This window comes from Mobula birostris, chromosome 4, assembly GCF_030028105.1.
Source record: "Mobula birostris isolate sMobBir1 chromosome 4, sMobBir1.hap1, whole genome shotgun sequence".
NCBI lineage: Eukaryota > Metazoa > Chordata > Chondrichthyes > Myliobatiformes > Myliobatidae > Mobula > Mobula birostris.
In genome coordinates, this window is record NC_092373.1 from 113863914 (window position 1) to 114152271 (window position 288358).

General features: G+C 40.8%; 3 protein-coding genes across 5 annotated transcripts; 2 read left to right on the plus strand and 1 right to left on the minus strand.

Moving 5' to 3' along the window:
• Positions 1–23684: 23684 nt before the first annotated feature.
• On the plus strand, positions 23685–141717 carry LOC140197069 (annexin A10-like). Its single transcript, XM_072256988.1, has 13 exons — positions 23685–23791; positions 46617–46698; positions 47549–47708; positions 66868–66962; positions 96688–96801; positions 111774–111864; positions 114405–114484; positions 120068–120127; positions 120265–120358; positions 131103–131198; positions 131359–131417; positions 134197–134319; positions 141643–141717. Exons 1-13 carry the CDS (start codon positions 23685–23687, stop codon positions 141709–141711), a joined length of 1230 nt encoding a protein of 409 aa, XP_072113089.1. The 3' UTR covers positions 141712–141717.
• A 9172-nt stretch (positions 141718–150889) lies between these two features.
• Positions 150890–206139, plus strand: LOC140196545 (uncharacterized). Of its 3 annotated transcripts, XR_011885746.1 has the most exons (12): positions 150890–151499; positions 153761–153847; positions 154559–154792; positions 166218–166240; positions 167833–167987; positions 169558–169673; positions 169788–169877; positions 175190–178208; positions 178413–178550; positions 200651–200733; positions 202688–202772; positions 203185–206139. XR_011885746.1 is itself a non-coding variant. In XM_072255939.1 (11 exons), exons 1-10 carry the CDS (start codon positions 150975–150977, stop codon positions 200710–200712), a joined length of 4449 nt encoding a protein of 1482 aa, XP_072112040.1. In that variant the 5' UTR covers positions 150890–150974; the 3' UTR covers positions 200713–200733; positions 203185–206139. The 3 variants fall into 3 exon arrangements, 2 of the variants coding, with proteins under 2 accessions (XP_072112040.1, XP_072112041.1); XM_072255939.1 differs by lacking the exon at positions 202688–202772; XM_072255940.1 differs by lacking the exons at positions 200651–200733; positions 202688–202772.
• Positions 206140–208854: 2715 nt separating this feature from the next.
• On the minus strand, positions 208855–282219 carry LOC140196546 (probable ATP-dependent RNA helicase DDX60). Its single transcript, XM_072255941.1, has 37 exons — positions 281920–282219; positions 281719–281788; positions 278058–278247; positions 275989–276342; positions 274857–274967; positions 274504–274662; positions 264319–264474; positions 263295–263436; positions 262326–262484; positions 257988–258090; positions 257540–257655; positions 256320–256513; positions 255285–255540; positions 252901–253070; positions 250602–250760; positions 249582–249731; positions 248984–249103; positions 247753–247848; positions 245006–245121; positions 243442–243575; positions 239969–240078; positions 236722–236826; positions 236508–236636; positions 235148–235275; positions 231854–232012; positions 230658–230796; positions 229803–229955; positions 227370–227474; positions 226986–227186; positions 226106–226210; positions 224287–224440; positions 216726–216853; positions 215470–215617; positions 214331–214485; positions 210021–210172; positions 209860–209922; positions 208855–209116 (listed from the first exon to the last, which is right to left on the minus strand). Exons 1-37 carry the CDS (start codon positions 282137–282139, stop codon positions 209011–209013), a joined length of 5415 nt encoding a protein of 1804 aa, XP_072112042.1. The 5' UTR covers positions 282140–282219; the 3' UTR covers positions 208855–209010.
• Between the last annotated feature and the right edge of the window lie 6139 nt (positions 282220–288358).

Here is a 288358-nt window from a genome sequence, read left to right on the forward strand (position 1 = left end):
AGTGCTGGGACCACAGTTGCTTACAATATATATTAATGATTTAAATGAGGGAATTAAAAGTAACATTAGCAAATTTGCCGATGACACAAAGCTGGGTGGCAATGTGAAATGTGAGGAGGATGTTATGAGAATGCAGTGTGACTTGGACAGGCTTGATGAGTGGGCAGATGCATGGCAGGTGCAGTTTAATGTGGATAAATGTGAGGTTATCCACTTTGGTGGTAAGAATGGGAAGGCAGATTATTATCTAAATGGAGTCAAGTTAGGAAAAGGGGAAGCACAATGAGATCTAGGTTTTCTTGTACATCAGGCACTGAAAGCAAGCATGCAAGTACAGCAGGCAGTGAAGAAAGCTAACGGCATGCTGGCCTTCATAACAAGGGGAATTGAATATAAGAGCAAAGAGGTCCTTCTGCAGCTGTACAGGGCCCTGGTGAGACCACACCTGGGGTACTGTGTGCAGTCTTTGTCTCCAAATTTGAGGAAGGACATTGTTGCTATTGAGGGAGTGCAGCGTAGGTTCACAAGGTTAATTCCTGGGACGGCGGGACTGTCATATGTCGAAAGATTGGAGCGACTGGGCTTGTATACTCTGGAATTTAGAAGGCTGAGAGTGAATCTTATTGAAACATATAAGATTATTAAGGGATTGGACATGCTGCAGACAGGAAGCATGTTCCCACTGATGTTGAGTCCAGAACCAGAGGGCACAGTTTAAGAATTAGGGGCAGGCCATTTAGAATGGAGTTGAGGAAAAACTTTTTCATCCAGATAGTGGTGGATATATGGAATGCTCTGCCCCAGAAGGCTGTGGAGGCCAAGTCTCTGGATGCTTTCAAAAAAGAGATAGATAGAGCTCTTAAAGATAGCGGAATCAAAGGTTATGGGGATAAGACAGAAACTGGATACTGATGGTGGATGATCAGCCATGATCACAGTGAATGGCGGTGCTGGCTCGAAGGGCCGAATGGCCTACTCCTGCACCTATTGTCTATTGTCTATTGTCTGTTCTGCCACGTATCTTTGCATTGTCAACAAACTTGGCCACAAAGCCCTCAATCCTGTCATCAAGACATTTGACATATAATGTGAAAAGAAGCGGTCCCTGCACCAATCCCCTGCAGAACAGTACAAATCACTGGCAGCCAACCAAAAAGGGCCAGTTTTACTCCCACCCTTTCCTTCTATGCATCAGCAACACTTCTATCCATGCTAGTATCTTTCCTGTAACAACATTGGCTCTTACCATCTTTGGTAGCATCTTATATGGTATCTTGTCCAAGGTCTTCTGGAAATCCAAGTAAACAACATCCACTGACTCTCCTCTGTCTATCCTGCCAATTATTTCCACAAAGGATTCCAACAGTTACAGTTTATTAACTCCACCCACAATGATTTGACATTCTCTGACCCTATGTCACCTCTTTATAAAAATGTAATTCCAACTCTTACCAATAGAGCTACACCATTGTCTATGCCTTCCTGCCTGTCCTTTCTATATAAAGTATATCATTTGATGTTCAACTCCCAACTATGACCTTCTTTTAGCCACGACTCAGTGATGCCCACAACATCATACTGACCAATCTCTAATTGTACCACAAGTTTGGCCTCCGTATTCTGAATGCTAAGTGCATTTAAATGTAATACCTTCAGTCCTACATTCTTTGCCCTTATGACTATTGCCCCTGTGGTACAACTTTACCCCGTCTGCAGATGTACCCAATCATTGGCGTGTCCTTCCTTACACTCCTTACATTCATGTTACATATTACATCATCTGCCTGTAAACCTGCTGGCTCATCCTCAGCTTTATCATACTGGCTCCTATACCCCTGGCATATTAGTTTAAACCACTCTCAACAGCTCCAGCATACCTGCCCACAAGGATATTAGTCCCCCTCGAATTCAAGAGCAACCCATAAACTTCCTTCCTAACTCCCTGTATTCTGTTTTCAGGTCCTCCTCACTTTTTCTACCTATGTCGTTGATATCAATATGTATCACAACTTCTGGCTGTTCACCTTCCCTTTCCAGGATATTGTGGATGCATTCAGAAACTTCATGGACTCTGGCACCAGGGAGGCAAACTACCATCCGTGTTTTCATTTTGCAGTTAACAATGCTTCCTTTGAATAACGGATCTACAGTGGAAGACTCCTCTCAATGTTCAAACACCCCTGCTGGGACAAACTACGTAACACAGATGTTCTGAACAGTTCTGAAGGCAGAGAGCCAGATGCCCAAATTTAGTGTTTGCTGACTCTCTGAGTGTACAAATGTCCTGAGTACACAGATATCCTAACGATCGACCTGTGAGCATCTTTGATGTGCTAAGTGACACTCTGGACTGCAAGCTTCCTTTGACTTGCTTACAATGGTGCAAATAAATTAAATCCATAGTTGCCTGGATTGCTGCAGGACAATTAACATAAACCCATTGTCTTAATGATTGGCTGACGCATATGCGAGCGTTTCTATTTTGCAAGCCATATCTCTTTGTGCTCCACAGACAGTGCAAATGTATGATTTTAACTTCATTTTGCTCCTAACAATTCATAATTTACATTAAGAACTGAAGACTAGTTCTTGCTTGAATTAGTATCTGCTATATTCACAGAATACTCCCTAACAATCAGCACCCTTGTCTCAACATGATTCAGGTGAAGTCCATCCCATTGGAACTCTCCCTCTTTCTCCAAGCCTGGTGCCAATATCCCACTAATTTAAACCCACTTCTGCCACACCTGTGTTTGAGCCACACAGTTAGCTCTCTGATCTTATTAACCCTGTGCCAATTTGCATTTGGTTCAAGTAACAATCCAAAGATTATTACCTTTTTGGTTCTGCATTTTAATTTAGCCCCTTGCTCCTCAATTTACCTCAGTAGATCCTTTCTCCTTATTCTATCTATATTGTTGGTACCCACACTATTATTTATTTATTTGTTGAGCAACAATGTGGAATTGGCCCTTCTAGACCATGTAACCATATAACATATAACCATATAACAATTACAGCACGGAAACAGGCCATCTCGGCCCTTCTAGTCCGTGCCGAACTCCTACTCTCAACTAGTCCCACCGACCTGCACTTGATCCATAACCCTCCATTCCTTTCCTGTCCATATATCTATCCAATTTAACTTTAAACGACAACATCGAACCTGCCTCAACCACTTCTGCTGGAAGGGCGTTTCACACGGCCACCACTATCTGAGTAAAGAAGTTCCCCCTAATGTTACCCCTAAACTTTTGCCCTTTAACTCTCAACTCATGTCCTCTTGTTTGAATCTCCCCCACTCTCAATGGAAAAAGCCTATCCACGTCAACTCTATCAATCCCCCTCATAATTTTAAACACCTCTATCAAGTCCCCCCTCAATCTTCTATGCTCCAAAGAATAGAGTCTTAACTTGTCCAGCCTTTCTCTGTAACTTAGGAGATGAAACCCAGGCAACATTTTAGTAAATCTCCTCTGTACTCTCTCAATTTTATTGACATCTTTCCTACAAATTCGCTGACTGACCAGAACTGTACACAATACTCCAAATTTGGCCTTACCAATGCCTTATATAATTTCAACATTACATCCCAACTCCTATACTCAATGCTCTGATTAATAAAGGCCAGCATACCGAAAGCTTTCTTCACCACCCTATCCACATGTGATTCCACCTTCAGGGAACTGTGCACCATTATTCCTAGATCCCTCTGTTCTGCAGCATTCTTCAATGCCCTACCATTTACCATGTATGTCCTATTTTCATTAGTCCTACCAAAATGTAGCACCTCACATTTTTCAGCATTAAATTCCATCTGCTATCTTTCAGCCCACTTTTCTAACTGGCCTAAATCTCTCTGCAAGCTTTGAAAACCTAATTCATTATCCACAATGCCACCTATGTTAGTATCATCTGCATACTTACTAATCCAATTTACCACCCCATCATCCAGATCATTAATATATATGACAAACAACGTTGGACCCAGTACAGATCCCTGAGGCACACCGCTACTCACCTTCCTCCAATCTGACACACAGTTATCCACCACTACTCTCTGGCATCTCCCATCCAGCCACTGCTGAATCCATTTTACTACTTCGATATTAATGCCTAACAATTGAACCTTCCTAACTAACCTTCCGTGTGGAACCTTGTCAAAGGCCTCACTGAAGTCCATATAGACAACATCCACCACTTTACCCTCGTCAACTTTCCTAGTAATTCATCAAAAAATTTAATAAGATTTGTCAAACATGACCTTCCATGCACAAATCCATGTTGACTGTTCCTAATCAGACCCTGTTTATCCAGATAATTATATATACCATCTCTCAGAATACTTTCCATCAATTTACCCACCACTGACGTCAAACTCACAGGCCGATAATTGCAAGGTTTACTCTTAGAACCCTTTTTAAACAATGGAACAACATGAGCAATATGCCAATCCTCCAGTACCATCCTCGTTTCTAATGACATTTGAAATATTTCTGTCAGAGCCCCTGCTATTTCCACACTAACTTCCCTCAAGGTCCTAGGGAATATCTTGTCCGGACCCAGAGACATATCCACTTTTATATTCCTTAAAAGCGCCAGTACTTCCACTTCTTTAATCGTCATACTTTCCATAACTACCCTTCTTGTTTCCTTTTCCTTACACAATTCAATATCCTTCTCCTCAGTGAATACCGAAGAAAAGAAATTGTTCAAAATCACCCCCATCTCTTTTGGTTTCGCACATAGCTGTCCACTCTGATTCTCTAAGGGACCAATTTTATCTCTCACTATCTTTTTGCTATTTATAGAACTGTCGAAATCCTTTGGATTTATTTTCACCTTACTTGCTAAAGCTGCCTCGTATCTTCTTTTAGCTTTTCTAGTTTTTTTCTTAAGATTCTTTTTACATTCTTTATATTCCTCGAGCACCTCATTAACTCCAAGCTGCCTATATTTATTGTAAATCTCTCTCTTTTACCAAACCAAGTTTCCAATATCCCTTGAAAACCATGGCTCTCTCCAACTTTTAACCTTTCCTTTCAACCTAACAGGAACATAAAGATCCTGTACCCTCAAAATTTCACTTTTAAATGACCTCCATTTCTCTATTACATCCTTCCCATAAAATAAATTGTCCGAATCCACTCCTTCTAAATCCTTTCGCATCTCCTCAAAGTTAGCCTTTCTCCAATCAAAAATCTCAACCCTGGGTCCAGTCCTATCCTTCTCCATAATTATATTGAAACTAATGTTATTGTGATCACTGGACCTGAAGTGCTCCCCAACACATACCTCCGTCACCTGCCCTATCTCATTCCCTTAAAGACTAAGGAGCTGGTGGTAGACCTGAGGATAGTTAAGGTACTAGTGACTCCTGTTTCCATCCAGGGGGTCAGTGTGGACATGGTGGAGGATTACAAATACCTAGGGATACGAATTGAGAATAAACTGGACTGGTCAAAGAACACTGAGGCTGTCTACAAGAAGGGACAGAGCCGTCTCTATTTCCTGAGGAGACTGAGGTCCTTTAACATCTGCCGGACGATGCTGAGGATGTTCTACAAGTCTGTGGTGGCCAGTGCTATCATGTTTGCTGTTGTGTGCTGGGGCAGCAGGCTGAGGGGAGCAGACACCAACAGAATCAACAATCGCATTCGTAAGGCCAGTGATGTTGTGGGGATGGAAATGGACTCTCTGACGGTGGTGTCTGAAAAGAGGATGCTGTCCAAGTTGCATGCCATCTTGGTCAATGTCTCCCATCCACTACATAATGTACTGGGTGGGCACAGGAGTACATTCAGCCAGAGACTCATTCCTCCGAGATGCAGCACAGAGCGTCATAGGAAGTCATTCCTGCCTGTGACCATCAAACTTTACAACTCCTCCCTTGGAGGGTCAGACACCCTGAGCCAATAGGCTGGTCCTGGACTTATTTCATAATTTACTGGCATAATTTACATATTACTATTTAACTATTTATGGTTCTATTACTATTTATTATTTATGGTGCAACTGTAACGAAAACCAATTTCCCCCGGGATCAGTAAAGCATGACTATGACTATGAGATCCAACACTGCCCCTTCTCTACTTGGTACCTCTATGTATTGCTGTAAAAAACTATCTTGCACACATTTGACAAACTCCAAACCATCCAGACCCTTTACAGTGTGGGCTTCCCAGTCTATGTGTGGAAGATTAAAATCTCCCACAATCACAACCTTGTGCTTACTACAAATATCTGCTATCTCCTTACAAATTTGCTCCTCCAGTTCTCGGTCCCCATTAGGTGGTCTATAATACACCCCTATAAGCGTCACTACACCTTTCCTATTCCTCAATTCCACCCAAATAGCCTCCCTGGACGAGTCCACTCATCTATCCTGCCGAGGACCGCTGTTATATTTTCTCTGACAAGCAATGCAACACCTCCCCCTCTTGCCCCTCCTATTCTATTCTTCACAGGCATAACTTACATACTAATATTTAACTACTTATGGTTCTATTACTATTAATTGTTTATGGCGCAACTGTAATGAAAACCAATTTTCCCCGGAATCAATAAAGTATGACTATGTCTATGACTATGTCTATCACACCTGAAGCAATGAAATCCAGGAATATTTAGTTGCCAATCACACCCCTCCTGCAACCATGTTTCACTAATAGCTACAACTTCATATTTCCAGGTATCAATCCATGCTCTAAGCTCATCCACCTTTCTTACAATGCTCCTAGCATTAAAATAGATGCATTTAAGAAACTATCCACCTCTTACTCTCTTTTTATCCTTAATGGAGCAAACAACTTTGTTATCATTTTCTTCCTTGTCCCCTACATCTTTGGACTGAGTGCTCCTGATCTCTGTCCCCTGCCTATCCTCCCCCATACACTGCCTACTAGCTTTCTCTATTTGTGAACTAACCTCCTCTCTCCTAGTCTCTTTAATTTGATTCCCACCCCTCAATCATTCTAATGTAAAGTCACCTCAGTCGCCCCTGCAAATCTCCCCGCCAGGATATTGGTCCCCCTAGGATTCAAGTGTAACCCGTCCTTTTTGTACAGGTCACACCTGCACCAAAAGAGGTTCCAATGATCCAAAAACTTGAATCCCTGCCCCCTGCTTCAATCCCTCAGCCACGCATTTATCCTCCACCTCATTCCATTCCTACTCTCGCTGTCATGTGGCACAGGCAGTAATCCCAAGATTACTACCTTTGTGGTCCTTTTTCTCAACTCCCTTCCTAACTCCCTATATTCTCCTTTCAGGACCTCTCTCCTTTTCCTACCTATGTCATTGGTAGTTATATATACCACGACCTCTGGCTCCTCACCCTCCCACTTCAGGATATCTTGGACGTGATCAGAAATATCCCGGACCCTGGCACCAGGGAGGCAAACTACCACCTGGGTCTCCGGACTGCATCCACAGAATCACGTATCTGACCCCCTTATTATCGAGTCCCCTATTACTACTGCCCTCCTCTTCCTTTCCCTATCCTTCTAAGCTACAGGGCCGGACTCTGTGCCGGAGGCACGGCCACTGTTGCTTCCCCCAAGTAAGCTGTTCCCCCCCAACAGTACTCAAACAGGAGTACCTATTGTCAAGGGGCACAGCCACTGGGGTACTCTCTATTACCTGACTCTTCCTCTTCCCCCGCCTTGCCGTGACCCACTTGTCTGCCTCCCGTGGCCCCGGTGTGACCACCTGCCTGTAACTCCTCTCTATCAACTCCTCACTCTCCCTGACCAGACGAAGGTCATTGAGCTGAAGCTCCAGTTCCCTAACGTGGTCTCTGAGGAGCTGCATCTCGACACACCTGATGCAGATGCAGACGTCCGGGATGCCTGGAGACTCCAGGACCTCTCACATACAACACCGAGAACAACAAACTGCCCTCACACTCATACCGCCCCTCTTCTCAAATAACAATAAAAAATGAATACCAACTTTCTTCGCCTTGCCTGTTTCCACCTAAGCCCGTTGAGCCGAAGCCCTTAAGTCTTCACTCTGCTCCCAGCTCACTCCACAGCCCGCAAACTACGCTGCCCGGTGTATAAGGCTGTGTTCCTTTTAAAACTTCCGCGCTTCACTGCCCGACGTCACACACCTGCGCAGTCCCGCCTCTCTGAACGCCAATGGAAAAAAAACCCAAAAAATTCAAAAATGGCTTCCTCCGCACTCCCGCTCTGATTCTCAGACTTCCTTCTCCAAATTACACCCGACCTTCAAGCCACGCCACCCAACAATCCCCCGATTTAATCCTAGCCTAATCATTGGACAATTTACATTGACCAACTAACCTACCAACTGGTACATCTTTGAACTGTGGGAAGAAACTGGAGCACACAGAGGTCCACGCGGTCACAGGGAGAATGCTGAAACTCCTTACAGGCAGCGGCAGGAATTGATCCCGTATCGCTGATACTGTAAAGTATTGTACTAACCACTACATTACCGTGCTGCCCCGTGACAACTGGATCTCTCCTTTGTACAAGTGTGATCCTTTGCACAAGTCTACATTAAGTAGCATGACTATTCAGGCAGGTGTACCAATGAATGAGATAAATGGAATATTTTGCAAGGTTGCTGTGAATAGAAGGGGGATGCTTTACAGTGATGTATCATGAGACCTTCATTTAGCCTAACCTTGCAAGGTCTGACAATGATGGCAGGTATCTAAAATATACAATGGCAGCTCATTGGCTCGCACCAATATCATTGACCAAGTGAGCTGACTTCACATAATGACATGTGTTGGCTGTCCTTACAGACTTTAATTGCAGTTCCTACCCTCAGGATAGAACACTTCAGGAGTACCGTAGTGGTTATGAGTCAGTGTATCAAGTGCCTGCAGTTAAATGATTCTGCCCACCTCATTCATAATATCCCTATCATCACTCACATCTATCACCCACAATGTGGCCAGGCCAGAAAAGCTCCCGCTCCTCGGGCACTCAGCGTCTCTGAACCAGGAATAAGCTGACTGTGCTTCCAAGTGCAGCTTGTAGCTCAGCTACTTAGCTATTTTTAATGATGGACTCGGCACGCAGAATATAATGCCTAGAGTATTATATGACTTTATACAACAGCTTGCCAACTACAAAAAAAAGAGTAGAATAAATTTATCAAGAGCTGTTCAGCCCTTCTGTATGTTCTGCATGTTCTTTCTAAAATCACCTAAAGCAAAAGTAAATACTTTTCCAGTTGCCCTTAAACTTGACAACAAGGTACTTGCTGATGAAGGACAATGTCCCAACATATTTTTATTCAATATTTAGGATCTGGGTGTTGCTGGAAAAGCAAGTATATATTGCCCATTTCTAATTGACCATGAGAAAATGGGCTCTTTCGTGAACTGCCCAGTCCTGCTGGAGAAGGTACACACACAGAGCAGTTGGATAAGTGTTCCAGGATTTAAACTTAGCAATGATGTAGGACTGAGGATATTTTTCCAGGTGAGGACAGTGTGTAACTCAGAGTGAGATCTGGAAAATGCTTCCATGCACATGATGTCCTTGCTGGTCTCGGTGGCAGAGGTTGCAGGTTTAGGAGGTGCTGTCAGAATAGTGTAGGAAAGTAACTTCTCTGCACTTTATAGATGATATATATTGCATGCAGTATGCGCAAGTGATTGAGGGAATTACATTTCGGGTGATTGATGGGTTTGTAACAAATCAGGCTATTTTGCTCTGGAATAGCATTGAGCTTCTTGGGAACTGTTAGAGCCACATGCAGTCAGACAGCTGGAGATTATTCCATCATGATTCTGTCCTGAGTTTTGTTTATTATGCAAAAGGTTTGGGCGTCAGGTTGCAAATGGTTCACCAAAGGATACCAGATCCGTGACTTACTCTTGCAGCCATGGTGTCTATGTGATTGATCCAGTTCCGTTTCTGATCAGCTCTGGTCTAGATGGTGATGGTGGATGGCGTTGCATGGCAATGTAAATGGCAATGCAAATGGCTAGCCACTCCTTTATTGGAGATACAGAACCTGATACTTTTCTGGTATTAGTTTTACAACTAGACTTCCCTCTCTAGACTCTACACTTCACAGTGCCTCAGTGAAAAAGCTAGCAGTCAAAGTCTCCATCCAGCTCAGACATTCTATCCTCTCCTCTCTGCCATCAAGCACATGATACAAAAGCCTGAAATTATGCATCACCGAACTCAAAGACAGCTTCAATCCCACTGTTATTAGTCTCCTGAATGAACCTCTTTACGATAGACTGACTCTAGTCTTCTGACCTCCAATCTACCCTGTTATGATCTTGCACTGTGTTGTTACCTGCACTGCACATTTTTTAGTAACTTTTACACTTTGCTCTGCATTTTTATTGGCTTAGCTTATTCTACCGCAGTGCACTGTGTAATGATTTGATCTGCATGAGTAGTATGTAATTCAAGCTTTTCATTTTACTTTGGTACACGTAACAAGACCATAAGACATAGGAACAGAACAAAGATCCCAGTCACCAAAAGTTAATGTTGTCAGGGTTGTCCAGGAGTTCTCAAATATCCTGAGTACACAAAAAACTATTGAGTAGCTATACCTGTGACCACATTTGATATGCTAAGTGACAAAATCCATCCGGTCTGCCAGTCACAATAGCACAAGTAACTTAGTCAATGTTGCCTGGATTGATGCAGACCAAATAACACAACACTATTGTCTCAGCATTTGGTTGATGCATATGCCAAGGTCTCATGGTCACCATTTGCAAACCATTTCTCTTAGTCTGTAGGTCAGACTGTACTCTGATTTCAATGTACTGCTTGCAATTTGCAGTCCACGTTAAGAGTTGAATTAATATCTGCTCTTTTCACACAACTCCAGAATACTCCCTAACATGCCCTCCTCTTGGCCCATGGACAGAAATCTGCGCAGGGAAGACCAAACACTAAGGAGGATGTAATAAATAGGACAGCAAAAATGCTTTTCACTTTGGATCACTTCCCCAAACACTAACCTATCATGTCCTGATGTGGTCCTACGTCTACACTACCATCTCTAACTGGTTATCTAAAAGACTAAGTAGAGGTGGCAATAAAATGTTCCAGGAGTTTGATCACATCCTCTTCTTGGATACTTAGTCCTCTCAATATCAACTAGTCTTTAAAATGCACGTCATTCACGTGCTTGCTGCCTCCTTCCCTACTGGCTCATTGTAGTTGACATATCCTTATCTTTGCCCCTTCAGTCTCTGATAGCTGAAACTCAGCAGTGGCTATCTGTAGTTGCTCTGTGTGCAGGGTTATCAGCAAGGTATTTGTATCAGGTTCAGTGGTAACGGTTCACACTCCATGCCACAACAGTGGATTGTCAGAATAATCTGACAGTAATTCGCTCAGTCCTTTTGATCAACCTACAGCAGGGTTTGGTGTGGTCTCTGTTGGAAAGACTGCAAGGACCTCACCCTGGTGGCGACTCCTCCCAGACTGACTTTTCAATAACTGGCTCAACAACTGAAATGGCCCAGCTAATTTGTTTTCACTACCATTCAGGCTGGGGTGGCTGTATTCAGACACTATGCACAATTTATTCTCTTTCTTAGTCTGCCTTGCCATTGAGGTCGTAGAACTTGATGTCCCTGCCCAACATTTTCCCAATATTTTTCAATCCTGATTTATATAACTAATTATCTACCCTCTAGATCCAGTCGTCATTACAAAGTACCATTACCGCTGCACTTTAACACTCTATGGCTTGCTGATGCGCTCTCTCTGTGTCTTCTGTATTTGCATTTCTGTTCCTTTCATCCACAGGTCTCCTTCCATCAGGAGTGGTCAGATACAATGCAGCAAGCTGGTATTTATCACTTATATTCTCTGTAATTACATTATTATTGAGTGGACTTGAACCATTGTTCTGTCTGTGAGGGAGACAGGAAAGTGAATCGTGCTGTTTAAGCCGAGTTCTGTGCTGCCACTGGCTGCATCAACAGCTTTTGACTCTGGTTGGCTCCTGCTCATGGGACTTCCTTACATGATTCACACACATTGTCCTATCTCCTGTCCCTGCTTGGGACTGCTGTCTCTCTGTGGGCCATGTTGTCTGCTCTGTTTGCTGTCCCTATCTTGTCCTTGTTATTTCTGCTTTTCTGGAATCTATGATAGCACCTGCCTTGCTCACTGTGTCTATCCCAAGGCAAGTACCTTCATTGTTTGGACATACCCCAAAATCTACAGGAAGCAGCTGTCCCTCAATTAGAAGTACCTGTGGTAATTTCTCTCCACCCTCATTGTTTCAACCCCTGAACTGTAAATGTAAGTCACCTCTCTAGTGGTGGGAAAGGGTAGATCAGTTATCAACGCTGTTGATCCTGTGTCTACTAACGTATCACATTGCCAGACTCCTGATAAACTTCTTGTGTATGTCCATGGCAATGGAGGCTACCACCAGCTGTTGTTTGACCTGTGTGCTGTTCTTACCAGCTCTACGATCTGGTCAGCAGTCAGATTGGACAGAGAGGTTGTTGCTGTCATATCTGCCTGTTTTGGTGAGCGATCCTCACACCGTTCTCTCTTTTTAGGACACTACCTTCAGCCATGATCCAATAGGCCACAGATGCATCACAGAATCTCCTTTACCCTTCTACATCTATTCTGGCACTCCCATGCTAGGTACCCTGGGTTCTGACACAGAAAGGAAGTCCTCTGTCTTTTCACAGCAACTACATTAACTACAGTGTTTTACGGCTGTTCCTCCCTCTGCTCTGGTCTCTCTCACCAGCCCACGATACTATCATGGGGGAGGTCGATATCACTGCTATTCCCCAAATCTATCCTGAGCTCAGGCCTTCCTTCAGCATTTTCAGGAAGACTGGATATCTCTCCCCATATTTGAATCTCAAATCTCTTACTAGATCTTCTTTCAGTTAGTCCTGACGAAGGGTTTCGGCCCGAAACGTCGACTGTACCTCTTCCTAGAGATGCTGCCTGGCCTGCTGCGTTCACCAGCAACTTTGATGTGTGTTGCTTAGCTCATATTGCCTGGTTTGATATAGGCCAATTAACACAAACCCATTGTTTTAACAGTTGGAACAGTTGGCTGGTGCATATGTGATTGTCTCATGGTCACCATTTTGCAAACCATATCTCTTTGTCTGCGGGCCAGCCTGTGCTCTACAGACAGTGCAAAGGTAGGTCTTTAACTTGAATTTACTGCTTGCAGTTTGCATTCCATATTAAGATCTGAAGACTAGTTCTTATTTGAATTAATATCTGCTATGTTCACATAACTCCAGAATACTCCTGAACAGGAGGAGGAGGAGAAGATGGCAGCACGACACAGCTTGCGCAGCTACTCCGGTGAATGATATCTGTAATCTGTCAAGTAGGGTGTCGTGCACAATCCTGATTTAATGGAGACAGACGTGAGAGAATGGAGGAACTTCTGGAGAAACTTCTGAAATGCCTTTTTCGCCGCCACTGTTACTGTGTGATCCAGAATCTCTGGAGGGGAAGGCCCCGAGTCCTCGGCTGTGCTTGTTGCTAGGTGGCAGGGACAGAGTCGAAGCGCTCGGCAGAGATGGTGCTCGGTGCTCAGTGTCGAAGGACTGGTCAGAGGCTCGAAGTTTTCAGACGGACTCAGGGTCAGCTGTGGTCGGGTGCTTCTAATGCATCGACAGCTGTCGGTGCCTGGAGGTTTATGGCAGAGAGAGTTTCTCCCTTCGGCTGCCTGCTATCAGGGACTATCAGGAGTCGATCAGAACTTGGAGATTTCTTTTTACCATGCCCATGGTCTGCTCTTTATCAAAATATAGTATTGTTTTGCACCGCTGTAACTATATGTTATAATTATGTAGTCTTGTCAGTGTTAGTCTTTGGTTTGTCCTGTTTTGTGATATCACTCTGGAGGAACATTGTATCATTCCTTAATGCATGCATGCATTTCTAAATGACAATAAATGAGGACTGAGTGACCTCATAATCTAATCTAAAAAAACAGCACCATAGATAAACATGAAGCTCTCCTTGTAGCGGATAACTGTTTAATTGTCCAATAATATTCTCAACCAGATGCAGCACGACTGTGGAACTTTGACGTGAATCCCCCAGTGATATCTTTTGAACACTGTTATTGTTATTAGTATTTTCTCCTGAGTTTCTCCTGTATTTGTACCTCATCCTTTTCAGATATCTCACATTGCTGTACCCAAATTGTTCTTCTACCCTCATCATTAACCCAGGTTTGATCCCTTAGTTAATATCAGCAGAGATCTGTCAATGATAATAATAATTTTGCATACTTTTAAAAATCCACAATATTTTGTTTTGTGTAATTAAGCTGTGACATATTTTAAGTTAAAAGAAAATATTGCTGGATAATTTATTATTCAAATACAATAACATTTAGACTTTGGTGCAACTACAGTAATGCTGACATTTAATATGCCTGACAAGTATAACAGTCCAAAAAAAATTTCAGTGATTTTTTTTATTACTAACATATACAATCCAATAACCAGTTACCTAAATTAAAGTACACTTCAACATAATTGGCATCATACAGACAATACCATTGTCAGATCACTGAAGAAATACCATTTCAATGATCTGTGATATATGTACATCTTAAGATATATGAGCAGAATTAGGCCATTAGGCCTATCGAGTCTTTTTCACCATTTCATCATGGCTGTTCCATTTTTCCTCTCAGCCCCAATCTCCTGCCTTGCCCCTGTAACCCTCATGTCTCGACCAATCGAGAACCTATCAACTTCTGCCTTAAATATTCATAATGAATTGGCCTCTGCAGCCACCTGTGGCAACAAATTTCACAGATTCACCATTCACTGGCTAAAGAAAATCTTTCTCATCTACCCTCTATTCTCAGACTGTGTCCCCTGGTCTTAGACTGTCACATCATAGGAAACATCTATCTCGGCCTTTCACTATTCCATAGGTTTCAATTCTGAATTATAGTGAAAACAGGCCCAGAACTATCAAATGCTCTTCTTATCACAAGCCATTCAATTCTGGAATCATTTTAGTGAACCTCCTTTGAACCCTCTTCCATTTCAGAATATCTTTTCTAAGAGGCTGAAAACTGCTACAATACCCCAAGTGAGGCCTCCCCAGTGCTTTGTAAATTCTCAACATCACATCCTTGCTTTTATATTCTAGTCCTCTTAAAATAAATGCTAACATCACATTTGCCTTCCTCCCCACTGACTCAACCTGCAAATTAACCTTTAGGGAATCTTGCACAAGGACTCCGAAGTCCCTTTGTGCCTCAGATTTTTTGTATTTTCTCTCAATTTAGAAAATAGTCAACCTTTTCATTTCTTCTACCAAAATGCATGACCATACACTTCCTGACACTGTATTCCATCTGCCACTTCTTTGCCTATTCTCCTAATCAGTCTAAGTCCTTCTGTAGCTTCTCTACTTTCTCAAAACTACCTACCCTCAAACTATCTTCATATCGTCTGCAAACTTTGCAACAAAGCCATCAATTCTGTCACTAATCATTAACGTAAACGTAAAAAGAATTGGTCCCAACATAGACCCTGTGGAACACCACTATTCACTGGCAGCCAACCAGAAAACACTCCCTTTATTCCCACTCTTTGCCTCCTGCCAATCAGTTACTGCTTTATCCATGTCAGAATCTTTCCTGTAATACCATGGACTTGTAACTTGCAGCCTCATGTGTGGCACCAGATTAAAGATCTTGACCTAAAATATAGACTGTCCAATGAGACCCTCCAGCAGCACCTTATTTTGCTCTGGTTCCCAGCATCTGCAATATTTTGTGAAGGCCTGGAGATTAGTGTCAGCCACCAGCATGTCTGAATAACACTCACTGTGATTGCATGTTTTGTTTCAATTAAATAGTGATTTTTACTTGAGGAGAAAGTGGCAAAGGTACTTTATGGCTTCACTTGTAATTATAGGTACAGAGCATGAGGTTACATGGGGTAGTATATTTACTTATATTGTTCCAGACATTTGTTCCACAAAAAAGGCTACAAGCCAAGTTGCATTTAAGGTACCCGTCTCACAGAAGTTAGTTTAGTTCATTTGAAATAAAAATGTATTTCTTTCATCTCAATCACTCTCACCTTTAATAGATATTGATTTCTCTTTATAGCCACTCTTATAACTAAAAAGGGATTGATGCAGACATCTCAACGATATTTTGTTGCCTCTGTGGTGTTTTAGCAAAGCAGATCATCCATCTGTTGTAGAATCAGCCTGAAATCAGTGGCATGAAAATCATAGAGTTTCTACAATGGATGGAAAACCTATTCCTCCTCATCATTGCCGGTAATGGTGCTGTAAAAAATCAGTCATATTTTCTTGAGCAAAATTATCCTGCAAGTGCTGACGGCTCACCTTGTAATGTCTAACTGACCATACCCCCACCAAACTCCACTCTCAAACTCTGACTTTGGAAGAAGAGGGTGAAAATCTGAAAAATTACACAAAAAATCCAAATCTCCATGTTTTCTACCAACTACCACTCAATGTATAATGGGAAATCAGGCTGAGAATTATTCTGAGACTGTTCTTATATCAGCATAAACCAAAGCAACCCATACAAAATGCTGCAGGAACTTGCAGGTCAGGCAGCATTGATGGAAATTAATAAATAGTTGATGTTTCAGGATGTGACCCTTTTTCAGGACTGAGAAGGAAGGAGAAGATGCTAGAATAAAAAGGTGGTGGAAGGTGATAGGTGAAGCCAAGAGGGTGGGAAAGGTGAAGGGCTGGAGAAGAAGGAATCTAATTGAAGAGGAAATTGAACCATAGGAGAAAGATAAGGAAGGAGGATAGGACCCGGGGGAAATAATATGCAGGTGAGAGAAGAGGTAAAGGGTCAGAGTGGGGAACAGAGGAAGAGCGAGGGGGCAATTTTTTTTTACCATGAGGAGAAATAGATTTTCATGTCATCAGGTTAGAGGCTACCCAGATGGAATATAAGGTGTTGCTCCTCCATCCTGAGGGTAGCCTCACTTTGGCACAAGAGCAGTTTGCCTTACATGAACTTCTGCATCTAGTGAATAAAGGAGATGTTCTGTTGTAAATTTCCTTATAATTGACATCATTCTGGGCATTACAACTTGACATAAACCTTTCCCCCCAATATTGCACCCAGCTTGAAGTGTGGACAGAAGTGGAAAATGAGGGAAAATGGTCCTGTAAGGCAGTGAGTGTATCCAGCATTTTACCTTTCTGGCTGCAATTTCCAGCACATGAGTTTTGATTTTCAGCATATTTCTGTCCTGATCTCCCATTAAACTTATCATCATCCTTTGTCAACCACAGCAGTGAGATGCAAACTTCCAATTCTTCATATTTCCTGCCTTTCACTAATTCTCCCAGTAATCCCAGCAATGTCTATATTTACCATTGCTTTGATGGAAGGGCTGCTGATACTTCTTTCAAAAAGAAAGAGCTAATCTCATTGTGGATTTAGGAAGGGGATTTTAGGAGAATACACACCATTCCTCATTGAGGGGTCAGTCATGGAAATGGCTTTAAGTTCCTGGGTGACAACATCTCAGAAGATGTATCACGGGCCTAATACATTGAAGTAATCATGAAGAAGACATGCCAGTGGCTCAACTTTATTAGGAATTTGAGGAGATTTGGCATGTCACTGAAGACTTGCAAATTCTTATAAACCAGGGGTTCACAACCCTGGGGTCCACAGACCCCTCGGTTAATGGCAGGGTCCATGGCATTTAAAAGGTTCGGAGCCCCTGCCAAAGCTGTACGGTGGAGAGCAGGTTGCTGGTTGCATTATAGCCGGGAACAGAGGCTCCAATGCACCAGATCACAAAAGACTATAGAAAATTATAGACTCAGCCAGCTCCATCACAGGCACAGCCCTCCTCACCATCAAAAACATCTTCAAGGGGCAGTACCTCAACAAGATAGCATCCTTCTCAGAACGTTCACCATCTAGAACAAGCCCTCTTCTGCTTACTACCATCAGGGATAAGTACAAGAGTTTGAACCCATGAACACTGCCTCCTTAATCCTCTTTTTCTGAATTTATAGTAATTTTATGGCCTTGCATTGTACTGCTGTCACAAAACATATTTCATATCATATAAGACAGTGATACAAAGCCTTATTCTGACCCTAATTCTCAATCTGAGGGGACAGTAGCTTATCAAAGTAGATCTATTATCACAATCATAAGATGTCACCATATACAACACGAAGATTCATTTTCTTGCAGGCATTCTCAATAAGTTCACAATGGAATAATAACTATAATGGAATCAATGAAAGACCACACCGACCTGAACATTCAACCAGTGTGTAGAAGACAAGCTGTTCATATATAAAAAGTAAGAAATAATAATAATAAATTAATAACCAATAAATATCAAGAACATGAGATGAAGAGTCCTTGAAAATGACTCCATAGGTTGTGGGAACATTTCAATAATGGGCAAGTGAAGTTGAGTGGCAGCATCTCCTTTGGGTCACAAGCCTGTTGGTTGGGGGGTAATAACTGTTCCTAAGCCTGCTGGTGAGGCTCCTGACGTTCCTGTACCTTCTTCCTGATGGTAGCAACTAGAAGAGACCACGTCCTGGGTGGTGAGGGCCTCTGATGATGGATGCTGCTTTCCAGCAACAATGCTTCATGTAGATACAGCTCAATGGTAGGGAGGGTTTTATGTGTGTGGACAGGAAAGTATCCACTACTTTTTGTAGGATGTTCCATTCAAGAGTATTGGTGATGCCATACCAGGTTGTGATGTAGCACGTCAATATACTCTCTATTACACATCTATAGAAGTTAGCCAACATTTTAAATGTCATGCCAAATCTTAACATGGGAACATAGAAACATAGGAAACCTACAGCACAATACAGGCCCTTTGGCCCACAAAGTTGTGCCGAACATGTCCCTACCTTAGAAATTACTAGGGTTTGCCATAGCCCTCTATTTTTCTAAGCTCCATGTACCTATCCAGGAGTCTCTTAAAAGACCCTATCGTATTCGCCTCAACCACCGTCGCCGGCAGCCCATTCCACACACTCACCAGTCAGCGTTAAAAAAAAGTCTTCACAAACTCCTGAGGAAGAAGAGGCGTTGCTGTGCTTTCTTAGTAATTGCACTTACGTGCTGGGCCCTGGGCAGGTCCTCCAAAATGGTAAAACTGAGGAATTTAAAGTTGCTGATCCTCTCCACTTCTTACCCTCTGATGAGGACTGGCTCATGGACTTCCGGTTTCCTCCTCCTGGAGTCAATAATTAGCTCCTTGATCTTGCTGACATTCAGTTAAAGTTTGTAGTTATGGCACCACTCTGCCAGATTTTCAATCTCCCTCCTATAGGCTGATTCTTCACCACCTTTAATTTGGTCCATGACTGTGGTGTCATTAGCAAACTTGAGTATGGTATTGAAGCTGTGTTTCGTCACACAGTCATAAGTGCAGAGCACCTAGAGCATGGGGCTGAGCACAGCCTTGTGGTACACCTGTGCTGGCTGATAGAGAGCGTGGAGGAGATGTTGTTGCCAATTCAAACTGACTGGTGTCTGTGATCGAGGATTCAGTTGTACAAGGAGCATATCAAATCCTAAAATAAGATCTTCCATCAGATGCCTAGGGCAATTTCAGCCTCTTCATAGCTTTTCAAGTGCATACATATTTCCATACCTAGTAATAAACAAAATGCTTTATTTTACATTTCCTTATGCCATTTCCACCTTAGTTCCAGGAGGTGGGTCTCACTTGTTGGATATGCATTTCTGGTTATATAGCTACAGTTGCAAATTGACCTGATGCCTGCGGTTCCCTTCAGGGAAGCAGTTTACAGCGTTACCCGAGCACCATGTTCACAAAATCATTGCCTCTTTACTAAGATTATCTGTATTGTTTCCAGCTACTTGGGTCACAGGCAAAGCAGGTGCCCCTGAGGTAAATATCAATTTTAATTAACAGTGCAAAAAGGTGGTAGTCCTTCTGACAGCAGGCATAGTTCCTGCTCAACATCTAGTTTCATAATTACAGAGGAACTGGATATTCAGCAGTGTATGTAACAAGCTACCAATACAATAGCACTCATTTACTTCTACACTGCAAGAATATCTACGTTTCTATGTCAACATTAAAAAGTAGATTTGCTGCCCAGTTACAAAAAGAATCAAAGTAATACAATATGTGAGTAGAGCAGACAGGTGAGATTATGGCTGTGCTTATGTTAAGGATAAATAGTTATCGACTGCTGTAATTTCTAACTAAAATTTTATTTAATGTAAGAATGTGAGAAGGTAAAATAAGAAACTCAATGGCAAAAAAAAAACTTATTGAACTTCAACAGGAATCTTTATCTAATTTTCTGACCTTCAAAATTGCATGCCAGGTACCTTATCGGAGACTGAGTCAACACATTATTATTGGCTTTCTACACATAATTGATATTTGCCACTCCTTATAATTTTTCCCACTAGAACCACCCAGATTTCATGTTGAAGTGCTCTGGGAATTTCCTTTGAAGTACCCCCACTCCTGTGCCATAACTTCAATAGAACTACTGTATAGTTGAAATCTTAGGTATATATTTACATGGATTATTTTATCCTGTTCTACTAAAATTCTGGAGCAGGAACTCTGTGGAAATTCCTGACGCAGGGATGACCTGTAGATTATTAGATCAAGGGTATAGTTTTGAAGGAGATTTTTTGAACCACATGAATGCTTGGAGATATGGAATGAACTGCTAGCCAAAGGAAAAATATCAATTTAATTTGCTTTGGAGCTAATTCTCCCACTTCTCAAATTATTGACACTAATGAGGCAAATTTATAAACGGACGTTATTACACGCAGACTGTGGTCTCTGCTGAGAGCTAATCTACTTAGCCGTGCTTTCCCCTTTAGAAGCAAAATTGCTGATCCATGTGGCTACTACTGGCACTGATTATGTGCAGTGACAACCGATATATTTGCAATAACTAATCATACTCGTTGAGTTATTTATTTTTTATTTATTTAGGTATACAGCATGGAATTGGCCTTTCCAGCCCTTTGAGACACACCGCCAGCAACCCCTGACTTAACCCTAGCTTCATCACCGGACAATTTACAATAACCAGTACTTCTGTGGACTGTGAAAGGAAACCAGAGAAAACCCATGCTCTCCAGTTCCACTTGTCAGTGCTGAGAGAAGCAGCCTGGGAGATTGTGGCTGCTACAACGTTAGCAGAGCAAGTCTGAAAGAGTTTGTTGTTAGTTATGTCTGAATAAAGTACCAGCTCAGTAGCAGAAACTATTTGCATCAGTATGTCTCTCAGAAAAGCTGAACGCTGCAAATGGTGACATAGCAGGAGTGATTTTATGATCCTGCAGTAGCTGCAGCTGTAAGGTATGAAAGGGTGTGAAGTGGGTGGGAAGGGTACACTAAGCTCAACAAACACAAGCCGTTCTTCTAAATCACATGAACTCCCACACATGGAAAATTAGACAGGAAAATGGACTTGAAATCTGAATGGCTACCTGGCGATCAACATATGGCATTCAGAGGGACAATGTTCTCCCTTAAAAGAGAAAAAAACCTTTGTTAAGGCAAAGCAAAGCAGCAATTGCTCGTTGGCAAACTATTTGGAAGTTCTTGTGTTATTAAAGTGATAGTTCTGTTCTTTGGGTCTAGTGAGAATGCAGAAGCTTTCAAGTATTTAACAAGGTAACAAGAATGGACTTCCCCTGCCCCCACTGGATATTTCTGTCCTTTGCTCTAAAGAGGCGTTGCTACACACGATCAGTCGCTCTCCTTTTCATAGCACCCTTGCATGCAGTACCTTATGAGACACGTTTTCAATGAGTCCCCCAGCTCCCAACACTAATCTGTTTCGCCCATCTGAATCACCCGTGATACACCAATTTCTCTTCCAATATTTTTTATTAATTACGTATTTTGTTGATATCCCACAAAGTGTCTGAAACTTTTCACAAGGTTACTAAGGAAAGAAAAGAAAGGCCTGTGTATTTCTACCATAACTTTAAGATACCTCTAAGCAGTTCAACCTCAAATTATAGTGACAAACATTGGGATATTTTGCCATGTTAAAAGCAGTATGTAAAAAGATTGTTATGGATGCTTTATAAACATAGCTACTGTTCAAATGTAGAAAAATGCCAGCTGCAGTCTTTGTGCACAACAATGTGAAAAGAACAGCATTATCTGTTTTAGGAATACTGTGGGATGTTCTTTCATTCAGTCCTAATTGGAATTATGTTGATGACCACAGCAAAGCTGGTTTCAACTCCCACCTGAACCGAAAATCTTGACCAGCATTTTGCTATAATTTATCATCTATCGCTAAACTTTACCTCTGATAGTTCTTTGTCTCAAAGAATTATAGAACATAGAATATTACAGCACAGGAACAGGCCCTACAGCCCACAATATTGTGTAGAACCAACTAAAAAGTAAATCAACCCCCCTCCCACAAACTAACTCCTCCTACCTAAACAATGCCCATATAACCCCATCTTCCTCACATTCATGTGCCTATCTAAATATCTCATAAAGGCCTCTAATGTGTTTGCCTCCACCACCATACCAGGCAGCACATTTCAGGCATCCACCACTCTCTGAGTAAAAAACTCACCCCTCACATCCTCTTTGAACCTACCCTCTCTCACCAATGTATGCCCTCTGGTTTTTGAGTTTTCTGCCCTAGGAAAAAGATACTCCTTGTCTTCTCTACCTATGCCTCTCATAATCTTCTTAACCTCTATCAGATCTACCCTCATCCTCTGCTGCTCCAAAGAAAACAGCTTAAGTTTGCCCAGACTCTTGTGATAGCACATGTCCTCTAATCCAGGCAGCATCCTGATAAACCTCCTCTCCATCTTCTCCAAAGCCTCAACATCCTTCCTATAGTGGGGTGGGGAGAACTGTATGCAATATGCCGGATGTGGCCTAACCAGAGCTTTTTAAAGTTGCAACATAACCTCTTGACTTTTGAACTCAATGCCTCGACTAATAAAAGCAAGCATTCCATAAGCCTTCATAACCACCCTATGGACCTGTGTGGTCACTTTCATGGAGCTATGAACCTGGACCCCAAAGATCTCGCTGCACAGCAACACTGTTAAGAGTCTTGCCCTTAACAGTGTATTGTCTCCTTGTATTCGATTGAAGACTAGAACAATCTCAAATGGTTCAAACGGTTCCAATTTTTAACAGAGAATGTATACAGTATACCACCTGCAATTTTTTCTCTTCACAGACATCCACGATGAACAGAAGAGCTCCAAAAGAATGAACGGCAGAAAAGTGTTAGAGCCCCAAAGTCCCCTCTCCCCCCTCCTATGCAGAAGCAGCAGCAAAGCATCAACCACCTCCCTCTCCCCCCATCCATTTTAGCAGGAACTGTCAGAGCCCACCATTCACCAAGTAACAGCAAAGCCCCCAAAGAGAGACCATAATCTGCAGTCAACAGGCTCCCTTGATCTTTCACTAGCAAGATATAGAGAGGTGTCACCCATTACACAGTAAAAGAGGAGAGTAACAGTCGCTGTTACAGTGTTACAGTCTGCCACGTCACATTTTATTCCAAGATTCTCTGACTTGAGGACCGGCAGCAAACTCCCCCTACCATCGAGAGAGAGAGAGAGAGAGAGAGAGAACTGTTGCTCCACTACAAAGATCTCCGTCCACAGAATCCACCGCCGCAAAATCCTGATGATCCATCTCCAGCATGGCGGTGGCACCAGCCTGGAATCGCAACCGCTGGGCCGCACAGAGCCGCACCTCGGCGTCTTCCATGCCGCGCCCAGAGGATGCCGGAGAACGGCCGGTTGGTCGGTGAGCTCCAGGAACAGGAACTCACTACCATGAAAAAAAAGTGGCTTGAGTGCTGGTGCAGATCAGGGACCTTGATAGAACCCAGCCACTTTGAAAAGGGAAAAACAGAGACATGAAAGAGAGGAATTTAAGCTGTTTACATAGCATCTTAACTCCTTCCACTTTTCTTTTTCTTTTTTAAATAATGCTATGTGATCTTACATATACACCTTAGAGGATAAAAGAAACTCAGTTTAATATCTCTAAATATGGTGCTTTCAACAATGCAACATTTCTGGGTTCTTTGGCCAACTGCCAGGCTAGATTTTGTACCCAGATTTCTGGAGCACTTCTTCACTCCACAGTCTTTGACCCAGATCTGTGTAGAATACCCAATGAGTTATGCCTCTCTAAATATCTCTACAGTAAATGCAATGGAGCAAACATTCCCGTTTCTGCACCTGGATCGATTAAATTCCCAGAACTCAAGGCAGAGCAAATGAAGAGTGGAGCGGAATGCAGCATTGTCAGGAAGCCTTCCAAATCCCATCAATTAAAGTAAGATCACCAGGAAGGTTGAACGTTGGCATTTTTCTAGTTGTCCACCATAACACTGAAGTTAAAGGAAATGAAAAATTAGAAAGTATTAAAAACAAGTGCTTGTTCACTAAATCTAATACTTACAAAGGAATAGGCTAATAGTTCATGCAGAGGGCACTGGAAATTTTGTGGTCACAGAAGTAACTGTAGCGCTTTCCAGAGCCTTTCAGTGGGGAGAGCAATGTCTGTGGTTGTTGGTGAAGACAGAAGTTATCAGTAAGCAGGAAGGAGGTGTGATTAAGGTTCAGTGGTAGATGGCTGAGCCCCAGAACACTGCAAGGACAACAGCATGAGTTTGGGAGTTAGGACTTGGAGAGAGGATGCTCTGTTAGCCGCAAAAGAGAAATGAGAGACTTAGTGACGGTGGGGGGGTAAAGATTTCTGCCCCACCTCATCTACAAGAAACAGCCCAAAGAACACTTACCTGCTTGACTGAATCAAAGGTGGCGAGGAATCAGCATATAGAAGGGAGATTGAAAATCTGGTTGAGTGGTGCCACAACAACAACCTCTTCCTCAATGTCAGCAAGATCAATGAGCTAATTATTGACATCAGGAGGAGGAAACCAGAGGTACTGGGCATCCGCTGGAGCAGATAGGGAAACAGATCCTGGAAAGGTGTAATAATAACAGAGTCGTCGTAATAGGAGATTTTAATTTCCCAAATATCCATTGGCATCTCCCTAGAGCAGCGGTCCCCACCGACCGGGCCGTGGACTGGTACCGGGCCGCAAAGCATGTGCTACTGGGCTGTGAGGAAACGATATGATTTGGCGATATGAGTCAGCTGCACCTTTCCTCATTCCCTGTCACACCCACTGTTGAGCTTGAACGCACGCGTGGTCATTACGCACACGAGGTCAATACACACGCGTCGTCCATGTCAGTGCGGGAAGGAGGTCATCTCCTCGAGCTTGCAAGTGACGGCAGGCTGAAAAGTATGTTTGACATAACATCTCTGCCGGCATTCTGGATCAAAGTCAAGGCTAAATATCCTGAGATAGCCACGAAAGCACTGAAAACGTTTCTTCTATTTCCAACACATCTCTGCGATGAATGCATCGAAAACTAAGTTGCAGAATAGACTGGACACAAGGAACCCCCTTCGAGTATCGCTGTCTCCCATCACCCCTCGACTGGACCATCTTGTTGCAGGGAAACAAGCCCAGGGCTCCCACTGATTCAGCAGTATTTGTGTGTTCCAATGATTTTATACGTTCATACAGGGAAAATATGTGCTGTGTGTTTAATATCTAAACGTTACTTAAAATGTTATGATGCTATTGACTTATAAGTGACTTATATAACCATATAACAATTACAGCATGGAAACAGGCCATCTCAGCCCTTCTAGTCCGTGCCGAACGCTACTCTCACCTAGTCCCACCGACCTGCACTCAGCCCATAACCCTCCATTCCTTTCCTGTCCATATACCCATCCAATTTTTCTTTAAATGATAATATCGAACCTGCCTCTACCACTTCTACTGGAAGTTCGTTCAGCACTTACTTCAAGCTCCCCTGATAATTGACTTATCACTATATTCATGCGAGGAAAATATGCGCTGTGTGTTTAATATTAAATTCGTTAGATAAACCCTTTTAGAAACGAAATTGAGTGTATTAGCCACTTACCACCTATATTCCGGTTGTGATTAACACCCCCCCCCCAAATAGAATGGCCAAAAACAATTTGTAGAAAAAAATCGGCACGTACACGCATGCGCACTGGTGCCCGCGCAAGGCTTCATGGTCATTGCAGTCTTTCTCAGGGTAAACACAACATATTTGACTGCTACTCTTGTCTGTTGGCAACCCTACCCCCTCCCCGGGTTGGCCAGTCCACAAGAATATTGTCAATATTAAACCGGTCCGCAGTGCAAAAAAGGTTGGGGACCCCTGCCCTAGAGCAAGGGGCTTAGATTGGGTGGAGTTTGTTAGGTGTGTTCAGGAAGGTTTCTTGACACAATATGCAGATAAGCCCACAAGAGGACAGACTGTACTGACAGACTGAACCTGGTCAGGTGTCAGATCTCTCAGTGGGAGAGCATTTTGAAGATAGTGTCATAATTCTACTTCCTTTACAATAGCATTGGAGAGAGTTAGGAACAAACAAGTTAGAGAAGCATTTAATTGGAGTAAGGGGAATTATGAGGCTATCAGGCAGGAAATTGGAAGCTTAAATTGGGAACAGTTGCTCTCAGGGAAAAGTACGGAAGAAATGTGGCAAACACTCAGGGGATATTTGTGTGGAGTTCTGCATAGGTACGTTCCAATGAGACAGGGAAGTTATGGTAGGGTACAGGAACCGTAGTGTACAAAGGTTGTAATAAATCTAGTCAAGAAGAAAAGAAAAGCTTACAAAAGGTTCAGAGAGCTAGGTAATGTTAGAGATCTAGAAGATTATAAGGCTAATAGGAAGGAGCTTAAGAAGGAAAGTAGGAGAGCCAGAAGGGGCCATCAGAAGGCCTTGGTGGGCAGGAGTAAGGAAAACCCCAAGGCATTCTACAAGCATGTGCAGGGTGAGAGGATAAGATGTGAAAGAACAGGACCTATCAAGTGTGACAGTGGGAAAGTATGTATGGAACCAGGGGAAATAGCAGAGGTACTTAATGAATACTTCAGTATTCACTATGGAAAGGAGCTTGGTGATTGTAGTGATGACCTGCAGCAGAGTGAAAAGTTTGAGCATGTAGATATTAAGAATGAGGATGTGCTGGAGCTCTTGGAAAGCATCAAGTTGGATAAGTCACTGGGACCAGATGAGATGCACCCCAGGCTACTGTGGGAGGCGACGGAGAAGATTGCTGAGCCTCTGGCGATGATCTTCGCATCATCAATGGAGACAGAAGAGGTTCTGGAGGATTGGAGGGTTGCGGATGTTGTTCCCTTTGTCAAGAAAAGGCGTAGGGATAGCCCAGGAAATAATAGACCAGTGAGTCTTACTTCAGTAGTTGGTAAGTTGTTGGAGAAGATCCTGAGAGGCAGGATGTATGAACATTTGGAGAGGTATAATATGATTAGGAATAGTCAGCATGGCTTTGTCAAGGGCAGGTTGTGCCTTACGAGCCTGATTGAATTTTTTGAGGATGTGATTAAAAATATTGATGAAGGAAGAGCAGTAGATGTAGTGTATATGGATTTCAGCAAGGCATTTGATAAGGTACCCCATGCAAGGCTTATTGAGAAAGTAAGGAGGCATGGGATCCAAGGGGATATTGCTTTGTGGATTCAGAACTGGCTTGCCCAGAAAAGGCAAAGAGTGGTTGAAGACGAGTCATATTCTGCATGGAGGTTGGTCACCAGTGGAGTGCCTCAGGGGTATGTTCTACATAGAACATAGGATAGTACAGCACAGTACAGGCCCTTCGGCCCACAATGTTGTGCCGACCCTCAAACCCTGCCTCCCATATAAGCCCCCACCTTAGATTCCTCCATATACCTGTCTAGTAGTCTCTTAAACTTCACTAGTGTATCTGCCTCCACCACTGACTCAGGCAGTGCATTCCACGCACCAACCACTCTCTGAGTAAAAAACCTTCCTCTAATATCCCCCTTGAATTTCCCACCCCTTACCTTAAAGCCATGTCCTCTTGTATTGAGCAGTGGTGCCCTGGGGAAGAGGCGCTGGCTATCCACTCTATCTATTCCTCTTATTATCTTGTACACCTCTATCATGTCTCCTCTTATCCTCCTTCTCTCCAAAGAGTAAAGCCCTAGCTCCCTTAATCTCTGATCATAATGCATACTTTCTAAACCAGGCAGCATCCTGGTAAATCTCCTCTGTACCCTTTCTAATGCTTCCACATCCTTCCTATAGTGAGGTGACCAGAACTGGACACAGTACTCCAAGTGTGGCCTAACCAGAGTTTTATAGAGCTGCATCATTACATCGCGACTCTTAAACTCTACCCCTCGACTTATGAAAGCTAACACCCCATAAGCTTTCTTAACTATCCTATCCACCTGTGAGGCAACTTTCAGGGATCTGTGGACATGTACCCCGAGATCCCTGTGCTCCTCCACACTACCAAGAATCCTGCCATTTACTTTGTACTCTGACTTGGAGTTTGTCCTTCCAAAGTGTACCACCTCACACTTCTCCGGGTTGAACTCCATCTACCACTTCTCAGCCCACTTCTGCATTCTATCAATGTCCCTCTGCAATCTTTGACAATCCTCTACACTATCTACAACACCACCAACCTTTGTGTCGTCTGCAAACTTGCCAACCCACCTTTCTACCCCCACATCCAGGTCGTTAATAAAAATCACGAAAAGTAGAGGTCCCAGAACAGATCCTTGTGGGACACCACTAGTCACAATCCTCCAATCTGAATGTACTCCCTCCACCACCACCCTCTGACTTCTGCAGACAAGCCAATTTTGAATCCACCTGGCCAAACTTCTCTGGATCCCATGCCTTCTAACTTTCTGAATAAGCCTACCGTGTGGACCCTTGTCAAATGCCTTACTAAAATCCATATAGATCACATCCATTGCACTTCCCTCATCTATATGCCTGGTCACCTCCTCAAAGAACTCTATCAGGCTTGTTAGACACGATCTGCCTTTCACAAAGCCATGCTGACTGTCCCTGATCAGACCATGATTCTCTAAATGCCTATAGATCCTATCTCTTAGAATCTTTTCCAACAGCTTTCCCACCACAGACATAAGGCTCACTGGTCTATAATTACCCGGACTATCCCTACTACCTTTTTTGAACAAGGGAACAACATTCGCCTCCCTCCAATCCTCCGGTACCATTCCCGTGGACAACGAGGACATAAAGATCCTAGCCAGAGGCTCAGCAATCTCTTCTCTTGCCTCGTGGAGCAGCCTGGGGAATATTCCGTCAGGCGCCGGGGACTTATCTGTCTTAATGTATTTTAACAACTCCAACACCTCCTCTCCCTTAATATCAGCATGCTCCAGAACATCAACCTCACTCATATTGTCCTCACCATCATCAAGTTCCCTCTCATTGGTGAATACCGAAGAGAAGTATTCATTGAGGACCTCACTCACTTCCACAGCCTCCAGGCACATCTTCCCACCTTTATCTCTAATCGGTCCTACCTTCACTCCTGTCATCCTTTTTTTCTTCACATAATTGAAGAATGCCTTGGGGTTTTCCTTTACCCTACTCGCCAAGGCCTTCTCATGCCCCCTTCTTGCTCTTCTCAGCCCCTTCTTAAGCTCCTTTCTTGCTTCCCTATATTCCTCAATAGACCCATCTGATCCTTGCTTCCTAAACCTCATGTATGCTGCCTTCTTCCACCTGACTAGATTTTCCACCTCACTTGTCACCCATGGTTCCTTCACCCTACCATTCTTTATCTTCCTCACCGGGACAAATTTATCCCTTACATCCTGCAAGAGATCTCTAAGCATTGACCACATGCCCATTGTACATTTCCCTGCAAAAACATCATCCCAATTCACACCCGCAAGTTCTAGCCTGATAGCCTCATAATTTGCCTTTCCCCAATTAAAAATTTTCTTGTCCTCTTTGATTCTATCCTTTTCTATGATAATTATAAAGGCCAGGGAGCAGTGGTCACTGTCCCCCAGATGCTCACCCACTGAGAGATCTGTGACCTGACCCAGTTCATTACCTAGTACTAGATCTAGTATGGCATTCCCCCTGGTTGGCCTGTCCACATACTGTGACAGGAATCCGTCCTGGACACACTTAACAAACTCTGCCCCATCTAAACCCTTGGAATTAATCAGGTGCCAATCAATATTAGGGAAGTTAAAGTCACCCATGATAACAACCCTGTTATTTTTGCACCTTTCCAAAATCTGCCTCCCAATCTGCTCCTCTGTATCTCTGCTGCTACCAGGGGGCTTATAGAATACCCCCAGTAGAGTAACTGCTCCCTTCCTGTTCCTGACTTCCAGCCATATTGACTCAAAAGAGGATCCTGCTACATTACCCACCCTTTCTGTAGCTGTAATAGTACCCCTGACCAGTAATGCCACCCCTCCTTCCTTTTTTCCACCTTCTCTATCCCTTTTAAAGCACTGAAATCCAGGAATATTGAGAATCCATTCCTGCCCTGGTGCCAGCCAAATCTCTGTAATGGCCACTACATCATAATTCCATGTATGTATCCAAGCTCTCAGTTCATCACCTTTGATCCTGATGCTTCTTGCATTGAGGTACACACATTTCAGCCCTTCTACCTTACTGTCTTTATACCGTTTATTCTGCTTCTCTTTCCTCTGGGACCTTTACTCTTCGTGATTGTTATAAATGACCTGGATGAGGAAGTGGAGGGATGGGTTAGTAAGTTTGCTGATGACACAAAGGTTGGAGGTATTGTGGATGGTGTGGAGGGCTGTCAGAGATTACAGCGGGACATTGATAGGATGCAAAACTGCGCTGAGAAGTGGCAGATGGGGTTCAATCCAAATAAGTGTGAAGTGGTTCACTTTGGTAAGTCAAATATGACGGCAGAATATAGTATTAATGGCAAGACTCTTGGCAGTGTGGAGGATCAGAGGGATCTTGGGGTCCGAGTCCACAGGACGCTCAAAGCTGCTGCTGCGCAGGTTGACTCTGTGGTTAAGAAGGCATACGGTGTATTGGCCTTCATCAATTGTGGAATTGAATTTAGGAGCCCACCGGTAATGTTGCAGCTATATAGGACCCTGGTCAGACCCCACCTGGAGTACTGTGCTCAGTTCTGGTTGCCTCACCACAGGAAGGATGTGGAAGCCATAGAAAGGGTACTGAGGAGATTTACAAGGATGTTGCCTGGATTGGAGAGCATGCCTTATGAGAATAGGTTGAGTGAACTTGGCCTTTTCTCCTTGGAGCGACAGAGGATCAGAGGTGACCTGATAGAGTTGTATAAGATGATGAGAGGCATTGATCATGTGGATAGTCAGAGGCTTTTTCCCAGGGCTGAAATGGTTGCCACAAGAGGACACAGGTTTAAGGTGCTGCAGAGTAGGTACAGAGGAGATGTCAGGGGTAAGTTTTTTACTCAGAGAGTGGTGAGTGCATGGAATGCGCTGGCGGCAACGGTGGTGGAGGCGGATACAATAGGGTCTTTTAAGAGATTTTTGGATGGGTACATGGAGCTTAGCAAAATAGAGGGCTATAGGTAAGCCTAGTCATTTCTAAGGTCGGAACAGGTTCAGCACAACTTTGTGGGTGGAGGGGCCTGTATTGTGCTGTAGGTTTTCTATGTTTTTAGGTCCAAGAACCAGTCCTCAACAAATGATCAGAGGTGGAGAGGGTCAGCAACTTTAAATTCCTCAATGTTACCATTTGAACGACCCGTCCTGGGCCCAGCACATAAGTACAATTATGAAGAATGCACTGTATGCCTCCATTTCATTAGAAGTTTGCAAAATTAGGCATGATACTTAAAACTTTGACACACTTCTAAAGATGTGTGGTGGAGAGCATATCAACTGGCTGCATTACAGCCTGGTATGGAAACACCAATGTCCTTGACTGGAAACCCCTACAAATAGTAGTGAATACGGCCCAGTCACTGATTATGTTTGAAGCGGAGGTAGACCGGTTCTTGATTCGTCAAGGTGTCAAAAGTTATGGGGAGAAGGCAGAAGAATGAGGTTGAGAGGGATAATAAATCAGCCATGATGGAACAGTGGAGCAGACTCGATGGGGCCGAATGGCTTAATTCTGCTCCTGTATCACGGCTTAAAAATTATAGTGATGAAATGAAGCCATCAAAGTTCTCCGCACCACTGAGCACATCTACATGAAGCATTGTCACAGGAAAGCAGCATCCATCATCAGCGACCCCCATCACCCAGGTTATGCTCTCTTCTCAAGGCTACCATCAAGAAGAAGGTACAACAGCCTCGGGACTCACACCACCAGGTTCAGGAACAGTTAATAACCCTTAACCATCAGGTTCTTGAACCAAAATGGATAACTTCACTCAACTTCAATTGTCCCATCATTGAAATGTTCCCATAACCTATGGATTCACTTTTAATGACTCTTGGTCTCATGTTCTCAGTATTTATTCTTTATTTTTATTATTATTATTATTATTATTTCTTTCTTTTTGTATTTGACTAGTTTGTTGTCTTCTTCAAACTGGTTAGATGCCCAAGTTGGTGCGGTCTTTTATTGATTCTGTTATGGATTTATTGAGTTTATCCACAAGAAAATGAATCTCAAGGTTGTATAAGGTGACATATATGTACTTTGAAGATAAATTTACTTTGAACTTTGACTGCTTCATTTTATTGCCATAATTTTTAAGTCATAGACCATAAGACCATAAGACCATAAGACCACAAGGCACAGGAGCAGATTTAAGCCATTCGGCCCATCGAGTCTTTTCCGCCATTCCATCATAGCTGATTTATTATCCCTCTCAATTCCCTTCTCCTTCCTGCTTCCCATAACCTTTGCCACCCTGATTAATCAAGAACCTATCAACCTCCGCTTGAAATATACCCAATAACTTGGCCTCCACAGCTGCCCGTCACAATAAATTCGACAGATTCACCACCATCTGACTAAAGCAATTCTTCCTCATCTCTGCTCTAAATGGACATCCCTCTATTTTGAGGCTGTGCCCTCTGGTCCTAGACTCGCCCACTGTAGGAAGCATCCTCTCCACGTCCACTCTACCTAGGCTTTTCAATATTCGATAGGTTTCAATGAGATGTCCCCTCATTTATCTAAACTCCAGCGAGTACACACCATGAGGCATCAAACGCTTCTCATGCATTAACCATTTCATTCATGAATCATTCTCGTGAACCACTTCTGGACCCTCTCTAATGCCAGCACATCTTTTCTTAAATAAGGGGCCCAAAACTGCTCACAATACTCCAAGTGTGATCTGACCAATGCCTTGCAATGCTTCAGCATTATATCCTTACTCTTATATTTCACTCCTTTCAAAATACATCCTAATATTGCATTTGCCTTTCTTACCACTGGATCAACCTGCAAGTTAACCTTAGGTAATCTTGCACGAAGACTCCAAATGTCATGGTCTGGTCCGTGAAGTCCGTATTCCGGTTCATGGTCCGGTCCATTGACCCTTGCTCCAGGTTTTCCTGTCTACCCTGTTTCTGTTCTTGTTAAGCTCTAATTGAGGCAGCTAATGCTCGTTGGGGCTGGCTGCATAAATACCTTCAGAGACCAGGGTGTGGCTGCTGGATTGTTCTTGTCCTTACTCCTTGTATTCCTTCCTCTGCCTTCTGTTTCCTTGCCTGAAGCCCTGCCTTGTCTTGCCAGTAACTCTTGCCTTGCCTGAAGTTCTCGTCTCGCCTTGCTTTGCCAGAAGCCTTGCCTTGTCCTGCCAGTAACTCTCGCCTCACCTGAAGTTCTCGTCTCGCCTTGCATTGCCTAAAGCCTTGCCTTGTCTTGCTGCTAACTCTCACCTCGTCTCACCTGCAGTCTTGTCCTGGAGCCACCTTGTACCTAGCTCCCTTCTTGTCCCTTGCCTCCGTTGGGTAAGCCAGGCCGTCTTGCCATTACCTGCGGTTGGTTCTGTCCCTTCCTGTCCCATGCCTCCGTCAGGTGGTGATCCGCGCCCTGCCCAGGAGGAGACTGCCTAGCCTCAAGCCTGAAGACTCCAACCTCCTGCCTAGCCTCAAGCCTGAAGACTCCAGCCTCCTGCCTAGCCTCCTGCCTCCTGTCAAGCCTTGTCTCAAGTCTCTAGCCTCCTGCCTCCTGTCAAGCCTCGCCTCAAGTCTCTAGCCTCTAGCCTCAAGCCTGAAGACTCCAGCCTCATCCTGCCTGCCTGCCAAGCCTCGTCCTTGCCTACTTCTGGGGTCCAAGCCAGAGGCAAGACCCAGGTACTGGGTCCTTGTCCCGTCTCTGGCTCGGAGTCCAAGCCCAGGCTCCTAGCTCTCTTGTCCAATTCTGTTCTGGGTTTCCAGTTTTCGTGTCCATGTCCTTGCCCTCAGCCTGTATCCTGGTCCTGTCCCTAGTACTTCAGTGTCTGTGTTTTGCACTTGGGTTCATCCCCAGCCATGTCCTAATGACACCCAAGTCCTTTTGCACCTCTGATTATTGAATTTTCTCCCCATCTATAAAATAGTGTACACCTTTATTCTTTCTACTTAAGTGCTTGACCATACACTTCCCTACAAGATATTCCATCCTTCAGTTCTTTGCCCATTCTCCCAATCTGTCTAAGTCCTTCTGCAGACTCCCTGCACCAACACTACCTGCCACTCTTCATCCACAAACTTGGTCACAAAACTATCAATTCCATCATCAAAATCATTAAAATATAACGTGAAAAAGAGCAGTCCCAACATAGACCCCTGTGGAACACCACTAGTCACCAGCAGCCAAATAGAAGAGGCCGCTTTTATTCCCACTCTTTGCCTCCTACTCTTCAACCAGTCTTCTATCCATGCTGGTATCTTTCCTGTAATACCATGGATTTTAATCTTGTTAAGCAACCTCATGTGTGGCACCTTGTCCAAAGCCTCCTGAAAATGCAAGTAAACATCATCCATGGATTCTCTTTTATCCATCCTGCCAGTTATTTCCTTCGAACAAATGCACCCACATATAAAGTTAAAATTGTATTGTGTTGCAGGAGTCTGATTTGTGCAGCATGCGTGCCAGTGTCATGACAATTACAGGCACCTGTATGGAAGGCTGGAAAATTGTCATATCCACAATTAAATAATTTCAACCCCATCTTGAACCTTTGCAGAAAGATAGGATCTTCCCCAGTATATTATACACTATTAAAGACAATCTCAGCAGCGGACTATTATAAATAAAATAGATTTTTGGTTGCACAGCTGAATTAAGACACTGATTCAAACTCCAGCATGTACTGTGTAATCAATTAGGGCAAGAATTAATGATACTTGCATCAAAACAGGCACATTTTATTTCATATCAGAGTGGTAAAAAGCCTTGAGACTTTTTTCCAGCATTCAGACTATTACTGCAATTGTTAAACAGTTTGTGCTTGAAGTGAATTCTAAACTACGTGACAGAAGAATAAAATTAAACTCAGCCTATTATTTCAAAAGGTGCATTCAACCTTCTGGGCTTTTTTCCTCATTTTTGATTATTGAAAGCCCTTTCTTAGTTAATATGCAGAGTCTGTATTAGCCACCTGTATTAGGTGATGGGAATTGTGGCCTTTCATTGTGTGGGCAACACAATTCCACTGATCAGTGACTAACATATTTATAGATGAAAATACTGAAAACGATAGAGGTGAAACAGACCCCCATTCTTCTGTCAAGCCAACGCTGGCACAAGCATAATTGTCAGTAATTGTCAAAAATTGAAACCTTTATTAAAGGACAAAGATTGTTCAGCAGGCATCTTTTTTTTAGATGTCTTGTATCTATCGTTATCTTACAAACAGCAATAATAGTCACCTATTAAAAGGTCTGGTGACATCTGTTGTAACTTCTCAAAGAAATTAGTTGCAATATCAAATTGAATTGAAAGCATTTGTGATTCATAATGCACTAAAATGGCTTCTAGTTTGGCAGAGAGCAAAGTGGAGTTTTGATAAAATACTGCAAATATATACTGTGCTTTAATCAAGACTTGACAAGACTGAGGCACAAAGAAGGGAGTTAAATACAATTACAAAGAAACCCTCACTGACAGGAATGTGGGCCATCACTAAACTCATGTCAGTCAATGTTTGATATCTTGTTTAATCACATTGATGTGCAACTTTTTACAGTGACATCATAGGTTTAGTTTTGAAACAAAAAAATGTCATCATATATGATTCATGAGAGATCATATAAAATATTAAAATGAGCAAGTTAGTAAAATAACTGCTTTAAAGCTGATAGAGAAACCGTGGGGTTGAGTACAATTCCCACCACTGCCTGTAAGGAATTTGGATGTTCTCTCCACAATCCAACCTACTGGCTGATAGGTTAATTGGTCATTGTAAATTGTCCTGTGATTAGGCTCGGGTTCATTCAGGGGATTGCTGGGTGGCATGGCCAACCATTAGGGCCCGTTCAATGCTGTGTCTAAATAAATAATTTTTTATTTTTGATTTTTCTTATTTATTTAGAGAGACAGCACAGTAACAGGCCCTTCAAGCTCAATGAGCTGATTACAGGCATGCGACCAATTAACCATTACGACTTTGGAATGCAGGAGCAAACTGGAGCACCCAGAAGAAATCCACGTGGTCACTGGGAGAACATACAAACACCTTACAGGCAGTGGCAGGAACTGAACCTAGGTCACTGGTGCTGTAATAGCATTACACTAAAGACTGATTTATACTTGTGTGTATGGGCTACGCCGTAGGCCTGATTTATACTTTTGCATAGCCCTATGCCATAGCGAGCATGCGTAGTTGTGTCTGCATCGCTCTGCAATTCACCACCAAAATGCTAGTTGGCGGTGGGGTTTCTATGCCACTGTGTTGAGTTTCTTCATGAGAGACATGGACGAGGAAATGCATTTCAAATATTTTTGGATGTCGGCAGGTAGATTTGATGATTTGGTTCATCGTCTCCAACCATTTATTTCGCATCAGTGTACAGACATGACGGAGAAAAGCAACCGGAAATACGTAGGAGGAAATTGCGATGCTACCAAGCGGACCAATCACAGTTGTTGCAGTCTGCGTCACCGTGGCGCGTGAGTTACATTTTTGGGGAGGTGCACGTCACCCTACGGCATAGGGTACGCGGTACCTACGGTGTACATTTGACGCACAAGTATAAATCAGCCTTAAGTGGTACACTACCATGCCACCCCAAGGTTCTGCAGATACTGTAAATCTTCAGTGACACATCTAAAATGTTGGAGGAACTCAGCGGGTCAGACATGAGGGGACCAAAACATCAGCTGTTTTCTTGCAGGAATGCAGAGGGAAGAAGTCCATGTTATTGTACAGCTGCTGAGGACAAAGATGAAGACTTAAACAATCCAGCCCTGAGAATGATTATTGTTGTTCATTACTCCTAGTCAACTTGATGACTGAAAACCAGTGGGTTTCTGCAATATCTTGGATGGTGCACTGGGGTGATCTTCTGTCACATTATGCTGAGAGGCAGCTCTTGGAAAAATGCAGCTAAGCACTAACTGGATCCTGACTCCAGTAGAAGCATATCTCAGAAAACGTTCATAATGGTTGTCAGAGAGTATTCCAGAGTTATGTGGATATAGCAGATATTAATTCAAACAAGGACCAATCTTCAGTTCTTAAAGTAAATTGTAAATTGTAAGCAGTAAATTGAAGTTAAAAGCACACCTTTGCAAATAAACTATACTGTCTGTGGAGCACAGGCTGGCTGTCAGCATGGGGCTGGCAGCACAAGAGATGCAACTATGGACAATGGGGTGATGTAAATTGGGCCTGGCATCAAACCAGGCAACATGGCTAAATTATACACACCACTGTAAACAAGTTCAAAGAAGCTTGCTGACCGGACTGATATTTATCACTTAGCACATCAAATAGCTGATCTATCAACGAGTGGAGAATTTGTGTACTCACAGAGTCAACCCTAACAACATTACTTTTGAGTGACTAGGTTTCCTGTCCCCAGAAGCTTTCAGGCTATTTAGGTGAATTACTTTGGTGTTTGAACAATCGAGGTCTTTCGTACTGTAGATGTGCAATTCAAATTAATTATTGTCAACCCAAAGTTTTGAAGTAAACAATGTCATTGTAACTATTGAAATTGTATTGAACCATCTGTTACCTTTGATTTTAAGGGTATAAAAATGTGATGCACTTTTGGATTTGTCAGACTCTACCGAGAGGACCTCCTGAAGAATACCTGCTTGTCATGATGTGGAGCTCTATACCACCAGCTTCAGTGTCTCTCCGGTGACTTCGATCAACACTGGTGTATACAGACCTGAGACTTCAGTCTCTTCTGTCATGAATGACCCGCCTGCCTTCCCGGTGATTAATGAAAGTAATTGTGCTGATCAGTCTGCTCCTCTGTCAATCTCAAAAATGCAGGGGCCAGTGAAAGCTGCGAGAGCAGACTGCTCCGACAGTTATCTGTATCTATAGTCTGTCATAAAACCTCTCAAGCCTCAGCTGTTGGAAGTCGCAGCCTCTATCGACAATGCAGCAGTGTCTAGGGAAATAATTTGTACAAGAACCTCAAGCAGCAAAGAATGGACATCAAGCAGATAAATAGAGATTTTTGATTGATGGTCTGCTAATAAAATTTGGACAATATATTGTAGCTTCCTCATAGCTCCAGTATTATCTGATATCTTCCCAGCACTAGCCGATGAAGTACTGACATGATTCCTGCAGCCTTTGTGGATTGCCATAGAATGTTGAGCTTCTAGGAGTTTTGGGCACCTGTATTTACCAATCATTGTCATAACTAGAGCCATGAGACCTTTGTGCTTTCAGTCTAATCCTGTCAAACTGATTGTGACTGGCACATGTTTCCCACATTCTATGATTACTTAAAGAGGACTCTCATTTCATGCCTTAGCCAAGTCATTGTGTTGGAGAAAATGAATTGTCTCATGGTGTGGGTCAGTCGCTGCCCCGAGGTTCTGTTTTTGTTTTTGTGTCTAACCTCGTGTTTCCATCTCTCTTGGGGATTGTGCCATTCTTCCATTCCTGGGCCAGGTCATGAGCCTGCTGTGCACAACTCCTGGGTTGAGTCGATGCCAGTGACCCCCCCCCCACAGAGAAAGCCTGCCGTTCCTCTGCACTTGGGTCCAGTCCTCCGAGAGCACACTATGACAAGTGTATGCAGTTCTTTAGAGCAAGGAGAGCATGGAAAATCCCAGTGAACAGCCTTGTTCAGATAAAACACCCTTCAAAAATGTAGCAAAGAGAATATTCAGCATGGATTTCCGTGGCTTCCTTTTTATCCTCAATGCCATTATCACTAGGCTCAAAATCCTCTTCCATTGGCAGCTCTGGATTTTGACTCCTTTACATTGCAAAGTTATTGAATGTACATAAATCACCATGAATAGAATATTCCCTATAGGCTTTCAAGGGGCATGAATGAAATACATAGGAACATAGAAACATAGACAATAGGTGCAGGAGTAGGCCATTTGGCCCTTTGAGCCTGCACCGCCATTCAGTATGATCATGGCTGATCATCCAACTCAGAACCCCGCCCCAGCCTTCCCTCCATACCCCCTGATCCCTTTAGCCACAACAGCTGTATCTAACTCCCTCTTAAATATAGCCAATGAACTGGCCTCAACTGTTTCCTGTGGCAGAGAATTCCACAGATTCGCCACTCCCTGTGTGAAGAAGTTTTTCCCAATCTCGGTCCTAAAAGGCTTCCCCTTTATCCTCAAACTGTGACCCCTCGTTCTGGACTTCCCCAACATCGGGAACAATCTTCCTGCATCTAGCCTGTCCAATCCCTTTAGGATTTTATACGTTTCAATCAGATCCCCCCTTCAATCTTCTAAATTTCAACGAGTATAAGCCTAGTTCATCCAGTCTTTCATCATATGAAAGTCCTGCTATCCCAGGAATCAATCTGGTGAACCTTCTTTGTACTCCCTCTATGGCAAGGATGTCTTTCCTCAGATTAGGGGACCAAAACTGCACACAATACTCCAGGTGTGGTCTCACCAAGGCCTTGTACAACTGCAGTAGTACCTCCTTGATCCTGTACTCGAATCCCCTTGCTATAAATGTCAGCATACCATTCGTCTTTTTCACCGCCTGCTGTACCTGCATGCCCGCTTTCAATGACTGGTGTATAATGACACCCAGGTCTCATTGCACCTCCCCTTTTCCTAATCAGCCATCATTCAGATAATAATCTGTTTTCCTGTTTTTGCCAGCAAAGTGGATAACTTCACATTTATCCACATTAAATTGCATCTGCCATGAATTTGCCCACTCACCTAACCTATCCAAGTCACCCTGCATCCTCTTAGCATCCTCCTCACAGCTAACACTGCCACCCAGCTTCATGTCATCCGCAAGCTTGGAGATGCTGCATTTAATTCCCTCATCCAAGTCATTAATATATATTGTAAACAACTGGGGTCCCAGCACTGAGCCTTGCGGTACCCCACTAGTCACTGCCTGCCATTCTGAAAAGGTCCGTTTATTCCCACTCTTTGCTTCCTGTCTGCCAACCAATTCTCTATCCACATCAATACCTTACCCCCAATACCGTGTGCTTTAAGTTTGCACACTAATCTCCTGTGTGGGACCTTGTCAAAAGCCTTTTGAAAATACAAATATACCACATCCACTGGTTCTCCCCTATCCACTCTACTAGTTACATCCTCAAAATATTCTGTGAGATTCGTCAGACATGATTTTCCTTTCACAAATCCATGCTGACTTTGTCCGATGATTTCACTGCTTTCCAAATGTGCTGTTATCACATCTTTGATAGCTGACTCTAGCAGTTTCCCCACCACCGATGTTAGGCTAACCGGTCTATAATTCCCCAGTTTTTCTCTCCCTCCTTTTTTAAAAAGTGGGGTTACATTAGCCACCCTCCAATCCTCAGGAACTAGTCCAGAATCTAACGAGTTTTGAAAAATTATCACTAATGCATCCACTATTTCTTGGGCTACTTCCTTAAGCACTCTAGGATGCAGACCATCTGGCCCTGGAGATTATCTGCCTTTAATCCCTTCAATTTACCTAATACCACTTCCCTACTAACATGTATTTCCCTCAGTTCCTCCATCTCACTGGACCCTCTGTCCCCTACTATTTCCGGAAGATTATTTATGTCCTCCTTAGTGAAGACAGAACCAAAGTAATTATTCAATTGGTCTGCCATGTCCTTGCTCCCCATAATCAATTCACCTGTTTCTGTCTGTAAGGGACCTACATTTGTCTTAACCAATCCTTTTACCAAACCATTAGCCTGTAATGATAGGAGGATTATAGATTAGGGAAGGAAGAATGAAATCATTATCAATAGGGATCACAGAATTGAAAACTGTGTCACATATGTGTAACACGTTCATAGCATTCATGGTTAGAAATGGTGTCTTCCGAATGACTTTGAAATGATGCTAGCAATTCAGCCACGTGCCACATACAGAGAGAAAGCCCGGTATTTGTACAAATCTCAGAGCATTTCCAGTTGTCTTCAGTGATACCCTGGAACAATATAAATAGTCACTCGGAGAAGCATTACATTAGTTACTTCCATGACAATCTGGAGTGATGTTTGGAGTCTGGAATGAGCCAGAAAATAGTTTTAGGTCTTACTTCAGGAGATGGAAAATGTCTGTAAAAACCAACAAGGAGTTCCAACATAATGAAATGGAATGCATGGATTAATAATTACTGAGCAATCTTGTTTCTCCCTATTGTATACCCTAGTGCGTTTCGTGCAACCATAGTGGAATTGCCAGAATGATTCCCATTATAGACAAGGGACATCGCTGAAAGCTATCAGTGCTGTGTATCCACTCAAAGCAAACAGAAAATCACTATCACTTAGATATTTTATCTAAGGACACAGAACAACATCAAAGTTATGGCATGGAAAAAAGCTCAATTTAACCATGTTGGCATAGAACATAGAACAGTACAGCACAGGAACAGACCCTTGGCCCACAATGTTGTGCCAAGCCAGCTAAAAAGTAAATTTAAAAAAAAACAAAATTGAATCCCTCCTATCTATACAATATCCATATCCCTCCATCATCCTCATATCCATGTGCCTAACTAAACATCTCCTAAAAACCTCTAATGTATTTGCCTTTCTGACCATACCAGGCAGCACAGTCCAGGCATTCACCACTTTCTGAGTGAAAAACTCAACCCTCACATCCCCTTTGAACCTACCCCCTCTCACCTTCAGTGCATGCCATGTGCCCTTCGCTTAAGAAATGGGCAACTGATGTCACAAAAATTTGGTCGAGATTAATTTGGACAGGCAATGGTCTGTGATTGGGTTCTGGAAGCTTTGATATCAATGGAGAGGGCATCACTAATAATTTTAACCAAAAACTTGAATAAGATGTAAATTTGCATCTATACATTTGACTTCCACCTGTTTTAAGTAAGGCCACCATGCAACCAAATATGAAGCCAATCCTAAATTCTAATTAGCCATGAAATATGCACTATTTTGATTTACTAGTGTAACACCCTGGGAAAGGTTTCACTGCTAATGCAATGGTCTTTCTGTAGAAGCACTGTTTGGGTTATGTTTAGAGATAACGGGTGCCTTGGAATGTGAGTCGTCCAATGAGGGGAGTGTGTTTCCGTGCTGTGTGCCTGACACTGAGGTGATCTGAGCTTTTGTTTAGCAGGAGATGGAGAGAGAAGTTGTCAGAGAGGAGAAGTCATAGACACCAGAAAGGAGTGGACTTGGAGTGGGGCCGGGAGTCGACAAAGCCCATGGAAATCGATGGAGGATTGGTGAAAGGAAAACCGCGAGCTCCAACTTGTGCACATTAAACTGTTTCATTAAAATAAGCCATTTTCTTTTTGTTTTTTTCTTTAGTCAAATTAAGAATTGTAAAGCTAAATCGTTCAATTATACATGGTGTGCTGTCTGTTATTTCGTGGTACAGATTTGTAACAGGGTAATGAATCACACAGCTTACACACAAAAGGGGTTTGGAGCTGCTATTACCTCCAATTCCCTTCTAAGAACTGGAGCAGAATTTGCCTCATGATGTGAGGGACAGGTCTTCCTTCTTTTAAAAAAAACACTGAAAGCAGCATCCTTGAGCCCTCTAATTCACCTACTGATAGAAGGTTGCAACCCAATTTAGGTAGAGTTCCCAAAGACAAATCACTTGCTCACTCATCTAGCGGCCAAGTGATGTGAGGCTCAGGAATAACTCAAAAAGAGAGCACATATGATCAAATAAATTCAACTTTTAACACACAAGGCAGCAGAATTTTAAACAACTAAATTCTTAAATGTAAAGCCAGTCATGTAATGGCAATTACTGTGCTGTGACATTCCAAGAATTTATTCTTTAATGATACAATATTAATATAGTGTGACCCTCATTAAATAGTGCAAATGCTTCCTGAAATATGTTGCTCTATCAAGATTTGGGACACATAACAGTGATTGTCATTAGGAATCTGGGATAATCTTTTTAAAATAGTTTAGCTCATATTATATATATGATGAATGTTATAAATGCTAACTTATTACTTTGCAACATCTTGTAACATTTGATCTGCTCTTTTACTTAGGGTGTGCCAGGTTTTCAGGCTTTTACAATATCGAATGCAAAGCGTACGTTTACAAAGCTGATGAGAGATTTGGTGATGTGATTATTATGTAACTAATCAATACTCCAAAGAGCACTATTGAGAGCAGGAAGCTATTCAAATCCCATAACTCACAGCACCTCATCAGTCATGCACACAGAGTCTAACTAGTGACTGGGAAGTGTAATTTATTCATGACGTTACTATTTGATGTAAATCAAATGAGTTACTTAAATAGGTTGCATTCTCAAAGTCACAAGTTTAATTTGAGTTTGATTACATTACGGACCTGCAAGCCTGAGACAGTGAATCTTAAACATGTACTGTGGCCAAATGGTAGGTGTCCTATTAAGTTTTTTTTATTCCTTAGAAACCATGAGGAATAGTATTGTGTGCAGAGACAGAACTTTTACACCACTCTGTGTTTGTGATTAATACAATAGCGTGATACAAATGTTTCATTTCTCTTCATGGCAGCACACTGTTTATTGTCCGGTTAGAATGATTTCACCATTGATGAGAGCATCTGATAGATTATATACTAGGCATATTCTCAGTATGTCTATTTTTTTAATCTAATGTCAGAAGCTGCAAAAGCGTTTTGCCCAGATTATAGCTTCAACCTGCTGTATGAGGAGTATAAAAGTTCAAAAATATTTAAAAATGTAATTATCAAATGCCTCAAAACGATAAAAAAAATCTTTAACCACAACATAAATAGTTAATATTATTTTTCTAGAAAAAAAATGTCTATGGTTATATTCCGAAAGTAAATATTAACAAAGTTAATTCTGTCGTGGCAGTTTTTCGATTGAAACTCGGTCATGTTGTTATTGTTTCTTAATTTATAATACTATATTTCACATTTCTATTTAATAATAACTGAGCTAAAGCATCACTCCAGTTTAAAGGTGTTCCTTTACATCTGTTTTTTCAATTGATTACATGTGAATTTATGAAGTTTTTGACTGTCTTTTATACTTTGAAATGGTGTGAATGAAAGAGCTTCAAGTTTTCTTTCTTGGGTGAAGTTCAATGATTCCCGGTACTGCTAATGTGTTCTTTCCCCACCTTGACTGTTGAATCAGTCATGTTTTGGCAGGCAAGAAACAACTTCTTCTTTAGACCTTCCACACTCTCCACCTACACCCACCAAATATCTAGAAAGAAACCTGGAACTATGCAGAGAACTTTGTGTTCAGGTTTCTGGCCTCCCATGGAACTCACTTTGTGGCAAACACTTGAAGGAAAATGGCAGTCATATCATACATGGGGGCAGTTACAATCTATTATAAATTTAAATGACAATTGGTTCCTGAAGGAATGACTGCTGTTTGGCTTTATGGTCCACCATCATCTTAGCAGTGAAAAACAAACATGAGAGGATGCTCAAATCACCACTGAAGTGCAGGACATAAGTGAGAAAATAACAAAATACTGGGCAAAACTTTCTTTAACAATATTAGCAGTGCTGGGATGCAGCTGGAATTTCAATATGGAGACACAAGAAACTGCAAATACTGGAAACTAAAACAAATTGCTGGAGGAATTCAAGCAGCATCTGTGGAGGCAGAGGGATAGTCAATATTTCAGGTTGAGAGTCTTCATCAGGACTCAGATAAAGGAACAGATGATATTTCAAATCGAAAGCCTGCATTGGAGCCTAATGCTGGATCTTGACCTGAAAAGTTGACTATCCCTTTGCCTCACTGGATGTTCAAAATCCAAATTAAATTTTATTATCAAAGTACATATCTGTCACCACATACAACCCTGAGATTCATTTTCCTGTGGGCATACTCAGAAAATTTATAGAATAGTAACTATAACAGGATCAATGATGGATCAATCAGAGTGCAGAAGACTACAAACTGTGCAAATGCAAATTTTTAAAAAAAGCAGTAAGTAACGAGAATAAGAGATAATCAGATAAAGAGTCCAAACGTATCAGTGATGGAGCAAGTGAGTGTATTCTTGAGTGTTTCATTCAAGACACTGATGGTTGAAGGGTAGTAACTGTTCTTAAACATGGTGGTGTGTGTTCTGAGGCTCTTGTACCCTCACCCTGATGGCAGAGGCAAGAAGTGAGTATGGCCTGGGAGGTGGGGATATCTAATGATGGATGCTGCTTTCCTCTGAGAGTGTTTCATGCAGATGTGCTCAATGCTTGAGAGGGCTTTACCATGATGTACTGGGCCAAATCCACAAACTTTTGTCGGATTTTCTGTTCAAAGGCATTGGTGTTTCCAGACCAAGCTATGATACATTCTCCACTGCACATCTTTAGAAGTTTATCAATGTCTTGGATGTCATGCCAAATCTCTGCCGACTCGTAAAGAAGTAGAGGCTGTTCCATGATTTCTTCACAATTGCATTTACGTGCTGGGTCCTGCACAGGTTCACTGAAATAGTAACACCCAGAAATTTAAAGTTGCTGACCCTCTCCACGTCTGATCCTCCAATGATGATGTAGTTTGACTTATGGCAGTCCTCCAGCAGTTTGCTTAGAACTTTGGAATTTTGATATGTTCTGCCTATTGCAAACTTAAGAATTCATTCCAGCCTACCTCTATTATACAGACTCTTTTCCATCTATAGATACATTATTTTATTAATTTGATATTTATATGCATGATTTAGATTCTCAAGGGAATATTTTTGCTGTCTTTTGTTATATATTTTTGTATATTAAAACAAGATGAATTTCAGGTACATTTTCATCCAATACGGTTTCTATTAACCAGTCACTTTTTTAGAAAATGGTAAAATATTCACAAATAAATAATTTATAATAATATTAATTTTAAGACAATTTTAAATTATACTCATGAAAGCATAGGATGTATGAAAATATTGGAAATCCTGTTTGAAGTAGCACTGCTTTCACTATTTTTTAAAAAAACATATTGACTAAAATGTACTCTATTCAATAATTAAGTGTTTCCCTTAAATTATTGTATATTAGCACGATAAGCTAAAATTTACTGAATAATTTTTGGTTTAACAGAGAAATGAGACCTAACACAATGATCAACTTTGTACCACGTAGTCTCCTTTTGTTTTTTGATCATGTGTCTGAAATCGTGAACTTTATTTCCACAGATTCAAGGGACAATTTTTCCATCAGCAGACTTTAATCCTGGTCAAGATGCAGAAACTTTGTTCTCAGCACTGCAAGGAATGGGTATGTAGAACCTAATAAATGCAATGGCATGAAACACCTTTAAAGAAATAGGCCAGACCTTGTCAGCTTGCAGCTCCATCATTCCAATAAGATAGTTAAGACCAATTATTAACTTAAAAGACTAAATTAAAAGAAAACCAGGGATAATTTTGGTAAAATTACCAAATTTTGGTAATAAGCATTTTGTGCCTATTTTAGTCGTTATGCAGACTGGATTTTCTTAATCCAGTTGTATTTCTTACAGACAGTGGGAACAATTTGACAAACACAATTTTTATAGAATTTTCAATAATGCCATCTCTGAAACATTTGTCATGTCATAATGAATTACACTTAACCAATAACTTGGGCACAATATTTGCAGCATGCCACCATTTTAGAGCTTTAACACTAGAGCAAATACCCTCATAACCTTGCATAGCTGAATGCAGTCCACAATGGTCACCAGCTACGTTACTTACTGCCACAAAGCCTGCTCAGGTAACATGTGTTGTTTGCTTGTTACAGGTACTGAATTGCACATGTGCATCTAAATGGTCATAGTACAGTCAGCTAGCCAGCACATTGGGAATGCAGTTCCCAATGTGATACTGGTGTCTTCCAGAAGAGTGCTGAGTTGGCAGATCACAGTGTCAATCAGCATAGAATATCAAGGCTGCTAAATTTTTCAGTGCCTTCGCTGATCCCATATATTATCATCATACAAATCAACATTGTTCCATAGCAAAAATAACACAGGGTTACAAGTTCATACAGCACAGAAACAGACCCTTTAGCTCACTGAGTCTGGACTGATCATCAAATGTCTACTTGCATTAATTTCACTAAATTCTACCCACATTTTCATCAGAGCCTTCGCCCTCCTCTATCAGATACCTCAAAGCAGGTGGTCATGATAGAACTGTCACTTCCTTGGGAAGACCAGGTTGAGGAGGAGTTTGAGTGTAAGAAAGCCAAGTACCAGCAGCTGGCCAGGGACAGGGGTGGAAGTACAAAGCGAGCCTATAGAGGTGGGGTATAGAGGTTTTGCTGGCTGCTCGCTGCGCAGAACCTACTCTCTCTATGGCATTATGGGGGCTGCAAAGAGAAGAGCCATCAGGACCATCACCGAGGCTGCTGAGCGAGCCTCCAGATGACCATGGATCAAGAGGTGTGTGATGGGGTCCTGAATTACCCCTATGAACTGTGCTCGATTACCCCTATGAACTGTGCTTTTGAAAAGAGAGAGAGAGAGTTATTTAACACCGACACATTGTTGTTAAGAGAGAGAGAGAGAGACGAAGACTAACTTTTGGACTGTCACTTTAAGGCACGAGGAATAACTTTTGGATTTCTGCTGGGTTAGAGAGAAAGAGAGAGGGTGCCGAGCAGCTCGTAAGTCGCTATGGTGACCAAGAGCGGCATTATTTGATGGACAGTCAATGTTATAGTTTCTCTGGAGTATGTTTATACTTTCTCCAAGGACATTTGCCTGCTTGTACATTTCTTATACAGACCGAGATGGGAGGAGTTATTTGAAAGACAGTTGATACTCAGTACGGTGAGATAAATAGGGGGTCAGATGACAAACCTCAGGCACATGTTTTTTTGGGACACTGAATGAGCTTTGTTGTGCCCACAGAAAAAGTGGGTTTTTGGAGGATCGATCAGGTGGATCGATCAGTGGCTCTTGCAGTGAGAAAAAGGAGTGATGGGTGGGGAGTTGTCCACATGTCCACCCTTGCCTGGATTGATGATTCTACCACAGAATAATGGTCCCCTTTGTTGAAGTCACAGTCGGTGACTTTTAAAGGATTTCGGAGGACAACAGGAAGATCAATGGAGTCAGCTCACGTGAAGATTAAAATCTCTCCCTCTCTCTCTCTCTATCATTACTCAACTCAATACCACAAACTGAACTGAACTTTACTCAGCATTGTAAGACTGTATCTTTTTACCCCTAGTCTTGAAAAAGCTTGGTTTTTCATATATATTTCCACACTTATTGATTTACTTACTTATATATAATTATTGCTAACCTGTTTCATATATCTGATTTATATTACTGTATTGCGTAGTTACTAATAAGTATTATTAGTTAATAGCAATACTGGACTCCAAAGTGATTTCCACCTCTGCTGGTTCTTTAACCCGTCACGAGGTATGTGACAGGTGTGACCTGTGGACCGGTTCTGCTGGGACACAAGCCAGGGCCTGATCAACCCTGGCTGGGTCACCTGGGTGAGGATGTCTAATGCTGAAATCCCCAAAACACCATATGACTCCAATTTACATCAGTGACGATGTGTCCGGTGCATCCTAGGATGTATCTCAGCATCATCCACCTACAACTGAGGACAATTTACAATGATCAATTAACTAGACCATTCTAAGTGCCATTCTAAATGCCAGTTATGCACTTAGAGAGCTACATGGGTAGAAAACTTTAGAGGGAGTTGGGGAATCTCGGTCAAGTGAAGCAGAAAATATTAACACGGAAACAATGAGCTGTTAGTCTCCACTCATTATGAGAGACAGACAGACAGACGATGAGAGAGTGAGAGAGAAGTGGACAGAATGAGAGGGAGGGGGAGAGCGTGAGAGAGAGAGAGAGACGAGGAGAGAGTGAGAGAGAGAGAGGGGGGAGAGAATCAGGGTGTAAGTGAGAGAGTGAGAGAGAGAGAGAGGGAGAGAGAGAAAGAGAGAGAATCGGAATCAGAATCAGGTTTATTATCACCGGCATGTGACGTGAAATTTGTTAACTTAGCAGCAGCAGTTCAATGCAATACATGATCTAGCAGAGAGAGAGAGAAAAAAATAATAAATAAAATAAAACATAATAAATAACAAGTAAATCAATTACATATATTGAATAGATTATTTAAAAATATGCAAAAACAGAAATACTGTATATTAAAAAAGTGAGGTAGTGTCCAAAGCTTCAATGTCCATTTAGGAATCGGATGGTAGAGGGGAAGAAGCTGTTCCTGAACCGCTGAGTGTGTGCCTTCAGGCTTCTATATCTCCTACCTGGTGGTAACAGTGAGAAAAGGGCATGCCTTGGGTGCTGGAGGTCTTTAATAATGGACGCTGCCTTTCTGAGACACCGTTCCCTAAAGATGTCCCTAGAGAACATCTCCCTGTACTAATGAAACATTCAATAGTCTTTTTGAAGCTGCCCTTGAGCCTGGTGATATGTGGTTTCAGGCTTTTGTATCTTCTGCCTGATGTGAGAGGGTGAAATAGAGAATGTCCAGGGTGGGTGAGGTCTTTGATTTTACTGGCTGCTTTACTGAGACTGTGAGAAGTACAGACAGTGTCCACAGAGAGGAGACTGTTTTCTATGAACAGCTGATCTAGGTCCACAGCTCTCTGCAGTCACAGGCACAAGAGGAGTTGCTGTACCAAGCTATGATGCACCCACTTTCTCTATATCTTCCACCACCTACTTCAGACCACAATGTGTTTCTCCTTTAATCTGGCTTTAATCAACATAGGCTTTAATAAACTGGATTTGGAATTTGCCCTGCCTGAGTCAACTCAACAGTCCCTGAGGTGAACTAACTATGAAGTGACCACCGAGAACTAATCTTACTGTGCTCTCTTCATCACATTCATTTCAAACCCCACTTCTCTATGGACAATTTGAATCAGCCAGTGTATTGGAAGCTACTAACCCACGTGTATTTTGGATGCAGCAGGAAGCTGGACCTCGTGGAAGAAATACACACAGTAATGGTGAGGATATATAAAGTCCACACAGACAGCAGCTGAGATGAAGACTGAAGTTACAAGGCATCTGCTCTACCAGCTACAGGACTCTACAGTCCCAGAGGGCTGCACCCATTGTGGGGCCAGCGTGGCCCAGGCACAGTCACTTTAATCAGCAAGTTGTGTGTACTTTGTTCCTCCCTTCAATAGGGCAGTCATGATTGAGTTAGTCATATATCACATCTCTTTCATTGACTTGTGAGCACATTTTGCTTGCTAAAGTCTGTAGGGAGTGGTGTTGAATTCAGCGTTTGTTCCGACTTTAAGGCTTCTGAACACACTTGTCTCTCCCAAATGTAAATACATGGACTGGCTTCTATTTAACCACACTGCAAGACTGAGAGAATGAACAGAAGTTCATAGAGAAAGTGAAGGTAGTTGAAAAAGAAAAGAAGGGAAAGAGCAAACATGAGGAATTCTGCAGATGCTGGAATTTCAAGCAACACACATCAAAGTTTCTGGTGAATGCAGCAGGCCAGGCACCATCTGTAGGAAGAGGTACAGGCAACGTTTCGGGCCAAGACCCTTCGTCAGGACTAACTGAAGGAAGAGTGAGTAAGGGATTTGAAAGTGGGAGGGGGAGGGGGAGATCCGAAGTGATAGGAGAAGACAGGAGGGGGAGGGATAGAGCCAAGAGCTGGACAGGTGATTGGCAAAAGGGATATGAGAGGATCATGTGACAGGAGGCCCAGGGAGAAAGAAAAGGGGGAGGGGGAAAAAAGCCCAGAGGATGGCAAGGGGTATAGTGAGAGGGACAGAGGGAGAAAAAGAAGAGAGAGAGAAAGAATGTGTGTATGTAAATAAATAACGGAAGGGGTACGAGGGGGAAGTGGGGCATTAGCGGAAGTTAGAGAAGTCAATGTTCATGCCATCAGGTTGGAGGCTAACCAGATGGAATATAAGGTGTTGTTCCTCCAACCTGAGTGTGGCTTCATCTTTACAGTAGAGGAGGCCGTGGATAGACATAGCAGAATGGGAATGGAACATGGAATTAAAATGTGTCGCCACTGGGAGATACTGCTTTCTCTGGCGGACAGAGCGTAGGTGTTCAGCAAAATGATCTCCCAGTCTGCGCCGGGTCTCGCCAATGTATAAACGGCCATATCGGGAGCACCGGACGCAGTATATCACCCCAGCCGACTCACAGGTTGCCTCACCTGGAAGGACTGTTTGGGGCCCTGAATGGTGGTAAGGGAGGAAGTGTAAGGGCATGTGTAACACTCGTTCCGCTTACAAGGATAAGTGCCAGGAGGGAGATCAGTGGGGAGGGATGGGGGGGACGAATGGACAAGGGAGTGGCGTAGGGAGTGATCCCTGCGGAAAGCAGAGGGGAAGGAGGGAAAGATGTGCTTAGTGGTGGGATCCCGTTGGAGGTGGCGGAAGTTACACAGAATAATATGTTGGACCCTTTCCCTTCCCCTCCTCTGCTTTCTGTAGGGATCACTCCCTACGCGACTCCCTTGTAAGCGGAACAAGTGCTACACATGCCCTTACACTTCCTCCCTCGCCACCATTCAGGGCCCCAGACAGTCCTTCCAAGTGAGGCGACACTTCACCTGTGAGTCAGCTGGGGTGATATACTGTGTCCGGTGCTCCCGATGCCACTTTCTATATATTGGCGAGACCCAACGCAGACTGGGAGACCGCTTTGCTGAACATCTACGCTCTGGCCGCCAGAGAAAGCAGGATCTCTCAGTGGTCACACATTTTAATTCCACATCCCATTCCCACTCTGATATGTCTATCCACGGCCTCCTCTACTGTAAAGATGAAGCCACACTCTGGTTGGAGGAACAACACCTTATATTCCGTCTAGGTAGCCTCCAACCTGATGGCATGAACATTGACTTCTCAAACTTCTGCTAATGCCCCACTTCCCCCTCGTACCCCATCCGTTATTTATTTTTATACACACATTCTTTCTCTCACTTTCCTTTTTCTCCCTCTATCCCTCTGACTATACCCCTTGCCCATCCTCTGGGTTTTTCCCCCCCTCCCCCTTTTCCTTCTCCCTGGGCCTCCTGTCCCATGATCCTCTCATATTCCTTTTGCCAATCACCTGTCCAGCTCTTGGCTCCATCCCTCCCCCTCCTGTCTTCTCCTATCATTTTCGATCTCCCCCTCCCCCTCCCACTTTCAAATCTCTTACTAACTCTTCTTTCAGTTAGTCCTGACGAAGGGTCTCGGCCCAAAATATCGACTGTACCTCTTCCTAGAAATGCTGCCTGGCCTGCTGCATTCAGCAGCAACTTTTAGAAGGGAAAGGGCTCTCAGATTTTAAAAAGTGCTATATCTACCAAGATGGTGGGACAATATTGTGTACTTGAACATCCGAGATTGAGTTGCTCAGACACTGGATAGTGAAGCGCCCTTTCCTTCCTCTAAACAATTCAACTTTGACAAAAAATCAGAAAGAAAAGTGGCAGACTTCTTTCAAATTCCAGGAAGTTTACAAATTTCCTCCTGGGTCATCAGTGAGTGCACCTATGCAGAGGAGAGCCAGGTAACTGAGTCTCCTAACCAGTGTCCACACACAGTGATTAATGTACTTCAGGACACCTACAAATAAATAGAAAGGCAGAGTACAGAAGCTGTTGGTATCCAATGGAGCTTGGTGTGTCTGCATATCAATTACTGAAAGCTAACATAGAGGAGATGTTCTCCCTAGCTGAGTGTGAAGAAAAAAGGCTGTCAGCCTCAGGATACAATGTAAATTAGTTAGGATTTAGATGAGTATACATTTCCACACTCATGCGGGTGGTAACTCTGCGAGATTCTGCACCGCAGGTGGTTATGGATCCAAAGTCACCATATATATTTAAGAAGGGGATAAATCCATCTCTACACACAAAAGGTATGAAAGGATATGGGCAGAGATATAGAGGTCAGCCGTGATTATACTGAATGGCAGAGCAGTGTCAAAGAACAAAATGGCTTACTTGTGCACCTAATTGTCTATGCTTCTACATTCAATTTGCATTGGAGCTAGCATGGGAGGCAAAATGCTGGTCATTAGAAATCATGGTCTATCCATCGACAACTCACCGACAACTAGCCAATGACTGATTCACAACACACAAGCAAGTGGGTATTATGCATATAATGGAACCTTGCTGCCAGAATTTTACAGAGCAGAATTGCAACACCATATTGAAATACCATCTCCGATTGTTGAACTACTCTCTCACAGTCCAGGTGCATCTAACTTTGTGCATGCTAAGACTCAGTGTGCACTGTGTATGCCAACAATCTCAGCATCAACAGGGCATCAGGAAGTATCTATAACAGGCAATATTAGCCAGAAATGTTAACTATTCACCCTCTGCACCATGTTAATATATGCTTTTTGGAGTGCCCTAATGTTCTTATTTAGTTCTCCCTTCAATGGCTAGTGTGAGGTTGCTGATTTCCAATGAGAGGGAAATGAATGGTTGCAGGATGATCTCAAGAGACTCTTGTTATGTATTTAATATTTAGGTAATGTTTGAGTAATGTTGTGCATGTTATTAGTTGATTAAGCATTCTTGTTTAAATAATTTTCATTACGAGTTATATGAATTGCATACATCATCACACCACCACATGATACCTGCGCACCTCGCTCAAGGTAAGCATGAAGTTAGACCCGCATTCCAGGTCTGCCGTGTCTTCCTGTGAATTCATTTAATGTTTTGAAGTTACAAAACATAACAACTCTGGCTCCAAACAAAAACTGGTTATAGACAGTGGGAGTTAAGGCAACTTCTACTAACGATGCTGAGGTGAACTTGTAAATATTAGGTACCTTGATTGTAGGTACGTGTTTGGGAAATGTTGAATTCATCAGCTGGTGGTGCAAGTACTGCGATATGGTATGTTATGTGTTGGGCATGTTATGTGTTGGGCATATTATGTTAGCGCCAGAAGCACTTCTAGGCTGCCCCAGTATGTTCATCCTTGGACTGTGTTGATTGTTGATGCAAATCACACATTTCACTGAGTGTTTCAATGTGCACGTAACAAGTAAAGCTAATCTTTAAAAATCTTTAAAGTTGCATTGACTACTCAACCATTTTTGCCAGTAGGCTGAAATTCTTCAAAATCAATCAAATTAAGTTTAATTATCATTCAAACATATATGGATACAGTCGAACGAGACAGTGTTCCTCTGGGGCTAAATTGCATAACAATATATTCAAAATAGCGAGAGAGAAAAAGAACACACATTATTATGCAAGAGAAACACATGTATAACCCAAATCCCTGAGCAACATGCAGACTGATGGTACGGCTCCCAGCAATTCAGCCTGTCATTCCACCAATTGAACACTGGAGGAGAGCACTGACAGGAGAGGCCAGCTGCCAACCGAGCACGTACTCCATGTTATACTGCCTCCAGCAGCATCTCGCCTGGACTGCAGCAGCATGCCAGCCCCCAGCTTGAGGCCTAGTCCTTGCTATAACCAAGGCTACGCTGCTGCCTCATCACCTGTCTTCACCACCAAACAAGGGAACCAGGCTTGTGGCATCTTACATTATCAATGTCCAACAGGGTTTTGTGATTGAAAGAGAAACGAACAAGACAGTCACTGGTGGTTACAGTGCACGCTGCTTTTGTGCACCAACTCAGTAATAATAACTCTTGCAGTTACATTTCTATTGCCTTGAAAATTTGAATCATAGACATTAGAATCCATCACAGCTGAGAACTCCCAAAGCCATCTTGCTCTTCTACAGGCAGATACCTTTCATCTCTCCTTTCCACCTTCATTTTTTTTGTGCACATGTCTCTTTGGAGGAGGTGAAGAGTGGGCTGTGATTAGGGTTTCCAACTGTCCCGTATTAGCCAGGACATCCCGTATATTGGGCTAAATTGGTTTGTCCCATACGGGACCGTCCTTGTCCCGTATTTCCCCCGCTAAGGTAGAGTGTTCCTATGAAACCTTTCGTGCTGAAATGGCATAGAGCGAAGAAGCAATTACCATTAATTTATATGGGAAAATTTTTTTGAGTATTCCCAGACCTACTAAATTAAACCAAATAACACATTAAAAGGCATCCGTTAGTCTTGTGAGACCATGGATCTGCGCCTGGAAAGTCTTCACTCTCCAGGGTGCTGACCTGGGCAAGGTTGTATGGAAGACCAGCAGTTGCCCATGCTGCAAATCTCCCCTCTCCACAGCACCAATGCTGTCCAAGGGAAGGGCATTAGGACCCATTCAGCTTGGCACCAGTGTCATTGCAGAGCAATGCGTGATTAAGTGCCTTGCTCAAGGACACAACACATTGCCTCAGCTGGGGCTCGAACTCACGACCTTCAGGTCGCTAGTCCAATGCCTTAACCACTTGGCCACGTGCCCACATATAGTAAAAGCAGGAATGATATGATAAATACACAACCTTTCTAAAGTAGAAATAATGTATGTACAGTGTAGTTTCACTGAACAGGATCGCCAAAACCAATTTGTAGAAAAAAAATCAGCATGTACACGCATGCGCACGTCATGTATGCACACGTCACACATGTGCACACAGGTGTCCGCGCAAGGCTTCATGGTCATAGTAGTCTTTCTCTGGGTAAACACAAGTATCCCATATTTGACTGCTACTTTTGACCCTTATTTGGGAGTGAGAAAGTTGACAACCCTAGCTGTGATACAAAAAGTTTTCAAGCTAACTTTAGTGTGGCATGATTTTCTTACTATACCATTCATATGCCAAGCTACTTAGATGGGTTTTGGCTTTTATTTGAAATGTTGTGAACTGATACCACGTTTTTAGTGTAGACTGATAAATGCTTTCACACAATTTTAGTAGTGTAATATCACTTCATTTTACATGAGAAAGGAGAATCTAATAATTCTCACTTACATTAAAACCCCTGTTCCAAATGCTTGAAGACAAGAGATTTGTGTTAGTACAAACTTTTTTAATTCACTGATCAGTTTCAAAAATCCTGAATATTATTTCACTAGTGATTAGTAAAAGTTAACATTTTTTAATCTTGTATTAATATAGAAGGAAAATAATTGAAGTGAAACTGGGTTTTTCAAGAATATACTTGATACAGTTCATGAAGTGACTGCTAAACAGTGTAAATAGGTTTTTGACAGCAATTACGACCTGAGAATAAATTACTATTAAAGCAGATCTCCTGAAGGATTCTAGAATGCATGAGAGATCATGTTGCTTATTAATACAGTACCATAAATTATGATCTAATAAAGAGCCCATTTCATCTTAGTTTTAAAAAAAGCCTTAACTTCATTCCAATACTTCACTAAAAGTGATGCATTTCAGAATGGAATAACTAAATTAATTTTGGTAAGATAGCTTAAATGTAATTTTGGTCTGGTTTTTGTTCTAGATTTGGAAAATTTTGATTCAAATATTGACTGTGAACCATTCAAGAGAAGCAACTAATCACTGATGTGGAAACTGAACTAACTCTATCAGTTCCATCAAAGATGTTATATCAAAATCCACAGTGCCAAATGTAATTATCTTTTCTTCTGGTAATATTCACAGCAATCACCTTTCGAGAAAAAAGTATGCAGAAATACATAAATTGCTAGAAAGAAAAATTGGTGTTAAAGATAATTATAGATGCTTTGCAACAACTTTTAATTACAGATCTAATGACAGAATTATCTCAATTGAAATTACTGTACATAACCTTGTTTGACTTCAATCTGGGCATGATCTTGGTTGGTCCCAGTACCATCTCATACTTGCATATTCTGCCTACATCTACAAAGTGCACAATGAGATCCTTAAAAACACTCCAGCTCCACCATTAGAAAGAAATGCATTGATAGGCCGTGCTGTCCCTTGAGACTGCTCTCACTATTCAATACGATCATGGTCAAGCTTGTACCACTTTCTTACTCAGTTCCCATATCTAGAATTCCTACAACTTCAGGCTCAAACGTCCACAGTATTTCAATGATAAAGGGAAAATTCCAAATATTTACAGTTCTATAAAATAATGAACCTCTCTTTATGCTGATCGAAAATGGCTGAGCTCAGAAGCTTACTGAGGACACCTTGCTCTAGATTTTCAAAGTTCAGAGTAAATTTATTGCCAAAGCATGTATATCATATACAGCCTTCAGATTTGTCTCCTTACAGGCAGCCACAAAACAAAGAAACACAGCAGAATACCTAGCCTGAAATAGATGCTCAGCATCCACTCTCCAGTCCAGATGGAGCCAGTAAACAATGATTCCTTGGGCAACATTTTCCAGATAGTCATTCATTTTAGTTTTACTACACCTTCTACTCATTATTTTTATCTTCATTTGGCTTTTGAAACTGTTGGAGCATGGGACTTGCAGTCTGTAGTTTGACCGAGTGAGCCAGCACCCTTCTGTCTCCGAGAAAACTCCAGAAGAGAAATGTGAGCTACAAGGAGGAGAAGACCATAAGGGAGAAGAGATATTGGAGCAGAATCCACATCCCATTCCCATCCTGACATGTCCATCCACGGCCTCCTCTACTGTAAAGATGAAGCCACACTCAGGTTGGAGGAACAACACCTTATATTCCGTCTGGGTAGCCTCCAACCTGATGGCATGAACATCGACTTCTCTAACTTCCGCTAAGGCCCCACCTCCCTCTCGTATCCTATCTGTTACTCATTTTTATGCACACATTCTTTCTCTCACTCTCCTTTTTCTCCCTCTGTCCCTCTGAATATACCTCTTGCCCATCCTCTGGGTCCCCCCCCCTTGTCTTTCTTCCCGGACCTCCTGTCCCATGATCCTCTCGTATCCCCTTTGCCAATCACCTGTCCAGCTCTTGGCTCTATCCCTCCCCCTCCTGTCTTCTCCTATCATTTTGGATCTCCCCTTCCCCCTCTAACTTTCAAATCCCTTACTCACTCTTCCTTCAGTTAGTCCTGACGAAGGGTCTCGGCCTGAAACGTCGACTGCACCTCTTCCTAGAGATGCTGCCTGGCCTGCTGCGTTCACCAGCAACTTTGATGTGTGTTGCTTGGAGCAGAATTAGGCCATTTAGCCCATTGCGTCTGCTCCACCATTTCATCATGGCTGATCCATTTTTCCTCTCAGCCCCAATCATCTGTCTTCTCCCCATATCCCTTCATGTCCTGACCAATCAAGAATCTATCAACCACTACCTTCAATATACACTTACCCTCCACAGCTGCCTGTGGCAAAGAATTCCACAGATTCGCCACTCTCTGGCTAAAGAAATTCCTCTTCAACTCCATTCTAAAAAGATGCCCCTCTATTCTGAGGCTGTGTCCTCTGGTCTTAGACTCTCTCACCATAGGAGACATTCTCCCCACATCCACTTTATCAAGGCCTTACACCATTCGATAAGTTTCACTGAGGACCCCCTCATTCTTCTGAATTCTAGTGAGTACAGGCCCGGAGCCATCAAATGCTCTTCATATGACAAGCCATTCAATCCTGGAATCATTTTCATGAACCTTCTTTGAACCCTCTCCAGTTTCAGCACATCCTTTCTAAGGTAAGGGCCCAAAACTGCTCACAATAGTCCAAGTGAGGCCACACCAGCGTTTCATTAAGTTTAAACATTACATCCTTGCTTTTATATTCTAGTCCTCTTGAAATGAATGCTAACATTGCATTTGCCTTCCTCACCATAGACTCAGCCTGCAAATTAACCTTTAGGGAATCCTGCACAAGGACTCCCAAGTCCCCTTGCACATAAGTTTCTTTTGTATTTTCTCTCCATTTAGAAAATAGTCAACCTTTTCATTTCTTCTATGAAAGTGCATGACCATACACTTCCTGACACTGTATTCCATCTGCCATTTCTTTGCTCATTCTCTTAACCTAAGTTCTTCTGTAGCATCTCTACTTCATCAAAACTAACTGTTTCTCCACCTATCTTCATATCATCTGCAAACTTTGCAACAAAGCTATCAATTCCATCATCCAAATTATTGACATATGATGAAAAAAGAATCGATTCCAACACAAACCCCTGTGGAACACCACTAGTCATCAGCAGCTAACCAGAAAACATTCCCTTTATTCTCACTCCTTGCCTCCTGCCAATCAGCCACCAGTTTATTCATGCTAGAATCTTTCCTGTAATAGCATAGGCTCGTAGCTTGTTGAGCAGGCTCATGTGTGGCACCTTGTCAAAGGCCTTCTGAAAATCCAAGTACATAACATCATCCAATTCTCCTTTGTTTGACCTGCTTGTTATCTCCTTAAGGAATTCCAACAGATTTGTCAGGCAAGGTTTCCCCTTGAGTATACTATGCTGACTATGGCCTTTTCCATCATGTGCCTCCAAATACCCCAAGACCCCATCCCTAACAATTGACTCCAACATCTTTCCCACCACTGAGATCAGACTAACTGGCCTATAGCTTCCTTTCTTCTGTCTCTCTTCATTCTTGAAGAATGGAGTGACATTTGCAATTTTCCATTCTTCTGGAATGAATCCAGAATCTCGTGATTTTTGAATGATCAGAATCAGATTCAGGTTTATTACCACCGGCATGTGTCATGAAATTTGTTAATTTAGCAGCAGTAGTTCAAAGCAATACATAATATAGAAGAAAAAAAATAAAAGTAAATAAATCGGTAAATCAATTACAGAATATGTATATTGAATAGATTAAAAATCATGTAAAAACAGAAATAATATATATTTTAAAAGTGAGGTAGTGTTCATGGGTTCAATATCCGTTTAGGAAACAGATGGCAGAGGGGAAGAAGCTGTTCCTGAACTGCTGAGAGTGTGCCTTCAGGCTTTTGTACCTCCTACCTGATAGTAACAATGAGAAAAAGGCATGCCCCAGGTGCTGGGGTCCTTAATAAAGGATGCTGCCTTTCTGAAACACCGCTCCTTGAAAATGTTCTGTGTACTTTGTAGGCCAGTACCCAGGATGGAACCGACAAAATTTATGATCTTCTGCAGGTTCTTTTGGTCCTGTGCAGTAGCCCCCCACCCCATACCAGACAATGATTCAGCCTGTCAGAGTGCTCTCCATGGTACATCTATAGAAGTTTTTGTGTGTATTTGTTGACATATCAAATCTCTTCAAACTCCTAATGAAGTATAGTCGCGGTCTTGCCTTCTTTATAGCTGCATTGGTATATTGGGATCAGGTTACATCCTCAGAGATCTTGACACCCAGGAACTTGAAGCTGCTCACACTCTCCACTTCTGATCCCTCTATGAGGATTAGTGTGTGTTCTTCTGTCATAACCTTCCTGAAATCCACAATCAGCTCTTTTGTCTTACTGACATTGAGTGCCAGGTTTTTGCTGCAACACAATTCAACCAGCTGGTATATCTCGCTCCTGTACACCCTCTCATTTCCATCTGAGATCCTACCAGCAATGCTTGTATCATCGGCAAATTTATAGAAGGTAGTTGAGCTACACCTATTCACACAGTCATGGGTATAGAGAGAATATAGCAGTGGGCTAATCGCACACTCCTGAACCAGAGTTGATCTTCAGCAAGGAGGAGACATTATCATCATGCTGCACAGATTGTGGTCTTCCAGTTAGGAAGTTGAGGATCCAATTGCAGAAGAACGTACTGAGGCCCAAGTTTTGTAGCTTATCGATCAGGACTGCAGTAACGAAGGTCTTAAATGCTGAGCTATAGTCAATGAATAGCATTCTGACATAGGTGTTCATATCGTCCAGGTGGCCTAAGGTCATTTGGAGAGCCATTGAGATTGCATCTGCCGTTGACCTATTGTGGCGATAGGCAAATTACTAATTTACTCATTACTGATGCCATCACAATCTCTTCAGCCAGCACTTTCAGAACCCTGGGGTGTACACCATCTGGTCCAGGTGACTCATCTTCCTTCAGACACCTCAGCTTCCCAAGAACCCTCTGCCTAGTTATGGTAACTTCCCACTCTCTATGACCTCTGACACCTGGAACATCCACGATGCTGATAGTGTCTTCCATAGTGATACCAGGTGCAAAATACTTACTTAGCTCATCCAACATTTTGTTGTCCCCCACACTACCTCTCCAGTTTTGTTTTCCAGCCATCCAATCTCTACACTTGCCTATCTTTTACACTTTATGTATCTGAAGAAACTCCTGATATCCTCTTCAATATTATTGGCTAGCTTACCTTTGTATTCCATCTTTACTTGCTTAATGACTTCTTTAGTTGCCTTCTGTTGGTATTTAAAAGCTTCCCAATCTTCCAACTTCCCATCAATTTCTACTGTATCATATGCCCTCTCCCTGGCCTGTATGTTAGTTTTGATCTCTCTTGCCAGCCACAGTTAGATCATCTCTGTTCCAGAAGCTCAGAGATAAGACAAGGGGCTATGATCAACTACATTTCTCGCCGATTAATGCATCAAGGAAGATTGAAACATAGAGGCAAATGTGAAAGAGAGTGAGTGGTTCTTGGAGAGGTCACTAGAGGGACAGCTGGCTCGTGTCGCTGTCCTCGGAGGGTCTGCTGGTTCATGTCACTGCCTTCGGAGAGGCGTCTGGTTCACGTCGCTGCCCTCAGAGAGTCCGCTGGTTTGAGTTTCTACCCTCGGAGAGGCTTCTGGGTCCTGATTCTCTTAGAGATGTTATCTAAATTCTGAGATTAATAGATTGGACTGTAGTTCATATCTTTCAGTTCGATGTTTCTTTCGTGTTCTCACCCATTCTTTCTTGTTGCCAATTGTCGAGCTGGGGGTTTGAGTGATCTGTTAGTTTTTGTGTGAGGGACAGGTTAGGGTGGGTTTTGTAAGTTTTTTTTCTTTTTATGCAGGGGTGATTGAAGTCTTTCTTCCAACTGCTTTTATCATTTTCTGAAATTATGGCTATCTGGAGAAGAAAAGTTTCAGAGTTGTTTTCTGCATACCAACTTTGATAATAAAATTAACCTAAAATGAACCTTTGAACCTTTTGAACCTCCTGAACCTTTGTCTATCCCTTTCAGAATCCTGTATATCTCAGTGACTTCACCTTTCCCTCATCTAGGTGCTCATTCTCTTACATCTGTGTGGCAATAGGCCAAACTTAGCCAAATATTTGGGTAACTCCCCCAACTTAAACAAGATTAAAGTCCTATACTTTAGAATGAATGAAACAGAAGGTTATGGAGATAAGGTTTTAATCAGCCCTTAAACTTTGAAATTATGCTAATCTAATTTGGATCTTTTTAAACAGCATGACATATTCCTGCATTTCCTTGAACTTTGGGACATGAGAAGAGCTGTACATAGAATTGTAGATAATCCTGCACAACAATACTAAGAGCTCTCAATCTGAATGTCTTTTAAAAACTGTAATTGCACCCACCTCTACAGTTTCCTCAAGCAGTTCATTATATATATCCACCACCCTCTCTGTGAAAAAGTTGCCCCCTCAAGTCTCTTTTAAATCTTTCCCGTCACAACTGAAATCTATGTCCTCTAGTTTTAGACTTCCCTAGCCTGCTGCATGAAACAGGAATTCTTATTTCCCAAACAGGAACATCAGAGTAAAATTAGTCCAGTTATGGACTTTAGTAAAACATTTGACAAGGTCCCTCATGATAGACTGATCTGGAAGAATCAGGCATACAGGACCCACAGTGACTTGGTAGATTGAATTCAATATTGTTTTAGCTGTGGAAGATGTTAGAGTGAGTTTCTGGGTAGATGATTCATTTACACTTAAATGGCTTGGCCACCAGTCTCCTGTTTGACAAAGTACTGTGGACTGAGTTCATTTGTAACAATGCATTTCCTAAAAGCTGTGAATACCAACTTTTTAAATAGCGATTGCCCTTTGTGTTTAGCATATAAATATCGAGCCCACATTGGGCTAACAGACCTTTCTACCGAAAGCGTCTCCGTCCGTATGATGCCTGCTGTACCTTGTTGTGTCGAATAAAGAAGCTGCTTTGTACCTACCAGTGACTCTGTCTCTCCGGTGATTTCGACCATGCTACAACAGAAGACACAGGGTGGAGGTTGGAGGAGTTTTATTCTGATTTGAGGTCTGTGATCAATGGTGTTCTGAAAGCATTACTGCTGGGACCTCTGCAGTTTTTCTATGAAGGTAGGCAAGATAGTTAGTTTGCAGATGATAAAATAATTGATGGAGTTGTAGATCCTGAAGAAGGTTTTCAAAGGGTACAACAGGATATAGATCATTTGGAAATACAGACAGAGTACGGACTGATGGAGTTTAATCTGGTCAACTAAGAAGTACTGTACTTTACTGGATTACATACAAAAAAAGTATATTTTACTCTATAAAACATTTATGCAGGGGAATCTTGGGCTACAATGTGACAACACAAGTGGGGATAGTAAAGAATGCATATGATATGCTTATCTTCACCTGTCAGGGTGCTGAGTAATTCTTTCAAGATGGTGCCAAATTCCATATTCTGTTGAGGTCACAGCTCAGAACTAGTTTTTTTAGGCTTTTCTTAGGTTTGTAGGGATGGTATTGGGGACAGAGAGGGGAGTTAGGGATAAGGTTAGAGTTTAGGGACAGGGATGTGGAGGAATTACAGGACAGGGTGGAGTCTAAGCCTCTGCTCCATATTTGAAATTAAGTGGTGTGGGAGTGGTAGGATGTTTGGCTGTCAGATCAAGGTCCTATCATCAGAGAGACCAGGGTTCAAGGACTAGTTTTCGGGATCACTTCATTAGCAAGTCCAGTGTTTGAGTCCTGAACACTGCTGGGTCCTCATTTGTCACTGTCTATGAGTTCTGGTTGTATACCAAAGATCAAAGCTTAAAGATCGGTCGTAAGTCCAGGACCATGCCGGAAATTTGATAAGTCCAGATTGAAGATGATCCAAGCCAAAGATTGATTGGAAGTCCAGAACTTGAGGCCCATTAGCAAAAGCCTGGGTCTGCAGATCTCTGCAAATTCGTTGGGAAAGTCAGGGCCCAATGTCTGCAAATCCACGGGTCTGCTGGAAACTAGAGGCTGAAGATGCTCTGTCCTGGGGTATGTCCTTTGCTGGATGGGTGGGAGGGAGGATCGGTGCTTGTTTTGCTGTTGTTGCTTTGTTGCCTGTTACGCTGTGTTGTGTTATGTGTTATTCTGCTGAGTATGTAAGCATGCTACGTTGGTGCCGGAATATGTGGAGAGACACTTGCAGGCTGTCTCCAGCACATCCTTTGGTGTGTTGGTTGTTCACTCAAATGAGACATTCACTGTATGTTTTGATGTACCTGTAATAAGTAATCTGTATCTAGATGTATGGAAGTCACATTGCAACTGTGACTTAGGCCACGTTCGGAGTAGTGCGTGCACCAAAGGAAGCATATAGAGACTTTGGAATGTGTAGAAAAGATTCTTCAGGATGATATCTGGATTAGAGGGTAGTAGATATAAAGAGAGGTTGGACAAACTTGGATTGTTTTTTCTGCAGTGTCAGAGGAGAAGGAAAGACTTGAGAGAGATATATAAAATTATGAAAAGTATAGGTAGGATACATATATTCCCAGATGGAAACATCAAACAGCAGACAGTATAGCTTTAAGGTGAAATGGGGAACATTTAAAGATGTTCAAGGCAAATTTTCTTTACAGAGAGAGATGTGGGTGCCTGGAATGCACTGCCAGGGAAGTGATAGAAGCAGATATGATAGTGACATTTAAGAGGCTTTGAATCAAGCATGTGAACAGGCAAGGAATGGATGGCTGTGGTCCATGCACAGGTTAGTGGGATTAACTTAATTTGGCATCACAGTAGTTCAGCATTGACGTGCTTATCATTTACATGTTGCCTTTCAGTGTTTATGATTGGCACTTAGCCAGTACTCATTATTAATACCTTTGGACACAGGAAACTCAAGTCAGCAGAGACGGGTTTTAAATGACCTATGTTTAAGCCAGCAGAAATGTAATAGACACCATGAGAAACTAAGGAGGAAATTGCTTTTCCACTTCTATATCCATTGCTTCCACATTAATACTTCTCTTGAAGGTGTTGATTCTTGGCTGGGCGGTTTCCAAATAGCTGGAAATCCTTTGGCTACCATTCAGTGGTGTGTGCATTGGACATGAAATTGATATTGTGACAAAGTCCAATGTCCACTGAGAATAGTTTATCAATCCTAGAGAATTGTCCTCAGTGTTGGTCATTGCTATGTTTCACAACAACATTGTGAAAGTTTATTATCTTATTTAAGACTCCAGTTGTTTAACACTTTTTGCTTTTGCATTCTTTCAGTGTTGATGAGCCTGCTGCCACATTTGACTGGACAGAATGACTAAACCAAATCCGTCCAGCGATGAGAATAAATATTCTATTTAAATAGACTAAATAAATAAATCAGATTCCTATGTTGGCTTCTTGTAGTTATTATTGCTGATTGCACAATAAGGAAATTGTTTTTACCTTAGTACACATTACAATCATTACATTGCTTGTGAACTTGCAATAATAACCATAATTCACTTTATGGAGTACATGTTTAATAGGAAGAGGTACTTAATATTCACTCAGAACATCAGCTTTCAAAGGGAAGTGTGGTGCAGCATTATAAATTATCTCTGTTGAAGAGGATTATATTTGGAACTACTTCAGACTTTAGAGCTATGATACTTACAAGGGCAGGGAGGGAAATTTAGTTCAGAAAAATGAGGGAGGATTTCATCAAAACCTATGGAATACTCTAAGGTCTAGGTAGAGGCACATACTCATCCAAACAGATCTTAATGGTCGGTAATAATTGTGACATACTCATCCAGATTTGAAGATGAAATGTTGAATACAGTCCAGTCCACCGATTCAAAGCAGTTCTGTGCTTCCCTTGTCCATACCTTCTTGGTCCTCTGTTCTGGTCCTCAGTCTTCAGCCTCTGCCTATACTCATGGAGTGGAAGTACAGCCAGGTGATCAGACTTGCCACAGTGTGTTGTTTCCTCTGGTAATACAAGTGATTTGTTGATGGTAATTATTTAGTGACTTTTTCAGGCTAGCATGGTCAAAATTCCCCAAAATAATGGTTAAGGCATCAGAGTGAGCTGTTTTGTGCAAGTTGATCACAGTGTTCAGATCATCTAGAGCCTGTTTGTCATTGGCAACTCTGACATCATTTATACTACTGGCAAGTCAAAGAAGTTCTCCCTTTCTTTATGTTGCTCCCATTTAAACTCTGTCAGTTCTGTGTTCCTCAGTCAGAATGCCATTGTTGTCTTCCATCTAACGTTTATTTCAATTGTTCTTTTTAATTTCAAAGGACTTCCCAAAATCATATAATTTTGCCAAATAAATTCACACCAACTACTCTTAGTATATTTATGTCTTTCTATATTCCCCTTTAACTGGTTGAATCTGAAGTTATTGCCTCACCAAACAGTATACATTTCATCCTGGCAAGAAAGAAACCTTGTATTTGGTGAAAGGATTAGTAGATTGATTGATTTTTAGCTATCTTTTATACATGCAAAGAGTACAATAATCATTACAAATGTTCTTATTCTTTGTTTCTGTTTCCATTTAGAGTGCAACAAAGATGATCTTATTGATGTATTGACCCAGTGCTCAAATGCACAAAGGCTGATTACTGGTCAGACCTACAATGCTATGTACGGAAAGGTATGAGATCTGACAATTTTGTACTACTTTTCAGTATGTTTTGCATATTCCTAATACATTGGCAATGAGCTCATTTTCTCAGGTTGTATACACATTCATTTTATAGCCTTTTTGTGTCATGGCAAAACTGTAACAGGGTAGAGAATATATAAGCTTTATTAAGCTTTCTTTCTAGTATTAATTTTCTGAATCTTCTCACTGTTGACTCGGCAAAAAAGGAAGGAAAGGATTGGTTAGGGTAAGGGTTGTACAGGGATCCTACAAAAAATACCAACGAATGTTCTCCAAGAGTCACAGTTTACTCACTTTTCACCAACAGAACCTGAAATGAAGGTAGGATTCCAGATGAGTTGAGATTCTATCACAAACAATGCCCTTCTACTAAGCAATCCTCTGAGGAAACCTGTGAGCTGGCAATTGACATTTTACAATCTTGGGCTAGTTCAGGACTTAATTGAGCCACGTTCCTGCTGATCTTAAGAAGTGTGTTAAGGGCATAACTTTTCAGAGCTTTCAAGATGTTTCTTTAAGAGATTGTCTTTGGAACCTTATATTACAAAATCAGTAAATGAAATAAAGCATATGGATTTGACATGTTTCAACATATAAATAAACATTTGGATTTAACCATACTTCAACAATGGAAATTATAATCAATGAAATGATATCTTCACTATAAAATTAACAGGCAATTTAGAACAATGGATGAATGGATTGTAAAAAAAAGTACCGCATAACAGAACTGTAAATGAATAAATAAAATAATTTTTCCCTTACTATCATATCAAGCCTTTTCAGAGTGTCACAACACTTAATAACCAATGATTACCTTTAATCTCTATCACAGGCATCCTATAGGCAATGACAGCAACCAACTTCAAGGCAGTAAATTCCTGCGAACAGCAAACAGACAAAGGACTAAATTGTTTCTATTTTATTTAATTAGAGCGTGAGAGCATTGCTGTCAAAGACAGCATTTATTCCCTGTCCCTGTTTGCCCTTGAGAATTGAGCTGCCTTCCCTTGTCTGCTGCAGTCCTTCCAGGGTTCTAGGTACTATGTCCACAGACGCAACAATGATCCATTTTCAAGCCAGTTCAGTTTGTGATTGCGGAGAAGAAGCTGCAGATACTGCTGTTTCCTGCCCTCATTTGATATAGCAGAGGTTGAAGTTTGGGAGATGCTGTTGAAATATGTTTCTTGAATAACAGCAGTTCACTTTGTAACTGGTTCACACTGCAGCCAGAGAGTACCAATGGTGGAGAGCATGAGTAACCAGGGTAATGTTTGAGCTGCTGATTAGATTTTGAAATGTAGCTTGAAAGAAAACTATTCACTTGAACTTTAGTCAAATGGATTACTTTTCCTTTAATGGTGCAATAGAAACTTTTGATGTTTACCTGAGCAAACACATCACTCTAATGCTCTAAGTGAATGACAATGGATTAGAAATTTGTTCACACATCTTTCATAGAATGGTTTTGTTCAGTTGAAGATCGAGTTAAATCCAGTAGAGTGATTTTACCCACTTTTCTCGATGCTTTCACGTCAAGGTTTTCATTCTCCTTCTCATTTTCTCAAACTTAAAAGTTCTTCATATGATGTCATCAGTGGCACAACAGACACCAGGCAATTGCAGTGATAGTTTTAACTGAACTGTTCTTCAAAATGACAGTTCTGATTTACCTGAAAAACATTGTTCCAGACTGCTGCAGCTGATCGTTCTTTATTCGTATTTTGCTCCTTGCTTCTACATTGGCAAGGTCACTCAGTCTCTGTACTCATGAAGACTTCAGCTATTTTCCTTCAGGTAACAGGATCATGTATAATGGACTGGGGTACATAGAACATAGAACAGTACAACACAGTACAGGACTTTCAACCCTCGATTTGGTGCCCTTTTAACCTACTCCAAGATCAACCTCATGCTTCCCTCTCACAAAGCCCTGCATTTTTCTTTCATCCAAGTGCCTATCTAAGAGTATCTTAAATGTCTCTATTATTCAGTACTGTGCAAAAGTTTTAGGCATATATATAGAGTATGTATTGCACTGTACAGCTGCCACAAAAAGAAAAAATTTCATGACCTCTGAGAGTGATGATAAACCTGATTCTGATGGGTGTCTCTATTGTGGACTGAGAGTGGGAAGGGGGCAGGGAGAAGAGAATTACAGTTTACGGAGAAGGGGAAGGGAGAGGGAAGCACCAGAGAGACATTCTGTAATGGTCAGTTAACCAATTGTCTGGAATCAAAAGACCTTGCCTGGCATCTCAAGGCCGGGTGTGTGCACACGGTGCCATGCCCTGCCCCTGGTATTCCTTCTCTGCCGCCTGACTCACACCCCTCCCACTGTGCTCCACCCTCGCCATTCCCAACATTCTTTGTTTCCTTTGTTCCTGCTAGATCTCCAATAAGCTTAAAATTATGCCCTCTTATATTTCATATTTCTGCCTTGGGAAGAAGGTGCTGCCTGTCCACTCTATCAATTCCTCTTATCATCTTATACACCTCTATCAAGTCATCTCTAATCCTCCTTCTCTTCAAAGTGAAAAGCTCTACCTCACTCAACCTATCCTCATAAGATAAGTAAATCTCCTCTGCACCCTCTCTAAAGCTTCCACATTCTTGCTATAATGAGGCAACCAAAACTGAAGACAATATTCCAAGCGTGGTCTACCCAGGGTTTTATTGAGCTGCAACATGACCTAACAAATCTTGAATTCAATCTCCTGACTAATAAAGGCCAGCACACATAATCCTTCCCAACCATCATATCATCTTACACTGTGACTTTGAGGGATCTGTGGACGTGAACCCCAAGATCGTTCTGTTCTTCCACACTGTTAAGGATCTTGCCATTAACCTTATTTCTACCTTCAAATCTGACTCTCCAAAGTGAATCACTTTACACTTTTCTGGATTGAACTCCATCTGCCATTTCTCAGGCCAGCTCTACATCCGGTCAATGTTTCACTGTAGCATCCAACAAACTTCAACACAGTCCACAACTCCACCAGCCTTCATGCTATCTGCAAACTTACTAGCTCACTCTTTCGCTTCTGCATCCAAAACTCACAAAAAGCAGGGGTCCCAGAACTAATCTCTGTGAAACACCATTGGTCACCTCCATCCAGATAGAATATGCTCCATCTACCACCACGCTCCACCTTCTGTGGGCAAGCCAACTCTTAATCCATGCAACCAAGTTTCCCTGTATCCCATGCTTCATGACTTTCAGAGTGAGCCTACCATAGTGGAACTTGTCAAAAAATTTACTAACATCCATATATACCACATATACTGCTCTACCTTCATCAATTTGTCTTGTCACTTCCTCAAAGAATTCATCAGGCTTGTGAGGCAGGACCTGCCTCAAACAAAGTCATGCTTACTAACTCTAATCAGACTCTGCTTTTCCAAATGCTCACAGATCTTGTTTCTAAGAATCCTGTCTAAAAGGTTGCCCCACCACTCATGTATATGTTTCCTCTTCTATCCCTGATTAACCCTACCCTCACTCTTGTCATTCTCCTGTTCTTCACATATAGAACGCTTTGGGGTTTTCCTTAATCCTACTTGCCAACACCCTGTCATGTTCCCTTCTAGCTCTCCCAAGTCTGTTCTTAAGTTTCTTCCTGCCTAGATGTTCAACATCTCCATCCAACATAATTCCTTCATCCTACCATCCTTTCCCTGCCTCAATGGGACAAACCTATCCAGAATCCCTTGGTAGGTGCTTGCTTGCAGATATCCCCTTCGTGGAGGCATTCAGAGAATACTCCTGTCCTCACAGAGAGATCCTGCCCCATCTCCTGTCAGCAATGTCTGACTTGAGCCCTGGACGATCTCTGGCCTCTGGCAAAAAAAAAATAACTTCTAGCAATGTTTCTCACAGTTTTCTCCAGGTTCTAGCCTGTTGGGTCAGTCTCACATTTGGGATTATGTAAAATAGTTTAATGCTGTCCATGTCAGCTACACCACCCTTATGAATGCACTTTTAAAAAATTGATTAAAACGGTCAGATAAGACCTTTGTCCATCTGACAAAAACATGTTATCTTTGATCACTCTCAGTCTTTCCAAATGCAGTCTAAAATCTTGTCCCTCAGAAAGTTTTATCCCAATAACTTCCCCACCAGTATTGTTAAGTTTACTGGCTTGTAATTCCTTAGTTTAAACTTACTGCCCTTTTTAAATAAAGCTATTACATTTGTTATCCTCCAGTCATCTGTCACCTCAACTGTGGCCAGTGAACAGTGCCAAATAATTGTCTACTTAAGATCTGGCAGCAATACCACACCAAGTAAGTCATCATCCTGACACAGTGGTTTCAAGAAAACAACCTCTCCCTCAATGTAGAAAAACAAAGGAGCTGGTTGTGGTCTACAGGAGAAAAGGAGACAGGCTAACCCCTATTGACATCAATGGATCTGGGGTTGAAAGGATAAACGGCTTTAAATTCCTCAGCATAAACATCACCGAGGATCTCATATGATCTGTACATACCAGCTCTGTGGTGAAAAAGGCACAATAGTGCTCCTTTCACCTCAGACAGTTGAAGAAATTTGGTGTGGGCCCCCAAATCCTAAGGACTTTCTACAGGGGCAAAATTGAGAGTATCCTGACTGGCTGCATCACTGCCTGGTATGGGAACTGTACTTCCCTCAATTGCAGGACTCTGCAAAGCATGATGCGGACAGCCCAGCGCATCTGTGGATGTGAACTTCCCATGATTCAGGATATTTACAGCAACAGGTGCGTAAAAAGGGCCTGAAGGATCATTGGGGACCCAAGTCACCCCAACCACAAACTGTTCCAGTTGCTACTATCTGGGAAACGGTACAGCAGAATTAAAGCCAGGACCAACAGGTTCCAGAACAGCTTCTTCTTCAAAGCCATTAGAATGAAGTATCTGATACAATTGCATTTCTATGTTATATTGACTGTCCTGTTGTACATACTATTCATTATAAATTACTATAAATTGCACATTTAGATGGAGACGTAACGTAAAGATTGTTACTCCTCATGCATATGGAGGATGTAAGTAATAAAGTCAATTCAATTCAATATGTTGTATGCTGACAACTGCTAGAACATCAATAGAGAATGCCTCACTGAAGTTAGCATTGTAGCACTACACTAGGCAACCTGCCAATGCTGTTCTGTGAACCTTGTAATTGAGTTCTCACTCTTTATGTGTCATTATGAAGACACACATAACTTTAATGCCCAAAATAATAGAGCAGAAAATGTTCTAGGTCTTGTGCTCAACAATAGAGTAGCTTCAATATTTAAATACGGTACATCTTGAACTGATGGTCTTGTAACATGTGTAGTCACATGAAGCCTGCAACAAATTGGTAATGAATAAAAAAGAGTGTGAGTCTTTATCACATTTTTGTGACTAATTCGGAACCTTAACACTCGCTATCTCTTCAAGTTATGGGTAACTTTTCTGACAGAGTACAAAAAGGACGCAAGTTGAAGAGTGAGTCAGATTCTAATGTAAAGTGCAAACTAGCACAGTAGCAATGACACTTGAGTCATGCAGCACACAATAAAGTTCATTTTGATCTGCATAAATAATCACCTATTTGTGAAGGCCCAACCTCATAATTCAAATGTCATTCAAGATAAGGATCAAAGGCCGCTTGCTTTCAGCTTGTGGCATGAATAGCAATCACTACTTACCTTCTTAAAATGATAAGCATTACCATTAAATAATATAAAGCAGCAGCAACAGGAAACCCATAGAGATATTATCCTAGAGAATATTAATCTGAAACCAGACACTGCTTGTCAGGGTGGGACTGAAATACGTAAATGAATCTTGAGGCCTAATTATAACATACAGCATTATATCAGGAGTTCACCACCTAGGGTCCACGGACCCCTTGCTTAATGGTATTGGTCCATAGCATAAAAAGGGTTGGGAACCCCTGCACTATACTTATCAAGAAAATTATAAGATGTGGACTTGTTAACATAATCTGACCTCTACCCAGAGCCAATGAAATAGGCTCACCCCCTGATGGTCTGCCGTCAAAATTCATTCAAGACGGAATGGGAAGGAGGTTAAACTGCCCCAGCGCCAAAAGATAAATCTTACCACTTATGTTTCGTGGGGCGGATTTCCACAAAGTAATCCTGATTGTCAGCTCTAACTCTCATGGAGAGCCTGGAGAAACCCTGAAAAATATTTAACAATGACACAGCACAGAGATGTCCTTCACTTTAAAAAATCAGTATATTCCAAATGATGATATTCTAAACTTGCGTTTTCTTCATCCTTCTTATCAGCCCAAGCTTGCCTTCCCCACATTTGTTAGGGTCAATTTAATTAGCCCTTATTCTTATCATCAATTGACATTCTCATGGGCCCAGTGCCAACAACAAAACTGTTTTAAGGAATCAGTTTTCTTCCAGAGTGACTTCATGTTCCTTTGATAGTTCTTAAACAGAGGAAGGTGCAGATTATTCTCAACATTGCAAATTCATTTCAACCTAGTTTGACCTTTTATTTTAAAAGGTAACAATGTTGCTGAGAAATCAGATCTATTAGAGCCTTTTCTTGGCATAAATCACAAATAGAAGGGATTTCTCCAGGGATAGATCACACCATTCTGGGTGAACTTCTGTCCATTGAGTACTTGTTCAATTCACCTTAGTGATCTGAAATTTTTTCAACCATTATAACACATGGGGCTAATAGTTTCCTTCTTGCCATCCTACTAAACCAAACATTTTTCAGGTGATCTAAGGAAAAATTCTTTTTACTCAGATATATGGTTGAAATTTAGAACAGAAGAGGTGGTGGAGAAAGAGACTCATAAGAATTTTTTAGACAAGTAATTGAATCACCAAGGCATGGGAGGTTTTGGGCCAAATGCTGGTCGATGCAATTAGTGTAGATGGGTACTTGATAGTTGCCATGGGCATCGTGTATCAAAAGCCTTTTTTATGTGTTGTATGACTCTATAAATATAACATAATGCAAGCTGCTCAAACGTTTTCCAAAGTTCTTATTATGTAAACTATCCAACTATCCAATTAACCAATTTCCCCCGGGATCGATAAAGAATGACTACGACTATGACTATAAAAACGCAAACAACAGGAATTCTGCAGATGCTGGAAATTCAAGCAACACACATCAAAGTTGCTGGTGAACGCAGCAGGCCAGGCAGCATCTGTAGGAAGAGGTGCAGTCGACGTTTCAGGCCGAGACCCTTCGTCAGGACTAACTGAAGGAAGAGTGAGTAAGGGATTTGAAAGTTGGAGGGGGAGGGGGAGATCCAAAATGATAGGAGAAGGCAGGAGGGGGAGGGATGGAGCCAAGAGCTGGACAGGTGATAGGCAAAAGGGATATGAGAGGATCATGGGACAGGAGGCCCGAGAAGAAAGACAAGGAGGGGGGGAGACCCAGAGGATAGGCAAGGCGTATATTCAGAGGGACAGAGGGAGAAAAAGGAGAGTGAGAGAAAGAATGTGTGTATAAAAATAAGTAACAGATGGGGTACGAGGGGGTGGTGGGGCATCAGCGGAAGTTAGAGAAGTCGATGTTCATGCCATCAGGTTGGAGGCTACCCAGACGGAATATAAGGTGTTGTTCCTCCAACCTGAGTGTGGCTTCATCTTTACAGTAGAGGGGCCATGGATAGACATGTCAGTGAGGGAATGGGATGTGGAATTAAAATGTGCGGCCACTGGGAGATCCTGCTTTCTCTGGCAGACAGAGTGTAGATGTTCAGCAAAGCGGTCTCCCAGTCTGCGTCGGGTCACGCCAATATATAGAAGGCCACATCGGGAGCACCGGACGCAGTATATCACCCCAGCAGACTCACAGGTTGCCTCACCTGGAAGGACTGTTTGGGGCTCTGAATGGTGGTAAGGGAGGAAGTGTAAGGGCATGTGTAGCACTCGTTCCGCTTACACGGATAAGTGCCAGGAGGGAGATCAGTGGGGAGGGATGGGGGGACAAATGGACAAGGGAGTTGCATAGGGAGCGATCCCTGCGGAATGCAGGGGGGGGAGGGAAAGATGTGCTTAGTGGTGGGATCCCGTTGGAGGTGGCGGAAGTTACAGAGAATAATATGTTGGACCCGGAGGCTGGTGGGGTGGTAGGTGAGGACCAGGGGAACCCTATTCCTGGTGAGGCTGGTGGGGTGGTAGGTGAGGACCAGGGGAACTCTATTCCTGGTGAGGCTGGTGGGGTGGTAGGTGAGGACCAGGGGAACTCTATTCCTGGTGAGGCTGGTGGGGTGGTAGGTGAGGACCAGGGGAATCCTATTCCTAGTGCTCACCTACCACCCCACCAGCCTCACCAGGAATAGAGTTCCCCTGGTCCTCACCTACCACCTCACCAGCCTCCGGGTCCAACATATTATTCTCCGTAACTTCCACCACCTCCAACAGGATCCCACCACTAAGCACATCTTTCCCTCCCCCCCCCGCATTCCGCAGGGATCGCTCCCTACACAACTCCCTTGTCCATTCGTCCCCCCCATCCCTCCCCACTGATCTCCCTCCTGGCACTTATCCGTGTAAGCGGAACAAGTGCTACACATGCCCTTACACTTCCTCCCTTACCACCATTCAGTGCCCCAAACAGTCCTCCCAGGTGAGGCAACACTTCACCTGTGAGTCGGCTGGGGTGATATACTGCGTCCGGTGCTCCCGATGTGGCCTTTTATATATTGGCGAGACCCGACGCAGACTGGGAGACCGCTTTGCTGAACACCTACGCTCTGTCCGCCAGAGAAAGCAGGATCTCCCAGTGGCCACACATTTTAATTCCACATCCCATTCCCATTCTGACATGTCTATCCACGGCCTCCTCTACTGTAAAGATGAAGCCACACTCAGGTTGGAGGAACAACACCTTATATTCCGTCTGGGTAGCCTCCAACCTGATGGCATGAACATCGACTTCTCTAACTTCCGCTAAGGCCCCACCTCCCCCTCGTACCCCATCTGTTACTTATTTTTATATACACATTCTTTCTCTCACTCTCCTTTTTCTCCCTCTGTCCCTCTGAATATACCCCTTGCTCATCCTCTGGGTCCCCCCCCCCGTCTTTCTTCCCAGACCTCCTGTCCCATGATCCTCTCATATCCCTTTTGCCTATCATCTGTCCAGCTCTTGGCTCCATCCCTCCCCCTCCTGTCTTCTCCTATCATTTTGGATCTCCCCCTCCCCCTCCAACTTTCAATCCCTTTCTCACTCTTCCTTCAGTTAGTCCTGACGAAGGGTCTCGGCCTGAAACGTCGACTGCACCTCTTCCTAGAGATGCTGCCTGGCCTACTGCGTTCACCAGCAACTTTTATGTGTGTTGCACGACTATGACTATGACTATAAGAATGCATTTGTCATGACATGAACGAAGTCACTGGAGAGACACTGAAGCTAGTGGATATAGAAGTGTTTATTCAACAAAAATGAGCAACGGGCATCCTATTGAGACACTCTTGGAAGAACAAGCCTGCTTGACTCAATATTATATGACATTTTGATATGCTAAAGATCAAAGGTAACAGCAAGACAATGCTATAGTTACAATGTACCTACAATGCTTCTTTTGAATTAAATATAGTTTTCAAACTCCTCCTTCCTCACACCCACACTTCAGACAAAGTAGTATTTGTCTGAACAACGTGAACAACAGGAATTCTGCAGATGCTAGAAATTCAAGCATCACACATCAAAGTTGCTGGTGAACGCAGCAGGCCAGGCAGCATCTCTAGGAAGAGGCGCAGTCGACGTTTCAGGCCAAGACCTTTGTCCTGACGAAGGGTCTCGGCCTGAAACGTCGACTGCGCCTCTTCCTAGAGATGCTGCCCGGTTTGTCTGAACAAATTAGCTGTTAAAATTAGTACTTGCAAGAAACCATAACTTCAGAATACATTCTAAGACATTTTCCAGCATTTAGTTCTAGAGTTACACATCTACGGGGTGCTCATTGCTGACACCTGACTCCATCATTGGAGATGTCATAGAGCAATGATAAGTCGCTCATGGTGGATCAAGGACCTTTAGTTAAGAGGAAAAGATATTCCCAGCAGTAAGAAGCCCACTCCAACGAAATCTTTAGAGATACGTAATGTTCTTGGACCTTTATTATAAGCAAAGTATTTGCAATTTAAAGAGTTTGCAAAACCGAGATATGTGATATTCTGCAGGGAGACCCTTGGCAGATCTCTCTCAGGTCTCCCCACCTGCTGTTTAATGCAGTTTGCTGAGGCCACTCATGCACTCAATGTGCAAGGAAAGTGTGAAAAGGCACTGGGATTTTACAGCATTGCTGCCTTTCCACAAGTGCAGGCGTGCATCGGCTGCCCTCCTCTGTGCATGTGAGCTCCCTTCAGTAGTTTGATCTCTTTTCTCAACAGAATACTCCTCCCACAATTATCAGATTCTTCGGATAGTACGGGTAATGTTTCTAGGAAGACACCTGATATATTGATCCTAGGGGAATCACACTGGCATATTATCTCTGCATACAGCAATACCCGAAGGGAGGGATGGTGGGAGGGGGCAGAGGGTAATCCTCATTTTAAGTGACCTCACACCAATTCACAATCCTACCAAAGGTGCTGAGTGCCAATTCAACGAAAGCATTTAAAATCACAGAAAAATTGCAGGTATGACCATCAGATCAAGGAGCAGAATGATGCTATTCGGCCCATCGAGCGTGCTCCGCCATACCATCATGGCTGATTTATCATCCCTTTCAACCCCATTATTCTGTCTTCTCTCCATAAGCTTTAATGCCCTTACTAATCAAGAACCTATCAACTTACTCTTTAAATATACCCAATGGCTTGGCCTCCTCCACCGCCTGTGGTAATGAATTCCACAGACTCACCACATTCTAGCTAAAAACCTCTGTTCTAATGGGACGTCTGATCAGTAATATTTGAGTAATATCGTAAATGTATTGTTTGATTAAGTATTCTTTGTTGTACAAATAATTAATTATGGTTATATGTACATGAATGGCATACATCACCATGCCACCAGTCATACACGCGCACCTCGCTTAAAGTATAAACGGAACTAAGACCTGTTCCTGGGTTCCTGTCTTTTTGCTTTCAATTAGTTTTATGCTTTGGAGTTTCAAGACATAACAACATCCTTCTATTCTGAGGCCCCTAAATATGGGCAACAACCTCTCCATGTCCACTCTATTTTGACCTTTCAATATTCAATAGGATCCCCCCCCCCCATTCTTCTAAACTCTGGAAAGTACAGGTCCAGGGCCATCAAATGGGTCCAGAATATTCTGAAGGGCGAGGGCGAGCAGCCAGTTGTCTTGGTACATGTTGGTACTAATGACATAGATAGGACAAGGGAGGAGGTCCGGAAGAGAGGTTTCTTGGAGTTAGGAAGGAAGCTGACGAGCAGGACCTCCAGGGTAGTAATCTCGGGATTGCTTCCTGCGCCACGTGCTAGCGAGAGCAAGAATAATAGGATCAAGCAGATGAACGCGCGGCTGAGAGACTGGTGCAGGGGGCAGGGCTTCAGATTCTTGGATCATTGGGATCTCTTCTGGGGGAAGTATGACCTGTTCAAAAAGGACAGGTTACACCTGAACCCGAAAGGGGACCAATATCCTGGCGGGAGGGTTTAATAGAGCTGTTAGGGAGGGTTTAAACTAATTGGGCAGGGGGATAGGAACCAGAATGACAGAGCTGAGGAAGGGGAAAACAGAAATAAATCTAAGATAGTGAGCAGTAAAGATGTCAGGAAAGACAGGCAGGTGATGGGGCAAACTTGTAGCCATTGGGATGAGTTGCAGTGTAATCAAAGCGAAAAGAACCAAATACTGGTCTTAATGTGTTGTACTTAAATGCACGCAGCTTAAGGAATAAGGTGGATGATCTTGTCGTACAGCTACAGATTGGCAGGTATGATATTGTGGCCATCACTGAGACATGGCTAAAGGATGTATGTCTCTGGGAGCTGAACGTCCAAGGATACATGGTGTATCGGAAGGATAGGAAGGTAGGCAGAGGGGGAGGCGTGGCTTTATTGGTAAGAAATGATATTAAATCATTAGAAAGAGGTGACATAGGATCGGAAGGTGCAGAATCTTTATGGGTTGAGCTAAGAAATCGCAAGGATAAAAGGACCCTGATGGCAGTTATTTATAAGTGTAGCCCCCCGACCACCCTCAGGGTCGCTCGGCTCGCTGTCGTCTAGGGAAACAGCCTCGGCCCCACCAAACTGGGTAATTAGTTTGTGTGGATGCTGTGTGATGTACCCCACCCCACCCAAATAACAGACAATACACCAGATACAATAAATGATTTACAGTTTATAGATATTACTGGAACTATGTAATTAATAGAGAATAAAAGATAAAAGGAAATAAAAGGCATCACACTTATCAAAGTTCAAATCTCTTCGTGCACAAAACAGATGGAGTTCAGGACCCTTCTTCTTCACCCTGCGACCCCTCGGACCACCTCGACCGGCCGCCTGGGACCAATAACGGTGGTCGACCAGACGCTCCACACGAGTCCGTCTCCGTCTCCCCTGCTCGGGGTCCAACCCTGTTAGCGGACTCACAGCACCTGGTCCATCCTCTGTCTCTGTCTCCCACCTTCTGCCTCCAAAACCCTGCTCATACAAATCTTCCAGATACACCAAAATCATAACAACCATCCCAATTGATTCGTAACATCCTCTTATCACCCCCGAACCCACAACAAGTGTCTAGCTGGAGACTTTCTCAGCATTTAACATAACAAAGAAGCATTCCCGAGTATAACATAACGAAGAAGCCATTTTAATTAGCCTACGACACCAACATAAGAGACGAAACCCCCTTACACTGTCCCCCCACCAAACAAAGTCATGTCCTCATGACTTCTAAATAACTCGCCAACCAGTCCTGCAGACACCCAACACACACATACACAGATACACACAGTGACAATGCTCCCCAAACAGTGGACCTTACTCCCGTCCCACGGGCGTTACATAGGCCAACCTATCTGGGAGCTTCTTAACCCTCCGAGACCTCCGTACCCCTCACCTATAACCAAAAGGCTCACACACTACTAGGGATACCTTGGACCTGCTTGCCAACTCCTCCCTCACTCAGGCCACCATTACAGCTCGGAGCCTCCTGTGCCGTGTCCGAGGCCCCACCTCTCGTCCTTCCTGATCCTGCCGTAACTCAGACTGCCCACAGCTAGCCCTCGCCACTACACCTGACTCAGTGGGAGAAGGGCCAAAGGTCTCTTCCTCAATCACGGGGAAGTTAGCGAAAGGCAGCATGTACCACATGTCCAGCACATCATCCTTTGAATCTGTATCCTTCCTCATTCCCTCGATCGTTAGCTGCTGTTTAAGTTTCTCCAAACTGAAACATTTAGCCAGGGCTACCCCTTCAGCCTCCTGTAGTCGAGACGTCAGCTTCTTCGGGGACTCCTTCAACTTTCACCACAGCTTCAGCAGTTCTGACTCAGGGTTCTTGGCCATCTCCATCTGGGATGCAGTTACCCCACCAGCTTCTTCCACCCTGACCTGAAAAGCAGCAGTTAAAGGATGTTCAGCCTCCAGTTTTTTCTTCCTGATGACGTCTTCCAGGTCAACTTTCAGATTTTCCACTTCATTTAAACTCGCGATAGTCATCTTCAGATTCCTTTCAAGCGTCCGCCTCTCTTTTCCGAGATCTGTCCTTCATTTCTTCACCTCCTCGGGAGTGTAGTCAAACTCCCTTCCCTGGGCTCTTGGTTTTCTGTTGGCCTCAGTCAGAACACTTCCTTGATCTTCCCCAACTTGTAAGTCTTCCAATCTTTTCTGAATCAACGTCTTGAGTTTCTGCTGATCGCTTCGAAGGAGGGTCATTGTTTCTTCTTGGTGGATTAATTCATCAGTACATGACCGCAGTGTCGGCTTGGAATTCCGTTGCTCCTTCTCCATGTTGACGAGCGTGAATTCCAAGTTTGCAATGGTCGTCACTCAAGTGCGGCACTCAGTCTCCGGCCGGCATTTCTGAGCACTCAGTTCAGTGGTGCAAATCCCCTCTTCCCTGTGTCTCATTCAGATTGACGACCTGGGTTTCCATCCCCAGGTCCACCACCGTCTGTTCCAACACCAGGAAGTTCAACTGGTATGTCGGGTCATTTTTCTCACATTGCACCAAACTCCTCCAGCCAAAAACACCTCCACATTTGACACTTCACTTCTGTCGCCCAGGCTCAGCCACTCGCCTCGCTTCATAGTCCCCCCAGGTGAATCCAAGCTCTAGGCGGTCATCCACATACGCCAAAACTCCACACACCTTCACTTCCCCCATGGTCTTCCTCATGCCCCGCGGGAAGGATGCAGGGGCTCCGGATATGCCCTTGGGCATCTTTTCGGATCGGAAGAATCCTAGGAAACTAGTAACAGCCGTCTTCGGCTCGACAGCCGCACTCCTCGGGATCTGGCAACATCCACTCCTCAGATCCAGCACATTAAACCACGTCGCATAATCCGCATACACGCTGCCTTCATCTTCCACGGCGCCAGGGTCCTGCTGCCATGACCTGTCTCTCACTGAGGTGTCTTCAGCGGTCAACTCCCCTCCCTCGTGGTAGTTCGGAGCATCTACTAAGAGGATCTCACCCTCAGCTACTTTCCCCAAGTCGTACCACCGCTGGGTCTCGCTTAAATTTAGTACTGGCTCAAGGCTGCTACACACGTCCTCAGAAGCAACTCGACACGCTGGGTGCCCAGACAATGCCCCCATGTACTCCAGGGTCACTAACCAATCATCGTCTTCTGGATAATTACTGGCACTGGTACCCAAAATCTCTGGTGCCCTTTCAGTTGTCAAGGGTAAATGCTTCAGACACCAGTTGTAAAACGAACTGTACAACAACTTGACCTGTGCCCCAGGGTCGAGGATGGCTTTAGCATCGCTTCCCTCTATCCGTAATGACACGTTGGGGCGTGGTCCCTCTAAGCCTTCAGGAATAGGGTCTTCTCCTTTCGGAAGTTCATTGGTACATTGCTGGGAATGTGCTCCCCCAGAGACCCCAAGCCGTTCCCCCCACTGGGCCTCCACTAAGTTTCCCAACACCCCTCTGATCAGCTGAACAACTGAAGGAGGGGCTGATCCCCTGAAATGATCCCCCTGGCACTGCAAGCAATTTAGCCGCCCTTCTAGCCAGAGAAGACACACTGCAAACTTTCCCCCCTCTTTCAAATAACTGACAGCTGTCACTGCGGTGTAAGTGAACCTGACAGCTCTAACACCGTCACCAGCCTGCCTACTCAAACTTTCAACCAATCCCTGTCGCTCTCCCTCAACCAAGCACTGCCACTCATCTAACAACTGAGAGATCCACTCCGCCCACGTCTCGCACGTCTCCGCCCCTCTTGGGGTGGACACTATCCCAAATGCCAGGCAAAGCCTGCCAGAGTTAGAACATTTATTCACACACACTACCTCCAAATCAGACCACTCTTTCCTCTCTCTCCCAACAGCATGGACAGCCCTGAGTTCCACCTCCAACTCGACAATGCCAGCCTGAACACGAACGAAGACCGCACCCACCACGCATCCAGCAATAACCAGCAAATAACCCACAGAGACACACATTACTGATTTAAAAAGGGCAACCACACAGCATACCAGTAGATCCAATACCGGACGAGCCCCCACAATGTAGCCCACCTGGCCACCCTCAGGGTCGCTCAGCTCGCTGTCGTCTAGGGAAACAGCCTCGGCCCCGCCAAACTGGGTAAATAGTTTGTGTGGATGCTGTGTGATGTACCCCACCCCGCCCAAATAACAGACAATACACCAGATATGATTAAATGATTTACAGTTTATAGATATTACTGGAACTATACAATTAATAGAGAATAAAACATAAAAGGAAAATAAAAGGCGCCACACTTATCAAAGTACAATCCCTTCGTGCACAAACAGTTGGAGCTCAGGACACCTTCTTCTTCACCCTTGGACCACCTCAACCGGCTGCCTGGGACCAACAACGGTGGTCGACCAGACGCTCCACACGAGTCCATCTCCGTCTCCCCTCCTCGGCGAACGCCCCACTCGGGGTCCAACCCTGTTAGCGGACTCACAGCACTTGGTCCATCCTCTGTCTCTCTCTCTCGCCTTCTGCCTCCAAAATCCCGTGCATGCAAATCTTCCAGATACACCAAAATCATAACAACTATCCCAATTGGTTTGTAACATCCTCTTATCACCCCCGAACCCAAACAAGTGTCTAGCTAGAGACTTTCTCAGCATTTAACATAACAAAGAAGCATTCCCGAGTATAACATAACGAAGTAGCCATTTTAATTAGCCTACGACACCAACATAAGAGACGAAACCCCCTTACATAAGCCTCCAAACAGCTGCAGTGATGTGGACTACAAATTACAACAGGAAATAGAAACGGCTTGTCAGAAGGGCAGTGTTTTGATAATTGTGGGGGATTTTAACATGCGAATGGATTGGGAAAATCAGGTCGGCACTGGATCTCAAGAGAGAGAATTTGTAGAGTGTCTGCGAGATGGCTTTTTAGAACAGCTTGTTGTTGAGCCCACTAGGGGATCGGCTGTACTGGATTGGGTATTGTATAATAAACCGGAGGTGATTAGAGAGATTGAGGTGAAGGAACCCTTAGGAGGCAGTGATCATAACATGATTGAGTTCACTGTGAAATTTGAAAAAGAGAAGCCGAAATCTTATGTGTCGGTATTTCAGTGGAGTAAAGGAAATTAAAGTGACATGAGAGAGGAACTGGCCAAAGTTGACTGGAAAGGGACACTGGCGGGAAAGACAGCAGAACAGCAGTGGCTGGAGTTTATGCGAGAAGTGAAGAAGGTGCAAGACAGGTATATTCCAAAAAAGAAGAAATTTTCGAATGGAAAAAGGATGCAACTGTGGCTGACAAGAGAAGTCAAAGTCAAAGTTAAAGCAAAGGAGAGGGCATACAAGGAAGCAAAAATTAGTGGGAAGACAGAGGATTGGGAAGTTTTTAAAAGCTTACAAAAGGAAACTAAAAGGTCATTAAGAGGAAAAAGATTAACTATGAAAGAAAGCTAGCAAATAATATCAAAGAGGATACTAAAAGCTTTTTCAAGCATATAAAGAGTAAAAGACAGGTGAGAGTAGATATAGGACCAATAGAAAATGATGCTGGAGAAATTGTAATGGGAGATAAGGAGATGGCAGAGGAATTGAACGAGTATTTTGCATCAGTCTTCACTGAGGAAGACATCAGCAGTATACCGGACACTCAAGGGTGGCACAGAAGAGAAGTATGCGCAGTCACAATTACGACAGAGAAAGTACTCAGGAAGCTGAATAGTCTAAAGGTAGATAAATCCCCCGGACCAGATGGAATGCACCCTCGTGTTCTGAAGGAAGTAGCTGTGGAGATTGCGGAGGCATTAGCAATGATCTTTCAAAAGTCGATAGATTCTGGCATGGTTCCGGAGGACTGGAAGATTGCAAATGTCACTCTGCTATTTAAGAAGGGGGGCGAGGAAGCAAAAAAGGAAATTATAGACCTGTTAGCTTGACATCGGTGGTTGGGAAGTTGTTGGAGTCGATTGTCAAGGATGAGGTTACAGAGTACCTGGAGGCATATGACAAGATATGGAGAACTCAGCATGGATTCCTTAAAGGAAAATCCTGCCTGACAAACCTATTGCAATTTTTTGAGAAAATTACAAGTAGGCTAGGCAAGGAAGATACAGTGTATGTTGTATATTTGGATTTTCAGAAGGCCTTTGACAAGGTGCCACACATGAGGCTACTTAACAAGATAAGAGCCCATGGAATTACGGGAAAGTTACATATATGGATAAAGCATTGGCTGATTGGCAGGAAATAGAGAGTGGGAATAAAGGGATCCTATTCTGGTTGGCTGCTGGTTACCAGTGGTGTTCCACAGGGGTCTGTGTCGGGGCCACTTCTTTTTACATTGTACGTCAACGATTTGGATTATGGAATAGATGGCTTTGTGGCTAAGTTTGCTGACAATACGAAGATGGGGGGGGCAGTAGTGCTGAGGATACAGAGAGTCTGCAGAGAGACTTGGATAGATTGGAAGAAGTGGCAAATAAAATACACTGTTGGAAAGTGTATGGTTATGCACTTTGGCAGAAGAAATAAACGGGCAAACTATTATTTAAATGGGGAGATAATCCAAAGTTCTGAGATGCAACGGGACTTGGGAGTCCTCGTACAGGATACCCTTAAGGTTAACCTTCAGGTTGAGTCAGTGGTGAAGAAGGCGAATGCAATGTTGGCATTCATTTCTAGAGGAATAGAGTATAGGAGCAGGGATATGATGTTGAGGCTCTATAAGGTGCTGGTGAGACCTCACTTGGAGTATTGTGGGCAGTTTTGGTCTCTTTATTTAAGAAAGGATGTGCTGACGTTGGAGAGGGTACAGAAAAGATTCACTACTCACAACACGCTGGAAGAACTCAGCAGGTCGGGCAGCATCCGTGGAAAAGATCGGTTGACGTTTCGGGCCGGAACCCTTCGTCAGGACTGTAGAGGGAAGGGGCAGAGGCCCTATGAAGAAGGTGGGAGGAGGGTGGGAAGGAGAAGGCTGGTAGGTTCCAGGTGAAAAACCAGTAAGGGGAAAGATAAAGGGGTGGGGGAGGGGAGGCAAGGAGGTGATAGGCAGGAAAAGTGAAGGAGGAATAGGGGAAAACACAATGGGTAGTAGAAGGAGGCAGAACCATGAGGGAGGTGTTAGGCAGCTGGGGGAGGAGGCAGAGTGAAATAGGGGTAGGGGAAGGGAGGGGGAGGGAATCTAGAGAAGATTCACTAGAATGATTCCAGGAATGAGGGAGTTAACATATGAGGAATGTTTGTCCGCTCTTGGACTGTATTCCTTGGAGTTTAGAAGCATGAGGAGCGACCTCCTAGAAACATTTCAAATGTCGAAAGGCATGGACAGAGTGGATGTGGCAAAGTTGTTTCCCACGATGGGGGAGTCTAGTACAAGAGAGTGTGACTTAAGGATTGAAGGGTGCCCATTCAGAACAGAAATGCGAAGAAATTTTTTTAGCCAGAGGGTGGAAAATCTATGGAATTTGTTGACATGGGCGGCAGTGGAGGCTAAGTCATTGGGTGTATTTAAAGTAGAGATTGATAGGTATCTGAGTAGCCAGGGCATCAAAGGTTATGGTGAGAAGACGGGGGAGTGGGACTAAATGGGAGAATGGATCAGCTTATGATAAAATGGCGGAGCAGACTCGATGGGCCGAATGGCCGACTTCTGCTCCTTTGTCTTATGGTCTTATGGTCTAAATGCGTTTCATCATTAGCTCTTTCATTGCCGAGATCATTCTCATGAACCTCCTCTGGACCTTCTCCAGCCCATCCTTTCCTTACACAAGAGGCCCAAACCTGCACACAATACTCCAATGGCTTATAAATCCCCAGAATTACATCCTTGCCTTTATATTCCACTCCTTTCAAAATGAATGCTAACATTGCATTTGCCTTCCTTTCCTGCAAGTTAACCTGCAGGGAATCCCACACATGAAATGCAGGAAACCTGAAATAAAGACAAAATTGCTGGATGCATTCAGCATGTCAGCATAGCCTCTGCAGAAAGAGAAAGGGAATTAGTATTTCAGGATGAAAACCTTTATTCAGGGGATTCTGATGAAGGGTTTTTGACCAAAACTTTATTTCAGTTTCTCATTCCTCAGTTGCTGTCTGACCTTCTAAGTGCTTCCTGAATATTATGTTTTTATTTCAAGTACCAGAATGACAACTCCACTCATCTTCTAAAAATGATATCCTGCAACCTTCATCAGACTGGGGGTGCTCCTCAGTACACACACACAGCTGGCGAGGAGCCCTCATCACTGGATACTGAACAACATTGTCAACTAAAGGAACAGCAAGATGCAGACCCAAAGCTTGAGGGTCAAGAGGCACAAGTTGAATATTACCAAGAGGAGGAGAAGCTGGAGGGGAAGAACGAAAACCAGGGATGTCCTGGCAGAATTGCATCAGCCTCACCTCCCAGGAAAGCAGTTGAAGGAGGTATTGCCTGCATGGGTAATAATGGACAACAAATTTTTTTCAGAAGTGCTGCTTCCTCAGAATTTTGTGTTTATTATTTATGATAGAGCGTTTGAAGCTGAACACAAATATAATTTCAGACTACTGTACTTGTATCATGTAGGAATTTGGAGAAACAAGAAATTAACTTTTATTGAATATCATGTGCTTAATGCATAATGTTGCTGACACATTACAATAGTTCAACTAAGCTAAATATGTTTAGTTGATGATTTTTGTTTGTACTCAGTGTCTGAGCTTCTCTCTTAAGTGTCCAACAATAATCAGCTAGGATTGATGGATTCCATTTGCTCTGATACCATTTCTCCATGATGGCAATGTCCTGGTGAAACCTTTTATCATGCTCTTCACTGACAGTGCCAAGATTTGTAGGGAAAAAGTCTAAATGGGAATGTAGAAAATGAATCTTTAGTGACATGTTTCACTTCATGCTCTTTTTGTATACTTGAAGCATGATGTCAACCAGCTGTATGTAATTTGGTGCTCTGTAGTTGCCAAGAAATTTTTCAACAACATCCTTGAATGCCTTCCATGTGATTTTCTCCAGTCCCACTGGAAGTTCTTTGAATTGCCTGTCATTGATGATTTGTTTGAATTGTGGACCAACAAACAAGCCTTCCTTAATCTTGGCATCAGCTATTCTGGGAAATAGCTGATTCAATTATCGAAATCCTTCACGGAAATGTATGACTTTTCTAAAACTTGTCCTGCCATGCAGCATCCGCCCTGCATAAGCATGCCCAGGCAGGACTGGACAATCAGAATCAAGTTTATTATCACTAGCATGTGTCCTGAAATTTGCTAACTTAGCAGCAGCAGTTCAATGCAATACATGATAATACCAAAAGAAATAATAAATAAGTAAATCATTTACAGCAAGTATATATATGTATATTGACTAGATTAAAAGTACAAAAGCAGAAATAATATATATGAAAAAAGTGGGGTAGTATTCATGGATTCAATGTCCATTTAGGAATGATATGCAAGAAGGGAAGAAGCTGCTCCTGAATCACTAAGTGTGTGCCTTCAGGCTTCTCTTCCTCCTCCCTGACAGTGAAAATGAGATGAGGGCATGCCCTAGGTGATAGAGTCTTTAATAACACTGGACAACAAAGGTTTTACTTCCTGAATACCTTTAGGTGTATCTTATGAATTTTGGGCTACTGATCATGAAAATCACCATGAAATTTCCCTATCACGCACCATTTTTAATAAACTTATGTTTATTATTTCAATTCATAATCCAAGTCAATTAAAATGTTGCTTATGATGTAAGCTGCAAAGTTTCCTATCTTGTCCAGACATGCTTGGCCATGCTTAGGTGGCGTGGTTGCTGCATGGCAGGACAGGTTTTAGTAATAATTATTGGGTTCAGGACTGTAAGAATGGAATTTGCTATCACCAGGCACAAAAATTTCTATGAAAGATTTTGATATTTGAGGCAGTTGCTTCCCAGAATAACTGATGCCAAGATTAAGGGAAGCATTTTTGTTGGTCCACAAATCAAACAGGTCATCAATGACAGGCAATTTGAAGAATTTCTAGTTGGACCGGAGAGAATCACATGGAAGGCATTCAAGGAAGTTGTTGAAATTTTTCTCGGCATCTACGGAGCACCAAACTACATGCAGCTGGTTGAAAGCATGCTTCAAGCAATAAAACCATGAAATGCAACATGTCACTAAAGATTCATTTTCTACAATCCCATTTAGACTTCTTCCCTGCAAATCTTGGTGCTGTTAGTGACGAGCATGGTGAAAGGTTTCACCAGGACATTGCGGTCATGGGGAAAAGATACCAGGGCAACTGGAATCCATCAATGTTGGTGAATTATTGTTGGACACTTAAGCGAGAAGCCTCAGACACTGAGTACAAATGAAAATCATTAACAAAATATTTTTAACTCAGTTGAACTATTGCAAAGCATCAGCACTATTATGCAATTAAACACATTATATTCAATAAAAGTTAATTTGTTGTTTCTCCAAATTCCTACGTGATACAAGTAGTCTGACATTATATTTGTGTTCATCTTCAAGCAGTCTGTCATCAAAAAAAATTCTGAGGAAGCAACACTTTTGAAAAAATTTCTTGTCCAGTGTAATGGGCGCCGCCTTTCTGAGACACTGCTCCTTGAAGATGTCTTGTGTACCATGAAGGCTAGTACCCAAGATGGAGCTGACTAATTTTATGACTTACTGTAGCTTCTTTTGGTCCTGTGCAGTAACCAACCCCACCTCACCTACCCCCCCCCCCACCATGCCAGACAGTGATGCAGCCTGTCAGAATGCTCTCCACAGTACATCTATAGAAGTTTTTGAGTGTTTTCGTTGACAAAACTAACCTCTTCAAACTCCTAGTGAAATACAGCTGCTGTCTTGCCTTCTTTATAGCTGCATCAAATTGTTGTGACCAGATTAGATCCTCAGAGGTCTTGATGTCCAGGAACTTAAAATTGCTCACTCTCTCCACTTCTGATCCCTCTATGAGGATTGGTTTGTTTTCCCTTGTTTTATCCTTCTTGGAGTCCACAAGCAGCTCTTTCATCTTACTGACATTGCCACACAGTCATGGGCATAGAGAGAGTAGAACAATGGGCTAAGCACACACCCCTGAGGTGCGCCAGTATTGATCATCAGTAAGGAGGAGATATTACCACCAATCCACACAGATTGTGATCTTCCAGTTAGGAAGTCAAGGATCCAATTGCAGAGGGAGGTACAGAGGCCCAGGTTCTATAAATCAATCAAGGTAGAAAACTTTTCAGCTTACATTGTGGGCAACATTTTAATTGTCTTGACTTATGAAATGAAGTAATAAATCAAAGGTTTCAAAGGTTCAAAGTTACACTTAATGTCAGAGAAATGTATACAATATACATCCTGAAATGTTTTTTCTTAGCAACCATTTACAAAAACAGAGGAGTGCTCCAAAGAATGAATGACAATTAAATGTTAGAACCCCAAAGTGCCCCCCACCTCCCCTCCCTCCCACACATGAGCAGCAGTGAGAAGCAATCCCCCCCTCCCCCCACCGGCAAAAAAAGCATCAGCACCACCACTGAGCACTCAAGCGTGAGCCAAGCATAGCAAAGACACAGACTTGAAGTTACCCCAAAGACTTCGAGGTTCACCTGGTATACGACATACCAGGCTCTCTCTGTCCCTAATAAGGGAGAAAAAGATGTCTCTGTTTTCACAGCAAGCGGGGAGACATAACAAACAACTCGTTGTTTTACACTGTTAGAAGTCTGATACATCGCTTTTTTTTTAGCTCTGTGCCCAAAGATCTGGGTAGATTTTCCGACTGCCCCGACGACACACGGATCTCCTGCCATGATACCAACCTTCAACCCACCCGTCTCCAGAGCCCCGAGATTCTAGGCCTCCAAAGTTGAGCCAAACTCTTAGGCCGAGTCCTTGGCATGCCAAACAAAAACAACTGGTTATGAAACCCCGAGAGCGGGTCCCATTCCTGCAAAGAACCATAGTCAGCGTGTAACTCCAGGTCATTGTCTTCAAAATAACCCTGAAAGGGAAAAATAAAGATATTAAAGATGGAAATAGAGGTGTTTCCGAAGATGCAAGTAAAGGAGTCGCTGTTTAGCGCCATCATCACTCCGCTCTTCCTCCAATTATATATAGGCAATTTCTAAAATAAAGTGTGTGATTTTCATGATCAGCAACCCAAAATGTATAAGGTATACTCAAAGGTATTCAGGAAACAAAATCTTTGGTATTTAGTGTAATTAGAGATCCCTCCTACAGAATGTTTTTCAGACAAAGTCTGTTCACAAGATGATCATTGACAAGCTATATAATAACCTACACACTCCAGTTCTTAACTCCAACACAATTCAGCAGCAAGCAACTGAGGGTGATGAGATGAAATCTTACACGAATTTTGACAGCATTGCCTGCAGAGACCATATCGTGTCAATGAACAAATATATTATTGAATCAGCTTACGCTAGCTATTTTCTCTTGTGCGTGTTTCCCCCGACATGTGAAATTCATTTCTGTACTGTTCGATGAGTGAGATGAAGTAACTAGAGCTACCCGCTGCTTGTCATTTCCTATAATCACCATAGTGCATCTCCCATCCTACTCTAGCAGCACACAGGACCTTTCTCACTAATCTCTTTCAATAGTTCCTTCTCGCCGGCAGCTTCTGATTACTCCTGCGTAGGTACATTGTGTGTTTCTAGTGTTTCAGAGGGGACTGTGCGTTTAAGATGTGAGATTGGTGTAAATTAAATGTCAGCAGATGCACTAAATTTTATTTCAGTTTTTGTTCACCTGCATGAACTTAGACAAAATATAAATATAAACACATAGGGCCTTACATTGTTATTACAGCCACATCTCTTTCCTTTCACATATGGGTTTATTTTTGTACTAACAAAACATACTCGGAGAGTTCACAGGGCTTCATGAGAGAATGGTGACTCTTTCCCAAGAGTTTCCATGATACATGGGACTAAGCTGGGCATTGTGATTGTCCATTTCCTGTCAAATAAACAGAGACAGGTGGTAGAAATGTGTGATTGCTGAGTCATTATGTTGGCATAGATATTGGCAGAGGCAACCTATCAGAATTGAATTCCTGATCTGTTGCACCACCTAGTGGTAGAACTGAAAGTGTTGCATAAAATAAACACCCCAATATAAAATCAGTATCTGGGAAAATAGACATAATTGTTATGTGTAAATTATACGTAACAGAGGTTTCACCCAGAAATAATTGCATCAATGATAACTTCACTGAATGCAAATCTGACCTGAATCTACAACCTTCATGCTCACTGTCCAGGACTCTTTTACAACTAACGTTCTCAGTATTATTTTGTTTATTTGACCAGTTTGGCTCCTTTTGCACACTGGCTGGTTGCAGTCCTTGTTTATGCTTTTTTTTGTAGATTCAGTAGTATTTCTTTATTTTTCGTGCAAGTGTCTGCATTATATACATGGTAACATATACATACTTTGATAACAAATTTTATTTACTGAGACACACGGGGGAATATGCCCTTCCAACCTTTCAAGCCGCACCTCCCAGAAATCCCACTGATTTAACCCTATTCTAATCATGGGACAAGTTACAATGACCAATTACCCTACCAACTGTTACGTCTTTGAACTGTGGGAGGAAACGCACGGGGTCATGAGGAGAACGAACAAATTCATTACAGATAGCAGCAGAAAATGCACGTGGGTCGCCTGTACTGTAAAGCATTGTGGAACTATGGTGCTGGTCCATTGACCTTGATTTACTTTGAACTTCAAATATTTTTCCCCAGGTGAGACTGTAGCCATACAAAAACTCACCAGAGATTTCTCTAATGATTTACCTTAGCTCAACTGACATTTGCCCAGCATCGTTTGTGCGCCTGATGCAGGTCGCACAGCACTGGTTTCTTCCACTGCTGGTGGAAACTGAAGCAGATACGGAGAACCTATGACAGTCACAATTCTGACAATGGTCACACATTGGACAGGGATCAGAAATGAAGATGGCTATGAAAGTGTCTGCACTGTCTCATTAATGCTTTTGTAAATAGAATTTTCTAGTCTCTGATATATATATATATATATCTCTGATGCTTTTTTTATTGGTCACTGATGCTTCATTAAAATCAGTACTGAGTTGCCTATTTCATGATCAACCCACACTTCAGAGTGACTTAGGCAATCACAGCATACGAGTTGATCAGCTAGTCACGGATGCATAGATACTCTGGGAACAACCATATTTTCCTTTCCCTTTATGGCAGCCTTTCCTGAAGCTGCACTGTGGCCTAGCTAGGGAGAGTTCCTTAGGCATTGTCTTACTCCAAGTGGTCTGTACAGTAATGGTACTAGAGCTGCAAGCTCTTCATGCACCTCTTGTACAGATCCCATTTTAATCATGTTTGAGGCCACAAAATGTCACAGCACTGTTTTCAATTTTTTTTTTGCCTAATTTCAGTTGGGAACATTGGAACGGTTATGTTTATTGCTCCAAAAGAGGGAAAATCCTAATATTGTTTTAGGAAGTCCTATAAAGATTGCAATCTTCTGATGTGATACTCCCAGAAACACATATTTAATCATGTCATTTTCCCAATGTGCTATACATTCAATCTCCATTGATCAGTTGAGCATCTCATGACTGCCAGCACTTGACTTTGCAGCTACAATCTTGTCACTTTTACTTTTGCAAAAGCACAACAAAAGCAACACTCTTCCACCAATTGGAAAGTACTGCTAATTCAAGAATGGACATAGAGTGGTGGAAGAAATCTGGTATCGTACTCCAAAAACCCAGCAAGCAACCGTTTCTGTAAACCTTTGGTGGATGAAGCAGGACAGGCTAGTGGAGAACATCTCCTGAAAAAGAAATGTCCTTCACGCAAATTCATCAGCCAGATCTCTGTATGGAGATGTGGAATTGTTGAATGCTTGCGCTCATGGGAGCCCTGCAAGTTTGGCAAATGCTGTGCCATTCCTTACCTGCTCCCGTGAACTGAAGTAAAAGTAGATGAAGTCCTCTCTCTTTGACAGAGAGCTTGGGTGGCATGTCTAATGCAGCAGTGAGCAGCAAACTATATGATGCAAATGGACTGGTTGCAGCCTGTGATGATCCTGAAATTAGGAGGCAGAAAGTGAATGTGATCTTGACTTAAATGGAAAAAGCAATTTAGGCCAGTATTTGAGGTTATGTGTCTAGATCACAATGAGGATATTATTGGTGAACCCTAGCCTACATTTAAATGCTGATGTTCAGAGGTGTCTAGCAATGGGCATTGGTTTTATTCACAGTTTCCCACTATTACCAGTGATGTTTGTAATGCAAGGAATATATTAAATGCAGACATTTCCCATAAAGTTCAAAGTAAATTTATTATCAAAGGACATATATGTCACCACATACAACTCCGAGATTCATTTTCTTGTGGGTATGCTCAATGAAACCATAATAGAATAATAACCATAATAAAATCAATGAAACACTAATTTGGGGGTTCTACCAGTGTACAAATACAAGAAGAAAGAAGTAATAATAATAATTAAGTAAGCAATAAATATCAAGAACGTGAAATAAAGAGTACTTGAAAGTGAGTCCATAGGTTATGGAAAAATTTCAATGATGGGTCTAGTGAAGTTATCCCCTTTGGTTCAAGAACCTGATGGTTAAGGAGTAATAACTATTCCTAAACCTGGTGGTGTGAGTCCTGAGGCTCGTGCACCTTCTTCCTGATGGCAGCAGCAAGATGAGAGCATGTCCTGGGTGGTAGGGGTCTCTGATGATGGATGCAGCTTTCCTGCAACAATGTTTCATGTAGATGTGCTCAATGCTGGGGAGGGCTTTACCCATGGTGGATTGGGCTGCTGTATATCCATTATTTTTTGTAGGATTTTCCATTCAAAGGCATTGGTGTTTCCATACCAGGCTGTGATACAACCAGTCAATATACTCTCCACTGCAGATCTGAAAAAGTTTGCCAAAGTTTTAGATGTCATAGTAAATCTTTGCAAATGCCTAAGGAAGTCAAGGCTCTGCCATTCTTTCTTTGTAATTGCACTTCCACACTGCGCCTCCAAAATAATAACACCAAGTAATTTAAAGTTGCTGAACCTCTATTGAATACCGGCTCATGGACCTGCAGTTTCCTTCTCCTAAAGTCAATAATCAACTCTTTGGTCTTCCTGAGTAAGAGCTTGTAGTTAAGGCTCCACTCAGCCAGATTTTCAGTCTCCCTCCTGTATGCTGATTCTTCACAACATTTAATTTGGCCCATGACTGTGGTGTCCTCAGCAAACTTGAATATGGCATTGGAGCTGTGCTTAGCCACACAGCCATAAGTGAGCAGAGCAGGGAGCTATGCACACAGCCCTGTGGTTCACCTGTGCTGATGGAGATCGTGGAGGGGGTATTGTTGCCAATCCGAACTGACTGGGGTCTGCAAGTGAGGAAATCAAGGATCCAATTGCACAAGGAGGTATTGGCCAAGGTCTTGATGCTTATTGATTAGTTTTGAGGGGAGGATGGTATTGCATGCTGAGCTGTCAGAGATAAAGAGCATCCTGATGTACGCATCTTTGCTGTCCAGATGAAGCAGGGTTGAGTAAAGAGCCAACGAGATGACATCTACTGTGGACCTGGTGCTCTGGTAGGCAAATTGGAGTGGATTCAAGAGGTTTCTCAGGCAGGAGTTGATATGTTTCATCACCAACCTCTCAAAGCATTTCATCACAGTGGATTTAAGTGCTACTGCACGATAGTCATTGAGGCAGGTCACCACGTTCTTCTTAGGGACCGGTATAATTGAAGCCTGTTTGAAGCAGCTGGGTACCTCAGACTGCTGAGGCAAGAGGTTAAGTATCTCAGTGAACACTCCAGTCAGTTGATCAGCACAGGTTTTCAGTACTAGCCAGGTATCCCATCTGGGCCGAATGCTTTTCATGGGGCTCACCCTTCTGAAAGATGCTCGCATATTGGCATCAAAGACTAAATTCACAGAATTATCAGGGGTTGTGAGAGTTCATGATGGTTCCTCCATATTTTTACGGTCAAAGCGAGCATAGAAGACATTGAGCTCATCTGGAAGCAAAGCCCTGTTGTTGTCTATGTTGCTTGATTTTACTCTATAAGAGATGAAAGTATTCAAGTCCTATCACAATTGGGTGGCCTTAATGATGAATGCCGCCCTTCTGAGGCACTGCTCCTTGAAGAAGTCCTGGGTACTACATGATGGAGCTGACAAAATTTACAACTCCCTGCAGCTTACTTCAACCCTCTGCAGTAGCACACCCCCCTCAAATACCAGACAATGATGCAGCCAGTTAGAGTGCTCTCCACAGTACATTTGCAAGACATCTTGATGACATACCAAATCTCCTCAAACACCTATGAAAATATACCTACTGTCTTGCCTTCTCTCCCTGCCTTGGGGCTCACTGCCTCAGGTCCACAGACCTCTTGCTTAATGACATTGGGCTATGGCAGAAAAAAGGTCAGGAACCCATGCTCTTTGCTTTCCCTGTATATCACCCATCAAATAACAAGTTGTTTGGGAAGTGACTGGAATTTGATCTGACTGTTAATTTACAGCTAATGTCTACATAGCCCTTTCCCTTTAGTGCAGATGGAAAGAAGCATTGTTCCATACTGCCTTTTAGTCGAAGCTCTATTTGACAGCCTTCTTCCACCAATCCATGTGCCAACTCCTTTAGCTATTTCATCAGATCAAGTGATAGGAGACAAAGGATAAATTTAAAAACTAGTTTTCCAGTATCATGTTTATGTATACATTGAAATTCAAATATGAGACGAATTCCACTGCTTTTTAATTGTGCTCCTAAACAGGAGTATTTCCTTGTGGTATTATGTTATTGATGTTGGTTTATTATCCCAAGAACCTCATGGTAAATAGCATGCCCATATGATCAAGTAACTCACCCATTATCTTAATGTACTAAAAGTATGATAAATATTAATTTTAAAATGTATTTGCAAGTTTGCTGGACTGTTAAACATACAGAAATTGTGGCTAATAGTTTATTTCACTGACAATGAACCATGAGTTAGAAGCAAGCATTTGACATGTTAGACTGAAACTGCCAATCACACCTGAATAAAAGTATCTTCATCCTTCAAATGTAGGACCTGGTCAGTGACCTTAAAGAGGGATTGTCTGGACATTTCAAAGAAGTAATGGTAGGACTGATGTACCCAGCAGCTTTCTTCGATGCTCATGAACTGAGGCATGCAATGAAGGTACTGTGATAAAACCTCTGCAACTTTGTATTAAGGATATTGTTGTCTGATTCTTCTAAAAGCACTTGATTTATTTCGTAGCACATTTACACGGGAAAGTTAATGTTGGCCTTAGGGTTTGTGTGGAAAGATGAGATAAGATAAAGCAACAACATTGTTTTTAAATTACTAATTAAAATGTTTTTTACACTGTAATTATTTATGCTCCAAATAATTTCCTTGTGTATCTTGAAGGTAATTAGATCAGCCTTCACAGCCAATTATTCCATAATTTCATTTATATTATATATGTAGAATTTAGCAAGTTTTGTGTACTGCATGGGAAAGGTGTATGTATGAACATGGGAGTTACAGGAAGGAGGAAGTTCTAGAAGAAGCACCCATTTCCACTTTAGGAGAAAAAGGGCCTGCAATACATCTTTGTATTTTGAGAAGGAGAGGCGATTCCATAAACCGCTGAACTTCGACAGTTTCAGAATCAAATTATTTTAATAATGCAATGACTTTACAATCTTTTCAACTTCAACTAAAATACTACATATATATGTTGTGACTGAAGTAGACTGAGATACACAGAAACTAACTAGAAAATATAAAAGCCTTTATTCACATTGCACAGCTTCAGGAGAGAGAATCTAAGAGAATCTCACTCTCCTGACACAATGATTATACTTCATCAACAGAAAGTTAACAGTAAACAATTAACTACAGTTTCAATTGCTATCATCATCTACATCAGCGGTCCCCAACCACCGGGCCGTGGACTGGTACCGGGCCGTAAAGCATGTGCTACAGGGCCGCGAGGAAGCGATATGATTTGATGATATGTCAGCTGCACCTTTCCTCATTCCCTGTCATGCCCACTGTTGAGCTTGAATGCACGCGAGGTCATTACCCGCGCGTCATCCATGTCAGCGCGGGAAGAAGATCAACTCCTCGAGCTTGCAAATGACGGCGGGCTGAAAAGTATGTTTGACATAACATCTCTGCCGGCATTCTGGATCAAAGTCAAGGCTGACTATCCTGAGATACCCACGGAGGCACTGAAAAGCACTGGAAAGCACTTCCATTTCCAACGTATCTCCGCAATGAATACAACGAAAACTAAACTGTGGAATAGACTGGACATAAGGAACCCCCTTCGAGTATCGCTGTCTCCCATCACCCCTCGATGGAACCGTCTTGTTGCAGGAAAACAAGCCCAGGGCTCGCACTGATTCAGCGATATTGGTGTGTTGCAAAGATTTTATACGTTCATACGGGGAAAATATGTGCTGTGTGTTTAATATCCAAACGTTACTTAAAATGTTAAGATGCTATTGACTTATATAACCATATAACAATTACAGCACGGAAAGAGGCGATCTCAGCCCTTCTAGTCCATGCCAAATGTTACACTCACCTAGTCCCACCGACCTGCATTCAGCCCATAACCCTCCATTCCTTTCCTGTCCATATACCTATCCAATTTTTCATTAAATGATAATATCGAACCTGCCCCTACCACTTCTACTGGAAGTTCATTCAAGACTTACTTCAAGCTCCCCTGTCCTCCCCTGATAATTTACTTACCGCTATATTCATGCGAGAAAAATATGCGCCGTGTGTTTAAAATTAAATTCATTAGATAAACCCTTTTACAGACGAAATTGAGTGTATTAGTCACTTATCACCTATATTGCGGCCGTGATTAACACCCCCCCCCGAACAGAATCGCCAAAAACAATGTGCAGAAAAGAAATCGGCACGAACACGCATGCGCACTGGCACCCGCGCAAGGCTTCGTGGTCATTGTAGTCTTTCTCGGGGTAAACCCAACGTTTTGACTGCTACTCTTGTCCGTTGGCAACCCTACCCCCCCCCCACCCCTGCCTCCCCCCGGTCGGCCGGTCCGCAAGAATATTGTCAATATGAAACCGGTCCGCACTGCAAAAAAGGTTGGGGACCCCTGATCTACATAACTTCAACATTTTGAATATACTCAGGTAAATTTACAGAATTACATATTTACAATGGTAGCACATCACAACTAGCAGAACCCCTCTGGATATTCAATATTGGTGCCTGTGACAAAAGCCAGACACCCAACATACAGTATACATCATTAGTTACAGTGTTGAGGGATGGCTAATGAATATACTACAGAAATTTAGAGACAAAAGCAAATCCACCTTGCACTGTGCATTACGTGGCAGGGACTCTGTGCCAACAGTATGAACATTCCTCTATTGTCTTCCCTAATGTAGTGTCAATGGGACAGAATCAGAATGTCCTATTGTCTACAGGTTTTATTGCACAAAGACTGGTTCTTACTTTAGTTAATCCATAACTGGTTATCCATAATGTCATTATTCCAGTATGATCCCTAATAGCATACTGTATATGAACAGATTTCTTAAGACCATAAGACAGAAGCAGAATTAGGCCATTCACCCCATCGAGCATGCTCCACCAATCCATCATTGCTGACTTATCATTCCTCTCAACCTCAGTCTCCTGCCTTCTCACCATAACCTTTGATGCCCCTGCTAATCAAGTACTTATCAACCTCCACCTTAAATATACATAATCACTTGGCCTCCAAAACCTTCCGTGGCAATGAATTCCACAGATTCATGATGCTCCTTCTAAAGAAATTAAGACCATAAATTAAGATACAGGAGTAGGATTAGGCTAGTTGGCCCATTGAGTCTGTTCTGCCATTTCATCATGGCTGATCCAATTTTCCTCTCAGCCCCAATCTCCTGCCTTCTTCCCGTAACCCTTCGTACCCAGACCAATCAAGAATCTATCAACCTCTGCCCTAAATTTCCATAAAGACTTGGCCTCCACAGCTGCCTGCGGCAAAGCACCCCACAGATACTCCACTCTCTGGCTTAAGAAAATCCTCTTCATCTCAGTTCTAAAAGGACACCCTCTATTCTGAGGGTGTATCCTCTGGTCTTAGTCTCACCCACCACAGGAAACATCAAGGCCTTTCACCATTCAATAGGTTTCAATGAGGTCACCCTCATTCTTCTGAATTCTAGTGAATACCAGCCCAGAGCCATCAAATGCTCTACATATAAGCCATTTAATCTTGGAATCATTTTTATGAATCTCCTTTGAACCCTCTCCAGTTTCAGCACATCCTTTCTAAGATAAGGGGTCCAAACTGCTCACAATAGTCCAAGTGTGGCCACACCAGTGTTTCATAAAGTTTCAACATTACGTCCTTGCTTTTATATTCTAGTCCTCTTGAAATGAATGCTAACATTTGCATTTGCCTTCCTCAAAACAGACTCAGCCTGCAAACACGAGGAAATCTGCAGATGCTGGAATTTCAAGCAACACACATAAAAATTGCTGGTGAATGCAGCAGGCCAGGCCGCATCTCTAGGAAGAGGTACAGTCGACGTTTCAGGCCGAGACAACTTCGTCAGGATTAATCTCTTCTTTCAGTTAATCCTGATGAAGGGTCTCGGCCCGAAACGTCGACTGTACCTCTTCCTAGAGATGCTGCCTGGCCTGCTGCGTTCACCAGCAACCTTTATGTGTGTTGCTCAACCTGCAAATTAACCTTTAGGGAATCCTGCACAAGGTCTCCCAGTCACTTTTCACCTCCATTTTTTGTATTTTCTCTCCATTTAGAAAATAGTCAACCCTTTCATTTCTTCTATCGAAGTGCATGACTCTATACTTCCCAGCACTGTATTCTATCTGCTAATTCTTTGCCCATTCTCCAAATCTGTCTAAGTCCTTCTGTAGCCTCTCTACTTCCTCAAAACTACCTGCCTCTCTACCCATCATCATATTGTCTGCAAACTTTGCAACAAAGACAATGAGATGTAACGTAAAAAGAATCAGTCCTAACACAGACCCCTGTAGAACAACACTAGTCACTGACAGCCAACCAGAATAGGTTCCATTTATTCCCACTCTTTGCCTCCTGCTAATCAGCCACTGCTTTATCCATGCTAGAACCTTTCCTGTAATATCATGGGCTTGTAGTTTGTTAAGCAGTCTCACATGTGGCACCTTGTCAAAGGCCTTCTGAAAATCCAAGTACACAAGATCAATCAATTATCCTTTGTCTATCCTGCTTGTTACTTCTTCAAAGAATTCCAACAGATTTGTCAGGCAAGATTTTCCCTTAGGAAACCATGCTGACTATGGTCTATTTTATCATGTGTCTCCAAGTACCCTGAGACCGCATCAACCTTAATAATCAATCCCAACCACTGAGGTCAGATTAACTGGCCTGTAGTTTCCTTTTTTTCTGCCTCTCTCCCTTCTTGAAGCGTGGAGCGACAATTGCAATTTTCCAGTTTTCTGGAACCATTCCACAATCTAGTGATTCTTGAACGATCATTACTAATACCTCCATGATCTGTTCAGTCACCACTCTCAGAACTTAGGGGTGTACACCATCTGGTCCATGTGACTTACCTACATTCAGATCTCTCAATTTCCCTGAACATTCTCTCTAGCTAAAATAACTTCACACACTTCATGCCCCCGATACTTGAAACTTCCATCACACTGCTAGTGTCTTCCACAATGAAGAATACTTATGAAAATACTTATTCAGTTCATCCGCCATTTCCTTGTTCCCCATTACTACCTCTTTAACATCATTTTCCAGTTGTCCAATATCCACTCTCACTTCTCTTTTACACTTTATGTATCTGAAGTAACTTTTGGTATCCACTTTAATATTATTGGCTAGCTTACTTTCGTATTCAATTTTTACCTTCTTAGTTACTTTTTTTAGTTGCCTTCTGTTGGTTCTTAAAAGCTTCCCAATCCTCTAACTTCCCACCAATATTTGCTCTATTGTATACCTTCTCTTTGTGTTTTATGTTGGCTTTTACATCTCTTGTTAGCCACGGTTGTGCCATCTTTCCTTTAGAGTACTTCTTCCTCTTTGGGATGTACAGTATATATCTTGTACCTTCCGTATTGTTTCCAGAAATTCCAGCCATTACGGCTCTGCCATCATCCCTGCTAGTGTTCTTTTCCAATCAATTATGGCCAACTCCTCACTCATGCCTCTGTAATTCCCTTTACTTCACTGTAACACTTACACACCTGGCTTTAGCTTCTGCTTCTTAAAATTCAGGGTGAATTTGATATTATGATCACTTTCCCTAAGGGTTCTTTTACCTTAAGCTCTCTAATCAATTCTGGTTCATTGCACAACACCCAGTCCAGAATAGCTGATCCACTGGTGGTCTCAACCACGAATTACTCTACAGAGCCATCTTGTAGGTACTCTAAAAATTCCCCTTCTTGTAATCCAGCACCAACCTGATTTTCCCAATCAACCTGCATATTGAAGTCCCCTATAACTATTGTACAATTGCCCTTTTGGCAAGCATTTTCTATCTCCCATTGTAATTTGTAGGCTACATCTTCACTACTGTTTGGGAGTCTGTATACAACTCCCAGCAGGGTCTTTTTACCATTGCAGTTCCTGAGCTCTATCCGCAATGGTTCTACACCTTCCGACCCTATGTCACCTCTTTCTAATGATCTGATTTCATTTTTGAACAACAGAGCAACGCACCCCCCCCCCCCATTGATAGGCAACTTCCTGCCTATCATTTCAATACAATGTGTATCCTTGGACATTAAGCCCCCAGCTATCATCTTCTTCCTGTCATGATTCAGTGATGCCTACAACATCATATCTGCCAACTTGCAACTGTGCTGCAAATTCATCTACCTTATCCCGTGTACTGCACACATTCAGATACAACACCTTCAATCCTGTATTCACCCTTTTCAATTTTGTCGGCATGTAAGTTGCGACACATCCTGTTGGTTGCAATTTTGCCCTATCAACAGGCTCTCCTCACTACACATTGCCTCCAGCTACCTCATCTTCAGCACTATTATCCACCTTTGCTATGATACTTCCTGCATTGAAACATATGCAATTCAGGACCCTTGTGGCCTTTTAACCTTTTAATCAACCTTTTAATTCCTAACTTTGTCTGAAGTCTTACCAACATTTGCCTCCACATGCTCTTCACTAACGGTTCTGGTACTTTGGTTCCCAACCCGCTGCAACTCTAGTTTAAACCCCATCATGTAGCATTAAAAAATCCTCCTCATCTCTGTTCTAAAGTAACATCCTTGTATTCTGAGGTTGTGCCTTGTGTTCCTGGACTCCTCCAGAATAGGAAACATCTTCTCTATGTCCATTCTATCTAGGCCTTTCAATAGTCAATAGGTTTCAATGAGATCCTCCCTCATTCTTCTAAACTCGAGTGAGTAGAAGCCCAGCACCACGAAACACTCCTTATACCTTGACCATTTCATTCCCCGGATCATTCTCGTAAACCTCCTCCGCATCCTGTCCATTGCCAGCACATCCTTTCTTAGATAAAGGGCCGAAAACTGCTCACTATACTCCAAGTGTGGTCTGATCAGTGCTTTATAAAGCCTCAGCATTGCATCCTTGTTTTTATATTCTAGTCCTCCTGAAATGAATGCAAACATTGCATTTGCCTTCCTCATCACTGACTCAGCCTGCAAGTTAACCATCAGGAAATCCTGCACTAGAACTCCCAAGTCCATTTGCTCCTCTGATTTCTGAATTTTCTCCCTGTTTATAAAACAATCTACTCCTGTACTAGCCACTGTCCATTGGCCTCCTGTATCTTTTAGAATTGATTTTCAAGTTCTGTTACGTGTTTTGAAAGCTCTTAGTGGTCTGTGACCGGAATACATTACGGAATCACTTGTGTTTTACAATCCTGCTCAAGCACTCAGGTCTTCTTCCGCCGATCTCTTAATTTTAAACAATCCCCCTCAAAAGATAAGTAGCAGGTCAGCTTTTTGAACGATGCCCCTAAATAGTGGTATTCAATACCTAAAACTGTAAGGGACGCAGACTCAGTTGACACTTCTAAACATCAGCTCAAGGTCTACTTATTTAAATTTACTTTTAATTGACATCTTTTTTTCTTTTATTTTCATGTTTTCACTTTATTCCATGGTAAAACACTTTGAACTACATCTGTATGGAAAGTGCTCTATAAATTGTTATTATTATTATTACTTACTCCTTCTACCAAAGTGCATGACCATACACTTTCCTACACCATATTCTATCTTCCACATCGTTGCCCATTCTCCCAATCTGTCTAAGTCCTTCTGCAGACTCTCTGCTTCCTCAACACTACCTGCCCCTCCAACTATCTTTGTATCATCCGAAAACCTGGACACAATGGCATCAAATCTGTCACCCATTCTAGCTCATGCCCTCTAATCCAGATAGCAACCTGGCAAACCTCTTCTGAGCCCTCTCCAAAGTTTCCTCATCCTATGTGCAATGGGCAACCAGTGAATGGACCTCAAAACAAGAGTTCACTGTTGAGCAACTAGGACATCCCATCATTGGCATAGAATGAGAAAAGAAGCATTCTCAACACCACCAGTCACCAAATAAAACCAGTCAAATAGAGAGCAGATGAATTTAACCATCAGCCAAAATTTTAATTCAGGTGTATTCCTCTGCTGCATCAGAAAGTTATGTCCCGGGCAATATGAAAAGAAGCCAAATGTAATATTGTTGTCAAAGTCCTGTTATCACAGCAAATAATTATACACATTAAAGTCTAATCTTGTCTGAAACTAGATTTAGATCTACCAAAGCTGGTAGACATTTGAATTGGAAAACCACATGTAATATTGATGTCACAAACAAGAGAAAATCTGCAGTTGCTGGAAATCCTTTGGCAGGATGGAGGATCTATTGTACTATTGATGTAATTTTTTTTACATTTTGCACTTTCTATGCTTAATAAATATTTCCAACTTCAAATTCGCAACAAATGGTCTTTCTCCTGTCAGCAAATATCAGACGATCTAGTACTGCTTCACATGAGTGCTTAGCAATTAATTTGAAATGGTTGAACTTCCTGGCTTGCTGCCTGCTTTATTCCCTCAGCTGCACTTCCTTTCTGGAGCGCTGCGGATCCAGTGAAGATTGTAAGCCTCTCTGATGCAGCTAACCCGCAAGCAGCCGTTAGGTCCCAGGAGGTGGTTTCTGATACCTTGGGTACCGTAATGGCCTGTTGTCAAAGACCTTTGATTTGCTTTTGAATGTCTCAGATGCTCAGAAACATTTTTTAAATAATTATTTAAATAATTAAGCCAAGGAAATAAATATTTTAAAAACGTGAAGAAGTACATTTACTGAAAACACATTTAAGTTATAAATTAAGCCAAACCTTAATGGTCAAATAAAATTAAATAATAAGTTCAGAGTTCAGTAAGTTAAAAAGAAACTGAACACTGCAGTACATCTGCCGAGTGTGTAATCAAATGTTGTCTTCCACACTTAATCTACCACTATCCAAGCAAGACTTTAAAAGTCTTCAGGGCCATATAGGAAGTGCAGCATTTCAGAAGTGGGAATGACAGACAAGGGCGGTGTGTGAGTCAGAATGAGGAATTGCTAGGCCTTGGAACTGGAAATGAAATATATAGAATTTACACTGAGTCTTGGGCCAGAAAGAAGTTCTCAAGGTTCGAAGTACAAAGCAAATTTATTATCAAAGTGCATCATATGTCACCATACACAAACTTGAGATTTATTTTCTTGCGGGAAACCACAGTAAACACAAGAAACACAATAGAATCCCAACAGGACGGACATGAGCCAATGTGCAAAAAAAAGCACAACAAGCTGTGCAGCTACAAGAAGTAAGAGATAATAATAAAAAATAAATAAGCAATAAATATCAAGAGCATGAGATGGAGAGTCCTTGAAAATGAGGCCATAGGTTGTGGGATCATTTCCATGATGAAGTGAAGTTGAGTGAAGTTATCCCTTCTAGCTCATGAGCCTGATGGTTAGGGGGTAATAACTGTTCCTGAACTTGGTGGTACGGGTCCTGGGGCTCACTTACTTTCTTCCAGCTGGTAACAGTGAGAAAAGAGCATGGCCTAGACAGTGTTGGTCCTTGATGATGGATGCTGCTTTCCTGCAATAGCACTCTATGTAGATGTGCACAGTGGTGGAGAGGGCTTTACCTGTGATGGATTGGTGTGTACAATTTTTTGTAGTTTTTTCCATACAAGGCCATTGGTGCAGCTACTCAATATACTCTCCACCACACATCAATAGAAGTTGCCAAATCTTCCCAAGCTTCTAAGAAAGTTGAGGTGCTGCCGTGGTTTCTTCATAATGGCGTCTACGTGCTGGAACCAGGACAGATCCTCAGATATGACAACACCGAGGAATTTGAAGTTGCTGACCCTCTTCACCTCTGATCCCCCAATGAGATCATGGACCTCCAATTTCCTCCTCCTTTTTTTTCTGCTTGCAGATAGCTTGATATTAACAAGAAATGCATTGAACTCCTCATTGTTTCTGCTTTGTTTTCTTCCAAGTGGTCTGATACCAACAGTAGACCACCATTCAGGTCAGGAAGTGAGGTACATATGATTGTGGCTTAAAATTCTCATATAAGCACTGAAAACATGTTTTATAAAGGGGATGATGTTGATATAAATGATGCTTACACACCAGTGAAGGAGTTCTTGCTGCTTTGTTGGACCTAGAAAATGTTACAGGATCGTTATCACTATATAATGACTGAATCTGCCTCAATAATCAGGACTTTAGTGGAAGGTAAACAGAACACAGATGATTTAGCACAAGAAGCCCTATGAATTTCCTGAATGGTATTCAACTTTACAGCTGCTGCTGTTACCTTAAATAGGAATGAAGAATACAGTTTAAAAAAAATCAGTGTCCATTCATTGTGTTGTACTGCTTGAAAATAGGATTTATTTTTACTTGCAGGACAATAACAAATAACCTACAATGTCACTTCTGCACAACAGTTAAACAGTAATTTGAAAAGTTATGCCCCATGATTAGCTACTTACATTACGGAGCTCGAAATCTCAGCTAAGCTTCCTGACACATTGCAGCAATAACAGACAGCCTGGTGAATTTAATTCCATGCCACTAATTAAATTTCAAAATGATGTCAAAAAACTTCATTAGTAACTGGTAAAAACACTGAAGCTAATTTTAAAAATTCCATTAAGTTTAATTCATAAGTTTAAAGTTCATACTTATTTTAAATATTCTTCCACTCCTCATTGTAATATTAGCAACTTTTATATTGCCATAATTGTCTGAGGGCACAGTAGGTAATATTTTATTTTAAAACAAGAGCATCATCCAAGGAAATTTGCTACTAGGAGGGAATGAATCAGAATCAGTTTTATTATTACTGACAAACAGTAGGTCATGAAATTTATTGTTTTGCAGCAGTAGTACAGTGCAATATAGAAAATTACTAGAAGTTACAATAAGTAATATAATACAAAGAAAGCAAAATAATGAAACAGTGTTCACTTTCATGCAACATTCAGAAATCTGATGGCGGAGGGGAAGGAGCTGTTGATAAAGCATTGATTGTGTGTCTTCAGGCTCCTGTACCTCCTCCCTAATAGTAGTAATGAGATGAGGACATGTCCTAGATGATGAGATTCCTTATTGATTGATGCTGCCTTTTGAAGATATCCTTGATGATGGTGAGACCAGTGTCCATGATGGAGCTGGCTGAGTTTCCAAGCCTCTGCAGCTTTTTCTGATCCTGTGCAGTGATACCTCAATACCAGATGGCGATGCAACCAGTCAGAATGCTCTCCACAGTAATCTGTAGAAATTTGCTAGAACCTTTGGTGACATACCAAATCTTCTCAGACTCCTAATGCCTTCTTCATAACTGTATCAATATGTTGGGCCCGGGATAGATCTACTGAAATGTTGACACCCAAAAACTTGAAGCTGCTCACTCTTTCCACTACTGACCCTGAGGACTGATCTGTGTTCTCCCAACTTCCCCTTCCTGAAGTCCATAAGCAATTCCTTGGCCTTACTGAGTACAAGGCCGTTGTTGCAGCACTACTTAATCAGTCTATCTATCTCACTCCTGTTTGCATATGTTGACACATTTAATGTACTTGTTTCACTGGTTCAATATTTTGAGCAATGTTTTAGTTTTCAAAATGTTATGCTTCTATTGTAATACCAGAAAACTTCATGGCTCTCTACATGCAGAATACAATGCAAAACTAACATTTCCTAGTGGACATTAGTATCAAAACTTAATTGATCTGAAATCTGTCAGTAAAATGACAATTGTCCTTTTCAAATAAGGCCACCTGAAAAGCAATAGATATTTTCCTGATGAACTAATTTATCTAAGCGAAAAAGGTTTAACTTTATATATGGTCTCTCTGCAACTTAGGGAGGTTCAAAATGAATCAATAAAATACTGTTGAGGTGTGATGTCTCTTGCAATTTAGAGAATGCAACAAATATTTAAAAATTAAAGGGCAGACATATAAAGGAATCTGTGTGATTTTTAAAAATTCATTTATATCCATGGAGGAAAACAGGTCACTTTCTTTATGGGTGTTTTTCCCATCTTGTTGCATTTCCAGTGTTCACTGCACACAGCCATGTTATGCACAAAGACATGGCCCAGTACACTGATTATGAATTCATCAGTAAAATTCGATTTAATAATCTGTAAATATTGGATCTTGACCAGACTTGTAAATAACCAGCCTACATTGCACTGTCTACTGCTCGTTTCATTCAACTTCGTGAAGAATGAGTTAGAGGTCGTCCCTATTTGATTCTGTTTCAGCTATTAGAAATCACTTCAGCATTTTTGCAATGATACTACTTGCATGCACCATTTGGCTAGAGCCCTATAAGCATCCTAACTGAGGTAATCTCTCATAGCAATGTTTCAGTGCACTCAAGAACCAGATTACCTTTTGATAGTTTAAACATCTGCTTCTTTCTCCTGAATTTGTTCTCAAAGCTACTTTGCATCAAGATTACAACACAATATCTCTCATCGCATCTCCTTACCTGCCTATCAACTCCCTCTGGCACTGCCCCTCCCCTTCTCTTTCTTCCATGGTCTTCTACCCTCTCCTATCAGATTCCCCTTTCTCCAGCCCTTTATCTCTTTCACCTATCAGCTTCCCAGCTCTTCACTTCACCTCGCCCCTCCCAGTTTCACCTGTCGTCGACTACCTTGTACTTCTTCCTCCCCTCCCCCTACTTACTTGCTCTAACTTCTCATCTTTTTTTTTCCCCAGTCCTGATGAAGGGCCCTGGCCTGAAAATTCGACTGTTCACTCTTTTCCATAGATGTTGCTTGGCCTGATGAGTTCCTCCAGTATTTTGTGTGTGTGTTGTGCAATGTAAAAAACTGCTGTTTTCAGAATATGGGAATTGTTGATAACCCTTCTTCAACCAAAAACAATGAGCGACAAGCACTCTAGATGAATCTGTATTTGTGTCTCAAATAGTTTTGCAATGAGTCATCTATGTATTTCTTGTGGATTCTTGTTAATCGGGACCCATTAGGACCAGTACATTTTGGCCCAATTATGTGCTGTCCCAATGAGCCAAGGTTTCATGGAAATAGTTAAAAATGTATCAAAAAGACAAACTGTCATTTAACTAAGTAACAAATTATGTATTTAAATGAAATACAGAACAAATTAGAACACTACAAATACTATTATGATGTGTTCATTATTAATAGTTACTGATAGTATGCTGCCATGAATGGACTGCCTTCATACAATGTTTTCGACAACTGCATCCTCCAAATCGTCATTTCCATTGTAACTTTCAAAATAATTGTCAATACTTTCAAATTCTTTGCAGTTCCTAACTTGTTGAAGTAGTGAAATCATTTCATTTTCACTCCCAGCCATTTCTGGCATCTCCAAGCCTCAATGCTTAAAATCACAGTGAACAAAACAGTTCTGAATTATCTTACTGCTTATTTCTTGCCAGCAGTGACAAAGATCACTGCTTTTTGAACACAAGCACACACACAATTGATGCAGTTTAAAAATTGTTTGCTCTAAGCATCTTGTAGAGTCTAATGGCCACACAAGTACATGCAATTGACACTAGTTAGAAACTGTTCAGCAACAGTCCCCTATCCCAATTAAGTGGCATAGTGTTCCAAATAAACTAAGGGCATCCTGGCTATTTTCTCAATTAGTTTTTGTTCTTTAAGAGTTGGCCCAAATAAGTGGCTGCCCCAGTTAACCAATGGCCCAGTTAACTGAAATCCACTGTAGAAATTATGTTATATAACATAATTTTTCACATTATCAATTCAGCATTGCTATTATGTTGAATAATTGTAATAAAAGAATACAGAGGAAAATTGGTCCATAAGTCCAAATGTGCCGAAAGGAAACAGCACAGATAGAAAAGGTGGTGAAGAAGGCAAATGGAGATCTGCCGTCATTTACTAGGGTACAAAATATGAGAAAATGAAGGTTATGGTGTAATTTTATAAAAATTTGGTAAGCTACTGCTCTATACAATTCTGGTTTCCACATTATAAAAGAGGATGTAATTACAGTGGAGAGGGTGCAGAGGAGATACATTCGCATGTAGTGCGGGGTGAAGCTTTTCAGGGATGAGAAGAGAATGGATAGATTAGGTTTGTTTTCCGTGCAGTGAAGGAGACTAAAGGGAAACTTGGCTAAGGTATACAAAATTACAGGATGCCTAGGTAACGTGAACAGTAAGAAACCTTTCCTGGATAGGGTAGGTGGAAGAAAATATTCCCCACAGCAGAGACTGTTAAAACTAGAAGGCATTGGCTTATAGTAAGGGTTAAGAGATTGAGTATGATCTAAGGAAGAACTTTTCATCGACGGGGGGGGGGGGGGTGACATATTCAAATGCACCACTTAAATGTGTGGTGGAGGCAGATACACTCATAACAATTATGAAGTATCTGAACAACTACTTGAATCACCAGGCAGAGAAGGCTCATAAATTAAGTTACAATTTACAATAGATGGGTGGCCAGACTGAACATGATGGGCCAAAGGGCCTTCTGTGATGTATCAACCTATAACTGAAACTGTATGGTGTCTGGTTCTGAAGTCATAAATATATATTAGCACATTAACATATTGGAGGAACTTTCCAGGAGCCAGCACGTAATTGTCATCACAAAATAGGCACAACCGTGCCTCTACTTTCTTAGAAGTTTGATAGACTGGATATGGCATCAAAAACTTTGACAAACTTATATAGCTGCACAGTGAAGAGCATTCTCACTGGTTGTATCATGGCCTGGTATGGAAATACAAATGCCCAAGAATGGAAAATTCTACAGAAGGTACAGGCAAAGCCCTCTCCATCATTGAATACATCTACTTGGATGTATAGCATCCATCATCAAAAAAAAGTTTCTTCTATTCAGGGTATGCTCTCTTCTCAGTACTATCTTACACTCCACACCACTTGTTTCAGGAACAGTTATTATCCCACAAACGTCAAGATCCAGAACCAGCATGGAGACTCACTAATTCTATGACCTACAGGTTCGTTTTCAAGGACTCTTGACAGCTCATATTCTTAGTATCTTTTTCTGCCGTTTGTCTTCATTTGCACATTGGTTGTCAGTCTTTGTCTGTTTATGTATAGTTTGTCATAGTATTGTATTTCTTCTATTTCTTGAAAATGCCTGCATGAAAATGAATCTCAAGGTCGTATATGGTAACGTACATGCACATTGATAATAAATTTACTTTGAAATTTTGACACTTATTTTTATTTTGGTCCATATTTCCGCTCATGCATCCTTATGGATGTAAAAGTTTTAAATGTTGTTTTACTCAAAAAACTATTATCAAAAAACTATTTATGGAGAAGTTAATTATGGTATCTATATTATTAATATTCTTAGTACTACGTGTCTCCTTAAATACCATTTTTGATCCTAATACTAGTGCTGTGATATCTTTCTCACGGCCATTAGTGCAACATACACTATACTTTATTTCTTAGTTTTTTTATTAAGTGTGGATGGCACAAATACACTTGTTTCATCATATTATTAATCTAATAAAAGTTATTTAATCTTATTAAGGCTATTTTCTCCTTTCATATGTAGGGTGCAGGCACAGATGAAAACTGCCTTATTGAAATACTTGCCTCAAGAACGAACAGTGAGATCTATGCAATCAATGAAGTCTACATGATGCGTAATGTATTTTTGAATTTCTATTCAAATAATAAAAAACAGTTAAGATTTACAAAAATGGCAACTTCCAGTTTCCAAGGATAAATATTTATTTGTGCCTGGAATGAGGGTGACAGTAGTCAAGCCATATTTGTCCATCAAAACAGTTTGCCAAGAAACCGTATTATTAATTTATCTCATTATTTACTGTGATACTGCATGGAATAGCCCCTTCTGGTCCTTGAGCTGCACTGCCCAGCAATCTCCTGATTTAATCCTAGCCCAATCACAGGACCAAATAAAACCTACTATCTGGTACATCTTTGGACTCCAGGAGGAAATGGGAGCACGTGGAGGAAACCTATGCAGTCACAGGGAGAACATACAAACTCCTTAGAGGCAGCAGCGGGAATTGAACCCAGGTCGTTGGTACTTTAAAGCATTGTGCTAACCACTACACTACTGTGCCTCCACAATAACATCAATTATGATGTTATTGATCCCATGACAATGGTTAAATTTTGTCCTAACGACATTGAAGAAGTAGTCCGTATATCCAATTAGGCTTGCTCTTTGTGGAAGTATTTGAAATCAATGGTACAACTATAATACTGAAATTTCTATCATCCTCAGTTACAAAGGTTGCAAGATAGGAAGATGCTCTTGATATAGCTGCTTTAATTTGTCTTAGAACAGGAATAGTGCAATGTTGATGGAGAGGTGATATTCAGTCTAGTGCACATCAATCAACTGCTCTTTCTTGCATGGTATCTATTATTTTAGCTATTATTCTATTTGCAACCAGGCAGATGCAAGACTTGAAGTTTAGTGGGGAAGCCTTGAGGACTCAAGTTATATCACTCATCAGAAAAGTGCCCAGATTGTGTCCTGTACTTAGAAGAGTGTGTTAAAATGGCTAGCCCAGAAACTCACCTACATCCAAATTTTAAATTGGGCTCCTTGGAGAGGCCACTTAAAACTTTACTTATTTCACTTAATTTATGGCAGAAATGAAAATTGGTATTTCTTCTAGGGCTCAGCACTAATTCATGGGATAGTTGCCATGTCTTTTCCTTCTGGAGGTCATTGCTGTCTTACTATTTTGTCACTAGTCAGGTCAAAAGAAAATTGTTGTGGGTGCCAAAACAAGGCTCCATGAAGCTTCTGACAATGCTTTACTGACAACAAACTTCTAAGAAGATGTTCAGTTGTCATGATGACTGGTCTCTGATTGTTAACCTGAAGTCATTGGACTCGAGGAGTCCAGATTGAATGGATATACACCAACCATGTTCATACAAGACATTATCCGAGGATGATAATTCAACAGTCTGATATATTAGTTGTTAAATATGGTAACCACCTTTTAAGGCCTTTTATATCAATGTCTATCACTAGTTGTCCTCAGATATTAGTGAGTTAGACTTTTAAAGGGTTAATAGGACTAAAAATACCTATATTTTATCTCTGCTTAATACCTGAATAATTGCCAATAGGTACTTCCATATTCCTTTGCTTTTGAATTTACCAAACTCTACAAAGTGAGTAAACTATGTCTTCCATCCTTGCACCCTTTCAACATTGCTGCCTGTGGCAATGAATTCCACATATTCAACCCCTCTGGCTAAAGATATTCCTCCTCACCTCTGATCTAAAGTTTCATTCTGTTCTAATGTTGTGCCCTCTGGCCCTATGTTCTCCACTGTTGAAGTCATCCTCTCTATCTAGGCCTTTCAGCACAGTATTTGATATGCTTCAGTGAAATCCCCTCATTCTTCTAAACTCCAATGAGTACAAGCCCAGAGCCATCAAATGCTCCTTATATATTAACCCATTCATTCCTGGAATCATTCTCATAAACCTCTCACGAGGAAATCTGCAGATGCTGGAATTTCAAGCAACACACATAAAAATTGCTGGTGAACGCAGCAGGCCAGGCAGCATCTATAGGAAGAGGTACAGTCGACGTTTCGGGCCGAGACCCTTCGTCAGGACTAACTGAAAGCGGAGATATTAAGATAATTAGTCCTGACAAAGGGTCTCGGCCCGAAACGTCGACTGTACCTCTTCCTATAGATGCTGCCTGGCCTGCTGCATTCACCAGCAATTTTTACGTGTGTTGCTCACAAACCTCTTCTGGACCCTCTCCAATGTCAGCAGATCCTTCCTTAGATATCAGACCCAAAATTGCTCATGATACTCCAAATATTGTCTGACCAATGCCCTATAAAGTCTCAGCATCACATCCTTGCCTTTATATTCTTATTCTCCTGACATGCTAACATTGCATTTGTCTTCCTCGCTACTGACTCTACTTGAAAGTTAACCTTTAGGGAATCCTGCACGAGGACTCCTAAGTCCCTTATCTTGTTTAGCAGCCTCATGTGCGGCACCTTGTCAAGGGCCTTCTTAAAATCCAAGTAAACAACATCCAGCTTTATCTCACGCACTCTGAATTACCAGACCTGCATCATAACAACAGAAGCTCTTCACCACTGTGCAATCTATAAATTTGAAAATTTCACATGGTTGTCAATGTAATTTGTTTTTTTTTGGTTTTAGAGTTTGGCACGCAACTTCAAGAGGATATTGATTCAGAAACATCTGGACACTTCAGGGATACTCTCATGTTGCTTGCACAAGTACCTTATTTCTTATTAATATTGCCTACATTGTGCACTGGGTTTTGTGAAAGTACATGTTATTATACCAAATCCTTTACACCGACCATGTAATTCTAATGATTTCTTGTGGCAAAACTCGTGAAAATAGCAAATACATTTTCTCATTTCTTTTCAATTGGAAATTAATAATGTTTAAACAAAAGATCTCATGTATTCTATAAGATGATGTGTAATGAAAGTAATGTTATCCTAACCAAATGGCTATTTATCACAATTTTTACTGCATTCAAGCACCCGTAATACCCAAATTTTGTTGGACGTAATCTTTACATTATGCTGAGAAGGGATGATGGAACATTGCTTTGCTTCTCATTCTCCAATAACAAGAAATCTCTATCAGCTGTATGGCGCCATTGTCTCAACGAGCCCTCAGGAGCACACAATGGGTCTGTCTCTGTGAGACCCCAGGAATATATGGAAGTTTCATCTTGGTGAAACCCAATGTCCTATCCCAATGCAACCCAGGTAGAGATAAGACACCTATCCCAGTGAGGACCCATGAATGACGGGGTGAAGTCTTACTCCACAGGGCGGTGTTTTCTGTTTCACCAAAGCCCTGGGAATAGAACTCCAATGTAGAAAAACATCACTCATCAAGAAGTTCACTCATGGACTTTCTTGGTTTAATTAAGCTCAATTTCCACTGTCCAAACCCATTTTATCCATAGTTTAAAGAACTGACAAGTAGCACGCAAATAGACTAAAATAAATTACTTCAACAATTGTTTCAAATTCTTTACCTGAACAATGCACCTGAAGGTATATTACAAATATAGCCATATATTAATTTGACAAAAAAGTTGAATCCAGAAGTCATAAGAGATACACATCTGATAAAGCAAATATGCCCACACAGAATAGTTTCAGAACTATACCATGGAAATAATACCACAGAATTTTACCGTAAGAAGTTATCCTGATCATGTCCAGAAATCAATCTTTAATACATGAATTCCAGGCTTTGTAAGAGACTTAGACTGGAAATCCATTACAATTAGAATGAGAACGTTCATTAGGAGATTAAGAAAGCCAAGCAATGCAGGGAAATCACAGGATTGCTGAGAAGTGGACACACTGTTCATGAAAATGTGAGCCATTATAACCCACTGCAATCACTATATGAGATCTTTGACTTGAACTATTAACTGTTTCCATTCCACAGATGCTGCCTGACCTGCTGAATGTTTTTATTGACACATTTGCAGTCAGCGTTGCTTTTTTTTAACTTTTTCAAACTGTTCACTCACTCAGCTATGATCTGAATATTCCCTCTAGCAGTCCAGCATCAATGCCATAAGTTAACATGCATATTCCAATTTCATAAAATGTTAAAAGCTAAAAGCAGCAGGATCTACCTTGGCTAGCAAACTTAGAGGCAAGGTTCCACAGCTATCAAGGATATCTTAGGGACAGGGACAACCACTTATAATCTGAATATTCCTACACTGAATTAGAATTGCTGATCAACTGGATCGTGCTTTCACTTGGGAGAATCTACTCAGGGACATACTCTGAGAAAAACAGTTTCCTCCCAAAGACAATATAACTAGTGAATTCAATTACTTCACTATCTGTGGAAAGGTCTGACCAATTAAACCAGTGGCCCAGTTCACTACATAGGTAGATAAATTATGAGTAATAGAGAAGAAGTAAATAGCCACATTGGTAAATGATGTGATTTTGTTCTCAAGCTTTTAAAGGTGCTAGAATGGAACATTAAGATTTATCAACATCTTGGCCATAAATATGACACATTGAAAAGTGTATGGTATATTTTAAAAACATTTCAATATTATAACATTTCATTCAAACTTTTTTAAAACACTGATTTATTCTGGGCACTGACAAATATTTTTATGTCAGTTAATAATATTTTCTGATTTAATGTATTAATTATGCATATAAAATCCCATTAACAAATATCCCAGTTTGAAAAATGGAAGAGTTTGATTTACTGAATAATTTTATGTATTTTGAGGTTGCAACTAAACAAGGTCTGCTGCTAATATTGCATGAGCATTGGCTTTTGCTGTCCGAGAACAGGATCAATACTGGTCTCCAGCTGCAGAAGGGAACATTGTCCTTTTCTCCTTTGCTTTCAAATGCCAATGCAGAGCTCAGCAAATAAATAGCAAATGTTTAGCTCACACTATACCTTTGGGCATAAAAAATGTAAAGGCATTCACATCTTTCTGGCTGTAGGTCAGGGTCACTTCTTTAAATGTGTGGTGTGACTCAAGCTTGTTTCAGGCAAGCTTAATAACATGTTGTATTATCAGGAACCACTGATTTAAATTATTAATGTGTGTGTCTAGGCATTATGAAGATCAATGCTTGATCAATTTTCAAACTCCAAAATGGTCAAAATGTGATAAGGTTGGTTTATTTGTAAAAGGGTAGATCAATCCCAAAGCGAGATTTGTGACCTTACTTTCTGTGAGGTAAATTGAACAAGCTTAGCTTGCCATAGAGAAAAAATCACTGAGGGTGTAGTTTCTTAAAACTGAGTTAGCTGTCAGTGGAACAATGCCCTTTAGCCTATTGCATCTATTTGACTTCTTCCTATTTCTGATGAAACCATTGTTGCGATGGTGATATGTACTGTTTTCTAACACAGGCAGAATTACAGTAATATCTAACAGAGTAAAATATAATATTAAAAATTGAATGAATTTCCATCCAGGTTCTCTCATTTGGCCAGAACAATTCTTAAAAAGCCTGTAAAATGTATTAAACACTTTCCTGTAATACTTATGAGTTACTTTGCAATCTCCTGCGGAAAAAATGTCAGACAAGCGGGAGATGCTCCAGAGAAATTCCCTCCTTATATGATAAGTAAAAAGCTGAGGGTTAACATTTTCATTCACTTGCTTTTGATTATAATTTGGATGCTTCTAAATGGCAAACTGATTTTTTATATAAAAATTTACCTTTAAGCTCATCCACAACACTTTGAATTCCACACAATCATTACTTTATTTGAAATTGGCTTCAGAAATTGAAGTCACTGAAAGCAATATTGTGCTCAAGGCTCTACTGCCATCTATTGGTATGAAGATTTTCTTTGCAACAGGCAAAGATAACTCGAGAAATTGATACCCTACAGCTGTGCTTCATCTAAAAGTAGCATGGTGTGCATGCTGGCAGGAAAATATTTCCACACCTGGGTATGCATTTTACATTGTTCTTTTGAACAATAGAAAGAAAGTGGGCAAAGGTAAAAGAAGAATTATTTTTATTACTAAAAATTAAAATGAAGTCAAAAAATCTAAAATTATATATTTCACCACATTAGAGCAAGAATAATAGAATAGGTGTCAAATTAGGGCAGGTGCAAAGCACAAAATTTAGAAGAAGATTGTAAATGTTAGACTTCATTTATTAGGAAAGAATGCTGCCTGGATTAGAGGGTATGAGATGTAAGAAGAGGTTGGACATAATTGTAATGATTTTGCTGGAGCATCCGAGGCTGAAGGGAGATCTGACAGAAGTTGTAGGAGGCATGTATTCTGTGTCGGCTGTTTATTATGTGTATTATGGTAACTAGTCACATTAGTGGGGGTGCGGTAGAAGCAAAGGGAATAAGTTAGGTCTTCATGCTTATTTTATGGCAGTTTGTAGCTTGGGGCTGGTGAAGGGCGTATTTATGCTGAGTGCTGAGATAGTGCTCAATCAATAACGCTCAATTCTATGTTCGCTAATTGCTAATGAAGGCTCGAAATAAGGAATTTGACTCTTTGGAGCAACCATTGGAGCTGTGGATGCGTCACGCAAGTATAACAACTCCGTCTGGGGTCGCAGGTGGCTGGCAAATTTTTTGCTTTGATTTTGGATCAATTTCTTTTGCTGCTACAGAAGTTGATAAAAATCATGAAAGGTAGGGTTGGTAGTGGAAGCAGAGATGATAGTGGCATTCAAGAGGCTTTTAGATGCACAAATAAATATGCAGGGAATAGAGGAATATGGATTATGTGCAGAAGAGATTAGCTTAATTTGGCAACAAGTTCAGCACAGACACTGAGGTCTAAAGGACCTGTTGCTGTGCTGTACTGTTCTATGAACAAGCTGCGTCTCTTTCTTGTGGAGCATTTGGGTGAGACAGTGAAGGAAGAAGCAGATGGCGTTCACAATACATTAGGTAGGTTGTGCCTGATTTGTTTTTTCTCTCCTACGTAATGAGATTCATGACTATCCAGCCTTGCTTATGATGTTTCTGAATTTAGCTTGTAATTATGTGGCCTACCTCAATTAAAGTAGGAGGAAAGCCTATCTAACAAGTGAGAATACTGCATTGTCACTCTGAAAGTTAAGTATTCAGTAGAAATAATTTATGAACATAATAAATGGGAATATCCTTTATGCTTTGTTCTTTAATGTGGTTGAATGAACTCGGCCTTTTTTCCTTGGAGCGATGGAGGATGAGAGGTGACCTGATAGAAGTGTATAAGATGATCATAGGCATTGATCATGTGGATGGTCAGAGGCCTTTTGCCAGCGCTGGAATGGCTAGCACGAGAGGGCTCAGTTTTAAGGTGCTTGGAAGTAGGTACAGAGGAGAAGTCAGGGGTAAGTTTTTACGCAGAGAGTGGTGGGTGCTTGGAATGGGCTGCCTGCAATAGTGGTGGAGGTGGATACGATAGGGTCTTTTAAGAGACTCCCGGACAGGTACATGGAGCTTAGAAAAATAGAGGGCTCTGGGTAAACCCAGGTAATTTCTAAGGTAGGGACATGTTCGGTACAGCTTTGTGGGCCAAAGGGCCTGTATGGTGCTGTAGGTTTTTTTACGTTTCTATGTTAAAGCTTTACTAATCCAGCTCTCCTGAAACTTTGTTGGTGCTGAAGTAGCAAATTTTCTGGATTATCGGATGTTATTTCCAATATTAATTTAAAACATTCGATTAAGCTGTTAAATTTAAAGAGACTGTGGGAAACAAGTCTTGATAAACTTCAAGGTTGTTTTGGAGACTGAACCAGATATGCTCTGGGAAAGCATGAGAATCTGGCTCCCATGGAGTGAAAATGACTGTGGGAATCCGGTCCTTGTCCACATGGGAATCAGTACCTCTTTGAGCCAAATGACGACCAGTGAGATTTCTCAGTGGTCAGATAGCAGATTATCAGTTTTGCTGTGGAAGACACCAGGGGAATGTTTCTACTTGTGGGAAGAAGCAAAATGAGAAGACTTTGATATATAGAATAGTTACAAGTGAACTAACTAAAAATTCAGGTCATTATAACTGTGACTGCTGCTTAAAAGGACTTCTGTTCTTTGTTATATCTGATATCTCACAAACTAAACCCCTAAAATTCTTCACAATTTCTCTAATTCTAACTGCAAAGATCTTTAATTACCTCTGTTTGTAGAATAAACCCCAAGTTGTGTGCTATATTTTTATCATCTGTTTTTGTTCTACACTCTTCACCTAGCATTTCATACACATAGAGAATATTGTCATAACCAACACTTTTGAAGAAAACTGTATTTGGCAACAATATTCTTCCTTGTTCTTATTACTTATCAATGTTCTGTAAAATTTACAGGGAACCAGGGAAGAAGGATATGGCTATGAGGATCAAGGCATGGCTGCACAAGATGCCACGGTAAAGGAAGTTATTTTGTACATTTGGCTTTCACCTGTATATCGTCATTTCTATCTTAACTAACTCTCTGCACAAGTACATTTGAAGAGCTGATAGACAACACTGCTAATTGTTTCTTCTAATGATTTATGTTTCAGGCACTTTGGGGAGCTTGCCAAGATGAAACAGGGGAGAATAAAAACATCTTGCAGTACATCCTATGTAAAAAGAGCTTTCAGCAGTTGTGGATGGGTAATTATAGCTTTTGAATGATAAGACCAAGAGTATTAGTATAAGAAAATCACAAAGCCATAAACACATTCATTCAATGTGCATCAGAAAACACAAGACCTATATTTGAATACACTTACTTAAACTTCCACAGTTTTTTTTCATTATTATTTCTATTCTATATCTGAATCAGGAAAGCAACTCATTACTTCCTGCTCAAACACATTTATGGATAAACACAAAAGCTGCTCTTGCCAATGAAGGCCACGTTAGAAATCACGAATTTCCCAAATACAGTCCACTATTTCCTGCCTGTATACACTTTTGTCTGTGCGCTGAACTTATATTTCCATGAAAGACGTCACTAATGGTAAAATGAGAAACCACTATTTAGCCCAGTGTATAGAAAGAAGTGATGAACATCTGCATTAGATTAAATGTGTTTTCATCATAATTTCATCATTCCGTGTTACTGAGGGTAACCACCATCATAAAAGTCACTGCAAACAAATCGTGGGTGCAGCATCTAAATTTTCTAACCATTGGTTTCATAAGACAGAGAACCTTAAGCAAGACTGTCATTTCCCATGGTATATCCTTCACACTGAGAATATTGGACGTACTTTTTCATAATCTTTAACTGTACAGTACGACTGATGCCAATTCAGTGCAAGTTAAAGTGAGAAATATCAAATAGCCAGAGAATAAAGGAGTGTAGAAGCCAACTTTAACAAGTAAATTTCCATACTAAAGGTGTGAGAATATTTAAAGAACTCCCTTTCTGTCTAATTCCTTCAAAAACAGTAGTTTCTCCATCCTTCGGTTCTTTTGCAGTCCTTTTACTTTACTTTCTTTAATTTTCTTTTTCTTTGAAGATGGACATAAGTGTTGTGACATCTGAACCAGGTAGAAGCAGCTGAGAATAAGCAGTTACCACTGGACTGGATAACCACTTGTTCCCATAATTAGCACATTGCATATATATATTATTTCTGGGATTCCCTACAGAACTTCACCTAATCTTCTACAAGAACAATTTGCACTTCTAAAACTTTCCCTACAGAGGACAACAGCAGCAGTGTCATAGGATTTTCCTTTAAAGTTTCATAACTTTCATTGTTTTTTAAAATCACAAGTCTGGGTTTGATCATACATAAGAATATTGTTAAAGATCCATTGTAAAGACCTTGCACCTGTTTGAATAGATTCCTGCCATCAATTTCATAAAGCAGCTCTGAGTACAACCTTGTTAGCAATTTTCTTTTATGTAATGCTCTAAAACAAAACTCCTATCACATTATTGGAGCACAAAAAGCTTGCATCATTATCTTGCTGAAAGGTAAGTAAATATTGCAAGTAAAATGATGTTTAGAAAGGTATTGAACAACTAGTTGTGCAATTATTCAGAATATTCCACTTAATCTTTTATGCAAAATTGGGAATGTGTATTGACCATAAGACAAAGGAGCAGAAGTAGGCCATTCGGCCCATCGAGTCTGCTCCGCCATTTTATCATGAGCTGATCCATTCTCCTATTTAGTCCCACTCCCCCGCCTTCTCACCATAACCTTTGATGCCCTGGCTATTCAGAAAACTATCAATCTCTGCCTTAAATACACCCAATGACTTGGCCTCCACTGCTGCCCGTGGCAACAAATTCCATAGATTCACCACCCCCGACTAAAAAACTTCTTTGCATTTCTGTTCTGAATGGGCGCCCTTCAATCCTTAAGTCATGCCCTCTCGTACTAGACTCCCCCATCATGGGAAACAACTTTGCCACATCCACTCTGTCCATGCATTTTAACATTCGAAATGTTTCTATGAGGTCTCCCCTCATTCTTCTAAACTCCAAGGAATACAGTCCAAGAGCGGACAAATGTTCCTCATATGTTAACCCTCTCATTCCCGGAATCATTCAAGTGAATCTTCTCTATACCCTCTCCAAAGTCAGCACATCCTTTCTTAAATAAGGAGACCAAAACTGCCCACAGTACTCCAAGTGAGGTCTCACCAGTGCCTTATAGAGGCTCAACATCACATCCCTGCTCCTATACTCTATTCCTCAAGAAATGAATGCCAACATTGCATTCACCTTCTTCACCACTGACTCAACCTGGAGGTTAATTTTAAGGGTATTCTGTACGAGGACTCCCAAATCCCGTTGCATCTCAGAACTTTGAATTCTTTCCCTATTTAAATAATAGTCTGCCCGTTTATTTTTTCTGCCAAAGTGCATAACCATACACTTTCCAACATTGTACTTCATTTGCCACTTCTCTGTCCATTCTTCCAATCTACCCAAGTCTCTCTGCAGACTCTCCGTGTCCTCAGCACTACCGGCCCCTCCACCTAACTTCATATTGTCAGAAAACTTAGCCACAAAGCCATCTATTCCATAATCCAAATCGTTGACGTACAATATAAAAAGAAGCAGCCCCAACACTGATCCCTGTGGAACACCACTGGTAACCGGCAGCCAACCAGAATAGGATCCCTTTATTCCCACTCTCTGTTTCCTGCCAATCAGCCAATGCTTTATCCATATATGTAACTTTCCCGTAATTCCATGGGCTCTTATCTTGTTAAGTAGCCTCATGTGTGGCACCTTGTCAAAGGCCTTCTGAAAATCCAAATATACAATATCCACTGCATCTCCCTTGTCTAGCCTACTGGTAATTTCCTCAAAAAATTGTAATAGGTTCGTTAGGCAGGATTTTCCTTTAAGGAATCCATGCTGAGTTCTCCATATCTTGTCATATGCCTCCAGGTACTCTGTAACCTCATCCTTGACAATCGACTCCAACAACTTCCCAACCACCGATGTCAAGCTAACAGGTCTATAATTTCCTTTTTGCTTCCTTGCCCCCTTCTTAAATAGCGGAGTGACATTTGCAATCTTCCAGTCTTCCGGAACTATGCCAGAATCTATCGACTTTTGAAAGATCATCGCTAATGCCTCCGCAATCTCCACAGCTACTTCCTTCAGAACACGAGGGTGCATTCCATCTGGTCCAGGAGATTCATCTACCTTTAGACTATTCAGCTTCCTGAGTACTTTCTCTGTCGTAATTGTGACTGCGCACACTTCTCTTCCCTGCCACCCTTGAGTGTCCAGTATACTGCTGATGTCTTCCTCAGTGAAGACTGATGCAAAATACTCGTTCAGTTCCTCTGCCATCTCCTTATCTCCCATTACAATTTCTCCAGCATCATTTTCTATCGGTCCTATATCTACCCTCACCTGTCTTTTACTCTTTATATACTTGAAAAAGCTTTTAGTATCCTCTTTGATATTATTTGCTAGCTTCCTTTCATAGTTAATCTTTTCTCTCTTAATGACCTTCTTGGTCTACTTTTGTAAGGTTTTAAAAACTTCCCAATCCTCTGTCTTCCCACTAATTTTTGCTTCCTTGTATGCCCTCTCCTTTGTTTTAACTTTGGCTTTGACTTCTCTTGTCAACCATGGTTGCATCCTTTATCCACTCGAAAATTTCTTCTTTTTTGGAATATACCTGTTTTGCACATTCCTCATTTCTCGCATAAACTCCAGCCACTGCTGCTCTGCTGTCTTTCCCGCCAGTGTCCCTTTCCAGTCAACTTTGGCCAGTTCCTCTCTCATGCCGCTATAATTTCCTTTACTCCACTGAAATACTGACACATCAGATTTCAGCTTCTCTTTTTCTAATTTCACAGTGAACTCAATCATGTTATGATCACTGCCTCCTAAGGGTTCCTTCACCTCAATCTCTCTAATCACCTCTGGTTCATTACACAATACACAATCCAGTGCAGCCGATTCCCTAGTGGGCTCAACAACAAGCTGTTCTAAAAAGCCATCTCACAGACATTCTACAAATTCTCTCTCTTGAGATCCAGTGCCGACCTGATTTTCCCAATCTACTTGCATGTTAAAATCCCCCACAATTATCATAACACTGCCCTTCTGACAAACCTTTTCTATTTCCAGTTGTAATTTGTAGTCCACATCCCTGCAGCTGTTTGGAGGCCTATAAATAACTGCCATCAGGGTCCTTTTACCCCTGCTATTTCTTAGCTCAACCCATAAAGATTCTGCACCTTCCGATCCTATATCACCTCTTTCTAATGATTTAATATCATTTCTTACCAATAAAGCCATGTCTCCCCCTCTGCCTACCTTCCTATCCTTCCAATACACCGTGTATCCTTGGACGTTCAGCTCCCAGAGACATGCATCCTTTAACCAGGTCTCAGTTATGGCCACAATATCATACCTGCCAATCTGTAGCTATACAACAAGATCATCCACCTTATTCCTTATGCTGCGTGCATTTAAGTACAACACCTTAAGACCAGTATTTGATACTTTTTGCTTTGATTTCACTGCAACTTTATTGCACTGCAACTCATCCCAATGGCTACAAATTTGCCCCATCACCTGCCTGTCTTTCCTGACATCTTTACTGCTCACTATCTTAGATTTATTTCTGTTTTCCCCTTCCTCCGCTCTATCATTCCGGTTCCCATTCCCCTGCCAAATTAGTTTAAACCCTCCCTAACAGCTCTATTAAACTTTCCCACCAGGATATTGGTCCCCTTTGGGTTCATGTGTAACCTGTCCTTTTTGAACAGGTCATACTTCCCCCAGAAGAGATCCCAATGATCCAAGGATCTGAAGCCCTGTCCCCTACACCAGTCTCTCAGCCATGCATTCATCTGCCTGATCTGACTATTCTTGCCCTCGCTAGCACGTGGCACAGGTAGCAATCCCGAGATTACTACCCTGGAGGTCCTGCTTCTCAGCTTCCTTCCTAACTCCTGGAAATCTCTCTTCAGGACCTCCTCCTTTGTCCTATCTATGTCATTGGTACCAACATGTACCAAGACAACTGGCAGCTCACCCTCCCCCTTTAGAATATTCAGGACCCAATCCGAGACATCCCGTACCCTGGCACCTGGGAGGCAACACACCATGCGGGTATCTCTGTCAGGCTCACAGAATCTCCTGTCCGTTCCCCTGACTATGGAATCCCCTACGACTACCGCATTCTTCTTCTCCCTCCTTCTCTCCTGCACAACAACGCCAGGCTCAGTGCCAGAGACCCAGTCACCGTGGGCGTCCCCTGTCAGGTCATCCCCCTCAACAGCATCTAGAACAAGATATTTGTTGCTGAGGGGGACAGCCACAGGTGTGCTCTCCACTATCCAGGCATTTCCCTTCCCTCTCTTGACAGTGACCCAGTTTTCTGACTCCTGTAGCCTAGGGGTGACTAGCTCCCTGTAGTTCCTGTCTATCACCTCTTCACTTTCCCTGATAAGCAGTAGGTCATCAAGCTGCAGCTCCAGATCCCTAACACGGTCTCTGAGGAGCTGTAACTCGGTGCACCTGGCGCAGATGTGGCCATCAGGGAGGCTGGAGGTCTCCCAGGATTCCAACATCTGACACCCTGAACAAAGCACTAACCCTGCAGGCATGCTACCTAATTCTATAAGAATGAAACAGGAAAAATAAGTCTACTCACCCACTTACCTCGCCAAACAGACGAACTTATTAAACCGTTAGCTCGTACCGTTAGCTGTGAGAGCCCTGCTGTTCCTGTCTGTCCGGGCTGATTCGCCAAAGCGGTGGCGGGGGGGAGAAAAAAGAGTTGATGCCTCGCTCTCGCCTCTTCCCGTTTACCGCCGAAGCCCGTTGAAGCCAAAGCCCAACACTCTGCTACCGCTCACTCCGCTGCCCGCTCTGACAGCTGCCCGCTGTGTAGGGTGGTCTCCTTCTTAAACTCTCCGTGCGGTCCTGTTGACGTCACGTGCCTGCGCTGTCTCGCCCTTCTTGCGCTCGAAGAAGTTTTTTAAAAAACTGCCTTCCTTTAGAATTCAGCTCCCACGACGCTCTGTAGTCCCGATCCAAAGGAGACCGGTTTTTATTGACAGTAAAAACAGTTGACCCTGAAAAACGTTAATGACAATTGTTGAATTCTGATGTTGTTGATCCAAGGTTCTTTTAGGAAAGAGGCACAAAACCTGTTGCTTCATGATTATTTTATTAAGATTTGATAGAACAGGGGAAAGTTGAATAGACAATGATAGAGAAAGCTAAAAGAAGTTAAGAAGGTTAGAATGGTGCTGCTTTGTGTTTAGCCATTTATAGCTTTAGAGATAAGAAAACTTCCATTCAAATCTATGGATAAGAATTAACCAATTAGAAAGCACTTATTGAATATTGCAGTAGCAATTTACTCAATGACAAACCACTTGCTCAAATAATGCAGCACAAAGAAACTTCCAGAGTTTTCCAGAATCATACTTTGTACAGCCGCTATAAGCATATTGTACTTGCATATACATTTAAGAACTACTTAAGATAGAAGTAGATAAATAATTGCTAAACTGCAAAGAAAATAACAATTGAACATTCTAGCCTAAGAATTAAACAGTTGAATCCAACATTGACAAAAGGAGACAGAGGAATTAGGTTATGGAATCGGCTGGAGTGAAGCTCATTTGAAAATTATAACCAATTAACTTCCTCCTTAGATCACATAACCTCCAGATCTGGATATATTTTAGAGCATATTCCCTATCACTGGATCTAAGTCCTCAGACTGCCAAATAACTATATTCTTGGTTTACCTTCAACACAGAGAATGGGAAGCAGGCATCATTCCTTTCCAAAAGCATTCTTTGACAGGCAATAAATGCAGTCCTTAAACATGCAGGCCACGTTATAAGCCGCTGCAGCATGGCCTGTTACAGACTGCTGATGTTCATTTTCATTTCTTTAAGCTGTGGGCTGATATTGTCATCAAGTACTTTCTGCCACAGTAAAGTTTGTCATCAAAATTTAAAGATTTGGCTTATATTTTCAAAGAGTGAAGTAGCTAGAGTCAAAATGAGGTCCTAGCTCTTAAGATCAGTGTGATTCAAGTAAATAGTAAACTTAAACGCTGTTGGCATAAGCTACAGCCTGTTTGGCTGACTAAAACTGAGCCACACAGAAGCTCTAACTGGGAAATATTCACAAAACAAGCCTTCAGGAGTGGGAGTCCAGGAGGATCTCTCTCTTCTGTCATGGTATTTTATACTCGACTTATTGATTTACTCAGAGGTACAGCGCAGATAGTCACTTCTGGCCCTTTGAGCTGCACCCCCCAGCAAACCCTGACAACCCCTGATTTAACCCTAACCTAATTATAGGACAAACTACAATGACTAATTAACCTACCACACAATATGGTACTGGAGGAAACCCATGACATATTCCACAGGGAAGATGTCCAGTCTCCTTACTGAGGATGCTAGGGCTTAACTCTGAACCCCAACACCCTGAGCTGTAAACCACTACACACCGTGGCACCCAAGTTCTTCAACATGACGACAGTTCCAATTGCCATAATCACCACCTTAAGTTTAACACTTTGAATATAGGCAGGTAAATTGGCAGAACTACACACTTACAATGGTAGCACATCCTAACTAGCAGAACTCTGTTGAATATTCAATGCTTGATGCAAGAGGTACTGCAGATGTTAGAAATATAGAGCAATACACACAACGTGCTATAGGAGCTCAGCAGGTCAGGCAGCATCAATGGATGGGAATGAACAGTTGACGTTTCAGGCTGAAGCCCTTCGTCAGATGAGCTTTAGATGAGTTTTAACAATTGGAATAATCATTTTGATAGTTTAAAAAATCCACAGTGTCTTTTGCCCAAGAGATGTTTTGATTTGCAAAATACTTTCTACTGCTTTTTACATTCTGCCAAATGGTTCTTCTGTAAATTGATAAGAAGGTTCTTCTGTGATTTGCATTGCAGAAGCAAAGCTAAAGATCAGTAGTATAAATTAAAAAACTTAATTACATCACATCACATTTTATCCTGCAGAAGCTTAACCTCACTGCAGTTCATGTATATGTATCCGCATTTGAATTATCAGATGAATTGTTGTCCTTGTCTAAATCAATTTTTACTTATACACCTCTGTTTAATGTTAGCAGCTTTATTAAAGGACCCAGTTTTAACTAGTGTCACGAAACCCGTGACAAGTTGAAAAGGACCAGCAGAAATGGAACACACCTGGAGTCTGGTTTACTATAAATTAAGACTATATTTATTACTACTACAAATTTAAATCATTAAACCGAATAATACAATTAACGCAATACAGATTATAAACTATTATATACATATCTGTAAATGCGTGTGTGGATACAGAAAATATAATAGTCCAGGAGGTAGATATCAGTCTTGCGGTGTCAGGTAAGTTTAAGCAGTTCAGTTCACTTTGTGTTATGTCGAGCCGAATTGATAGAGAGAGAGAGAGTTAATTGAGTTGATGTTTAAGTCGACAGCTTTAGTTGTTCTTGCTTCCGAAGTTTTCAGAGTCACTTGGTGTGACCCCCACACAGACACAGATGGACAGAGCCCCTTCTAGGGAACGGTCTACTAACCCACGGTACGGGTTCACCAACAGCTGACCCCCACAGGCAAGCTCTTACCCGCACTGGTAACCACGGGTCGAAATTAATCGGTCCGTGTCCTCCACCCTCGTGGTGGTCTTAAACTCCACCAATGGTTTCTCGGGTAGCTTCCGCAGTTCTCCCGTGTCGTGTCTCCTCTCCCTTATCAGACCAACCGATCAGCTTTTTATAATCCATCCAAAATTCCAGCATCCGTTAGCTCAACCGCTCTGAGCTGTTACCACGGTGACTTCTCAGCTCCCACCGTCTCAGTTCATTAGACTGCTGAACTTTCTGGCAGTTTCTCACCTGCATGAAACTAGACTCAGAAATTGGGCAAGCAGTGCTTGAAAAGGAATGATCAACAAACTACCTAGACTTTGAACAAAAGCAAGGAAGGGTTGGATTTTAAGGATCCTCAGCCTCACATAGAGATTCCCACTCTGTTTCTCACCAAACTCCAGCAGAAAGCAACATTTGGTCACGAAATGGATGTGCAATGTTGGGGGCTGGCATATCTATGTTTTAATATAATTGTCATTTGATAAAGGATCAGGAGGCACCCAAATATGTGAACAGAGGTCACTACACACTTCCAGCAGCATAGCACTGAACTAAAATTTGTGGACTTATGTCAATACTATAGGTTTTATGATAAATATGTAACTAAATATGGCTAGCACGAGAGGGCACAGTTTTAAGGTGCTTGGAAGTAGGTACAGAGGAGATGTCAGGGGTAAGTTTTTTTACGCAGAGATTGGTGAGTGCATGGAATGGGCTGCCGGCGACGATGATGGAGGCGGAAATGATAAGGTCTTTTAAGAGACTCCTGGATAGGTACATGGAGCTTAGAAAAACAGAGGGCTATGAGTAAGCCTAGGTAGTGCTAAGGTAAGGACATGTTCGGCTCAGCATTGTGGGCCGAAGAGCCTGTATTGTTTCTATGTTTCTATGCTAAATATATTTAAATAACTGTCAAATGGGCAAAATCTGGAAATGAAGTAATTAAAATGTTTGGACATATTTATATTCCTCCAATGAATGCAATAGTAAACAAATACCATGCAACATTAAATCTTTTCAGAATCAGAATCAGGTTTATTTTCACTGGTATGTGACATGAAATTTGTTAATTTAGCAGTAGTGGTTCAATGCAATGCATAATATAGAAGAAAAGTAAATCAATAAATAAATTACAGTATATTTATATTGAATAGATTAAAAATCATGCAAAGACAGAAATAACATCTATTAATAAAGTGAGGAAGTGTTCAAGGGGTCAATGTCCATTTAGGAATCGATGGCAGAGGGGAAGAAGCTGTTCCTGAATCGCTGAGTGTGTGCCTTCAGGCTTCTGTACCTCCTATCTGATGGTAACAATGAGAAAGGGGCATGCCCTGGGTGCTGGGGGTCTTTAATAATGGACGCTGCCTTTCTGAGACACTGCTCCTTGAAGATGTCCTGGCTACTTTGTAGGCTAGTACTCAAGATGAAGCTGACTAAATTTATGACAGAAGCTCTGCAGGTTCTTTCGGTCCTGTGCAGTAGCCACCCCCCCACCCCCCATACCAGACAGTGATGCAGCCTGTCAGAATGCTCTCCACAGAACACCCATAGAAGTTTTTGAGTGGGTTTGTTGACATACCAAATCTCTTCAAACTCCTAATGAAGTATAGTTGTTGCCTTGCCTTCTTTATAGATGCATCGATATATTGGGACCAGGTTAGGTCCTGAGAGATCTTGACACCCAGGAACTTGAAAATGCTCACTCCACTTCTGATCCCTCTATGAGGATTGGTATGTGTTCCTTTGTCTTATCCTTCCTGAAGTCCACAATCAGCTCTCTTGTCTTACTGACATTGAGTGACAGGTTGTTGCTGCAACATCACTCCTCTAGTTGGCATATCTTACTCCTGTATGCCCTCTCGTCTCCTTGTTAGTGCACCCGATAATGACAGATGATCCTGAGTTTACTATTTTTCTTTCTGCACTATGTAACCTGTAATTTATGAGACAGGCTGTCCTCGTCAACTGTAAGAAAATATGTCTTTGGAAATCATACCTTATCAAAGATACGCACCATGCAAATGGATACTGGGTTAGCATGCAAGCATAATATTTCCTTTCACTTACTTTTTGATTCTTGGCAGCAGTGACCTCAACCTTGGTGATTTTATTTAGTTTATGATCAGAATTTCACTCAGTTATGTTTTTGTGTGGTGTGATAAATTCCAAGCAATCTGTCCTTATTATATTGCTAGGCATAGATTAGTAGAACATTGCTAAAAACCTTCTTGATTTTCCTTAATGTCACATCCATTTGCAGCCTTTCAACAGTTCCAATTAATGTATGGCAGGGATATTCAAGAAGCAATAGCCAACTGCTACGAGGGACACTTTCAGCAATTACTTGTGGCAATTGGTAAGTAAATTAGCTGAATAACATGTATTAAATATTAGGTTCAGATTTTAATGTTTAAATTCTAGTTACAAATGTATTACATTCCAACTTTAAGTTCATGTTAATGTTTATCTTTGTTGCCACAATGATTAATCTGTAATTTTTATTTCATTTCTCTAAGTCCTTTGTGTCAGAGACAAAGCTTCCTATTTTGCATACAAACTCTACACAGCAATTTATGTAAGTAACACATTCTAAGCCATTGTTTCAAAAACAAATTTAAAATTTTGATCAATTGATTCCTCTTGAAATATTCACCAGATATTTCATAAACATTTTGGAGAACCTGTCACTTTAAATATTAATATATAACCTATTATGTTATTCTCAGTTCCTTCTGTTGTATGATGCAAACCCTTATGTGTTGACTGACTACAATTTTAGAACAGGAGCCTGTCTTTAATAAGCATTGGTACCACCCGCAAGCACTGGTGCCACCTACTGTCATCAAATCAGAATTACAGAACATGAAACTCAAGACAGAAAAATGAAAGATAATGTTTGATCAGAGGAATGGGGTGATGTGGTGGAAATTGGCAGTAGTAGAAGAAATGTGTGCACAGCATTTTTTAACATGACATGAAGGCTTGGTGAACTGTTGATGATACTTAAGGGTGGAAAGGTGAAGATGGAAATCATAATTACTTTTTTAAAAATATGTACATGAACACAAGGCTTAAGCTGGCAATTGAGATTAATTTAAACCCATTCTTTGCTGAGCAGGACATGATAGGCCATAATATTCTACAATTCCCGTGAACCCAAACTTTATTAATAGTATCGGAGAAAACAAACTATTTTTAAAAGACATTATTTTACCTACAGTTAATGTACTGTATCCAATTCTAGGCACGTAAGGGTAGAGAAGAGGTTTATTAAGCTTGGCCCCCAGGAGGAAAGATTATAGCAACATGAATAGAATGGAGAACGAGTTGTTTCCCCAGGGAAAGCTAAGAGCAGATTTGATAAAGGTCATTAATCCAATATGAAATTCAGAAGAACCTTCTACGCACACAGAGTAAACAAAATGTGGAACTTATTACCACAGGGAGAAGTTGAAGCTAATGACATAGCTAAATAGAAGGAGCTGCTGGACAAGCCTATGAGAAGGGAATAAAGGGTTACACTGATAGAGTTACTTCAGTGAATACACTAGGAAGCTCATGTGGAGTTTAAATGAGCTGTTGGGCTAAAAGGAACTGCATTGTGCCATACATTTTATGTATGTTGCTACTCTCCAGGAATGTCAATTCAGTGACAATAAACAAATTATGTCAGTGAACTACTTTTTAAAGGCCTTGCTAGAGACTCTTTAAGTATCTGCAGTGCGCACAACAGTGGACTCCTCACCCAACTGGTAAACATGCATTTCTAGTATAAATTACAATTTTCTCAGTTATAAATGTGGATACCTACATGTTAAAGTTTCCATCAACTGGATAGATGAATCAGGTAATGCTGAATAAATAATTGGGGGCTTTCTTGAGGAGAGACCAATCTGGATAACGTCTTGTTATTTGCAACTGAAGTAGGGATTACATTTATCTGTCACTTGGGTAAGCTAGGCATTTCCCAAGCAGTAGCATTAGATGACTCTAAACCGCTTAAAGGGACATTGCCTCAATTAATTTATATAATACCCAAAGATGTGGTTCTTGCCTCCAGCAGAGGAAATTAGTAGTACAGACATAAACACAAAGGGTTCTGCAGACAGCCTGGTTACCCTCCATCCTGATAGCATGAACATTGATTACTCTAACTTCATGTAATTTCTCTCCACTTGTCCTTCTCTCTTCTTCCATTCCCCATTATGGCTCCCTTCTCACCTCTTCTCTTCTCACCTGCCCATCATCTCCCACTGGTGTTCCTCCTCCTTCTCTTTATCCCATGGTCCACTGTCTTCTCCTATCAGATTCCTTCTTCTTCATCTCTTTACCTTTTCCACCTATCACCTCCCAGCTCTCTCCCACTCACCTAGCCTCCCCCTCAGCTGGCTTCACCTATCACTTTCCAGCTTGTACTCCTTCCCCTCCCCCACCTTCTTATTCTGGCTTCTTCCCCCTTTCTTTCCAGTTCCAATGAAGGGTCTCAGCCCAAAACATTGACTCTATTCCTCTCCATAGATGCTACCTGGCATGTTGAGTTACACCAGCAATTTTGTGTATCCTCTGGTAGTACAAGCACCAATTGAGATGGATCAGTAAGGTACAAATATTAAATTTTAAAATCTATCAATAAGAAGATTGCTATTCTTCAAAACAAGAAACATTACTATTTGGTTATTTCTAAAGCACTGAAGGAAAATAAATGTATTTTTTGTTTCAAATAGTTATTACTGATTGGGTTTCTTGATTGAACAGTGTTAATTAAACTGCACTGGTGCTGCTATCTGACTTTTATTGACGTTTTAGTGTGTATCTTGATTTTATGACATTAGGAGGAAGTGGGTAGCAGTAGGTAATATACTTCCTGAATTCAACTTTGTTCAGTCAACAATTATGTGAGTGTAGTTTATCATTTATGTTGAATTTAGATATATACTTTTAAACTCACAAGAAGTGTGAATAACACAAAAGCTATAGGAACTATCATCAATCAAGTTAATTTTATTATTTAGTTTTTGCTGCAGACTGTGCGTAAGAAATACGTACTGGCAACAGAATCTAAACTGTTCCTAATCCAATATTAAAAAGAAAATGTTTCTAAGTGAAAGGTACTCCCTACAGAGCACATCTTGCCAAAAACCAAAATGCATTCTCTATGAATGCTGTTATCTGCTCAAAGCGTGATATTGCAAATTTATACCTACTGTGAATTTTCAACGTTTATATTTACCTCAAAATTAGCATGACTATTTCAGAAGGTATTACCTGCACAATGTTAAGGAATAATACTTAAATAGGCCTCAGTAGTATGGAACACATTAATAGATAACCATGATATTTGTAACTTCATTTAGGACCACGGCTTTCACAACAGAACTGTTATAAGGATCATGATTTCTAGGAGTGAAATTGATCTGATGAACATCAAAAGGAATTACAAGGTCAGCTATGGAAATTCACTACACCACGATATCAAGGTATGAGTCATTCATTCTTCAGCACATACACTTGTGGAGACCAAGCATTTACTCAACAATCAGATCAGAACAACATATGCAGAATCAGATTGCTGGAATCTGAGTCATACTCATGGCCATTAATGAGAAGACTTTTTTCTCCAAAATGCAACCTTGAAGTTATTTCCTTTTTTGTTTACACTGGACAACATATTTTTTCCAAAAGTGTTGCTTCCCTGGAATTTTTTTTTGTTTATAATAGCCCACAAATATAATTTCAGACTTCTTGTATCACATGGGAATTTGGAGAAACAAGAAATTAACTTCTATTGAATATAATGCATTTAATTGCATAATAGTGCTGATGCTTTGCAATAGTCCAACTAAGGTAAAAATGTTTTGTTGATGATTTTCATTTGTACTCAATGTCTGAGGTTTCTCGCTTAAGAGTCCAACAATAATCAGCCAGCACTTATGGATTCCTTGTTGCCCTGATACCGTTTCTCCATGACTGCAATGTCCTGGTGAAACCTTTCATCATGCTCTTCACTGACAGTGCCATGATTTGCAGGGAAGAAGTCTAAATGGGAATGCAGAAAATGAATCTTTAGTGACATGTTGCATTTCATGATTTTGTATGCATGAAGCATGTTCTCGACCAGCTGCATGTAGCTTGATGCTCTGTAGTTACCAAGAAAATTTCCAATAACATCCTTGAATGCCTTCCATGCGGTTTTCTTCAGTCCCACTAGAGGTTCTTTGAATTGCCTGTTTGATTTGTGGAACAACAAAAATGCCTTCCTTAATCTTGGCATCAGTTATTCTGGAAAACAACTGTCTCAAATATCGAAATCCTTCACAGAAATTTATAGCCTTTCTAAAAACTGTCCTGTCATGCAGCAACCACCCTGCCTAAGCATGCCCAGGCATGCCTTGACAAGATAGAAAACCTTTCAGCTTACATTGTGGGCAACACTTTAATTGACTTGAATTATGAATTAGATAATAAGTATAGGTGATTTTTTTTAAATGGCATGTGATAGGGAAATTTCATTATGAATTTCATGATCAGCAGCCCAAAATCCATAACACACACACAAAAGCATTAAGGAAACAAAATCTGTGTTTTCCAGCGTTATTTGGATGATTCTAACTGACGTTGTTCCACTGCCCAAGCTGCTTGTGGTTTCCAGTTGTTCCAACTTCCCTGGGCAGAATGCAGACAGCTGAACAAGTTGCCCTTTTGCATCCAGGATATGTTAGGTGAGGCATGGTAATATTTCAGTGGTGCACTGCCCTCAGGCAGTGAACTGCTGAGACACTGTGTCTACAACACCCAAAGGTCTCTGACAAGAGGCCGGGCTAGAAACCGGGCTATGTCTTTTATCAAGGCAATCCTGATTTTATATGGAAAAACTACTGGAGGAACTCAATGTGTCAAGCTGTATCTATGGAGGCTAAGGAAAGGTTGATATTTACAGCTGGAACCCTGCATCAGTCTAATAGGATATAGTTTTCTCTTACGCAGAAGCATATACAAAAGAAAACGTCGTTTCAAGCAATTAAAATGATAGTCTTAAAAATGAAATTACTAAAATAAAAATAAAACTTATCTTTTTCCTCCTAATCTCCAAGCCATGAAATCCCACTCAATTGATTGGGATTGCCACCCCTATGCCAGATTCGATCTGGAATGGGATCTGAGAGGCCAGTTTTCCAGTGTATTGTTGAACAATCCTGGCTTGACCAGACAGCACGATTCAGCCTATTGCACTAGAAAAAAAATCTTTACATCTTTCAGTAACATAAATCCTTCAAAATACATGAATTACTCTTGAGGTGTGGATAGTATTATAGTTAGTATGAAGATGTCATGGTCATCCACTGCAAACAAGGAAGATACCCGTTTGTGACATTTGTTCACACCACTGAACCTGTACTTCTGAGTTTGAGAGAGTGAGACTACCGCAGTGCAATAGCTTTTCCACTTTAAAAACTCTCCTGCACATGGTTCCAGTCATCATCGAACACAATGGATAACCACCAATATGAAACTGGTTTGGATTCAGGGATATGATAACATGCTGGGTATTTAGTCAACTAATAATCAGGAACCCAGACTAGTGATTTGAAAGACATAAGCTAAAATCCCACTCTGCCATCTGGGACATTTGAAGTCAGCTCAATAAACAATTCTAGACTGCCAAAGGTAGAATCTGCAATTAAACTTTCAGATTGTTCTTCAAAAGAAACTTCAGGTTCACTGATGCAACATCCTAAGGTGACAATCTGGAACTCCTAGACCACCTTAGAAATCACGAACTTACCAAAGACATACAGAGAACTATGCAATTGGATTTAAAATGTTTTAAGAACCAACCTGTTAAAATAAAACACATGAACTTTATTAATAAATAATTAACAATATTGAAATAAATTAAAATGTATAATGCACATTTTCCTGCACTTTCCATTACATTTGGAGATCTGCCATCCTAGACGCTCTGAACTTTATATGTCAAGATACAACAACATTGCTCTGGCTCTCTGAAAGTCATTCAGTTCAAGACCAATTAACAATTGACAATGAATGTCAGCAATATCAGCAAAACCCACATCCATTGAATGAAAAATCCAGTAATATATAGCAACAATCTGGTAGTTTCATTGATGATTCTACTTTTTGTTCCTAACATTTAATTAAGTAGAGATAAATTCAAAAAGATACTGCAAATACAAAAAGTCTATGATTAAGGCTGAAGTTTCAGGGTAATTGGAGGAACACAATAAAACAAGCCATAAGATATGAGAGCAGAAGTAGGACATTTGGCCCATTGAGTCTGCTCTGCCATTCAATCATTGGCTGATCCAATTCTTCCAGTCATCCCCACTCCCCTGCCTTCACCCCATACCCTTTGATGCCCTGGCTAATCAAGAACCTATCTACCTCTGCCTTAAATACACCCAATGACTTGGTCTCCACAGCCTCTCATGGCAAGAAATTCCATAGATTTAGCACCCTCTGACTAAAGTAATTTCTCCACATCTCCGTTCTAAATGGACGTCCTTCAATCCTGAAGCCGTGGCCTCTTGTCCTAGGCTCCCCTACCATGGGAAATAACTTTGCCATATCTAATCTGTTCAGACCTTTTAACATTTGGAATGTTTCTATGAGATGCCCCCTCATTCTCCTGAGCTCCAGGGGATACAGCCCAAGAGCTGCCAGATGTCCCTCATACGGTAACCCTTTCATTCCTGGAATCATTCTCGTGAATCTTCTCTGAACCCTCTCCAATGTCAGTATATCCTTTCTAAAATAAGAAATACAAAACTGCACACAATACTCCAAGTATGGTCTCACGAGTGCCTTATAGAGCCTCAACATCACATCCCTGCTCTTATATTCTACACCTCTAGAAATGAATGCCAACATTGCATTCGCCTTCTTCACCGCCAACTCAACCTGGAGGTTAATCTTTAGGGCATCCTGCACAAGGACTCCCAAGTCCCTTTACATCCCTGCATTTTGAATTCTCTCCCCATCTAAATAATAGTCTGCCCATTTATTTCTTCCACCAAAGTGCATGACCACTTTCCAACATTGTATTTCATTTGCCACTTCTTTGCCCATTCCCCTAAACTATCTAAGTCTCTCCGTAGGCTCTCTGTTTCCTCAACACTACCCGCTCCTCCACCTGCCTTTGTATCAAATTTAGCCACAAGTCCATTAATCCCATGGTCCAAATCGTAAGAAGCAGTGGTCCCAACACTGACCCCTGTGGAACTCAACCGGTAACTGGCAGCCAGGATAGGATCCCTTCATTTCCATTCTCTGTTTTCAGCCAATCAGCCAATGCTCCACCCATGCTAGTAACTTCCCTGTAATTCCATGGGTTCTTACCTTGCTATACAGCCTCATGTGTGGTACGTTGTCAAAGGCCTTCTGAAAATCCAAGTACACCACATCTACTGCCTCTCCTTTGTCTAACCTGCTTGTAATTTCCTCAAAAAATTGCAGTAGGTTTGTCAGGCAGGATTTTCCTTTCAGGACACCATGGTGGCTTTGGCCTATCTTGTCATGTGCCTCCAGGTACACCGTAATCTCATCCCTAACAATCAATTCCTACAACACTGATGTCAGGCTAACAGGTCTATAGTTTCCTTTCCACTTCTGCCCACCCTTCTTAAATAGTGGAGTGACATTTGCAATTTTCCAGTTATCAGGTACAATGCCAGAATCTATCGATTCTTGAAAGATCATTGTTAATGCCTCCGCAATCTCCCCAGCTACTTCCTTCAGAACCCAAGGGTACATTCCATCAGGTCCAGGAGATTTATCCACCCTCAGGCCATTAAGCTTCCTGAGCACCTTCTCAGTTGTTAATCTTCACTGCACAAATTTCACTTCCCTGACACTCTTGAATGTCCGGTATACTGCAGATGTCTTCCACTATGAAAACTGATGCAAAATATGCATTCAGTTCCTCTGTCATCTCTCATTACAATATCTCTAGCATCATTTTCTATTGGTTCCATGTCTACCCTCGACTCTCTTTTACCCTTTATATACTTAAAAAAACTTCTAGTATCTTCTTTGATTTTATGTACCAGCTTCCTTTCATAATTAATCTTTTCCCTCCTAATGACCTTCTTAGTTTTCTTCTGCAAGTCAGCATGGTTTCTTAAAGGAAAATCAAGCTTAGTAAGTCCATTGAAATTCTTTGATGGAAAAACAGACAGGAGAGGCAGCAAGTGTTGTTTACTTGGATTTTCAGAAAGCCTTTAAGAAGGTGTGGCATATGGGCCTGCAAATCAAAAGCCTGTGGTATTACAGGAAAGATACTATATGGACAGAAGACTATCTGACTGGCAGAAGGCAAAGATAAAGAGAAGAGTTTGTCGGTCTTTGTTTATGTATAGAAAAATCTATACATTCTATTCTATTTCTTTAATTTTCTGTAAATGTCTACAAGAAAATAAATCTTAAGGTAGTATATGGTAACATAGTGTTGGCGCATGGCCAAGTGTTTAAGGTGTTCGTCTAGTGATTTGAAGGTCACTAGTTCGAGCCTTGGCTGAGGCAGCGTATGTATCCTTGATCAAGGCACTTAACTACACATTGCTCTGCGACGACACCGGTGCCAAGCTGTATGGGTCCTAATGCCCTTCCCTTGCACAACATTGGTGGCATGGAGAGGGGGTGCTTGCAGCATGGGCAACTGCTGGTCTTCCATACAACCTTGCCCTAGCCTGCACCCTGGAAACCTTCCAAGGCACAAATCCATGGTCTCATGAGACTAACGGATGCTTATATGGTAACATATACATACTTGGATAATAAATTTTACTTTGACTTAAATGGGTCTTTTCTGATTGGCTGCCGGTGAGTAATGGTGTTCTTTAGGGTTCAGTGTTGGTTCCACTAATTGTCATATTATATGCTGATGATCTGGATGATGTAATTGATGGTTGGGTGATCAAGTTTGTGGATGATACAAAGGCAGGTGAAGGGGCAGGTAGTATTGAAGAAGCAGAGAGTCTGCAGAAGGATTTGGATAGATTAGGGGAATGGGCAAAGAAGTGTCAAATGCGATACAATGTAAGGAAGTGTACTGTCATGCACTTTGGTGGAAGGAATAAAGGTATAGACTATTTTATAAAAGGGGAACAAATTCAGAAATCAGAGGTAGAAATGGACTTGGAATCCCTACTGCAGGAATTGCTAAAGGTTAACTTGCAGGATTGAGTTGGTACTGTAATAAGGAAGATGAATACAATTTCAGAATTCATTTCAAAAGGACTAAAATATAAAAGCAAGTATGTACTGCCAAGGCTTTATAAGGTGTTGGCCAGACTACATTTGGGGTACTTTGAGCAGTTTTGCATTCCATATCTAAGAAAGGATGTGCTGGCACTGGAGAGGGTCCAGAGGAAGTTTACATGAATGATCCCAGGAATTAAAGAGTTAACGTATGAGGAGCAGTTGGTGGCTCTGGGGCTGTACTCACTGGAGTTCAGAAGAATAGGGGTGGGAAGGTCTCATTGAAATCTACCAAATATTGGAAGGCCTAAAAAGAGTGGGCATGGAGAGGATGTTTCCTTTAGTCGGACAATCTAGGACCAATTGACACAGCCTCAAAATAGAAGGATGTCTGTTCAGAACAGAGATGAGAAGGAATTTCTTTAGAGGGTGATGTATATGTGGAATTCATGTAGAATGTCTAATCAGCTTCACAGGAACAAGTAAACAGTGCAGCCCTGAAATAGTATCTTAGATTCTGCATGTACTGTATATCGCCGCTGAACCCAGTGGCAGTGCAGTGACATGCGGGATTCAGTTTTGCCCTCAATTTTACCCCAGTAATGGCTGGCATATGAAAGGAGATGCCATTCTTTTGAATGGATGTCACCAACCCTGTAGACAAAAGTATGCAGAAGATACTTACTGGTTTTACTTTATTTCAATAGAATTATGTTGGTGAACTTTTAATTAAATTGATTTTATTTTAATTGTTTAGGTATTATATTTGAATCTATTTGAATATTTTTAGACAGTTAGTTTTCCGCATTGTTGTCAAAGTACAATATGATGCTCAAAACCTTCTTGCAGATAAATCCTACAAGCTATTATAACTACTCATCCATGTATTTTTGCTTAGTGAGCAAATTTTAAATTGGTTCTAAAATACTGTGAATTCATTAATTCCTTGCAAGATTTTTTTTCTGGTTTTAGAATAATTTAAGCAGATATTGATTTAAGTAGATATTTGTACATTTAAAAGGTATGCGACCTTTTATGAAATCATTTTAATTGAAATACAGTTTATCCACATAGAAACTAAACAATATAAGAAACTGAAATGATACTATGCAAATAGTAATTCACATGCAAACGTTCTGTCCTAATTTAACCTACCTTATTATTCATTTTATTTTAGCTGGCTCAATGCATCATTAACTGATATTATATGTACAATAACATGCTTCAATTACACACAGGAAATCTTCAATAACGTGTAAGAAGTTTATACCTTACAATCAGTGATGCAATAGCACAGCTCTTAAAATGCCTATCTCACCGATCCAACGACCTGATTTCAATCCTGACCTTTGGTGCTATCTCTGGAGTTTGCACATTCTACCTCTGACCATAATTGTACTTTCAGTGATCCAGTTTCCCAAAGATGTGTGGAATGCTATGTTAATTAAACACTAATCTGAGAGAGTTGATGGGAATGTGGGAAGAACATTGGCATAAACTCTGTGAGGATGCTCTATGGTCTATAACAGTTAAGATCATGAAAATCGTTTTAAACAAAAAATTTTAATTTTGATTCCTTTCAGAAATATGCGTCGGGACACTATGAGGCAGCTCTCTTAGCAATTTGTACTGGTGACGTTGACGACTGTTAAATGAAGAAAATTCCACGACTAAAACTTAAGTCTTATAAAACCCAACTCCATCCTATGAAATGCAGATTAAAATGTCAAATTGTTATCTCAGATAAAGTTAATCTCTTTAGTTATTATAGATATATCTCTTCTATTTATCTGCAGAACATCTATGGAGAAATATTGTGATAGATATTAGGAATTGTACTTCAATCTAAAGATAATTTTGATATTGTAGAACAAAATCTAACACATTTTGATTACATAATAATTATTTTAAATATGAAGTTAATTTGGACAATATCAAGGAAACTGCTGTATAAACTTTTGTTGTTCTTATCAATAACAAATTTCGAATGAATGCTCCAGATTCCAATTAGTCATTGCTGAAAAAACAAAGTATGTTGTCAGATAAGTGAGCTTTAATTAGCTATTGCATTCAGATTCATTTTACCAGTGTCTCTTTTAGAACTGATTATCATGCAACTGATTTTGCTCAAGTTATTAATAAAGATTTTTCTGTCTAAATTGCGTTTCAGTTGCAGTTGTCTGGAGTGCATTTTACTCAGTTAGAAGTATAATCCCAATAATTGCAAAACATGCTACATGAAAGAGTTGGTTGGCAGTATCCATCTGATCAAAAGTTATGAACTGAAATAGTAACAGTCATGGAATTTCCTAAATTTCATTCCTAATGCAATGGTCAAATTTGTTTCCATGAGAGGCTTGATTAAGAATGCAATAAAATAGGAACAGGTATACATCATCTGGCCTCTCAAATGTGCCCCAACATTCAATATGATTATAGCTGATCTATACTGACTTCAACTGTTCTTCTGTGCCATTTCTTCATAGCCATCAATTTCCTGATCTTTAAGAATTTATCTATTCTCAGTTTAAAAACTGCTAATAATAAAAGATCTACTACCCTCGGAGGCTGAGAATTCCAGAGATTCACAAATCTTTGTGAAAAGAAATGTCTATGCATTCCATTTTAAATTACCATCCCCTTATCTTGCTATTATGTCTGTTTGTTTGAAGTTCTCACACAAGTGAAAACAACTCAGTGTTCACTCTGTTGAGCCCCTTCTGGATCTTTGAATACAGTTACACCCCATTATTCTAACTACAAAGAATACAGGACCAAACTGTTCAGTCTATTTATAGGACAACCTTCTCAACCCAGGAATTAGCCTGGTGAATCTTCTTTAGACTGCCTCCAATGCTGACATGTCCTTTTTTTAGGTAAAAGGAGCAAATCTCTGTGTAGTAATGAGGAGTGATGTTTGGAGAAATTTCTCTACCAGTAATTGTTGTGTTGACGCGTGGCCAAGTGGTTAAAGCGTTCGTCTAGTGATTTGAAGGTCGCTAGTTCGAGCCTTCGCTGAGGCAGCGTGTGTGTCCTTGAGCAAGGCACTTAACCACACATTGCTGTGTGTCGACACCGGTGCCAAGCTGTATGGGTCGTAATGCCCTTCCCTTGGACAACATCGGTGGCATGGAGAGGAGAGATTTGCAGCATGGGCAACTGCTGGTCTTCCATACAATCTTGCCCAGGCCTGTGCCCTGGAAGCTTCCCAAGGTGCAAATCCATGGTCTCATGAGACTAATGGATGCCTTAAATTGTTGAAGGTGAAATATGAAATTAGAAATCCCTCAATTTCTTTTCGTGTTTAAAAAAATTTCTGCCTAAAATATTTCAAAATGAAATTAAAAATGATATTCCACTGCTTGGTTTGTAATTTAGCATTGTTGCTCTCCCTCATGTTATGTGGCTTCAGATTCACCTGTTATGAGAACCTTGACTTGATCTTCTCAGTTACCAACAGTTAGCAGCTACTAAAGAGTTTTGGTTTCTGCTCTGGTTCTTCTGGAAGGTAAGAACTGTTCTCCCACATTTGTTGAGAGATATGGTGAGGCTACATGCTCATATCACCTGTAGGAGGGACATCCTATGTGTACAAGGGGCCATGCAGACCCCCTATGGCTACCTTCGGGTGTTACGGGCAGGAAGTTGCTGAAGGGGGATTCTTCAGTTAAGGTATAGAGTGCTCAGAATTATGCAGTTCAGAAACAGGCCCTTCAGCCTCAAATGTTCAAGCTGACTGGAAAGCATTCATCCACAGTATATTAAATACACTTGCTCCATGCTCTTCTTTGTCTTATCAAGAGCTTGTCTGGATATTATGGAGTGTCGTCAGTGTATCTGCCTCCACCACCCCTTCACCCAGTATATTCCAGATTTCAATCACCTTCTCAATGAAAAAATTGCCTCTAAACTTCTTACACCTGACCTTTTATCTATGACCTCTGACTATAGATATCTCTGCAGTTCGGAGAGATTTCTTACTCTCTACCCTATCTATGCCATTCATCGTTTTGTATACTTCAACCATCTACCTGGCCTGCCTATCATCTTCAAGGTTACTTAGACTTGCACATCAATATCCCTTAGTTGTTCAGTTCTCCACAGCACCATTGTGTATGTTCGAGTCCATCAGTTGTTGCTCTGCCAGTCTTACTAATTCACTCATATGATCCTGTAGTTTAGGACTACCCTCAATATCAGCAATACTAATAAGACAGACTCTTGTGAATGTAAATACTAGAACATGAAGCAGAAAATAAAAAATAATTGCTGGAGGGACGTAACAAGTCAGGCAGAGGGGTAACCAACACTTTGGACCAATATATTGCATCAGGACAGCCTACAGAGCAATGTTCCCTGCACCTCTGGCCAGTTTTGCAACAGGAATCATGATCTTGCAAGACTGGTCAGAGTGAGCCTTCACAGTTCATTTCATTTAAAATCTTGTGCCAGTCACACCCCATTAACACTATTCCTTACCAATATGTGCACGTTGTCATCACGCATGAAACCTGTTGACTCTCTTGTCCCTGCCTCGAGTTTCTGTTTCCCTAACCCTGTTGCCAATCATCTGCCTCTCCCCCTATCAGACGATCATCATATGCTTCCATACAAAATTGGAAACTACTGCCTTGCTCAAATAGATGTTAAATCCTATCAGAAAAGATTCATTTTACTCTGCCAGAGAATGGCCCTGCCAAAAGAAGCATAATGGTTAAAGAAATAGGCCTCTGCTTCTATTAAGACCTATTTCTGGACCTCCAGAGCTTAAAGAGTGTATAGCCTCCATTCTCAAAAATCCAGCTTTTAGGCTTGTATAACTGCCGAAAAATGAGGGGCAGTTAAGATCCCCTAAGAATGAATTAATTGTGTTTAATGAAGGAATTGTAAAAACTGTTCTTTTTTCTTGTGAATGCTGCTTATATGATGCATTGTGCCTGCGATTTTGCTACAAGAAAGTTTTTCCTTGCACCTGTGCACACATGTACTTGTGCATATGAAAATAAACTTGACTTTGAATTATAATTATATGAGCTGTATTTGGACTATTAAAAAGCTCTTCGGTTGGTTTACAGCAATTGCACATTGCAAGGAAGTATGAAATGGGAAATCTAATCAATGCAATATATATGGACAACTGTATCTGGAGAACCCTGCAATGGCAGGAAATGCCTGTGCTCAACCTGCCTAATCCTGGGAGCCAAAAGGACAGGAAATGAAGTATTCTTTCTGGAGCAGAAAGCATCATTATTTTCAGCAGTGAACAGTACACAGTAAGAAGAGGGATATATCAGTAGCTACAACCTGAACTTTTTGGTGACCAAAATATGCAGAGTGAATGGTAACCTTGAGAGCAGTTTAGGCATGTGACTGAGCTAGTGTCTGTGGTTTGTTTTGAGGTCATTGTTATCAATAAGTATTACTTTGCAGAGCAGAATTGATGGGCTGAATGGCCTAATTCTGCTCCTAAGTCTTATGGTATTTTGGAAATGTAGCCTAGATAAATATTCTTTTTCTTGGGAAGTTCCTTGGAATCAAGGATAAACTTCATTCTGGTTCTGTGGGAATTGAAGTTCAAAATTAATGTCCTATCAAAATACACTCAGTATACACTCATTTATCACAGGAGGGACCACTGAGTATGTCACCATATGCTACCTTGAGAAACATTTTCTTGAAGTGATTGATGGGATTAATGTGGGAACCACAGACACTTCTACAAATGGAGATATAAGAGACTGCAGATGTTGAAATCTGGAATATCCTTCAAAAGGGACAGTGAGTGTCGAATGGAGAATGTATTTGGTAGTTTTTGAGGTGCTGTGTTCTTTCTGTCTTTAACACAGGGCTTATATGCTCCTGTGTTAGCCCCCGCTTTCATTCTCATTTCAGAATCAGTTTTAATATCAGAGGCATAAATTAAATTAGTTGTTTTGCTGCAGCAGTACATTGCAATATATAATAATAAAAAATATATATTACAATTACAAGTCTATATAAAAAAATTAAATAAGTAGTGCAAAGAGAGAGGGAAAAAGTACTGAGGCAGTGTTCGTGGGGTCAATGTCCACTCAGAAATCAGATGGCAGAGGGGAAGAAACTGTTCCTGAAATGTTGAGTGTGTGTCTTCAGGCTCCTGCACCTCCTCCTTGATCGTATCAATGAGAAAAGGGCATAAATGGGTGATAAGGGTCCTTAATGATGGATGGGGCTTTTTTGAAAAATCGCTTTTTGAAGGTGTCCTGGATACTGGGGAGGCTAGTGCCCATGATTGAGCTGGCAGAGTTCACAACTTTCTGCACTCTTTCTGATCTTGTATTCCGTACCAGACGGTGATGCAACCAGTTAGGATGCTCTTCAAAGTACATCTGAAGAAATTTGTGAGTGTCTTTGGTGACTATCAATTCTCCCGAAACTCCTAATGAAACATAGCTGTAGTTGTGCTTTCTTTGTAATTGCATTAATATGTTGGGCCCAGGATAGATTCTCAGAGATGTTCTCACCCAGAACTTGAATGTAATTTGGGGATGTCCATAAGATTTTGAGCATATCCTTGATTTTTTTTTCTTCTGTGCACCTGGTAATTTCTTAGTCAGTCATAGAAAAGTGCCACACAGAAACATGCCCTTCAGCCCATCTAGTTGATGCTGAACCATTTAAATTGCCTAGGCCCATCGACCTGCAATGGGGCCATAGCCCTCCATACCCCAAACATCCATGTACCTATCCAAACTTCATTAAACGTTGAAGTTGAACCTGCATGCACCACTTACGCTGGCAGCTTTTCCACTGTCTCATAACCCTCTGAGTGAACAAGTTTCCCTTCATTCACCTCTCACCCTTAACCTATGACCTTTAGTTGTCTTCCCACTCAATCTCAGTGGAACAAGCCTGCTTGCATTTACCCCATCTATACCCTTCATAATCTATCAAATCTCCACTAACTCTTCTATATACCAACAAATAAAGTTCTAACCTATTCAATCCTTCTTTATAACTCAGGTCCTCCTGTCCCGGCAACATCCTTGTAAATTTTCACTGCAATCTCTCAACCTTATTTACACCTTTCCTGTAGGTAGGTGACCAAAACTGCACACAATACTCCAAATTTGGCCTCACCAACATCTTTTACAACTTCAACATGACATCCCATCTTCTGTACTCAATACTTTGATCTATGAAGGTCAATTTGCTAAAAGCTTTCTTTATGACCCTATCTACCTGTACCGCCACTTTCAATGAATTATGGATCTGTATTCCCAGATCCCTTTGTTCTATTGTGCTCCTCAGTGCCATACTGTTCCCTGTGTAAGACCTACTTTGGTTGATCCTACTGAAGTGCAATACTGTACCTCGCACTTGTCTGCATTAAATTCCATCTGCCATTTTTCAGCCCATTTTTCCAGCTGGTCTTCTCAAGTACTTAGTCTTCCTCACTGTCCACTCCACCCCCAATTTTGGTATCATCCACAAACTTGCTGATCCAGTTAACCACATTATCATCCAGATCATTGGTATAGATGACAAACAACAATGGACCCAGCACTGATCCCCGTGGCACCCCACCAGTCACAGGCTTCCAGACAGAGAGGCAACCCTCTACTACACCTCTTTAGCTTCTCCCACAAAGCCAATGTCTAATCCAATTTACCACCACATCTTGAATGCTGAGTAACCTCCCATGCAGGATCTTGTCAAATACGGTGCTAAAGTCAATGTAGACAACACCCACTGCCTCGCTTTCATCAACTTTCCTGGATGGCACTGGTGAATCTCAGCAACTTCTGGCTGGTGGCTGATGAAACGTGGAAAACAACTAAACATTCAGTTAATCCCTCTTTTCTGGCAAATGATCATCACAAGCAATAGTCTGTAACTTTTCTTTATACTTGGAGGGGATTCGACACGGCAGAACTGAGACGAGGGGAGGTTGCTGAGAGCAAGGAAATCCAAAGATCAATCGATTTAAAGGCCATGCTGTATTGAGGCAGCATCGTCCAGGCCCCAGAGTGTATCGAAGCATCAGTACCCAATGTTTGGGTGATGATTTAATCGCTAGGCAGAATCGGTAAGTTCGGGTACGGGCAGAGTCAAGGCAGCAGGTTCCAAGCCCCAGATTGGATCGAAGTGACTGAACCTGACAGTTCGACAATTTACGCACCGTGCAAGATTGAAAAGGTCAGGGTATTGAGGCACAAGTGAGAGATGAGCCAGTTCAACTCACTGCTCCATGACATTTACTCAGCTCTGTGCTGAACTATGGGCCTCTCTCTCTCTCTCTCTCTCTCTCTTTGTGGACTTTAGTTCAGACTGCTATTTGCTTGCAGTTATTGTTTGCATGTTTTTTTTATTCTCTGTTCTCTGCACATTGGGGAGGGGGTTAATTGTCTTTTAATAGGTTCTTTGGGGTTTCTTGGTTTCATGGAGGCCTGTTAGGAGACGTAACTTAAGGTTGTATACTATATACATACTTTGATGATAAATGTACTTTGAACTTCCTCAAAAAACTCTAAGATTAGGCAGACATGACCTAACATACACAAAGCCATGCTGACTATCCCTAATCTGTCCATATCTATCCAAATACTCATATATCTGGTCCCTTAGAATACCTTCCAATAACTTTCCCACCACTGATGTCAGGCTCTTCCTGTGATAAACCTCAGAAGTTTTGTTTTTGGAATAGTGATCAGATTATATAAATAATATTAGTTGCCAAGAAGAGCCGATCGAGTATAATTAGAGCCTCAAAGTCTGGTGAATGTGCAGGGTTTTGCAAAATGACTGTCAGTGCTGTCTTAAAAGTTTCTTGAGCTACAGGCAGCCCAGATTTCAGAATCATATAGGAGAGCAAGAACAAAATATAGTTTTGGTTCATTGGCTAGGAATCAAACTTAGGATGCCCACAGACAGAGCAGATGAAAATTCTACCAAAGAACCATCAATATGACAAGTCATATTTTACTTTACTCCTCAGACATCTTTACATACTGTGGGAGCATGGTTTCCTGCAGATCCAGTGTGGATAAGACCAAAGTGTTCCACATGGTTACCTGTGTTTCATATCCATGTTATTTCTGAAAGGGAGAGGTAGGTCGAGGCAAATTCCCATTGCGAGTTAGCTCTGCTTGCACAAAATTATTTGAAAAAGGATCAGTGTATGGTGGGAGCAGTATCCAGAGTAAGCTGGAGTGCAGCAGACTGCCTATTGCTTGTTTCCATAATGTTTGTGAACATTCAGCATCTGTAAAAGCTGTCTGAAAATCAAGTAAGAACTTCAGGTTCTGAAAATCTGAAAAACTGGAAAAACAAAGAGAAAATAATTGGTTTGGCATCTGGCTCACTGGATTATGTTTGGCAAGCTCCTTTTTAAACTCACCTGGGTTCTGGTTCCCATGTTCCTGTTGAATATACATGGTTCACTGGAAATTTTACTATATTACTAAGTTACATCTGAAAAAAAAGTCAATTAAAAGTGTGTATGGATATTAAGAGAGATAACATCCAATCTGGAAAATCAGGCAAAATGTGCTGCCAAAGTCTCAAGTGTAGTTGATTAACAGAATTGTATGGGTGCGGGTGGCAGGATATCTGCGATAGGATGAGATTAACTGGGTTAATGTGGCATTTAAAATCACTTTATCCTTCTTTCTCTGTATTATACCTGGCTAATAGAAAGGCTGTTGGACACACCCAGCGAGCCAGATCATACTAGAGGAAAGAGATAAATGTGGTCAACTCATATTTGAATGACCGGTATAAATGACCAGGGTCTCCATTTGGTTGACTCTGGTCCCTGATTGTGACTCAAGCTAGTCATAGATGCTGCTCGATCTGTGTACTGACTTTGGAACTGAGAAGACAGCAACATCGTCCATATACAGGGAGGTTTTCAAATCGGTCCTTCCACTGCTTGGCAAAGTCACTCCTCAATGTTCTCCTGTCTTTCCTGTTGGGTTTGGCAAAGGGTTCTACAGAACACATAAACAGTACAGGGGAGAGTGGACAATCCTTCCTGACTCCGGACTTGAAGGGGAAGATACCTGTTTCCTACCCATTGATTTGGAAGGATGGATGACTGCAGAGATGTTGGATCCAATTCCTGATTCCCTCCTCAAAGTCCTTTTTGGTGAGCACACCCATCACAAATATGTATGACATCCTGCTGAACACCTTCTCCTGGCCCAAGCTGACTAGGCAGATATTCACACCCTTTGACTGCAGAAACACCAGATTCAAGTAATGGTAATTATCCAATCTTGTCAAGCGCCCAGATTCTGCAGGATTCTGCAATTCATTGCCTGACAAGGTCACAAAAGCAGAAATTCTCATGGAAGCAGGAATCCAAACAAGCACTTCTTTTATAGTAAAGGTCAGGCATATGTAAGTTGAAAAACACCATTTTTTTTTATATCAATTTGTACAGGGATGTGTTGGTAAATCTCATTCTGTGCCACTTATCTCCATGATTCTGGGGACGTACATATGACAAAAGAAAAACTTTTCTCAAACAAAATCTATGCACTGAAGGTCAGAACAAAAATGAAACTGGAAACCCTCATGATTATTGTCTACAATAAGAAACGTTATCTGATAATGGGGAGTCCAATCTGAAAAGAAAACTCCGTTTTTTTCCATTCCTTGCACAGATGCTGAGTATTTTTGTTTTTCATTTCAATTTCCCCGGGTTTTCTGAACTTCATTCACTGAAGGCAGCACATTGAGGGGTAGAGGATTGTGACTTCTCCCTCCCAGGTGGTTTACATTTCCTGTGGCCTTTGTGACACGTGAGTGACAGGGGAATTGGGGTCACTGGAGGCGGGACTTCCGGAGCCGGAGTTAGTTTTCACTTTCGGTGAGCTGGTTGCAGCTTTTTTTCCCAAGTGTGTGGGAGAGGTTTTGTTTTAAATGTGAAATGGAGGCCAGTCTGACCTGTGCAGTTTGCTTATCGATGTTTGAGAACCCCACTACTCTACCCGTATGCTCGCACAATTTTTGCAAGAAATGTATCTTGGAGTGCGTGACCAAGTCGTTCTGCTCGGGCATCGGACTGGGCAGCAGCAACAACATCTGGAGAAACAGCCAGCTCGAGTGCCCGCTGTGCCGAAAGACCAACTTCATCGCCGACGGCGCCGTCAACCTGCCCGGCAACACCACTCTGGCCGAGGTGGTGAAGCTCTTCAGGTCGCAGCATTGCGCTAGCGGCGGCAGTTGGCAGGAGCGATGCGAGGAGCTGGAGGAGGGCCCGGGCCCCGGCCCCGGCGCCAGCCCCAAGAACCCGGGCGCCGGGCGTGCCACCTGCGAGCGCCACCCGCCCCGGAGCCTGCTGCTCTTCTGCAAGGTCTGCAAGCAAGTGGCGTGCGGCCAGTGCGTGTCCGAGCACCACCGCGGCGTCTTCCACTCTGTCAACTTGATTGACATCATCTACCAGGAGGAAAAGGTATCCGAGTCAGGAGGAAGGTTCTGCACTGATCTGGCATCAGTCCAGGGCCCCGAGTGCTGTGGGGGAGGGGGGTGGTGCGGGGGTAACTGAACGTGAAGAAATTGTCACGGAGCTCGAGAAAATCTTCAGATGCTGGAGATCAGAGTCCTGCAAGAACTCAGCAGGCCAAGCAGGTATCTTTTCTATAGATGCTGCCCGGCCTGCTGAGTGCCTCCAGCATTTTGTGTGTGTTGCTGATGAAATTCCGATCAGCAAACCATCAATCCCTCCAGATTGCTGTCTGTTACACCCCTTCAACATTCCTTATTTTAATTACCACACATCATTGGAGCTGACGCCTTCATTTACTAAGCCCCAAATTTGTATTTCTTTCACACTTTTCAGACACTTCGTTGGTCATCAGCACTTGCTGGCTGGACATCATGCTTTAAATTTCTCTGGAATAATTGTCAGTGTTAAAGGCGCTTTAAACTGAAAATGGGGGATTATAGGTGAATCAATTAGGGTGATAAATTATGTTTAATAAATGGATGTAACATCACTATTTCATTTGGGGATTCTGGAATTCAAGGACATTACTTTAAAATAAATAGGAAATGTATTACATCAATGCCAACTGAAAAAGAAGATCCTAGACAAACCCCATCTTTCAGTAATTGATCCACAGTCCTGCAAGTTTTCTAGTATGTGGCTTTTAAAATCAAAGGTTCTCAAGGGGGCTGGAGGGATTGCAGACCAGTTTGATACAAAGTAACCACCTAATTTCAAAACCTGATCATGTGTAATCCCTCCAGGTTAAATTACAGGTTAAATATGGTGAGGTGTCTTTGCCATCTATTCACCAGCTTCTTGCAGAAGATATTTTCCTCATCTTTCCTTTTATTCTTTGACGACTAACTTTAAAGCTAGGGCCCTTAAATCCCTCTGCTAAGAGAAATGTGTTGCCTCTCTGTGACCCTCGTATGTAAAACACCCCATTTTTCTCTTCAGCCTCTGTTCAAAAGAAAACAATCCTAGCTTGTTATTAGCTACAATTTTCCAATCTTGATACATTACATAAATTTCCTTTTCAACCTCTCCAGCGCAATCATAGCTTTTCTGTTAAGCAGTGAACGAAAATATATGCAGTTCTCAAGCTGTGGCCTAACTAGCGTTCTGGCATCACCTCCTTGCTCTTATACTCTGCACCTTGATGAATAAAGGATGATTTGTCATATCCTTTCTACACCTTGTCAATCTGTCCTGCAACTTTTCACATGTATGTAAGTTCCAAGGTTTGTTGCAGTTCTCATTTATTTTCCTGTTTGTGCAGCTTCCCAAATGCATTGCCTCCCACTGTTAAATTCCAATTGCATTCTATCTGAACCACCAAGTGGATACTTCTAAAGTACAAAACTTTCCTGTTCGCTCAACTACAACTTTTTTTTAATTGTCTGCATACTATTACCCACAACTAAATTTAAACTGTTCTTGTTTTTACAAAACAAGAGGACTGGGCCTTATGGTACCCCACTGAGAATAACTTTCCAGCTCCACACACTCATTATCCATTATTCCCTGCCCTTTATAACTAAACCTATTTTAATAAACCTATCATTGGATTCCAAAGAGTTTTACTTTTTTGACCAGCTTGCCATGTGTCAAAATTTGTCAAAACATCATCTAAATTGCATCAAAAGCACTGCTTTCATTAACCCTCCTTTATTAAATTATTAGGCAGTTTTGACATTCATTGGTGCTGTCATTGAAGTCGTTATCATTTAAAGATGGCATACATCTGAGGATGACAAAGTTTCAAAACAGCTTGTTTTTATTTCAAAACTCAATCACAAGAAATGGGTATACACAACAGGTCAGGTGAGAAAGGTGAACCATTAACATGTCAATTTAATTTTTTCTCTCTTCAAAGCTGCTGAATACTTTCAATGTCTTTTCAGATTTATAACATTTGCAGTTTTTTTAAGAAAAGTTTTGGTTGATAGATTTTTGTTGGCTGCAGGTGTTAAACAAAATGGAACCAATATGCATTAGCCATGGCTTGCTTGTGTTCTACATTCAAACCAACAGCTTGTGATTTACTTTATGGGAAAGAATGAGCAAGCAGCAGTGCCATTTATGGCAATTATGTGGTAATGTGCTTTTCAGTGAATGGAAAGAAAAACTTCCAGATTTTGTTCAACTGATTGATGTAAGTTTATCATTAGATCTGTGTTTGGTATCTGTGGAACAGATTGATCTGACTACATCTTATTTTTAAGCTTGATTACTTTAACAACCTGAGAGAACTGAGACAGCTGAGTGAGAGACTAAAGGCTGAAGTTGCTGATAAACCTTCAGATATGGAGGTAAGACTTTGGTGTATGGACTCCCATGAATTTCTGTGGTTTAGTGAATTTGTGCCACAATGTGCCAGTTTGTGATACCTGGTACTCAATCATGATGTACATGAACAAAGCTTGTTTCTGTGCACCTTTTCTGACAACCTTTAATTATATTTCTGTTTTTAATTGAACTTCTTTCTGCAATTAAATTTATTACTGGGCTAGTAAGGAATAAAGTTCTTCATGCCCCATTTTCCTAAATACGTGATACAGAGCTTCATAATTAGTTACAATATGTATTTGATATGTGATATGTTCTTGTCAGAGGATGTTGTTAAGTAGCAATGCCTTCCACTGTCAAATGGGTCTGATGTCTAGATTCCTCTCGGTTGTTTGTAAAAGGTCTTGGGGATAATGTGGTTCATGCCTCAGTATAGGTTGTTGTCTTCAGGTGTTTATAGGGGATAATAGTGGAAATTAATGGAAAAACTGAACACAGATAAATGGATAACAAGGTTCAGGAAAAGTAAACTATGGCAGAATTGTTTTCTCTTGAATATTCTTTCCTGACGGTGTACAGTGGAAATGTTAATTTGAATATCTACAATTTGCCAAGCCTACACTATTATTTTGAAGTAACTTGGATACTTGCTGTTGAAGTCCTTAGTAATCTATATGAAAATTACAATCCATTGTTGGGAAGCATTGCTTACATGCTGGTTCACTTTTGTTTAGCTCATTTTGGAGTATGAGAAAGAAATTGTTATGAACAAGTTCGATGAGATCTCAGAGAAATTGGAATTGAAAAAAAAGCAATTGTTGGAAAAGATTGAAAAACAGATTGAATGCAAGAAGGCTGAACGCAAAGCTAGCCTGGCAAGAAAACAAACACAGAAGGACGCAGTCGAGAAGTATTTGAAAGATTGTGAACAGCTGGTGAATGAATGCGATCCTGTAAATTTTCTTAAGGTAAGCCTTTTTATTTAAATTCCAACATGGCAATCACTGGCAAGGCCAACATTGACTATCAGAATTCTCACAAACTACTGTAAATTTAGCCATTGATAATGACTCTCAGAATCAAAGCAACAAGAAAATCTGCAGATGCTGGAAATTCAAAGCAACACACAAAATGCTGGAGGAATTCAGCAAGTTGAGCAGCATCTATAGATAAGAGTAAACATTCTATGTTTCGGGCTGAGACCCTTCTTCAGGACTGGAAAGGAAGGGAAGAAGGTGGGAAGAGGAGTGGAAGAAGTACAAGGTTGGTAGTTGATAGGTGAAACCAGGGGAGGAGGTGAAGTAAAGAGCTGGGAAGTTGATTGTGAAAGAGGTAAAGGGCTGGAGAAGGGGGAATCTGATGGGAGAGGATAGAAAACCATGGAAGAAAGGGAAGAGGGAGGAGCACCAAAGGGAGATGATGGACAGGTAAGGAGATAAGTTTAGAGAGGGAAACAAGAATGGTGTAGGGAGAGGGCCATTACTGGCAGCTACCCAGACAGAATATAAGATGTTGCTCCTTCAACCTGAATGTGGCTTCACCCTGGCAGTAGAGGAAGCCATGGACTTGCGTGTTGGAATGGAAATGGGAAGTAGAATTGAAATGGGTGGACACCGGGAGATCCAGCTCTTTGTGATGGGGCAAAGGTGCTAGGTGAAGCGGTTTCCCAATCTACGTCAAATCAAAGCTTAACATTAAGTGTGTAAAATCCATCATTCCAACCTGTTTTAAAATGTGGAGTGCCTTTTGCAGTATTTAGTATGTCAGAGGAAGGAATTTGGAACTGTGTGTGGTGCATTTGTGAAGCATGACTCTTCAAATTTATTCTTGCAGAAATATTCTGTAGTTGTAAGTTTTAACAAGCAAGATTGAGGAAATTTGGAATTCTTTTCCAAAAAAAAACTGAGTTTAGGTCAGTAAAAAAAATTTTCAAAATATAAATTAACCTTCTGCCATCTCCAACAGGATCCCACCACCAGGCACATCTTTCCTTCTCTCCCCCGCGTTCTGCTTTCCACAGGGATCGCTCATGACTCAACTCCCTTGTCCATTTGACCCTTCCCACCGATCTCCCTCCTGGCACTTATCCTTGTAAGCGGAACAAGTGCTACATCTGCCTCTATACCTCATCCCTCACTACTATTCAGGGTGCGAAACAGTCCTTCCAGGTAAGGTGACACTTCACCTGTGAGTCTTTGGGGGTCATCTACTGTGTTTGGTGTTCCCTGTGTGGCCTCCTGAATATCGGTGAGACCTAACGTAGATTGGGAGACCGCTTCGCCGCTCACCAACATTCCATCCACCAGAAAAAGCAGGGTCTCCTAGCGGCCACCCATTTTAATTCCAGTTCTCATTCCCATTCCGACATGTCAGTCCATTATCTCCTCTACTGTCATGATGAGGCCACACTCAAGTTGGATGAACAACACCTTGTATTCTGTCTGGGAAGCCTCCAACCTGATGGCATGAACATGGATTTCTTCTGGTAATACCTGCCCACCCACCCCCCCACCTCACCATTCAATATTCCCCATTCCCATTTCCCTCTCACCTTTTCTCCTTACTTGCCCATTACCTTCTTCTGGTGTTCCTCCCCATTTTCTTTCTTCCATGGCCTTCTATCGTCTCCTATAGATACCCCCTTCTCCAGCACTGTATCTCTTTCACAAATCAATTTCCCAGATCTTTGCCTTACCTCCCCCTCCCCCGGTTCACCTATCACCTGTGTTTCTCCCTCTCCTCTCCCCACTTTCTTATTCTGACTGCTCATAATTTTTTCTCAAGTCCTGATGAACGGTCTCAGCCCCAAATGTCAACTGTACTCTTTTCCATTGATGCTGCCTCGTCTGCTGAGTTCCTCCAGCATTTTGTGTATGTTGCAATAATTTTTGCTTGCCAGGATTCAAAGGTCACCAAATTAGGATGAGTAAATTGAAGGAGGGTGTGGACACATTATTATGTATGTACAATGGCCTTTTATTATGTATTGTTTATCCGTGCAAAATTAAAACTATTTCTACAAACCAGATTTGGAGACTTGAAGGGGAGATGCTTTGAAATACCGCTGATTATATTTTTAAATCATCTGCTAATAGCCAGTTATTTGTGCTAGCTTGTCCAGAATTGGATAGCGGGCATGGAGAAATCAAATGATAATTTAAAAAGATCATCATGTTGCTGGTTACATTAACGTTATTGGTAATTGGATGATCATTGTCATGTACTAAAATGCAGTGAAAAGTTTTTGTTTTGCATAGCATCAAGACAGATAAGTTCCAAACACACTGGGGTGGAGAGTGTAGAAACAATGTTGAGAGTTGTGTTACACTTACAGAAAAAGTGAAATACAGATAGACTGAGGTAGATCGAGAGATCAGTGGTTCGTTTTTGCTATTTAAGAGATCCATTTAGGAGTTATTTATTTTTTTTTCAAATACAACATAGAACATGCCCTTCCAGCCTCATTGCTGTGCCACCTAGCAACCCACCTGCCTAATCACAGGACAATTTAACAGTGACAAATTAACCTACTAACTAGTATGTCTTTGGAATGTGGGAGGAAACTGGGGTATTCGGAACAAATCCACACACTCACAAGGAAGAGTTAGAAGGAAAGAAGCTGCTCCTTCTACGTGTATCTCACAAAGGTTCAAATTTGATATAGCTAATGTTGGTTTTGGTTGAATCTGCTTCATTTACTGCTGTGCTGAACTGTAGTACTGCACAAGACAGTCCCTTTTGTGAATTTCATGTTAGTGATTATTTTACAGAATATCATGGGTGTGCCTGCTCAGAGACTAGTAGCATGTCAGTTTTGATTGATACCATCAATGGACCAGGCAAACCAGGTGAAAATTAGATTGTTAATTTTAAAATCGGGAGAATCAAGTTCTCTTGCAAAGTATTTACTGAGGCAGAGAGTGCAGAAGCTGTAGAGGTATCACCTGAGACGAACCAAAAGGATTAAGCTTTATGATTCCCTCCGATCATCTTGTTAAATGGCCAACTAAGATCATCAGAGAATTCAGTAATTGAGTTGAATTTTTGAACTTGAGCTCTTTCACACAATAGTGCTTGGTGCTTTGGCTTTATTACAATAAATAAGAGCAATAATTAGCTTCATGATCCCTCAAGTCTGTTTTACTATTAAATAAGTTCCTGGTTGATGTTTCTCAATATGCCTTTTGTTTGATCATTGTTCTAAAAATATTTCTATTTTAACCTTTATGTACTCAACAACTGGGGTAAAGAATAAAGATTCACCCCTCCACCTGAGTAAAAATTCTGCTCAGCTTGCTTCCATATATCTGCCCTCCTTGTTGTTAGACAGTGTCCACTAAGTATAGAATATGCAGCCAGGAGCAACCCACCTATCAACGTTTAACCAACCAACCCCCTCGAAACCTAATAGGTTTATGTGTTGGAAGGAGATCTCTTAGTAACTTCGAAGCATGCAATTGGACTTTTTTAAAAGCTAAAGATCATAGCATTGTGAACAAAGGTTGATGTAATAAGACAGTTCCACCAAGGCACAGATAAGAACGTGCTCCTGTGCTGTATTTTTCAAGTATGTGATGCATTTATGAATGCAGTTTAGAAGCTGGCTTGTGCAAAAATTTTTAACAGGTTGGATGAAAAGAGAGATTGTAGTGAAGTGTGACACTATTTCATGAAACGCCAAGTTGTGGCTTTTTTTTTTGTTTAGGAATTTTACACAGATCAACTTGTACTTGCTGTGTAATTTAATTTTAGCCAGATGGTGATGGGTACTGCGTGACTATTCGCCCCTAAGTTACTTTTGTTGTCTCTGCCCATGATAGTAGCGATGATAGAGTACATATATTTTGGAAGTTTTATTTTCCATGGAAGCTTTTTAAGAAAGTAAACTGGCAGTTATTTCAGTGTATCCATAATATTGGTTGTTCAAAATCCTAACCTCTAATTGGAGATTCTGTCAATAGTTTGGATTGCAAACTTTCAGGATTTATCAGATAGTCAAACTTGAAAGTTCTGTCCCTCTCCCAAAAATATGCAATATATGAAAACCACAATGCTTGTGAAACTGTCCTTATCATTTCAACAAGTTGCAATGTTCAAATTGTTGCATTTGCATTGTAAAAATGACTATAATATTGAGGTTCTGCACCTTTTGAGTATTTGTTGATTGTAGAGAAATAGTTTGGTTCATTGGTGAAATTAAGTTGAATCTGATCTCTTTATTCTGGAATAGGTTTAAAACTATTTTAGAAATATTACATTTTAACTCTTTGGCAAGTTCTATTAACTTTGTCCATAATAAATGAAATTGATTTGTATTTATTCGTTATGCACTGGCTGTTATCAGCTAGGAGTTTTAAACTCTCAATGGTTCTGAGAATCTTTGCATTATTCATTTGTAACAAGTAAAAATGCAAAATTGCTGAAATTGTTATGGAGAGATTTTGTTCCTTGAAGGTCTGTCAGTCTGTTCCTGCCCCCAGTTGAGGAAAAGATGTGTGTTGGAATTTAGTTATGGCATTCCTGTTCCTCAAACATTGAATAAATCTAGTTATTGTGAGCAAACAATGAAAAATGGGTTGATGATTTTATTTTCTTCACTAGATGGAATTTTTTCTTTGAGAGTGATATTTTGCTCCCTATCTACCAATAGACCATTCTGCAGATGATAGAAATCTAAAATGAAAGCAGAAAATACAGGAAAGAGCAGGTTAGGCAGCAGCTGTGGAAAAAGAAATGAAGTTAACAACTTGGGTGGAATACTTCCTCAGAAGGGAAAAGTGAGAGAACAAGTTGGTTTCAAACTGGAAAAGGAATGTGGAAGGGTGGGTGGGGCGATAACCTATCACTAGATGGTTACGTGAATAGGATAATGACAGACTTCTCATCTTCCTTTCCAGTCCTGAAGAAGGGTCTCAGCCCAAAATGCAACTGTTTACCCTTTTCCATAGATGCCGCCTGGCCTGCTGACTTCCTCCAGCATTTTGTGTGTTGCTTTGGACTCGCATCATCTGCAGATTTTCTTGTGTTAATGAGGGTAGTTGCAGGAGATAGTAAACAGGACATTTTTAAAGTCTGAAGTTGTCCTATTTGGCCCCGCTGACTCCATCAAAGTGATTACCAGCAGTCTTGGTGACTTGTCCACCCTTGTCAAACCCCATGTTAAATCCCTTGGTGTGATATTTGATTCCACCTTTAAGTTTGACAAGCAAGTTAATGCAGTAGTAAAAGCCAGTTCTTTCCAGCTTCGTACTATTGCCAAAATCAAACAGTTTCTCTCTTTCAAAGATCTTGAGAAAGTCATCCACGCCCTTATATCCTCCTGCTTGGACTACTCCAGCTCCCTGTATACTGGGATTAGTCAGTCGTTCCTGTCACGTCTGCAACTGGTCCAGAACGCCGCAGCCAGGCTCCTGACAGGTGCCCGGAAGAGGGACCATATTACTCCTACCCTGGCCTCCCTCCACTGGCTGCCAGTACTGTTGAGAATTGATTTTAAGATTCTCCTGTTTGTTTATAAAGCCCTAAATGGGCTGCCCCCTCCTATATCACTTACCTTCTAACCCCTTGTTCTACTTCCAGGTCCCTCAGGTCGACTGACTTGGAGCTTCTGGCTGTCCCACTATCTAACCTTAAGCTCAGGGGTGACCGTGCCTTTGCTATTGTAGTCTCTAGACTGTGGAACAGCATTCCCCTCCCTATCAGATCTGCCCTGTCCGTCGACTCTTAAATCCAGGCTCAAAACTTTTATTCACTAGCGTTTGAATCCTCCTGATGTGGCTGATTTTTGGCTTGTGCCAAGGCCCTTGTGTTTCTTTTGTGCTTATAAGCTGTTTGCCTTGTTGGTTATGTCTGTGTTTCTTGTGTTTGTGATTTTAGCTATCTGCTCTGATCCGTACAGCAGTTTGGTCAACTTGGGGTTGTTTTTAAATGTGCTATATAAATAAATTTGACTTATTAAATGTCTGTTAGAGAACTGAAGCTGAAACAGGAGCACTGTAAACGACCAGCAAATCAGGAAGTTTCTGCAGTGGGGGGAAAAAATGAATCATATTACAGATGGAAAATGTTGTAACAGAATCAGCCAGTACTGATACAGACCCAAAACCACATTACCAGAATTTGGTTTTATCCAAGTCAGCAATGCCCTAAACCAGATGGTGGTGAACCTTTTTGAGAGTGTGTGCCCAAATTGGCAATAATCTTATTTTTTTTTTTAAATCTCTTGTGCCCTTGTAGTTTTTAGCAGGGATTATATTTGCAGACATCCCACCCTGCAAAAACTCATTTCAGGGAGGTAGCACCATCAATTTGTGGGAGACTTCCAGGAGTGGGAGGTGGGATGTCTGCAATAGAGTAGCTCCTTAGCAGCTGGCCAGCTAGTTTAAATAATGTTAGCTATGCTAATGAACGAATGACACCTGTTAAACTCACCTCAACATGTCTTTTACAGTCTTAACCCACCATGGGCAATAGAAAAGCCATTGTTGCAAACAGTGCAGCAAGCAACACTGTCATTATTTTGACCCCTATTAGGCAGGGGTACACTTTAGTGTTGTCTGGGGTGATGTACGTTTTATTTTTTTTTTGGAACACTCTGCAGTGGCGCGCTCTCGCTCGCACTCTCTGTCACTCTCTCTCGCTTGCTTTCTCTCTCGCTCTCTCTCTCCCTCTCGCTTGCTTTCGCTCTCACGCGCGTGCTCTCTCTCGTGGTTGTTCTCGCACTCTCTCTTTTCTCTCGCTCGGTCTCAAAAAAATTGATTTCTGTGATATTGTATATTATTTGCGGGCATCAGGCATATGCGGGAGACTCCCGGAAGTTCTGGGAGAGGTGGGATGTCTGTATTTGATTAATGAAGTATTGATGATAATTATGGATGTTTTTAAGGTAAAAGAATGAGACCTTTTGGTTATTTGCATGTATTCATTGCTTTGCTATTTAAAAAAATAGGGATTGTTTGTGGTGAATGAAGCATTTTAGAAAACTTGTTCGAAAAACAATATTCTAAAAACACAATTGAAAAATGACATGCTTTCTAAATAGCATTGTTATTGTAGCCATTTACTGTCTATGTAAATACTGTTGTTTGTGTATACCAGGTCTGCAAGGATTTCAAATTGTATCATCAAATGTCATGTGTTCTTGGCATCAGTTGGACGGGTACAAGCCGCCGTGAGATTTTTCCTGTGAAAACATCTCACTGCTTTCGGGTTGTTTAAAAACAAAAATCGAAGCTTCATTGGCAGTAAAGATGATGATTGTGCCATCATGATTTGAATGTGGCTTAAAGAATTGAGGGGTACTGCTGCATGCTGTGTGCCAACAGAATTTTTGCATGTGCCATCTTGTGTTTGCCACTCCTGCCCTAGACAGAAGATATGCTGCTGCTCAAGCTTGTGTTGGAATAGTGCCAAGGCACTGGCAATTGCATCAGAAAGGGAATGGGATGGTGAATTAAAGCTCTGGAACATCTTTGCGAATTGAACAAGGTTACAGAACTGTGAAGAGTAACTGTGAGCACCTTCATTCAGTAATTGCCTTCAAAGGAGAATTGGATAAAATTGTAGAAAAATATAAAAGCCGTGGGACTAGGCAGTAAATTAGACTTAGTGGATTGTGGGTTGAAACAGCCAGCACAGAGACAAATAGTTGAATGGATTAATTATATGTTTTACTGTTCTATGATCATGTCCTATCTTAGAGAAGAAGTTTAATACTGGATGTCAAGCTAAGGAAGAGACTCAATTTAAAAATAAGTTTTTATAGCGCGTCTTAAAGAATAAATGATCTGGAGAGGATGACACTTTTAAAGAGGTTATTTCTAACGTATAGTATCCTCATGATTGAAATTAGGGCTTGCTAATTATTGGTCACACTAATCAGTTGAAGAATTGTAAACAGTTTTGGGCCCCATATCGCAAAAGTTGTGTTGTCATTGGAGAGAAATCAGAGGAGGTTCACATAGTCATAGTCATATTTTATTGATCCTGGGGGAAATTGGTTTTCGTTACAGTTGCACCATAAATAATTAAATAGTAATAAAACCATAAATAATTAAATAATAATATGTAAATTATGCCAGGAAATGTCCAGGGCCAGCCTATTGGCTCAGGATGTCTGACCCTCCAAGGGAGGAGTTGTAAAGTTTGATGGCCACAGGCAGGAATGACTTCCTGTGACACTCTGTGTTGCATCTCGGTGGAATGAGTCTCTTGAGTCACAAGGATGATTCCGGGAATGAAGGGATTAACATGCAAGGAGCATTTGGCAGCTTTGGGCTTGTATTCACTGGAATTTAGAAGAATGTGTTGGGGGGTGGGGGGTTCTCATTGAAACCTATTGAATGTTGAAAGGACTAGAGAGGATAGATGAGAGGATGTTCCCTATGGTGAGGGTATCCAGAACTAGATAGATATACTTTATTGATCCCAAGGGAAATTGGGTTTCGTTACAGCTGCACCAACCAAGAATAGAGCATAAATATAGCAATACAAAAACCACAAACAATCAAACAACAATATGCAAACTATGCCAGATGGAAATAAGTCCAGGACCAGCCTATTGGCTCAGGATGTCTGACCCTCCACGGGAGGAGCTGCAAACTAGAGGGCACAGCCTCAAAATTGAGGGGCCACCCTTTAGAATAGAGGTAAAGAGGAATTTTTTTTAACCAGAGAATTGAATTGAATTGAATTGACTTTATTTCTTACATCCTGCACATACATGAGGAGTAAAAATCTTTACGTTACATCTCCATTTGAATGTGCAATTTATAGTAATTTGTAATAATTAGTATAATAATTATACCTGGTGGAAGAAGCTGTCCTGGAGTCTGCTGGTCCTGGCTTTAATGCTGCAACGTTTCCCGGATGGTAGCAGCTGGAACAGTTTGTAGTTGGGGTGGCTCAGGTTCCCAATGATCCTATGGGTCCTTTTTACAGACCCGTCTTTGTAAATGTCCTGAATCGTGGGACGTTCACATCTACAGAAGCGCTGGGCTGTCCGCACCAATTTCTGCAGAGTCCTGCGATTGTGGAAAGTACAGTTCCCTTACCAGGCAGTGATGCAGCCAGTCAAGATGCTCTCAATTGTGCCCCTGTAGAAAGATCTTAGGATTTGGGGACTCGTGCCAAACTTCTTCAATGGTCTGAGGTGAAAGAGGAGCTGTTGTGCTTTTTTTTCACCACTCAGCTGGTATGTTCAGACCACATGATATGTATGTCGAGGAACTTAACCCTCTGAGCTCCGGATCAATTAATGTCAATAGGGATTAGTCTGTTTCCATTCCTTCTAAAGTCCACAACCAGCTCCTTTGTTTTTGTGACATTGGTTTCTGTTTGACACCACTATCTCATGGTGATGACTTCTGTGTAGGCTGCCTCATTATTTGAGATAAGGCCAATCAATGTAGTATCGTCAGCAAATTTAATTAGCGGATTGGAGCTGTGGGTGACGACACTGTCATGGGTATACAGAGAGTAAAGGAGGGGGCTCAGGACACAGCCCTGAGGGGCACCTGTGTTGAGGGTCAGAGGGGCAGAGGTGAGGGAGCCCACTCTTAGCACCTGCCAGCAATCTGACAGAAAGTTCAGGATCCAGCTACACAAGGCAGGGTGAGGGCCGAGGTCTCTGAGCTTCTTGTCAAGTCTGGAGGGAATTATGGTGTTGAATGCTGAACTATAGTCCAAGAACAGCATTCTCACATAAGCATCCCTCTTCTCCAGGTGTGAAAGAGTAGTGTGTAGAGCTGTGGCTATCGCAACATCTGTCGATCGGTTGTGTCGGTAGGCGAATTGTAGTGGATCCAGTCTGGGTAGTAGCATGCTGCAAATGTAGTCCTTGACCAGCGTCTCAGAGCATTTGCTTATTATTGAAGTGAGTGCGACAGGACGCTGGTCGTTCAGACATGTTACCTTGGTCTTTTTAGGTACAGGGACAATGGCGGGTGTTTTGAAGCAGGAGGGCACTCTGCATTGGAACAGGGAGGGATTAAAAATGTCTGCAAACTCACCAGCCAGTTGTGCTGTGCACACTCTGAGTACCAGCCCTGGAATGCCACCCGGTCCCGCAGCCTTGTGACTGTCCACTCGTTGGAAACACCTGCGTACTTCAGCCTCCAAGGTGTCCAGGGTGCAGGTTGCTTTGGGTGCTCTCCTTGGGGCCTCAGTGTTGGTGACATCGAACTGAGCATAAGAAGGTTTAGCTCATCCTGGAGAGAGGCAGCAATGTTGGCAGCATGACTGTGCTTAGCTTTGAAGTCTGCGATGGTGTGCAGACCTTGCCATAAGTAGTAAATCTGTGGAATGCTCTGTTACAGACTATGGTGGCAGCCAAGTTCATGTGTATATTTAAGCCAGAAGTTGATCATTTCCTGATCAGTCAGAGCATCAAAGGGTATGATGAGAAGGCAGGTTTTATGGGGATGAGTGGGATCCACCATCAGCCATGATGGAATGGCAGAGCAGACTCAATGGGCTGAATGGCCTAATTCTACTCCTATGCCTTATGGTCACAAGGAGGGGGTATGTGCTAAAATAACAGGAGGAGGAAGTTTGGGAGTTATGCGAGAAGATGTTTACCAGGATTCTGTGGGGGGTGGGGAGCACTCATGAAAAGGTTTAAATACAGCAATGTGAATTTTAAACTTGAAGTATTAGGTCAGGGGTCCGTGGATCCCTTGTGTAATGGTATTGGTCCGTGGCATTAAAAAAGATAGGGAACCCATGGATTAGGTCTCTGGAAACAAATGCAGTCAGCAAGGAGGGTTGAATTATGAAGGGGGCAGTGCAGAGCAAGATGTGGATGGACTGGCTTGGAAAGGTGGAAAATGGGAGGCTGGTCAGAACACTAATTAATCATGTCTGTAAGTGATAAAGGCATGACTGAAGGTAAGGCCTGTATTGAAGATTTGGTGACTAAGAGGGGCTTTGTAGTGGAAAAGTTCTAAGTTTGGATGCACAGCTTCGAGACAAATAGGGCATGAAAGTTACCAAAATACTTAAAACAGTAGCCATTTTTGAGAGACATTTTTGTTAAGGTTTGACAGTGGCTTATCAGTCTTTTAGGAGGTAAAAGACTGATAAAAGACCGACAAATAGTAATTCATCCTGAGCAAGGTAACTCTTCTATTTTTAACCATCATGATTTTTTTCTAGAATAATCAAAGTTAATTAAATTTAATTTAATTAAGTTATTTTGTTAATTCATCTCTCTACTTTTCTACTGATGACCTAGAATTACAGGCCCTGGATCCAAACATTAATGCTCCTTATACATGTTGGTATATAGTACAGTTCTTAATGCATGGAAAGTTTTCATTATTTACTGTGAAGGTGTTATGTACATCTATTATGCCCACTCGTCCCTTTCTTATGCAGTGTTTCTTTAAATTTCAGGTGGCCTGCGACTTAAATGAAAGGTAACTTTCTAAAAATACACCATTTGGTTTGTTTGGAAATCCTTTCTTGTGTTAATTACTATTTTTAGAGCCTTTTCAATATTAAAATATTTTCATATCTGAAAAATCAGACAAACTTGCAGGTGCTGGAAATCTGAAGTAAAACTAGAAAATGGAAGGAATACTCAGTCATGTTTACTGATTTTTTTTCTAATATCCCTGGGAGAATGCTGTGTTATTTAATTCTGGCCACTTGTGGTTCCCTATTGCCTTCTCTTCACTATTGGTTCACTGTTACAACTGTTGGTTGTATTTCAATGTGTGGAGCCTAAGCACAAGAATTTCCTCCTGCCAGTTTCTCTGTCTTTTTCTGTTAAGTCTCTCTTGAAATTTATCTCACCTTTTCAACTATCATCTCCTTTGGCTCACTGCCAATGGTTTTGATGGCTTATATTCCCAAGAAGTACATTTTGAAGACACCATGTTTTTGCAGTATTTGTGATGGCCCCAAAACACCAGGTGCTGCTAGCTCCAGATTATTAAAGGTGTACAAATTAGGAGCATGAGCAGCCCATCTAGCTATTTGAACCTGCTATGCCATTTATCAGCTCCACTTTCCTGCTTTATGACCTAGTTTCCGTAATTACCTTTAATATCCAGAAACCCATTGATCTCTGCTTGGAATGAGCAGCATTACTGGTAATCTCTCTAGGAAAGAGAATTCCAAAGATTCACCACTCTGATGGAAGGAATCTCCCCACATCTGCCATGGTAGTGTAGCGGTTCGGGCAGCCCTGTTACAGCTTGGGGCGTTCTGAAGTTTGGAATTCTGACACCGTTCTATAAGAAGTCTCTGTACGTCCTCTCTGTGGAATGCGTGGGTTTTCTCTGGGTCCTCTGGTTTTCTTCCACTGTCCAAAGACATACCGGGTAGGTTGATTGGTCATTGTAAATTGTCCTGTGATTAGGTTTGGGTTAATCGGGAGTTGCTGGGGCAACATGGCATGAAGCTTTCTGAAAATCTACTTAGACTCTACTTACTATTTCCATCTGAAGTATTCTGCTAGCCATATTCTAAAAAGAACTGTAGATAGGTGGAACAAAACTTCCCTGTCACAAATCCATGCTAACTAATGAATCCTATCATAAGATGACAAACAATTGTGATTCACTAAGGAGTGTGGATGTGTTATTCAGGTCAAATTGTAGACCATCAGTGGACTAGGAAAAATGTAGATGATAAAATATTATAAAATGCTAACTCATTCTTTTACTGTAATGGGTTGTAACTTGTCATTTCATACTTAAATGTGTATGAAATTCAAACAGGCAAACTTCAGCTTTTCAAAAGATTTTAAATTGTGCTAAACGAAGACCAGTGAAGTCCTTTGTGTTAGTGCAGTGGACATATGCGGGCCCTGACACAAAATCTGCAGGCTTGGTACAACTTGTAATTGAAAATTTCCAGTACTTTATACATCTGACTTTTCAAATTGAAATAGGATTAAGTGATTTACAAAAATTTGGCACTTCATAATCCAGTTTTTAGGCACATAACTGTTATTAACATGATAGTTCCCCCTTGTAACTATGCTTGTATTTTTCCTCCTAAGAGTAAGAGGCAACCTTGCTATTGTTCTCCCTGCATTGAAAACGCAAAATGAATTGGCTTGTCTGCAGCCCAGTCAGTTTCACGTAGAACCAGTTCTGGATAGCATCTCTGCACTTCAGTTGGACAAAGGTACAACAGAACCAAATTGTGCTTCAGGTAAGAAATTCCTGCTTCTTGATTTTGATTTTAAAACTAAAATGTCACCATTTTTATCTATTTCTGGAATGTAGACACCATGTTCTCAAATGAAGAATGTAGTTTTTACGTTGCCGATGGCATTCACCTAAAAAGGGAGAGTTAAGACCATCTGGTGATCGTTATTTAACAAATTGCAAATTAAAACAAACACTTCAATTTGTTAATTGTATAGGTTAACTGTAAACAAATGCACTGGAGTTATCAAAATGTCTAAATTTAACAATATTTCTGTAAGCCTCATCCTGTGTGACACTGTTGGACACCGCTCCACCCCAAATGCTGTCTAATTCTTGTTGTAAAGGCAACTGTTGATGTCAAAATCAGTAGAAAATGGAGGGAAGAGGAGAGATTTGTGGGGGTAAGAGCTGTTTGGGTCAAGGGATACATGGGTGGAGGTAAGAGAACGTAGAATATGCTAGTATTCATGGCACATTTTCCATTATTCTCAGATCTTGCAGCTTATCGCATAGCCTTGCACATTCTCTTCAATGTTCGTTTATGCCAGGATTGATGAAGTCATTAATTTCTAATAATATTTCCAGTTTGGAGAGTTGTAATACTTGATTTTTTGTTGAAAATGATGACTGCATTCTCCGATATACAAAACAATAAATGTATTTGCTTTGGTACATAAAGCATTGGTGATTTACTTTATAGATTTGTACTGGTTGACTGATAGAGATGTGCCCTCAGTGATCCCAGAACAAGTTGATGTATGTAACCATGAAGATTCAGTAATGCTGTAGTCTTGAGCTGCTGAATGGGTCACAACCAATGGCTCAACTGTATCACCATCTCCCTGATATATAAAAAGATTGTTTCTTACCCTGAGGATCTTTGATTGGATCTGTTAGTTTTCTTAGTAGATGGTGGCAAAGGCAGTTGGGTTGTTTTGTGTGGAGCTGAGTGCTCACTGCAGTCATTCATGAACACTTTGTGATAAAGAGTTGAAGTTAGTTTTGAAGGCCATCATTTCTCACATTTCCTCACAACTTAGGCTATTTAGCCCATTTGGTATATCTTGGCTCACATTCAGCTCACAGCAATCCTATTGATTCTGCTTTTTTCCAGTTACTTATTCTCCCTCACTTGCTAATCAACTTCACAGTGTCACCCACCGACACTAGGGGAGATTTACAGTAGTCAGTTAACCTACCGAACAGCACACCTTTGGTATGTGGAACCAGGAAAGAAACTCAGACATGGGGAGAACATACAAACTTCACAGAGATGGCCAGGAATCAAATCTGGTTTGCTGTAACTTTGAGTCAGCAGCACCACTTGTACCATTCTGCCAGCCTTACTCATATTTTTAAAAAGAGAGTTTATCTTGATAAACTGGATACACAGATTGCATTTTCAGGGAGGGTTTTATGGCCTGGGAGTGCAGCATCCAGTAATACTCACATATGCAACTCTTAACTGCTGTACAACCAATGTACATGAACTGTGTGCAAAAGCTGTCATCAAATAGCATGAATTGTAAGGATAACTCAGTTGTGTATTTTTTTTTTCATAACCCTCCCAGCGCTTCCCACAGATACTGGCAGCACCATGGGTCAGATAGTCGCAGATGGTTACAGATTTAAAACTCCTTTGAAAATGTGGAAACAGCCCAAGGATTTGGACAAACCAAACTTTTCTGTAAGTTTCGGTAACTTAGTGCATTCCTAAAAGTACACATTCAAGATTATTTTCATTAATTCAAAATATTTTTCTAATGTTAGAGGTAACTATAAAACTCTAAAAATCTTTCAGCCAAAAACAGTCTTTGACCTTCTTGATGGCCAGGAAAATCGCCATTGGTGTCTTACTGCAAAATTTGAATATCAGGACATGAGTCTGGAGGTAAGTTGGTGTAGATTGAATTGCACAGAAACATCTCCTCAGAAGCTACCTGACAGATGCAATTCCTGCGTGTAAAGTTGTCCTCTGTACTCAGCAGGTTTAATTTTTTTACATTTTGTCTAGCTAAAAAGTTGAAGTTGTGCATATTACAAAGGTAATGTTTAAGCTGCTAGTTATAACTGGATATTGAAAAGAAGGTTTTTTTTTGTAATATCTGTACTTCAGAATATTCAAGTGTACTTTAAAGCATGGTCCCCAACCACCAGGCTGCAAAGCATGTGCTACCGGGCAGCGAGGAAACGATATGATTTGGCGATATGAAATGATATGAGTCAGCTGCACCTTTCCTCATTCCCTGTCACGCACTGTTGAACTTGACCCCCTCCCCCCCCCGCCCAGTCAGCCAGTCCTCAAGAATATTGTCAATATTAAACTGGTCCATGGTGCAAAAAAGGGTTGGGGACCCCTGCTTTAAAGTCAGTAGAGATCTTTTGAATTCTTGGTTTGAACCTAGTCTTGACTCTGCTGCTTATATCCTGACAAAGTTCTGAGTGTGTTTTCACTACTGTGTTTGCTAACCTGCTTCATGTTTAGCAGCACTAAGATGCTAATATATCCAGCCTCACTTCTAGTTTTTGTAATCTCCTTACCTCTGCAACTTGTAGAGAACTCCCAATTCATTTTCCTTTAAAAGCAGGAAGTACAATGTCAAAATTGCTGACTGTAGGAGAAGAGGGTTTAAGAAGTAGAACTAGCAATATTATGAATTTCATAAGCCCATGGATAAGTTACAGTATACACAAAGGGAAACTGATAATTCAGTATGCTGAAATTTGAAGAGATGGATTTCGTGTTTGTTGGACATTGGTACAAATAAGTACTTCTTTAAAACTACAAAGTAAACAAAAATCTTGTAGTTTTCAACATTATTGGAGGTTATTCAACATTATGCTCCAATTTCAAAATTGGAGCATAAAAGCCACAAGATATTAAGAGAAGAATTAGGCCATTCAGCCCATTCAATTTGTGCTGCCATTCCATCATGGCTAATTTATTAATCCTCTCAGTCCCAATCTCCTGCTTTCTCCCTGTAATCCTTGATGGCCTAACTAACCAAGAGCCAATCACACTGTTTTAAACACGCCCAATGACTTTGCCTCTACAGCTGTCTGTGGCAATGAAACAATAACAATGCAGAATGAAATCCACAAATTTACTATCCTCTGGTTAAAGAAATTCCTCCACATCTCTGTTCGAACTGAGGCTGTGCCCTCTGGTCCTAGATTCGCCCACTATAAGTAATTTCCTCTCCACATCCACTCTATTTCATTCAGATCCTCCCTCATTGTTCTCATCTCCAACAAGTACGGACCAAGAGCCATCAAACTTTTCCTCCTACGTTAACCCGCCTCACCTGGGGCACCAGTGGACACTGGCAGTCCCACCACCATTTTGTCAGCGCTAGTCTGGACTCGAACAAAGAACTACGGGGTACCAACAGCCACCCCACCCAACACACATGCAGTAACAACCAGCAATTCCACCGAGGCACACCAGCTTTCCGTCCCCGCAGCATGCATAATTTAAAGAGGGCGATCACACAGCTTCCTACAAAAATCCATATCCCAGACGAGTAACCCCACAATGTAGTCTCCTGGTAAGCCTCAGGCTCGCTCAGCTCGCTTTCGTCTAGGGGGAGCAGCCTTTGGCCCCACCATACTGGGTAATCAAGTTTGTGTGGATGCTGTGTGATGTACCCCACCACGCCAAATAATAGACAGTACACCATATGCAATTAAATGATTACACTTTATAGATCATACTGGAACTATGTAATTAATAGAAATAAAATATAAAAGGAAAAGTAAAAGGTGCCAAACTTATCAAAGTTCAACCACTTTGTGCACAACAGTTGGAGCTCAATTAACGGAGTCTTCTTTCTACCATTCGATCCCCTCCGACCTCCTCGACCCATCGCCTGGGACCAGCCACGGTGGTTGACCAGACGCTCCACAGGAGTCTGTCTTCGTCTCCTCGCCGAAGACCCTGAGCCTCTGACTCCCGCTCGGGGTCTGTTCCGTCCGCCAGCTTACAGCATCATATCTCCTCTCTCTCTCCCCATCGCGCCTTCTGCCCCAAAGCCCGCGAAAACAATAGCTTACAGACACACAAGTCCCAATTTGGTTAGCAAATGAATACAATTCTCTTATCAGTAATTATTAACCCAAATAAGCTGCGAGAGAGAAACACTTTCTCAGCAGTTAACATAACAAAGAAGCTATTTTATTCTAACATAGCAAAGAAGCTTTTTATTAGCCTCAGTAGTAACATAAAAGAAGAAACCCCTTACAGTAGTATTGATTAAAATGCTGCTGTATAGCATCATTTTAATAAGTGAATTAAAATGTGCTGTAGTAGTTTTAAAATAGCATCCTGTAGACAGAAAATCTGCTGGTTTGAGACCACCAAGGTCCTAAGTGTGCCAAAATAATGGAGTTTCACGGTAAATCATTTAGAATTACAGAATGGTAAAGCACCAAAGGAGTCCTTTTGGATCAGAGTCAATGTTGACTGAAAGAACAACTCGTTAGATTCTATTCTCTATTTTCTTACATTCCTTTTGTATTTTTTCTCAACTTACTGTGAAAGTTCCTTTTAAATCTGCCACATTGTGTGAGCCTTCACAACCACCTGCAGGAACAATGTATGGCCACTGGTTCTTCTGCCACTCCCTTAAAATCTGTAGTTTTCATTCCTAATAACTAAGCTATTAGGACTAATGGCCTGTCCTGGTCCAGCAACATTTACATTGCAGACAAGGAAGTGCACTAGCACCTCCATTTTCTCAAGAGACTAAAGAAATTTGCCATGTCCTCATCAACCCTTACCAATTGTTATTGATGCACAATGGAAGACATTGTATCTGGATACATAACAGCTTGGTGTGGCAGCTCCTCTGCACACATCTACATGCAGCTGCAGTTTCATGTGGATACAAGCCAGTACATCCCGGAAACCAGCCTCCCCTCTGTGGACTCTGTCTATGCTTATTGCTGCCTCAGTAAAGCAGCCAATATAATTAAAGACCCCACCCATATCGGACACTCTCTCTCCCTCTCCCATTAGGTAGAAGGTACAAAAACCTGAAAGTACATACCACCAGACTCAAGAAGAGCTTTTCTCCCATTGCTATACTCTTCAATGGATCTCTTGATAAGGTGGACTCTTGACCTCACAATCTACCTTGTTATGATCATGCACTTTATCCTTTACCTGCCCTGTGCTTTCTCTGCACTTGTTACACTTTATTCTGCATTATTACTGTTTTAGCTTGATCTACCTCAATGCACTGTGTAATAATTTGATGTGTATGAGCAGTATGCAAGATGAGCTTTTCACTGCATCTTGGTACATGCAACAATAATTAACAAGGACCAATAATTTACTGTATGTAAATGCTCCCTTTAAAAACTATTTCTACTTTCTCTACTCGAACAAATAACAAATGGAATAAAACTTCCCCTGAAAATATTGAACTAAATTGTACCCTTTCTTATAAACTTGTATATGTAGCTAGATCTGTTTCAACTGAGTTTCACCTGTGAATTTAACTATACAATACACAGGATCACAGTGATGCATTTATAGTTAATCTTGCATTCCTTCAATGCAAATCTGAGCATTTTTTATGAAATAAAACTGGACTGCACCTTATGAATTAATGAAAGCTATTCTAAGACAAGGGACACACTTATAAAATGTAAACATCGGAACAATTTTGGTTTTTCCCATTTATTTTTACTGGGGTAGGAGTAGATTACAAACTTCTATGGAATTTGTTCCTTACCTAATAAATCTTGCAGGAGTTCACTGGCCAAGTTGACAAAATTTAGATAAAATCATTTACCATTTTGAACAGCCAGAACTGTCTGGGCATTAATTTCCACTTCCTCTGCAAATAAAGCTGTAGTAAAGAGCACAATATACCTGTTTCTTGTTAGTTGTGGGAAATGCTAAACATATTCATCTTTTCATCCTAAAGTTTATGTCTGTGAGCACGTACATGTCTATGCAACTTCACTTTCCATTCTGGAATGGTTTCATAACCACAAATAAATGAAGATGTCGCAGTCACAGTAGTCCTGCTATAGCTAATACCCTAACGGACTAATAGTACTTTTTTAAAAAAGGATAATTAACTGGTATTTGTTTGGATGCTACATAATGTGTCAACCAAGTGGGTTTATGCAAAGATTTTCATAGATACATAATGCAAAATTCCTGTAAAGAATTAGGTACTTGATGGCTTGGAGAAGGATGTATAAAGTCAGGTGAAATACTGTAGTTTATCTAAATCAAGTTCAGTAGTCTATTTCTTCTGTATGACTAATTCTGGGGATAATGACCTGACAGTGATAGTTACCATCAGTTAAATAGATAGAAAATGTATCGTGCTGTCTGATACTAATTCCTGTGCAAAACACCATGGTGAAATAGTTTAAATGCAGATTTTTTTTGGGTCAAATTAAAGTAATTTTATCTGATTGTGTAGAAAATCCTAAATTAGGTATGTATTAAAAGAGAATTTAATTTCCAATGATATCATCCATCGTCTTTGACATTTAGAAAGCTATTGACAACTTGTAACTATAGTCCTTCGGAGCTGGTATTTCTTATAACACGTGATTTGGCAACCTTGCTCTGAGACGTTCAGTAGCAAATCCAAAATCAAAAAACTGATGGAGTCATGTACTGCTGTGCCTATTTGTGTGTATTGCAATTTCTTTTAAACTCTTAAGATGATGCACATTGTCCTTAAGAATGTCTGAATTATTTTACTTTATGGAATGTTACATTTGATTTTCTCTCCCTCTCTCCACCCCTCTCTCTCCACCCCTCTCTCTCCACCCCTCTCTCTCCACCCCTCTCTCTCCACCCCTCTCTCTCCACCCCTCTCTCTCCACCCCTCTCTCTCCACCCCTCCCCCCCTACCCCTCCCCTCCCCCCCTCCCCCTCCCCCCTCCCCCTCCCCCCCTCTCTCTCCCCCCCTCTCTCTCCCCCCCCCTCTCTCCCCCCCCCTCTCTCCCCCCCCCTCTCTCCCCCCCCCTCTCTCCCCCCCCCTCTCCCCCCCCCTCTCCCCCCCCCCTCTCTCCCCCCCCTCTCTCCCCCCCCTCTCTCCCCCCCTCTCCCCCCCCCTCTCCCCCCCCCTCTCTCCCCCCCCCTCTCTCCCCCCCCCTCTCTCCCCCCCCCTCTCTCCCCCCCCCTCTCTCCCCCCCTCCCCCCTCTCTTCCCCCCCCCCCATCTTTTCCTAGGAAATGCGCTACAAATACTACCATTCCTATAGGAAAGACTGGAACTGTTTCACGAATGAAACATGTTCTGGAGATGTAAATAATGCAACCCCTTCAGTATCTTCCAGTACTTCTATAGATAGATTGGAAAAACATGATGGAATAGAGAAGCATCCAGTCAAGCTGTTCAGTTTTGTTCATTCCCATAAAAAAGTGAAAAAGAAATGCTTTGACAGTGGTTCAAACAGTTTGAAGTTGCAATTGTCTCATGATTTAGGAACCATTACCAGTAAACCATCAATTTCAAACTCTGCCGTTTCATTATCTAGTAGTACTACAAAGTTGTCTGTTGTTGAAGTTACACCTTCATCTTGTGATTTGGCGGCTGCTATTACTAAGTCACCTGTTTCAAACTCTGAGGGATTGTTAACAACCTTCTCAAGTCTGAGTACTGAACAAAAGAAGCAAGAGGATAATCCTGTTCCATCAACATCAGTTGAAGCTGCAGCCATCTCAAACGTTCCAAATGTTGTTAAAACTCTGCCAGCAACAAGTGTCACAGTGTCTTGTCCAACCACTTCAGCCTTATGTACAGCATTGCCAGCTTTTGACAAAACAGACGAACACCAGATCTTCAGAACACCTGCCTTCAGTTTTGTTGGTTCCACAGAAACAAAGTGCTCCAAATCACCATGTACACAAAATGCTTCCAGTAATTCTAATGTTAATACAGGACTAGTTAACCCCACAATCACTTCTGATGCTTCACACACATCTGTGTTGCCTAGTAGCTCTGCAATTGGAAAAGCTACTTCTTTGAACGTAACCACCAAAACAGAAAATGAACAAGCTCTGTTTTTCCCAACAACGTCCAGATTTGACAAGCCATCCGAAAGCTCTTCCACAAGCAGTACAGCTGCTACTTTGACCACTGTATTTCACAATACTGCTGCTTGCAGTTCATCAGATAACAAGCGAACAAGCACCATCACATCAGCTCCTGACAGTGGGAAAGTCTATTCAGTTGGATCAGCACCTGGTTTTCCCTTCGCAAAAATTATAGAATGTTCATCAAAAAGCTCATCCAAATCGCCTTTCAGCTTGAGTACTTTGGGGCCTTTAGGTGATCAAAACAAGGCAATACCAAAAAGCTTCCTTCTCGGTTCTGAAACCGAAAGATCCAAATCTTTATTCACCAGCTTTCCCAATGTACAATTTTCAGCTAAATCAAATACATCTTTAGGAAACCAAAATGATTCATCGGCCACTGATTTGCTTTATGCAAGAGGTGATGCTTCTAACCTCTTCACACCTGTCCAGTCCAAAAGTGATGTTTCAATATTGAATGTTAAACAAGTACTGTCTTTTGATGGGGGCTCGGTTTTTAAATGTAAAGTTCCAAGTACCGTCACAGCTACTTCATCTTTGCTCGCGTCTTCCTCCTCCTCGCTGTTTGCAGGCAATTTTAAACAAGCTCAAAGCTTAGCATCATCAAATCAATCTACCAGTTCCTCTGAAATTACCTCAGTTTGCTCCGTGACACATTCAGCTGGTTCTATTCCTACAGCTTTCACAACCTGTTTCAGTCAACAACTCTCAGCAGCAAGTGAGCAAGAAAGCACTGTTAAGCTATTCAAGGTGAAAAAGAAGGTACCGATAGTTGCTGAACCATCTAAGCATAATATACATTTGTCTGATTCTAAGCATGAACATTTGCCACCTGTAGTGAGTGAGCAGCAATATACTGATAAAACATCAACCAATATCAGTTTTGAAGACTGCAAATCAAAAAATACACAGGCTGTAAAGTGGTTAAGTTGTAAGCCAGTGCTACTTCAGGAGACAAAATTAGCTGGTTCTAAATGTCTAGGTTTCAGTAAAGAACTCTCTTCAGAAGTCAGTCAACACCAAACCAATACTGCATCCCAGGGTGTTGGAGTTGGAACTTGGAAAGCAAAGGCGTCTTCATTATCTGACATGACAATGAGTACAAAACAACATGGTAATGATGAAGAATCAGACCCCTTTTTGCAACCTAAGAACATGATACCTTCACTTGAAGATTCATTGGGGAAGTGTTTGAATAATATAGAAGAAAGCGGAAAAGAATCACCTGTGTTCAGTGAACAAATCAAAGGTGTACATGAATTGCATTCTTCTGAAAATCAAGGACACACTGAAGTGTACCATAGTCCTCCAACCTCTAGTGACTTTTGTGCTGTAGAACATAAAAGCAACACAAGTGGCAAAGCAGCCCTTTCATGTAGTCCAGTAACGCAGATCTCTTCAGAGCCACTAAACCTTTCATCACACAGTAAAAACTTTGCATCTGTTCCACAAAGTATTGCATCGAAAAGTAGTAGTTTTGAGGAAGCTAATAGTAACACAAAAACAGAAGCTATACAAACAACATCAACTGATTGTCCACTTGACACTCCTGCGGGTTTACACAACGTTTTTACTTTTGGTGCAGGTATTGGTTTCCAGTTCAAACCAGGATGCCAACTGTTTGCATCACGGTTAAAAGAGAGTAAGAGCGATTGTGAAACTGGACCCAAACCAATGTTCCCATTCCCCCCTCCAGTTAATAACCCACCCATGTCGATAACGGAAGAAGACATTCTCTTCTCTAACCAAGCAAAGTTATATTACTTTGAAAGGACATCCTTGCAGTGGAAGGAACGGGCATTTGGAGAAATTAGAATTTTGCAACATAAAACAACAAAACTACCTCGTCTAGTGATGTGGAACAGTTCTAATAAATGTTGTGCCAATCATTGGATCACAAGTATCCTGAAACTGAAAAATCCAAAAAACAGCAATCACAACTGGACTTGGAGTGCACTGGATTATTCAGGGAAAAAGGTTATCAGTTTAGATTTGGCTATACACTTCAAGCTAAAAGAAACTGCTCAGATGTTCAAGGAGGTTTTTGAATCAGTAAAAAACACTGAGAGGCCTGAATCAGCACAAGAAAGATGTTCAGCAGAAAGTAGTGCTGTGGCAAATGATTCAAAAGAGGAAGGAAATTCTTTGCAAGGTAAGCCCACAAAATGTATTTTACAATACAGCATAATATTTCCCTATTTGAGGAGTAGTAATTACCTGGTTAAGTATTTTAATTTAGATGTGCAAAGGTATTGATATTTGCATAATTTTAACAGCCATGTGTTTTGAACAAATTATGCAAATCTGTATGCACTGTCTTGACCTGTTATGCTATTCTCTTGGTCCATGTGAATAGAAGGTGATGACAATGTGGTCGTGCTGAGTGAAGTTACACCAACTCCAGAGCAAAGAGCTCTTGCTTTAGAGTTGCGTCTTCCACCAACCTTCTTTTGTTACAAGAACAAGCCAGGATATCAAAGCAGTGATGATGAAGGTATGTATCTTTTGTACGTAAGAAGTAAGTTGCATATGGGATTGCTCACTTTTAATAACATCTGTTTCATCAATCTGCTGCCATTCAAAAAAGGAAAAGGAGATGGATTTCACAAAATGGCAAAGTAACATTTTTCTGGAGATCAACATATCAGAGTGTAAAGAAAATCTTAAACAAATGGACTTCAGAACTTGCTGATCCCGGAGATCCATATAGTTCTCTCTCCACCAGTATAACTTTTTAAAAACTGTACTAATAGCAGTTGAATTTCTTGGAATATGGAGGATGAAAGCATATCAAGCAATTCTGGATTTCTGGTTATCAAAAAATTTAGATGTCGAAGCTGAACATGTTCACACCAGGGGAGGGTGGGAACAGATATCACGCCTAATCCCACTTCTCATCATGGATCCAAGTTTTTCTTTATATGTAGCAACAAGCAAAATGTTGGAGGAACTCAGCATCTCTACATTTCTCTCCAAAGATACTGCAGTTGAGTTCATCCAGCATCGTTTGTTGCACCAACTTCTAACATCTGCAGTCTCTGTTGTGTCTCTACTTTTTAAACGTGGTGATGTTACCACCATTTCAGGCTGAGTTCCAGAGTTCCACTCAATGGGTGTAAACATTTAAACCTCCCTCCACTGTTTTCCCATCAATTATCTTTATTCTTGCCCCCTGTATTTTTAATCTTTCCACAGAGGAAATGGGCCGTTCCTATTTACAGTAGTTTGGTCCCTCATAATTTCATATGTTTATTTCATTTAACTCCCCTATTCAAAGTCTTTTCAGTCTTCAGCCTCCAACCTGATGGCATGAATATAGATTGCTCCTTCCGGTGATCAAATTCGCACCCCCATTCCCCACTCCGTCCTTTTCCCTCTTCTGACCTGCATATTACTTTTCTCATGCATCCCCTCCTCCTTCCCTTTTCCTATGCTCCACTCTCCTCTCCTATCAGATTCCTTTCCTCTCCAGCCCATGACCTCCCCCGACCACCTGGCTTTCCCTATCACCTTCTAGCTGCTCTCCTTCCCCTTGCCCCACTATCTTCCCCCTTCCTTCTCAGTCTTGAAGAAGGGTCTCAGCCTGAAACATCGACTATCTATTCATTTCCATAGATGCTGCCTGACCTGCTGAGTTCCCCAGCATTTTGTGTGTTTCCCTGCCTCAGATATTAAATAAAACCAACTTGAGGCTTTTAAATAGCTTTATTGACTTTTTAAATAAGCTTTTATTGCTCTTCTACATAAAGGATCCAAGCACATACCGTAGATGCTGATGTCTGTTCATCTACAATTTTAGTTATCCTTCCATTTATTATGTGCTCCCTTACCTAGTTTAATTTCCCTAAACACATTTGTCAACTTTCTCATCAAGGGACCGGACCATTTAGTTTGTCTACACTTTAAAGCTTTCATCCTTGCTGGCAACCATAAAAGCAACTTTTGAAACAATAGAAATCATTTGTGCTGTTCTCTATATTTCCCTATGTTCCCTAAAATCACTAACTATATCACAAAAAGCATGAAATTGAATATTGACCCCCCCCTCCCCCCCCCCCCCCCAGTACTGCCTAAACTTAGAAAAATGCCCCATCAAACATTACAGTTTGCATCCTGCCACTGTGCCATTTGGAGCCGAGTTTCTCTTGTGCATTCTTCAGGTTAAGGATTGCTTGCATTCCACTTTATTCTGTACATTTTAAGGTCATTAGTGGACCTGCAGACTGCTAGGGAAGAGACAGGAAGTACATAGTGGTTCAGTCATGTGAATGGCTGTTAGGTGGTGGTGTGCGCTTTTCGGATTCAAGGTACTTAATGCCAGCATACTCCATTCTGAGTGGTCATGGCCAATAAGTTCTCATGATCAGTGGGTATGTTGTTCTCTTTCAAATACTTCAGAACATCTGTGAATTATGTCCTCTGTTTAGCTTGTAACCTTTTGCCATAACAAAACTCAGAATAAGAGTATATGGTTCAGGAGTCTGCAGTAAGGCATTCATGTGATATGATCTGCTTATGGGAACTAGATGAATGCAATTAAGTCCTCGATGTTAACCTAGGAAAGGTTGATGATGTGGAGTTGATGTGTGCTGAAAATCATATCCAGTGTACCTCCAGATACATGAAATCAACACCGATTTGTGAAGTAGCTTCTCTCCCACCGAGTAACATCCTTTTAGTTACAAAAACAGATTTAATTCTTTCCTCCAAGACAGTCAGGGTTATTAGCATTACTAATGACTAGGCATATCTGCTTCTTAGATGTGGAAAGTGAAGCAGTGAATCTTTAATGGAAACTCCTCTCTGCCAAGTTTTTGAATTTCAGCGGGGCTGCCATCTGCTATTGAGGCCTTGCTTATAGTTGACATTTGCCATTTTCAACTTTTTTTCAATCAGGTTCATTTGTATCAGATGATGTGCTCTGAGATGGAATTAAGGATACCTGTTAAGGACAGTCATGGCCAAGAAGTTCTTCAAAGTGTTCCTTCACTTTTTCTTTAAGTTCACTTCTGTTCATGGCTATCAGGGGAGTGTGCCTTTGAAACCATGAAGAATCTAACAACATCATAGTGGTCAGAAACGTACTGGGCTTCCTGCATTCTTTCCTTACCACCTTTAGGTCACAGATTATCTGACAGACTATAACTTTCAGGTGTCTGTAGAGCTTTGCCTTTTTCTTGACTTATCATGGAGTTCCTAACTGAGAATGTTGCTCTTTTACAGGGGCATTTTGGATCCTTGGTCTTTTTCATCAGTCTTGGTGTTTTCTGGTAGAAAAGACAAGAGTCTCTTCACAGTGCTGATTATGATACACTGTGGCTGTTAAAAAGTGGTGGTGTCAGTTTGGGTAGTGTTAATTAAGAATACATGTCTTTGCATGATTCTCAGTGTGCATTCCTGTTGTCATTATTTTGGAGCCAGATGGCGATACTAGAGCCAGTCCTGGTATTGGGTTGGTAATGTAGACTTTCTTCAGGTCTGTTGCTCAAATAATGACATATCTGTGTTCTCTTCAGTGTTTTTCTTTCCAAACGAGGGAATACCTATTGTTCTTTTGAGCTGACCATTCCTGTGAATTGTGTCTCAACTAAATGTGGGCATGTCAGTGCCAAAGTATTTGATTTGAGTTTGTGCAACATCAGTACAAGGGCAGCATAGGGCTGTGTGCTTAACCCTCTGCTCTACTTGCTATATAGTAACTGTTGGGGCACAGTAGATTGGTAAGAATGTCTCCAAAACCAGTATTCTGTACTGTGTGGGATTTGAGAAGACTGTGAGACCATCTATCTCCCAAATAAACGCATCTGCACCAGGTGCACCGAGCTGCGGCTCCTGAGAGAACGTATTAAGGAACTGGAGCTGCAACTCAATAACCTTCGACTCGTATGGGAGAATGAGGAGATGATAGACAGGAGCAATAGGGAGATAGTGGCCCATGGGTTGTAGGAGAGGGGAAACTGGGTGACTGTCAGGGGAAAGAGCGGAAATGCACAGCTAGTGCAGGGTGCACCTGTGGCCATTCCCCTCAATGATAAGTATATAACTTTAGATACTATTGAGGCAGTGGGGGGGGGCGGGGAGAACCGCAGTGACAGGATCTCTGGCACTCAGAAAAGCAGAGTGACGAAGAGGACTGCAGTGTTGATGGGCGATTCCTTAGTCAGAGGAACAATGACAAGATTCTGTGGGCATGGTAGAGACACCTGGATGGTATGGTGCCTCTGTGGTGCTGGGGTCAGGGATTTCTTGGATTCCGTCCATGGCATTCTCAAGGGCAAGGGTGAGCAGCCAAAAATCTTGGTACATATTGGCACCAATGACATGGTTAGATAATGTGAAGAGGTCCTGAAGAGAGATTTTACGGAGCTAGGTAGAAAGCTGAGAAACAGGACCTCCAGGGTAGTCATCTCTGCCTGTGTCATGTGCCAGTGAGGGTAAGAGTAGAATGATTTGGCATGTGATTGCATGACTGAGGAACTGGTGCAGGGGGCAGGGGTTCAGATTTCTGAATCATTGGGATCTCTTCTAGGGAAGCTATGACCTGTACAAAAGGGATGGGTTACACCTGAACCCAAGGAGGTCCAATATTCTTATGGACAATTTGGCTAGAGTTGTTCAGCTGGGTTTAAACTAATTTGGCAGGGAGATGGGAACTGGAGTGATAGTGCTGAAGATGTGGTAATTGGCTTACAAACAGACGATGTGCAATGAGACTTCTAGAAAGGAGAGGCTGATGATGGAGCAAAATTGGAGTCAATAGGATGAGTCGCATCATAAAATGTGGACAAAATCAAAGGTATTCACAGGACTAAAGATGTTATATTTGAATGTGCACAATATGTAGAATAAAGTTGCTGAATTGTAGTACATTTACCAGTTGGCAAGTATGATGTTGTAGACATCACTGAATCATGGCTGAAAGAAGATTGTAGCTGGGAGCCTAATGTCCAAGGATACACATTGTATTGAAAGGACAGGCAAAAAGGCAGAGGGGTGGTGTGGCTCTGTTGGTTAAAAAATGAAATTTGAATCATTGGAAAAAGGTGACATAGGAGTTGATTCATTATGGATAGAGCTAAGGAATTGCAAAGGTAAAAAGACTCTAGGAGTAAAAACAGACCCCCAAACAGTAGTAAGGATGTGGTCTACAAGTTACAACGGGAGGTAGAAAATGCAATGTTACAATAGTCGGGGGAATTTCAATATGCAGCTAGATTAGGGAAAATCAGGTTGGTGCAGGATTCCAAGCCGGGGGGGGGGTGATTTCAAGAATGCCTGTGAGATAGCTTTTTAAACCAGCTTGTGGTTGAATCCTCTCGGGAATGAGCTATTCTGTATTGGGTGTTGTACAATGAACCAGAATTGATTAGAGCTTAAGGTAAAAGAACCTTAAGGGGAGGGTGATCATAATATGATCAAGTTCACCCTGAAGTTTGAGAAGAAGCTAAAGTCAGATGTATCAGTATTACAGTGGAGTAAAGGGAACTACAGAGGCATGAGAAAAGAGTTGGCCAGAATTGACTGGAAGAGTACACTGGCAGGGATGATAGCCCAGCAGCAATGGCTGGAATTTCTGGAAGTAATTTGGAAGGCACAGGATATATACATCCCAAAGAGGAAGAAGTATTCTCAAGGCAAGATGACACAACCATGGCTAACAACGGAAGTCAAACCGAACGTAAAAGCCAAAGAGAAGGCCTATAATAGAGCAAAAATTAGTGAGAAGTTAGAGGATTAGGAAGCTTTTAAACACCAACAGAAGGCAACTAAAAATGTCATTAAGGTGGTAAAGATGGAACATGAAAGTAAGCTAGCCAATAATATTAAAAAGGAAACCAAAAGTTTCTTCGGATACATAAAGTGTAAAAGAGGCAAAAGTGGATATCAGACCGCTGGAAATGATGCTGGGGAGGTAGTAATGGGGGAAAAGGAAATGGCATATGAACTGAATAAGTATTTTGCATCACTCTTCACTGTGGAAGACACTATCAGGATGGTGCAAGATCCAGGTGTTGGGGTCATGAAGTGTGTGAAGTTACCATTACTACAGAGAAGATTCTAAGGAAACTGAAAGGTCTGAGGTAGATAAGTCACCTGGACCAGATGACATTTCAGGGTTCAGAAACGGGTGGCTGAAGATTTTGTAGAGACATTAGTAATGATCTTTCAGTAATCAGTAGATTCTGGAATGGTTCTGGAAGACTTGCAAAGTGCAAATGTCACACCACTCTTCAGGAAGAGAGAGAGAGGTAAAAGAAGGAAATTATAGGAATACTTGGAGGCACATGATAAAATAGGCCATAGTCAGCATGGTTTCCTCAAAGAAAAATCTTGCCTGACTAATCTGTTGGAATTCTTTGAAGAAATAATAAGCAGGATAGACAAAGGAGAATTGGTCAATATATGCACTTGGACTTTCAGAAGGCCTTTGACGAGGTGCTACACATGAGGCTACTTAACACACTATGAGCCCATGGTATTGTAGGGAAGATTCTAACATGGATAAAGCTGACTGGTAAGAAGCAAAGAGTGTGAATAAAGGGAGCCTTTTCTGGTTGGCTGCCAGTGACCAGTGGTGTTCCACAAGGGTCTGTGTTGGGACCGCTACTTTTTATATTATATGTCAATGATTTGGATGATGGAATTGATGGCTTTGTTGCAAAGTTTGCAGACCATATGTTAAATAGGGAGGCTACAGAAGGACATAGATTAGGAGAATAGTTAAAGAAGTGGTAGGTGGAATAGTGTTGGGAAATGTATAGTCATGTACTTTGGAAGAAGAAATGAAAGACTTGACTACTTTCTAACGGAGAAAAAATACAAAAATCTGAGGCACAAAGGGATTTGGGAGTCCTTGTGCAGGATTCCCTAAAGGTTAATTTGCATGTTGAGTCTAGTGAGGAAGGCAGATGCAGTGTTAGCATTTATTTCAAGAGGACTAGAATATAAAAACAAGGTTATAATATTGAGACTTTATAAAGCAGTGGTGAGGCCTGGCTTGGAGAATTGTGGCTTGGAGTATTGTGTGCAGTTTTGGGCTCCTTAGGAAGGGGCCCAGAACAGGAGAGGTGATGAAGCTGGAAAGGATTCAGAGGAGGTTCTAGGATTAAACAGCTTGTCATGTGAAGAGCGTTTGATGGCTCTGGGCCTGTATTCACTGGAATTTAGAAGAATGAGGGGTGACCTAATTGAAACCTGTTGAATGATTAAAGGCCTTGATAGAGTAGATGTGGAGAAGATGTCTCCTGTGGTGGGAGAGTGTAAGATCAGAGGACAACCTAAAAATAGAGCTGTGTTCTCTTAGAATGGAGATGAGGCGGAATATCCCTAGCCAGACAGTGGTGAATCTGTGGAATTTGTTGCCCGTGGCAGCTGTGAAGGCCAAATCTTTATGTATATTTAAGGTAGAGGTTGATAGATTTTTGATTGGTCAGGGTACAACGGGATACAGGGAGAAGGCAGGAGATTGAGGCTGGGAGGAAAAATGGATCAGCTATAATGAAATGACAGTGCAGACTTGATGGGCCAAATAGCTTAATTCTGCTCCTTTATCATATGGTCTTGGAGTTACGCACAGCTTCAATGCCATATTTTAAGTTTGCTGTTGTTGGCCAAATCAAAGGTGATGACACGTCAGCGTGTAAGAGGGAGATTGAAAATCTGGCTAAGCGGTTCCATTACAACAGTAACTCACTCAATGTCAGCAAGACCAAAGAGCTAATTTTTGACTTCAGGAGGAGGAAACCAGAGGTCTCTGAGCCAGTCCTCGTAGGGGGATCAGAGGTGGAGAGGGCCAGCAACTTAAATTCCTCGGGGCTGTCATTTCGGAGGACCTTCCTGGGCCCAGCATGAAGTTCAATTACAAATAAAGCACAACAGTACCTCAACTTCCTTAGGAATTTGGAAAAGTTCAGCATGATATCTAAAACTTTGACAAACTTCTATACAGGTGTGGTATTGATTGCATTACAGCCTGCTATGGAAACACCAATGCCCTTTAATGGAATATCCTACAAAAAGTAGTGGGTGCAGCCCGTCCATGATGGCTAAAGCCCTCCCACCATTGTTTACATCTACAGGAGTGCTGTTGCAGGGAAGCAGCTTGCATCATCAAGTACCCCCACTACCCAGGCCATGCTCTGTTCTCGCTACTGCCATCAGGAAGAAGGTACAGGAGCCTCAAACACAACATTGCCCCGTTCGGGAACAGTTACTATCCTTCAACTATCAGGCTCTTGAACCAGAGAGGATAACTTCACTCAACTACGATCACCTATCACTGAACTCTTCCCACAACCTATGGCCTTACTTTCAAGGACTCTCCATCTCATTTTCTCAATATTTATTGTTTTTTTTTTTTCTTTTTTCATATTTGCACAGTTTGTTCTCTTTTGAACATTGGTTGTTTGTCGTGTTGGGTGCAGTCTTTCATTGATTCTGTTGCGATCATTGGATTTACTACGTATGCCCACAAGAAAACGAATCTCAGGGATGTATGTGGTGATGTAGCCATACTTTGATAATAAATTTACTTTGAACATTCAGATTGGGACTGTATGTGAGAGTCCTGAATTTTGAAGTACTGATAACATTAGTAAGCAATATACACCATTTAGCATATGGACATTACTAAATGAGGTCTTCATGCTGTGCCTAGAGGTATTAGATAGCCTCAAGTTAGACTCTGCCACGTGGATGTTTTAGTACAGTACCTGTACAGTTGAGTAAGGGCTCTGATGCACTGAGGCTTCTTTACTCTTTTCGTCTACCCATGTTCCCCTTTATCTCTTTGTTTTGATCCTCCTGCCCTAAATCTGTTACTTCTTCACTGGCCTTTCTTCTCAACCCTTACACCTTCCTTCCTCTCTCTTATACTTGCAGCTTTGGTCTGTCCTTCCATTCCTGAATCTCTCCCCTCTCCTCTACCCCTGATATTGTCATCCAGTCCTGAGAAAATTCCTGTGTGCCATCACTAAGCAACGTTCTCTCATCAAAGGGCAAAGTAGTGAGCAAAGGGTTCAAGGTGCAAGACCCCCGATGGCCCTCAGACCTCACCCTCTCTTCACCGCTTCCCTCTTTAACATTTCCTTTTATCTTCCCCTCTGTTCCCTACTCTTCCTCATTTTTCATGCTGCCAGCCACCCTGAACCACGTCCACTGAAGCCTTTGGTGGGCAAGAAAGAAACTGCATTGTTTATGTCAGTGGATGGGTTGTCTCTCAGTGCTCTGTCTGCAGTCAGGTTGATGGATTTATCCTGTGGGAGAATCTCATGGTGCATCTAATGTATATAGACAAGTGGTTCCCAAAGTGGACAATGTCTTTATATCTTTCTTCCACCCCACCCCCCCACGGGGGTGGTGGGAGGCGCATGGTAGCAAGGGGGCAGCTGAGGGATTACAGACTTAATTTAAGAAATTAATTATTATAAGCTTTTGATCCTCAGTGCCTCATTAATTGATGATAGTGAACACAGAATCACCTCATCTCTTGCCTAGACTTACTGAAAGTGCATTACAGTTGTTGAAAAGCAATGTGACTCTTCTGTATTTGGTATATCATGAGAAATTTGGACTGAAGAAATATTATTTCTGGGCACAGCCTGCACAGTATTTTCAAATATAGTACAGTGGTAAGTATGATTCCCATATTCTAATCATGGAGTGACACAGTTCCTGTAATTTTAGGATGTGGCATAAAATGGGGAAAGTTCAGATTCTGCCATTTCGAATGGCTTTGACTGTATTTCTCTAGCGCATGGCCCAACCAAGATATTTTTATTTACCTTCAAACAGAGTCGAGCTTTGTCTGAGCTATGATGACATCGTAAATTCCCCCTTTGATTGCAATGCTTCAGGCTGGATTTAAACAATGAGTGATTGACTGTGGTCATTAATCCATTTGAAAATTGTAGAAGCAGACCAAATGAAAAAGTATAGACAGTGTAGTGTGGAGTATCTGAAACATGGATTTATACTAGCACTAAGCAGCCAGTGTAACTGCTGTGTGAAAGTATTTTCAAATGAGGCAATGAAACTGTCCGACCTTCTGGAACATGTGAAGAAAATGCACTCTGGAAAACCAAACAAGAACTTGGTTTATTTTCAGTCACTTCGTGAAAACTTTCAGAAATGTAAACATAGAAACATAGAAAATAGGTGCAGGAGTAGGCCATTCGGCCCTTCGAGCCTGCACCGCCATTTATTATGATCATGGCTGATCATCCAACTCAGAACCCTGCCCCAGCCTTCCCTCCATACCCCCTGATCCCTGTAACCACAAGGGCCATATCTAACTCCCTCTTAAATATAGCCAATGAACTGGCCTCAACTGTTTCCTGTGGCAGAGAATTCCACAGATTCACCACTCTCTGTGTGAAGAAGTTTTTCCTAATCTCGGTCCTAAAAGGCTTCCCCTTTATCCTCAAACTGTGACCCCTTGTTCTGGACTTCCCCAACATCGGGAACAATCTTCCTGCATCTAGCCTGTCCAATCCCTTTAGGATTTTATACGTTTCAATCAGATCCTCCCTCAATCTTCTAAATTCCAACAAGTACAAGCTCAGTTCATCCAATCTTTCTTCATATGAAAGTCCTGCCATCCCAGGAATCAATCTGGTGAACCTTCTTTGTACTCCCTCTATGGAAAGGATGTCTTTTCTCAGATTAGGGGACCAAAACTGCACACAGTACTCCAGGTGTGGTCTCACCAAGGCCTTGTACAACTGCAGTAGTACCTCCCTGCTCCTGTACTCGAATCCTCTCGCTATAAATGCCAGCATACCATTCGCCTTTTTCACCGCCTGCTGTACCTACATGCCCACTTTCAATGACTGGTGTATAATGACACCCAGGTCTCGTTGCACCTCCCCTTTTCCTAATCGGCCACCATTCAGATAATAATCTGTTTTCCTGTTTTTGCCACCAAAGTGGATAACCTCACATTTATCCACATTAAATTGCATCTGCCATGAATTTGCCCACTCACCCAACCTATCCAAGTCACTCTGCATCCTCTTAGCATCCTCCTCACAGCTAACACTGCCACCCAGCTTCGTGTCATCCGCAAACTAGGAGATGCTGCATTTAATTCCCTCATCCAAGTCATTAATATATATTGTAAACAACTGGGGTCCCAGCACTGAGCCTTGCGGTACCCCACTAGTCACCGCCTGCCATTCTGAAAAGGTCCCGTTTATTCCCACTCTTTGCTTCCTGTCTGCTAACCAATTCTCCATCCACATCAATAACTTACCCCCAATACCGTGTGCTTTAAGTTTGCACACTAATCTCGTGTGTGGGACCTTGTCAAAAGCCTTTTGAAAATCCAAATATACCACATCCACTGGTTCTCCCCTATCCACTCTACTAGTTACATCCTCAAAAAATTCAATGAGATTCGTCAGACATGATTTTCCTTTCACAAATCCATGCTGACTTTGTCCGATGATTTCACCGCTTTCCAAATGTGCTGTTATCACATCTTTGATAACTGACTCCAGCAGATTCCCCACCACCAACGTTAGGCTAACCGGTCTATAATCCCCCGGTTTCTCTCTCCTTTTTTAAAAAGTGGGGTTACATTAGCCACCCTCCAATCCTCAGGAACTAGTCCAGAATCTAACGAGTTTTGAAAAATTATCACTAATGCATCCACTATTTCTTGGGCTACTTCCTTAAGCACTCTGGGATGCAGACCATCTGGCCCTGGGGATTTATCTGCCTTTAATCCCTTCAATTTACCTAACACCACTTCCCTACTAACATGTATTTCGCTCAGTTCCTCCATCTCACTGGACCCTCTGTCCCCTACTATTTCTGGAAGATTATTTATGTCCTCCTTAGTGAAGACAGAACCAAAGTAATTATTCAATTGGTCTGCCATGTCCTTGCTCCCCATAATCAATTCACCTGTTTCTGTCTGTAGGGGACCTACATTTGTCTTTACCAGTCTTTTCCTTTTTACATATCTATAAAAGCTTTTACAGTCAGTTTTTATGTTCCCTGCCAGTTTTCTCTCATAATCTTTTTTCCCCTTCCTAATTAAGCCCTTTATCCTCCTCTGCTGAACTCTGAATTTCTCCCAGTCCTCAGGTGAGCCACTTCCTCTGGCTAATTTGTATGCTTCTTCTTTGGAATTGATACTATCCCTAATTTCTCTTGTCAACCACGGGTGCACTACCTTCCTTGATTTATTCTTTTGCCAAACTGGGATGAACAATTGTTGTAGTTCATCCATGCAACCTTTAAATGCTTGCCATTGCATATCCACCGTCAATCCTTTAAGTGTCATTTGCCAGTCTATCTTAGCTAATTCATGTCTCATACCTTCAAAGTTACCCCTCTTTAAGTTCAGAACCTTTGTTTCTGAATTAACTATGTCACTCTCCATCTTAATGAAGAATTATGGTCACCATATTATGGTCACTCTTACCCAAGGGGGCCTCTCACGACAAGATTGCTAATTAACCCTTCCTCATTGCTCAAAACCCAGTCCAGAATAGCCTGCTCTCTAGTTGGTTCCTCGACATGTTGGTTCAAAAAACCATCCCGCATACATTCCAAGAAATCCTCTTCCTCAGCACCTTTACCAATTTGGTTCACCCAATCTACATGTAGATTGAAGTCACCCATTATAACTGCTGTTCCTTTATTGCACGCATTTCTAATTTCCTGTTTAATACCATCTCCGACCTCACTACTACTGTTAGGTGGCCTGTACACAACTCCCACCAGCGTCTTCTGCCCCTTAGTGTTACGCAGCTCTACCCATATCGATTCCACATCTTCCCGGCTTATGTCCTTCCTTTCTATTGCGTTAATCTCTTCTTTAACCAGCAACGCCACCCCACCTCCCCTTCCTTCATGCCTATCCCTCCTGAATATTGAATATCCCTGAACGATGAGCTCCCATCCTTGGTCACCCTGGAGCCATGTCTCTGTGATCCCAACTATATCATAATCATTAATAACAATCTGCACTTTCAATTCATCCACCTTATTAAAACACCTCAAAAACTGTTTGCCAGCACTTAACAGCCAAACAGTGATGATTTCCATGCTTCATACAACTTTTCATTGCTAAATTTGGAAAGCCCTATACAATTAGAGAATAACTAATACTGCCAGCAGTAAGGGAGGTTCTGGGTGTGGTTTTGCATAAATCACCAGACTAAATAATTGAAGTGATTTCACTCAGAAACTACTCTGTTCATAGACAAATAGATGAAGTGTCTGAACGTGGAAGACACATGCAACATACTTAGAACAACAGAATACAGTGGCATGCAAAAATTTGGGCACCCCGGTCTAAAATTTCTGTTACTGTGAATAGTTAAGTGGGTTGAAGATGAACAGATCTCCAAAAGTCATAAAGTTAAAGATGAAACATACTTTTCAACATTTTAAGCAAGATTAGTGTATTATTTTTGTTTTGTACAATTTTAGAGTGGAAAAAAAAGGAAAGGAGCACCATGCAAAAGTTTCAGCACCCCAAGGGATTTGAACTCTCAGATAACTTTTACCAAGGTCTCAGACCTTAATTAGCTTGTTAGGGCTATGGCTTGTTCAGTCATTGTTAGGAAAGGCCAGGTGATGCAAATTTCAAAGCTTTATAAATATCCTGACTCCTCAAACCTTGTCCCAACAATCAGCAGCCATGAGCTCCTCTAAGCAGCTGCCTCGCACTCTGAAAATTAAAATAAATGATGCCCACGAAGCAGGAGAAGGCTGTTTCCTCAGTTCATAATGTAATTAAGAAATGGCAGGTAACAGGAACGGTGAAGGTCAAATTGAGGTCTGGAAGACCAAGAAAACTTTCCGAGAGAAATGCTCATAGGATTGCTAGAAAGGCAAATCAAAACCCCCCGTTTGACTGCAAAAGACCTTCAGGAAGATTTAGCAGACTCTGGAGTGGGGGTGCACTGTTCTACTGTTCAGCGATACCTACACAAATATGACCTTCATGGAAGAGTCATCAAAGAAAACCTTTCCTGCGTCCTCACCACAAAATTCAGCCTCAGAAGTTTGCAAACAAACATCTAAACAAGTCTGTTGCATTCTGGAAACAAGTCCTGTGGACTGATGAAGTTAAAATAGAACTTTTTGGTCGCCATGAGCAAAGGTATGTTTGGAGAAAAAAGGGTGCAGAATTTCATGAAAAGAACACCTCTCCAACTGTTAAGCACAGGGGTGGATCAATCATGTTTTGGGCTTGTGTTGCAGCCAGTGGCACGGGGAACATTTCACTGATAGAGGGAAGAATGAATTCAAGTAAATACCAGCAAATTCTGGAAGCAAACATCACTCCGTCTGTTTAAGTAAAAAGCTGAAGATGAAAAGAGGGTGGTTTTTACAACAGGATAATGATCCTAAATACACCTCAAAATCCACAATGAAATACCTCAAGAGGTACAAGCTGAAGCTTTTGCCATGGCCCTCACAGTCCCCCGACCTAAACATCATCGAAAATATGTGGATAGACCTCAAAAGAGCAGTGCATGCAAGACGGCCCAAGAATCTCACAGAACTAGAAGCCTTTTGCAAGGGAGAATGGGTAAAAATCCCCCAAACAAGAATTGAAAGACTCTTAGCTGGCTACGGAAAGTGTTTACAAGCTGTGATACTTGCCAAAGGGGGTGTTACTAAGTACTGACCGTGCAGGGTGCCCAAACTTTTGCTTCAGGTCCTTTTGCTTTTTTGTGATTTTGAAACTGTAAAAGATGGAAATAAAACAAGTAATCTTGCTTAAAATATTAAAGAAATGTGTCATCTTTACCTTTATGCCTTTTGGAAATCAGGTTATCTTTTACTCACTTGCTATTCACAGTAACTGAAATTTTACTGGGGTGCCCCAACATTTGCATGCCACTGTATGTTCTGCAGTTGGATGAGTCAGCTTTGCCCGGCAACAAATCTTTGCTTCCTGGTTTTGTTCACTCCATAAAAGATGAAGGCATACTTTAGGAGTTGTTATTTACAAGGAGAGTAGAAACCGATACGAAGGGGAAATTAGTATTTCGGGTTGTTGAGCAATTTCTCAAAAGAGAAGGAGATCCTGCTCACCGACATACTTGGTTGTGCAATAGATGGAGCACCATCAATGACATGACCCACTGTGGGGTTATTACGTTCTTTGTCGGGGGGTGGGGAGCTGTACCTAACAATTAACTGTGTAATTCACAGACATCTTGTTGCAAAAAATCGAAGTGATCGGCTACACAAATCAGTAAATACTGTTATCACAGTATTAAATAAAATCAAGTGCCACGCTCTCAGTTCTCAACTATTTTGAGAGCTTTGTATTAAGAATGATGAACAGTTTGAATGCATACTATTGCTCACAGAAGTCAGGTGGCTCTCAAAAGGAAACTGACTGAGATCCTTTTATGCACTTTCTAAAACTGATAAAATTCTTTGAAGACTAACATTTTTAATTCAATAATCAACTCAAGAATATTAGGCACGTCATTGCTTATTTGTCGGAATTGTTTGCAAAGTTTAATGAAATCAATTTTCATTTGCAAAGAAATGATGTGTAACTTATCAAAGTCAAATCAGTCATCTCCACATCTCTGTCCCAAGTTAACCCTATTTAAGTTTCTGAGCTTCTCTGAGTTGGAAGAGAAAGAAAATACCACATGAGTATCTTCAAGTATACTGTGTCCACCTGGGTGAGCTAGGTAATGATCTGTCAGAGAGATTTAAGGGTATTCTTCTAATCCAAATTCCAGATTGGGTAATAAATCCATTCCTGAACACTTGTAATGAGAAGTTAACAGGAAATATGGAGGAAGAACTGATCTTGCTACAAAATGACTGATCTGAAACCGAGGTTCAAAATATCATATCAAGGCTTTGGGTTGCCAAAGGAAATCTCTGAATACTATCCTGCACTGTGGAAAAAGGTCAAGATGTTCTTTATTCCCTTTCCAACATCATATTTAGACATAGACAAAAGACATGGAGCAGAAATATGGCATTTGGTCCATCGAGTCTGCTCCATTATTCAATCATGGCTGATCGGCCTTTCCCCTCCTCAGTTCCACTCCCCAGCCTTCTCCTCATAACCTTTGATGTCGTATCCAATCAGGAACCTATCAAGCTCTGCCTTAAATACAACCAATGAGCTGGCCTCTACAGCTGCCTGTGGTAACAGATTCCACAGATTTCTCTGCATCTCAGTTTTAAATGGAAACCCCTCGATCTTGAGGCTATGTTCTCTTGTCGTAGACTCCCCACCATGGGAAACATCCTTTCCACATCTAGGCCTCTGTCTCGGCCTTTCAATGTTCAAAGGGTTTCAATAAGATCCCCCCCTTATCCTTCTAAATTGCAGTGAGTACAGATCCAGAGCTACCAAATGTTCTTCGAATGATAACTCTTTCATTTCTGGAATCATCCTTGTGAACCACCTCTCAACCCTCTCCAATGCTAGATGAGCCCAAAACTCTTCACAATACTCAAGGTAACGCCTCACCAGTGCCTCAAAAAGCCTCAGCATCACATCCTTGTTTTTATATTCTAGACCTTTTGAAATGAATGTTAACATTGTATTTGCCTTCCTCACCACTGACTCAACCTGCAATTTAACCTTTAGGGTGTTCTGCACAAGGACTCAAGTCCCTTTTGCATCTCAGATTTTTGGATTTTCTTCCATTTAGAAAATAGTCTGCACATTTATTTCTTCTACCAAGGTGCATAACCATGCATCTACCAACATTGTATTTCATTAGCCACTTTCTTACCCATTTTCATAATCTGTCTTAAATCCTTCTGCAGCCTACCTGTTTCCTCAATGCTACCTGCCCCTCCACCAATTTTCATATCATCTGCAAACTTGGCAACAAAGCCATCTATTCCATCATCTAAATCTTTGATATACAGCATAAAAAGAAGGGGTCCCCACACCAACCCCTGCAGAACACCACTATTCACTGGCAGCCAACCAGAAAAGGATCATTTTATTCCCACTTGCTGCCTCCTACCAATCAACCAATGCTCTAACCATGCCAGTAACTTACCTGTAATACCATGCATTTTTAACTTGGTAAGCAGCCTCTTGTCAAAGGCCTTCTGAAAGTCCAAATATACAACATCCACTGCATCTCCTTTATCTATCCTATTTGTAATATCCTCACAGTTCCAAGAGATTCGTCAGGCAAGATTTTCCCTTAAGGAAGCCATGCTGACTTTGTCCTATCTTGTCCTGTGTCACCTAATACTTCATAACCTGATCCTTAACAATTGACTTCAACAGGTTCCTAACCACTGAGGTCAGGTGAACTGATTTATAATTTCCTTTCTGCTGCTTTCCTCTTTTCTTAAAGAGTAGAGTGACATTTGCAACTTTCCAGTCCCCTAGCACCATGCCAGAGTCCAGTGATTCTTGAAAGATCATTCCTGACGCCTCCACAGTTTCTACCACTACTTCTTTCAGAACCCTAGAGTGTAGTTCATCTGGTCTGGGTGATTTGTGTACCCTTGGGTCTTTCAGCTATTTAGTGGACCACGGTTTCAGTGCAGTCGTTCAACTTTTTTCAAAGCATCGAAACAGACTGCAAGTTACTGAACGTGGGGATCTAGTGCTCCTGAGGAACATTGAGCCTGATGTTGAAAAGCTGATATCTTTGCACCAAACGCATCCATCTCATTGAAAGGTGAAAAACTAATGAAGTAGTGAATAATTGGACTTCTAAAGTACACTCTAAAATTGGTTTCACTTTAATTAGATAATTTTACTTGTAGCTTTAAATAGATTTGAATAATTTTGTCACTGCTTTGAATTTGCAGTCACTATTTTCTTCCGCTCCGTCATAAATCAAAATTCTTTAGTTTTTATGTAATGGTATAGTCTGGGAGTAGGGGTGGGGTGGTAACCCAAAAAAGTTTGGGAGTACTAATAGACTGTATGAAACACTCAGTGAAACTCCTTTTTTAAAAAAAGTCAAATTAATTAGATGCAACCTTCCCTGAAATTCATGCTTAATTTGCATTTTTGCAAGAAAATAATTCTGCTGCCCCTCAGAATGGATTATGCTACTGCTGTAGCTAAACTGACTTGTAACTACTTGTCTTAAGCATTTCTTTTTAACAACAGAGTGAAGTTAACAGTCCTCTAATCTTTTGGTTCTTTAATCAGGGAGAGTTAAAAGTAATCAGAGCTTCTGGTTCCTTCCTTGCTTTTAATGTCTTAGCAAATCTCAACAATTTTGCACATTTCCTCTTAAACTATGATTGCGTTGTTTCCCCTCTTGTGAAGGCAGTATTCAGAATCTTCCCCAAGTCCTCCACCTCCACATGTAGTTCGGTGTTTAGTTCCTGACAGGACCAACTCTTCCATTATTCGCAATAGGATAACAATGTTAAGTGTTGTGGCGTGAACAAAGTCACCAAGGAAAAGTACTGGTAGATATGAAGCATTCTCTTTATTTAACAAAATGGGACACAGTAGGCAACACTGAGACCCCCTTTCAGAGCAAGAGGTCTGCTTGACCCAACACTATATGACATGTTATATGCTGAAGATCAATTGACATTCAGGACAATTCCCTATTTACAATGCTTCCTTTGAGCTACACACCACCTTCACATCTCCCTCTTTGCACCCACACTACAAACATCCAAATAACGATTTAAATCAGCATTACCTGGTCTTGCAATTAACTGTGGTTCCTGGTTTTTAGAGACACATTGTTCGGAGCTGCATTTTAGATTTAATCCAGTTTATATTTGGATCTGAAGGCTGGTTGCTGAAGTTGTTTGCTATGTGTGCTAACCCCAAAAAATTCTCTTAACAGTCCCTCCTCTTTGGCCCTCCTGGAGGATCTACAAATGTTGTATTCAACTAGGGCAGCATAACTGCCCTGCCTCTGAATCCTCCCAGTTACTTTATAGGCATCTACATTAACCCTATCATACCTAACCTACAAAACGCTAAGCAGAGAGTTTGTTCCAGACATTTGAACAACAGTCTTTAAAAAATGCAGCTTTGTTGATATGCCTGTTGGCTCCTTCCCTGTAGGCCAACTGCAGTTTAATCACATTCTTCATCTTCAACCCTTCATTCTCTGGTAGCTAAAACTCTCTCTTTCCAGGGGCACCAGCAAGGTAAATGTTTCAGGCTCTCAAGCCCTCTCATTGATGTACAGGAAGGGGTTGTGGTGGTCTGTATTTGAAGGGCTTCAACAACCTCTCCCTGGTGGCACCCCCTTCTAAACTGTCCAGTCGATCGATCACTGGCCCGACCAATGAAAGGGTCCAGTTCATTTGTATTCACTCCCCATTCAGGTTAGGGTGACTGCCTTCGGATGCCATGTGCAATCCTTCAGTCTGCCATGCCATCGAAGTTATGGAATCTGATGTCTCTGCCGTAACTTAAATCATCCCCCATTTATTTACCCATTATCTTTTCTATTCTATATTGTACAACTAATCATGTACCTTCAGCAGCCAACCTTCATTACAGAGTACCATTTCTATTGCACTTTACCATGCTTTTCTCAGCTTCCTGTTGCACCCTCTCGATATTCTCTGCCCTTGCATTTGCTGTGCGTCTGCTTCTATCAACTCTGGTCAGGTCTGGTGTTCATCTCCTAGGTTCTCTGTAATTACACAGTTACTGGGTACACTTGATTTCCTGCCCTGTGGGGGCAATGAGAAGGTGAGTTGTACGGTTTAACTTGTGTCCAGTGATTCCACTGGCTGCGTTGTCAAGTCTGCACACAGACACAAGTGTCACTTGTTAAAAGTACCATTTGTGGTCCTATCCATCTGGGAGCAAGTCTTTCTTTCTCAGGCAGCACCCTCACCATGACTTGGTCACCTGGCTGTAGAAGGACTATCTCCTTTCCCTCCAGCTCTCTCTGATCAGCAGTGTGCTGCTGCTGCTTTGCATGGTCCTTCAGCACTTTACCCTGATTACAGTAGTCTTTCACATCTCCATATAATCTTACTAAATTGGCAATTGTTGTTACTTTTTGTACACTTGTAATTTCTGTTGCTTCTTGTTCTTCTGCTGCCCTCCTCACATTGACGTCTGCCCACTCGTTCCCTTTGTCCTCCTTACTATCTCTTTTCTGGTGAGCCTTTACTGTAATCACCTCAGGTAGCTGGACTACTTCTAACGGCTCCTGACTGCGCTTGGCCCCTCCCCTGGGAACCTCCTGACATGGTTCCCACACATCACCCGGTCTCTCCTCCCGGCTTGGGGCCGCTGTCTCTCTGGGTCATGTTTGCTGCTTTGCAGGTCACACATGTTCACTATCCCATGTTATTTCTCCTTTTTGTGAGCGTATGATTGCACCTGCCTTGCTCAATGTGTCTGTTCCCAGGATAGTACCTTCAGTGTTTGGGCACACTCAGAAATCTGCAGGAAGCTGCACTTCTTCGATTAGGGCTGACTCCTCTCTGCCCTCATTGTTTCACCTCCTGCACTGGTAATGTAAATCACCTCTCCAGTCATGGACAAGGGTAGTTCAGTTATCAATACTGACAATCCCGGGTCCACTAACATTTCATATTACTGGCCCCCTAATAAACCCATTGTATATATCTGTGGATGACCACCACTGACAACAGAGGCTGCCGTCAGCCATTTGTCTGATCTCACCAGCTCCACAGTCTGGTCAGCAGCCAAATTGGAAAGTGAGGGCACTGCTGTGGATCCTGCCTGTTTTGATGAGTGATTTCTGTACCTTCCTCATTTCTCAGCACTGCCTCCAACGTTGTAACAGATCATCTCCTTTGCCCTCCCACGTCTATTCCATCAGTTCCTTGCTACATGCCCAGGCTGCTGGCACACAAATCAGGTTCTCTGTCACGTCACGGCAGCTACATTCGCTGCAGGTGCTTTACAACGTCTCTTCCTCCTCTGCTCTATCTCACTGGCCCATGATACTTTTGCAGAATTGGTAGATTCCGCCACTATCACCAAGTCTAAAACTTCCTCGTGGGCTGAGCTCAGGCCTGCCTTCGGCATTTTTAGGAAGACTGGGTCATTCCTCCATGGATTGTCCAACCTTGAGGACTCATACACTCAATATTTATATTCTGAATAATCCTTGGCCAGCTCTTCAGCTGTCTGGATTATTGACATTATCGTTCCCCAGTTACTCTCACCTGTTTTCGTCCTACCCCCACCCCCAGTTGCTGCCTCACTTCCCCCTTTAAAGAATTGGTATCTCTCTTCATTGCTGGTATTCCTGGTATTTGCCCACATACCATCCTGCACCCCCTAGGCCATACTGGACTACATATTCCTCAGGGAATTCACTTTTACCGACACATGGATATCTTTACGGTGCATCTGGTGAATTTCAATCATTTCCTTTAGCTTGTGCCAAAATTCTGAATTCATACCTGTGACTCTTAAGTGAGGGCAGCTCTGACAAAATGCTCTGCTTCTATCCAGGGGTGAAGGGCTTATGAATGGTCGTAATCAAGATTGAGGGCTGGCTTGCGTCAAGTTTCCATTCTGACATTGTCTGACCTCAATAGGTGCCATCCTGACAGATCTATCTGAGTAAAACCTCTCCCTGAAATACCTCCGCATTAATACCCACTCTATGTAAAATATAAATGATGGGTACACGTTAAACAGTACACTCTTAAAACCGCAGAGTATGTTCCCAGAACTCTGCCACTTGTGTGCGTCTGAACTCATGTCTGCTGTATTCCTTTGCATCTAGCTGTTACACACTCATAAACACGTATGCTAAAATGTAGTTCCCAGAACGAGTATACACACCCCCACTAGCATCCCAAACCTTCAACAACCACCCTTCTCACCAAACTAACATACAAAGTTTAGTCTCTTACATAAACCCATATACACACACAGACATCCCCCTCCCTTTTATATCTACCAGTTCAGTTCTCTGCCGCGTTCATGATGCCTTTGCGGTCCCGTAGCCACTGGCCCAAACAGGTCAACGTGTGAGTGCTAATTTAAAAAAAAATGGTCACCTACTTGGACTGCTGAAATCACTGGCCATGCAATGAGTCACAAAGGCATTCTGGACAAGTCCCCAAATGCTGTCACATGAACAAAGTCACTGGAGAAAAGTACTGGTAGGTATGAAGCAGTCTCTTTAAATTTGACAAAATGAGACACAGGAAGCATCATAATTAAGATCCCCTTTGGAGCAAGGGACCTGCTTGACAATTTCAATTTCTGGACAATTTCATATTTACACACAAACTTCACGCCTCTCTCTTAAGCTACACACAAACTTCACACCTCTCTCTTCGCACCCACACTACAGACACTCAAATAACAAATTTAAGTCAACATTAACTGTTCTTCCAGTTAACTGTGATTCATAGTTCTTAGGAGCCCATTGTTCAGAGCTGCATTTTAGATGTAAGCTACAGTTCATATTCGGATGTGAAGACAGTGGCTATAGTCAGCTGCTGAAATTATTTGATATATGTTCTAACTCCTAGAAACGCACTAACATCAAGCAACCTTTTACATTGTTATAAACTTTAAATATCTGCCAGAAAATTTATTAATGTATCTAATACTATCCCTTACTACAAGGAATAAATACACATGAGCATATTTTGACATCATCAGCATTTTAATCTTTTCAACAGATGAGAATTTTGAGGCTGCAGTACAGAAACTTGGTGGACAGCTTTATCCTAATCAGAAATAATATTTTTAATGCCATCCTGTGGTAAGTTCAAAGCTTCATTAACTAAAGCTCCTTTTGGCAATAATTTTTAGGGCTATCTTTTTGCTCCTTTAAATAAATGCATATCTCACAACATGTACTTCCTCTTCATCAACACAATGAGGCAAAGATGAGCAATCATCTAATACAGGTTATTTCAAGGGAAGTTTGCTAGGTAAATCAACTTACTTTTCAATAGTGACTAAACTTTTAAGTATTTGGTTGCAAAAAGAATAGATGATCTGAGAGTGATATAAATATATATTTATATTTGATATAAATGCAAGTCTTTTGAAATGGCGGAATCAGATTCTAGGAACATCCCTCAAGACCTCAGGGAAGATGTATGGTTGTTGGAGAGGGTGTAGTCATTGGCAAGAAGCTTATACTTTCCTTTAAAGAGCTTTCTGCTTCTTCCAACCTCACTAATCCCACAAAGGAAAGAACTTGTTCCAGGATCTCAGTGGATACTTTGAGGAGGAAATCCTGTGTTGCTACCTTTGAATCAGCCACAGGAATCTACAGTGTCGTCTTGGTGGTAGGCTTGTGGATCAGATGTCTCTTTACCATTAACTCAGTGTTCCTAAAATAAGCACCATGTAACAGGATTCAAGAGGCTGATACATTCAAACAAGTATTTCACTACCTGTGTTGCTGTTTAGGAGTCCTGCAAAAATTTGACAGAGCAGCCCTTGAGATTTGTGGTGGTCTGTTGTATTCTGCAGAAATTCATATACCTAAGAGTCCATCCTTTGCAACAACCTTCCTACGTCTTAAGGTCATTAACATATACTGGGAACAACTGAGGAGGAGAGGAAGAGAAGTAAGAATAATAATGTGAAACACCACCTCATCCAAATGCCCTATTCAGAATTTGCCAATTTACCATGCAGCAGCATTTTACATTTTCAGTGTTTTTCAGGGTTTTATTGATCATTACAGTATTTTCAATGGCAACAATTCCAAAATAAGTTACAAATTAATGTTTGTTTTAGCAAAGCATCCCAAACACCATCCATGCATTAACATATATTTCTTGATGACTGTCATTACAGTGTTTCTTCAGTGGCAGCAGCTCAGCTGGTGGAAAGCTGTTGCTTCTCCTGTGTGAATGCAATTGAGCAGGTCTGTTCCAAGGTCAGATTTTTGACAATGCCTTTTTGGCATGAATGGTAGCTGACAGGCAACAGCAAGAACATTAGTGGAGTAGCAGTGCTGCAATAGCAAATGGAGTGATCTTGAGAAAGGGCCAGCAGCATCTCTACAGTTGTTTTCACCTGCTGAAGGATGGTTGCTGGATTGTAAGCATCTTGCATGCCCCTTTGTACGCTGCAGGCAACAGCAATGATCTTCCATCAGAGCACTCAAATGTTGGGTTGCTTGTGCTTACCCTCCATTGGAAGCTGCATTGTGATGGCCCCACAGCATGGAGTTGCCCATGATTTCAGGCTTCCAGATCTGTACAAGTCTTGAGCAGGGTTGTTACTGGACTATTCCATTACATGTGGCATTTCTGGCAGACCTAGTAATGTATCAAACAGTTTTAGTGTGCAGACCCTTTTGTGACTTCCGTAGCATGTCCTTTCCCTCTTAGGGAACTGGCATCTGTGATATCACACTCAAACACAATGATCTACTACTACGTCGACTCAGGCCGAAGGGGCCAGCATCGAGCATGATGACGGACTCTCCACTTCTCCCTCTCCCTCATCAATATGTTCAGTTCATCTACATTAGCCGTGCCACTGTCTTCTAGGAGCATGTTGGCCAGAGTCTTGGGAGGGCAACCAGGGGACAATGATCTCCCAAGTATATATTTCATCATCTAAGCCTAGCTCTAAATTGCACAGCCTTAAATTAATGAATTTTAATTTCAGTTGGTTTGCAGCTCTTCATTTTCTTCCTCTTGTAACACTGCTTGGCTAGATTTTTTTGTTTGTTTCTTCATTTGGTGGAGGTGGAGGTCACCAGAAGTGCCAGAATTCGTTGCGCACTTCTAATTGATCTTGAATGGAGGAGGCAGTTAAGAATTGGCAACATTGGTGAGTTTTAAATTCCATGAAGTCTAGACCAGTTAAAATGACTTGATTTCTCCCCCTAAAAGCATTGGTGAACTCATTTATCGTAATCCAATCATTTCATTGTCACTAATACTGTAATAGCATTTAATGGTTAAAAAGTGTGTTTGCACTGCACAACTTGTAAATGAGAAGAAATTTTAGGTAAAGAGGATGTGGGTAAGATGAGGAGTAAACGTAACTTGACTTAATTGGGTCCCTTGAGCTGCCTGCACTAGGTCCAAAGGGGAATAACTCATTCAAGCATTTGATCCCTTTTTCAGGGGCTATTTAGTTTAATCCCAATCTTTTGGCTTCACTCCTATCTTCTTACTAGCCTCTTAAGCATTCATTAACTGGTTGACTGAAATTTTTAATTCTGTTTCTGTCTCCACAGATTCTGCCTGAACAACAGTGAGATTTGTTTTACTTGGCAATTACTGAAGATAACTTGATTTTGTATGGTATTTCGTAAAAGCATAAGTGGGATGATGTGCAGTCTATTCATTAAAAATCAAGACTGATTTAACTTTTAGTATTAACTCCAATTTCATATTTACCTTATTTCCCTCGGTGCCCAAAAATCTGCTGTCCAGTCATGAATATAGTTATTGCTATTACATTTGAATAACCAATTGGACCTAACATTCAAGCATATTTGTTTACATCAATATATTAAAATATAACCTGAAGAGTTGCCTGAAAGCTCCAAGTACAAAATATGTGAGATGCTTGGATTTCCAGCATCTGCAGATTTATGAAGTTCACTACACTATTCAATGTGAGTTTCATATTTGTTATGATGTATAAGGAAACACTTTTGCTGTTTTTAGCAGTGTATATTGGTGTGATCCATTGTTGGTATTCTGCAATTGAAATTACTTGCAGATGTGCATTGGGCAAATGCATATATTTTTAATCTTTTTAAATAGTTTTACATAAAGATGTGCAAGACCTATCAGTGCATCTAAAGTATTTCCAAACGATAATAGAAAGAGCAAGGAAGTTTAATGTATTATGAGTATGTGGGAAAGGATGCAATTGTGTGGGTTGGTTACACTGAGCAAAATTGAGTCTGCACAGAACCCTCACATTTGCATTTAACTGCAGGACAAGATGTTTGCTCCTAATTAGCTTTTGGATTGAGATTGAAAAGCTTTGAATTGACTTGCTAAGAACATCTAATTAAATTCCTGGAAAATTTATAATGGGGTGTGAAATGGAAGAGAGCTTCAAAGAAGATGGAAATGCATTTATAGCACTGTTAAGTGTTCCCCTGATCTTCAGCGTTCCATTCCCCACTTTCAAAACACTATTGAGGTGGCACTCGATCCCATGTCTGTTTCCAACTGAATAGAAAATAATCAATTATGTTTTGCCCTCCTTTCATAGAAAATAATCTTTTGGACTGTAAGATGCATATTGTGGAGTTAAACAGGCCCTGATAAATTCATGGAAAGATACATGTAATTAAAATATGGTTTGATAAGAATCTAAGATTGTTGGTTATTTCCCCCTGCATTTCTGTATGAAATGAGATTCATTCTTGTGTTTATGTATATATACATTGGGGTTAGGAGTGTGAGTAGGTTAATGTTCCAAATTAATATTGAGCTTTTATTTCCTAGAGTGGGATTTTAAGGATATATTGCAGTTCATTCCAGCTATGCAGCTAATCCATTCTGGATTGTTACTTTCAACTTAGTGATTTAATTATATTTCCTGTTTTATATGGTTTATTTTCTAATCTGCCCTCTCCTTGTGTGTGTGAAGCAGAATGCTTGGAAGATTTGAGAACAGCTAATACTTGAAGGGTATCTAGAAGAATTCTTGTACCCGTAAGGTTTTTTTTTAAAAAAAAAAGCTGCAAACTGGAATTATTATTGATGGATACTCTATTGTGGGCTGAAAGACCCGCTTCTGTGATTTGACACTGATTCAGTAATACAGAAATCAGAGCTTGGAGACAGAAATCCCATAGTTCATCACTTAATGATTCCACATTTTTAACATGATACTTAGAATCCACCAAAAAAAAATTATTTATTAACAGGTGCAAAAGAGCTATGTGCCTATCTAACAGCTTAAATCGTGAATTTCATTACCTTTTTTTCTGGAATACTAGCAAAATATTTATCATTCATTCTATGAAGGTGATAGCATTCCTTATTTTGATTGTGAATGAGTTTTATGTTGCTCAGAATTGTTTCTTTTAAAGAACATTAAATGATATTTTTCTATATGTAGCTGCCAGACCAAATAACATGGTAGTTTGGTAAATGTCACAATATAGCAATATAATGTTTTTTTTTGTCATAGGTCCCGTGTGATGAAACCCACACATTCCATGGGCAGGACATATAAACATAGTTCACTGGGTTAAACTCTGAACTGCAATAGCATCGCACTAACTGCTACACTACCATTGTGCCTGAGTGTTGCTGTTAGAGGTCAAGATTCAAATCACTACCAGCTTCACTGAAATCACAAAAGTCTGGGTACACAATATTTAAGATGGTCTGGAATATGCAAAATAAAATGATGTTACAAATTTACCATTAGCCTATAAAACCAGAAGACAAATATTAGGAGCAGCATTAGTCTATTTGGCTCATCAAGTCTGCACTATCATTTGATCATGGCTGATTCATTTTCTAACTCAACCTCAATCTTTGATGCCCTTATTAACTACCTGTCAGCCTCCACTTCAAATATACCCATTGACTTGGCCTTCACAGCCACAATTCAGTAACTCTTTAGATACCCAGGAATCTGATCAACAACCAAAGGCATGATCAGAGTTTAATGTTAAATAAAGAAGTTTCAAGACAATTCTAGAATCTGTACTAAAGGCAGACACTTGATTTAAGTGAAAAACCAAGAGATGTCAATTTGGTGGGCAGATAAGAATTAATTTAACAGGTAAGCCAAAGTGAGAAACTAGTATTAAGTTCAGATCACATCCCAATTCTAGCTGCCCTTCCCAGAGCTTATTGCAAAAAGCAGTGTTGTAGACACCCTGGAGATGTGATAACCATTGAATTCTTTGGTTCTTTCCTGGTCGATAAGGTTATGAAACATTCCACGTGAGAATCAGCTTTAGGCAAAGAAATTCACAATTACATGGAATATTAATGTCCTATCTACAACAACAATGCTACTATAATCTACAATATAGTATATCAAATTATTTGTATTTGAGATGCTGTTTGAGTATTTTATACCCCTGTAATGTAACAAAAGGTGTTGCACATATTAACTGTGATTATCCAAAGGTAGCCACATAAGTTTGGAATGTAGTTGCTGTAATTGTATTTCATATCACATTTGATTTGAATGCGTGACTACAATAAAAGGAATTTTTTAAAATGAACATTTGCAATGACTTTATTTCAAGTTGTCATCTTTCACACTGAAGAGCATAGGTATGCAAGAGGGCAACGTTGGTTCAGAGGATTGGGGGGGGGGTAGTGAATGCTGAAATCTGGATGTGCTGCTTGAGGAGGTAGGAGGTAGGAGGTAATGCTTCTCAACATTCAAGCATCTACACAAGCACATGAACCACCAAGACAAGACTACAGACCTGACCTAGTCTAGGTAGACATATTGAATGTAGATGGGGTAATGAAATGGTGTACTCGTGGATCTGTGTGCTACACAATGACTAGAGTTACTCCTTTAAAAACAAAAAGGAAGAAATAAACTTGCCTATATAATTTACTACTATACTAATAGGCAATTTTCCCAATGAGTCGACATACTCCATTCAAATCTTAACACACCTTACAGCATATGCTTAGCCGATCCCTTTTCTCTCTTAAATTTGGTTCACTATTTGCTTCAATCACTGACAGCTCTACATTCTGGGCACTTTTCAGGTAATGAAATTTATTGAATTTCCCACTGGATTTGTTGATGGCTGCTGTAGTAATGCTCCACTGCACACATCCTGCATGTAGCATGTTTCTACAGCCTTAAATATTAGATTATGCTCAACAGAAAACGCTATTTTGTATGTATGCCCTCACTTTTCCAAAGTGCAGAATTCAATATGATACCCTGGGTAATATTTCAAGATTTGTAAAATGTTTTTTCTGTTTGAGCTCAAAACAAATTGCTGTAAACTTCGATACATAGTCATAAAATGTGCAAGTGAGGTAAATCTGAATGGTGGCCGATTAGGAAAAGGGGAGGTGCAACGAGACCTGGGTGTCATTATACACCAGTCATTGAAAGTGGGCATGCAGGTACAGCAGGCACAGCAGGCGGTGAAAAAGGCGAATGGTATGCTGGCATTTATAGCGAGAGGATTTGAGTACAGGAGCAGGGAGGTACTACTGCAGTTGTACAAGGCCTTGGTGAGACCACACCTGGAGTATTGTGTGCAGTTTTGGTCCCCTAATCTGAGGAAAGACATCCTTGCCATAGAGGGAGTACAAAGAAGGTTCACCAGATTGATTCCTGGGATGGCAGGACTTCCATATGAAGAAAGACTGGATGAACTGGGCTTGGCTTGTTGGAATTTAGAAGATTGAGGGGGGATCTGATTGAAACGTATAAGATCCTAAAGGGATTGGACAGGCCAGATGCAGGAAGATTGTTCCCGATGTTGGGGAAGTCCAGAATGAGGGGCCACAGTTTGAGGATAGAGGGGAAGCCTTTTAGGACCGAGATTAGGAAAAACTTCTTCACACAGAGAGTGGTGAATCTGTGGAATTCTCTGCCACAGGAAACAGTTGAGGCCAGTTCATTGGCTATATTCAAGAGGGAGTTAGATATGGCCCTTGTGGCTACAGGGGTCGGGGGTATGGAGGGAAGGCTGGGGCGGGGTTCTGAGTTGGATGATCAGCCATGATAATAAATGGTAGTGCAGGCTCGAAGGGCCGAATGGCCTACTCCTGCACCTATTTTCTATGTTTCTATGTTTACACAATATTCCAAACTGCCTCAAGATGTAATGCTTAAACTGGTCCACTCAGAAAACCAACTTCATTTTAAATAAACAACCTTGTGCAATTTACAGTGCCACAATCTTCAGGGTTTTTTTTCGGCCGCAACTACACTCAGTTCTTGTACTTGATTCAACTGAATGGAACTTCCCTGTAAGTTTATTTGCTGACCTTGCATGAGCAATGTAGAAACAGCTTTAAAAGCTGCTTCTGGGAACAGTGATGAAAGAAATGGGATACCAACTTATGTAATCTACTGATTTACTATAATACTGCACAGTAATATTGCTGAACCACATTTTAACAAGGAATCATCTAAAATAAGCTAAAGACAAACAGGGGGCCACAATTAAGAAACTTGTTTAAAACTTCTTTATTTGAGCAAAATATTGTTTAAAAAAAGATGCTTCATTTTTTTTTTAAATCAAAGGCTGAAGATCTTTATTATTTACCCACTCCTTACTATTGAAATCAAATTCAACTTTATAACATATAAACTTCAACATAACAAAATGCAAAATATTCTCATGTTATGGCTATTGACATCACTTTCTCCAAAATGGAAACAGCTGTCAAGATTGCTTACATTAGTTCATTAAAACTGTGTGAGAAGACCTAACAGATCTCTTGATGCTTTTGTGCCAGTTACTGAATATGTGGTGAGTTGTTAAGCCACATGGCTTTGGGTTCTTTGAAATATAAAAGAGGAAGTACACACACTCTGGTCAATGGAAACTCTGTCAAAAATGACTTGTCTATCTGCATGCTTTGTTCCAGCTCATTGCTATGCGCATATATACTGTATAGACGATGCCACTGGTGAAAACGAAACCTCGTATTGAGGCACCATATCGATGCGTGTACCACTCTGCAGTACTTAATTATAAATTTTTTAGTTGACTTTTTAAGGTTTGTTCAGTTGAATATAATGAACATGATTGGTACCTCTAATCAAGCAGCAAGCTTTAATCAAACCAAAAATTCTGAGAATGTAAATGTTGCAGTTAATTCCAATGCAGAGGCCAGCAGTGAAGTTTTGCATTAGAAATTTTTTTTTGTACAATGTTGACCATCTTTAAGTAACAGTCTGTACATAGTGCAATTAAATTTCAACACAATAAATTATCTACTTTTCAATTTTATTTTTTTGTTGACATCACTGGGCTGCAAGTTTCTTAATTTTCACATGCGCGACACAATTTAGTTTTGTCATGTATTCATTCTCCTACATTCAGCAGCAAGAATGCACGTGAATGAAACTATTTTCAATTGCATTAACTCTTTATCTTTTCAAATTTTTGGTTAAAGGTATCTCTTAGTTGCTCAAACGCCAAAACGACAACATCATCTTTATTGTCACATAGTTCCTTGAAAGACGTGCTGGAAAATAAAGAGAAGATTTTAAAAACAGCATAACTTCAATCCAGCATGATACTCATTAAGAATATTGAACAAAGTGAGGAAGTGTTGAAAATAGTGGACTATAGACCCAAAAGGAATGCTCGATTATTTAAAGCTGGTTTTACATTTAAAGCAAAATCCTGTTTTTTCACATAAAGCAAGAATACTCAATTGAAATGAGGGAGGAGCCAGATGGATACAGACAACTTAGGGCCTGAGTGTACACAGCAACACATCTCTAAAATCTAGATCATTCATCATTAAATCAAGGTAAGAACTGATGAAGAAAGTACATTTAACATAAACAAATTAGCTGAAGTAAGCTATTCCACTTTCTTTGTTATAACAATAAATTCCAGTCATACAAGCTCCAAAGTGGTTGAAGTGTGACAACTCAATAGGAAAGGAGAACAGGCAAATCAGGTCAGCAAATTGTATTTGTGATAATAGTAGAAATTTTCAATTGTCAAAAAGATGGGAGCACCATTAAACAGGAGCACAAATACCCAAATATCATTTGTATGAACTGGCTTGTTTTCACATCATTTCTCAAAGGTTAACAGCCAGCAAAGCCTTTCCAAATCATTTATGGACATTTGTTTTTAAATGAATGGTGTTTGACTTGCAATAATGTGATGCACCTATCACTATGGCAGACTGGATGTAATCCCATCCCACAATATGCAATTATACAATAAGTCAAAAACAATATTCCCTCATACCTGATTGAGCCAAGAGTTAGTTGAAAATCATTGAGGGCACTATAGGCATCACCCAAATGCAACCTGAAAAGAAAAGTTAAGGTTATTAAATCAAACTATTTAACATGCATACCCCCTCTCCCCAACACTAACATGGTAGCTTTACTGCAGCTCAAACTTACATGTTGTCAGTTAACAAAGCTTTTAAAGAACCATGTCTGTAGAAGTCAAGGATATAAGCATTCAATGGCATCCTCCTGCCATGCTCATCATACTTCGTCAAGTTTAGTACAGGAATATTGCATGAGCTGACTTCAATAGTACGTGAAGAAATCTGTAATGACAAATTGATTGATCTTCAACACAGACATTTAGAATTCCATCTACCTATATATGAAACAGAGACAACATACAAAAATACATTTTAAAAATCAAACATCCAACTAGAAATACAGTTTACACACATCGCCTCAAGAGAAATCATAGGTAAATAATTACCACATGCTAATTTGATTTTGTTTTAGACATTGCATTTATAAACTGATGAAATAAGGGAGACAGGAAGCATTGATTTTGCCAGGAATACCCTCTTCTAATGAAAATTCTGGGAATTTAAAATAAATTTGTTCATCTCTGAATTTTTAAACAGCCAATTAACGCAATGTCTTGGTTTTCAGATTAAACCCTTTCCAAGTAAATACATTCAACATTACTCTTAGTTTTGCATTGTCTCCAGAATTTGTTTAAAACAGAACAGTACAGGCCCTTTGACATTCAATGTTGTGCCAACCCTTTAACCTACTCAAAGATCAGTCTAAACTTTCTCTCCCACATAACCATCCATTTTTCTTTTACCCATATGCCTGAATCTTAAATGTCCGTAATGTATCTGCCACTACCACCACCCCTTGCAGCACGTTCCATACACCTATCACTGTGTTAAAAGAAACACCTGATATCCCTACTATACTTTCCCTCTACCCAAGTGTCATAAGACCATAGACCACAAGATATAGGAGCAAAATTAGGCCATTTGGCCCATCAAGTCTGCTCCGCCATTTCATCATGGCTGTTTCAACTCTCTTCTCAGCCCCAATCTCCTGCTTTCCCTCCATATCCCTTCGTGCCCTGACCAATCAAGAATCTATCAACTTCTGCCTTAAATATTCATAAAGACATGGCCTCCACAGCTGCCTGTGACAAAGAATTCCACAGATTTACCACTCTTTGGCTACAGAAACCCTTCCTCATCTCTGTTATAAAAGGACACCCCTTTATTCTGATGTTGTGCCCCCTGGCCTTTGACTCTCGAACCATAGGAAACATTCTCTCCACATCCACTCTACCAAGGCCTTTTACCATTCAATGGGTTTCAGTTAAGTCACCCCTCAATTCTTCTGAACTCTAGTGAATACAGGCCCCAAGCCATCGAACGCTCTTCATCTGACAAGCCTTTCAATCCTAGAATAATTTTTGTGAACCTCCTTTGATCCCTCTCATAGGATCATAGAATCATAGAAACCTAGAGCACATTACAGGCCCTTCAGTCCACAACATTGTGATGACCATGTAACCTACTCTAGAAACTGCTTACTGCATAGCCCTCCATTTTTCTAAGTTCTATGTACCTATCTAAGAGTCTCTTAAAAGACCATATTGTATCTGCCTCTACCAAAGTCACTGGCAGTGCATTCCACATACCCACCACCCTGTGTAAAAAAAAACTCACCTCTGACATCCTCCTTGTACATACTTCCAAGCACCTTAAAACTATGCCCCCTTGTGTTAGCCATTTCAGCACTGGGGAAAAGCCTCTAGCTATCCACACAATGAATGCCCCTCATCATCTTATACACCTCTATCAGGTCACCTCTCATCCTCTGTTGCTCCAAGGAGAAAAAGGCCAAGTTCACTCAATCTATTCTCATAAGGCACACTCTCCAATCCAGACAACATCCTTGTAAGGTGACCAGAATTGACACAGTACTCCAAGGTTCAACACATCTTTTCTGAAATAAGGGGCCCAAAACTGCACACAATACTCCAAGTGAGGACTCACCAGCGCTTCAAAGTCTCAACATTACACACTTGCTTTTATATTCTAGTTCGTTTGAAATGAATGCTAATATATTTGGCTTCCTCACGACCAACCACCATTTTATCATGCGCCTCCAAGTACCTTGAGACCTCATCCTTAATAATCAATTCCTATATCTCCCTAGCCACTGAGGTCAAACTAACTGGCCTATAGTTTCCCTTCTGCTGCCTTTCTCCCTTCTTGAAGAATAGAGTGACACTTGCAATTTTCCAGTCTTCCGGAACCATTCCAGAATTTGGTGACTCTTGAAAGATCATTACTAATGCCTCCACAATTTCTTCTGCCACCTCTTTCAAAACTCAGGGGTGTAGACCAACCGGTCCAGATGACTTCAGACCTTTCAGTTTCCCAAGAACCTTCTCTCTAGTTATGGAGACTTCACACACTTCTTGATTTCTGACACCCGGAATTTCCACCACACTGTTAGTATCTTCCACCATGAAGACTGATGCAAAATATTCATTCCGTTTGTATGCCATTTTCTTGTCCCCCATTACTACCTCTCCAGCATTGCTTTCCAGCAGTCCAATATCCACTCTCACCTCCCTTTTACACTTTATGTAACAGAAGAAATTTTTGCTATTCTCTTTAATATTACTGGCTAGCTTACTTTCATATTCCATCTTTACATTCTTAATGACTTTCTTAGTTAACTTCTGTTGATTTTTAAAAGTTTCCCAATTCTCTAACTTCCTACTAATTTTTGCTCTATTTGGGTTTTATGCTGGCTTTGACTTTTCTTGTTAGTCATGGTTGTGTCTTCTTCCCTCTAGAATATTTTTTCCGCTTTGGATGTGTATATCCTGTGCCTTCCAAATTGCTTCCAGAAATTCCAGCCTTTGCTGTTCTGCTGTCATCCCTGCTGGTGTTCATTTCCAATCAATTCTTCCCAAATCTTCTCTCGTACCTCTGTAATTCCCTTTAATCCACTGTAATACTGACATATCTGACTTTAGCTTCTCCACAAGCTTCAAGGTCTTACTGATATTATGATCACTTTCCCCTAAGGCTTCTCTTACCTTGAGCTACAGCTATCTAATCAATTCCGGTTCATTACACAATACCCAATCCAGAATAGCTGATCCTCTTGTACGTTCAACCATGTGCTGCTCTAAAAAGCCATCTCACAGGCATTCTAGAAAATCTCCCTCTTGGAATTCATCATCAACTAATTTTCCCAATCTACCTGCACCTTGAAATCCTGTATGACTATTGAACTTTGCCCTTTGGCATATGTTTTCTATCTCCCATTGCAATTTGTAGATCACATCCTTACTGTTTGCGGTCTGTATAGAACTTCCATCAGGGTCTTTTTACTCTAGCAGGTCCTTAGCTCTGTCCACAATGATTCAACACCTTCCGACCCCATATCACCACTTGATTTTACTTTGCATCAACAGAGCAACACTGCCCCCTCTGCGTGCCTGCCTGTCCTTTCGACACAGTGTGCATCCTTGGATGCGAATTCCCAGCTATAATTTTCTTAGCACCTCAGACTAAACTGTCATTTTCCACCCTCCGTGAATTTCAGCTCATTCAAACCTTCATCATTATTTTACAACCTATTGATACAAAATTTTAAAATTTATACTGTATGTTTAAGACCCTTCAATATTTCATCTCCAAATCTCTGTAGTTTACTCCACTGTACAAGGCTCTAAACTGTGCTTCCCTCCACACTCTTATATACATCAGCCACCATTACCAGCTGGGTTGACAGAAATGTCAGCAGAGCAGTCAGCACTTGTATGCTACTAACAATCACAGCTAATCTGTCCCCTAATATCCTTGCCCAGGAAAAACCTCATCACAGATCTAAAATTTTATATTTATATGAGGAAGTTTCATATTCATACCTTGTGTGAACTTCACTCCTAAAACCTTTAACCTTTTTGTTCTCCAGCTTAGAATTCAACCATAACAGTATGCTATTGTACCACTAAAGGTTGCTCCAAACATCCAATGTCATAGCTGATCAAACAGCCAAAGCCCTTGTTCCCACCCAATCAGCACAATCTGATTTCCTTTTGTTGCTGTTGTTCCTTTTCATGCCTTGTGGCTGATCAGGTGGCATTTTTGCCGCTTCTGTAGCATTTTACTTTAAAAAAAACACGGGTTGCTAGCTCGACGCTTAACCTAGCACGGATGGAAGGCGTGCAAGGAGCTAGCTGGATTCAAACTCAGGACCATTCACCTTGAAGTCCAATGCTTATTCCACTACACCACTGTCTTTCACATGATCGATGCCCAAGCAATGAATGCTATAAAAATCCAGATTAATAACCCTCCCTAGAAGCAAATTTCATTCCATTTCAATCTAAATGACTGCCCATATCTGGAGACTATGCCACTTTTAATTGCAATGCTAAATAAAAGTAACAAAGTACAACTTACACTGTCCACATTGCTCATTTTGAACAGATCCAGATTACTAATCCCAGACAAACATGCAAATGGTGACACGGCAGTTGTTGGATGATTTCCAAAGGTAGTCAACTGATTTACAAATTTAGAATCAGCTACTTGGGGAGAATGACCACCACAAAAAGCTGAGGAAGAAAGTCAACAATAAATCAGAACTACTCAACAGTTAATTTTCATGAAATAGACCACTTTAAAAGTTAGTGGGTTTGAGATTCTGGTTTAAATTCTCTGCATTTTTGAATGATGCTAGGGGAGTTAGCACCATTTTAAAACTAATATTTCCAAGAAAAGCAGAGTAAAGCAACAGATTTATGCTAATTAGGATGATCATTTTTAATTTTAATGCAGCATTATGAATGCTGCCTGAAAGACCATTGCAAAGAAATTCAATTTTGAAAAACAGAATACTGAAGAAATTAAAAACCACATGGAAGAAAAACAAAGTCTGGCACAGATAAGATCGCTCCTTCTAACACCAACAGCACCCACATGTCAGATCTCAACTGGCAAACAACCGCCAATCCGATCCCTTTTTCAAGGCAGGATAATGTAGTATAAGATAAGCAGTGACACTAAGGATCAATATCCCACTTAATAATTTTTATGTGTTCTGCATACCACATGTCGGTGAAAAAGCTAATCACACAAATCAGCCTCAGGGCGGTCAGTTTGTGTTTGAGACATTTACTTTGATTGCTGGCAACTCGCAACTAAAGATTTCCATCAGTTTCATGTTACAACCATCCCAAGGACATGGATAACATTGGTAATTACTGGCCATCATTAGTGCCTAGCCACTCTCTTGAACCACTGCTGGATCATTCTAAAGTGCATTAAAGATCAAACACATGGTATTATCTGCAAGTCAGAGTAGAAAGACTCCAAATTCCAGTTTCCAAAGGAAGTCAATTCAATTTACCATAGATGATTACTTTTCCTGGCTGTTGCTTGAAACTGCCAGGTTTAGGTTGGTATACGAATTCCCTACCCTTGGAATGCAAGTACATTACACTTGTTTAAGGGGAAAATTCAAGGTCCAGCATTATATACTAAATTAAATTGCAATTTTAAATGTTAACATATAACAATTGTTTGAAATATATATTTACATATCCCTGATAAAGGAAGTTGGCATTCTTCAGTCATGTCTATCTGTTTTGACGCAGAAAGGAAAAAACATCCGAAAGTCTCCTGGATACTTCTGTTATATTCATTGACTGCTTCAGCAAACTGTTCTGGAAGATCTTCCAGGAACACCTAGGACAAGAAATAATCCACAGTTTATTTTCTTGGGCAAGTAGCACCTCTAGAGTTGAACTATGGTGTTGATAATTTTATCTACTCTGACTGATCATTTTGTTAGCAATAGTTTTAACAATATAAATAAATTGAAACAGAAACATTAAACTGAACCAGATTAAAATTGAAAAAAAATTGGGATCAATTTGAGATATTCACTTTAGGAGTGTGCATTAAGAAGAATCAACTTGTAAGGATGTGTGTTATTTTAAGTAATCTTAGTTCAAATAACAGATTGCTAGCTCCCTTGTGGAACAATGGCTCAGTGACTTCCTGTGGTATAATGTTTTTATTCATGTAAAGGTTTTTGTCCCACTGAAATTTGTACCTGGCTTGTTGCACTGGTGCATAATATTCAAATACCAAAGCGAGGAAATTGTAAAGCAACATCAAAACATACACACAAAGGGAATCTTAAATACTGCCTTCAGCCAACATGCTTCAATTATGATGCATTTTAGCATGAAGACTGGCATATGTTCTGAGGTATGACATAATTACAAAGCACTCTCAAGCCAGCCTTCAGTGAAATACACAATAAAAACACTTCCAATCTTCCTCCCAATCTCATGCAAGCTGATCACTTTCCTCTATCCAAATTTAACACACTGTTACTGTACTAATTCACCACAAATGACATACTGACTAAATTAACAGTAAATTATAGACAATGGTTTCATGCCCACCAGTTAACAGAAGAGCTTTGATCTAGGATAGATTGCAACCTTAACTAAAAGGCAATTTAAAAGGAGTGATAAAAGAGCACCAGCAAGTTCTTTACAAATTAACTCACTATGGAGGGAAGTAAACTTTCTTTGCTCAAGACATAAGATTTCTTGATGTGTTTTTATTGTAACAACACAGTACCTGCTCTCAGAATAATAGTGTGGCCAGACATTACTTTAGAAACAAAGATAAAACTGCTAGAGAGCTTGGATTCAAAAGCTTTGATACACAATTATTAAAACTGTGTATAAAAAATTAAAATGTGTGCAAATTGCATTTCACAATTTAGTTAAAAAAATGTCATTCCCTTGAAGAACTGAATTGTTTCACATCTCTATACCTTTGATTGGTGGAATGTGGCCCAACCCTTCTCTGTTGAACAGGAGGGTAGATAGATCCTTCCAAAGATATTTGCTAATATCAGAAGTAAAGATTCCATCACTTCCTCAGAAAAGCATATTGAACCTGCTAAATAAACCATAATCAATACCAACAGATTAGTATAATCCTTTATTTTCACTGTAAATGCAATGCTGTACAAACCCTGCCAAACTGTATGAACATTTATTATCAATGCAATGGAATCATTTGTTCACTGTTTTGAAACTGTTGGCCGCTATTCCTACAAATGATATGCGTCAACCTCAAACATGATCAGGAAGGTTAACCTGGACCTTCAGCCAGGCCGGTTCACATTAACAATCTGGAAGGGCAGGAATGATTCACCATCTGATATTCATTATTTTATAGGAAACAGAGTCTCGACCCAAATGTGCAAGTTTGATCCGCACTCCCATAACCACAGTGAAGAATATAATAGGCCATTCTTTCACCCACACACCCCATCCTGTGAGATGCTGTTATCCAGCGCACGCATGCTCTCAACCTTTGTTCTGGATGTTTTTAGCTGGCTGCCTTTATGCTGTTACTGATAACTCATTCCACTGTGAGCAGCTACACACTTTGTTGTGCTACACTTACTCTAAGGCCTATCACTTGACTGGGTTGGCACAAGTTGCAAGTCTAAACCAACAGGTTTAATACACACAACACATTGCCTCTGGAAAGACTGTCTAGCTCACAACCAACTTCCACCTTATCTAGCAACCCACTTTGCCATTAGCCCAGCTATAGGCTTATTTTCAGTTTCTGAAAGTGCCCTGGACAGTACCATACATCACAAGAGTATGGACAGCACTCTGGAGGCTGTAGTTGAAAATATGTGGTAAGACTTGATTCCTTCCACTTCCCTTCTCTGCACACCCCCCAACCCCATTTCTTACACTCCCCAGAATTCAATGGCAACAAAAATCAGGGACCACGTCCATTCTGGTACAATTTTTGGGTCCTCAAGCTGTACTGCCCTGGTGGGTCATAAAAATTGTTCCATTTGTGTTTTTAAATGCGCCTAAGACTACCAGTATCTAGCTATGGATAAAAAACAACAATTTCTCATGACTGACCCTTCGGCTTGTCTAGTTCAAAGAAATGATCTGCTGTACTGACTTATATTAATGGAAAATGTTCAAAATTATTCTTAAAGATAACTTATAAACATACTGTACTTTACACTCTGATATCCAAATTGGTTTACATCAATGGTCAAGGTTACACTCTTGAAATGAGATAACTGCAAAATGACATCTTTAGCTACTGTTCAATTAGAGCAGTCCAAAATAAAGTTATCGGGCTTCCACTGAGCATCCTACACACTGTTGGCCTGAATCATAACTATTTCTCACACTCCAAATTCTACCCTCCCATTAAACATTTCCAGTACCTTCTGCCTTTATTTCAGGTTTAACATTTTGCTATAATTAACAATTAAAAGACCTGAGGAACTCAGCAGGCCGGGCAGCATCTATGGAGAAGAGTAAACTGTTGACGTTTTGGGCCTAGACCCTTCATCAGAACACAAACTAAAAGACCAAACAGACTGTGAATATTTGTTGTATATGCTATGTAGCATGCTGGTGTGCATTAAAATAATATAATAAAAAAATAGTAATACTTTAATTCAAACTATTGGTGCATTGTGGCACAATTCATTATCACAAGAGATTCTACAGATCCCGGAAATCCAGAGTAGCACATGCAGAATGGAGGATGAACTCAGAAGGTTAGGTAACACTATTGTGAGGAATAAACAGTCAACGTTTTGGTCTGAAATCCTTCTTCAATACTGAAAAGGAAAGGGTGGACCATGGGAGAAAGAGAATAAGGAAAGACACTAGAGAGAGGTGATAGGCAGGTGACCAGAAGGGGTAAGAGGGGAACGACAATGGAGAATGGAAAAAGAGAAGGGGGAGGGGGGAGAAATTACAAGATGTTAGAGAAATTGATTCATATCATCAGGTTGGAGGCTACCCAGATGAGGTGTTGCTCCTCCAACCTGAGAGTGGCCTCATCGTGGCTGTAGAAGAGGCCAGGGACCACATTTTGGAATGGGAACGGGGAGTGAAATTAAAGTGGTTGGCCAATAGGAAACACTGCCAATTGTGTCAACCTGCCTTTAGAATAGTTCTCCTTCTTCTTTGGGATGCAGCTACCCTGTGCCTTCTGAATTGCTCCCAGAAACTCCAGCCATTGTTGTTCTGCCGTCATCCTGGCTAGTGTTCCCATCCAATCAATTTTGGCCAGCTCCCCTCTCATGCCTCTGTAGTACTGACTTATCTCTGGTTCATTACACAACACCAAGTCCAGAATAGCTGATGCCCTGGTGGGCTCAACCACAAGCTACTCTTAAAAAACCATCTCATAGGCATTCTACAAATCTCCCCGCTTGCTATTCAGCAACAATCTGATTTCAATAATCCCAATAAAATCCAGAAATCTGAATCTCTGCCCCGTGCACCAGTTCCTCAGCCATGCATTCATCTGCCAAATCATCTTATTCTTACCCTCACCAGCATCAGTGAGTCTCTGGCACTGAACCCAAGCATTGTGGCTCAGAAAGGGGGAAGGGGAAGAAGAGGATTGCAGTAGTGATAGGGGATTCCATAGTTAGAGCAGACATGAGATTCTGCGGATACGATAGACACCTAGATGGTATGTTGCCTCTCAGGAACCAGGGACATGGGCATCTCGGATCGGGTTCACAGCATTCTAAATGGGGAGGTTGAGCAGCCAGAAGTCTCAGTACATATTGCCACCAATGACATAGGTAGGAAAAGGAAGGAGGGCCAGAACAGAGAATTTAGTGAATTAGGTATAAAGCTGAAAAGCAGGAACTCCAGAGTAGTAATCTCTGGATTGCTGCCTATGCTCCTCGCCAGTGAAGGTAAAAGGATGATATGGCAATGAATATGCATCGGAGGAGCTGGTGCAGTGGACAGGGCTTGAGGTTTCTGGATTATTGGGGTCTCTTCTGGGTAAAGTATGACTTGTGCAAAAGGGACAGGTTACACCTGAACCAGAGGGGACCAATATTCTTGTAGGTAGGTTTGCTAAAACTTTTGTGGAGGGTTTATACTAATTTGGTATGGGGCTGGGAACCAGAGTGACAAGGCTGAGGATGGGGCAATTTGGAATACAAGCAGAAGCAGTGTGCAGTGAGACTGTCAGGAAGGACAGGCAGATGATGGGGCAAAATTACAAATGTTTGTACAATTGGTGGGAGATGTGCTAGAGTGTAAACGGGAACAAAATCAAAAAAGGGTGATGAATAAAGGATTGAAGTATACAGTATACAAAGTAGATAATCTTTTAACAGTTACAGATTGGTACGTACGATGTTGTGGGCATCACTGAGTCGGAGCTGAAAGAAAATTATAGTTGGGAGCTTAACAAGGATATACATTGGATCAAAAGGACAAGCAGGTAGGTGAGCGGGAGGTGACATGCCTCTATTGGTTAAAAAAAAATTAAATCAAATCCTTAGAAAGAGATTTCTAAGGATCTCTTAGGATCAGAAAATGTATAATATTTGTGGGTTGAGTTAAGTAATTACAAGGGTAAAAAGACATTGATAGGAATTATATTCAGGCCTCCAAACAGTAACCAGGACGTGGGCTACAAACTACAACAGGAGATAGAAAATGCATGTCAAAAGGGCAATGTTACGATTGTCATGTGCTGAGGGATTTCGATATGCAGGTTGATGGTGGATCCCAGGAGAGAGAATTTGTAGAATGCCTATGAGATGGCATAGAGCAGCTTGTGGTTGAGCCCACCAGGGATCAGTTATTCTGGATTGGATGTTTTGTAATGAACTGGATTTGATTAGGGAGCTTAAGGTAAATGAACCCTGAGGAGACACTGTTCATAATATGAAAGTATTCACCCTACAATTTGACAAGGAGAAGCTAAAGTCAGGTGTAACAGTATTACCATGGCATAAAGGAAATTACAGAGGCATGAGAGAGGAGCTGGTCAAGTTGATTGGAAGGTGACACTAGCATGGATTACGACAGAGCAGCAATGGCTGGTTTCTGGGAGCACTTGAGAAGGCGTAGGATAGGTACATCCCAAAGATGAAGAGGTATTCTAAAGGCAAGATGATGCAACCATGGCTGACAAGTCAAAGCCAACATAAAAGTAAAAGAGAGGGCATATACTGGAGCAAAACTTAGTGGGATGTTAAGAAAATTGAAAAGCTTTTAAAAACAGGCAAAAGGCAACTAAAAAGCCATAAGGAAGGAAAAGATGAAGGTAAGCTAGCCAATAACATAAGTGTTTTCAGATATACAAAGAGTAAAAGAGTGGAAAAAGTAGATATTGGACCGTTGTGAAGTGACACTGGAGGTAGCAATGGGGGACAAGGAAATGGTGGACAAACTGAATAATTATTTTGCATCAACGTTCATTGTAGAAGATACTAGCAGCAAGCCGAAAGTTTGTGTGTAAGGGGGCAGAAGTGAGTGCAGATGCTATTATTAGGGAGAAGGTGCTTGGGAAGCTGAAAGGTCTGAAAGCAGATAAATCACCTAGACCAGATGGACAACATCCCACAGTTCTTAAAGAGCTAGCTGAAGAGATTGTGGAGGCATTAATGAAGATCTTTCACGAAACAATACATTCTGTCATAGTTCCAGAGGACAGAGGCTAAGAAATTATAGGCCAATAAGCCCGACCTCAGTGGCTGGGAAGATGTTGGAGTCCATCGTTAAGGATGAGGTTTCAAGGTACTTGGAGTCACTTGACAAAATAGCACGAGTCAGCATGATTTCCTTAAGGGGAAATCTTGCTTGACAAATCTGTTGGAATCCTTAGACGAAATAACAAGCAGGATATAAGTGCCATACATAAGGCTGCTTAGCAAGATAAGAGCCTATGGTATTACAGGAAACATACTAGCATGGATAGAGCAATGGCTAATTGGCAAGAGACAAAGAGTGGAAATAAAGAGAGTCTTTTCGGAATGGCAGCCAGTGACACACTGGCAAAAAGCACCTAAGTGTGCCTTTTGCACACCGGCTCAATGCCTAAGTTGGTGCTGTCTTTCACCGATTCTATTATGGTTATTATTCTGATTGGAGTTATTGAGTATGTCTGCAAGAAAATTAATCTCAGGGTTGTACTTGGTAACGTACATGTACTTTGATATTAAATTTACCTTGAATTTTGACTAGTGGTGTTCGACAGGGGTTGGCATTGGGACTTTTTTTTTAATGCTGTAAGTCAACAATTTGGATGGTATTGTAGCCAAGTTTGCGGTCAATACAAAGAAAGGTGGAGGAGCAGGTAGTATTGAGGAAGCAGGGAGGCTACAGAAGGACTTAGATTAGGAGAATGGGCAAAGAGAAAGCAAATGGAATAGTGTCCTGAACTGTACGGTCATGCATTTCAGAAGAAGGAATAAAAGCACAGACAATTTTCTAGATAGAGAGAAAATCCAAAATGCAAAGAAACTTTGGAGTCCTCGTGCAGGATTCCCTAAAGGCTAACTTGCAGGTTCAGTCAGTGCTAAGGAAAGCAAATGCATTCAATTTGAGAAGACTAGAATATAAATAACAAGGATGTAATACTGATGCTTTAAAAGGCATTGGAAAGCCCTCACTTGTGAGTATTGTCAGTTTTGGGTCCTTATCTAAGAAAGGATGTGCTGACATTGGAAAGGGTTCAGAGGAGGTTCACAGGAATGATTCTGAGGAGCAGTCAACGGTGCTGGGTCTATACTCGCTGGAATTTAGAAGAATTGCGGGCGGGGGGGGGAGAATCTCATGGAAACTCCTCGATAGAGTGTATGTGTATGTGGAGAGAATGCTTTGTACAGCGGGGGAGTCTATGACCGGAGGGCACACTCATTTAGAACTGAAATGAGGATGACTTCCTTTAGCCAGAAGGTGGTGAATATGTGGAATTCGTTGCCACAAGAGGCTGTGGAGGCCAGGTTATTAGGTATACTTAAGGCAGAGGTTGATAGGTTCTTGATTAATCAGGGTGTGAAAGGTTATGGGGAGAAGGCAGGAGAATTGGATTGAGCGGGATTGCATCAGCGATGATGAAATGGCAGAGCAGACTCATTGGACCAAATGGCCTAATTCTGCTCCTATGTCTTACTATCTTATTTTTTAAAAATGTATCTGTTATCAGCAAATGTGACTAGAACTTGCCCCTTGAGTCATTAACAAATTTCAATAGTTTTTGCTACAGCATGATTCCATGGCCTAACAACCTAAAGTATCAATTTAGCCTGGCCTGCTGCGTTCACCAGCAACTTTGATGTGTGTTGCTTGAATTTCCAGTTGGCCTGCTGCATTCACCAGCAACTTTGATGTGTGTTGCTTGAATTTCCAGCATCTGCAGAATTCCTGTTGTTTCAATTTATCCAGAATGTTTTGTGTTAGCCAAGCGCTTGTTCGTTATGTGCTGCGGTATATTACATTGACAATCATGGGCTTTCTATGACCATGACTGCTCCTGGCAATTTTTTCTACATAAGTGGTTTGTCACTGCCTTCTTCTAGGCAATGTCTTTACAGGTAGCGTGACCCCAGCCATTATCAATACTCTTCAGAGACTGCCTGGCCGTCATCAGTGGCCACATAAACAGGACCTGTCATATACACCAACTGCTCATACGACCATCTACCATCTGCTCCCATGCTTCACATTACCAAAATCAGGGACGCTAAGCTGGTGCTACACCATGCCCAGGGGCTAGTGGAGGAAAGGAACGCCTTTGGTAGCGACGTATCTCCACCCTACCACCCAAGTTAGCTAATACATCCCCTTACTAAAACACCCCAATGACATGATCTTGTGCAGCAACTTCATGTGGCACCAAACTGAATTTTTTCTAGAAATTCAAATACAGGGTTTTTTTGGCTTATGGTTCACCCGACTTACCAAATTTATACCAATTCTCCCATACATTTTTCTTTCAAGTATTTTTCAAGCTAGAAATAACTTGGATATTTCTGTCTTGTTCACGAGCAGTTCTCAGAAACAGATCTTTTATATAATGAGGGGACTGCCTGTACACTACCTTAACCATGTCACCTCTATTCAATCTGTTTGACATGTCCTCAAAGAACTGTAATAAATGTCAAACACTGTTTCCTTCTATTAATCTACGTTGACTCTGCTTAACTATATTGTCTTACATCCTTTGATTCCCGGCTTCAGACACATTAGTATACTTAGTATTTATTCTGTATTTGCAATGCTTGTTTTACATTCTTTTTCCTTTACCACCACCTGTTTAATATTCTACTATTGTTGGGATACCTTTATTACTTTCTATCATGATATCAAAAACAAAATATTTCACAGAATTATTCAGTCTATCATTTCCTTTATACCCTAATGGCAAATCTACCCCATTGAAGGGGATAGTTTCAGTATAAAATTCAATGTCCATATAAAGCTAATTCATGTGGTGGACGACACATTTCCTTCATGTCATTATACAGAATGAACCTTTTTATTTGAAGTTGTGGTTGTTAGTGACAATCTTACCTTTCCGTGCTGATGCATCAGGCTGAGAACAAATTTTGTGAAACAGACCTTTCATAAGGAAACTGATGAAAATAAAATTGGCTGGTTCATGTTGATCCAAGTGGGCCACTAGACCTGCAAACCCTTGCGGCATTCCATTCAAATCCAAAAATCCCTGCAAAAATGAAATATCATTTATGTTCAAATAAACTCTCTACCAACAATACAAAGTTGAAACCTCGTCATGGACACCAGGAAATTTATGTTGAATTGATTACATAGCCTCAAATTAAATACATTAAAAAATCATCTCAGTGATGGCACTCCTTAAACTTCTGGAATTAAAAACCATCTAGTTTGGCTAAAGATGTCAAAGGAGGAAATCTTTGGCCTGGTCAATATGCAAATAATGTTTCTAAGTAATGTATCAGATTCTTGCCTTTTTTTAAATCACCCAAGTGTTTCAAAATTATCACTCTTAGGCACAGATTCAGATTTGACAAAATCACATCAGTTCAGACAACCGTGTAAAGATCTCCTCCCGAATCAGAACCGGGAACAAACGAGCATTGCAAAAATCTAAGATATGTGCAATCAAATCTCTAGCCAGCCCGGATCACTTCTCCACAAGCCCTTCAAGACAGTTCCACTGGCAAGACAGACACAAAAGTGACAATGTTACAAGCCAGAAAGTTTTCAACATTCTCCATACAATTCAACCAGTCTTGTGCACCAGGTCAAATATGGGCTAGGAACCTCCAATTTCCATAACGATCCTCAGAGTTAACCAATCACAACTTTTCCAATTCAGACAGCAAGAGCACAAAGCGTATTTTATGTAGGGCATAAGAATACTCTTCACCAAGTCTAGCTTATTTGCACCATCACTGTCCAAACTGGCCAGATCTGAGGGGCGCAGCCACAGAATTTCTACAACATCTGTTGGTTTCTAACAAGAGAATGCCTAACCACCTACCTCATTATTAAATGGACTATCATTATGAAATCCACCACCGTCACCTTAGAGAGCAGAAACTCAACTGTGATTACAAAAGCATGTTATAGATCTTAGCATCTTGGAGTGAGTAACTCACTTTTGACATTCCAAACCCTCAGGTGCGAGGCACAAGCAAAGAGCTTAACGGAATACTCTTCACATGCCTGGATGCATATAGCTTAAATAAAAACAAGCAACTTGGTACTGCCCTGAACAAAGTAGTGTAACTGATTGGCACATTAAACACAAATGTACTCAGCACACAACTCTGACAATATCTCCCAAACTCCAAGTATAAGTTCAGCAGGTACTTCCACTCAGCTTCACCAAATCTCACACCATCCTGACTTAGAAATAAAGAGTAATCCCTTATTACCAAATCAAAAACTCTGGATGCTTCCCAAATAGACTACAGCTCTAAGAATTTGGTTCACTTTCAGAAGGGCACATGGATGTACAATAAATCAAACTTTACCAATGAATTTCACATATCATACAGTTAATTAGAAAGAGAAAGGCTCAGAATATTCCTGTTTGTGTTAACTGGGATAATCACAGCCATGAGTAGAGAATGCCGATGCTAATTGTTGAGGATTAATCAATTACTATCCAAGTGCCAAGAAACATGGGACACCAAGAAACAATGACCTGTCACAATTACCATAGCCTTTGTTCTGAACTTACAATGACTTGGTTTTTTTCAAAAAATTAATTTCTAAATTTGTCTTCACTTTAATGCCACATTATTGCAGCAGACATTTAGTTGTGGCAGATGCAAAAATTAAGTAATTCATTCAAATTTTGGTTTCACCTTTTTTAAAAACACTTATCTTTAAATCCTACCTGTTTGAGAAGAAACTGTAAACAGAACATGAAGTACAACTTCAAGACCGACTGCTTCTTGTGGTTATCATAGCACAGCATAGAATGTTGCAACAGAGACAAAGCCTACAAGGTAAAAGTAAGATTTTCCAATGATTTATGCACAGTATCCAATTTACAAAACAATTCTATATTAGCCAAGTTTTGACTCTGTACAATGGTGATGTTTGCATTTAAATATAACAAGTCAGACACACAGTACTGCATTTTTTGTAGATAAATACAAGGTTCAGTTAAACCAGAAAAGTGAGGGAAAACAAGTCAAAAGAATGATTTTGTACAATGTAGAAATAATGCAACCAACTGTTTTTCTCCCGTTAAGTTAAAAGTAAAAGTTAATCTCAATGCTTTGGTTTCAGATAAGAGAACGTGATCATTTTTGCTATTTTATCCTTTAAATTTCCCTTTTAATGCACATTTATCTTGAATAAAAATTCCTAATGAAAATCTATACAAAAAGTAACAACTATCGAAGAAAGAAAGGAAACCTAACTTGGATTCTGTCTAGAAATACTAACATTCCAATACAAACAAAAAAATAATGAATACGTTCATCCAGCGAAATGTTGCAGAATTAAGATGTACACTGGTATACAATTACTGTCAGTGATTCTAGTTTAAGCACAAAACGGAAAATATATTTTAAAATATCATTCTATTGATGAACTACTAGGTCGAATAAAGATCCAACAAAAACAATAACCTTAATATTTAAATGTTTTACTAATAAATTTAATCAAAGTAATTTTACAATGATTTTTAATTAATTGTGATAGTAATAAAATCATAATGGCTAGGTAAGAAGTACATCTATGACAAGACCTTCCAGCTAATTAATTACCTTGGCTTCTGCATCCATTCTGTCATCAGATTTAGCAGCCAGCAACATAAGACGAAGCACAAGCGAGAGAGATAAAGGAAACTGGCCCCTAAGTAGAGGAACACTTGCTTTGAGAAGCCTTTGCACTTTGGGCAACGGAATACAATAAAAGATCACGTTGCCAATCACATCAAAGCCTCGTCTTCCAGCTCGGCCAGACATCTGAAAAAAAATACCGGGAAGTTCAGTTTTTGAAAGTTCAAGTTTGAGTAGAATCTGTTTTTGGCACCAGAATTAAATAACTTTATTTAGATGAGGAAAATATAAAAAAGTGTTTTACTTCCAAGTGATTTATTTATTTAAATGAATATTAAAAAGAGCCCAATAAAGAATGGGATGTAATACCTGTCGATATTGCAATGCATCCAGTAGAACAGAATCATCAAGAAAGACAACAGTTTTGCATGGCATGTTAATACCCAGGGCAAGAGTTCCAGTAGCAGTCACAACCTACAGAAAAACAAATTTACTGAATGAATTCATCTCAACCAGAACAAAAACTGTGTTCAAACGCATGGTTTGTAACACTGCTAGAAAGTTCCACAGAGGAATCAGTATCGAATTGGCACAACCTACTATAGCAGGAGCTAATACTTTTAATGCAGCACAGCATCTCTTCCAGTGCACATGGCTGTCAATGAGATTCTATATCCCTACCTTACCATTTCACCAGCTAAGGATGCCTGCAGATTGATGTTTATGAATGTATTTATTTCAAAAACACCAGGGAACTATTTTAATAAAAACATGTATGTTTTCCCTATCACTCAACTACTCTAAAAACACATGCATTTCCACCTTGAATACATTCAATGACTTTGGTTCCACAAGTAGAGAATTCCAAAGGATTTATAACTCTTAGGTTTCCTCATCACAATCTTCAATGGATACCCATTATTTGGCTCCCCATTGCCCTTACCTCCCCAACCACCTCAGACTACCACAAGTAGAAACATCTTCACAGTACCCAAACCTCTTAGAATTTTATTATTGATATATTGTTTAGCTTGGTTGATAGTTTAACTCTTATTGTACATATTGATATGTTGACTTGATTACTTTAATGTATTTTTTGTTGTTGATTTTCAATAATAATAAAAAGATTTAAAAATGAAAAAAAAGAATTTTATCACCAATTCAATCTGCGTTTAAGCTTCTGAGACAGGAGGCATAAAGAACTGGTGACATACCAACAACAATACTGCCACAAGATCTTCCAAATCCACTGGCACAACAAGTGAAGCAATCTGAGCATCCTTTCTCAAATCAATTTTGGCTCTAGATAAACTGAACCAACCCCAACGAAAAGGTCACAGTGCTCACTTATCCAATATTAGATTTTCCAAATCCTCCCTGAAAAATTGCAATTATCTCCATTGACACAGAAAACACTGACCCATGACAGTTCAAAATAGAGGCAAAACACTCAGAGGGCTTTGAATCCACATATCAGCATACAAAATCCCAGCAAATGGCAAAAGACCAATTGTTCTATCTTCACAGCATCTCTTCAAGTACAAAAAACAGCCAAATACCTCTTCAGAATGCTCAGTCATCATACACCATTTAAGTAACATTCTACTCTTATATTCTTACCAAAGTTAATGACCTCTCCATTCCACATATACTCAATCTGCAAGCTGTTTTACCATTCACTTAACATACTTAAAACTCTCAACAGATTTTTTTTGCATCCTTTCCGCAAGCCCGCTTTCTCACCTATCTTTGTACCATCAACTAGTGTGGCTACAATTCACTTGGTCTCTTCATCCAAGTCATTAATATGGATTTTGAATAGTTAAAAGTTCGCCAAACTGAAAGTGACTTAATTATCCCATTTCTGTTTTGCTAGTTCGCCAATCCTCTATCCATACAGAACTTTGTGCAATAACCTTCTATGTGGCACCATATCATATCTTTTGGGAACTAACAGAGGCAATTCACTTTTCACCAAACCAGGATGAATCTGGTTAAGTGTGTTTTAATTTTTGAGCATGTTCCTATATCAGCTTATTAGCGGATTCCAGCACTTGCACCATGGCATTTTAGGCTAATTGGCCTGTAGCTTTTTAAAAAGCAAAGTAAATTTATTATCAAAGTACGCATGCAGTATACAACCCTGAGATTCATCTTCCTTTTGTTTTCTTGCAAATGGTTGGGGAACCAATTGGAACAATCTGTTAGGACCTTTCCGGAAAGAAATCTTGAAAGATCAGCTTCAGAAGACATTGTCACTTTGATCTCATTATTTTGCCTAGGTTTATTCTTTAGTCATTTAATGATAATAATAATTTCAAACACCTCAGTAACTTTTTGCAGCCAGATTATTCCTCTTATTGGACAGGCTATACAGCAAAAGATGCTGCTGTTAGCTTCAGCCAATTTTAAGTTTCAGAACTTCCAGAAGAAAATTAGGCATGTCACTTCAGAAGAGATGGCACCCAGTTGTAAAATTTTCACTAAGACTTTCACCTGGAAAACAATTAGTTTACTCCAACCCTTCCCTCCACACTTTTATGCTAGCCAACTCCCCTCTTTTAGTTGTTATGAAAGGTCTCAACTCAAAACATCAACTGTCCATTTCCCTCCATAAATGCTACCTGACCCGCTGAGTTCACAGCTTTGACTGTTGTTCCTTAAAATCACAGAGTGGCATCAAAAAGTGAAATGGTCGACTAGTGCATTTCACAAAATTTCCAAAAGAGTAGCACAAATGCATTAAAAGATTCAATGATCGATGGCTGAGTTGGTCACAATGCAAGTTTGTTAAACACTGACCCTGGCAAATCCAAGTCTGAAGAGCATTTCCACAGCTTGTCTTCCTTTACTGTTCAGGGATGGGTGATGAAATCCAATCCCTCTCTCCAAATAAAGACGCAGTTGATTTGCTGTTTTCACTTGGTGCAATCGCTGAAAGATTGTATCTAAAATCTAGGGAATTCCAAAGTTGGCTGAGAATCATTTTGGAATACAAATTTTATATCATGCACCACAACAATTTTATAAGTTAACAATGTTATGACTGAAAATCATGCTTCCAGGTTTTATGTTTAGTTACATAGACATTCTTCAATTATGTTCAATTTTTAAGTTCCTTGTCTTTATACTTCATGAAAATAAATATTCACCTTTACACAATCTGCAATTAAAAAAAACTATAGCCATTAGAAACAGAAAATAAAACATCTACACCACCGCCCCCCCGCTTCAGATAACGCCAAAGAAACTAAAATACATCTGCACTTTATTTACCTACAAAATTGCTAACAGATCACAGATGGCATCAATAGATTTTCTGGCAATTGCATAACCTTTGTTTTTCTTCACAACTTTTTGTCAAAAATTTGCTCGGAGGATACAACCTTGGTCATTTATCTTGCTGCATATTGCATTACCAGGCTATGTGCAAGTCATCTGAAAGCAAGCAACCTGCACTCAGCTAGATTTGACAATGGTTGCTATTTGGTCATATTTCTAAGCATTGATAAAAAGGAACATTTGTGTTTTAAGCTACTAGATGACAGAAATAAAAGTAAATGACAAAATTAACAAAGCAATATTAAATAACCACAGAGATTTGAATACTGAGATTAGGTATTTCAATTTTATAGAACAATGAAAAACACTCCGTACCTTATGGTCCGCAGCAGTTTCCACTGCATAGGTGCAGTCTGGTGGAACTTTCCTCAATTCTTGAAGTTTCTGGTATAACATTTCTTGCTCAGTTTCCCTCATTACCATATTGTCAGCCTCATGGGACTCCTTTGGATCACTGGAACCAGAACTAACTATTATATGGAATGTAATAAACCAACAATAAAAATACACCTTGTTGAGTATGGTTTGATCACCAAAAGAGGCAAAAATCTGGGAATAATTTACTAAAGAAAGAGACATAAATGAAAAGCAAGTTTAAAAATCTGTGGAAGACGAGGGGTTGATTAAGCCTGAGGGATGATTACGCAGATCAATGGAATGGCATCCAAGAATGATGCATTAACTTCAGAAACTATTTGGATGGGTGATATGGTGCAAGTGACGGCAATATTGCTCAAATGGAAAACAATTCACTAACATCTTAACTCTTATAAAGGTCTAGGAGCTGTACTAGTTTGAACCACTTTGCATATCTGAGGTTTTGAATTAGTTTGGAATATTTTAAATTGTTCAATTGGTCTGTGGTGGTTTCTAGATATTAGTTCCGTGATATATTGGGGTATTATGGGTGCAAGGTATTATAGCATTTCGGATACATAATGGGTACAAGATGCTTTATTGTTTTGAGCAGGCAAACTACTTTTATAAATCTGTAAAATCCATCTGGAATCATAGCAGTGCCAAAATCATAGAAGTTCAAAATCAATTGTTCTATTCCTGCCAAACAGCTTTCACTTTTATCCAAGTCTGCTTCCACTAATCACCCCATTTCTTCTAGACTGGCTAACACTGATATTCTTTCAGGACTGTAATTGCAGATTTAGTGCAAAAAGACCTGAATAATTATTGGTTTTGCATCAGGGCTTGCATGTTCCATCAGAGATTCAGTCCTTGGTTCATTATGGCAAGCCAGTTTTCATACCTCGCTTGACATTACTCTCTCTGCACTGAAACTGATGAAATGTAAAATAATAACTCCCTCCAATCCAGTTAGTTTAGATAGCAGCAATTATAGGTCTTGATTGACCCCCAGGACACCCTAAACTAATCTGGCCCTTTCATTAAATCTTGCAAACTTTCACATTTGTCCAACAAAGCCTTGCCAACGAATAAGAATAAATTTAACAGTTTAACCCTGTAAGTATAAACAGGAAGGTAGAAATAATACTCACGTAGGTTGTCTTTTTCCAGCACGCTTTGATAATTTTCGAAGTTTGTTTTCAACTTCGATTCTTTTTTTTGCATCATCTGAACCTCTTTTTAGTTGTTCCTTGTTAGTGACATGCAGGTATGTTTCTTTAGCTAGTCTTTCAACTAATGAAACGCTAAATCTGAAATAAAAGGACTACATCAAAAAAAAATACAGTATGCAGAAATTTTAAAGTAAAAAAAAGTCATCCCACAATGCTTGTTTGCATTTATAATTTTATTACATGGTCTGGGATCCACAATTTATGTATTTCCCTTCATTTCATCCAGCATATTCTCATTTGAGTCACAGCTATTCTTGTTCAGGTGCAGTAAATAGAGTTTTAAACACAAGAAATTCTGCCGAGGATGGAAACCAAGACCACCACAAAATTCTGGAGAAACTCACTCAGCAAATCAGCCAGCATCGATGGAAGTGCATAAACAGTTAATGTTTCAGGCTCAGAACCTTCATCAGGATTGGGTTTTTTTGGTCTCATTGCAAGAGTGCAGGAATAAAAATGCCTCAACTGAAGCTGTGTGTGCAGTTTTGACTTGCTTATCCAAGAGTTTTCTTGCTGTGGTGGAATACAACAAAGATTTACCAGACTGATTAACGGGACAGCAGGACTTAGATGGGTTAGTAAAATGTGGACTAGCTGCAATATTGAAGGATGAGAGAGAGAATATGCTGTTTAGAACAAAGATCAGGAAAAAATTCCTCACTCAGCAGGTAGTGAATGTGATTTTTCTTAAAACGAAAAGCAGAAGACAAATCATTAAGGATACAGGTTCGGGTTGACCTTCACTAATCCGACTACCTGTAATCCGGCACTGATCATGCTTAATGTGATTCTTCTGTAATTCAGCATTTTCACTAATCCGGCACTCCTCAGGTCCCAATGGTGCCGGATTAGTGAAGGTCGACCTATACCTTTATTAACTCTTGAGGGATCAATGGATGGGGAAGGTGGTCAGAACAGGGTGCTAATGTAGACAATCAGCTGTGATTAAACTGAATGAGGATACAGGCTTGAATGGACCAAAAGGCCTTTCCCTGCTCCCACATCACTCCTGCCGCTGTTCCTGTGTGGTCCGGAATCTCCGGAGAAGGCCCCGAATCTTTGGCTTTGCTTGTTTCGGCGGCCGGGACAAGGCCGAAGGCGCTCGGCAGAGGATGGCACTCGGGAGGCTTTATCGGAGGGGCTGGTCAGAGGCTCGAAGTTTTTGGATGGACGGACTCAGCGTCAGCTGTGGTCGGGTGCTTCCAATGCATCGGCAGTTGTCGGTGCCTGGAGGTTTATGGCACCACCTTTGCCGCCTGCTATCTGGGACTCGGGAGTCGATCGACTCAGGACTTTGAGACTTTTCTTTACCGTGATCATGGTCTGTTCTTTATCAAATTATGGTATTGCTTTGCACTGCTGTAACTATATGTTATAATTATGTGGTTCTGTCAGTGTTAATCTTTGGTTTATCCTGTTCCTCTGTGATATCACTCTGGAGGAACATTGTATCATTTCTTAATGCATGCATGCATTTCTAAATGACAATAAACGAGGACTGAGTGTTCTCATAATCTAACCTAATACAATTTTTAAAAGAAAAGTGTCCGACACTGATTCCTAACAGTGCCAGTTTTAGCCACAAGTGGGTCAAACTGCTTTAACTAGAGTAATTCTTAAGCTCCTATCATGATAAACAATATCCCCAAACTGTAAACTCAATTTTATCTTTCACTGTTTGCCCATCCTTGCTGTCAAAAATTACTTAGCTACTTTTCACTCCAATGCAACAAATTTACTCACTTCTCTCTGTGGCTTTTCGGCCAAGATCTCTGCAATATTCTGCTTGCAAACTCTGCAAAACTGCCTACTGAAAGCAACACACACAAAATGCTGTAGGAACTCAGAAGGCCAGGTAACACCTATGGAAAAGAGTAAACAGTTGACACTTACTCTTGACGAAGGGCCTCGGCTCAGAATGTTGACTTGTTTCCTCTTTTCCATAGATGCTACCTGGCCTACTGAGTTCCTCCAGCATTTTCTTGTAATGCTTTGTAATGCATTTTCCAGCATCTGTAGATTTTCTCATGTTGTACTGCCTATTCAAAGCTGTCTTCCATAGCTTTAAGATAAATGCTGTATTTACCAAGTGTGACTCACTTGGGTTCTACACCTCTTACATTAGGTATCTATATTACTTTGCAGGTCCATAACTGCAAAACCTTTCATAATTTTACATCAGAAAGCAAGAACCTATTCTCTTAAAGTAGGATAGGATAGTGGAGAGGGCAGTTTGCTCGTGAGAGCACGCGCAAAGTCGCCAGTTACCGGCACCATCTTTCTTTCTAAGTATAATCCAGCAATCACAATACAGGCTTTCAACCATTACATTTTATTTACTGGATTGTGGCATGCAGCAGATTTGACCATTCAAGTTTAGATGCAAATTTATACAGTATTCACAAATGGGCCATATTGCTTATGCTCTATTGCAAGTGTAACACTTGTTTGTATATGATGAAGTTACAAGCATTTATACAAGTCTCCATTAAACAGATGTCCCAATAAATGATATGCGTATAAAACTCCACTGCAATCAGTGGAAGGATGTGCTCAGGCATGAAAAATAAAAACAGAATACATGGTATTTAACTTCATGTACACAAACAGCAATTTCTGTGCATTTTTTGTCACAAGCAACTTGCCTAAACATATCTTCCACCAATGATATGATGCACAAACACTAAGAACACCTTGACATTTTTGGTCATTTTTACTCAATCCCGCCCAAATTAAATCTGCATGAGACAAAATAATTATGACTAAAAGGCAAAAAAAAATTAAATCAATTAACTTGTACCCACATTCACTTCACAAGAGCATCTATATTCTTTTGCACTGGTTCAGAATTCCCTGAAGTAATTCACATCTACAAAAAAAATAGCCACACACCCAGCAAGGACACGTTCCACCCCACCCCCAAGCTACTGGTCAGTTTATTACACCTGAGAAGCCAGATACCCAGATCCCACTATTTATCTCCCACTTCAATTGGATTAAATTCAATCAATTGATCTATTAAACCAAACCCTATGACATGCACTCAGCTGAAGGTATACAATCCAGATTTGTTGTAATAACTAAATATTTGAAGATCACAAGAGAACTGAAGGAGCCAAATGTATCCACTGGAATGTCTGTGCCTTGAAATGTTACAACTGGGTAGATAAAACTTTTAGTTTCATATTAGTAACTGAATAAAGAGAAACTTACGAGAAAAACAAAGCTGGTAGCTGGTTTTCTTTCTGTAAAGCTTCAACTAGCATGGGAAATTGCTTAACCATGGTTGCTGTAGAATTCACAACATTTCGTGGTCTCAGCTTATCCAGCACTTTTATAGCCTTAAGGTACAAGATTAAAGAAATGAGACACACTCTATTATGTACTTACACAGTATATCAAATAGTGCATGTTTTTATACAAGGATTTTGAATTACTAAAAACTAAAAGACCCAGTCAAAATAATAAATATTAGTGTCTAAGGAGGTAGAGAAGAAGGGGCTACACATGTTCTAAATTTATTATGCATTTCTTTTCCTCCTTAGTCTATTCCAGGACCTCGCTACAAACAGAAGATCAGTAGTTCAAAATATTTTGGAATTGTCACTGTAGAATAACTCCATGGTTGAAAGGGTGCCTGAATGGGCATGTTTTAAGAAGACTATTGGAAATTGGGAGCCAAGTCAAGGGAACTAATGTGGATTCCATAAGTTATCATTTATATTGAATTTATCATTGATACATGATTAGCAACAGAGTTATAAAACTGTCTAAAATAAAGCATTTCACACCCAAATCCATAACAACCAGTATACACCATGGACTCATACCTAGCAACCACCACAGGCTAATTGAGCATCTCAAAATAACATAATAGCTGAGAATTCTTTTGAAATTAATTCAGTATCTCAAACACAAAACAGTTCAAATCAGCATTTTCCACTTGGATTTGTAAAGAATCTCTGACAAGGGCTTCAATAATAGAGCAACTAAGAACCTTCCAGACAAATAACTTTCCACAGATTATTAAACAATAAAGTACACCACAAAATAATCATGCATCTTAAAATATTATTAACACATCACACATTCACAACACTGCTCTATTCTAAAGTTATGTCCTTTATGTTTCAATATCAGCTATTATTCAACTGGCAGCATGGTTCTACAAATCAGAATGCTGTAGATTCGTATTTATTCCATGGACTTGAGCAGAAATATCTACACCCATTCTCAATACAGCCACTACACTGAGGCATCCCTTTGCAAGGAAGTTAAAAATATGAAGCCTGCCCTCTCCCTCTGATGGACACCAAAAAAACAGTATCACTCCTTGGAAGAGCCAAGCAATTATCTCTGATGTACTGATTTATCCTTCAATGAACATTACCAAATCAAGTAGTCTTTTTACTCTATTTCTGCTTGAAGGAGCTTTCTATATATGTCATATTTGTTATATTACAAAGGTGACAATTTTTCAGAAAATAATTGTCCAAATAGTATTATGTAAATACAATCTTTTCTTTTTATTACAAACTTAAATGCATTTCTATAGTTAAATTGATAAAAGTACCTCATCTCTGTGTTCTGAAGCAATCCAGTTTACTAACTCTTCTTTTAAATCAGCTTCATATTTTCTCACATCATTCTTCTTAATTACAATTTTATCCTTAAAGTGTTTGTATTCTTCAGGATTTAACTCCTTTGAGAAAAAAATCAATAGGAATTAGGTATGTGAAAATTAATATCACAGTCACATTATAAGCAAATAATTTTAGGAAACATACCTGTATTCGAGGCCACGATGTCCATGTTTCAGCCATTGTATCATACAATCGGAGGCTCTCTGGTGGGGAGAGACTCAAGTCTGAAGGAAAACCATACTTCTCGATCTAATGATTAGAAAAAGTTATTAGATTTTATGGTTCAGCAACAGATAAAACGTTATCACCTTTGTGACTGCGAATGAGTAATGACGAGACTAGAGCCATAGATGCAAAAAGTCTTTATTATTCAACAGGACAAACAGTTATTTTGGAGAATCTCTCTCAGAGACTCTGTAAAAAAAAAATTCTGGATAATTTATTGAGATCAAGTAGATCAAGTTTATATGCTCTTGTGACGAGAATACACATAAATTAAGATGTTTGCTGGCCTGGGCTTGCACCAGTGGCATTAGCAGTTGGTCTGCCACCTATCCTCAGGGGAGGGAGAGATAAGCAACAATGAAGCAGCATTTGGAGATGTTAATGAAGGAGCCATCAGTCTGGGTATTGTCAAGATCGGCTCCCCCTTTGAACCCTGAACTGTTTGAAGTGATGGACAGGCGATCTGGAGATGTGTAATGAAGGGACGGGAGAGAGAGCTGTCTAGAGCGGCTCCCCCTTTGAACCCTGAACTGTTTGAAGTGATGGACAGGCGATCTGGAGATGTGTAATGAAGGGACGGGAGAGAGAGCTGTCTAGAGCGGCTCCCCCTTTGAACCCTGAACTGTTTGAAGTGATGGAGAGGCGATACCCCAGCAGGGGGATAAAAAGGGACAGGTTCGCTAAGGAAAGACACACACGACACTCGAGGTAACGAGACCCTGGAAGCGGTGCGCCTCTCACGGGTCGGTGGGAAGTACCGGGCCACAAACGCACAGGGTGGAAAGCTATGATCAGCGGGAACCCGGTGTGTGTCCACCCTTGCTTGGGTGCCGGGTTCACTGCAGAGGATCGACCGCATCTGGAGGAGGGGTCACAGTCGGTGACCCCAGGTGACATCACAAAGGACTCGCCTGAAAGCTGCTTGTGAGCAATATCGCAGGTCTGTGAGTGGAAGCCGTTCTGAATGATCAGTCGTTCTCATTCTCTCTCCCCCCCCCACGTTGTCCATCGCCATGGCAACGATTACTGCGAACTGAACTAAATTGGACTGAACTTTGTGTCACTTTGAAATTGGTCATTTACCCCTAGACAACGATAGAGCTTGATTGATCCTGTTATCTTAATTCTGTACACATGTGTGTTTATCATTGCTGAACTGTTGCATTTATTATCCTTTCGATTACTGTGTTGCTTGTTTCCTTAATAAAACTTTCTTAGTTCTAGTAATCCAGACTCCAACTGAGTGATCCATTTCTGCTGGTTTGGCAACCCAGTTACGGGGTACGTAACACTCTTAAGAGACATCAACAGCTGATTCAATATAACTCAATAGCTACAATGACATTGTCTACTTTAGTATCTTGGGTACACTCAAATTTCATTGAACTACTTATTTATAATGGGAGTACATCTTAAATATCAAGATGCCTTCAAATATTCAACGTCAACATTTCAGGTCAAGACCTTCATCAAGACTCATTCATCCTGACCTGTTGAGTTCTTCAGTATTTTGTGTGCTACTCCAAATTTTGAGGATCTGAAGAATCTCGTGCATCAAATACTCAAAACACCTTTGCTGGGACAAAATAATTTCCAGATATGTCTAAAAGCTTCCAGGGATAGAAATCTCAAACACCAAAATTAGTACTGCGAAGAGCCAAATCTCTGGGTACAAAAGTAACTCAAGTATTGACAGAGTAGGTACACCACTGACTACTTTTGATTTGCTAGGTGACAAAGCAAGTCTGATCTGGAACTTAAAACAGATTGAAAGAATGGACAAAGTGGCAGATGGAGTATAGTGTAGGGAAGTGTACGGTCATGCACTTTGGTAGAAGGAATAAAAGCGTAGACTGTTTTCTAATTGGGGAGAAAATTCATAAATCAGAGGTATAAAGAGACTTGGGAGGCCTTGTGCAGGACTCCCTAAAGGTTAACTTGCAGGTTGAGTTGGAGGTAAAGAAGGCAAATAGGATGTTTGTGTTTATTTCAAGAGGTCTAGAATACAACAGCAAGGATGCAATGCTGAGGCTTTATAAGGTAGTGGTCAGACTGCACTTGGAGTATTATGAGCTGCTTTGGGACTGTTATAGAAGAAAAGATGAGTTGGCATTGGCAAGGAGGTTCACGAGAATGATTCTGGGAATGAAAGGGTTAACATATGAGGAGTGTTTGATAGCTCTGGGCCTGTACTTGTTGAAGAGTTTTGAAGAATGGGGGGGGGGGGCGGGGGCAGGGGTCACTGAAACCTACCAAAAATGGGAAGGTCTAGCTAGAGTGGATATGGAGAGGATGTTTCCTATAATGGGCAAGTCTGGGATCAAAGGGCACAGCCTCAAAATAAAGGGACATTCCTTTAGAACAGAGGTGAGCAGGAATTTCTTTAGCCAGAGGCTAGTTAATCTGTGGAATTTATTAACACAGACAGCTGTGGAAGCCAGGTCAATGAGTATATTTAAATCAGAGGTTGATAGGCTCTTGGTTTGTCAGGGCGTCAAAGATTACGGGGTGGGAGATAATAAATCAGACAAGATGGAATGACGGCACAGACTCAGTGGGCCAAATGGTGACAAACCACAGCTAAAGCCGTCTGAGCAACACACAAAATATTGGAGTAAGTCAGGCAGTATCTATGGAGAGGAATAAACAGTCAACATTTCAGGCTGTGAATGGAAAGGGGGAACAAACCAGAACAAGAAGGGAGGCTGAAGAACGAATACAAGCTGGCAGCTGGTAAGTGAAGCTAGGCAGGTGAGTGTGGAAGGGAGGGGTGCGGCAGGGGGGGGAAATGAGGTAAGAAGCTGGGAGGTGATAGGTGCAGGAGATAAAGGGATGAAGGAGGGATCTGACAGGACAGTTGTCAATGGGAGAAAGCATAGCATTTTAGACAATTTGTGTCATATTTCAGCAAGAAAAAAAAAGTAGAGGGTGGGTCTGGATGGCTGTCAAAAAAGTGGCTGAGCTTCCAAGCGTTCCAAATTGGTAAATCCTTTAATCCAGTTTCAGTTTTAGATGAACATGTATGTATTATGATGCCAAATTTTGCAGTTTTGCAGGATCAATTAGATATATCGGAGAATCTTTTCTTAATCATTTTTGTGCCCTGAAGGTACAAAATCCTCAAGTTCTTTGATAGGATTCCCATAGAAACGTGTGATTTACTTACATGGCTTGCAGTCAAAGCTGCACAAGGGTGATATGAAACAAACTCAATGTCTGAGCCATCTGAACTGCACATATACTTCTCAAGATCATTGTATCGTTCCCCGTACATCACTAAGAAAGTAAGTAGAAAAGCAATGCTCAAATGAGCTCAAAAATTATACAAGCTCAAAACAGAAATTTAATTATCCCAACAATTTAATTAATTTAGAAGTCTGAACTTTAACACAAAGCAATCCAAAATTACCTAGTTGAAATCAGAACACGTTGAGGTAGATATTATCAAACCAAAGCAAAACATGTTTACCATTATATGTTTATGTAATAATAACCATAAGGTTCTAATGAATCAGCACAGAAATATTAAGGGAACACAGAGTTACACAGATCTGGGAGGTCAAGGTTTTGTCCTTGCTTCAAGTTCAAGTGCAAAGTCAGAATGATCACAACAACTATACAATATCCAGAAAGAGCTACTTACTAGCAGAGAGAAATTATCAGGCATTGGCTATTAACCCCAAGGCGTCAATAGAAGTCAAATCTTCATACAAAGATTTTGGTGGTAAATAATAATTCCAAACATTTCCATTAATTATAAAAATCAAAAATTTCTAATCACATTAGCATTAAAAATGTATGCAGGGGGATTAATTTAACATTAATCTGATATCTCTATGCATCATTCAATCACATGTATGATGGCCATACAATTAAAGCACACAAGTCAAGTCTATGCCCTGAGCAACTTGTGATTTGATTCAGTTAACCAAATTTCAGTCTTGGAACTTCTCTGATCAACCAGACTAGGACAACTATTTTTCAGAATATATCTTGACAGAGAGATCTCATTGACTATATGACAAACTTTAATTTCCTGAAAAGAGATAACCTATGTTTCTGTTTGAGTAATTTACAATTAATCTCAGATAAATAGACAATAAAATGATTAAAAAATGATTTGTGTGTGAAATAACTTTTCACATTTCTTGACATCAGTATCACTATTCTTCATTTGAAAATCCTGTACTTCCTTCTGACAACAAATTTGCTTCTGGCAGGAAAAAGATCATGCATGTTGCCTTACAGGCATTCAATCATTCTAACCTCACCATCAAACCCGAAGATAAAAGGGGGTGCTGTAGTAATCAAGCGAACTGACCTCTACCTTGCTGAGGCCCAGTGAAACTCTCAGACACTTCCTCTTACTTACCCCTTGAACAGGTCCCCACTAAGGAGCACCAGGCCATTATCTCCCACACCATCACTGACCTTATTAGCAGTGGGAATCTCCCATCCACTGCCACAAACCTCATAGTTCCCTCACCTCCCGTTTCTACCTCCTACCCAAGATCCACAAACTTGTGTGTCCAGGTAGACCCATTGTTTCAGCTTGTCCCTGCCTCACTGAACTCATTATCTGCATACCTCAACTTCGTCTTATTCATCCACTCCCCCCCCCCCCGCCTGCCCCGCAGCTCAGTCCCTTCCTACCTACATCCATAACACTTCATGTGCTCCGGATCTTTTCAATGATTTCAAATTCCCTGACCCCCATCATCGTATTTTCACTATGGATGTGCAGACCTAATACACCTCCATCCCCCACCAGGAAGGCCTCAAAGCTCTCAGTTTCTTTCTGGACACCAGACCCAAACAGCTCTCCTCCACCACCACTCTTCTCCATCTAACGAAACTAGTCCTCACTCTCAATAATTTCTCCTTTGGCTCCTCCCACTTCCTTCACACAAAAGGTGTAGCAAGGGGTACTCGCATTGGTCGAAGCTATGCCTGCCTTTTTGTCAGCTACATGGAACAGTCCATGTTCCAAGCCTACACTGGTGTCCATCCCTCACTTTTCCTACACTACATCGACAACTCCATTGGTGCTGCTTCCTGCACCCACGCTGAGCTTGTCGACTTCATCAACTTTGTCTCTAACTTCCACCCTGCCATCAAATTTACCTGGTCCATTTTCAACACTGCCCTCCACTTTCTTGATGTCACTGTCTCTATCTCTGGGGACAGCTTATCCACCGATGTCAAATATAAACCCACAGCCCCTCACAGCTCCCTGGACTATACTTCTTCCCACTCTGTTACTTGTAAAAACGCCATCCCCTTCTCTCAATTCCTCCATCTCTATCTCATATACTCTCAGGATGAGGCTTTTCATCCTAGAACGAAGGAGATGTCTTCCTTTGTCAATGAAGGGGCTTACCTTTCTCTACCATCAATGCTGCCCTCAACCGCATCTCTTCCATTTCACGCACGTCTGCTCTTATCCCATCCTCCCGCCATGCTACCGGGGATAGGGTTCCTCTTGTCTTCACCAGCCTCCGCATACAGCACATAATTCTCCAGAACTTCTGTATCGCCAACAGGATCCCACTACCAAGCACATCTCTTCTTCCCCCCCTCCCACCCCCCCCACTTTCTGCTTTTCGCAGGGATCGCTTCCTATACAACTCCCTTGTCCATTCGTCCCCCCTCCTGGCACTTATCCTTGCAAGCAGAACAGGTGCTACACTTGCCCCCAACACCTCCTCCCTCACTACCATTCAGAAACTTAAACAGTCCTTGCAGGTGAGGCAACACTTCAACTGTGAGTCTGTTGGGATCATATACTGTGTCTGGTGCTCCTAGTATGGCCTCCTGTATATCGGTGAGACCTGACGTAGATTGGGAGACTGTTTCACTGAGCACCTACACTCCATCCATCAGAAGAAGCGGGATCTCCCAGTGGCCACCCATTTTAATTCCACTTCCCATTGCACTATGTCAATCCATGGCCTCCTCTACTATGTAATGAGGCCACACTTAGGTTGGAGGAACAACACCTTATATTTTGTTTGGGTAGCCGCCAACTTGATGGCATGATCATCCATTTCTCAAACTGCCAGTAATGGCCCACAACACCGCCCTCTCCTTCACCAGTCCCCTTTCACCTTATCTTCTTACCTGCCCATCACCTCCCTCTGATGTTCCTCCTTTTCTTTCTTCCATGGCCTTCTATCCTCACCTATCAGACTCCCCCTTTTCCAGCCCTGTATCTCTTTCACCAACAAACTTCCCAGCTATTTACTTCATCCCTCCCCTCCAGGTTTCACCTGTTGCCTTTTGTTTCCCTCTTCCCTCCACCACCTTTTAAATCTACTCCTTATCTTTTTTTTTCTCCGGTCCTGCCAAATGGTCTCGGCCCGAAACGTCGACTGTACTTTTTCCATAGATGCTGCCTGGCCTGCTGAGTTCCTCCAGCATTTTATGTGTGTTGCTCAGATTTCCAGCATCTGAAGATTCTCTCGTATGTGATTCAATCATTCTTGCCTAATTCATCTCCAAAAACAGAATCCATGTAACTCAACCAAGAATAAAATTCCTTATGTCAGAAAGCGGATCAAATATACCTTAAAGTTTTTTTTAAAGGTTTTCCAGCCATATGTGGAATTAAGTAGGACAGAAATGAAAGACTGATCATACCCAGTCTAACTTTGAACGATTTCTGGTCCCTTGGCATTTTCAGTTGTTGCTTCTTTTTGCCACTATTAACTTTTACAGGATTTTCCATTGTCTTCTCTATTCGTTGCCAGTAATTCTTTACTGTCTGAAGCCAGCTATTGTAAAAGATAACAAATTAAAGTGCTGTTAATAAGCTGATACTTAAAAAACAGTATTACTATTTCAATAAATTTGTAATAATAAATTCAGTTTCCTATAATCAAGTATCTATCTTCCAAGTTAAATCAACACTAAGGTTGTTCCCCGTTTTCCTCCCTTATTCGCAGTTCAAAAGTTCAATGTACCCTGATGCAAAAATACATTTAGCAAAATGGCTGTTGCAACACCAAGACATATGGCAAACCAAAAATACTTACAACTTCCTCCATATAATTCATAATTCAAATTATAATTCATTTCACCTGTTAAGCCTTAAGCCTACTAGGCAAAAATAGTCAACTGGAGAAGGGACAAGTTCAATGGAATGAAAACAAAAGGTCAGACTAAGGAAACTTAAATCAAAGTTGGGGAGGCAACAATGCAGTTGACAACTGGAGACCCCATGGTACCGTAGAGGTCAGCACACCACTATCACAGCTCAGGGTGTTGGAGTTTGGAGTTCAATCTTTAAGTTGTCTGTCTGTCCTCCCCATGAAATACGTAGATTTTCTCCGGCGGCTCTGGTTTCCTCCCAAATCAAAGACGTACAGGTTGGTAGGATAATTGATCATTGTAATTTATACCATGAGTAGGCTAGGGTTAAATTGGGGGTTGCTGGGGCGCTGTGGATCTAAGGGCCAGAAGGGCTATTCCGTGCTGTATCGCTAAATGAATAATTATGACACATATTCTACAGGCATGTTAACAATAAAAAAACAGCAAAAGATAGGAACTGATCAAAAACAGAGGCCATGAAATAATGAATACTTGATTACCAGTCCTCATGACAAAAGATAAAATCTGAAGTCACTAAAAATAAAAGTTGTTACAAGGCAGCAGCTGTATTTACGGTAACATCACATGGCCCAGATAGGAGACATTTTCTGATTGTTGAAGTATCTGAGAAAACTGGAGAAGGCTTGGCCAAAAATCTTTTGGAAGAGGTGACAGAAAACTAGAAAAACGCAAATGCTACACATCCTTTGTCAAAATCAGCAAAGGGATGTATGGTAAGAAACCTTCTACAGTGAGTCAAACTTAGTAAATCACTTCACAAGGACGGTTGACTGGAAAAAGATAAAGTGGATTTACCAACGGCAAACCCTATCTACAGGGGAGGATTCAACTGTAGCATTCAAAGAGCTGAAGTAAGTGTCAGAAGAAAGAATACTTTTCGTACAAAGTGACTGTACTGTAATTATTCCATCTTACAAACTACCCACCCAGCAGCCCTGTCATGTACTTCTACTCCCATTTGTCAAGAGTCTCCCATTTACCCATTGACCTGAATCTAACTGAAAGCAATCCAAAGCGACTACGAATTCAGCACAGAATGCCAGTTTAAGAAACAATGCAATACTAGGCAAGAATTATTTTGAAAAGTTACTGGGCAAGAACTTCTGGTTTGCTGATTGTTGCAGAGAGGGCCAGAAAAGGACACCGAATCATCACAAGCAGATGTTCCCAGACTTCTGCTCCAATTTCTTGACCAATACAATGAACCTAAAAAAAAATGCAGTAAAATAATTAGTTCAAATTCTAATGACCAATTGCACAATTTAAATGGAAAGAACCATGCTGGGACAGTTCCAGTAAATGTAATTTGCCAATTAATCTCAGATAGATGGAACAATTTAGAAGGTCAAACATCTCAGTACAACCTTCGAAAATCAAAATATTTACTTTGAAAAATATTTGCTTAACAGAAAGCCACTACCTTTTTAAAGTTGAAAGTTTTCTGTTCAGGTTATGGAAATCTATCCTTATCAAATTCACAAATCACTACATCAAAATTTAAGATACTAATAAGATTCACTCATAAAATTTGTGAGGAACAGAAACAACTCATCTTCTTTTTATTTACTTACTTATTTATTAATTAAGGTGCAGCGTGGAATCGGGCTTTCAAGCCATGGCGTTCAGTAATCCCAATTTAACCCTAGCCTTATCACAGGTCAATTTATGACCAATTAACCTACCAGCCAGTACATCTTTGGACTGTGGGAGGAAACTGGAGCACCCAGAGGAAACCCATGCAGTCACAAGGACAACACACAAACTCCTTCAGGCAGCAGGGGGAATTGAACCCCAGTCACTGGTACTGTAAAGCATTGTGCTAACTACTATGTTACCGTGCCACACTCAGTACTGTGAGGCAATAAAACCTGGATGCGAAGTCATTTTGTTGACTGTGTTGGCAGCCCTTGCCAAGTTCCTCCAATCCAAGGACATGTGCACAAACATCTCAGAGTGCAAGCAACACTGCCATGCTCTATCTGATGCACTACATTGTGGAGTGTAGATATTGCCAGCTTTTTAAAGGAACCCTTCAGCCTTTACTCCACTTCCATTAAACCACTTTGCTTTCATTTCAGCTCCACTCCAAAGGTCTAATATTGGCCTTAGCTGTTAAAATAACCGTAATGAGTCACTTTATCCTTGTCAAAAAAATGGCTTGAAGGGAAAACATCCCACAGGAACACACTGCTGCTTATAACGTGGCATTCAGTGGGAAAAGGAGGTCTAGGTTACAGAAAATCACAATGAGGTTTATTTTCTAGCACCACAATCCTTCTGTAACGCGAGGGCTGTCTGTATGTAACCTTGAGCTATCAAACTTCTCGCACTTTCCACTGAATACTAAACTATCAAATTATCTTATAGAAAGTTGTCTGCCCATCTATTTCTAACAATTATTAGTTTCATTTAATAATGCTTTAACTGATAATTAGATGAATAAAGTTTTCTTATTTCAACAGTATGGAGTACAAGTAGGCCCATTATCGTTAGATGTAATTGATTATATGGTAGCACATCAGTTAGCACAATCGCTTTTCAGCTCCAGTAACCACCAAACAGGATTCAATTTCCACTGTTGCCTGTGAGGAGTTTGTACATTCTCCCCGTGACTACTTGGTTTCCCACCCACATTCCAAAGAAATACAGTTAGGCTTGGGGTTAAGCAAATTGTGGGCATGCTAAGTTGGCACGAAAGCATGGCGACACTTGCAGACTGGGCCCATCACAATCCTTGTTGATTTAATCTGACACAAATGACATATTTCACTGTGTGCATCATGTTTCAATATGCATGTGATTAGCTAACCTTTTTTTATCTTTTATTTAAGATAATCATGAACAACAGCATAAAGAAAAACTGAAACTAGTATACAAATTAAACAATCTAAATGGCTTAAAGTTATACTTTGTGATAATTATGAATTACTTCCAAAGCAAATCATTATGTTGAAATTACCTTAGATTCATGCAACCATTTCAATTGCACCTTACAAATAATCTAACTAGTTGGAAAATGCTATTTAAGAAAATTATAACCTACCACTGTTATTTTTACTCTATAAAATAGAATTCTGCTTTCTTATTTCCCCTCAAAATGACAACCAATGCTACAGTGGAGTTACATGCCTAATGACAATCATTTCTATGCCAACCAAAGTAACTATTAGCAAGATTAATATGTTGGCTGCCCAATGGATGAAGTGTGATCAAGAACACAAAATATTCAGCAGATGCTGGGAATCCACAGCAACACACACAAAATACTGGAAGAATATAGTAGATCAGGCAGCATCTGGAGAGAAATAAACAATCAACGTTTTAGGCCAAGACCCTTCATCAGGACTCTCCATACTTGTTGTTTGACCTACTGAGCTCCTCCAGCATTTTGCATGTGTTGCTCTGGAGTACATCAATCCTTGATTCTGCCCCAAACTACATCAAATTCCAGAAGGGAGAAAAACATAGACGAAATGCAAGGGGAAGAAAAAACTATTTTGTCATCGCTCTCAAACAAACTATTACCCAACACAAAAAATGCTCAGGCAGAGTCTTAGTCTACTTTTCAACTGTAACTAGCACTGTGCTTTCAAAAAATATATACATTTAATAAGTTTAGGAAAATGTATTTCAACTATTGAGAACATATCTGGCAAAAATATTAAATATATTTTTCAGGTAACAACAATGTCAAACAGATGTCATACATTTCCTGCTTTAAAATTTTCTTCCCTTACTTTTACTAAATTAAGTAGACCAAACACAGATAAAACATGACACACCTTTGTGATTTTATTATCTTTTTTCTTCAAATCCCCAAATTCTGTGATGCCTTACCTCATCAAAAATAACATATTTAAGCTTCTTCACCCAGGCTTGACGTTGTGGAGTAAGAATAAGCTTTTCAAAGCACTGAGGAACTGTGATGAGTATCTGAAACAAATATTGCAATTAGACAAATTCAATTTTGAACCAGTACAAACACAGCTTTGGGCAGTCTTAGATATCAAGATAATCAGAGAGATAAAGCATGAAAACAGGCCCTTCAGCTTAGTAAAACAGTGTTTACTATCAACCACATATTTACCTTTATTCTACATAAATCCCATTTTATATACTTTCCACATACTCATCAACTCTCCTTCCACACCAGAGACTGTACCACTGACCTACACACTACGGGCATTTTACAGTGACCACTTAAGTGGCTGACTTCACATCTTTAGGCTGAACAGGTATCTGGAATACCAGGTCAAAACCAGCAAAGCCACAGGAAGAATGTGTAAACTGTGCACAGATCTGCCAGTCCCTGAAAGCTGTCAGTATCATTAAAAGTGTTGACTAGATGACATCAAAAAACAATGGAAAAGAAACAAGCAACAGCATACAGTCCACTAGCTTATTTGTCAAGAGGCAGAGAAACCATATCAGATCAAGCCTTTATCCAAAGCCCATGTCCAGCTTCATTATAATCTTACTTTTAGTTTTAAAGTAAAAAAGGTTGGACAAAATTTGTCAGTTTTTTTTTCATAAATCAATTTTTTTTTGATGTTTGTGGATGAAGAGTGTGTACTACAGTGCAGTTTTTCTATCAATTATGCCAAATCATCTGACTTCTCACTGAGAAGCTCATTACTGCCAATGGTAAGGATAGTTATGCCGAACTATACAAAGATCTATTGGGACAAAGGTTAACAGGGAAAACAGCAAAATAAAAAACACAACAATAATATGGTGAAGCAGTTCCTGAAATATATATCGAAGGATCAGGCATTTTGTAAAATAGAAGATAGTATATATAAATTGCACAGAAATGATGCAGCACTTTAAATGACTAGGTGCTTTTAAAACCATTGAATCTACCCTTTAAAATATTTGATGATGCACATGTCACAAAAGAGAGAAAGGTTAGGTGATAAAACCAAAGACTCACACTCCTATCTCTTAGCAGCTAACAAAGAAATAGTATATAATCTATAGAAATCTGAAGACCATGCCACAACTGCAAGCGCAGGAAATTGTAATCTAATGGAAGTCATGACTTATTTATAAATATAAAATAACCTACTTGGCAGTTTAAAGCATCTTGTCGATAGTCACGTGTGAGAACACCGCACACAACCATTCCATCAGGTAAAGTTTTGCTGAATCTGTTATAAACAGTTGCAACCACTTGGTTCACAAGAGCCTATTAATTTAAAAAAAGAACAATATTCACTAAGTATTCTAGTAAAATCAGGAAGTAATAAAAATTATTACAACTATTGAAGATTGGGATAATCTATTAGAGAGCATGTATTTGGAAGTTGTTCATCTCTGACCAGTAAAGCTCAACACATTTTAAGACATAATGCAGGTTTGAACATGGTCCTCTTCAAAATTCAAGAATGACATCTAACCAATATATTTTCCTCATTCCATCTTACAACAACACTAGGACAGAGTTGATTTTGGAGAGAACAGCTGTTATCAAGAGCTCCAAGTCACATTCACAACCTACCTTCCTTCCTTTCAACAAAGCCATACCTTTGAAAATGCATATTCAATCTCAGAGTTAACATAAATACAGCATCATTTTTGGTAGCATCTTGTAATATACCCTTGATACGTTTGAAACATTTTCATTAAGTGGGTAAATTTATTAAACAGTTATTTATAAGTCATACCTTTGTGGGTGCAACATACACCAACACACCATCATCACTGTCACGTAGAACCTTCTCCATGCAATAATAGGAAGCATATGTTTTCCCTGAGGAGGTTGGAGCAACTATCACTGCAGATTCATTACTATCCACAGCATCTAGAAGCTCTCGCTGCAATTAATCAAAGGTGAGTTTTTATTAATCAGTTACCACCAATAAACAAACATGAAACAGATTCAAAAGAGATTCATCTCACCAGTACTTATCTCCCACCTAAAAATACAAGGGCATGCTAGTTCATCACTGTTAGAGCTTATATATACAAAACCAAAAGGGGAAAAGGATCGTACAGGCCAATTTTCTTAGATAACATCATGAAAATCCTGACAAGAGACAAGTGTTAAGAAAGAATTGATGTACATTCAACATTCCAGATATAGAAAAGGCCATTTTCCAACTTTCTCTTACTTCTGTTGAAGTACTTTAATCAAGAGTTTGGATCATTCACTCTGAAAGCTTCCTTCAGTTGGTGTTATTTTTCTGCTCACAAAGTTGCCTATGGTTCCTATTGGCACACCACAATTTTTGATGCTCAAAGCTCCTTTTGTGTTAGTGAGTATCATACTAAGAGTTAATTTCATATCTCAGGCCAACCCCGGAAAATGGACAAAACTGAAATAAAGAGTTCTGCTCTCTCCATCCTTAAGAGAATTTTTCTAGCCCTTAATTCCCAGATGTCGAGGGGAAAATATTACAAACACTATGCTACACTACCTTTTTGTGCATCATTTTAACTTTACCCTTAGTTTTCTCACTCCCACAAAGCTGGAATTGTCTAACAAGTCTTCGCAATTCTTTATGAGCTTTCCCAATTAATACTCTCAACTTGAAAGTTGAACATTTGAAAAAGCAAGCACAAAAAGCAGTGACAACTATACAAATTTGTACTCAATTTATCCTATTCTTGCATTATTTGTACCAAAGTTTATTGATGTAAAGATCACATTACAAACATATACAAGAAGAAACATTTACAATTACCTGCCACGTGTCTGGAATGAAATGAGTAACCCTGGGATCTGGATCATTCCTCTCATCTCGCAACAAGTATTGACCCATAAATTTCAGTTGAAAACGAACTGGATCAACACCAACTTCAAATTTGTTCTCCTTCTTATAACTTTTAGAACGTGCTGCTTTCTGTTTTATTAAAATGGATTGTTGTATTAATTTCACAGACATGGATTCATAGCCCTTCTCCTCCAAGTACAAATTTCCTGCTGGGATACAATCTTACAACTCATTGACAACTCAATCAAAGTCACATTCCTGAGTATGGACAAGTCCAGCACATCACAGAAAATATGATCCAAGGCTGTGTATACCAGTTTAGAAAAATTATAAAAGATGCAAAATTTTGACAGGGTTCAACACATTAGGTACAGTACAGATCTTTTCTCTCCCCAAATGGGGAAATGTACTTTAGAACCAGGGTCAGAACCTCACCATACAGGTTAAAACATTTTGATTGAAATGATTATAAAGAAAAACTCTTCATGAGAGGTCAATGAACCAATGAAATTCTCTACCTCAGGAGGGCAGAGAGGTCAAATTGTGCATATCTTTAAAGAGGTAGATTTACAGATACAGTAAGATATAGGGTATGGGGAGAGGCCAGAGATACGGTATAGAGATAGAGAAGTAGACGCACTAATCCTGAATGACAAAGCAAGCTGGAAAGATGGTTTCCAGTAAGATGGCGACATGATCAGATGCAGCAGCCTCTCTAGGTCCAAACAATGATGCAATTGTTTGTCTTTGTCTTTTTTACAATTGCAAGACACTGCTAGATATTAAGAACATCAAATATAGCAGGTGTACCCCACTAGCAAATTGCTGTTTAGCATTGGAGCTGGACTTGTTGCGCACCACACTGCAGCTTGCTTCAGCCACCCAGACAGCTCATGATCCAACAAACAGTAGAAATGATTGGTTTAGACGTTTTTCTTGTGACTGCAAGATACTATTAGACATTGGTAATGCAGAACACTGCGAGCCCAATTCATTGGTTCACTGGAAAGACCAACGGTGGGGGAGCTGCACTGCCTCGATTGTTGCGTGGACAAGGCTCTCATGCCTCAAAGTCCCCTGTTGTGGTCACCAAAGGAGACACTGGAGCTGATTGTGTGCCAATGGATTCTGTTCTGAGTTGGAGGCTGTCCCCTCCCATCGGTGCTTCTCTCCAGCTTTCACTCCTGGGAAGACAAATTGGATCGCGTTCATCTGCAGCTGCAATTGTGTGAAACAAGGAACTGCTCTTGCAGCTCCAGGACAACATCCATGCAGTATCAACCCACAGGCCATGATACTCATGGACCTGGGTTTTATGTTTTGTAACTATATGTTTTTCAGCTTTCATAATTATATGTGCCATATGTGTTGTGTGTGTCTGTTGACAGTCTGTTTTGCACCTTAGCCCTGGAGGACCTGCTTCATTCGCCTATATTTCTATATAGGGTTGAATGACAAAGTTGGACTTGAGCTTGAAAAATCAAATGGTGTCATTCTACTTTCATTTTCTATACATCCATCATGCCTGACTGAAAATCCACTTTGGGAAAGAACCAAGTTAACAACTATTAGAACAGAAAATCCAAATCAGCTTGCCTCCTGTATCATGAGCACACGAGCAATTGAAACTAAGTCACATAGCTTGGTAGTGAATGCTACGATAGCTTTAATTTACCTCAGTACTGTACACTGTGATGGCTTTATCCACCAGGCAAATCAAGGAAGTCGTAACAGTAATGGCTTTAAGTGCATACAACTTCATTTAGCTTCTAAAAAGGTACTGATACTGTAATACATGCACTGAAGAAAATACAAATTGTAGTAGTTAATTCTTGACCCAAGGGATATGAACATTGTAAAATTTGAAAATTTACACTAAAATCAACGTTTAAAAACCATGTCTCAACAAAATTTAACACAAGACAAAAATATACTCAAATTCTTCCAGAAAGTATCCGCTATTGACTCTTCTGCTGCTCATCCTTCTACCCTGATAAGAGAAAACCAGTGTAGTGTATTCCTACAGTATAGGAAACTTTCAACTCAAGGAATAGATCAGTAACAAGTACAGCAGAATTGACAGAAAATTCACTGAAGCTCACGAAGGCTACAGAAAGCTGATAAATTCACCACCACTGCAGAACCTAAAACAATGGCACCAGTTTTAGAGATAAAGGGTCCACCTTTTGTCAGCCCGTCAGCCCCCATGACAAAATGAGTACCATCTGTAAATTATAAAGAAAGCAAAGTTTTAAAAATTAATTTTTACCTGTTCAATGTCTGGAATGGTCTGTGCTAATTTGTTAAATCCAAGCTCTTTGAGATAAGTAGCTATGAGCTTCAGTTGGCTTTTATCCATCTGCTTCTCATACTTATCCAATATATTGTGAATTCTTTTCATCACACGGCCTGCAATAACATTGTTTTTCTTGGTGCTTTCTAAAGAAAGAAAAATGATCTGATCAGTCATCCAATTACCACCCAGCTTTTTAAAACTAAAAAACGCAAACATGAACATTTTCGGTAACTGACACAGCTTAACTTAATGTGAATAAACCTGGAACTTTCAGTGGGAAGACTCCTCATTCCACACATACATCACTATAGTCAAAGCCAATGAAACATCTTTGCAAATGAGAATAACGAATATTCATCAAAGAACTATTACGTTGGGTAGAGTTCAAAAAGATTTAAAGAAAAGGATCTCCATCTCTCCACCACTTTGATTTTCAAAGAATTTGCTTTACTCCATGCTATCTGCTCCTTATAAAGTTCCTTAATGCCCTCCTCCTAGCCTCATTAATAAGTCATATCAAAACATCCTCAGACCACCCCTTGTTCAGACTGAACCAATGATTTTTTTTCATTATATATTCCTTAGTAACTCTTATCAATGTCACCACACCTGCTCTGTGAACAATTTGTCCTCTAACAGATAGCCCCTTGATATTACCACTTCATGTTGTCTCAAATGGGCAATAGTTTTACAGGGAATCTCTGGTTGAGACCCTGATATCCAGTTGATACAGGTATCCAAACTAGAGAAAAGGACAGAACTGACCACACTTCTGTATTCCTCATCACGGATACATTTCTATTTTGTTCTAATACCAAACCTTGGATTTAGCTCTCAAAATCACCTTCATTTATTTTATGTACTCAAATAGTTGGCTGCCATTCAATACAATTATCAGTCATTGACAATGCCCTCAATTTCTATAACCTTAACCCAATGAAAACTTTAATCTATGCAACACAGCACCCCTGTTTGGTTTACTCTCATGAAAGACTGTACAGCACAGGAACAGGCCCTTCAGCCAACAATATCTGTACAATGCCAAATGAATCTCATCTTTCTGCACACGTTCCCTCGATTCCCTGCATGCTCATGTGCCAAACTAAACCACTCTTAAATATTGCCATCATTCTGCTACCACCATCCACCCATCCCCCAGTCCCCTCCCTCTCTGTTTACTCAGTCGAGACGAGGGATCTCTGTCCAAACACTAACTGCCCATTTCCATCTGCAAATTCTGCCTCACCGAGTTCCACCAGCACTCTGACCTATCCTCAAGCCCAGATTACATCAGTATCTTTCATATCCCATCTAAACCTACAGATCACGCTGTCTAGAAAGCCTGATTATTGCTCTACTGACTGCTGTAAACTACCCAGCTTCTCACTGGACCTCCTTAAATATGATATTGCAGATAGCTTCTTAAACTACCCATCTTTCTTAAAACCATCATCAATGATATACACAATAAAAATTTATACTCATCCCCAATTCATTCAAATTACTACTCCATCTTCAAGTTTCTTGATGTCCTTGATCAAACTACCTTTCTGGCTCAAATGCTTGAATTTTGAGCTCTACAAACCTAAACTTGGTCAGAAGTATGTTATTCCAGTGTTTCCGTTCTACTGACTGACAAGCCATTCAATATTCAATTTGTCCAAACTCAGTTAGTTTAGGTAGCCTACAGACCAATGACATGAACACAAAGTTTTACAATTTCATATAACCCACTTCCAGTGTTCTTTTCCCATTCTCACAGGGCCTCTCTTTCCCTTTGTTCAATTTTTACATTCCTCCACTCACCACCACCCTGTTGTTTAGTTTCATAACCTTCCCCCACCCAATTCTACCTGCCCACTACTTGGGTTTCTTCCTCCTCTGTTCACTCTTTCTATCCCCTCTCCCAACTGGTTCCATTTGCCCTACGTCCTACCATTACTTGGTTCGACCTATCAGCTGTCAACCTGTCATAACACTTCCCCTCCTGGCTCAATGCTTGCTGTCTCGGCCCCAAACGTCGACTGTACCTCTTCCTAGAGATGCTGCCTGGCCTGCTGTGTTCACCAGCAACTTTGATGTGTGTTGCTTGAATTTCCAGCATCTGCAGAATTCCTCGTGTTTGCGAAATCATACCACCTACCCCATTTGATTTCATCTCTCATCTCAGTCTCACCCCTGCCTCACATATTTATAGGTCATCTTCCCACTCTCAGTCCCAAGGCAGGGTCTCAACCCGAAACAGCAAACATCACTTTGCCTTCATAGATGCCACGAGCCCCAAGTTCCTTCAGCAGTTTATATTTGCAATTGACTTATCCATAAATTGTACTCAAACAAAATCAAGCCATTCAGACCTGTAGTTTGGCAATGTTCAACCCAAATTTTAAAGCAGTTTTCCAGTACTTCCATTTCTGCAATCAACTTTACAGAATCCCCCGAGCATTTCTTCAGAAACTCATCAAGCTTTTTAATTCCTTGGTCAAAATTCTCCTGAATCATTTTGATAATGCTTTTGGATATTAAAGTCCATTGTTCCCTTTGCTTGTGCTCTTCCTTCTCTTTCTTTTTTCTTATGTTTTCTTCTGCAATTATATCAGCTTTCTTCTTGGGCTGTGGGAAGAAAACGATTAGCCTGCTTTTAATTTAAATTATACCAAACAATTACATCTGCTCTTACTCCAAAAATTAATTATGCAATTTAGTGAAGTAAAACAAGGCACCCAAAAGTAGATTGCATCCATATTTCTGGATGAGGCAAAGCATGGAGCCTTCACAAGCACGTATAACTTGACATATCACAAGTTAAAGAACAGGGGAGTTATTCAGCAATGTCCTGGATAATGTATATCAACTTCACAAGATCATTAAGACACTGATGTTTGCAAAAACCTCTCTCAAAAACTGCTGCTAGGATTTCCTATATTGAAAGGACTGCACTTCTGAAGTAACTAACCGAACAACATTTATTCTAATGGCACTTCACTGAAAGTTCGGTCTAAAAGGTGCTTTGCAATGCACCTCAACATAATGTAGATATTAAGGACACTCAGCTCTTCTACACCAATGCAAAAATCAAATTACATAGCAGAGATCAGAATTAATTCTTCACCCATATGCTATTCACCAATAGCTGCAAAACCAAACATGATAAATCAAAGACACAATTGCATGTCCATACTTACAATGCTTTCCATTAAAATCCAAAATCTTTCCTAAAGATTGTATATTATTAGATCTACTCCCTTCAGTACTAAAGTTGAATGGTCAACCAACACATCTTTCCCCAAACTCAAAAACACTTTCGTTGAGACAAAATAAAAAGATTTCACAGAACTATTCCTTGGAATATGATACAAGAATACAAAAATTCTGAAACATTAATAACTCACAGGTAATTTTTTGCCTTTTCCACTTAAAACATTGGCTGGTTTTGGTGCTACAACTGTAGCCCCTTGCACATTGGTGATAATGTTCTTGGTGATGTTGCCCTCAAGTGTTGATCCATAAAATCTGTGAAATCTGACAAGCTTCTGGTAATTTCTAAGCATTCGCTTTCTTACCCAGGGATCATTGGTTTTTTCACCTGTGTGGTGAAAAGAGAAAAATCGATTAAAGTTGGACAGAATTTCATGTATTTGATCAATTAAACTAGAAATTTACAAGACGAAACACTAACTACTGGCCATGCTATAAGGAAATATAGCTCAAAAGCAAACCTTCAATGTAGTTAAGATTTTGCACTTAACAATCACAGTTCAAGTGATGATATTGTACAGATTTAGTGAAATGTTTAAAAAGTTTAATGGTGACTCCTTTACTTGCATCTTCGGAAACAGCTCTATTTCTGTCTTAGTTATCTCTCCCCCCGCCCCCCCCCCCCCCCTTTTCAAGGTTCTTTTGAAGACCCTGACCTGGAGTCACACTCTGACTTTGGTTCTTTGTGGGAACAGAACCCGCTCTCAGGGCCTCACGACTGGCTGCTTTTTGATGCCCTAAGGACGCAGCCTGGAAAACTAGCGCGCCTTCAGGGTGCCGGATTCTCGTGGCTCTGGAGACGGGCCAGTGCCCCTGACCGAGGCGTCACAGGAGAACACAGAATATCGGGAGCAGCGAGTTAGCTGCTAGCTGTGTGCAGAGACCTGAGCCTTTCCGTGGCTGATTCTCCGGGCGCAGAGCTCAGAAAAAGCGATGCACCAGATTTTTATCATAAATCAGCCAGTTGTTTGTTATGACTCCCCTCTCGCTGTAAAACTGGGACACCTCTTTTTCCCTTATTAGGGAGAGCGAGCCTGTTGGGTACTGCAAGCCCGTGTCTTTATTGATGCTTGCTGAACACTTGAGTGCTCGGTGGGGGATGCCGATGCTTTTTTGCTGGTGGGGGAGGGGGGTCTTTGCCTCGCTGTTGCTTATGTGTGGGAGGGGGAGCTAGGGTCAACTTTGGGGTTCTAACTTTTAACTGTCACTCATTCTCTGCGGCACCTCTGTTTTTGTAGATGTTTGTGAAGTAAAAGAATTTCAGGATGTAATACATTTGTACATTCTGACATTAAATGTACCTACTGAACCTATTGAAAAGTTTACTTTGCACAAACATTATTAAAAGCCTTACCAAAGGTTGAGGACCGGGTTCTTTCGTAATCATCGCTGAGTGGTTTCTCAGGATACCAGTCTACAAGATTATCAAATTCTTTGCTTTCAGAAAGAGCTGTAACCACCGGACTGTCACTGAATTGATTTTTTAAAAAAAAGTGTCACTTGTTCCAAATATGGAATCATTGTAAAATTCAAATCAAAGTACAAATGTTCAAAATTTCTATATCAATATGGACAAAAATGCAAGTGTTCCATATGCAACATTTTAAAATCCTTAATAGATGATTAACCAGCACCATTTAGCTCAAATTCCTAATACTTTATTAAGTTCACACTTCTATAGGTGAAATTGAAAACCAACCAAAAATTCTCAGAATTACAGAATTACAGTTAACACCAAAGCAATTCTTAAATCATACTGGTGGAACAGAAACACTTAAAATGGAATGCAAAATTGCTCTTGCCTGCTTAATATAGGAAAGTCCTTCAAAATACTTCCAACATATTCCTCAACCAAGGCAATATTGACAGGAATCAAACTAACTTCAGGGATAACCTCCAATGGACCTTTAAGTAAAACATAATAGAAATAGTAATAGTACCCTATGGCTCAGACCAAATGATCAATTGAAAACTGTTTGTATGTTTACTCTTGGGACATGGGCATGGTATCCAGGCCAGGATTATATTCCTCTACCCCCCACCCCCATCAAAAGTGTACACAACTTGCAGGTGGTGGATTTTCCATGCAATCACTACCTTTATCACTCCTGACAAGCTTTGGGAGGATCTGTGAAGAAACCTTGATAAATTGTCAGAAGCAGGTTTAATATCCCCAGCTCATGTCATGAAATGAAATTACAGTAACTATATCTGTACAAGTTAAAATAAGTAGTGCAAAAAAAGAAATAAATTAAGTAGTGAGGTAGTGTTCATGGATTCAGTGTTCATTTGGAAATCAGATGGCAGAGGGGAAGAAACTGTTCCTGCCTGAATCACTGAGTGGGTGTCTTCAGGCTTCTGTATCTCCTTCCTGACGGTAACAATGAGAAGAGGGCATACCCTGGGTGGTGGGGGTCCTTAATGATGAATGCCTCCTTCCTAAGTCACTGCTCCTTGAAGACGTCTTAGATACTACAGAGGCTAGTACCCATGATGAAGCTGACTAATTTTACAACTTTCTGCAACTTACTTCAATTCTGTACAGTAGAACCACACCCCTCCCATACCAGACAGTAATGCAGCCTGTCAGAATGCTTTCCACGATACATCTGTAAAAGTCAAGTGTTTTAGGTGACAAACCAAATTTCCTCAAACCCCAAATGAAATATAGCTGCTGTCTTGCCTTCCTTATAAGCTGCATCAATATGTTGCGACCAGGTTAGATTATTGTAATGCACCTGATTGGTACATGTACAAATGGTGAAAGGATCAATAATTTACATGCTGTTGAATCATCTCCTTCATGTACTTGCATGACTGATCCACACAAGTTTCTCGACAAATTCTATTTGTACATCGTCCTTGCCTAGTAGGGACATCAGGAATATCTTGTGTTAAATGCTAATCTATCTCCCTCTTTTCTCATGACCAACCGGATATATAGGTCCTTCTACCATGGATCATTTTAGAAGGACCAAAATTCAGAACAGCATCTCATTGCTACATCATGTATACTTTAGCAGTAGACCCAATGTAGTACAGCCTTTCCACCCATAGCCCTTGTTAATGGCATCCAGTCATTGTCAGTAATCTCATCAGGATGACATACCAGATCATTTTACTTACAGTACCTATGATTCATCCAAATTCAGCTTCTAAGATGAGTATCAATTTCATCAGTTGTGTTTCCAATATAGGTAATATTCATGCTATTGATGTAACACATCATGGAAACATTCTTCCCTCAGATGGCCAATACCAGACTACCGTCATTTCAATCCACTCTTACATTATTGCCTCAACTAGCATCTTCAATGTGCAAAAGTTTGCATTCATATGGCACCATCTGTGCTGAATAATACCAATATATTTTACAGCCCATGAAATGCAATTACTGGTGTAGTTATTTTGATAATGGAAGAAAACATGACAGTCATCTAATAATGAAATAAAAAAGGCAAGTTGAACAAGTGCAACTACATAGTGCAGAATAATTACAGCATTCTCTGATGGCAAATCATTTTAAAACTTATTTAAAGGAGTACTGAATATAAAAATAAGGATACTTAACGATTAAAATTTTTTGAATGTGTAAAAAAGTTCTAATCAGTGGTACACAAACTATAAATAAAAGATACAGTGTCATCCCAAGAATTAAATCATAAGATCTGAAGAAACAGAAAATTTAAAATAAAGTGTGATGAAAGAATAAACGGTATTTGTCGCCATAGATGTTTTTTCAGAGATTGAATAAAATGGTGGAACATTGCTTATGAAAGGATTGTCTGGATTAACAATTAAAGACTGAAAATTGTAGCATAAATATTGTTCTGCATCAGTATAGACTTGCATCAACCCTTAAAGGACTCGTGTGGTTCCAAATCTGCTTCACGAATTTAATTCAAAACCTCTACCCTTACCCATGAACAAGCTCATACCTTTGTTCCTGGTGTTTCTGCCATTTCTTCCCAGACCCAAAACCAGATTCCTCCATATTCTATTTTCTTAAATTCCACTAGCTTCAAGGCATCATTCTTGAATTAAGCTATTTTGCTGTCTCATTAAGCATTTATACTTTAAAAACTTTCCATACACTCAGCCCTCGAATGTAGTTTTCATAGAAACATAGAAAATAGGTGCAGGAGTAGGCCATTCGGCCCTTCGAGCCTGCACCACCATTCAGTATGATCATGGCTGATCATCCAACTCAGAACCCTGTACCAGCCTTCCCTCCATACCCCCTGATCCCTTTAGCCACAAGGGCCATATCTAACTCCCTCTTAAATATAGCCAATGAACTGGCCTCAACTGTTTCCTGTGGCAGAGAATTCCACAGATTCACCACTCTCTGTGTGAAGGAGTTTTTCTTAATCTCGGTCCTAAAAGGCTTCCCCTTTATCCTCAAACTGTGACCCTTCGTTCTGGACTTCCCCAACATCGGGAACAATCTTCCTGCATCTAGCCTGTCCAATCCCTTTAGGATTTTATACGTTTCAATAAGATCCCCCCTCAATCTTCTAAATTCCAACGAGTATAAGCCTAGTTCATCTAGTCTTCCATCATATGAAAGTCCTGCCATCCCAGGAATCAATCTGGTGAACATTCTTTGTACTCCCTCTATGGCAAGGATGTCTTTCCTCAGATTAGGGGACCAAAACTGCACACAATACTCCAGGTGTGGTCTTATCAAGGCCTTGTACAACTGCAGTAGTACCTCCCTGCTCCTGTACTCAAATCCTCTTGCTATAAATGCCAGCATACCATTCGCCTTTTTCACCACCTGCTGTACCTGCATGCCCACTTTCAATGACTAGTGTAGAATGACACCCAGGTCTCGTTGCACCTCCCCTTTTCCTAATCGGCCACCATTCAGATAATAATGTTTTCCTGTTTTTACCACCAAAGTGGATAACTTCACATTTATCCACATTAAATTGCATCTGCCATGAATTTGCCCACTCACCTAACCTATCCAAGTCACCCTGCATACTCTTAGCATCCTCCTCACAGCTAACACTGCCGCCCGGCTTCGTGTCATCTGCAAACGTGGAGATGCTGCATTTAATTCCCTCATCCAAGTCATTAATATATATTGTAAACAACTGGGGTCCCAGCACTGAGCCTTGCGGTACCCCACTAGTCACTGCCTGCCATTCTGAAAAGGTCCCGTTTATTCCCAATCTTTGCTTCCTGTCTGCCAACCAATTCTCTATCCACATCAATACCTTACCCCCAATACAGTGTGCTTTAAGTTTGCACACTAATCTCCTGTGTGGGACCTTGTCAAAAGCCTTTTGAAAATACAAATATACCACATCCACTGGTTCTCCCCTATCCACTCTACTAGTTACATCCTCAAAAAATTCTGAGATTCGTCAGACATGATTTTCCTTTCACAAATCCATGCTGACTTTGTCCGATAATTTCACCGCTTTCCAAATGTGCTGTTATCACATCTTTGATAACTCACTCTAGCAGTTTCCCCACCACCGATGTTAGGCTAACCGGTCTATAATTCCCCAGTTTCTCTCTCCCTCCTTTTTTAAAAAGTGGAGTTACATTAGCCACCCTCCAATCCTCAGGAACTAGTCCAGAATCTAACGAGTTTTGAAAAATTATCACTAATACATCCACTATTTCTTGGGCTACTTCCTTAAGCACTCTGTGATGCAGACCATCTGGCCCTGCGGATTTATCTGTCTTTAATCCCTTCAATTTACCTAACACCACTTCCCTACTAACATGTATTTCCCTCAGTTCCTCCATCTCACTGGACCCTCTGTCCCCTACTATTTCCGGAAGATTATTTATGTTCTCCTTAGTGAAGACAGAATCAAAGTAATTATTCAATTGGTCTGCCATATCCTTGCTCCCCATAATCAATTCACCTGTTTCTGTCTGTAGGGGACCTATATTTGTCTTAACCAATCTTTTTCTTTTCACATATCTATAAAAGCTTTTACAGTCAATATCATACTCATTCCTGTTTTAACATTCTTTCTTGTTGCACTTTTATTCTCTTCATTAAGATCTAACCGACTTGTACTCTTACAAGGCTAGAATATTTTCCAGCAAAAGAAATCAATACTTGGATCAAATCTACTATTTTCACACTACAAAAGGAAAATTGCTAGAATTACCTTCAGCCACAGGATTTTCATTTTCTAGCACCATCATTTTTGAAGTAGTTTGCAAAGGAAATGCTTTGCCCACATCATAATCAGGGGCTAAATTGGACAAAATTTTCCACAGTTTCTTGTATTCTTCTTCAACAACTTCTCCCATCTGCAAACCGGATTCTATTTAATATAACAAATTATACTTGTGTTAGCTCAAGAATTCTGGTGGTATAGAAAAGTGTGCCTGCCCAATCCTGTACTAATAAAAAATGTGAGAACTAATGGCTGCCATTTATTCTGTAAATGATCATTTCAATGCATAATACTTATTCAGATTTTGGATCACAGAAGACAACAGCAAGAAATTCATGCTCTGACAATGCAGTTGCTGGCCCAAACTCACCTTTTGGTCAGTCAAATCTTAGAAAAAGAGGTTGCAGACACACCGTAAACACTGCATTCATTTTGGGATTGAGACTAAACTGTCAAGCATATTTCTCATACAGCAAATTACTAAAACAATTATACTAGTTATTTGGCCACAAGATATTGAGAGATTGTAAAGCTGCAATGTTTTATAATGATCAGCCTCCAAGGTTCTAACAGCATTTCTACATATCTGGTTCTTAGAAAACGAATCAACTGGCTTTAAGATTAACCTAGTAAGATCTTTTCAGATTATGATGTTTGATTTTTTTTAAAATTGCAGAGCTATTGTGCATCACAATTTATACTGTTACAACTACAATCCCATGAAAACATCAAGCACATTAGCATAGGAATATCATCATACTAAAAATGTATGTTCACCACCATTTTTTAAACTTTTTTTTTGGTGGGAAAGAGCGTTTAAACAACGGTAACGAGAAAAGGAGAAAGGTGACAGTATAAATAATTCCATTTCGGATAGAGAAACAAATTATAATCCCTGCCATAACCAATGAAAAGGAACCTGAAGAGCAGAATTAATTTTCCTTATATTAATGTTACCTGTGTTATCTGTCACCCTACTGCAGAGAGCCACTCTTGACAAAAGTAATGAATCATTCAGGTCACACAAATGTACCATATCACCTCTTCGGCTCTGAGTGACATCAAGGGCTTTCAGAATAAAATGTTGACTTGTATATTGCTGCAAATTAAATTACAGAAATTGATATGAAATGATTTCAACCATTCTGACATTTAATAAAGTTGGTTTCATTATATGAATATTTTCTTACACTGTTCTGCTAGAATATAGAACATTTTATTTCAACCAGGCATACATTTAAGTTTATTTCATCCAACGCCAGTCTTAAGAAATAATTAGTTATTGCTTCAATATATCATCTTTGTAATGGGTTGCTTGATTTGGAGAAATTAGCTCAACTCTCTCATAATATTCTTCCATCAATAAAGACAAGTTTCAACCACTAATGTAAACTCAGTTTAAACTTAGATTATCCAGGAAAATCCCAGAGCTAATCAATACTTCAGTTGTTATATTCACTTAAAATGAATACATGAGCTTTAAGCAGTAACAGAATAAGATTTTGGTATAGTTTGTAAACATAAGAAAATGAGTATTGCACCCAAAGTAACATTAAATCCAAGATTAATGTGACACTCGGCACTGGACCCAGTATTAGAACACAACAGTAAAAATGCATTTGGCTACAGCTTTGACATTCAAAAAGCATATTTTGAACTCAGTTGGCTTATCCTGACATGTCTGAAAGTCTAGTTGCAAAATTGTATATATAAGCCTACAGGGGCATAAGTATTTCTACATTTTGGAATACCAAATTCTATCTGATAGGTAATTGTAACAGAGTAGCTAAAAGTCAAAGTGTATTTCTGAACAGTTATCTGCCAGTAGACTGTTTGATTATTTCATGTGGACAAAGAAAAAATATATATTAGCATCACATTTGACTTCCACATTTCAAAATCTATAACCTTCAATCACCAACTGATACCTTTACAGTAAGGTTCTGGCTTAGAAACCTATCAAGCATTGCCTTGAGCTTACCAATTGTAGAAAATCTGAAGCTGGTTTCACCCACTTAAAGTTGAATTTCTTCTGGGCTCGCTTTGTTAACGGTAAGTGAATTAGTAAGGCAACATGTACACAATACATTCGACACAAGTCTACTGCCTCTTGAAATGTTAAGATTTCATCCACTGTCTGTAACAAAGCATAGCCAAAAATCAATGTACATTAAATATAACTAGAATTTGAAAAAAGTGCTGATCTTATTTATTGAAACAAACAAGAATGGGTTAAAAGCTGAATAGAAATTATGACAAAGCAACAAGATCACACATGTAATTTTGAATATCACGAAGAGGCGGGAGGAGAAGATGGCAGCGTGACGCAGTGCGCGCAGCTCTCCGGTGAGATGATATCGTATTTGTAAGTAGGATGCCGTGCACAATTCTGATTTGATGGAGACAGACGTGAGAAGCAGAGGAACATCTGGAGAAATTTCTGAAATGCCCGGTTTGCTGCCGCTGCTACTGTGCAATCGAGAATCTCCGGAGGGAAGGCCCCAAAATTCCCTGCTTTGCCTGCTGCTGGTGACCAAGGCTGAGGTCAAAGCGTTTGGCAGAGATGGTGCTCGGTACTCGGTGCTGGAGGCCTGATCGGAGCTCGAAGTTTTCCAACGACTCAGAGTCGGACTGTGGTCGGGTATGGCAGGGAGAGTGAGATGTGGGACTTTCGAGAGACTTTGAACTTTTTTACTATGCCATGGCCTGTTCTTCATCAAGTTATGGTATTGTTGCACTGTTGTAACTATATGTTATAATTATGTGGTTTTTGTAGTTTTTCAGTCTTGGTCTGTCCTGTGTTTCTGTGATATCACACCAGAGGAATATTGTATCATTTCTTAATGCATGCATTACTAAATGACAATAAAAGAGGACTGTGAGTCCTCATAATCTAACCTAATCTAATCTAATCTAATATGAAGTCATAGAACATTTACTTTACCTAGGATGCAAGTACGTGAATAGGACCCCAGAATACTGACAGATTAGCATTCGTTTTAAAAATCAAGATCAAAGATTCACGGTGCAAAGATTCAACAAATTCTTGGTATTTCTCATTTCTTGGAAAAGGTCTGGCTGCTGAAGCTGTTAAAACAGCATAGCAGAAATGAATGTTTACACAAAGGCTTGAGGAAAACATGCTTTATTGCACTTCTGAAGCTGTGTAAAGTTCTAAAGGCACAAAAGAGCTAAATAATTTCAGTAACACACATAAAAGTTGCTGGTGAACGCAGCAGGCCAGGCAGCATCTCTAGGAAGAGGTGCAGTCGACGTTTCAGGCCGAGACCCTTCGTCAGGACTAACTGAAGGAAGAGTGAGTAAAGGATTTGGAAGTTGGAGGGGGAGGGGGAGATCCAAAATGATAGGAGAAGACAGGAGGGGGAGGGATGGAGCCAAGAGCTGGACAGGTGATAGGCAAAAGGGATAAGAGAGGATCATGGGACAGGAGGTCCGGGAAGAAAGACAAGGGGGGGGGGGAACCAGAGGATCGGTAAGGGGTATATTCAGAGGGACAGAGGAAGAAAAAGGAGAGTGAGAGAAAGAATGTGTGTATAAAAATAAACAACAGATGGGGTACGAGGGGGAGGTTGTTTGCGTTTTAAAAAAATAATTTCAGTGATTTATTTCTTCAAATTCATTGATCTGTCACTCCACATTGACTCTTCCCTCATTATTGAAAAATTAACATCCCAAGCAAGCTGATTTCTGGTAAGACAAGTCATATAGTAAATAGGGGAAAAAATTTCACTGGTACTTCATTTCTCAACAGCATAGGGTGCTGTAAATAATCAAGCCCTGCTTTGGAACAAGATACGGACCATCAGCTGATCTATATGATGTAAGCATTTATGAAAATCACTTTCACATCAAACTTAAGTGGAAAATCCAGATGTTATGCAATAGCCTATTTGAAAGTTTATTCGCATCCTCACTCATTAACATAATGATAAGCCAATCCATTTCAGTACAGTAGATCTCTTCACACTGATAGCAAGAGACCACAGCCCATCAGCATTAGTCTGGCTTTTGACTATACAGCAATAACAAAATCAAACTCAGAACAAATCACAGGTTTGATCCCACCTGCATAAGCATGATACAAAAATTGATGAACATCTTTTGGAATAGCTCATTTATTCACAAACCCAGTTTCACCTCAGAATAACACCAATCAGATTTTGTACTGTTACCATGAGATGTTGGAGCCCGATCCATTACAAGTAAACTTTTAAATTCAAAAAGAGCACAATCCACTCATGATTGAAATCCAAACTACCGTATTTTATTCTCGTGTTGGACATTCTTGCCCGTATGGCACCACTCTACAAAGAAAATTAATCCGTCAAAATTATCACTGTGGAATCATTGCTGTGCTGAATATTAACAGCTTATGCATCTCCAGTAGAAAAGCAGCTGTAATCTGAAGAGTTGTTGGATAGCCAAGGAGAAAAAACTGCAAGTAGAGGATTTGAGACATTTTCTGCATCACCTCAACACAGCAGAAAAATGTCCAAAATCATGCAGGAGTTTCCAGGTGATAACAAAGCTAGTTAGCACTGTTGCTGCAATCACCTAGTGGGATTTGTGGCATAAACAACTTGCAGAGAATGATGCTAGGGTCAGCATAGACATTACGTTGATTGAACAGCTTCCTGCAGGGCCACAGAATCAGATCACCTATAGAAAATAAAGCACCCAAGCTGCCAATCAAAAGTAGACATGGAGAAAAGGGTTCATCCTGCAAACCCAAAACTTGCAAATACTGCAAGAAACAGACCATGCAAAACATTTTTGTCTGCTCAGTACTCAAGGGTAGGGTATGCTCAAGTTAAGATCTTCCAAGACCAACTTGTAAGCTTTGTTGCTTGTGCATCCAAGGTGAAAATTTACCAGAGTCAAATTTAGCACCTACTGCTTGGGAGTCACCAAAACTTTAACTGGAATAGCCACACGCTAGAAAGCACATCAAAACATTGAGAATCAAAAAAAATTTCTTCCTGCAGTCAGCTAGGTAACTTGGAGAAATTCACGCAGCAACCCTCTACTCCACATGACTCCATCACTAAAGTAGCCATGGCCAGCAGGCTACTGCAGGGAATGCATTACAATCAAGGCCCACGCTAGTGCTGGAAACTAGGATTCCACATTAGTGCTTCAGGATGGAAGCTTGGCCCTGTTGTTCATCAATTGAGATGAGGTTACTTTAATGCTTTACCGATATAATCAACATTCAAAATTTGAAGGTGGAGCTGAGGAGAGTTAATGGCACCTAACAGTGACTTCTTTGCTTGCATCTTTGGAAACAGCTCTATTTCCATCTTTAATATCTCTATTTCTCCCTTTCAGGGTTCTTTTGAAGACCCTGACCTGGAGTTACACGCTGACTACAGTTCTTTGCGGGAATGGGTTCTCAGGGTTCCATAACTGGCCATTGTTCAGTATGCTAAAGGCTCGGCATAAGACTCTGGCTCAGATTCGGAAGCCTAGGATCTCGGGGCTCTGGAAACAGGTGAATCAAGAGTCAGTGTCATGACAGGAGACACGTGTGTCAGCAGGGGAGTCAAAATATCTACGGCTGTGTGCATGGAGACCTGGGATCTTTTTGAGCTTCAGGCACAGAGCTCGAAAAAAGCAACATAACGTACTTTTAGCATAGTAGACCAGAGAGTTGTTCGTTATGTCTCCCCACTCACTGGGAAAATGGAGACACCTCTTTCTCCCTTATTAAGGAGAGAAAATCTGTGGTATGTCGAGTACTGAGTGCAATTCGAAGTCTTTAGGGTAACTGCAAGTCAGTATCTTTGCTATTGCTTTGCTCACGCTTCAGTGCTCAGTGATGGCACCGACGCTTTTTTTTTGTCGGTGGGGGGAGGGGGAGCTGGTGGGGGGGACTTCGGAGTTCTAACATTTTACTGTTGTTCATTCTTTGGGGCACTCCTCTGTTTTTGTGGATGGTTTCAAAGAAAAAAACATTTCAGGATGCATATTGTATACATTTCTCTGACTTTAAATTGTAGCTTTGAACATTTTTTTTAAGGGCAGCAGGGCACAGTAACACACTTGGATAAATGTATGTCTGAGCTAACTGAAGCAAAAATGAAATAAAATAGAAAATTCATCAGTTCTTATATAAATTATAGAATGCTAAACAAGTTTGGATTAATGTAGTTCCTGGAAGGGGTAAACAATCTAAATTCCCTGAATGACAATTCATATACAGTCTCTCCACAGGATCACTTGTTTGAATAGGGCACTGACTTTTGAGTAGACAAAGCTGTAACAATTTCAAGAAATTCCAAAAGCATTAAATGGAAAGCTAAGAAAACTATGGATCATGAAAGGCAGTAGCTCTTATTGATACAATCAAAAGCATAAATTTCCTGAATGTCAGAATACAACTTTGCTTTTCTGAAAAATCTACCATGAAAATGTGTAAATACAGTGGACTCCAGTTAATTGGGCCGTTTTAATCAGGGCAGCTGCTTATTTGGGACAACTTAAAAGAAGGAAAACCAAGAAGCAAAATCGCCTTTGTTTATTTGGGACATTATGCCACTTAATTGAGACAGGAGACTTGTCGAACAGTTTATAGCCATCGCCTGTCGTGTGTATTTGTGTGACACTACTCTACCTAGAGGGAACGGTTTTAAATAACTTCAGTTGCATGTTCGAGTTCAAAAAGTAGTTATTTTTATCACTGATGTTTAGTAAGAAATAAACAGCAAGACAATTCAGAACTGTTTTGCTCACTGCGGTTTCAAGCATTCAGCCTCAAAAATGCCACAAAACTATTTCACTGCTTCGACAAGTTAGGAACTATGAAGAATATGAAGGTACTGACAATCCTCTTGAATGCTACCTTTGGTCCCCTCCGGACCTGCAGCTCTCACCTGTGGTTCAAGTAGCTGTTTGCATATGAGAGGAACCATATCCTGGCACACGGCTTCGACAGGCAAGCTAAACCAGGTGAGGGTAGCCAGAAGGCATCGTACCCCGTGAGATAGGGATAAGCCTATTCTAGCATGCAAAGTCAACTCTGGCAGAGTGAGTGGATGAGATCTAGTGAGGTCCAATGGCCAGGAAGGTGGTTCTGCAATGCAATGTGTAAAGCGAGGGGCATAATGAGGCACAGAAGTAATTATGGTCATCCACTGCAAACAAGGAAAACCTCAGTTGTGACGCTTGTTTCATTCCACGAAACCCATACTTCCAAGGTCAAGAGGGAGCCCCAGTGCAACAGTTTTTCCAGTCTCCTGCACAAGGTTTTTGTCATCGTCAGATACAACTACAACCAGTAGTATTGGTAGTGTACTAATTTGTTCTGTATTTCATTTAAATACATAATTTGTCACTCAGTTAAACAGTAGATTTTTTTTATATAGCTTTTTAACTATTTCCATGAAACTTGGGCTAATTGGAGTAACCGCTTAATTGACCAAACTGTACTTGTCCTGATGTGTCCCAATGAACTGGAATCCACTGTACTCAAAACTACACCAAATCAGAATCAGGTTTATTGTCACCGGCATGTATCGTGAAATTTAATTTAGCAGCAACAGTTCAATGCAATACATAATACAGAAGAAAATAATATTAAATAAGTAAATCAATTATAGTATACATATATTGAGTAACCATATAACATATAACAATTACAGCATGGAAACAGGCCATCTCGGCCCTTCTAGTCCGTGCCGAACTCTTACTCTCACCGAGTCCCACCGATCTGCACTCAGCCCATAACACTCCATTCCCTTCCTGTCCATATACCTATCCAATTTAACTGTAAATGACAACATCGAACCTGCCTCAACCACTTCTGCTGGAAGCTCGTTCCACACAGCTACCACTCTGAGTAAAATAGTTCCCCCTCATGTTATCCGTAAACTTTTGCCCTCTAACTCTCAACTCATGTCCTGTTTGAATCTCCTCCACTCTCAATGGAAAAAGCCTATTCACGTCAACTTTATCTATCCCCCTCATAATTTTAAATACCTCTATCAAGTCCCCCCTCAACCTTCTATGCTCTAAGGAATAAAGACCTAACTTGTTCAACCTTTCTCTGTAACTTAAGAGGTGAAACCCAGGCAACATTCTAGTAAATCTCCTCTGTACTCTCTCAATTTTATTGACATCTTTCCTATAATTCGGTGACCAGAACTGTACACAATACTCCAAATTTGGCCTTACCAATGCCTTATACAATTTCAACATTACATCCCAACTCCTATACTCAATGCTCTGATTTATAAAGGCCAGCATACCAAAAGCTTTCTTCACCACCCTATCCACATGAGATTCCACCTTCAGGGAACTATGCACCATTATTCCTAGATCTCTCTGTTCTACTGCATCCTTCAATGCCCTACCATTTACCATGTATGTCCTATTTTGATTTGTCCTACCAAAATGTAGCACCTCACACTTATCAGCATTAAACTCCAACTGCCATCTTTCAGCCCACTCTTCTAAGTGGTCTAAGTCTCTCTGCAAGCTTTTAAAACCTACTTCATTATCCACAACTCCACCCATCATAGTATCATCTGCATACTTACTAATCCAATTTACCACCCCATCATCCAGATCATTAACATATATGACAAACAACATTGAACCAGTACAGATCCCGGAGGCACACCACTGGACACCGTCCTCCGATATGACACACAGTTATCCACCACTACTCTCTGGCGTCTCCCATCCAGCCACTGTTGAATCCATTTTACTACTTCCATATTAATGCCTAACAATTGAACCTTCCTAACTAACCTTCCGTGTGGGACTTTGTCAAAGGCCTTACTGAAGTCCATATAGACAACATCCACCACTTTACCCTCATCAACTTTCCTAGTAACCTCATCAAAAAATTCAATCAGATTTGTCAAACGTGACCTTTCACGCAGAAATCCATATTGACTGTTCCTAATCAGACCCTGTCTATCCAGATAATTATATATACCATCTCTAAGAATACTTTCCACCCAGTTACCCACCATTGACGTCAAACTCACAGGTTGATAATTGCAAACAACAGGAATTCTGCAGATGCTGGAAATTCAAGCAACACGCATCAAAGTTGCTGGTGAACGCAGCAGGCCAGGCAGCATCTGTAGGAAGAGGTGCCGTCGACGTTTCAGGCCAAGACCCTTCGTCAGGACTAACTGAAGGAAGAGTGAGTAAGGGATTTGAAAGTAGGAGGGGGAGGGGGAGATCCAAAATGATAGGAGAAGACAGGAGGGGAAGGGATGGAGCCAAGAGCTAGACAGGTGATAGGCAAAAGGGGATACGAGAGGATAATGGGACAGGAGGTCCGGGAAGAAAGACAAGGGGGGGGGGGGAACCCAGAGGATGGGCAAGAGGTGTATTCAGAGGGACAGAGGGAGAAAAAGGAGAGTGAGAGGAAGAATGTGTGCATAAAAATAAGTAACAGATGGGGTACGAGGGGGAGGTGGGGCATCAGCGGAAGTTAGAGAAGTCGATGTTCATGCCATCAGGTTGGAGGCTACCCAGACGGAATATAAGGTGTTGTTCCTCCAACCTGAGTGTGGCTTCATCTTTACAGTAGAGGAGGCCGTGGATAGTCATGTCAGAATGGGAATGGGATGTGGAATTAAAATGTGTGGCCACTGGGAGATCCTGCTTTCTCTGGCGGACGGAGCGTAGATGTTCAGCAAAGCGGTCTCCCAGTCTGCGTCGGGTCTCGCCAATATATAGAAGGCCACATCGGGAGCACCGGACGCAGTACATCACCCCAGTCGACTCACAGGTGAAGTGTTGCCTCACCTGGATGGACTCTTTGGGGCCCTGAATGTTGGTAAGGGAGGGCCCCAAAGAGTCCATCCAGGTGAGGCAACACTTCACCTGTGAGTCGACTGGGGTGATGTACTGCGTCCGGTGCTCCCGATGTGGCCTTCTATATATTGGCGAGACCCGACGCAGACTGGGAGACCGCTTTGCTGAACATCTACGCTCCGTCCGCCAGAGAAAGCAGGATCTCCCAGTGGCCACACATTTTAATTCCACATCCCATTCCCATTCTGACATGACTATCCACGGCCTCCTCTACTGTAAAGATGAAGCCACACTCAGGTTGGAGGAACAACACCTTATATTCCGTCTGGGTAGCCTCCAACCTGATGGCATGAACATCGACTTCTCTAACTTCCGCTGATGCCCCACCTCCCCCTCGTACCCCATCTGTTACTTATTTTTATGCACACATTCTTCCTCTCACTCTCCTTTTTCTCCCTCTGAATACACCTCTTGCCCATCCTCTGGGTTCCCCCCCCCCCTTGTCTTTCTTCCCGGACCTCCTGTCCCATGATTCTCTCGTATCCCCTTTTGCCTATCACCTGTCCAGCTCTTGGCTCCATCCCTTCCCCTCCTGTCTTCTCCTATCATTTTGGATCTCCCCCTCCCCCTCCTACTTTCAAATCCCTTACTCACTCTTCCTTCAGTTAGTCCTGACGAAGGGTCTTGGCCTGAAACGTCGACGGCACCTCTTCCTACAGATGCTGCCTGGCCTGCTGCGTTCACCAGCAACTTTGATGTGCGTAGGTTGATAATTGCTAGGTTTACCCTTAGTACCCTTTTTAAAGAGTAGATTAAAAATCGTGCAAAAAACAGAAAATATGAGGTAGTGTTCACGGGTTCAATGTCCATTTAGGAATCGGATGGCAGAGGGGAAGAAGCTGTTCCTAAATCGCTGAGTACGTGCCTTCAGGCTTCTGTACCTCCTACCCGATAGTAACAGTGAGAAAAGGGCATGCCCTGGGTGCTGGAGGTCCTTAATAATGGACACTGCTTTCTGAGACACCGCTCCTTGAAGATGTCCTGGGCACTTTGTAGGCTAGTACCCAAGATGGAGCTGACTAAATTTACAACCCTCTGCAGCTTCTTTCGGTCCTGTGCAGTAGCTCCCCCATACCAGACAATGATAGAGCCAGATAATCTCCAAACTATTATCTGCACATAGGCTCACATTTATGCACTATATATGTCTGCATAAAACAGAAGTACAAGCTCACCATGGCACCTATTCAAAAATCTCACAACAATTCTGCACAAGTGACTTATTAACTACTTGGTAGCAGTGTTTCCAGCTAAAATTCACACAAACCTCAATTTGTCATCAGCTTAATTGATTACCTTCACCCTTTGCACTAAGCAGCAAGTCACCGATATCTATTTTTAAGCTGTATTCCTCTTTTACTTTTGAAAGCATCAACTCATATCACCCACTGCAATTATACCTCAGGGCTTCAGCAGCCAACATCTTTAGACCACCACCCTTAGGCTCCAGAACCCAGTTTTAAATGGGCCCTCCATTCTTCATAAACTGCACATCGTACAAAACTACTTTTTCCTATTGCTATTCAAATGTGATGTGCCATACTTGGAAGGTATACATCCATGGAAAAACTAACAGAAGGACTTTGGTGTGAATGATGACAACTCAAGCCCCAGATTATGTTAGAAAAGCACACACAAATAAGACAGAGTTTATGTACTGTATAATCTTGTCACCAAATTGTAGGAAAATTATTACACATAGAAGGGTGAAGGCATTTACATGGATGTTGCTAAGATTCTTCCATCTCCTTAAAGTTCACCTCTTGAAGCAACAGTTAAGCCATACTTCAATATTCCTTTGGAATTTGAAACCCATTTTCATCACACCCCCAAATCATCTTGCAACAATGACATTAAAATTATAACAAAAAGTTTGTGAATGCATTTCTTCAATGCCAGAGGAAGTACATGTTATGACAAAGTAGGAAATCTTAAGTCTAAAATGATGCACTTTATTCAGTGTTTTCCTTCAGTAATATAGTCACAATCTTTATCCTCACTAAAAATAGAAGCCTGCACTATTTTATGGAATCGAGGAAGCAGAACAATCACCCAACTAAATTTTACTGAGTTCTTTCATCACCAAATATAATGCTTTGTTTCTTCTAAAGATCTATTTTGTTAAACCCTTTATCTGTTCAATGCAGATTTTGTATACATGTGGTTCTGATCCATGTGGATTCAAGAAAATTTAGAAAAAATAATCCTACCATAACTAGAGAATGAAGTTAATGTACAGGCAAACAAATTGTAATCTGCTGCAATGACTGAACAGAAGAGCATGTGCCAGGAGTGTAAAATAAGAATTTACCTTGATGTTAGTAGTTTCATCTCCTTTATGATTTTCTCTGTATTTCAACATGTGCATATAGCACTTGAGAGCCACTGAACAAGAAACAACACAAACATAACTTCTCATATCTAATTCTTCCGGCCACAAACTCTGCAGCTGCGCAATATCTTGTTGCACCTGACAATACAGAAAACCTTAGTCAGAAATTTAGGTATAAAAATTGAACGTTAGTAAAAACAAACTCATTTTTACATTTCATATGTTATACAAAGAATTTCTTTCCAAAATTTTATTGTAGGGCATAAAATTATCACAGTATTAGCCACAATAGTTTCTATTAAAAATTTACCAAACTTTAAGCAGTGTCATACCTCTTTTGAAACATTCATGCCATTTTTATCATCTCCAAAGAAACCAATGGTATGATTTCGAGACAAGTAAGACACAATAGCCTGGTGAGCAGATTCCAAATCTTTACAGATCTAAAGTGTTTAAAAATATCAAATAATGAAATGCACATGTAAAAAAATACATCACTTTCAATGTAATTGTGCGATATTTCCACCAAGAATTTCAGATCTTCGAAAATTACATGTCATTCGGAAAACACCACGAAAATTATTGAAATTGCTACAACAAGGCCTCGTAACAATCCAATAATTCATTAGTCATTGCTGATGTGATATAAATAAATGGCTTATGTAAAAACAAACTTTTATAAATTGAATTCCTTGATTTCTTGTCCAAATTAAAATAAAAATTGCTGTGAAATAATCAATAAACATTTTGGGAAAAATGTTGGTCGTGATGGAATTATCTGGCAAGTTAATTATTAAGGGATCAATTTCAAGTCAGGCTTGGATAGAATAATGGTGAAATAGTAAAGATTTACATAAACAAAAAGGCTTGAATATTTATGTGAAGATCTCTAGATTAAAACCACTTGCAAAAATATTACTTTAGAAAAGATGTATCACCTGAAAATTTTTTAGAAACTTTTATTATAAAAATTAATAGCACATCATAAAGATTATACAAACCAGCAAAGAGATGTTCCTAATTTCCAAGTTACTTCTAGTTACTAAAGAAACTTACCTTACTCTACACTTGTGACCACTTAAATCCATATTGCAACACACAAAATATGACAAGTCATGCACAAACTCATGCAGTCTGCATCACTGTACCAAATTTGCTGGCCTTCTATAACTAAAAAAAATTTAATTTTCAGGACTGAAACACAGGTATCCAATTTAAAACCATCAAATTGGTCTTTTTACAGGCAGTCACCTTTCAACATCTGTTGACTGAGGAGAGCAGGAAATTGGGCTCCAAATTAGAGGCCATGTTTCCTCATACTGGACGGCGAATGAGTAGCACTGGCAGAGGCTTGGAAAGGTGAGTGGCATAAGGAGAAAGAGGAAAATGAATTAAAGCAAAAAAACCTAGAATGCTAAATGAAACTGATGAAATATATTACGAGTAATGAAGACAATTCATCACCTTTTTACATTTTGCAGAAGCAATTTTACTGTTAATGTAGTATCCATAAAGCCTGCGAATATCCGAATGTATGCCCGAAGTCATTGCAACATTGATTTTATTTCCTAGTGTGTGAAAAATGAAGATCTTCAACAGGTAGCTAGACATGCCTTTATTGCCAGCTAACTTAAATGCTTCGTCACTGATCAATATGAAATATGGATAGTGCTCCTGCACAAAGGCTTGCCATTTTAATGAAAAGCAGTTGGAGAATTCTGTATACACTGGAACCTCACTGTTGTTCTTTAAATGAAGAATTAATGCACTTCGCAATGAAAGAAGATAGGAGTTCCCAAGCCACATACTTTCAGCATCCTAGAAAGAAAAAGAACTAGATTTATTAAAGCAATATATACAAACTATAGATACAAATGGTTGAAGTAAATCTCTAAATTTTGGACGATGTTCTACATTGATCAAATTTTCTGTTTAAATTTCATAGCAGATCATCAGGAAAAAGACACTGTCAATACAAAGAACCTTCATAGTTATGCAGCATATTTCTCAAGATAACTCAAAAGCACTTACACCTAATTAAAATAATTTGTAAGTTGACTTTTAAGCAAACATGCCGGTTAATTTTATAAAACAAAATCACATAAATGACAATGGAAGAATAAATACTCCTTTCAGAAGACTAACTGCAATTATTCTCATTAGCAGTACAGCCGTATGTGACCAATCCTTTGCTACTCCAAAGTACAGAATTTGAAACACCTGAAGTAGCGCTAGATCAATTTGTCTCCAACTAGATGGAATGCCAAAAACTGACAGATTTGTTTTGTTGAATTGGTCAAGATAGTGCCATAAAATTACATCACTGCTGTAAAAATTCTACAAGACTTAGAAATGGATAGAGTGCAACAGCATATTTCCAGTACCACTTTTGATATTTGTACTTTTATTTCAGTGGAAGCACATCCTGAATCAGAAAGCTCTGGGTTTAGGTCTCAGACACTGGAACAAAATCAAGTGCTACATTGTCAGTTGAGATAATAGTCTCTCCGCCTAGCACAAAAGATCCAGTCCAGAAACATCCATTATATAAATTGTCAATTATAGCATTGATAATTCAGGAAATTCATCTCAAGTTACTATTTAGGATTATCAACTAGAAAAACAGATACCGAACTACTAGATGTTAAGGCAGATAATAAAAACCTTGTTCAAAGTGGCTTTATGGATATCTTAAAGAGCAGAAATGAAAATGCAAAGGTTGGCAGGGAGTTTCAAAACCTTTGAGCCTTCATACTTCAAGGCAGTCAATACTGGTGAAGCAATTGAACTCAAGGATGCATAAGAGGGAAGATTTTCTACAGATTTCCTGGAAAATTTAAACATAAACAGAGGTGAATTTTTTTTTTAAATAAAAGTGAGACGCAAAGGTGATCCTCAGGCCTAAGTCTATCACAGGACACTGTGGGAAGCAAAGGAAAAAATTGCTGGGCCCCACCAGATTTTTTTTAACCTTCATAAGCTATAGGTAAGACACCAGAAGACTGGAGAATGGTTAATACGTCTTTATTTAACACAGGGAACTACAGAGTGATGAGCCTAACATCAGTGGTGACCAAGTTACTGAACTGGATTCTGAGACAAGAACTGGAAAGGCAAGGACTGAGAATTCATTCCACAAATGGCTGGGGAGGTCAAGTTATTGGGTATATTTAAAGCAGAGCTTGATAGGAAGTGAAGATGGGCAAAATGTACATCACAGACCTGGTGGGTTGAAGGGCCAATTCCTATCCAGTTCAACTAAATAAGATGGAAGTTTGCAGGACCACTGTACATGAAATACTTCTGCACTTCTTAATATAGTCAATCTTAAATATTATGAAGGGTGATATAATAATACACGTCCCTTCCCAAAACCTAAATTTGCACCAGTATTGTGCTTTGAGGACATATTTTCCCTAAAATCACAAGTAAATCTAATAAAGATAAAATACTATGAATTTTTTTTCCATAAACTTACGATTTTTGCATAATACTATACACAGCAAGATCATTGGAAGTACATAACCACATACCTTGAAGAATACAATGACATATTTTGCTCCTTTTTGGAGGATGTCAAATAAAAATCGTTCCACCAAATAGAAAAAGTGCAAATTCTGCCCCTCACAAAAGCTGTTATTTAGTGCATGTTGAATCATTAACGAATCCCCATCGATTAAAAAAAATTCAGACTCTACTGAATCATGTAACAAGCTGGCACATCTGTAAGAAATGTTATGAACATCATTAGATATGTAAAATGTCAATTCCAGAGACAAAGTGACTACAGCAAATACAAAACTGATCACAGATCCACATATCTAACCAACTTTGTTAAAATTTGAGTGTTAATGAATACAGTGGCTAGCTAAATGAACAAGAAAATTACGTGGAGTCCCAAAAAGAATTCAATATGGTTTCAGAAAAAAAAAACCATCACGAGAAGCTAGATCAATTGGAGTAAGTTACGGACTTCGGTAATGGTTTAGGAAGTAGAACTAATAAGGGATAGCCATAACTGAATAGGCACTGTGTGACCAATAGCGTCAGGTTATCTATGCAAATATAAATGCAAACAGAAATGTTGCAATAAACACTGACAGAAAAGTAGCAAAGAGGGTCATCCACTTGGATCTGTTACATCGTCTGACATGGCAAAAAGTATAACCATAACGATATGATTTGGCGATAGGAGTCAGCTGCACCTTTCCTCATTCCCTGTCACGCCCACTGTTGAATTCGAATGCACGCGAGGTCATTACCCGCGCATCATCCAAGTCAGCGTGGGAAGGAGATCAACTCCTCGAGCTTCCAAATGACGGCGGGCTGAAAAGTATGTTTGACATAACATCTCTGCCGGTATTCCAGATCAAAGTCAAGACTAAATGTCCTGAGATAGCCACAAAAGCACTGAAAACCTTGCTTCCATTTCCAACATTTTTCTGCGAAGCGGAGTTTTCTGCAATGAATGCAACCAAAACTAAATTGCGGAATAGACAGGACATAAGGACCCCCCTTCGAATATCACTGTCTCCCATCACCCCTCGATAGGACCGTCTTACTACACGAAAACAAGCCCAAGGCTCCCACTGATTCAGCGATATTGGTGTGTTGCAATGATTTTATATGTTCATACCAGGAAAATATGTGCTGTGTTTACTATCAAAACGTTACTTAAAATGTTATGATGCTGCTGACTTATAAGTGACTTATATAACCACATAACAATTACAGCACGGAAACAGGCCACCTCTGCCCTTCTAGTCCATGCCAGACATTACTCTCACCTAGTCCCACTGACCTGCACTCAGTCCATAATCCTCCATTCCTCTCCTGCCCATGTACCTATCCAATTTTTCTTTAAATGGTAATATCGAACCTGCCCTACCACATCTACTGGAAGTTCGTTCAACACTTACTTCAAGCTCCCCTGTCCTCCCCTGATAATTGACCTATCACTATATTCATGCGAGGAAAATATGCACTGTGTGTTTAATATTAAATTCATTTGATAAACCCTTTCAGAAACGAAATTGAGTGTATTAGCCACTTATCACCTATATTCCGGTTGTGATTAACACCCCCCCAGAACAGAATTGCGAAAAAAGATTTGCAGAAAAAAAAATCGACACGTATACGCATGCGCACTGGTGCCCGTGCAAGGCTTCATGGTCATTGTAGTCTTTCTCTGGGCAAACACAATGTATTTGACTGCTACTCTTGTCTGTTGAGAACCCTACCCCTGCCCCCACGTGCCCCCCCCCCGGGGGCGACTGGTCCACAAGAATATTGCCAACATTAAACCGGTCCGCAGTGCAAAAAAAGGTTGGGGACCCCTGCCATAGAGAAGCGGCTACACAGAGTTATGGTTTGGATTAAAAATATATAGGAAAACTCCATTCATTTTGGCACCTCCAGCAAGTTTGTATTATCCTTTGATGGGACACAGTGCAGGCTTAGCAATAAGACACCAAGGCTACAAGAATTAAATTCTGAACATAGATTGTAAACCTGGCATGCTTGTCTCCAAACGTACCAGAACACATAAGGATTCAGAATGTCTAAGATTTGTACAGAATTTGACTGGGATGGGGGGGGGGGGGGGAGACTATAACTTCTGGTAGAGGACTACAGAAACTGGTACATAACCAAAAAACAAAATTGAACACAGGCACACAGAGGCATTGTCAGTAGCATAGTTTTTCCCCCATAAAATCCAGTTCTCTTTTGAAAAAACCGTTAAGACAGCATCAAATTTCAGAACTGGGTTTGATATTATAAATCATATATTCAAATCTATGAGATCAAAATGTATAAGCGGGGCTAAAACAGATTTATCCCAAACTCACTGATGAGTCAAATTGTCAAGGAACTGCATGGAGTAAAATTTCTAGCTTACTCAAAACTTTCAAATGAATTCCAAATACATCATGCAGAATTCTTAATTACTATTTATCCTTAGTATTTGTCAAATAGTTTAGTTAGCTGCAGTATCACTTTGCTAATGTTTTAAATATAAATGCCCTGCACCTTCTATGAAATGTGTCGTGAAATTTGTTAACCTAGCAACAGCAGTGCAATGCAATACATGATAATATAGAAGGAATAAATAAATAACAGCAAGTATATATATGTTTATTGAATAGTTAGATTAAAATATCACAAAACAGAAATAATATTTAAAAAGTGAGGTAGTGTTCATGGGTTCAATGTCCACTTAGGAATCGGATGGCAGAGAGGAAGCAGCTGTTCCTGAATTGCTGCGTGTGTGCCTTCAGGCTTCTGTACCTTCTACCTGATGGTAACAGTGAGAAGAGGGCACGTCCTGGGTGACTGGGGTCCTTAATAATGGACGCTGCCTTTCTGAGGCACCGCTCCTCGAGGCTACCTTGGATACTACAGATTTAACGCTATTGCTTTCTAGAAAATTCAGCCAGCCGAAATAATTATAGTTTAAAAAAAGAGGGACAAGTCCACAAGGGTATATATAAAAGAATCAGAGACACCTTAACAGGGTAGTTGTGTAAAGAGTATTCCCTCTAGCAGGAGAATCTAGAACCAGATGTCAATATTTAAAAATACAAGGTAAATAAGGCTTTTTTTTCTACTCATGGAAAGTCACAAGTATTGGAGCTTTTCTTCAAAGTGCAGGGTAAGAAAGCCTTTCTTTAAAAAAAATGGCAGAGGTCGACAGGATCTAAAAAGGTAAAATTATTAAGTTACTAGTGGTAAGCAGTATCTTAATGGTTAGTTTGATTGCCCATGATCTTATGGAGGCCAAATGGCCTCCTTATGCTCCTAATTGCTACGTTCATCCTCAATAATTAATCCAGGGTTTGAGAATGCAGTATCATGGCACTAAAGAAATTTTTGAAGAACCTATACAACAACAAAGGCACTTAAAAGATCTTTTAAAAATCAAACCGCACTGCTGGGAAATAACAGCCGATACTCTTCTTCCGAGTTAAGAGCAACTCAACCCAACCCATAAATTATTTTACGAAACAGTTTTGCTTCCGGTCCCAACGCATGTGGTTCTCCATCTCGAGGCAGGAAAGATGTGGGTGGGTTTTAAGAACATAGAACACGGAATAAATATTAACTCTGCTTTATAGGTATAGTCAAGGTCAAACATAGAAACACCGCGATCCCTTATTTCTAACAAAAATATAAACCAATGAAATGCCTACTCACTCGGCTTTGGAAAGTTTGCTCAGCAAAATGTTGGACATTCCTCTGAGAAAATTCAGATGCTTTTGCAAATCTGTAGAGAGGAGGAAGGAAAATCAGATATTAATCGGTGCACAGGGCCTTTCGATTTGCCCACAGCCTCCAGCGCCGCCTCTCTCAGGCCGGGTCCCTCTGGAACCATTCTCAGCCTCAGTGCGCGCTTACCCGCCGGCAACCTGGCCTCCTCGCCCGGGCCTGAGCCTGGGCCTGACTCCGACTCCTGCCGCTCGCCGTTCTCCGCCTCATCCAGCTGCTCCTCATCCGACAGGTCGGAGAAAACCTCCTCGGGCTCATCGTCCTCCAGCAACGAGCTCTCGCCTTCCGACAGCGAGTCACTGCTAAAGCCGCTACTGCCTTCCAAAGCCTCGGCGTCTCCTGAATACATTGCCACTAGCCGATCCAAAGGCCCTCTCGCCACCGATGTGAGATTCAGCCGCCGTGTCGCACCAGGACAGAAAGACACTGCGGCTGCGCACCAGCTTCACATCGACCTACCCAGAGGCTGCAGTCAGCCTCACCTGCGCACCTCCTCCTCAAGTTTACTAAAATCAAATAAACACAAAGTATTATTTTTAATCCGTCAATTCCACTACCAACTGCAGACTTACAAATAAAAAAAGAATGCAGCTGTTTTTCGTTCTATAAATCTAATCAAGAAGTTGCGTTCTGTAGAAATTTTATTCGTAGCTTCATCACTTCAGATGCCGAGATAAAACTCCGAAACACATATTTGCCATTTATGTCCCTGACTGGGAGGTTGTCAACATTGATATAAAAGTTTGCATTCCTTTAAATCGCGATAAGAAAAATATGAGTATTATTTTATTCAAGGCGTGTGCGTGTCCAACACCACCAACTGAAACGGTAAAATGGATGCATTTCCAGTTCAGGAGCTATAGAAGTCCTTTCTGTTACAAATATCATTAGAATATCTTCGCTGCCCAGTTAGAGGTGTATAAGAGGCTGAGAGACTTTGATCGTGTGGATAGTCAGAGGTTTTTTCCCCAGGGCTGAAATGGCTAACATGAGAGGGCACAGTTTTAAGGTGCTTGGAAGTAGGAACAGAGGAGATGTCAGGGGGAAATTTTTTATTCAGAGTGGTGAGTGCATGGAATGGGCTATCGGCGACGGTGGTGAAGGCAGATATGATAGGGTGTTTTAACAGACTCCTGGACAGGTACATGGAGCTTCGAAAAAAGATGCAGAACTGGGCAGAGAAGTGGCAGATGCCATTCAATTCAGGAAACTTTCTTCAAAGTTGCCACCAAGTTGACAGCATGAGTAGGCCCTCGTTAGTCAGAGGATGAGTTCCAGAGCCACGAGGTAATGTTGCAGCTCTATAAAGCCCTGGTTGGATGCTGCCTGGAGAAGAGACCATGTCTTGTAAGTATAGGTTCAGTGATCTTGGGCTTTTCTTTTGGAGCAAAGGAGAATGACAGGACACTTGACAGAGGTGAATAAGACAAAAAAAGGCATCGACAGAGTGGACGGCTAATAACTTCTTCCCTGGGCAGAAGTGGCTAACACAAGAAGGCATAATTTGAAGGTGATGAGAGGAAAATATAGGGGTGAGGTCAGAGGTGTTTTACACATAGACTGGTGGGTGCGTGGAATGTGCTGCCAAAGTGATGTTAGAGGCAAATCATTAGGATCATGTAAGTGAAGTTTAAATAGGCACATGTATGAAAGAAAAAACGGAGGGTTATCTGGGAGGGAGGATTAGATTGACCTTCAAAGTTCAAAGTAAATTTCTTATCAAAGTACGAAAATGTAGCCAGATACCATCTTGAGATTCAGTTTCTTGCAGTCATTCACAGTAGAACAAAAATCAATAAAAAACACTTCTGTATGTACAAAAGAAGACAAACTGTGCAAATACTCAAAAAGAATAATAATTGAATAATATTGAGGACTTAAGTTGTAGAGCCTGTGAAAGAGAGCCCGTAGGTTGTGAATCAGTTCAACGCTGAGGTGAATGAAGTTATCCATGCCAATTCAGGGCCTAATGGTTGAAGGGTAATAACTGTTCCTTAACTTGGCATTATGGTACATAAGGGTCCTGTGCCACTTTCCAGATGGCAGCAGTGAAAAGAAAGCATGTCCTTTATGGTGGGGGTTATTTGTGATGGATGGTGCATTTTTTGTGGCAGCGCTCCTTGTAGATATGTTCAGTGCTGGACTGGGATGTACCCATCACCTTTTGTATGCTTTTCCATTTTTTGGCATTGGTATTGCCATACCAGGCCATGATGCAACCAGTCAGGATACTCTCCACTGTGTGTCTATAGAAGTCTGCCAAAGTGTTAGGTAACGTGCTGAACCTGTGCAAATTTCTGAGAAAGTACAGGCACTGCTGTGCAATCTTTGAGATGGAACTAATGTGCTGGTCCCAGGACAGATCATATGAAATGATAACGCCAAGGAATTTAAAATTACTGACCCTCTCCACCTTCAAACCCCGAAAGAGGACTACCTCCTGGACCTCCAGTTTCTTCCTCCTTAGTGCATAATCAGCTCTGAGGTTTTACTGACATTGAGTGAGAGGTTGTTGTTGTGGTGCCATTCAACCAGATTTTCAGTCACCCTCCTGTATGCTGATATATCACCACCTTTGATTTGGCCAACAACAGTGGTGTCATCAGCAAACTTAAATATGACATTGGAACTGTATTTAGTCTCACAGTCATAAGTATAAAGTGAGTAGATGGGGAACTGAGCACACAGCCTTGTGGTTTATCTGGGTTGGTGGTGAATGTGGAGGAGATGTTGTTGCCAATCTGAACTGAATGGGGTCTGCAAATGAGGAAAATAAGGATCCAGCTACACAAGGAGGTATGGAGGTCTGGATCTTGATTAGCTTTGAGGGGATAATAATGCTAAGCTGTAGTCAGTGAAGTGAATTGTGACATAATCATCTTCACTGTCTAGATGTTCAAGAGCTGAGTGATGGGCCACTGAAATGGCACCTGTTGTTGACCTGTTGTGATTGTAGACAAATAGGAATAGGTTCAAGTCACTCGTCAGGCAGGGGTTGATATGCTTCATTGCAGTGGATGTAAGCGCTGTTGGATGATAGTCATTGAGGCAGGTTACCGCGTTCTTCTTGGGCGCTGGTATGATTGAAGCCTGAGTGAAGCGGATGGGTACCTGAGACTACCAAAATGAGAGGTTAAAGATGGCATTAAATACTCTAGCCTGTTGATTAGCACAGATCATCAGTGCTTGGCTAGGCATGGGCCAGATGCTTTCTTTGGACTCACCTCCCTGAAGGATGCTCTTATGCCAGCCTCTGAGACTGAAATCACAGGATCATCGGGGCCTCCATGTTCTGTCTGTCAAAGAGAGCATAAAAGGCATTGAAGTCTTCAGGAAGTGAAACTTTGTTATTGCATATGTTGCTTGTTTTTGATTCTTAAGCGATAACAATCAAGCCCTGCCACAGCTGTCGAGCATCTTCCTGTGATTTAAGTTTGGTCCAGATATGCCATTTCACACGTGAAATGTCTTTCCACAGGCCACACCTGAACCTCATGTAGTTGCCTCGTCACCAGATCAGGAAACCCCTGCTCTAGTCCACAGCAGATTGCAGATCTATTGGTTCACCAGGGCTTCTGGTTTGGGAAGACTTTGAATAATAGGTATCATCCATAAGCGTGTTTATAAAGTACGTGACAATGTGGCATATTAATTCACATCCCCTAATGAGTCCTTGAACATGGCCCACTCCACCGACTGAGAGCAATCCCATAGCCCCTCCTCTGCCTCCCATGACCAAGCCCTTGCTGTCTTTACCTTTACTGCCTTGCTCTTTAGCCTCTGCCAGTATACAGGTAGGAGCAGTACAGCCAGATGATCAGATTTCCCAAAATGCGTCGAGCAATGGCACAGTACACATTCTTGACGGTAGTGTAGGGCAAGTCTGTTGGGTCCACTAGTGCTGCTGATGGTTACTAGGCAGAGATTTCTTCAAGCTAGCCTGATTGAAGTCCCTGGCAAGGATGTGAAAGGTGTTTCTGCTTTGCTAGTCATGGCACTCAGTACATCTTTATTGACATCTGCCTGCCTTGGGTGGTACGTAAACTGCTGTCAGGATCATGGCGGATGTTCCAGGTCAGGAGAACAAGGGTGAGACAAGACCACTATGTCTGAGCACCATGATGAGTAAGCTAAACCTTGGAGTAGGTTAAAGAGTTGACATAACATCGTGGGCTGAGGGGCCGGTACCGTGCTGTACTGTTCTATGTTCTATGCCATAATGAAGCTGTCATTATAAATCAGTGTCCACAATTATGAAGAGTATTAATTAATCAAAATGTGCACTGTACCTGGCAGTGGAGAGACCATAATCAGAAGGTAATTCTCACAAGACAGTTATTGCAGCGATCGATTTACGAAGCTGATTCATGGGTGAACTCGAACATTGACTTTGAAGAAGAAAGACAATGGTGACTCTTTGCAATCAAGTAGCTGCCCTGTGAGACCTTAATCTGCTCTCATAAGGGTGGATCTTCATGCTGATTGGGAAACTAATCAATCACTTGTTTTCAGAAATTAAACCAGCTATTACCAACCAGCTCCACCAGGATATGTACAGTGACAAGTGCCTCAGGAAGAGGACATTGAATTTAAAAGACTGTCAGGACAGCAATGAAGGACCTCAGTGAGGGAAACCCCATCTGCGGGGATCTCTTCATCAAGAAAGTCATGCTGATGGATGCAATCTCATTGGCTCTTCACGTGGGCTTGGATCACCTGGACAATACAAATACCTATGCCAGGGTGCTGTTTATTGACTACAGCTCAGCACTTAACACAATGATTCCATAGTTCTGATTGAAAACCTGGGTTTCTGTGCCTCCCTCTGAAACTGGATCCTCGACTTCCTGACCAGAGCATCACAATCTGTGCAGATCGGAAGCAATATCTCCACCTCTCCGACAATCAACACTGGCGTGTCTCAGACACGTGTGTTGAGCCCCCGCTGTACTTTCTTTCTCCCATGACAGTATGCCTAAGGACAGCCCAAATGCCATCTATAAAATTACTAACGACACAACTATAGTTGGAAGAATTTCAGATGATGATGCGAGGGTGTACAGGGGTGAGATAGATCAGGTAATTAAGTGGTGTCACAGTAACAACCTTGCACTCAATATCAGTAAGACCAAAGGACTGATTGTGGTTGTCGGAAAGGGTAAGACGAGGGAACACACACCTATCCTCATAGAGGGATCAGAAATGGAAAGAGTGAGCAACTTCAGGTGTCAATATCCCCAAGGATCTAAGGATCTATCCTAGGCCCAACATATCGATGCAGTTACAAAAAATGCACTACAATGGCTATATTTCATTAGGAGTTTGAGGTGATTTGGTATGTCACCAAAGACACTTACAAATTTCTACAGATGTGCTGTGGAAAACAATCTGCCTGGCGGCACCACTGTCTACTTTAGTGGGGCGGGGGAAGGGAAGGAGGGATGCTACCACACAGGATCGAAATAAGCTGCAAAGACTTGTAAATGCAGTCAGCTCCATCGTGGGTGCTAGCCTCCATACTATCCAGGACATCTTCAAGGAGCGATGCCTCAAAAAGGCAGCATCCGTCATTAAGGACCCCAACACCCAGGACATGCAGTCTTCTCTTGCTGCCATCAGATAGGAGGTACAGAAGCCTGAAGGCACACACTCAATGATTCAGGAACAGCTTCGTCCTCTCTGCGGTCCAATTTCTGAATGGACATTGAACCCATGAACACTACCTCACTACTTTTTTTTAAATTTTGCACTACATATTTAATTTAACTATTTAATATATACTTACCGTGATTCACGTTTTCTCTATTATTATGTATTGCCATGTACATACTGCTGCCGTAAAAACAACAATTTTCACGACATGTGCCAATGATATTAAACCTGATTCTGATTCTGGTGTGCTGCAAGTTTGAACTGAAGGACATCTACCGTCTCCAGGACCAGGTGTCTTCAAGAACCCGGTGGAGTGGCAGCAGATGCTACAGGACTTTGGAGGGAAGGTGAATGAAGTCACACTATGACTGCTAAAGGTGCAGCCACTCTTCACCCTCTCCTCCCAGATGGAGCGTGTGATAACGGTGCACATGTTCAACCGCATGTGCCCGTCATGGATATATTCATCTTCCTGGCGCACTATGTATGTCAAGTGAACTGGAAGCTGCATGGATATAAGAACCTAGTCCAGCAAGCACCTGGTGACAGTCAACTAAGGGTGCCATCATCCGACCTCAATCAGTGTTTGCCATTGGAGGTAATCGTAGTTTAATGGCATATGCAGCATAACCCAGTCTTTGTCATAACTACAACAAACCTGGACATGTGGCAGCACGGGGCAGTGCAACCATCAGTTAGAAACGTAAGCAGAAAGGGCACCAGAGCAAGCAGAATTTGCATCCTGTCCGGAAGACCAGTCCAAATCAAAAATCAAATCAAATCAAATCAAGTTTAAATCAAATATCACATACATACAGCTGAATGAAACAGCATTCCTCTGGGGCCAACCTGCAAAACCTTCAAAATAGCAAGCAGACGTTCAAAAATAGCGAGTAACATAATTCAAAACAACAAG

What these genes read in the sequence shown, in the direction of transcription:
- LOC140197069 (XM_072256988.1), top strand. Translation starts at nt 23,685, where the DNA reads ATGGCGGTGGCACCAGCCTGGAATCGCAACCGCTGGGCCGCACAGAGC. An exon ending in CTCTCATGTTGCTTGCACAA is followed by an intron (nt 114,485 to 120,067) that starts GTACCTTATTTC and finishes TAAAATTTACAG; the next exon opens with GGAACCAGGGAAGAAGGATA. An exon ending in CTTTCAGCAGTTGTGGATGG is followed by an intron (nt 120,359 to 131,102) that starts GTAATTATAGCT and finishes ATCCATTTGCAG; the next exon opens with CCTTTCAACAGTTCCAATTA.
- LOC140196545 (XM_072255939.1), top strand. Translation starts at nt 150,975, where the DNA reads ATGGAGGCCAGTCTGACCTGTGCAGTTTGCTTATCGATGTTTGAGAAC. An exon ending in AGAACCAAATTGTGCTTCAG is followed by an intron (nt 167,988 to 169,557) that starts GTAAGAAATTCC and finishes TAACCCTCCCAG; the next exon opens with CGCTTCCCACAGATACTGGC. An exon ending in GGAAGGAAATTCTTTGCAAG is followed by an intron (nt 178,209 to 178,412) that starts GTAAGCCCACAA and finishes CCATGTGAATAG; the next exon opens with AAGGTGATGACAATGTGGTC.
- LOC140196546 (XM_072255941.1), bottom strand. Translation starts at nt 282,139, where the DNA reads ATGTATTCAGGAGACGCCGAGGCTTTGGAAGGCAGTAGCGGCTTTAGC. An exon ending in ATGAAACTACTAACATCAAG is followed by an intron (nt 264,475 to 274,503) that starts GTAAATTCTTAT and finishes GCTTTGTTACAG; the next exon opens with ACAGTGGATGAAATCTTAAC. An exon ending in CCACATTCCACCAATCAAAG is followed by an intron (nt 215,618 to 216,725) that starts GTATAGAGATGT and finishes TTCTTGTCCTAG; the next exon opens with GTGTTCCTGGAAGATCTTCC.